The 288358-nt window shown below is 40.7% G+C and overlaps 3 protein-coding genes across 7 annotated transcripts; 1 reads left to right on the top strand and 2 right to left on the bottom strand.

Annotated features, from left to right (window-relative positions):
* Positions 1-3720: 3720 nt before the first annotated feature.
* Positions 3721-69028, top strand: tex9 (testis expressed 9). 2 transcript variants are annotated; one of them, XM_080214300.1, is made up of 12 exons: positions 3721-3824; positions 6512-6612; positions 7511-7574; positions 14183-14259; positions 20377-20425; positions 28774-28850; positions 32515-32690; positions 45194-45276; positions 56945-57118; positions 65293-65427; positions 68476-68610; positions 68798-69028. In XM_080214300.1, the coding sequence occupies exons 1-12, from the start codon at positions 3801-3803 to the stop codon at positions 68870-68872; spliced, it is 1170 nt and encodes a 389-aa protein (XP_080070426.1). In that variant the 5' UTR covers positions 3721-3800; the 3' UTR covers positions 68873-69028. The 2 variants fall into 2 exon arrangements, with proteins under 2 accessions (XP_080070426.1, XP_080070427.1); XM_080214301.1 differs by lacking the exons at positions 3721-3824; positions 6512-6612; positions 7511-7574; ... (1 more) ...; positions 20377-20425; positions 28774-28850 and adding an exon at positions 29096-31433.
* A 2677-nt stretch (positions 69029-71705) lies between these two features.
* Positions 71706-100626, bottom strand: mns1 (meiosis-specific nuclear structural 1). Its single transcript, XM_080214187.1, has 10 exons — positions 100523-100626; positions 97376-97597; positions 86792-86919; positions 84914-85016; positions 82327-82556; positions 81048-81264; positions 80842-80949; positions 78357-78614; positions 76864-76989; positions 71706-71873 (listed from the first exon to the last, which is right to left on the bottom strand). The coding sequence occupies exons 1-10, from the start codon at positions 100523-100525 to the stop codon at positions 71766-71768; spliced, it is 1503 nt and encodes a 500-aa protein (XP_080070313.1). The 5' UTR covers positions 100526-100626; the 3' UTR covers positions 71706-71765.
* A 69073-nt stretch (positions 100627-169699) lies between these two features.
* Positions 169700-285955, bottom strand: znf280d (zinc finger protein 280D). 4 transcript variants are annotated; one of them, XM_080214377.1, is made up of 21 exons: positions 285804-285955; positions 255592-255742; positions 243231-243323; positions 242873-243000; positions 241820-241949; positions 230591-230800; positions 226997-227176; positions 221092-221192; positions 220605-220825; positions 214863-215020; positions 205319-205419; positions 205066-205212; positions 201300-201434; positions 199129-199376; positions 197646-197786; positions 196592-196654; positions 190562-190683; positions 188637-188664; positions 174633-174681; positions 173584-173645; positions 169700-173414 (listed from the first exon to the last, which is right to left on the bottom strand). In XM_080214377.1, exons 2-21 carry the CDS (start codon positions 255725-255727, stop codon positions 172676-172678), a joined length of 3192 nt encoding a protein of 1063 aa, XP_080070503.1. In that variant the 5' UTR covers positions 255728-255742; positions 285804-285955; the 3' UTR covers positions 169700-172675. The 4 variants fall into 4 exon arrangements, with proteins under 4 accessions (XP_080070503.1, XP_080070504.1, XP_080070507.1 ...); XM_080214378.1 differs by having other exon boundaries at positions 174633-174678; positions 285804-285954; XM_080214381.1 differs by lacking the exon at positions 230591-230800.
* Between the last annotated feature and the right edge of the window lie 2403 nt (positions 285956-288358).

Genomic DNA, 288358 nt, shown 5'->3' with positions numbered 1-288358 from the left:
CGAAGGTTTCAGATCATGGGAGATTTTTCGCTGTAAGAAATGTCCTCTTGTTTTGAACAATATGACAAAATTGTTGGGAAAATCCTACGTCATACTGATGAAAATCCAATCAGGTCTGCTGAGGTAACTTATTTTAAGTCATACAGTGCTTATGACACACTGATTAGCCTCAAGATCCCAGAGAGGAAATAAATAATTTGAGTTCCTTTTCCATATTGTTGTTGCTGTTGTTCGTCCATCGTCATCAATGAAGACCTTGACACAATTGGTCATTTTGAGGCTGGATGCGGTGTGTCCGAATATTACTGATCAGGCCAATTCCGGCCCAAAATGTCTTGGCCCATATTGGACAGACTTGTGTAGGCACTGTAGTTGTTACACTGGTGGCTCTGGACTTGTGTAGCTCGTGCTTAAGTTGTGCTTCAGCAATGCACCTTGCTTCGTAAGCTTAACAACCCTTGTGGATGAGGCAGCACCAGGTAGGGTGGTTTTGTGCCAGCGTTTCCCATGTGATCGTGTCTATGTCAAGCAACTTCAGGGAGGCCTTGAGTGTGTCTTTGTAACATTTCTTCTGCCTTCCATGCGAGCATCTTCCAGCAGAGTTCCCCAAAAAAGGAGCCATATTACTGTCCAGTGGGAAACTATGCATATGTACGCAAAGTGAGAACACAATCAGGATCAACTGTGCTTTCTTTAGTAACAAAGGCTTATAGAGGAAGAAAGAAAGAAGTTGTATTTATATAAAACCTTTCACAACCTCATAGTGTCCCAAAATATTTCACAGCCAATTAATTACTTTTTAAAATGTAAGAATTGTTATGTTGACCAGAACATCAGCTAATTTATGCAGTGCAAGAAAGACCTAAGCCAAGGTTTTTGGGTTCGACCTAGAGTTGACCTTCAATCCTGCATTTTATCTGTCATTGAGACTGCATGTTTCTACTATCGTAACATTACCCTCTCTACCTTCCCCTATCCTAGCGCCACCACGGTAACATTTTGGTTATGTTACTGGACTAATGATCCTGGGATATGAGTTCAAATTGAAATTCTTATAAATTTGGGAGAAAAAGCTGATTTCAGTAATTGTTAATTTGAAGCTATTGTTATTGATATCCATCTGATTCACCTTCGGGAAGAAAATCTCTCATTCCAACCAAGTCTGTACTACATGTGGCTCCAGACCAATGTAAATATATTTAATTCTTAACTGACCACTGAATTAGCCTAACCTGCTACTCAGTTATTTCACAGGCAATAAATGATAGGTTTGCCAGGGAAGCACATATCCCAGGAATTAATTTTAAAAATAAATTTTAGTCTTGACTTCCCCACATCCACCTGGCTGCCTACAGCCTTCGTAAATAGTGGGCCATCCAAAATTCTACATCCGGCCCCTCATTAAGCCCAATTCACCATCACTCTGTCCTTTCTGATCTAGTGTGATTTGCAGAAAACTCAACATGTCTGATGGGTAAGTCCTGAAGAACAGACAATAATGGACATTAAGCCAGTAGCATTCAAATAGTCAACTCCATCAGTAAGTACACAGCCTGTGGGGTCACACATGAGGACCCTCATAACTGGTGGGCACCAGAGCATCTGGAATGGCTAATAGTAATACCATTATTATTTAGGTTTAAGGTGATTATATTCTTCATTACTTGTACCCATTAGAGAAGGTGAGGGGGGTAGGGGTGGGGTGCTGGTCACACTGTCATTCTATGCGATGCTGAAAGGAGGGAGGGACAAACTATGTCTACAGATTCTTAGTCTAGGGGTTGTTGGAGGTACTGACTATCTGTGGGCTCAAAGCCTATGGGCTGTTGGAAAGATGGAAAGTCTGGGTCTATGGGTTCAGTCTATGGGTTGTTGGAGGGAGGGACAGACTGTGAATCTATGGGTTCATAGAATCCCCACAGCGCAGAAGGAGGCCATTCGGCCAACTGAATTTGCACTGACAACAATCCTACCCTGGTCCTATTCGCGTAAACACACATATTTACCCTGCTAATCCCTGGATTAGGGTCAATTTAGCATGGCCAATCAACCTAACCTGCACATCTTTGGACTGTGGGAGGAAACCAGAGCACCCGGAAGAAACCCACACAGACACAGGGAGAATGTGCAAACTCCATACAAACAGTGACACAAAGCCGGAAATGAATCTGGATCCTTGGTGCTGTGAGGCAGCAGTGCTAACCACTGTTCCACCATGTCTTCCCGAGTTATTGGATATATTCTGAGTTTATGAGTTTATGGATAGATTGTCAGTCTATGGGCTGTTAGAGAGAGTGTCACATTGGTATCTCAGTCTATGCGTTATTGGATAGACACAGTAAGAAGTCTCACAACACCAGATTAAAGTCCAACAGGTTTATTTGGTAGCAAAAGCCACTAGCTTTCGGAGCGCTATCTGCCCCTTCATCAGGTGAGTAGCAGGCTTCTTACTGTGTTTACCCCAGTCCAAGGGCAGCATCTCCACATCATTACTGGATAGAGGTCGGGGCAGTGCTCCGAAAGCTTGTGCTGCCAAATAAACCTATTGGACTTTAACCTGGTGTTGTGAGACTTCTTACTGAATAGATGGTCACTTTGAGAGCTTGTGGACAGACTGTGACTTTATGGGCTGTTGGACATAGAGACATGATGAGTTTATCATCATGTGGATATGCCGGCGTTGGACTGGGGTAAACACAGTAAAAAGTCTGACAACACCAGGTTTAAGTCATAAGAACATAAGAACATAAGAACATAAGAAATAGGAGCAGGAGTAGGCCATCTGGCCCTTCGAGCCTGCCCCGCCATTCAATAAGATCATGGCTGATCTGTCGTGGCTCAGTTCCACTTTCCCGCCCTCTCCCCATAACCCTTAATCCCCTCTCTTATCAAAAACCCATCAACCCGCTTCTTAAAAATATTTAGCGAGGCAGCCTCCACCACTTCAACGGGCAGAGAATTCCAGAGATTCACCACCCTTTGAGTGAAGAAGTTCCTCCTCAACTCCGTTCTGAACCGCCCCCCCTTTATCTTGAGGCTGTGCCCCCTAGTCCTACTGTCTTTTTTGAGCGGGAAGAGTCTTTCCACCTCTATCCTATCCATCCCATTCATCATCCAACCGATTTATTTGATAGTAAACTCACTAGCTTTCGGGGTTAGTCCCTCCGTCAGGTGAATGGAGAGTTCTGGCCTCAGACAGAGCATATAAAGCGCAGACAGTTTACAGATTACTGATTAGAATGCGGATTCACAGAATTTGCAGAATTAGAATTCGCATTCTAATCAGTAATCTATAAACTGTCTGCGCTTTATATGCTCTGTCTGAGGCCAGAACTCTCCATTCACCTGACGGAGGGACTAACCCCGAAAGCTAGTGAGTGTACTATCAAATAAATCGGTTGGACTTAAACCTGGTGTTGTCAGACTTTTTACTGAGTTTATCATCATCATGGGCTCAGCCGAAAGCCTTCCCCCAGACTCAAAACTGGCCTTTTCCCCAGCTTCTAGCCCCGCCCCTTCTACTAACAAGCCTCGCCCTTCCCCCTCAAGTCCCACCCCTTCGCCGGCTCAAACCACGCCCCTTCCTTCAATCCCGCCCCTTCCCCTCAAGCCCCGTCCCTTAGCAGGCTCAAACCCCTCCCCTTCCCTCAAGCACCGCCCCTTCCCTACTCAATCCCCGCCCCTTCCTTTCCCAAGCCCCGCCCTTTCCGCCTCAAATCCGGCCCCTTCCTGTGCTCTCCATTCCTCGCGAGACTTCTCCCGATACCCGTCGTCCTGGAAACAGAGCGAAGGGGGACGCGATGGAGAAGCGGAGGCAGAGCTCGGTGAGAGGGGGTCTGGGGTTGGGGGAATGTGGGGTTGAGGGAGGCCGCAGACACTGGGCAGCCTCTTCAGCCCAGCCTGAGCTTTCAGCCCGGCGTGTCAGCCTGTTTTCCGGGGCCTGTAGAGAGCTGTGTGTGACCACGGGCCAGAGATGGGGGCATGTTGGCAGAAATCAGTAAAATCAAGCAGCGACATTCAATCCAGAAATATGGGGACTTGGGCCCAGGCTGTCAGTCACCAGGAAACACTCAGAACTATCTGACATTCTATGGATTTTCTTCTTGATAATAATGCAATAATTGTTGGATCACAATATAAATGCCTACATAAATATATCAAAAATATTTCAATTATTGAAGCTTAACTTAATAGAAGGACGAGAGAGGACTATTGGTATTTTTATATCGTGCCTTTCTCCTCAGGAAGTCTCCAAAAAGTCTCCATTAAAACCAATGCAGTATTGTTGAATTGCAGTTATTGTTGTGATGTTGGAAATGCAGCAGGTAATTTACACACACAGCAAGGTGATAATGATAATCTGTTTTTGTGAAGTTGGTTTTATAAGTATTGGCATCAGAGAGAACTTTCTTCTTTAAAATAGTACCATGAGGGTGGCACAGTGGTTAGCAGCGCTGCCTCATAGTGTTAGGGACCCGTGTTCAATTCCGACCTTGGATCACTATGCAGAATTTGCACCTTCTCCCCATGTCTACGTGGGTTTCCTTCGGGTGCTCCAGTTTCCTCTCACGCTCCAAAGATGTTCGATTTAGGTTAATTGGCCATGCTCAGTTGCCCCTTAGTGTCAGGGAGATTAGCAGGGTACATATATGGAGTTGAGGGGCAATCCTGGGTGGCATTGTTATGAGTGCAGGCTTGATGGGCTCTTTCTGTACTGTAGGAATTCTGTGATGATTTTTTGCTTGCACTTGAGAGGGGAACCTTTGTTTTTTATGTTTCAGGCGGAAGACAAAAGTGCAACATGTTCTCAAATCTCCACTGAAGTGTTGTGTGTTCAAGTATCAAAAGTACTCAAAATGTGCAGTGGCCTAAAAATATGAATGAATGTACGTCATAGAAACATGGAAAATGGGTGCAGGACTAGGCCAGTCAGTGCTTCAATTCTGCACCACCATTCAACATGATCATAACTAATTCTCTCCATACCCCTTGACCTTTTAGCCGCAAGGGCCACATCCAGCTTCCTCTAGAACATATCTAATGAACTTGCACCAACAGCTTTCTATGGCAGGGAATTCCACAGGTTCAGAGCTCTCTGAGTGAAGAAATTCTTCCTCATCTCAGTCCTGAATGGTTTACCCCTTATTCCTAGACTGTGACCTCTAGTTCTGGACTTCCCAACATCGCAAACATTCTTTCTGCATCTAGCACGTCCAGTTCCATCAGAATTTTATGTTTCTATGAGATCCCTTCTCAGTCTTTGAAATTCCAGTGAGTACAAGTCCAGTCAATCCATTCTCTCTTCATATGTCAGTCCTGCCATTCTGGGAATCAGTCTGGCGAACTTTTGCTGGGCTCCCTCAATAGCAAGAATGTTCTTCCTCAGACTAGGAGACCAAAACTGCATGCGAATACTCAAGTTTTACAGGGTCTCACCTTGGCCCTATATAACTGTGGCAAGATATTCTTACTTTTAAAGTCAAATCCTCTTGTTATGAAGGCCAGCATGCCATTAGCTTTCCTCACAGCCTGCTGTACCTGCATGGCAACTTTCAGCAACTGTTCCACCATGACACCTAGGTCAGGTTGCACTTCCCCTTTTTCTAAACTGTCACCATTTAGATAATAGTCTTCCTTCCTGTTTTTGCCACAAAAGTGGACACTCTCACATTTATCCATATTGTATTGCATTTGCCCACTCAGCCAGCCTGTCCAAGTCATCCTGCAGCCTCTTAGCATCCTCCTCGCAGCACACACTGCCACCCAACTTGGTGTCATCAGCAAATTTGGAGATATTGCATTCAGTTCCTTCGTCCAAACTATTAATGTAAAGTGTGAACAGCTGGAGACCCAGCATTGAACCCTGCCATACCCCACTAGTTACTGCCTGCCACTCTGAAAAGGACCCGTTTATTCCCACTCTCTGCTTCCTGTCTGCCAACCATTTCTCCATCCATATCAATACATTACCCCAATACCATGAGCTTTAATTTCACTAATCTCTTGTGTGGACCTTGGCAAAAGCCTTTTGGAAGTCCAGATACACAACACTCATTGGTTCACCCTTGTCCACTCTGCTAGTCACATCCTCAAAAAATTCCAGAGCATAATTTCCCTTCAGTGAATTCATGCTGACTTGGACAGATCCTGTCCCCATTTTCCAAATGCTCAGTAATTAGACCCTTAATAGTTAACTCCATGGATATGAATATAGAAAATAGAAGAAAAAGCATCTTTGACATAAAGACTACATGGGTGTAGGCAGGATGGATTTCATAAATCCTTACAATAATTTGTTATTTGTAGGCCATAAATTAAGTCTTGCTTTGTGCCATTTAATAATTTCTTTCCAAATAGAATTATATTTTAGCTCTAAAATTTCAAGTTAAGAAGAAATAACTAAATACATTTCTATACTTAATCAAAATACTCTTTTGCTGTTCATACAAATGAAAATTATATCATTAAAAATGATTCCCTTACAATAGTTTTGGATTCCTTTTAAATCTAGGCAAAGAAAGCCATGCCTGGTAGATCTGCCTCTCTTCCATCATCAGCTTTAACAAGAAAAGCTTCTGCAGGAGATTTATTGGCTAAAGAAGAAGAATACAAGTACGAAATGTTTCCACAATATATATATTGTATATATGAACTTAGTAATAGGAGCAAGAGCATGCCATGCAGCCCATCAATCTTGCTCCATCTTTCAGTATGATCATGGCTGATCTTCAACTTCAATCCATTTTCCAGCCACTCCCTAGAAATCTCCACTCCCTCGGACGCAAAAAACCTGTCTATCTCAGCCTTAAGCATATTCAGTCATGGAAAAGTGTTTATCCCTTCATAATATGCAGATAGACGGCATGGTGGCACTAATGTTAGCACTGCTGCCTCACAGCTCCAGGGACCCAGGTTCAATTCTGGCCTCGGGTGACTGTCTGTGTGGAGTTTGCACGTTCTCCCTGTGTCTACGTGGATTTCCCTCCCACAATCCGAAGATGTGCAGTTTAGGTGGATTGGCCATGCTAAACTGTCCTTTAGTATCAGGGGAACTAGCAGGATAAATACAGGGGTTACAGGGATAGGGCCTGGGTGGGATTGTTGTCAGCGTAGACTCGATGGGCTGAAAGGCCTCTGCCTGCACTGTGGGGATTCCATTCTAGTATGTTTCAATTTGATCGCCCCTCATTCTTCTAAACTCCAGAGAGTATCAATCCAATTTATTCACCCTCCTCTAAGGCACCACAACTTCGTGGACCTTCGCTATATTGCCCCCAACGCAAGTATATCCTTCCTTAAATATGGAGACCAAAATTGGCAGTGCTTCAGGTGTGGTCTCACCAAAGTCCTACTCAATTGTAGGAAGACTTCTTTATTCTTAAATTCCAATTCCCTTACAATAAAGGATTCATTTATAATCCGATATTTTGTCATTGTGGATGTGCGGCCAATATAGATGTTGTGTGAGAATTGAACACTATTTCTTTAAAAAAAATTCTTATTTAATTAGGAGATTAAATGCAGAACTGGAAGCAAAAACAGCTGAACTGGTCCGCCAAGCTGAAGAAGTTATGGTAAGTTTGGCTAATGAGCAGGAGACTATTTTGACTTGTAATGCAATCTTTATCAGAAATATTCCTTGCTTTTTATCTTCTTCCCTAAAAGTCATCTTTTCTGGAGTGTTGGGAGAGGAGGTTACATTCTGTAGATATTGCCATAATGCTACCTTCTCAATCAACTCAAAAGCAAGCATGATGTACCATATGCAAACATGACCAGCTTTGACTAACCCAATACATGATATGTTTGATGTGAAATTCTAACAGGAATCCAAGCAAAAGTTAAATTGAGCTTAAAACTCATATCTCCAATTTGCATTTATATAGCATTTTTATAACCTCTAAATTACTTTTGACATGTAGGAACTGTTAATATTGTTGGAAAAGTGGCAGTTAAAATGTGCATATCAAACTCCCTCAAACAGCAATGTGATAATGGACAGATAATTTGTCTTCTGTGATGTTAATTGAGAGATAAATTTTGGCCTGGATACTGGGATAACTCCTTAGCCTTAGGAATCTTTAGCATTGAATTCAAAAGAGAAAATGCTGGAAAATCTCAGCAGGTCTGGCAGCATCTGTAAGGAGAGAAAAGAACTGATGTTTCAGGTCCAGATGACCCTTTGTCAAAGGTAAACTATTAGCATTGAACTGTCCATTACAAAGGAATTGCTAAATAATTAATTAATATTTTCACGACTGCATTATGTTAAGTGATACAACCAGAATGGGAGGAGTGGGCAGTTGCTCTAACCCCACTACTCTACAGTTTAAAAGTTTAATTCACTCAACGAAATGGCCTTTGCTGCTATTAGACCTGGAATAAAGAGACTTTAATCAGGCTTCTTTTGATATGATCGATTTTATTATCAAACAAAATGTCTGCCCTTTAAGAGTGATGTACAAACACACCAGGAGCAGTGCAACACTCTAGCAGAGTTTTTTGCAAACTGAGGAGCACCTTGTGCACATCGCTCTTTATTAATTGGGTTTCAGACTGAGATAATTTCTCACAGGTGTGATGCAAAATTAGAAGGCCTGACAGGATGCTGGTTGGCAACTGTGTCAGTAAACATTCATAGATGCAAATAAACCTCATATCACCAGCCAATTGGAATACAGACCCGCCATTGGAAGAATTGCAATGTTATTTTACACCAGCAGATTTCTGACTTTTTGACTTTCGTTAGATTCTCCACCAGCGAATCTGGCACAAGCAGGATTGAAGAATTCTGCCCACCACAGACACACAGTTAAACAAAGGACAAACAGATAGGATCCCTGCAGAGATGGAGTGTAGGCTTTGTAACATAAAGGATAAAATTCACAGGGTTTCAACGATGTTGATCTGGAGCTTCCTCATGTGAAGATGGGCTGCTGAACCCAGTAGCTGTCAGGAGGTTCTCACCAATGGAGCTTCCATATAAAGGAGATTATAGAGCTGCATCAATTCTTCTTGTCTCAGCTTTCCAAGTTTCCAAATGCAGACAAGTCATATTCAGATGAGGATTCTCTGGCAGCAGGTTGACATTACACATGGAATTTCAGGTATGGTAAGGAAAGAGTGAGTTAGAGCAGCCTTTCTTCTCAGCGAATGCACCCAAACACGCTGATTTTAAAAAAACAGCCAAAGTCCATTTCTGGCACATGATTTTCAGTAAGTCTTTGCCAGATTTCTGCCCATCAGTAAAAGTGATTGCAGATCAAAACATACAAACAGTTCTTCCCTCTTGAGTACTATGCTTTTACAAATATTGGAAAAAGTTAAGAAAAAGATGAATTTGTGACACTTCCTTTAAAAAACTCCAGGTCAGCACCAAAGTGTCCAGATAATGCAATGTCATTTCATATTTTAAAATAAAAATATCGTTTTGAAAGATGAGAGGGATTCTCTCAAAAAAGCTATAAGTACTGAATTCACGGGAAAACTGGTGGAAATCACAATTGTTTTTCCAGTGGAAGTTCAGACTCAAATTTCCCACACTGCACTGTAGAGGTCACAATTGTGAATATTATTAAAAGCTAAGGGGGCAGGGCTTATTCAGGCTAGAGTCTGATGGTTGGCCCTGAGCTGTCAGCCTGCAGTTTGGTGGCCAGTCCGAGACCCTCGCAGAACTGCTTCACTAGCCCCTCCCCTCCCCCTTTGGCCTGATTGCGGCCACCCCAACCTCCTACCATCCTGGAGTGGCCTGATCTCCAGACCCCTCCTCCCCCACAGCCCATCCTGATAGGCTGGCCTCCTTCCAGCCACGAGTGACCTTGTCTGCAGAGTGGAAGTGGGGCCCTCCGCCCCTTGGCTCTGCCTCCTAGACCCTGGTAGGCAGTGCCAAGGGGCACAGGCTGGCACTGTTGAGGTACCCATGACCACCCTGTGCCACCTGCCCCCTTGGGGGCCCCCAGTTGCCCTGCTTCACTCCAGCAGGATCCCCCGCTAGTTCCCTGAAAGTGGGAAGCTACTGTAAACCTCATGGGAGTGAATTTGTACTGGCGGGATGGGAGATGCTATTGGACTCAGAGAATTCAGTCCCGTACCCGATAATGACATTATAAGATTTAAAGTACTTAACTGCTGCTCCTGCTGGTTTACTGTGTGGTCCCAACCGTGCATCAGGAACGCATGCACTACTCCCATGAATAGTGCACACGTGAATCTCCCAGCTGGACCCACCAAAAGTTAGCGGGTTGGAATGGGAGAATCGCCCCCGTGACTTTTCCCAACAGTAGTTTCCAAATATGTCCTATGTTACGACATGTTTGAAGTGACATATTACTCCAAAACATTGTTCCATAGAGTAACAAGAAATGAATTTCATCCATTTAGTCCCTATTGTTATAATCCAGGTCAGAAACTCCAAGGTTTTTTATGAAGTCAGCACGGGTAAGAACAAGATGTTTCACTTCAGGTATGAATCAAATGACCCACTGGGGAGCTTTTATCAAACAAAGCTTATTTAAGAATATAGTTAACACATAGAAAAAAAATTAGCAAGAACTTTCACCAATTACAAACAAAAAGAAAACAACAATGATGATATTGTATAAACCTTAAAAGCTCAATGTACTGCTCCAACCAGAGACACCTTCCTACAAACATACACCCATACCAGGTTTAGCATCAAAAACTTATCTATCCAATCAAATCGACAGAGTTCAGACTTGATCCTACTGTTTTCAATCTATATACATCACATCCAAAACTACACGTGATTTTTTTTATCTCTGCAACACCTGCTGTGAATTAGTCCTTTGGATGGATAATCATAAAATTCATTGAATCTCTGCAGTACAAAAGGAAGCCATTTGATCCATCGAGTCTGCTCCGACCACAATCCCACCCAAGCCCTATTCCGTAACCCCACACATTTGCCCTGCTAATCCTCCTGACACTAGGGTCAATTTAGCATGGCCAATCAACCTAACCTGCATATCTTTTGGACTGTGGGAGTAAATTGGAGCCCCTGGCAGAAACTCGCGCAGATACGGGAAGAAAGTGCTAACTCCACACAGACGATGACCCAGGCCGGAATTGAACCTGGGTCCCTGGCAGTGTGAGGCAACAGCGCTAACTACTGTGCCACCGTGCCACCAGAATTGAAACTCTAGCTTCTCCATCTGGAATTCCCAGCACCTCGAGGTAAACATAGTGCCACTGTTTGCCTCTAGTTGGCAAACCACCAATAGCAAAGTTTTCACTCCAGACAAGTAAGAAAGACTGCTTCCAACTAGCCAGCAGAATTTCTGATACGAGGGTGAGAGGCAAAACACTGCAGCCAGACTGGAGTCCAAACATCTTCTAACTAGCCAGCAACCAAAGCTGAAAGTAACAGAATTCTTGGGAGGAAAAAACTGTCCCTCCTGACTTGTCATTCTCTTCCCCCACCCCTCCAACAATTACATAAAGGTCATAAACTCCAAGAGAGTGCATTAGGCCCAGATTAAAAATAAATAAAAATCCCTTCGGTCTTTTTTTTTAAGCTGCAATAAAAGGACATCTACTCAGACAGGCCAGCCACAAGCACAGAAGGCCCTGTTTAAAAAAAACTGCTGAGAAACAGAATTAAAATATGTTTCTCAAAGGCACAGTATCGTAACACTATGCACTGAATTGCTGATTTTTCATTCTTTAGTTAGCTGAAGCCAAGGTAAGCAAAAGAGTCGAGCGGAGGTGGAATTTCGACCCTTGCATTTATGATTGGAGGAGAATAAAAGTGTAAAATTGCATGACACAATTCCAGCCTGCCACATTAGTGCGTTCCACCATTTTTAGAGCCAGGACTGCTCATTATACTTCAATTAGGTGCCACGTTGCTGATGGGATACTGATTTAAATTTAGAATCATAAAATCCCTACAGTGCAGAAGGAGGCCATCAATCCATTGAGCTTGCACCACATTTTTTGATTTGATTTATTATTGTCACATGTATTGGGGTACAATGAAAAGTATTGTTTCTTGCATGCTATACAGCCAATCATACCTTAAATAGAGAAGGAAAGGAGAGAGTGCAAAATATAGTTTTATTGTCATTATCTAGGGTGCAGAGAAAGATCAACTTAGTGAGAGGTAGATCCGTTCAAAAGTTTGATGGCAGCACAGAAGAAACTGTTCTCAAGTCGGTTGGTACATATTATCAGACTTTTGCTTCTTTTTCCTGATGGGAGTATGTCTGGGATGCGAGGCGCCTTTATTAATTAAGCTGGCTGCTTTTCCAAGGCAGCAGGAACTATAGAAAGAACAAAGAAAGAGTTGATGGATGGAAGGCTGGTTTGCATGATGGATTGGGCTACATTCGCGACCTTTTGTAGTTTCTTGTCTTGTACAGAGCAGGAACCATACCAAGCTGTGATGCGACCAGAGGGAATGCTTTCTATGGTGCATCTGTAAAAGTTGGTGAGAGTCATAGCTGACATACCAAATTTCCTCAGCCCATCCAGGCTCTATCCCCATTACTCCACATATTTATCTTGGCCATGCTAAATTGCAGCTTAGGGATTAGCAATCAGTCTAACCTGATGGGCAGCAAGATAGGACAGTGGTTAGCACTGCTGCTTCACAGTGCCAGGGACCTGGGTTCGATTCCCGGCCTGGGTGATTGTGTGTGTCGATGGAGTTTGTACGTTCTCCCTGTGTCTGCGTGGGTTTCCTCCTGGTGCTCTGGTTTTCTCCCACAGTGTGAAAGATGTGCTGGTTGGGTGTGTTGGCCATGCTAAATTTTCCCTTGGTGTATCCAAACAGGCACCAAATTTTCATATTCACTTCAATGCAGTGTTAATGTAAGAATACTTATGACAAATAAATAAACTTAAATAAATAACTTTATCTTTGGACTGTGGGAGGAAACCAGAGCATCAGGAGGAAATCCACACAGGCATGGAGAGAACGTGCAAACTCCACATGGTCACCCAAGTCTAGAATTGAACCTAGATCCCTCACATTGTCAGGCAGTAGTGCTAGCCACTGTGCCACCCCCAAATTTAGTTCTAGCTAATTGGATTTCCCACGGCTGTAGATACCTAGCAGTTAAATTCAGGTGCAACAATCAATACAAGCAGGTAAGTACTTAAGTACTTTCTACCGCATTCCTTGTGCGCCAGGAGCAATAAAGCTCCTTGGCTTCTTCAAGCACAACTTCTATTGTGATCAGCTGACTGTCTCCCCTCCTTTTTTGCCTGTCTAACCCCTTAAACTTTTCCCTGCTCAACTCCTTTAAATGTCAGGTCTTTGGTCTTCAGAAGTGAAAGCAAGTAATTACACATGCAGTTTTGAGCTGCCTACCAATTGGCTTTGCAAAAGGATTGATAAAATACTGGAAGTTTTTCGTGAAGAAACTATTCCAATTTTTACGGCAGTGTTATTTCAGCTGTGGTGTGTTTTATTTTTCATATTGCCGACCGCTGTCCTCCTCTGCTTCTGGCAATCAGAAAACCACAGCTGAAAATGGAAAACTAAAGTCTTAAATGACCCTGTTTCTGAAATTCATGTCAGTTACAAAAACCTGAATATCTGAATAACAGAGTTATAGCGGTTTACAGCATGGAAACAGGCCCTTTGGTCTCACTTGTCCATATCAAATAGTTTTTAACTGCTGAGCTGGTCCCAATTGCCCACATTTAGCCCATATCCCTCTATATCCATTTTACCCATGTAACTATCTAAATGCTTTTTAAAAGACAAAATCGTACCCGCCTCTATTATTGCCTCTGACAGCTTGTTCCAGACACGTTAAAATGACTGTCATCCTCAGGAGAAAATTCTGCAACCCTGTAACTTCATTGGAGCTTTTTTACTGTTTTGATTAGCAGCAGTTTAAAAGGGAAGTGAAGCTAGGGAGGAGTACACTATCTTAAAAACCTCTCTGTTCAATGACCCCTACGTTGGCAATATATGTATTTTCAAAACAAAAGATACTTTTTTTGCTATTAGTTTGTATTTTGAATAAATGTTTTCCTTCCACTTTATTTAAACATGTATTTATAATGTTTGAATTATTTTATCCCTGTTTTTTTTCTAGTTTCCTTTTATCATCCAAGTTTAAAATAAGCTTTTCATGGTTATCTATTTTAATATCTTCATGTTCTCTTGCATATTAAACTATTAAGAAGAGTTATTTGGTTATTTGTTTAGAAGGGGCAAGAGGAAATGCTGTCTCAGTCAATATCACATATTGGAACAATTGCCATAGTGAATGATGAGAAAATAAGGTAAGATAATTTCCCATTGAATAAAGTTCAAGGGTTTCCAATGCAGAAATAATGTACTTTAAATATTTTGTTATCTTTGTGTGAACAACTCTCATTCCAAATGATGGTATCAGACTCTTAACATCCAGATCAAGGGATAGCCCAGCAGGCTATCATGCAAAAGCCTATAAATATACATTAACCCTCAACACCCAAAGTATTATAACACACACACACACACACACACACACACAAGGACTTGCCTTACCACACATACTATCCACTTGCAACTTAACTTGGGTGTTCACATGTTCAGCATTGTCTTTTTGCTTTTGTTGCTCTAAATACAAATTCAAGGATTCAATTTACGATCTTCAATGATCTATGTATCTGCACCGCAAGATCCTTTGTTACTCAACTCCATTCAAAATCTTACCATTTAAACATATTGTTTTTTTGTGTAGCGCTTCACATTTTCTATATTGAATGGCATCTGCCACTTGATTGCCCATATGTCTTATCTGTTGATGTCGTTCTGTAATGTTTCACACCCCTAGTCACAGGGAGATGAGCTCCCCATTTGGTATCATCAGCAAACTCAATATTATGTCTTCAATTCCTAATTCCATATTATTTATAGTAAATAACAGCAACTCCAACATGAACCCCTGTGGCATTCCACACTATCTGGAGCTATGAAACTTTGTTTTCCTCATTTTCTTGGCTTTCTACCCTCCAGATATCTCCTCATGCATGTGGCTGCATTTCCTTTAATTTTACTGGTCGTTTATTATCTTTGGCATACTTCTCTTTTCTGGTACTTTATCAACTGATTTTTGAAAATTGATATGAACCATACTCAGTGCATTTATCCCAACAATCCTGTGAGTTATTTCAAGTAATTCTTGAACGCGTGGCCTGCCATTTAGAAATTTGTGTTGATTGCTCACGATTCTCCAAGTGTCTGGTATTAGCCAATATTTTCTTACAATTTCATAGATTATCCCTTTTTAGAACATAAGAACATAAGAAATAGGAGCAGGAGTAGGCCATCTAGCCCTTCGAGCCTGCCCTGCCATTCAATAAGACCCTGGCTGATCTGAAGTGGATCAGTTCCACTTTCCTGCTTTCTCCCCATAACCCTTAATTCCCCTGTCTATCAGAAACCTATCTACTCGTGACTTAAATATATTTAGCGAGGTAGCCTCCACCACTTCAAAGGGCAGAGATTCACCACCCTTTGAGTGAAGAAGTTCCTCCAGGGGTGGTGAATCTCTTTAAACAGGTGTTTGCTACCCAATCTTCTATGGCATAGTTTTCCTTCTGAAAATTAGGCTGGGATTTGGGCTGTGGTTCCAGCGGATTGGAAAACAGTAAATATGATGCCACTGTTTAAAAAAGAAGGTAGACAAAAGGCGGGTAGCTAAAGGCTGGTTAGCTCATCATCTGTAGTGGGGAAAATGCTTGAATCTAACATCAAAGAAGAAATAGTGAGACATCTTCATAGAAATTGTCCCATTGAGAAGACACAGCATGGTTCATGAAAGGCAGATCATGTTTAACTAATTTAGTGAATTCTTTGAGGACATTACAAGCACGGTGGATAACGGGGAACCGGTGAATGTGGTGTATCTGGATTTCCAGTAGGCATTCAATAGGATGCTGCACAAAAGGCTGCTGCATAAGATAAAGCTGCAAGGCATTATGGAAATGAATAGATGGTTGTTTAACAAACAGAAAGCAAAGAGTGGGGGTAAATGAGTGTTTTTATGGTTGGCCATCAGTGGTGTGCCTCAGGGATCAGTGTTGGGACTGCAATGATTTACAATCTACATGGATGATTTGGAATTGGGGACCAAGTGTAGTGTGTCAAAGTTCGCAGATGACACTAAGATGAGTGATAGTGCAAAGTGTGCAGAAGACACTGAACGTCTGCAAAGGGTTATAGATAGTTCAAGTAAATGAACAACGGTCTGGTAGATGGAGTACAATGTTGGTAAACAGGAGATCATCCATTTTGGTAGGAATAACAGCAAAATGGACGATTATTTAAATGGTAAAAAATTGCAGCATGCTGCTGTGCGGAGGGACCTAGGTGTCCTTGAGAATGGATCGCAAAAAGTTGGTTTGCAGGTCCAGCAGGTAATTAAAAAGGCAAATAGAATTTTGTTCTTCATTGCTAGAGGAATGGAGTTTAAAAACAAGGAGGTTATATTGCAGCTGTATAAGGTGTTGGTGAGGCCCCACCTGCAATACTGTGTACAGTTTTAGTCTCCTTACTTGAGCAAGGATATGCTGGCACGGGAGGGAGTGCCAAGGAAATTCATTTGGTTGATTCCAGAGTTGAGAGCGTTGACTTATGAGGAGAGACTAAGCAGACTGGGACTGTACTTATTGGAAATTAGAAGAATAAAGGGGGGATCTTAGAAACATTTAAAATTCCGAAGGAAATAGATAAGATAGAAGCAGGAGGTTATTTCCACTGACTGATGAAACCAGAAGTAAGGGGCATAGTCTAGTTTCCTCCCACACTCCAAAGATTTGCCAGTTGGGTTGATTGGCTTTAGTCCAGGGTGATTAGCAGAGCAAATACATGGGGTTATGGCCTAGGTGGGATTGTTGTTGGTGCAGGCTCGATGGGCCAAATGGCCTCCTTCTGCACTGTAGGGATTCTGTAATTCCAGGGCACCCGGTTTTACTTGGCATTTGTGGCAAGGGACCCTCCCACATTTCATGGCCTTGCCACGTTTGGTACAGCTTGTGCCAATCCTGAAAAATTGTGTGCAGGTCTAAAGATGTTTTGTGCCCAGCATCAAACACTTTGCAATCGTTGCGGTCCTTTTCTACGGGCGCAAACTGGATCGCGCCCAGAAAGGGTGCAAGATTGATTAGTGTATTTAAACTTGCATTTAAATGTGCTTACCTCATTGATGCCAGATTCTCCCAGCTCCTGGAATCTTCCTACCTACCTTCCTACCCACATGGTGAGAGCCTGGTGAGAATTGCCACTGGCCTCTGCTAGGCCACGCTGGGGGGCTCAGAGGTTATTGAAACATCTGGGTGTTTGTGGTCATGGCTGGGTTGTGCCTATCTGGCAGTACCAGGGGCTGTGCCAAGGGAATGGGGCCCGAGTGGTAATTATGTGGCGGGGGCGGGGGGGGGGGGGGGGGGGTGGCCAGGAAGTGGGTGCTATGAAAGAGACTTATGAAGTGGCATCATGAAGGGTGGGGCATGCAGTGGGGCATTTCTGGGGTCATGAAGGGGAACCCATTGGGAGTGCCCCAGTATTGGGGAGGGGGTGGGGAAATATGCAGGACCCCATCTCTGAGGGTCTTTCAGCATACTGAGAGAGCGGGGTGCCCTTTCAAAACAGTACCCAATTGCTTTGCTACCAGCATGTTTAGGCTCTGCCCCTCCCAGAACTGGTACTCAACTCAGCACACTCTCCCAAAAAATGACTAAGTGTAGCGATCACTCTTATAGAACACTACAGCACAAACAGGCCCTTCGGCCCATGAGTTGCGCCGATCACATCAACACCTACCAATCAATAGACCTATCTATAACCCCCAATCCCATTAAATTCCATATACTCATCCAGAAGTCTTTTAAAAGACCCCAGCGAGTTCGCCTCCACCACCACTGACGGCAGCCGATTCCATTCACTCACCACCCTCTGAGTGAAAAACTTACCCCTAACATCACTTCTATACTTGCCTCCCCACACCTTCAATCTGTGTCCTCTCGTAGCGACCATTTCAACCCGGGGAAGTAGCCTCCGAGAATCCACCCTATCCATTCCACTCAACATTTTATAAACTTCTATCAGGTCGCCTCTCAACCTTCGTCTTTCCAGGGAAAAGAGACCCAGCTCCCTCAACCTAACTTCATAAGGCATGCCTCCCAGTCCAGGCAACATCCTTGTAAATCTCCTCTGTACCCTTTCAATAGCTTCTACATCCTTCCTATAGTGAGGCGACCAGAACTGCGCACAGTACTCCAAATGAGGCCTGACAAGGGTCTTATGCCACTTATTTTTTGGGAAAATTCCACCCACTGTTTCAAATCAAGTATGACAGTTCTTAGGAACTGTTTATTCCCCAGTTTCTTTCACGATCCAGGTTGTACACATTTAAATGTTGGTGATTTGTCTACCTTAGATTTGAGTCATTTCTCACAAGCTATCTCTGAACAATAGTCTCCATTAACTGTTCTACACCCACCTCATGTATAGCAATAGTATTTCTGCCATTTCCTTACTCTCCTTCATCTCTGACTCACCAAGTGTTATAAAAACAATGGTCTCACTTGCGGTTTTGTACCATTGTCTGGGTTACACTTTCTTATCTTACATCAACATATATTTTTATATGCAAATTTCTTGCACCAAATTTTTCCATCTGCATATCACTAATTATATAGACACAAATCAGCTTTATTTTTAATTTGGAATAACAGGGATTTTGTCAGGTGTTGGCAGGTGATGAATTTGCATTTTTTCAGTTTATAAAATGTCTTGCATTTGTTTTTCCAACAGCAAATGGTTTCTGGCGAAAAAAAATCTGGTGAAAAGTTATTGACCTGAGCATTAACTCTGTTTCTCTCTCCATACATGTGTCAGGATTTTGTTGGGCTGCTGGGGGTCTCACCAACCATTCGGAGAACCAGCAGGGAACCTCCAGCAGTCATGTAGAGGAGGTCCCACGAATCAAGTGCCCTTCAAACACTGAAGTAGCCACCATTGGGCCTTCCTTGCGTCTCAGGTCCTTGGCGACGAATGTCCTGCCTGCAGACAGCTGCCAGCCAATCGGAGGTCCTGGTTGCTGTCATGCCACTGGCAGCCAGGAATCCCATGTCAGCCCGTTCTGCTCTCCAACTTAACTGGAAGGGGTTTTGCTACCTCAAAGATGAAATAGGACTTCTTTTGTGATTAAATGGGCTGTGCTACCATGTTTCCCCCATGATGGGCTGCATTAAATTCAACCATGTTGTCAGAACTGCTGAACATTTTCAATATTTTCACTTTTTATTGCCGATTTATGTTAGCCGCTTGAGTTTTAATATTGTCTAACAACAATGATATGTTACCTTTTTTAGTTACCTGCATAGGAGGAACTAATAAAACAACAATCAAAGTTTAGTCTAGCTTCCATGAATCTATGAGCAATTAACCATAGGAAGTCATAGTGCCGTCTTGTGCTCGGAAAAATCATCAGCTAATACATCAGTTGCCATAAGTTACGTAGTTTATGCTGTAAAGACTTGCATGTTTATAATTCTGCGCACATTGCATTACTGATTTCAGCAGTGCCCTTCAGTGTATCTCATCTGATAATGGCTCAGTGCTTATTCATATTGAGAGACTTCTCACATCTGCTGTTGCACACCTTATGGTGACTGATTTCAAAACAGTACTGTTGGAAACATTGGAGCATGCCATCACCCTCCTTCCATGGCACGGATGTGGATACCAATTTGATATGTAAGTGCACCTGGAAAAAGGAAGAAAACCGGAAAAAGTCAGCATCCTCGCCTGCTTATAAAGTTATGTTCTACTGCATTGCAATCAATTCCTCTTCTAATATGTGCTTTCTCCTGTCTTTTGTGTTTGGACACTGCTCATCACCATAGACCAGCCTTTAGATTAGATTGTGTGACTTGAGTTCACTGAAAGGTGCTGTTTTATGTTCAGCTAATAAGCGGTGACATCTGAATGCAGAAACCAGATGGTGGTATGTTTACTTTTCCATCTCCTGAGATATAGAGCTTAACTTTCACATGATGTGCAACCCATGAGTCCAATTCTGATCTAACTAAAGTTATCCAGCCGAAGGAAAACGAATTTGAGTGACACAGAAGTGTGAACTCAAAAGTAAACAGTGATTTTAAAGTTGAGAGTGAAGTGCTTGAGATATCAGATTGATGCGTAATTGAATACAGCAAGATTCATGACTACCACTAATATGCCGACTTGCATTTAGTATCATTCGTCCTGTGCAGGATGACATCTACAAGAATGAGTCACAACATATGGTTGCTTGGTATTTGAATCAGATTTTACTGATATATTTAACAATAATAGAGACCATTAACCTAGTTGAACAATATGTATTAATGCACAAATCTTTTACTTTCCAGAGAAGTTGTTTCTTCTGATGGGGTACCTTCTGAAAATAAAGTAACTAAGGTAATGACATAGTTGTTTGCTGTGCTTTTTCAGAGATTGTAAATCAAATGCATCAGGTCTGGAAATAAATGTAATTTAATCTGAGAGCTGGCATAGAATTTTAAAGTAAATATGATTCTTCTCAATAGTAAATGTGATGAGTTGTTAAAGATTTGGAGAAACTTAAAGTGTGTGTTGAAATGAGACACAAACTTTTTTATAGATTTTCTTTCACTTCTGCCTTTCTTTTACATACTGATATAAGAAAAGGAAAGGAAACACCATCCAAGTCCAATAAACCCAGCCCATTCAGGTGTGGTATAACCATATACACCAGTTAGCCATTCTTTAACCCCTCTTTAACCTTCTGAAAGAGTCTTAAATAAACTCCAAAATGCTTCTAACCTCCCAAGACAATTAAGCAAGGCTTAAGGAGACCTTAGTAGCTCATTGCTAATCACCATCCCAGCTAAATAACAACTTAACCTTCCACAGCTGGAGATGTCCTGTTCACTCATATCAAGTTCCCTTTTCAAAGGGCTACAACAGATCCATACCCACAGTGTGGTTTGGTAGTCTGCCCACTAAACTGCTCACCAACGTACTAGACTCTGGGAACATAAAGCAACTGTTCAGAACTGGAATCTTCGACGGCTCAATTAATCATCAATTTGAGTGAAAGAATTTGGTTCCCCAAAAATGTCTTTCCAAAGGATTCTGGTTGGGTAACATAATATGGTGTGGAAATCATTGGTACTGCATGTTTGAAGTCATAAACTGATAGCAATATCTCAAGTTTTAAATTTTTGTATTTTACATTCCTTCATGGCCTTACCTCTCTGTACCACCGTAACTCTTCCTGTTCTACAACCTCTATTCCTCCTACCCTGACTCCTTTTGTTCCATTGCTGGCTTTCAGTTATCTTGACCGTGCTCTTTCAGATTGCTTCCCTAAACTTTTTCCACCTGTGCATTTCCATTACTTTCTTTAAGACTTTCCTCAACATATATCACCTTAATTAAGTTTTTGGTCACCTTTCCTATCTCTTCTCCTTTGGGTTGGCATGCGTTTTCTCCCTACCTAGGCAAAGGGCTTTGACCTTTAGGGTATGATATAAATTCAAGTTTCCTAAATGGATAGTTTTTAATTTGAACCAGGTTGTCCAGGGGGACAACTAATAAGGGGGAAAAAAAGTTGACTGACCAAAGCAGGAGAAAAATAATTTACAAAAATAGGAAGTAAAAAATGCTATAATAGCATGCTACTGAGTGCCTATTTCTGTTGCTGTATTTATAGCAGAAATGTGAATACATTTAGAGCACAGTATGCAAACTGCTCCACTCATTTGATTATCCCATTTTTCATTTTGAAACACCAGTGCAAATATACAGAAAATTCAAATCTGAGTTTTAAGTATTTTGCTTGACTTGAATTGCCCCAAATTTTAGAAATATCAGAATCCCAATGTTGAAATTCATATTTATGTTTATGCTGTCTTGTGAATAAAGTTGATTGCATACATCAATCATTGAGCTTACTGAAAAAAGCCTAAAATGGTAATGTCATTAAATTGAATACATTTGCAATATTGTGACTTTACCGATTTAAGTTTTTCTTTAACTTTGCTCACCTTTTCTCCCAATTCAAAATAGGTTCATTGTATGCAAATCACCTTGCCAAGTCCTGAGTGATGTGATGAAGTCTTAAATAAATACAAATGCATTTATTCATTGCTTTCCTGAAGATGTGACTTAAGATGCACACATGTCCACAGAGGAGATAGCCTTCTGGTACTTAATATATTCCTCTGAATCCAGTCTTGATTTTAACCTAATGTAGCACTATACCTCCCAGCAGGATTTATTAGCCAGCAAAAAACTTAAGTTCCTTTCTTAGCCTTTTCTAATCCAAATATATGAACAAAGAAAGATTTGTGTTTATATAACACCTTTCATGACCTTGGGACATTTTTACAGCCAATGTAGTACTTTTGAAGTGAAATCATTGTTGTAATGTTGGAATCATGCAAAGTCCCACAAACACCGACACAATAATAATCAGGTAACTAATTTTAATTGATGTTGGTTAATGGATAAATACTGACAAGGAGTCACCTGCTATTCTTCAAAATAGCACCAAGCAATCTTCCTGATCCACCTGGGAGGGCAGACAGGTTTAGCATCTCATTTGAAAGACAGCACCTACGTCAATGTTAGCCTAGATTTTGTGCTTGAGTTTCTGGAGTGGGATTTCAACCTGCAACCTTCTGACTCAGAGTGCTACTAATTGCGCTGTTACCCTTCCTGAGCGTGACTCATTCAATACAGACTGAGGTTATAACCTGGTGCCTTCCTCATTTGTGTGGTCCAGTACTGAGTTACTGGGGAAAATCATGGTAGTTGATATCTTATCATTAATCATTTCTTAATGCAAATCAGTATTTTGAGCTCTTAAAACATTGAAGGCAAAGGTAAGGTATGTGGACTGCTGTGAATGTAATAGTAAAATTCCTACAGTGAGATAGGTTGTGTACTAGTGGTTAACATTCACCTTATCTTCTGACACAATGGGTGGAATTCTCCATGTTTTTTTCTAAGTTCAATGGCAGGTAGTTTGGGTGGCACTGTTCCTACTGGCTGGAATGGTGTGAACTCACGCCAGATTCCATAGAATCATAGAACACTACAGCACAGAAACAGGCCTTTTGGCCCTTCTTGGCTGCGCCGAACCATTTTTCTGCCTAATCCCATTGACCTGCACCTGGATCATATCCCTCCACGCCCCTCTCATCCATGTACCTGTCCAAGTTTTTCTTGAATGTTAAATGTGAGCCCGCTTTCACCACTTCATCTGGCAGCTCATTCCACACTCCCACCATTCTCTGTGTGAAGAAGCGCCCCATAATATTCCCTTTAAACTTTTTCCCCCTTCACCTCCATGTGACTCCATACCAACAGCAATGTATTTCACTCTTAACTGCTGTCTGAAATGGCCTTATGCATCAAACCGCTGCAGAAAGCGTTGTGGATGTATCAACGCTACATGGACCATAGTGCTTCAAAAAGGCAGCTCACAACAACTTCTGAAGGGCACTTATGGGCAATAAACATGCACATCACAAGAACAAATAAAACAAATTCCGTGTAAAAGTACTATTAACAATGCTAGAGAATCAGTAATGTTTCGTACTCACTCTGCTATAATTTAAACATTTCAGTATCTTCTTGTAACTGTGTAAGAAAACAACTCCATAATTTATTCAATGATTGAAAGATGGTCATGAATACCTGAGAATAATATTTGTAGTGATAATAGGCAATCATGCTTGAGGCTCCAAAATTAGCAGGCAATTCTGTCTCAATGCCGATGATGCTCAAGTTTCTTCGTGAATAGACTACACAGACACGCATTTAAAACTCCTACTCCAACCTGCTGTCAATGGCTGTTCAAATACTAATCCTGTGATGAAATAAAGATTTGGTATCTGTGCATTGCTGTTACATAAATAAAGGTAGCTTCTCTCTGGTATGGCATTCTGCAAGAGGAGTACAGTAGGTGATGTAAAGAAATACATAAAAGTTACACTAAATATGTGTTATAGAAAAATCTGGGCCAGGATTTTATGTCCCCTCCCGCCTGGCAAGATATTACAATCCTCCAAAGTTAGTGGCAATTTAAATGGCCTGCCATGTCCAGTGGAGTGGAAGACACACACTGTGGCAGGCTGCAAAATCCTGGCAATGCAGCTATGTATAAGATCTAAGTATTTCATATTACATAAAATATAGTTTGGGTATAAATATATCTAATACCTTAAAATATATATGTTGTAAATATATATCTAATTTAAATTTATTCAATTGCAATTATATATCACCAACTACAATGCAATTAAATGTGGAATTGTAAGGATTTAATTAACGTTTTTGTACCTGGCTTTCAACCATAGAATGAGTTTTTAAATTAAATTTCTCCAGTAGCAAGGCAGACAGATTGTTTTAACTCTGAAATAAAAATAGAAAATACAGGAAATATTCAGTTGGTCAATCAGCATCTGAGGTGAGAGAAACCGAGCTAACCTTTTAGGTCAATGAATTTTGTTCAGAGCTGGGAAAAGTTAGAGATATAAAAGATTTTGAGCAAAGAGTGTGTGGGACAAAGACAACAGGAAGGTCTGTAATGGGTTGGAAGGCAGTTGAAATTTAATGACAGAAGTGTTAGTCTGACAGAACCAAAGAGAATGGTGTTGGGGCAGGAAAAGACATGAAGAAACAAAAATGTGTCTAAAGCAGGTGTGCCCCTGTATGAAAACAATGTTAACAGAATACCGAAACATGCAAAGAAAGGAAATAAATGGTGGTGCAGAATTTGCAGTCTGTAATTATTGAACTCAGATAGTTGAGTCCAGAAGGCTGTAAAAGTGCCTAATCAAAAAGTGAGGTGCTGATCCTCAGCTTTACTTTGAGCGTCACTGCAGCAGGCCAAGGGTAGAGATGTCAGCTTGAGAGCAAGGTGGAGGATTAAGATGACAGGCCCCCAGAAGCTCAGTGTCATGCTTGCAGATTGAATGAAGTGTTCTGCAAAGCAATCTGCATTCAGTTCTCCCCATGTAGAGGAGACCGTATAGTGAGCATCAAGTTGAGGAGACTAAATTGAAAGAAGCACAAGTAAATCATCGCTTCATCTGGAAGGAGTGTTCGGGGCCTTGGATGGTGAGATGGTGAGCAGAGAAGGTATTATGCCTCTTGTATTTACATGGAAAGGTGCTGTGAGAAGGGGGACATGTTTCGGGTGATTGATGTTCAAGTTTTTGTCTTCTCACTGCCTCTTTTTTACATTCACTAAAGCATAATACATAAGTAAAGCTAACCACCTGAAGAAAAATCAAATCAAGTCTTTTTTTCCAGTCTTTTAAAAGGCCACACTGGTTCTGATCTAACCAGTACAAACTGTTAAAATTTCAGCAAATATGAGCACAGAGTACCTGATTACAAAGGAGACCTCCTACTCCTGCTGGTAAACCCAGGTTTTCCATTTAATCCCTGCCCCACCATTAAATTGTGGTGGGATCAGGGATTACGAGTGTCAATTGGCGCTTTTAATTGACATCCTAACACCAAAGGCTAGGAATCCCATGTCAGCCCCTTATGCCCTCTGACTTAATTGAACAATGTTTTGCCACCAGTGGGAAACTCTCCTGCGATTAAGTGGGTCCAGCCATTATGCTTCCCACTGCGTAGGACTGCATTTAATTCAGTTTACGATTTCCCTGCACAGACTTGCACCTTTCTCAAAATTGCCACCTACTTTGTTTCCAAATTTGGGAAAGTTAAGACTGAGTTAAATTCCTGATATTTTTTGGATTTCCACACCGATGTGACAGTGTTATCCTGGCCTTTTCTCAAGGATTTCTTGATTTGTTTTTTAAATATCAAGTTGATTTCCAAGTCGAATGAACAGACATACTTTCTAATCTTGCTGTGTGTGCATAGCCTGCTTTCAAGGTAACAAGAACATTTTTGCATCTTTTTGCCAAGAATTACTGTCATTTTATAAGCTAACATGGCATTTTATTTTTTACTGAAAAACATGTTTTTGTGCTTTGCCCAATTTGATTGAAACCTTTAAGATCCTGAGGGGTCTTGACAGCGTAGATGTGGAAACGATATTTCCTTTTGTGGGAGAATCGAGAATGAGGGAGTCACTTCTTAAAAATAAAGCATAGCATTTAAGAGTGATTTGGAGAAACTTTTTCTCAGAGGATTGTGAGTCTTTGGAATTCTTTTCCTCAAAAGTTGGTGGAAGCAGAGTCCTTGAAAGGCAGGGTCAGATGGATCCTTGATCAGGAAGGGGTGAAAGGTTGTTGGGATGGGCTGGAATGTGGGACTAAGGTTACGATCAAATCAGCCACAATCTCATTGAATGGCAGAGCAGACTTGAGTGGCGACGTGCTTGACTTCTCCAAATTTGTATGTTGTAAGTTAAAATAAGTTATCCTTCAGTCTTGCATGTAATCAGACCACTGGGGAAATAACAGAAGCATGAGTTACATAATTCCCCCCAAGTTACGAGTTGATAGCTGCAGCAACCCTTCCAGATGGTCAGAATAGGACTCGCCCCTTTTCATAGAATCATAGAATCTATAATGCAGAAGGAAACTGTTTGCTCATCGAGCCTGCACCAACAGCAACTCCACCCGGGTCCCAACCCTGTAACCCAACATATTTACCCTCCTAATCCTCCTGACATTAAGGGGCAATTTATCATGGCCAATCAACCTAATCCACACATTTTTGGACTGAGGGAGGAAACCAGAGCACCTGGAGGAAACCCACACAGACACGGGGAGTATATGCAAACTCCACACACAGTCGCCCGAGGCCAGAATTGAGCCCAGGTCCTTGGTGCTGTGAGGCAGCAGCGCTAACCACTGTGCTGCCACTTTATAGGGTTATGGATTTTTTTTCAAAAATGCAGTTTGTTCAGAAGTCCTCTCCATGCTGAATTTTCAATTTGAGCCATCAAGGCAAATATTTAACACAACATGGGATTGTTGGGAAATACTGATTCTAACTACTTCTGCGCACTGCCTATCAGCCAGTTTCAGAGTTTTTTGCCACGGGGAAGACCGTGTAGCATGCATGTTTTTGCTAAGATCAAGGTTGCGTTTTGGAGGGAGAGAGGGGAGAATGATTTAAAATTTTTTTTTATACAAAATCAGTAAAATCTTGTCTTGCCATGTTTGTAACTCTATCAAAATACCTTTGCTTTTTGAAACATTTATTCTCACTGGATAAAATATACTTTGGAAAACATTTGCTTCTGACAGCTGAGTATGTGAGACTTATCAAAAGATGCCAGTGACACTCAACAGCCATCAAGAAGCTTGAACTCACCCACGGCAAAACAAAACCATTCACTTGATCAGTATCCCACAACCTTAAATGTTCATTCACTCGAGCATCAGTGCAGTGTGGCTGCAGTGTGTGCCACCTGCAGGATGCACTGCAGCACATTGCCAAAGCTTCTTCAACAGCATCTCCCAAACCCCCAGTCACATAGGAACATTGCCACTTCCAAGATTCCCTTCAAATTACACACCATCCTGTCTTGGAACTATATCACTGTTCCTTTACTGTTGCTGGGTGAAAACTCTTGAACTTTCTAACAACTGTGGGCGGACCTTCACCACCAGACTGCAGTGGTTCAAGCAGGCTGCTCACCATCCCTTTCTCAAGGACAGTTGAGGATAGGCAATAAATGCTGCTTTTCTAACGATGTCACGTTCCTTTATTTTAAATTGTCCATTTTAAATGGGTTCAATCTATTGCTGCAATCACTTTTTTGGCTACCTTTCAGTACTTTCATCCTAACCAAAAAACCCAATTCAAATTGAATCCAATTTATAATTCCCACATGAGGAACAAACAAGATTCTACCTGACAAGATGAGACATTACACCCCACCTTGGGCTTGATCAGACAAGATCCAAGCTGACAGCATGAGCCATTGCACCCAATCCTGGGCTTGATCTAATGCTTCATCTGAGCCAAAGTGCTGAGATGGCTATCTTGATCCTTTACTTTACCCTAGCGTGGGTAAACCATAATTACAGGCGTCAGCACACCCCAAGTGCAATGGGCTAGACTCATCATGGTTTCACCACACAGTCACTTTTATTGTGAATTGAAGCATGCACCTCACTGGGGAGTTTGTGTCCTCAGAAAAGGAAGGTCCTAATGATCAGTTTAAAAGTGTGGCTCCATTGCATTAAACAAATATATGATATGCTATATAATATCATGCAATGAATGTTTCTAGAATGCCTTGATTAAATTACATATTTGAATTTAAATGATTAAACAAAGTTATGGATAATCAAAACTCACCTGATGAAGGGGCAGCACTCCGTAAGCTCGTGCTACCAAATAAACCTGTTGGACTTTAATCTGGTGTTGAGACCTCTTACTATAGGTAATCAAAGAGAGTAATTGTCAATAAATAGTCAACTAAGTCTCGTGAGTGTTAAGTTCATACTTCCTATTTTGCGCTGTTTCTATCTAGTGAGACTTCCCTTTGAGACTTTTTGAATGTATTTTAATTTTCACTAACTGCCACCATACAGTCATGGAATTCCTTCCTTACACCAATGTGGTATATCTACAACACATGGACTGCAGTGGTTCAATAATTTGATTCACCATCAGTAAATAGAGATAGGCAACAAATGCTGAGAGACATTCGCATCCCATGTACAAACAACTTAATCAAAAAAATGAAAAAACTTAGCTTGTACAAGGTGAGATCTACGTTGAAGTAACAACCATTTGGTAAGGCTAATTGTAGTTTCTTTCTTTGTGTACTTCAGAACAAAGATAAGGTTGCATTGAAAAACACACAGCGAAGCAGGCCAAGTTCAGCAAATAAGGGAAAGAAATTGACAAGGTAAAAGTTTCACTATCTCTGTACCACAAATCTGATTTGTTATTGAGTAAAACCCTACAAACAAAATATAATTTGTGTATTGCTTATTAATGCTAATGTGTTGAGCACATTTTGTTATGCAATAATGCTTTAATTTTTTTAAAATTTCACCTATGGGTTGCTTTGTGGCACCTGCTTTGAACAGAAGTGCAAGATGGAAAGGGGAAAAAGTGGCTGAAAGTTGTGGCGGTTAAAGGTTATGACCCAAAGGCAATTTTTCATTTCTTCTAAAAAAAATGTTAATTAGAATTATATAACACATTATAGTAATGTAAGTTATATAACACATGTATAGTTTTTTTAATACAAGGATTGACATCATAGGAGCCATAAAATAAGTGGTAGTGATGTCTTGTCTTGGGATATTTTGTTGACCGTTTCTCATTTTTTTTGAATTATCTTGATACAATACTGCTTGTTATGTTGATATGGATCATCATGTCAATAACATTATCTCGCAATGGTTAACCTTGACCAGAATGCATGGATATGATTTCCTAATTGTGTTTTCCCCATGGCGACCCTTTGCTTTTGTGCTATTTATTGCTCAGCTTGTTATACTTCCCTTCTTTAGGCCCAACCGTGAACAGACTTGTGCCGAAACCGTTTTAATCAATTATACGGATAACCATTCACTAAGGAATATGCAAAAGCAGCATAGACTCGTTTTCTATCTGACTTTACTCTTTTTCCCTGCTGACTACCTGACTGAGACCAGGAACTCGCCAAGATTGAAATTGTTAGTATAAATCTGCATCCCGCCACTCTGTGGTAGAGTATGCTGGTAAATTAATGCACTGGGCTTCGGGCTTAATACTTTATATGAAATGTTTTGCTTTGAAGGAAATGCAATAGGTTAAGTTAGAAATATATTGTCAGGGTAAAGGCCAAAATAAGTGTGATGTTTATTCACTTATATGCCTCCTATGCATTCCAATTATACAGTAATTTTGGATTTGTTCTTAAATTATAACTGCTTTGAGTTAAAATTCAGCATTTTTTTAGATTAACGTTTCAGTGAATAAGGAGGCAGGCGATAAAATGTAAAACTTTTTTGTGAGGAATTTTGTGCCAATTCTAATCACGAGATAAAAGTTTAAAAATTTTTTGTATAACTATTTGGATACAAGTAGTACACTCATTTAAACACTTTAACTTAGGAAATAATTACACAATAGCTTTTTTTAAAAAAAGTTGCGTTAGGAGTACAGTGACATATTGGATCACTTAGCAAACTGCCACAGTACTGGGGCACGGGCTTGATCACCAATTCCTGTGAATTCCCGGTCTCATCTGGTTGCTGGGGGAGATGCTAAGCAATGTTCAATCAGGGAGGAATGAAATTATATATGTGACTTTCATCAAGACACTCTCTTATACAGCTCTGGTCAGGTGAGCACGGCTATGTGGTAAGTAAAATAATTTGGGGAAATGCTAAGAATCACGAGTCCAAGGCAAGATTTTGCCCAACGGTTAAAGATTAACTTAGCATCGCTTACTTTTTAGATGGCAACTGGAAAAGCCTTAGGGCATGCTGCCTATATGCAGTACGGTGTTTTAAATGTATGCCCCTGGCTTTCCTTGTTTCACTTTAATGCAACTGATAATTTGGAAAGGTTTGCTCACACTCCTATTCCTATATTGGTGGATAGACCTTAAATCCATCAGTGAGAAAACAGCAAAGACAGCCAGTTCAATCCTGCTAAATGCAAGCACATGATGCTTGTGGCATAAAAATAATTCAATGCATATGTAGACAGCAGAGCTTGCTTTAAATTTACTTAGTGGCATTGCAGACAACCTTTTTAGACTGCAAAGTATTTAATAGGAGGAAAAACTGGACTAAAACAGGGAAAGGCACGGACAAAGGGTTGCAAGAGATTGTAAAACTAGGAATACAACCATGACTTTGCAGGCTAATAGAAAAGATTTGTGAAATACTTGTGATCCGTGGGCTACAGGTTAAATACCACTGACCTATACAAAGGCAGGACTCACAATTTAATGTATACACTGTAACAACACAGTCATTATACTAAACTCTGGATTGCTGAATGCATTTTTCACTTGTAGCAATTTGTAGCTGGCCTCTATGTCAAATATTATTTGTTCCACTGCCCTTAACAGGCATCTTGTAAAGTCAGCCGTTCTTGCAAAAGGTTGTATCCAACTTGAGATGCCTGAATGGCACTTGGCATTTAGGTTAATCTGTCAAAACACATCCATATGTCTGTGAAGCCAGATGTTTTACTGAAATTATGAATTTTTGAAATGTGAAAATATTTCTGATTTTCATTTGTTTTTACTCCACAAATTGTAACTGGATATTACAATTTGCTGCTGAAACACCACTACGTACGATTATGGGTGAGTTCTTCTGGCCGGTCACGTCAGCAGGATCTTCCAGTCCCACTGCCAATGCACCCCCACCGTGGGTTTCTTAGCGACGGGGGGTGGATTCAGTGAGAAATCGCATTGACGGTGGGGGGACCAGAAGACCCTACCGACAGTGGGCCCCCTCTCACCATCGACAGAAATGCAGAGGTAGGGTGGGAGCAGCAGAACATCCTGCCCTATAGTCTTAGACTGAGAGGGTTTATATATGTTTTATACTTTTATTGTATATAATTATAATAGTTAAACCATTAAGACCTATGGTGCAATATCTGGTAAACATTTAACTTTATAGCTGAGTGAATATGAATTCATTGCTTTTGTCACTGATTTTTCCTTAACCGTTTACATTTTGTCCTAGTAGGAATTTTAATATGGGAGTGTGGGTTAGGATTAAGTAGAGAAAACTCCAGAGTACTTCAGGAAAATGGCTGAAACCCACTGACTTCTGGGTGTTAGTGATGTAGGAAAAAGGGTGGGGAGCTGAGCAGGCTTCCAGGATATGGTGTAGCATTTCAAATGCGCTAATAAGACTGAAAGCCTCAGATTTATCCTGCTTTGCAGTTTAACTTTAATTGGTTAGCTGGATTTTGTAGCTGCAACAAGGTGAGAACAGATCTGGGGAGAAAGCAAGTGCCTTCACAGCCTTCTCTTTGGGCCAGGAGAAGCAGGGTTGTTTCTTCCAGCCCCTACCATGAGGTGATCAACCCCCTCCCTCCCTTCCTCCCTCCCTCCCAAGATCGGGGATTGGACCTGAAAGGTTGGGGATTGGATTAACCTGGCACGGTCTTCTCTGTAGTGCTCCCGGCCAGACTGGAAGTGAAGTCTATCAAGCTGATTTTCAGCTGGGAGCTTGTTGAGGCCAGAAGTTGCAAGCTGTCAAGTTCCAGACTTCCTGGTTTCCTATGTGCTACCGGTCATTCCTCAAGGCTGAGTGAGACAGACTTTTGACAAACAAGGGAGACGAGGGTTAAGAGAGAAGCAGGAAAATGAGGTCAAGGCCACAGTCAGATTAGCTATGAACTTATTGAACAAAGGAGCAAGTTTGAGGGTCCAAAGAGTTTGTTGCTGTTATTTCTAGTGTTTTTATGTTCTCCACAGCCCACCATTCCCTGCATGCCGAGATGTAAAAGTTCTGTCCAGGTTTGAATGTGTTCGTTCCAGAAGAACAAAATTTGAACTGGAGGTAGAAAATTTGACACTAAAACATTTGATTTTGTTTAAATTTTAGTGTTAAGCATAGAAATATTGAAACACATGCAGCTGATGATGTTGCAGTTCCAGAGGACTTTTCCAATTTCTCCCTTGCAAAGACAGTTAGCAAAATTGAAGGTCAGTTGGAAGATGGCTGTCTCACTGATGTGGAAAACGAGGTCATGCCCAGCACTGGCAATGAAATGGGCACAGGTGGGTCTGAATTTCTCTGGATTAAATAATTTACTTGGTAAAAGCTGCATCATTCTATCAAGAAAAAACTTGCAGTAGAATAAACCTATCAAAAACATTCCAAGTAGTTACTGAAACTGAATGGAAGAAGTATGATAAATTCACCACGAGATTTGCATTCTAACTTTCGGGTTTCTCAGAATGTTGTAGAAATTGGGTCACATTTCAGGGATTTAAGAAACCACGGAAGCTTTTCTCCTGCATTCACTTGGGTTCAGTTAGATGATTGGGGATTTGGGCAAATTCATTTTATAATTGGACGTCACCAATGTTAATCTGAAGCGACAGATTTTGGATAGCGTTTGAAAACAAATATTGTCAATTAAATAGCTGAGGAATGTACAGCATGAATTAAGTTTCGTACAAGTTTAACAGCTGTTATGAGTCCATTTTGTTGTTCAATGTGGTAAGTTCTAAAACTTCATTTTATTCTGACCCTCATTTCCGTATCATTAGTATGAAAGCAGACAGTTTACCAAAATTGTCATTTTAAAAAAAAGGTTTGAGAACACCAGCCAGTGCCGAAGTCGCTTATGCAAGTGTGTCCAAACAAAACTCAATCCATTGTTATAATGTGCATTACTAGTGTGTTATTTCGGAAAGGTACTGTAGGGTCCAGCATCCTTGCAACTGTTTACGTATGTAACAACAAGAGGAACATGTGAAGCAATAGAAAGTCATTACAATGACCATTCTCTTACAAGCACTGGAGCAAATGCAGATAGTAGGAATTAGGCTGCTTATTCTCTGCAGGAAGTCACTGAAAATCAGTAAGAAAAGATTTTTTTCCCTAAAGCAAGCATGTTTTTATAATTGGAACATCTAAAGTGGAGAACCTTTTTGCCAAACTTCCTTTTTTTTGCCTCTTTTCCTCCTGTCACAATGGCATTGACTTATTTGCTGGAGTATGATTCCACAAGCAATGCCCACCCCTCTAATACTTTACCTGAGTATGACCACCAAAACGAAGCTTGATCCTGTCCATGCAATTTGTCCATTTTTTTTCTCAACTAAACTCAGAAATACTGAATTCTGTCGCCAGCTCCCCACTGTTGCCTTGCTGAGACCAGCCAACTCAACACGGACCAGGAATGTTTTGAGTGTCAATAGCTTAGACGCTCAGGCCTATAAATTCTGGTGCACCCAAATTTGACTGTGCCTTAACAGTGTGACCTACGGTGTGTGCATTATCGGTACTCAGGCTTCATTACCATTGAGCTTGTCGACTACAGAGTAATAGTCTGCTCTCTCTCTCTACAACAATCTGAGGTCCCTATCTGCTTCAAGAAGATGATCATCCTGGCCAATGAGAAGCAAGGCAATATGCATTAATGACTACTGTCCAGTGGCTCTGACATCCATCATTATGAAGTACTTTGGAAGGTTAGTCATGGCACAAATCAATTCCAGCCTCCCAAGTTGTCTGGATCCACTATGGTTTGCCTACTGTCACAACAGGTCCACAGCAGGTGCCATTTCCCTGGCCCTGCACTCAACCCTGGAACATCTAGCTAACAAAGACACCCATGTCAGACTCCTATTTATCGACTACAGTTCAATCTTCAACACCATTATTCCTACGAAACTTATCTCCAAACTCTGTGGCCTGGAGCTTGGCTTCTCCGTCTGTGACAGGATCCTAAACTTCCTAATCTACAGACCACAATCAAAAGGGTAGGCAACAACACCAGTGCCCCACAGGGCTGTGTTCTCAGCCCTTTAGTATACACCTTATAAACCTATGACTGTGTGGCCAAATTCCTCTCCAACCCGATTTTCAAGTTTGCTGATGACACCACCATAGTGGGTCGGATCTCAAACAATGACGAGATAGAATACAGGAAAGAGATAGAGAATCTGGTAAGCTGGTGCAACAACAATGATCTCCCTCAATGTCAACATAACAAAGGAGATAGCCATCAACTTCAGAAAGTGCAGTGGAGGATGTGCCCCTGTCTACATCAATGGGGATGAAGTAGAAATGGTCGAGAGCCTCAAGCTTTTAGGTGTTCAGATCACCAGCAGCCTGTTGTGGTCCCCCCATGTCGACACTATAGTTAGGAAAACCCACCAACACCTACACTTAGAAGACAAAGGAAATGTGGCATATCCACCACAACTCTCATCGACTTGTACAGATGCACCATAGAAAGCATTCTTTCTAGTTGTGTCACAACTTGATATGGCTCCTGCTCTGTCCAAAACTACAAAAGGTCATGAACAAAGCCCAGTCCGTCACACAAACCAGTCTCCCATTCATTGACATTGTGTACACTTCCTGCTACTTTGGAAAAGCAGCCAGCATAATCAAGGACCCCACTCACCCCAAACATACTCTCTTCCACCTTCTTCCAGTGGGAAAAAGATACAAAAGTCGGAGGACAAGTACCAACTGATTCAAGAACATCATCTTCCCTGCTGCCATCAGAATTTTAAATGGACCTACCATATATTAAGTTGATCTTTCGCTACACCCTAGCTATGACTGTAACTACATTCTGCACCATCTCCTCTGTAAATGGTATGCTTTGTCTGTATAGCACGCAAGAAACAATGAATAATAGAGCAAATCAAATCTAACAAAGTGCAAGTGATGAAGGGGACGATGGAGTTATGAAGCCCGATGTGACCAAATTGCTAGGCCTTCACCAGGTGAGATATCGGAAATAGCTGGTTCATAATTAAAATTGAAGCTACCATCCATTATCATTAAATTTCTTATTACTTCAGTTATCTAGTTAACAAAAGGTTGAACTCTCATGGTTAACATTATAAAGAAATGTAAACTCAAACCAATTTTTTTTTTCATTCATGGGACATGGGCATCACTGGCTGGCCAGCATTTATCACCCATACTTAGTTGCCTGAGGGCAGTTGAGAATCAACCACATTGCTCTGGATTCACATGTAGGCCAGACCAGGTAAGGTGGGCAGATTTCCTTCCCTGAAGGACATTAGTGAACCAGATGGGTTTTTCTAACAATGGACAATAGTGTTATGGTCATCAGTAGATTCTTAATTCCTGATTTTTTTTTTTATTGAATTCAGTTACCGCCATCTGACAGGGTGGGACCTGGGTTCGCGTCCCCAGAACATTAGCTTAATTTCTGGATTAATAATCTAGCGATAATACCGCTATGTCATTGCCTAAAACGGCACATTGGTAGTGATAGATGTACTCAGGCGGCTCAAATTATTTTAAACTATTCTTCAAAGTCACACAAAACTTGATTGTGAGAATATTATGAAAATTATTTCTTTATGTATCTCTTTTGATTGTGATAAAGGTTATAATAAATCTGTAAATGGTGGAAAAAGAGACTGGTACAAAGCAGGAATCTTTGTTCCAGATCAGTGTTGTGGAAAAATAACCTATAGCTGAAAGTGCAGAGGTAGAAAGGTTTTGCATTCCACCACATGCTCACTTGTTAATTTGCTTTCTGATTTATCTTAACAATTCGTGTGGGCGATGGCTAGTCCTGCAAGATTAGAAGGAGATCAAAACCTTGGCTGGCTTGCAGGAGGTGCAATGTGCGCAGTTATGGAACTAAATAGCTTTGGCTAAGGCTAGTGGATTATTAGTGTCATCTTCTATCTGTAACATCAGGTCCAGATTTACTGCTCTTTGTTTGATGTTTTTCCAGCTGGTATATCCTTGCAGGCTGCACACAATACTTGAACAAAAGCTGCAATCTGTGCATAATCTGGGGTTCATGTTACATCAAAACATTGGTTTGTATAGAAAGATCAATTCTGGTTCCAAACATATGCATGTGAAAACCAGACTTTTGCTACCATTCCAAATGTTAGTGAGGGGGCAGTTTGACCATTTGAGGGTAATGAAATTCAGATTCAAAATTGTGAGTACTCTGTTTGAATGGGGATGGATTCACATGTTGTCTCTGACAGTGATACAGAATTAACATATCTGAACAACCAACTTGCACTTGTGAATTAACTGAAATCTATCTGCTGACGGTTCTAAAATTAAAATGATGCATGACAAATTTCTACAGTGCAACTTTCAAATAAACAAAAGAGATAAGTACATTTTTTATTCATTCAATGAATGCAGGCTTCACTGGCTAGGCCAATGTTTATTGCCCACCCCAATTGCCATTGGGAAGAAGGTGGTGAGCTGTCGTCTGGAATTGCTGCAGTCCGCAGAGCTGTTAGGGAAAATTTTGACCTAGCAACAATGAAGGAATGTTGATTGAATTCCAGGTTGGGATGGTGAATGGTTTAGAGGAGAACTTCCAGGTAGTGGTGTTCCCATTTCCTGCTGCTCTTGTCCTTCTAAATGGTACTGGTAGTGGGTTTGGAAGGTGCTGTCTAAGGAGCCTTGGTGAGTTCCTGCAGTGCACCTTGTAGATGGTACACACCACTGCTACTGTGCGTCGATGGTGGAGGGAGTGAATATTTGTGAAAGAAGTGCCAATAAAGTGAGCTGCTTTGTATTGGATGGTGTCGAACTTCTTGAATACTGTTATTGCTGCACTCGCCAGGCAAGGAGAGAGTATTCCATCACACTCTTGACCTGTGCCTTGTAGATTGTAGACAGGCTTTGGGTACTCAGGATTCCAAGCTTCTGACCAAACTGAGCTTTAGAGAACAGATTATTGCTAAGCAAATCCTGCTTGATTGGACTGTTAATGACCTCTCCATAACTTTTACTGATGATCAAGAATAGACTGAAGGAGCAGTAGTTGGCCAGGTTGAATTCGTCCTGGTTCTTATCTACAGGACATTCCTGGGCAATTTTCCACATTGCTGAGTAGATGCCAGTGTTGTAGCTTTACTGGAACAGCTTGTCTAGAGGTGCGGCAAGTTCTGGAGCATGTCTTCAGTACTATTGCCAGTATATTCTTAGGATTCAAAGCTTTTGCAGTTTCCAGATATCACATGGAATGAATTGAATTGGCTGAAGATAGCATTTTTTTTCACTGGGGACCTCAGGAGGAGGCTGAGATGGATCATTCACTCAGCACTTCTGGTTAAGGACAATTGCAAATGTTTCAGCATTATCTTTTGCACTGATGTGCTGGGCATTTCCATTATTTGAGGATGGGATATTTGTGGACCCTCCTCCTCCAGTGAGTTGTTTAATTGTCCACCACCTTCACAGTTGGATGTGGCAGCACTGTTGAGCTGAGATCTGATCCATTGGTTATGAAAGCTGCGTCCCTTATTGCTTACGCTGTTTGGTACGCAGCCCTCACCAGGTTGACACTTCATTTTTAGGCCTGCTGTTGTTCCTGGCATGCCCTCCGCACTCTTCATTGAACCATGGTTGATCCCTTGGTTTGGTGGAATGGTGGAGATGCTATGCCATGAGGTTACATATGGTGGTTGAGAACAATTCTGTTGCTGCACTTGGCCCACAGCGCCTTTTGGGTGCCTAGTCCTGAGTTCAAGATCAATTTGAAATCAACCCCATTTTAGCATGTTGGTAGTGACACACAACAGGATCGAAGGTATCCTCAATATGAGGATAGGTCTTCATTTACATAAAGGCAAGGTAGTCATTCTTATTGACACTGACATGGAGAGATGCATCTGTAGCAGGCAGGTCGGTGAAGCTGGGGTCAAGTAAGTTTTTCCCCTCTTGTTGCTTTCTTCACCACCTGCCACAGACAAAGTCTAGCAGTATGTCTTTTAGGACTTGACCAGTTTGGTCAGTAGTGGTGCTATTGAGCCATTCTTGGTCATGAACGTTGAAGTCCCCTACCCACAGTACATTCTGCAGCCTTGCCACCCTCAGTCCAACTCCCTCCTGACTGCATCACCACTTCTGCTGGGTTTGCCCTGGGATATTGTCTGTAAGATATGATTTCATGAGTACGACTTCAGTGTCATTGCCAAGGGCTAGTAAGGATGTGGCAGAGGGTGAGGAGGTAGAGTGGTACTGGAGGAATGTTTAAGTGTGTGTGGAAGAGGAAGATCTTCAGGAAGGTGGGGGTAAAGCTGGGAGGATGGGGGGATGAAGGTATCTATTGGGGGTGAAGCTGGGTGGAGGAGGGAGCTTGGAAGGGGGAATGAGTAAAAGTGGAGAAAGAAGCAACAGAAAGAATGGTGCAAGTGGGGAGGTAGGTGTACTGGAGAGGAAGGAGTCAGGGAGAGATTTTGGGAGAGGAAGGAGTAGAAGGGGGAAAGTAGTAAAGTGGGAAACAAGTACTAAGTCAAGGGTGGAATATCCAGGTCAACGTGCATGGTGGCACAGTGGTTAGCACTGCTGTCTCAGTGCCAGGGACCCAGGTTCGATTCCTGACTTGCTTGACTGTGTGGACTCTGCATGTTCTTCCAATGTCTGCATAGTTTTTCTCCAGGTGCTCCTGTTTCCTCCCACAATCCAAAAGAAGTGCTGGTTAGGTGCATTAGCCACACTGAATTCTCCCTCAATGTACCCAGACAGGCGCTGGAGTGTGGCAACTAGGGGATTTTCACCACATTTTTCAGCGGTCCAAAAGCTTGTGATTCCAAATAAATCTGTTGGACTTGAACCTGGCGTTGTGAGAATTCTTGCCTCGTTCAATTAAGACTAGGTAACACCTATATCCCATGAATGAATTAAAAAATATATGTACGTTAATGCAGTTACCAAAGCTCTTTTGACAGCACCTTCCAAAACTGCGACCTAAAAGAAAGGAGCAGTAGATGCATGCATTGAGTATAAAAGTTTGCAAATGATGTTACAGTTATATAAAACGTTGGTTGGACCACATTTGGAATTCTGATCACCACACTACCAGAAGGATGTGGAGGTTTTGGAGGAAATACAGAAAAGGTTAACCAGGATGTTGACAGGTATGGAGAGTATTAGCTATAAGGAGAGATTGAATAAATTGGAATTGTTCTCCCTGGAAAGGAGGAGGCTGAGGGGTGACCTGATAGAAGTTTATAAAATTATGAGAGGCACAGATAAGGTGAATCACTGGAAGCTTTTTCCCAGGACAGAAATAACAATTACAAGAGGATACAAGTTCAGGGTAAGGGAGGAAAGGTTCAGTAAAAATGTGGGGGGGGGAGTTTTTTTATGTGGAGGGTAGTGGGGGCTGGAGTGCACTGCCAAGTGAGGTGGTTGAGGCAGACATGTTCATGACATTTAAGCCTGATCTGGATAGACAGGTGGGGAATAGAGGGATACAGGCAGTTGGTCTAGATAGGACAGCATGATCGACGCTGGGTTGATGGACTGAAGGACCTGTTCCTGTGCTCTACTGTTCTTTGTTCTTTGGCTGGGAGGAGCACTACTCACAAGTTCGCCTCCAAGTCACACACCATCCTGGAACAGCATCATCGTTCATTAAGTCACTGAGGTAAGATCCTGGAGCTCCCTTCCCAACAGAATTATGGGTGTACCTGTACCACATGGACTCAGTAGATTAAGAAGATGGATCACCAGTACTTTCTCAAATTGCAGTAGGCAGTAAGTGCTGGCATTGTCTGTGATGCTGACATCCCATAAACAAATAAAAGAAATCATGCAGGAGTGAAAGCTAGTGCCTTCAAGAGAAGAGGTAGAGTCTGGAGTTCCTGCTCTCTTGCACTAGTTTCTGTGGTATAATTTTGCTTTATTGGTGTAATCAATGCAAGTTTAAGTGTAAATTACACTTAGTACATCTTGGATTCTCCAATCTTTTGCACGGGTTTGAAAAAATAGACTAGAAGAATGGTAATCAACATTGAGAATTTCTGCCAATTGCTCTGGTTCCCAGACCTTCAACGAGACTGCAGCAATTAAGCTGGAATAAACTTGGGTGCAAGGACACCATGAGGCACATTTTGAAAGTTTTCTTTAAAAAAAACACTATTGTATCCCTACTTATCTGGAGTTGAGGAGAAAATCAGGACAGGGAATATTGCTTTTCAAAAGGGCCAAAATCAGCCTAAAGAAGAAACTCTGACCATACAATTTTTGTTGGTTCATTGATGCACCACAGGCTGCAGTTACCTAGCAAACTATGCTGGAAGACTCTTATCAGAGAAGAATACCCTTGAGTATGTCTCTTGTAGCCTTCCCTGTTTTCTTGAATATTTTAATTTGACTATGGAATTTTGAGTACTTCTTTGTTCAGAGGAACTCTGCTGATACCTGAGTTGAGTCCCTTTTTTTGATCAAATTGTGCTTATAGGCCTGCATTTGTTGCTGCAACATTTGTTACATCCTTTGCCGCATATAAAATCCCATCACCTCTGGAATGCCTTGGTTACTTTGAAATTTCAATGTTGGCAAGAGTTCTGAAGTATCCGCAGTCTTGTTCTGTAAATCGGGTGGTTCTGCTTGGGGGGAATTGAGATAGTCCTTTCTTTGATTTAAATAAGATGTAGATTTCAGGCAGTTTTCACATCCTGCTTCTGGGGCAGCTATTAGTAACGGCTTGTAGTTGCACCACCTGTTAGACTTTGGACCCCAAGCACTCACCCTTATCCCTCTTCTGTCAAGGCTGAAATGAAATACTTGCTATATGGCAAATCAGAGACTTCCAGCCCATTGAAGGCGAATGCTGGGGCAAACTAGCAAGGAAAATTGCGGAACAGGCTGCCAGGGTCCCTTTAAATAGACAGAGTTCCCTCATTACTTAGTTGGTGTATTATCCCACCCCAACCCCTCCCTTTTTGGCTGGGGAACTGGAGACAGCCCATTTGCTCTGAGAAAGCAAGCACAAACCGTCCCGACTCAGCAATAATCCCACTGTTGTGGCAGGGACTAAATTGATGTTCTTACTTAATGTGATCTTTCTGGGCTTTGTCCTGTTTGGTTTCCCTTCTTTCTGTGCATTTCTGATCATGTCCCAGTTGAACGTCCGGTAACATGATCTCTGGACATTATATTTTTAATAAATTATTTCTGAGGTAGTATGTAATAAAACCACATTTAATGTACATACCAGGGATCAGACACTCTTATTTATATTCCAGCATTTCGCTGTCAATGTAGGGATAGTCAATGTAAGTGTAATTGAATATAGGTCTCCCTGGTTGTTCTCGTAATGTATTACAAAGTATTTACAGCACAGAAAAAGGCCATCCAACCCAAAAGGTCCACTGTGGTGTTTGCTTCACATACCCCTCTTCATTTAATACCATCAACATATCCTTCTATTCCCTCCCCACCTTGTGCTGACCTAACTTCCATTGAATGCATCTACATATTTACCTCAACTACCTGTGGTAATGTTGAGGATTAACCAGACAAGGCACGGTGAGTATACAATCTCCTAAGCTTTATTACATGCGCGTAAGGAGAACAAACACAGTGAATCTCACTATGGTGTTCTAACAGAGTTCCACAGAACAGTGTCAGTTATAGCACGTTTTAGCTAATGAGAACATGCCAGTTAAAGCACCAATAGCCTTGCAGTTTGGTGTGTACTTTCAACCAATAGAATTCAGTGTCATTTCAATCCTTCATTTGCATTATTATCACCTATACATGCAGTTGTGCAGAATCCTTGACATTTTTAGCAATGTTCAATAAGCATGCTTATTTCCTTTAACCACAGTCAGCACTTACAACATTATGTTTTGTCAAGGATTCACTCATGCTGCAGAACAGACAGACTCTCTACCTGCTAACGGCAGGTTCCAACTCCCACAGTAACTAATTGCATGTTCTAACCACTTGCTGGATTACTGAATTTCCTTTTGGATTTTTGATTATTATATTTATGGCTTCCAGTCTCACCCAGAAGTGGAAAAGTCTTTTTTACATCTAGTCTGTCAAACCCTTTTGATCTTGAAATTCTTAATTGGTTGCTCCTCAGTCTTAGGTTTTCAAGAAAATAGAACGTCAGCTGTTCAATTGTTCATGACCTTTCAATTTGAACATCGTTTTCACCTCTAGTGTGAATGTGTTTGTTTCTCAAAGTAGTTTGAAATATTTTTGCGTGTACGATGGACGGCTGATGGTGAGAGAATGACACGATTGCTGTATTAAGGGTGTAAAAGGGGAAGTCTATATATGGTTATATTTTATTTTTCTAGTTGCAAAGCTCATATCCATTTGCTGTTCTAACATTGTGGACTTCATAGTTTTTAAAAATTAATTTATTGGATTTGGACATGCCTAGCCAGGCCAGCATTTTTTGCCCATCCCTAGTTGCCCTTGAGAAGGTGGTGATGAGCTGTCTTCTTGAACTGCTGCAGTCCCTGAGATATAGGTACACCCATAGTGTATTAGGGAGGGATTTTGAGGATTTTGACCCAGCAACAGTGAAGAAACGGCTTTATATTTCCAAGTCAGGATGGTGAGTGACTTAGAGGGGAACTTCCAGTGGTGGTATGAGCCTTTCTGAGTTCCGAAAGTGCATCTTGTGGATAGTACATACGGCTGCCACTTTTTTTTTATTAATTCGTGGAAAATGGGCATCACTAGCTGGCCAGAATTTATTGCTCATCCCTAGTTGCCCTTGGAGGGCAATTGAGAGTCAACCACATTGCTGTGGATCTGGAGTCAGATGTAGGCCATAGCAGGGAAAGACAATAGATTTCCTTCCATAAAGGCCATTAGTGAACCAGTTGGGTTTTTCTGACAATCGATAATGATTTCATAGTGATCAGTAGATTCTTAAATACAGATATTCTTTATTAAGCCTCACAAGAGGTTATTGCAGAAGGTAAGGGGGCATGGAGTTGGGGGTAGGGTGTTAGCGTGGATAGAGGATTGGTTGTCAAATAGGAGGCAGAGAGTGGAGGTTAATGGGTGCTATTTGGATTGGCAGTTGGTGACTAGTGGAGTGCCCCAGGGGTCGGTGCTGGGGCCTCAGCTATTTACCATTTATATAGATGATCTGGAGGAGGGAACCGAGTGTATGGTGTCGAAATTTGCTGATGACACCATGATTGGTGGAACGGCAAATTGCGCGGAGGGTGTGGAGAGTCTGCAGAAAGATCTAGATAGGCTGGGCGAATGGGCCAGGAAATGGCAAATGGAATTTAATGTTGGCAAATGCGAGGTGGTCCACTTTGGTAGGAATAATGGTAGGAAGGACTATTACTTATGTGGCGAAAAACTGCAGCAGGCGACGGTGCAGAGGGACCTCGGGGTCCTTATGCATGAGTCACAAAAACCCAGCCTGCAGGTGCAGCAGGTGGTCAGGAAGGCTAATGGGATGCTGGCCTTCATAGCGAGGGGGATTGAATATAAAAGTAGGGAGGTCTTGCTGCGGCTGTATAGGGCATTGGTGAGGCCGCAGCTGGAGTACTGTGCGCAGTTTTGGTCACCGTACTTACGCAAGGATATTTTGGCTTTGGAGTGAGTGCAGAGGAGGTTTACTAGGCTGATACCGGTGTTGAGGGGGTTGAGCTATGAGGAGAGGCTGAATAAACTAGGCTTGTACTCGTTAGAGTTTAGAAGAATGAGGGGAGATCTCATTGAGACGTATAAGATGATGAATGGGATGGATAGGATAGAGGTGGAGAGACTCTTCCCGCTCAGAAAGGATAGTAGGACTAGGGGGCACAGCCTCAAGATAAAGGGGGGACGGTTTAGAACGGAGTTGAGGAGGAACTTCTTCACTCAAAGGGTGGTGAATCTTTGGAATTCTCTGCCCGTTGAAGTGGTGGAGGCTACCTCGCTAAATATTTTTAAGAAGCGGGTTGATGGGTTTTTGGTAAGCGAGAGGATTAAGGGTTATGGGGAGAGGGCGGGAATGTGGAACTGAGCCACGACAGATCAGCCATGATCTTATTGAATGGCGGGGCAGGCTCGAGGGGCTGGATGGCCTACTCCTGCTCCTATTTCTTATGTTCTTATGTTATGTAAGTTCCATTTCCAACATTTACCATGGCGGGATTCGAACTCTGGTTCCCAAAACATTAGCTGGAGTTTCTGGATTAATAATCTAGCGATAATACCATTAGGCCATTGCCTCTCCAAGAGGCTACATTTAAAAACTACATTTAAAAAATTTAGGAGAACTATTGGCAATTTTGTGCAGTGTTTGTGGAAGATGTATGAATGAAGCAGGCTGCTTTGCCCTGGATGGGGTTGAGCTTCTTGTGTGCTTTTATGTTGCACTCATCCAGGTAGTTGGAGAGTATTCCATTACACTCCTGACTTGTATCTTGTAAGTGTTGGACAGGCTTTAGGGAGTCAGGAGATGAGTTACTCACCGCAGGATTCCTTGCCACTGACTTGGTCTTGTAGCTACAGTATTTATATAGCTAGTCCAGTCAGTTTCTGGTCAATGGTAACCCTTACTGGATGTTGATAGTGGGGGTTCACGAATGGTAATGCTATTGAATGTCAAGGTGCGATGGTTAGATTCTCTCTTGTTTGAGATGGTCATTGCCTGGTGCTTGTGTGAAGTGGTGATTATCTGATTTTTCTTTTGAAAGATAACCATTTCATGGTATATGTACCGTATAGGAAGCCCTTTTCTGAAAGTTCTTTTTAAAATTCTGTTGAATTTCATTAATTACAGGAAGAATTATGAAAATGTATTACTTATTTCAATTCACAGAGGCCCAGATACGATTTCTGAAAGCAAAACTACGAGTAATGCAGGAGGAACTGGATAGATTAGTTCATGAATACAACAAAAAGGTGAGGCTTTAAACATGTAATTACATGATATCAGAAGTAGTTACCAGCAGAGTTTTGGATGTTACGTAAATTTAAAATGTTTTCTAACCGTTGTGATCAAATACGAATACTGTCATTGTCGAGCATTAAGTACATGATGAATAGGTAATTATTAAGTCATTGTGAGCTGTTACTTAAGAATAAACAACTTAGGAGAAGGGACGAAATAGGAAATTTGCCCCACAATTCAGGAAATAGAGGGCAAAAGAGTCACAAGAACCACACAAAAAAATTTAGGAGAACTATTGGTAATTTTGTGTAGTGAAGCTCTGGCTTGAAGCCTTGCCAATGAGGTAAGCCGGTTGTAGAAATGACACCTTGATATCATAGCCTAGTCTGTAGCAATGCCTTTCAAAAATGATTCCTGTTATCAAAGCAAAAAGTTTTCAACTAAAAATCATTTTCAGTGAAACACTGAAAATATTCACGATAAACAGAATTTGGATTGTACATAAAATAAAAACGTTGAGTATCAGAGAATGGTCAGCATAAATTATGATGGACACAATAGACCTAATTTATTTTGTTTAAAAGGATCCATTACTGCTGTACCATCTGCTTCCAGACCTATGGACATGCTGCATTGATACAATGTCTATCATGACCTTGAGGTGCCCCAAAATGTTTCACATTCAATAAAGTACTTTTGAAGTCTAGACATTGGTGGCATGTGGGGAAATATTGCAGCAGCCAATTTGTACACAGATAAACTAAACAAACAGCAAGATTAATGACCAAGTCATTAGTTTTTTGATTATGGTGATTGAAGGATAAATATGGGCCAGTGTAGGAAGAAAAATCCCGAACTCTGCTTTGAATAATGCTATGGGATTTTGTTCTATCCACAAGATGGAAGAATACTGCTCCTTCGCCAAATGCTAGGACGCTTGCAACATCAGCCCAATAGCGCCACTCTGAGAAGGTGTTCAGCCTTTGAAAATTCTGAAGAGTAGATAGATTGAATACCAACTGATGGTTGTGACACTTTTGAGTTGAAGAGCTCAGGACCAGGAGCAGAAAAAATTCTGCTCCCCACTTACATAACTGGAAGGCAGCTGGTGATCTGTAATCTAAGTATGTTTTACCTCAGTGAGAAATCTAATGTAAAGAGTCTCTTGAGACTGATGTCAGAGACTTGCAGTACTTTTACGTAAGTTCTTAATAGTTTAAAATATGTTATGGTTTTCGTGTGGTGGTGTTCTTTTAAAACTGTAGTATGTATAACTTTCTATTTCATTTATAGATAGTAATTTAGGTTATTTTATCCAAGATATTAAAATATTTGAGTAGTTGGACTCAATCATGGCTAGAGGTTACTGATAACACCAGGTTAAAGTCCGTCAGGTTTATTTAGTAGCTGTTGGACTTTAACCTGATGTTGTGAACTTCTTACTGTGCTTACCCAAGTCCAATGCTGGCATCTCCACATCAGAGGTTACTGAGCCAGTGAAATGATTACCTATAAATAGTGGCACCCAGTTAACTAAAAAGAGCAGCATGGTGACTCAGTGGTTAGTACTGCTGTCTCACAGTTCCAGAGACCTGAGTTCGATTCCTGGCTTGAGTCACTGTCTGTATGGAGTTTGTACGTTCTTTCCATATCTGTGTGGGTTTCCCCAGGGTGCTCTGGTTTCCTCCCACAGTCCAAAGATGTGCGGGTTAGGTGCATTCACCCTGCTAAATTGCCCCTTAGTAGCCTGGGATGTGTACGTTAGAGGGCTTAGCAGGGTAAATAAGTGGGATTACGGGGATGCAGCCTGGGTGGGATTGTTGTTGGTGCAGACTCGATGGGCTGAATGGCCTCCTTCTGCAGTGTAGGGATTCTATGATTTTAAAAAAAAAACCTTTCTTGATTTATCCTCAGCCTTTTTACATTCTTTAGAAAATGAACATTTAATTATTAATAATATAAGATAAAATGATATTATTACCTTAATTTGTGATCAGCATTATTATTCCACAAATCATTCAATAGGTTTACAAATATGGACACAATCTCTCCTTGTAAAAATAAGCTTGGGAAGTTCCGGAATGGGTTAATAATAAAGCAAGAACATTTACGAATCACAAAAAGTTGGTTTGCAAGTACAGCGTATAATTTGGAAGACAAATGGAATTTTGTCTTTCGTTGGAGTTTAGAAACAGAGAGGTTATGTTGCACCCAAAAAAGAAAATGCTGGAAATTCTCAGCAGATCCGGCAGAATCTGTAAGGAGAGAAAAGAGCTGACATTTTGAGTCCAGATGACCCTTTGTCAAAGCTGAGGTTATGTTGCAGCTCTGTAAGGTGCTGATGAGGCCACACCTGGAGTACTGTCTACAGTTTTGGTCTCCTTACTTGAGAAAGGATATACTGGCACTGGAGGAGAATCACGAGGTTGATTCTGGAACCGAGAGAGTTGGCTTATGAAGAAAGACCAAGTAGATTGGGACGATACTGGGAATTTAGAATAATGAGAGGGGGATCTTATAGAAACGTATAAAATTATGAAGTGAATAGATAAGATAAAAGCAGGGAGGTTGTTACCACTGGCACATGAAACCAGAACTAGGAGGCATGGCCTCAAAATAAGGGGGAGCAGATTTAGGACTGGGTTGAGAAACTTCTTCACACAAAAGGGTTGTGAATCTGTGGAATTCCCTGCCCAGTGAAGCAGTTGAGGCTACCTTACTAATTTTTTTTTAATGCAAAGGGAAATAGAGTTTTGGACAATAAAAGAATTAAGGCTTGTGGTGAGTAGGTGGGTAAGTGGAGCTGAGTCCACAAAAAGATCAACCATGATCTTATTAAATTGCGGATCAGGCTTAAAGCGCCAAATGGCCTACTCCTGTTACTAGTTCTTATGTTCTTATTTCTTATCTTTGAATGTACAATACACACAAAATGGATTGCATTGGGTAAACACCAGAGCGAGACATATGCTGAAAATGGTTGTAAATAGAAACAGTTTTATATTGTTACTTCTAACTTTATTAATAGATTTCAAACAATCCCTTATAAAAATTATCTTTAAATGACAAAAATCTTATTTAAGAAATTGAATTCTTTCTGAGGGTGCCATTTTGATCTCAGCAACACAGGTCACTGTAAATACAGTGATATAAAACATCTGTGAAAATGGAAAATATTCCACATATGTTAGATATTATCTGGATCAGGGCTAATTCTTTACACATTTGCCCCAACTGACTTTTTTAATTTTAACAGTCAGTTTGTTTCCATGGACCAGTTTCTCTTGCCCAAGAATCCTTCCCCCACACAATGCTTGAAGTTCTTTCTTCAAACTGTCAGAAATGTTGCAAACTCTAGTTAAAAATATGAATAACTAAAGATTCTATCTCTCTCTCTCTCTCCTATATCAATATCATTGCTGTGCACCCCCCACAATATTTGATTATCATGCTATCGACATTCTCAAGTGGACCCAGTCATGTACCCATACTTTTGAAAAAACATTTTGAATGTAGGATGTGGCTTCTGACTTTTGCAGAATTAGGTACATTGAACGTATCAGACATATAGCAATATTTTTCCAGTCTTTTTTGTGTACACCAATTTTACTCGAGTTAAACCCAAACCTTAGCCTGGACATGAGCAAAACATAAGGATAATGCTGCATTGGATACTGTCCTTGGGTAAGGAACTCAACAAGCAACTTGGAGGTGTTGGTGTGGAAAGGAAGGAAGAAGATGCATAGTGGACTGGTGAGGGTCTGTGCCAGGTCGGGTAAGAGCAGTATATAACCTTTCAATCATTAGGAGATGGATAAATGTTAGACATGCAGAGGAAAATTCAACAGTCTGTGGTTGTAGGTGTTTCTTAAATGATACACGGCATTGGTAGCTGGATACTCACTGTAAATATTCCAAGTTCAATGTAACCCCGTAAGCAAGTGGAAGGCATAGTAAAGCAGTTAATGAGACTCTGGGTTCAGATAGCAACATGGATACAAAATTTGCTGAGTAGCAGGAAGCAGAGAGTAATGTTTAATGGAAGTTTCTTGGACTAGAAGGAGTTCCCCAGGGATTGGTATTGGGACCCTTGCTTTTCCTGACATATATATTGATCTAGACCTTGGTGTGCAGGGAACAATTTCAAAACTTGTGGCTGATATGAAACTTGGTAGCAACTGTGCAGAGGACATTGTAGAACTTCTAAAGAACGTAGGCAAATGGAATGGATGGATAGGTGGCAGATGAAGTTAAACGCAGATACATTATGGTAGGAAGAACATAGCGTGGCAGTATAAACTCTACTCTATAGAGAGTGCAGGAGCAGAGGGACCTGGGTGCATGTGTGCATAAGTCATTAAAGATAGCAGTTAGGTTGAGAAAGCTGTTAAAGCATACAGTATCCTAGGTTTTATTAATAGAGGCATGGAGTACAAGAGCATGGAGGTTATGTTAAACTTATGGACATTAGTTGACTCTCAATGGAGTGTTACGCAGAGTTCAAGGTGCTGCATTTCAGATTATGAAGGCATTGGAGAGAATACAGAAGAGGTTTGTGATAATAATTCCAGGGATAAAGAATTTCAGATATGAAGGTAGGTTGGTGAAGTTGGAACTTTTCTTCTTGGATGAGAAAGGGCTGAGAGGAGATTTGATCGAAGTATTCAAAATCATGAGCGGCTTGGAAAGAATGGACAAGGAGAAACTGTTCCCATTCAGGAAAGAATTGAGAACAAGAGGGCAAAGATTGAAAATAATATGCAAAAAGCAATATGAGAAAAAAAATTTTCACACAGCGAATAGTAGGAGTCTAGAATGCACTACCTGAGAATGTGGTAAAGGCAATTCAATTGAGGCGTTCAAGAGGAATTAATGATAATTTAAAAAGAAACAATCTTGCAGGATTACAGGGAGAAGACAGGAGAATGACACTAAGTGAAATGTTGGAGAGCTGGTGCTGATACAAGGGGCTGAATGGCCTCATTCTGCACTGTAACAGTTCTGTGATTCTGTGAGATAGCATTAATGTTTGAAAACAGAGGTATGGCATAGCTTTCCTACCACACAATGTTCTCAATATTGTGTAACTTTTTCCAACAATATTACTATCTCCGTATTAGCGTAACCTCACTTTCTGCAGAAATACATTGAGTTATCTTGCATCAACCTGACTTTAGTGATTTTCCATGTTCACTTATTTCACAGTCTTTGTGTGGAATAGTCATGCCTAAATTCTTATTTTTTTTCTGCTCATTTATCCCCTCTGGCTTTTGAAGCCCATTAAGTTCCTTCTGTTAACGTGGACAATTTGTCTTGCAGATGAACCTAACTACAAAGATTACAAACTTTAATTAGGCAACTTCAGCCAATGGTAAAAAGTGCAACTCTTTGAATCCTTCATCATAACAGATTCCTATATTTTGGTGTTAGAGCATGATACAAAGTGCACCGTAGAAGGGAACCTTTTGACTTAATACATTTGTGCCAGAGCTGGATCTTTAGCTGGAACTTGCTGTGACTGTACTATTATGTCTTTGTTCTTTTATATTTTTCTTTTTCAAATATGTATACAATTCTTTTCTAAATGACGATACAACGTTATATTCAATAGTTACTTATTGCACAGCGTTGAACATCACAGTGGCTGTGAGTATATTTTCTCATGCCTACTTTTGTTCTTCCAGTTTAAACACACTGTTCTCAAACATGGGATTTGTTTTACTTTACTGTGGCAGCACCATGGCACAGTGGTTAGCAGTGGAATGCTGCCGGGATAGTTTCCTGGAACAGTGTGTGTTGGAGCCGACGAGGGAGCGAGCTATCTTGGATCTGGTGCTATGTAATGAGGCGGGTAGAATTAGGGACCTTGAGGTGAAGGATCCTCTTGGAGAGAGTGATCATTGTATGGTGGAGTTTCTGTTGCAGATGGAGGAGGAGAAAGTGGGTTCCCGGACACGTGTCCTTTGTTTGAATAGAGGGGAGTATGGTAGGATGAGAGAAGAATTGGCGAATGTGGACTGGGGGAGCGCGTTGGAAGGTAGGTCTGCTGAGGAGCAGTGGAGGATCTTTAAGGAGATCTTTCTTGGTGCTCAGCAGAAATTTATTCCGATGGTTAAAAAGGACAGTAGGAAGAGAGGTAATAAGCCGTGGATAACGAAGGAGGTGAAGGAAAGTGTTAAATTAAAAGCGGAGGAATTTAGAGTAGCTAAGAGCAGTGGGCGAGAAGAGGATTGGAAAAGGTTTAAATGTCAACAAAGATTGACAAAAAAGTTGATAAAGGAGGGTAGAAGAAGCTATGAAGCTGGGCTAGCGCTTAATATAAAAAAGGATAGCAAGAGTTTTTATAAATATATAAAAAGGAAGAGGCTGGCTAGGGTGAACGTTGGTCCCTTAGCGGATGAGAAAGGGGACCTAGTGGTAGGGGGATGGGGATATGGCTAAGGTCTTGAATAACTTTTTTGTTTCTGTCTTCACGGAGGAGGACGTGAATAATTTGCCGGGTGTTAGCGATGGAAAGGTGGTAGGACTGGAGGGTCTTAATGACATTACTGTTACTAGAGAGGTGGTGCGCGACAGACTGGAGGGGCTGATTGTGGACAAGTCCCCAGGACCGGATGGAATGCATCCGAGGGTTCTGAAAGAAATGGCGGAGGTGATAGTGGATGCCTTGGTGGTTATTTTCCAGACGTCGCTGGATTCCGGGGAAGTGCCGGAGGATTGGAAAACGGCTAATGTTACGCCGTTGTTTAAGAAGGGTGCCAGGCAAAAGGCGGGGAATTACAGGCCGGTTAGTTTAACGTCTGTGGTAGGTAAAATGTTAGAATCCGTCATTAAGGAGGAAATTGCGAGGCATCTTGAAGGGAATTGCTTGATAGGGCAGACGCAACACGGTTTCATTAAAGGGAAGTCGTGTCTGACAAATTTACTGGAGTTCTATGAGGATGTGTCTAGGGCAGTGGATAGAGGAGAGCCGGTGGATGTGGTCTTTCTGGATTTTCAGAAGGCGTTTGATAAGGTACCTCACAAGAGGTTACTGCAGAAGGTCAGAGGACATGGAGTTGGGGGTAGGGTGTTAGCGTGGATAGAGGATTGGTTGTCAAATAGGAGGCAGAGAGTGGGGGTCAATGGGTGCTATTCGGATTGGCGGTTGGTGACTAGTGGGGTGCCCCAGGGGTCGGTGCTGGGGCCTCAGCTATTTACCATTTATATAGATGATCTGGAGGAGGGAACCGAGTGTAGGGTGTCGAAATTTGCTGATGACACCAAGATTGGGGGAAAGGCAAATTGTGCGGAGGGTGTGGAGAGTCTGCAGAAGGATCTAGATAGGCTGGGCGAATGGGCCAGGAAATGGCAAATGGAATTTAATGTTGGCAAGTGTGAGGTGGTCCACTTTGGTAGGAAGAATGGTAGGAAGGACTATTACTTACGTGGCGAAAAACTGCAGCAGGCGACGGTGCAGAGGGACCTCGGGGTCCTTGTGCATGAGTCGCAAAAACCCAGCCTGCAGGTGCAGCAGGTGGTCAGGAAGGCGAATGGGATGCTGGCCTTCATAGCGAGGGGGATTGAATATAAAAGTAGGGAGGTCTTGCTGCAGCTGTATAGGGCATTGGTGAGGCCGCAGCTGGAGTACTGTGTGCAGTTTTGGGCGCCGCACCTGCGCAAGGATATTTTGGCCTTGGAGGGAGTGCAGAGGAGGTTTACTAGGCTGATACCGGAGTTGAGGGGGTTGAGCTATGAGGAGAGGCTGAATAAACTAGGCTTGTACTCGTTAGAGTTTAGAAGAATGAGGGGAGATCTCATTGAGACGTATAAGATGATGAATGGGATGGATAGGATAGAGGTGGAAAGACTCTTCCCGCTCAAAAAAGACAGTAGGACTAGGGGGCACAGCCTCAAGATAAAGGGGGGGCGGTTCAGAACGGAGTTGAGGAGGAACTTCTTCACTCAAAGGGTGGTGAATCTCTGGAATTCTCTGCCCGTTGAAGTGGTGGAGGCTGCCTCGCTAAATATTTTTAAGAAGCGGGTTGATGGGTTTTTGATAAGAGAAGGGATTAAGGGTTATGGGGAGAGGGCGGGAAAGTGGAACTGAGCCACGACAGATCAGCCATGATCTTATTGAATGGCGGGGCAGGCTCGAGGGGCCGGATGGCCTGCTCCTGCTCCTATTTCTTATGTTCTTATTTCTTATGTTCTCACAGCACCAGGGATCTGGGTTCAATTCTGACCTTGGGTCACTGTCTGTGTGGAGTTTTCACATTCTCCCTGTGTCTGCATGGGTTTCCTCCGGGTGCTCTGGTTTCCTCCCACAGTCCAAAGATGTACGGGTTAGGTTGTTTGGCTATGCTAAATTGATTTTAGTGTCAGGGGGATTAGGAGGGTAAATATGTGAGGTTAGGGGAATAGGGAATGTGGTCGGTGCAGACTTGATGGGCCAAATGGCCTCCTTCTGCACTGTGGGGATTCTATGATTTTCCTTCTCAAAATCTTTCATTAGTTGAAACTTGTATGAAGCCTCCATCAATCTTCACTGTTTGAATGAAGAAAGTTCAAATTTTTCTAGCATTCCTTCATAAATATAACCTCTCTTTCTTTAAGTAATTTCAATGAATTTTCTCTATATGCTTTCCACTGCCATAATAGCCATCTTTAACAGGATTCTGAGAATTACATGTCCAACTGTGTGCTAATGTGTTGTATAAATTGAATATCAGTTTCTCGCCCTTTCTTTCAAATGGTCTATTCTACCTGCACTGCTTTTAATGATGTACCTGGACTTCAGATATGTTTCCCCATTTTAAGAATTTTAAATTTCTCAAATACTCTTCCTTTTTTTTTTGTCCCTCTGCATTAGATTGCACCTGACAACTTAGCTGTTCACTCTACAAACTGATCTAAGCCTTGCAGTGATCTCCCATGTTCAAAACAAACTTCCACAGTGCTCAGCAAAAGTATTTACCAGTGACAGGGAAGGACTGTAGAAAAAGAGATAATCAGCCATGGATATCTAAGGGAGTAAAAGAGGGTATCAAATTGAAAGAAAATGCATACAAAATAGCAAAGATTAGTGGGAACCTAGAGAATTGGGATATTTTTAAAGGTTAGCAGAAAGTCACGAGAAAAGCTATAAAGAAAAGTAAGATGGATTCTGGGAGTAAACTAGCTCAGAATATAAAAACAGTGGCTAAAGTAAATATTGGTCCTTTAGAGGATGAGAAGGGGGTTGTGATAACTGGAAATAAGAAAATGGCTGAGGCATTGAACAGGTATTTTGTGTCGGTCTTCACAGTGGGAGACATAAATAAGTTGCCAAAAATTGATGACAGGAAGGGTAGGGCAGGTGAGAACCTAGAAATTATCATTATCACAAAAGAGGTAGTGTTGGGCAATTTGAATGGGGGCTAAAAGTAGACAAGTCTTCTGGTCCTGATGGAATACTAAAAGAGACAGCAGGAGAAATAGCAAATGCACTAGTGGTAATTTACCAAAATTCACTGGACTCTGGGGTGGTTCCCGCAGATTGGAAAACAGCAAATGTGACGCCACTGTTTAAAAAAGGAGGTAGACAAAAGGCAGGTAACTATAGGCCGATTAGCTTAACTTCTGCTTGAATCTATCAAGAAGGAAGAATAGTGAGACATCTTATATAAATTGTCCCATTGCTAAGATGCAGCATGGATTCATGAAGGGAAGGTCATGTTTGACTAATTTGGAATTCTTTGAGAACATTACATGTGCAGTGGACAGTGGGGAACCTGTGGATGTGGTGTATCTGGATTTCCAGAAGGCATTTGACAAGGTACCACACCAAAGACTGCTACATAAGATAAAGATGCACGTTGTTACTGGTAATGTATTAGCATGGATAGAGGATTGGTTAACTAACAGAAAGCAAAGAGTAGGGGTAAATGGGTGTTTTTCTTGTCGGCGATCAGTGTTGGGACTGCAGTTGTGTATGTTTTACATACATGCTTTGGAGTTAGGGACTAAGTGTAGTGTGTCAAAATTCACAGGTGACACTAAGATAGGTGGCAGAGCAAAATATGCAGAGGACGCTGGAAGTCTGCAAAAGGATGTAGATAGTCTAAGTAAATGGCTGAGGGTCTGGCAGATGGAGTACAATGTTGGTAAATGTGAAGTCATCCATTTTGGCAGGAATAACAACAAAATGAACTATTACTTAAATGGTAAAAAATTGCAGCATGCTGCTGTGCAGAGGGACTGGGTGTCCTTGTGCAAGAATCTCACAGAGTTGGTTTGCAGGTGCAGCAGGTAATTAAGAAGGCAAATGGAATTTTGTCCTTTATTGCTAGAGGGATGGAGTTTAAAAACAGCAAGGTTATGTTGCAGCTGTATAAGGCGCTGGTGAGGTCACACCTGGAGTACTGTCTACAGTTTTGGTCTCCTTACTTGATAAGGAATATACTGGCACTGGAGGTGGTGCCGAGGAGATTCATTGGGTTGATTCTGGAGTTGAGAGGGTTGGCTTATGAGGAGAGACTGAGTAGACTGAGGCTATACTCATTGGAATTCAGAAGAATGAAGGGAGATCTTATAGAAACATAAGATTATGAAGGGAATAGATAAGATAGAAGCAGGGAAGTTGTTTCCGCTGTGGGTGAAACTGAAACAAGGGGGCATAGCCTCAAAATAAGGGGAAGGAGATTTAGGACTGAGTTGGGGAACTTCTTCACACAAAAAAGGTTGTGAATCTGTGGAATTTCATGCCCAATGAAGCAGTTGAAGCTACCTCATTGAATGTTTTTAAGGCAAGGATAGATAAACTTTTGAACAGTAAAGGAATGAAGGGTTATGATGAGTGGGTGGGTAAGTGGAGCTGAGTCCACAAAAAAATCAGTCATGATCTTATTGAATGGTGGAGCAGGATCGAGAGGCCAGATGGCCTAGTCCTGTTCCTAGTTCTTATGTTCTTATATTCTTTCTCACTTTGATATCACTAGCAAATTTCAACATCATTCCTCTTGTGCGTAGACCAAATCATTTGTATATTGGCAAATGAAAGAATTTGATCACTACCTAGGATGGCACAGTAGGTGATATAGTGGTTAGTGCTGCTGCCTCACAGTGCCACAGGCACGGGTTCAGTTCTGGCCTTGTGTGACAGTGTGGAGTTTGCAGATTCTCCCTGTGTCTGCATGGTTTTCCTGCAGGTACTTTGGTTTCCTCCCACAGTCCGAAGATGTGCAGGTTAGATTAATTGGCCATGATAAAATGCCCCTTATTGTCAGGGGGATTAGCACAGTAAATATGTGGGGTTATGAACATAGGGCTTGGGTGAGAATGTTGTTGGGGTAGGCTCGATGGGCTGTATGCCTCCTTCTGTACTATCTAGATATGATTAATTAATTTTCTCTACTCTGCTTCTTGTTCCTCAGCCATTTCTTTACTTATGGAACTGGATTCATTTTAACATTCTGTCTTAACTGCTGCCTCACATTTCTTATTTAAAATATGGCATGTATATGAGATGCCTTCTGAAAGTCCGCTGCATTATCTTTACCTTCTCCTAATTTGAAATTATTGAATTGGCAATAAATTTCAGTTCACTTTGCATTGTGAATCTTAACATTGAGGTGACCATTTCAATTGAAAGGATTTTAATTTTATCCAAAACCTATTTGTAAGGTTATTTTGCATAATCTCTGTTTGATTAAATAATAGGACGATGAAAATGATTCTTTGAGCAGGCGAGTAAAAGAGATAGAGGAAGATCGTAACAAGTTACAGAAAACAGCCAGCATCCAGCAGACACAAATTGAAAAGTATAAGAACCTAGCAGATGAGGCGCACAAGAGAAGTGATGGACTGCAACAACAAGTGACCTGTTTGCAAAAGGTATATATTATTTTATAATGATGTGAATAAATTCATACCTGATTCAGTTCAGTTGCAGCATTCCTACTTAAATATTTTTGTTAAATGGAGGATAATTTCAACGCTTTTGAATATCACTTGGTCAAAAGGACAAGCAGATGAAATGCTTTCAGATCTCCACATTGCTCATATCTGCTCGGAAGCAAGATTGTTTGTAAGCATCTGGTCACTTGTTTTCCATAACTGACGCATTAAGAACATATTTGATTTAATGGGTGGCACAGTGGTTAGCACTGCTGCCTCACGGCATCAGGGACCCGGCTTCAATTCTGGCCTCAGGTCATTGTCTCTGTGGAGTTTGCACGTTTTCCTCATGTCTGTGTGGGTTTCTTCTGAGTACTTAAGTTTCCACCGACAGCCCAAAGATGTGCGGGTTAGGTTGATGGGCCATGCTAAATTGACTCTTATGGCAGGAGATGAGCAGGGTAAAAATGCGGGGTTATGGAAATAGGGCCTGGGTGGGATTGTGATCGGTGCAGACTCAATAGGCCGAGTGGCCTCCTTCTGCACTGTAGTGATTCTGTGATTCTATGGGGAAATTCGAATCACATACTTTTATTGCGGTGTTTGTTCTGTCTTTCAAATTTTTTTTTTTTGCTCAGTTTCCTGGTAGTTTTTTTTGAGATTCTTTAGCCTGTTTCTTGTGACGTTTTCTAACTGCCCCTGAATTAATTACTTGAGAGGAATTACCCATTTTATATTGCAGAAAAATGTTAGCAGAATATTTTGGGTTACTGTAATGTTTGCTTCAGAATGGAGCTGTCGGTTAAATGCACACTGAACCAACCATGAAATCTCAAGTATTTGAAAATAATGTTATTAGGACACAGTGGCAAGAATTTTCCATTTCAGTGCTTCCCAGCTCATGATTTTCCATCATTAAAGTTAATGGGAAGAATTGGTCTATTGAGCGCAGAAGTGGAAAACTTATAATTATAAGCTCAACATTGTATAGGGAGAAAATTGGATACAAGATTCTGCCCTGGATGGCTGTTAAACTCACCAAGTATAAAATTTTCAAACAGTCACTCAACTTGAGACAAAGACAAATTTTCATTATAACGATATAAAACTGTTTGTTAAACACACAAGGTGTGTGCAGTGACATTTATATTGAATGCTCTGACGGTATTGATATTTTTGAGATGGTTCGGTATGTGCATATGTTTCAGGATGGGAAGATAAAATGAACGTGTAAAAGTGATAATTCACTTTTTGTGGAGTGTCTCTTCTGTGAACCAATGAGATGAACAAATATTTCGAAATTTTAGCCTCGAGACCCGTAGATGTTGCATTAAAGTAGAAAAATTGGGCTGAATTTTCCCCGCCCACCTGTGGCTGGTTTGATGGTGAGGGGGTGTGGCCAATTTGTCAAAAGGCAAGAAGTCAGAAACCCCACCAATGCAAAATCACATTGTGGTTCTCTCAGTGGTGGGTTAATTGGGGATTGCTCTTCAGACTGGCAGGTGCTGCAAACACCATTTAGATCGTACAAATGCCCATTAAAACAGCTGACTGTGGGCATCCTCTCAGGCTTTCCAGTCTTGCTTCAAGCCAGTGGAAAATTACATTGGTGTCAAACCCAATTGTTAATGAATAGTGTGCACAAAGCAGATCTGCAAGAGACAACTTCTTGGTCATCTCTCTCCCTCCCTCCCTACGTTACTAATTCAACAATTCAGCAGTCGTGTGTAAAAGTCAGCACATCAGGAATTACTTGTTGCTGCCATCTGATGGTTAGAAAGGTAAAGTTCACTATTTATGTTTTCCTCGCTTTTTACCAGATTTCAGAAAAAAGGTGACACTGCAGATACTACTCACACATAATCACTGGAAATACTTCATTTCTTTCCAAGTTGAAACAATGGTCACACAGTTCACCAGATCTTTAGAACGAAGCCATCCAACCCATCCCGTCCACATAACCCTATAATATTTACCCTAGCTAGTCCCCCTGAAACGAAGGCCATAAGACAGAGGAACAGAATTAGGCCATTTGTTCCATCAAGTTTGCTTCACCATTTAATCATGGCTGATATTTTTCTCATTCCCATTCTTGTGTCTTTTCCCCATAATCCCTGATCCCCGATCCCCTTATTAATCAAGAACTTATCCATCACTGTGTTGAAGACACTCGAGGACCTGGCCTCCACAGCCTTCTGCGGCAAAGAGTTCCACAGATTCACCACTCTCTGATTGAAGAAGTTCCTCCTCATCTCTCTTTTAAAGGATTGTCCCTTTAGCCTAAGATTGTCCCCTCTGGTTCTAATTTTTCCTACTAGTGAAAACATTGTCTCCATGTCCACTCCATCCATGCCTTGCAATATCCTGTAAGTTTCAATAAGATCCCCCCTCATCCTTCTAAAGTACAGACCCAGAGTCTTCAACTGTTCCTCATACGACAAGCTCTTCATTCCAGGGTCATTCTTGTGAACCTCCTTCGGACCTTTTCCGAGGCCAGCATATCCTTCCTTGGATATGGGGTCCAAAACTGCTCAGTGCTCCAAATGGGATCTGACCAGAGCCTAATACAGCCTCAGAAGTACATCCCTGCTTTTGTATTCTAGCCCTCTCAACCTTATTAGAACATAGAACATTACAGTGCAGAACAGGCCCTTCGGCCCACGATGTTGCGCCGACCAGTTAAAAAACAATGACCCTCTAACCTAAACCAATCCCTTTTCATCCATAAACCTATCCACGGATCTCTTAAACGCCCCCAAACTAGGCGCATTTACAACTGCAGCAGGCAGGGCATTCCAATCCCTCACCACCCTCTGGGTAAAGAACCTACCCCTGACATCCGTCCTATAACTACCCCCCCTTAATTTAAAGCCATGCCCCCTCGTGCTAGCTTTCTCCATCCGAGGAAAAAGGCTATCACGATCCACCCTATCTAAACCTCTAATCATCTTATATGTTTCAATAAGATCCCCTCTTAGCCGCCTTCTTTCTAGCAAAAACAACCCCAAATCCCTCAGTCTCTCCTCATAGGACCTCCACTCCATACCAGGCAACATCCTGGTAAACCTCCTCTGCACCCTCTCCAAAGCCTCCACATCCTTCCTATAATGTGGGGACCAGAACTGCACACAATACTCCAAGTGCGGCCGCACCAGAGTTGTGTACAGTTGCAACATGACGCTGCGACTCCTAAATTCAATCCCCCTACCAATAAACGCCAAGACACCGTATGCCTTCTTAACAACTTTATCTACTTGATTCCCAACTTTCAGGGATCTATGTACACATACGCCTAGATCCCTCTGTTCATCCACACTATTCAGAGTCCTCCCGTTAGCTCTATACTCGACACATCTGTTATTCCTACCAAAGTGAATTACCTCACACTTCTCCGCATTAAACTCCATCCGCCACCTCTCGGCCCAGCTCTGCAACCTGTCTAAGTCTCCCTGCAAGCTATGACACCCTTCCTCATAATCTACCACACCTCCGACTTTGGTGTCATCAGCAAATTTACTAATCCACCCAACTATACCCTCATCCAGATCATTAATAAAAATTACAAACAGCAAATATGATTAGAGGTTTAGATAGGGTGGACAGTGATAGCCTTTTTCCTCGGATGGAGAAAGCTAGCACGAGGGGGCATAGCTTTAAATTAAGGGGTGGTAGATATAGGACGGATGTCAGAGGTAGGTTCTTTACCCAGAGGGTGGTGAGGGATTTGAATGCCCTGCCTGCTGCAATTGTAGATGCGCCTAGTTTGGGGGCGTTTAAGAGATCCGTGGATAGGTTTATGGATGGAAAGGGATTGGTTTAGGTTAGAGGGTCATTGCTTTTTTAATTGGTCAGCGCAACATCGTGGGCCGAAGGGCCTGTTCTGCGCTGTAATGTTCTATGTTCTATGAATGCTAACATTGCATTTGCCTTCCTAACTGCCGACTGAACCTGCACGTTAACCATAAGAGGATCTTGATCAAGGACTCCCAAATCCCTTTGTGTTTCTGATTTCCTAAGCATTTCCCCATTTAGAAAAAAATCTTTGCTCACAAGAGGTTATTGCAGAAGGTAAGGGGGCATGGAGTTGGGGGTAGGGTGTTAGCGTGGATAGAGGATTGGTTGTCAAATAGGAGGCAGAGAGTGGGGTTAATGGGTGCTATTCGGATTGGCGGTTGGTGACTGGTGGAGTGCCCCAGCGGTCGGTGCTGGGGCCTCAGCTATTTACCATTTATATAGATGATCTGGAGGAGGGAACCGAGTGTATGGTGTCGAAATTTGCTGATGACACCAAGATTGGTGGAACAGCAAACTGCGCAGAGGGTGTGGAGAGTCTGCAGAAGGATCTAGATAGGCTGGGCGAATGGGCCAGGAACTGGCAAATGGAATTTAATGTTGGCAAGTGCGAGGTGGTCCACTTTGGTAGGAAGGACTATTACTTACGTGGCGAAAAACTGCAGCAGGCGACGGTGCAGAGGGACCTCGGGGTCCTTGTGCATGAGTCGCAAAAACTCAGCCTGCAGGTGCAGCAGGTGGTCAGGAAGGCTAATGGGATGCTGGCCTTCATAGCGAGGGGGATTGAATATAAAAGTAGGGAGGTCTTGCTGCAGCTGTATAGGGCATTGGTGAGGCCGCAGCTGGAGTACTGTGTGCAGTTTTGGTTACCGCACTTACGCAAGGATATTTTGGCCTTGGAGTGAGTGCAGAGGAGGTTTACTAGGCTGATACCGGAGTTGAGGGGGTTGAGCTATGAGGAGAGGCTGAATAAACTAGGCTTGTACTCGTTAGAGTTTAGAAGAATGAGGGGAGATCTCATTGAGACATATAAGATGATGAATGGGATGGATAGGATAGAGGTGGAGAGACTCTTCCCGCTCAGAAAGGACAGTAGGACTAGGGGGCACAGCCTCAAGATAAAGGGGGGGCGGTTTAGAACGGAGTTGAGGAGGAACTTCTTCACTCAAAGGGTGGTGAATCTCTGGAATTCTCTGCCCGTTGAAGTGGTGGAGGCTACCTCGCTAAATATTTTTAAGACGCGGGTTGATGGGTTTTTGATAAGTGAGGGGATTAAGGGTTATGGGGAGAGGGCGGGAATGTGGAACTGAGCCACGACAGATTAGCCATGATCTTATTGAATGGCGGGGCAGGCTCGAAGGGCTAGATGGCCTACTCCTGCTCCTATTTCTTATGTTCTTATGTTCCATTCCTCTTTCTAAAATGCATAAACCTCACACTTTTCCACATTGTATTTCATCTGCCACTTCTTTGCCCACTCTCCTAATCTGTCCAACCAAGAGGCAATTTCACATGGCCAATTCACCTAACCTGCACACTTTTGGACTTTAATTGATATCAGATTATTAAACTGGATTCAGATTCACGAAGTGTCCATCTTGGACATGAACTCACGTTTTCTGTATTAGTCTCAGGATTTTGGATAACTAATCTAGCAACATACCCACTATACCTGCACATTAGTTGATGCATATTTACAGTTGTACAAGTAAACCATCAAAATCTAGTCATTCCAAGTTCAATTATTTTAATCAATGTCCATTTAAATATAAGACATTAAACTGAATACTAATGATTAAAATGTAAGAATTCATCACATAAAACCCAATGCATTATTTTACTGAAACGATTGTGAGGTGAGCAGTGTACTTTTAAATAAAGGTGAATAGTTAACACTTGGGGAAAAGAGTTATATTAAATATGCAGTTATATTGCTTTTAGTAAAAAGGTCTGTATTAAACTGCTTGGTCACAAAATTACAAAAATTATTTAAGAAAATACATTTAGCGATTTCTAAATTAAGGTAAAAATAAAGTTTATTAGTGTCACAAGTAGGCTTACATCAACTTCACTGCAGTGAAGTTACTATGAAAATCCCCTAGTTGCCATACTCCAGCGCCTGTCCAGGTACACTGAGGGAGAATTTAGCATGGTCAATGCACCTAACCAGCACATTGCTATAAATTAATATGTAATTGTATCATTTGTGTGTATTAATCTTCATTTCATCTCTTCAGACTGTTAGATGTAAGGCACTTCTGCAGATAATTATCGATAACCTAAATTTCAGATTTGCTGTGTTAATACCAGTACTAAATTCAGCCAGCGATTCAGACACCCATTGAAATGATTCAACCTTTTTCAGAATACTGAAGGAAAGAGGCTATTGACTTGTGCAAATTTGCCAAGTTGTATTAGTGGCAGTAGAATGGAAAATTACAAATACAAATGACCACACATCAGTGAAAATAAGTTTTCAGAAATATACAGTGTTACCAATTGTAGCACTTTTGAAACGCATGAAACATTACCGGAAAAAGATAAACAAAGGTTTAAAGAGTAGACAGCTCATGTGATTGAATATTGTATTAAATAACCCATCTTCAAGCATACAGCACACCAGAACAGGAAAGCTAGCTGCTGCTAAAGAAATGTGGAGGAGAAAATGGGATGGGGATGTAATAGCAGTGGGATAGTGTGCAAGAAAAAAGAGTGACAAGAACAGGGGGTGAAAACCCGTAACTATTGGGTGTCACAAATAGGCCTACGTTAACACTGCAATGAAGTTACTGTAAAAACCCCTTAGTCACCGCCACACTTGTGCCTGTTCAGCTACATAGAGAGAATTTAACATGGCCATGCATCTAACCTGCCCATTGCACTTGTGGAAGGAAACCGGAGCACCCAGAGAAAACCCATGCAGACACAGAGAGAATGTGCAGATTCGGCACAAACAGTGACTCAAGTCAGGAATTGAACCCAGGTCCCTGACACTATGAAGGCTAACCACTGTGCCACCATGCCATCCTCATGGATGGATACAGCAGATATTTTCTCTACATATTTCATCACAGGACGCAATCACACCATACCCACCTAGGACAAAATAAAAAAGGCAGGAGAGAGTGATGGGGCAAAAGGGAGTAAAAGACAACCAGAAGGAAAGAAACAAAGACAAATATAGAGGATTGAGTAACATATTTCACAGCCAACATGGTATAATATATTCCTTCTAAAAAAACCATTTTAAAAAATGGACAGTAAGAATGTCAGTGGTAAGTAAAGCCTGGCTCTCATAGAATTGGGGTAACAGGTTTATAATGTTGACAATGCCTTATTGCATCATAGAATCCCTACATTGCAGGGACTAAGATAAACTAAGATGGTTGATACTATACATCATCCAGCATGGAGTAAAATACTGTAGCAGATTCATTATTAAATAAATGTGATTTATAAATAATAAGATATAATATTTGGGGTTGTTTGTGCATTTAATACTTACTAACTGATGACTACTGAAGACAAATGGAGATGGTATTCTCTTGTATGGAAAATTATTCGTCTTTTCCATGAGTTTATTAAGGAGCTGGTTTACATGCAGATCATATTTTCAAATAAAAACGTTGCATATGAATAAGTTATTTGGATTTAATTGAGAAGGCTTGAGAAATTTGATATTCAATTTGTTTTGGATACGCAGTAAGGAAAGAATGAAAGTACATTTTGTTAAACATATTTCACAGCCAACATGGTATAATATATTCCTTCTAAAAAAAAACCATTTTAAAAAATGGACAGTAAGAATGTCAGTAGTAAGTAAAGCCTGGCTCTCATAGAATTGGGGTAACAGGTTTATAATGTTGACAATGCCGTATTGTGTCATAGAATCCCTACATTGCAGGAGACCATTCGGCCCATGGAGTCTGTACCAACTATTTGACAGAGCATCTTTACCCATACCCCCATGCATTTATCCCACGAATCCCCCTAACCAGCACATCTTTGGACACTAAGGGGCAATTTAGTACAGTTAGTCCACCTAGCCTGCACGTCTTTGGACTTGGATCCACCCCTTAATAACTTTCTTAATTGATATTTTCAATCTTTTAATATGTGTACTGCACTGTTAAATCCATATCAAAAAGTGCAATTTGACAGTAAATTGCTAAAATTATTATTTCCACCATGTCCACTTTTCCACCTGCAATTATTTAACATAAAAGAAAGACAGCAAATAGGATCAGTGATATCGTTGGAGGAATGTTAATGTGCAGAATATGAGGCTTGTTTGTGTAATTGACTGTGTTTTCATACATTTTAACATCTTACAAGTGAATATTCAATGATCTTTCCTTGCCATATAACTGTTATTTCAGGAACTGGACAGCCAGAAAAGGGCCCAGAAACAAGCTGCTACAAACCACGGTGCCACAGAGGTTCGTCTGAACAGGGCATTAGAAGAGGTCGAAAAATACAAGACAGAGCTGAATAAAGTCAAGCAGAATAATAAGGTAAATTATAAACATAAGTAAGGTTAATGGACTAATAATCAAGAAGTCCAGATTAATGCTTTGGGGCATAGGTTCAAATCCCACCATGGCAATTTAAATTCAATTAACAAAGCTGCAATTAAAAATTGTTTAATGGTGACTACGAAACCATTGTTGATTGTCGCAAAAATCAACTTGGTTCACTAATATTGTTTAGGTAAAGAAGCCCGTACCTGGTCTTACTTACATGTGACTCCAGACAATGGACGAATCACGTTTTTCCCCATTTTTTTGTTCCCTCACTGCCTGCCAAAGATCCAGTCAAACAGCTAGAGTCCTTTAGGACTTGGTCAGTAATGATGCTGCCAATATCGAAGCCTCCAATTTGTAATTTCAAAGCCCGACAGCTCCCCAGTTCAACAATGGTCATCAAACCAGGGGATCAACCCAGGTCAACAAAGAGTGCATAGGAGAGCATGGTAGAAGTAGCACCATGCATACCTAACAATGAGGTGTCAACCTGGTGAAGCCACACCAGGATTACTTGCATGCCAAACAGCAGAAGCAGCATGGGATATGCAAAGCTAAGCAAGCCCACAAACAGTGGATCAGATCTAAGTTCTGCAGTCCTACCACATCCATTGTGAATTGTGGTGGTTGGTTAATCAACTAACAGAGAATCTAACCAACTCTTCCTGACATTCAAAGGCATTACATTACTGAACTCCCACTACCAATATCCTGTGGCTAACCATTGACCGGAAACTGAACTGGACTAGCCTTATAAATATTGTGGCAACAAGAGTAGGTCAGAGGCTGGGAATTTGGTGGAGAGTAACTCAGCATCTAATTGCCCAAAGCCTGTCCATCATCTACAAGTCACATGTCAGGAGTGTGCCTCTCCACTTGACTGGATGAGTGAAATCCAACAACATCCAATTCGCTCAAAACCATCTGGAATAAACCAGCCTGCGTGACTAGCACCCAATAAACATCCACTACAATAAACATTCACACCCTCCATCACCAACAGAGTGACAGCAGTATGAACATTTAGAAGATGCAGTGTAGCAACTCACCAAGGTTCCTTCAACAGCAACTTCCAAACCTGTGACCTCTACCATCGAGAAGGAGAAAAGCAGCAAATGCATTGAAACACCATCACCTACATTCCTCTCAAAGTCATATTAATGTTGCTTCACAGAACAGTACTATGGGTATTCCTACAATAAATGGACTGCAGTGGTTCAAGAAGCTCACCACTGCCTTCTCAAAGATAATTAGGGATGGGCAATAAAATCTGATCAAGTCAATGGACAATAACAAAATAGCAAGGCTAACAGGATAGCGAATATTAGTAAGAAAATTAGGTTATATTTGGTGCTCGTATAAACCAGGTTATTGGTATTTCATAACTCAGGGTCTGAGTTACACAATACTCTCCTCTACATACTTTTCTTAACTTCATACAGTGTTTATTCTGGACAAAAATATAAGAAAGACAGCACAATATCCTAAGAATGTTATTTGTTTTCATCAGCAGCCAGTTTCAGATTGCTACAGACAGGGTTAGCAACTGGTTAGCCATCTTTTTTTGGGGTTACTTTCCAAACCTGCCACTTCTTTTACTCTGCCCAAATAATTTCACTTTACCCATCTAAACAAGTGGTTCCCAAATCAAGGACATTCATAGTCGACAACGCAGGGCTGGCCGACTGATGAGCAACATTGTTAACTGGCCAGGGCAATGACTAAATGAGTATGTGGAAATTGGAGACATATTCTATTCTCCCCCTACTCCTGTAGTGCACTCTCCATGTTCCTAGTCCACAGGACTCCTCCTGTCTGCAAGTTCCTCCTCCTCCTTTCTCTGGGCTCCTGCTTTCTCGGCACACTTTCCCAGTACTCATACACTTCCCTGCCCTTCTAGTGTTTATCTGTGTCCTAGTCTCACTGGGCACTATCGCTTATCAAGCAGATGGTTGCTTCAGCAAAATGCAGGCACACCCATCTTACTGGTAGTAGTAAATGTCTGTTTCCTTAAAAACATAGAAATACATTTTACTTGCAGGACCTTCATGTTATTATATAGCATTGCAATTTAGAAGGAGACCTGTGATTACTAATCCAGTTAAAAGAAATTCTTTAATCAAAACAGTTTAAGAACCACTGTTCTGGACAGTCAGAAGCAATGATCCTGAAGCCTGATTATTGTTCCTTCTTAAATCTTTTGTCACCTAAGATGGACAGTCACCATTATCATTGTTATAGGATTGTTTATTTGAATTACAACAAGCTCTGACTTCCCTGTTCCAAAATCCTTTAACGTTTAGCACTGCTGAACATAAACCTCTTGTTAACAGTTAATTCCACAAAATAGTTTTCCTTTAAAAATTTGATCCCGATTAATAATCGGTATAAATTTTATACACCTAGCAACTTTTTTGTCAAGAGTTAGAATCTGTTTTTGAATTTGCGATGTGGGGTGACATCATCTATCCTGTGATCAGAACTTGATACAACACCATTTAAGTGTGCACTGTATTCATTCGAACATCAAAATTGATCAATATTGTGCATCAGCCCATGAGTGTTTTACTGATAATCTCAAATCAGGAATCTATGATTTCACTTGTGATTTGATATATGAGGAAAATCAGATCCAGTCAGTGAGGAACCCTCTCAAACTCCCATGCAGAAAGGAGTTAGTAAGTTAACCAGAAAAGAACACTTCAGCCAGTGCAGCTTATTATTTTTTCTATTTATTTGCTGTCCTTTTGGTTGTCTTCAGCCCATATTCTCATGTTTTATTAACTCATGTTCATTTTGCTCTTGTACATCTTGCTATTTCTACTTGTCAGCTTTGAGAGCTGCAATGTTTTGATATCTATCTTTCATTAAACTACTCTTTAGAACATCTGACATGGCATTGACTTGATTAGTCTTGCAGTCAGGTTTTATGGCACTCTGTGCCGGTCCATCAAAATGGTTGACAGAGGATGGTCAAAATCAAAATCTGGTGCAATACAAACAAATACTTTTGTAAATAAGCTAATTATTTATCATTAGGACTCAACTAATCAAGAGAAACTAACGATTGAACAGCTGAGGAGCGAAAACAAAAAGTTAGAAAAGCAGAAAATGGAGCTCATGGCTGGCTTTAAGAAGCAGATGAAGCTGATCGACATCCTTAAAAGGCAAAAGGTAAGATGGGACAAAAATGGGAATTTACTATCAGTAAAAGCATTTTTAAAATTATGATAGATATTACTAACACCAAGTTTAAAAACTAAGGAATAATGTTTTCTTTTTAAATGGCACCCACATAATCTAGGAATTGAAATAAGTATAATTGCAGAAGAAATTTACAAACATGTCCGTTTTTTTTCAGATGCACATGGAAGCTGCTAAAATGCTCTCTTTCACCGAAGAGGAATTTATTAAAGCATTGGAATGGGGAAACTGATCAGAATAGAAATTTGGAAGTTACACTCAACTCAACATTGTAAAACATAAGCTTTTGTTGCACTTGTGTATGAATGGAGTTCAGTATTTACATCCATCCTACTCTTGCCAATTTTACAAAAAGTATTTTAAAGGAATAAATATAAAATTATTTTCATCCTTTTTTGTTATTTAATTCATTCTACTGGTAGTCCATTAATTGAGGGGTATTTGTTTTTACCTAATGATTGTGTTTTCTCTTTCCCATTTAAGCTACAAACCCCAGCTGAAATGCTACATTTGTTTTCACTATCAGCTTCTTGTATGGCCCACATCTTAAGCTACTTAGCAGAAATTCTTTATGTAGCAGTATTTCTGCTATGTAAGGTTGCTTGTGTTTGATTAGTTTTAATTTTTATTCAATATATTTTCCTTTAGAACATAACAGTGTTGGTACTTATCCATGCTCAGTTCAATCTGGTTTCAAAGCAATGGTTTTAAAGCATGTGTAAGCAGCAAGCCCAAATAGGGTCAGCCACAAATTAATAATGAAATCTTGAGTATCCAGCAATAAGAAACATCAGCCTAGTCCCATTCAGCTTCACTTTACAAACAAGGACAATAAGCACTTAAAAATAGGTCTGTGAAACTTAGTGAGATTATCGCCATTCCATTTTTTTCCAGTTTATCTATTACATCCAGGACTTCATATGACTCGTACTTAATTGTTGTGTGCAACTCCCTCTCTCCTCTAAATAGTGTTGGTAGATATACCTACAATCTCATTCTTAAGAGGAAAGAACTTGGCATTAGCTAATTGAATTAACAAAAACTTTGTGGACTGACATGAAGTAATTGCCACTGCTGGAGGGGCTTATTTTCATAAATTTAACTATTTGAAGCTACTCTACGTTTATCATACCGCTATTAGCTATGTTGCCCTCAACCAATCTGAAATTAGAAGGGAATTGGACAATATTAGTTGATATGCTCTGAACCAATTATCTGGTTACTGCAAAACCTCAAGTTTAACTTTGCAATTTACTTGGGAAATTATACTTCTGAATGTTAATCTGTAAGAAAACCCTGATGGAAGGGTCAACTCAGTCAGCTGCCTTCTTTAGAAATCTGTCTGGATTTATTCCTACCACAACAGTGACTATCACAGCAAACTTGGAAAGGACTGGGTCTTTGCCCCTTAATAATTGTTGCCTCTCAAAACTAAGTGCCATTGTCCATGTTGAAGATGCTGGTTAGTAATTTTAAAGTACAAATAACATTTAGGAAGCCTGTTTCAAACTAACAATTCTAGTTTCTTACACTCCCATCCTGGAAAACCATTTGGAAACAAACATTTAAGTTGAGAGAAATACATATTCATACTAAAATTCATTTCACTTGCGTGTAATAGACCTAGTTTTACACCTGATATTGCAGAGCATATTGATGCTTCTGACATAGGAGCGGAATTGATTTACTAGAACAGCTAGTTCATAAACACATTGTGAATAATCTTCCCGTCAGATTTTCGGACACCTTTCTACAAAATGCTAATTGTAGACCTAAGAAAAAACATAAATACTTTAACTTGCATGAGAAAAATATAAAGTCTATTTCTGGCACAGCAATGCATGGAGAAGATTGCTCTGAGGTAAGTCAATCATGAGCATAGCACTCAAAGCAACAGGAACCTGAGTTATTGAGGCACATTCATGCACACTCAACACTAGCTGGACAACAGTTCCAAATCACACACTAAGTTTATATGATCAGACCCATCAGTAATTATAGAGTAATTTTTGGGAAGAACTATTCATGCAACTTGTAGAACTAACCCTGTTTCTATGTTGCACTGCTTTGTTAAAGTGGCTGGAGGATGTTTAATATAGATCAAGTGACTTATGCAGTTTCTGTTATTCCTTGAAATGAAGATATGGGTCTATCACATACCTCTCCATCAACAAGCCTTGAGGGTGGATAGGGTTTTGTGGGTTAAAAATTAGTTTGTTTCCTTCAGATCAAAATGAACTGTTATGATCAAATGGTGGCACAGTAGTTAGCATTGTTGTCTCACAGCGCCAGGTACGCTTGTTCAATTCCTAGTTTGGGTTTTTGTCTGTGTAGAGTTTGTACATTCTCCCCTTGTCTGCGTGGGTTTCCTCTGAGTGCTCCGGTTTGTTGCCACAGTCCAAAGACGAATGGGTTAGGTTGTTTGGCCATGGTAAATTGATCCTGGTTTCAGAGGGGGAGTAGCAGGGTAATCATGTGGGGCTACCAAGATAGGCTGGGCTTGTTGTTCGTGCAGGCTTGATGGGCTAAATTGCCTCCTCCTGTACTGGAGGAATTCTATGATTTCTTGGTCTTTGTGTGATATAAGACGAGGAGACTACAGAAGGCAGTGCTATTCTGTTACCTCAACATTTCTACGTGCAAAACCAATTATGCAAAGCTTTACTCCCAAAATATGCAAACATTGAAATAGGAGGGCCCACATAGTAGGAAACTCCATTTATTGACCCTCCATTTATTATTCCTTTGTTGAGCTACTCATTCATTTTTTTTTCCCCACATGTAATAGATGTAGTTTACACAGTAAACTACCAATTTTCCAGAGAAACAAAGGTAAGTATTAATGTAACGCTAAACAGATTGGCAGGAATTTGTTAAATGGAAAAACTTACCTGATCTGAGCAAAATTATATTCCACTGGTCTTTATAATGGATTTTCTCTATAGAGAAGAACAGTTTCATACTGATTTATATTATTTATTTATATAACATCATCAAAATTCACATCAGTTACATTTCCAATTCTATAATTGAAAATAGGAGACAATATAAACTTATGACTTGAAGTAACTGTGCTATCTGCTGGAGCCACGTTTTCAATGCCAAACATGGTGATGAGTACAGGGCTAACAATCCCAGCCTTCATCTGAAGACAGATTGGCGCTTCCTTTCTTGAAATTTTCTCTGAAGCTCTCATCAAACAGTTCAAGGTCTTGCTCATCTTTAAACACCCCCTTTCAAAGATATAGAGGAGAAAGTAATCAACTTAACCAGAGTTTATTGTACTTCCTACAATAAACTAATATTTAAATAAAAGTACAATCAGTTTCAATCATTCAACATCATTAGTTTTTGGACCTTTTGGTATTTTTTGTTGACTCCCTATCCCTGTAAAGTGAAGAAGCCCTTGTTGCTTTTATATGCAACACTCCCTAACTGATTCTCAAGTTGGGGAATCTTTAAGTTTGAGCACAGGCAGTCAGAGGCACTCCTCTCACGTGGACATGATGCATGCACAAAATATGCAGGACCACCCATATTATGAAGGAAAAAACATCATTGACTTAATTGTACCTCGATATTAAACAAGGCAACTTTGTCATATCTACAAAATGCTTACAATGAACTGAAACAATTATTATTTAAACTCGCAAATTTAATTAAGGGCCTACTGCACATCAAGACATAATTCTCACTGAGGCTTGTTTATGAGTCTGCTGCACTCCACAGATCTAAAAACTACACTCCCATCTTTCTCATTTCTCCTGTACAAAGCTGTCAAAATCGGGCGCGCTTCACAGCAGTGAAAGTCTCCATCAATGGGCCCGATTCTCCCCCAAAAGTTCTATGTGCTGAATTGGCAGGAAAACTGGTGGAAATCATGATTGCTTTTTCAGCAGGAGTTCAAACGCGAATCTCCCACATTCTATGCAATGCAGAGGTCACAATCGTGAATATCATTAAAAGCTCGGGAGTGGGCGGGGCCTATTCACACTGGAGTCTGGCAGTTCTGGAACTCCACACATGCGCAGTAGCCCCAAGCTGTCAGCCTATACTTCGCTGACCAGCTCGATCGCTGGCCAGCTTGGGACCCCTGCACTGCTGCTCCTCCCGACACCCCACGGCCTGAATGCAGCCCACACAAGCATTCCCTGACCAGCCCCGACATCCCTCATCCTAGTACACTGCAATCACTAGCACAGCCCGCTGACCTATTCCTGCCAGGGAGGCAGGTGTACCCCCTTCACCCCCCTCCCCCCCCAGCCTACCCCAATCGCTGGCCTTCCTCCTGATGGACAGTGCCAAGCTGCTCCCTGGTATGGACACTTTGTCCCTTGGGCAGTGTTGGGAGCGTAGGCTGGCACAGCCAGGGCACCCAAACCCAGGGGGCACCAACGCACCCCCCACCCCACTCACTGACTCCAGCGGGGTCTCCTGCTAGTTCCCTGAAAGTGGGGAGCTACTCAAAACCCCGGCGGAGTGAAGTATTCCTGGCGAGGCGGGAGGTGCTATCAGACCCGGATAATCCCATTTAAAATAGATTGAAAGTAGATTTAAATCACTTACTTCATCTTCCCACCAGTTTCCAGCATTGATGAATGCCACCTAATGGCTGACACACGCATCTCCCAACCTAACGTGCCAAAAAACGTGTGCGTCGGGTTGGGAGAATTGGGCCCAATATGTGACTGTTGCACATTTCCATACTCCTTCAACTCTCCACAGCTTTTAACAGTCAACTAACTATTCCAACATCTTCTGATATAATTCACAGAATCAAAGAACCCTACAGTGCAGAAAGAGGCCCTTTGGGCCATTGAGTCTGCACCGAACACAATCCCATCCAGGCCCTACCCCCATATCCCTACATATTTTACCCACTTATCCCTCTAACCTACCCATCTCAGGACACTAAGGGGCATTTTTTTAAGCATAGCCAATCAACCTAGCCTTCACATCTTCGGACTGTGGGAGGAAACCAGAGTACCTGGAGTAAACCCACGCAGACATGAGGAGAATGTGCATTCTTTCACTGCCCAGCTCCATGGCATGGTTGTCCTGCTTCTACTCCTATCTGTTGCATTTTCTCAAATAGTTTCTCTTTCTCTTCCGGAAATCAGCTCTGATGTACCCCATGGATCTTCTTCATTTAGCTCGGTAATATTATCTAGAAGTTTGGGATTGGCTGATGGCTCTTAGCTTTACCTCACTAACTCCTTTGATTACCTCAATTGTTGCTATGGTCTCTAACTGCTTTTCAAACATGGCAGCTTAGATGAGTCAAATTTTCTTCAGTTCGAAGTAGTTAAATCCAAAGTATTTAAATTCCTGTGATTGTTTTTATGACTCCAGATGATTTCCATGTTAACCACTATCACACACTCAGTGATGTTGTTCAACTGAGTTTAACTTTCTCATTTTTCTTTCTATTTTTCACATCTACAATACTTGCTGCATCCAGCCATTGTTCTGTTGCCAAAACCATAATCTACAATTTTAATCTCTTGTAACTGGATTTTGCCAACCCTTTTCTTTCTGGATGTCCACTTTTACCATAAAATAAATATTATCTAGTAGGTTACAACCCGACTAAGATTCTTGCCCTTCAAACTCCTTGACAGACGTGTCCTCCTCATACCACTGTGCACACACTCAAGTTCAACTAAAATACTTCTTCTTCCTTGCTTCTTCATTACAGAATCAGTGGTCCTGACCTTTGGAACTCCTGCACTCAGCAGCTACGTCTTTCCATCTCCCTCTCCAACTATCAACATCCTCTGACTAAAGGACCAGACCACTTGCTGGTAACCCTCACCTTCCATTTCTGTATAACATCTTCAGGGTATGTCAGGAGTGTGATGAAATACTCTACAATTGCCTGGATGAGTGCAGCTCCAACAACATTCAAGAAGCTTGACACAATCCAGGACAAATCAGCCAGCTTGATCGACAGACCATCCACTGCCTTAAAACATTCACTCTTTTCACCATTGGCATACCATAGCAACAATGTGTACCATCTGTAAGAAACACTACAGCAACTAGCCAAGGCTCCTTCAAAATAACTTCCAAACCCACAACACCTACTGCCTAGAATAAAAGGCGGCAGGCACACGGGAACATCATCGCCTGAGGATTCCCCAAGTCACTATCCAACCTGTCTTGCAAATATATCATCATCCCCTCACTGTCACAAAGTCAAAATCTGGGAACTCCCTCACAAATCACTGTGGTGTATCGACATCACATGCATGGGTTCGAGAAGGCAGTTCACCAGCACTATTGAGACCAATTAGGGATAGGCAATAGATGTTGACGTGGCCAGCAATGATCACATCTCATGAACAAATAAAAGAATTTTGGAGCCAATATTGATCTTGAGTTAATTGTGCACAAGAATCAATAAATATATTAATTTCCTTCAATTCTTTTGACTGAGTAGAGTTCTTCAAAAAAAGGGGAAATCTAAGAATTATTTAAAATCAATATGCAAAAAAGGGGCAAGAAATAATTCATTATTTTACAAACAGATCAATTTCAATAAAAAATAAATCTATTATTGACTTGATATTAATTGCCTGCCTAATGTTTCACATGATTTTGACACTATTGCCCATTTCATCTTTTTCTAATGCATCTCCACTGTCATCTAACTGGGTGGGACTGCATTCATCTGGTTCCATTCTCATCTATTGAAGCTATCCCACTTGCATATCACTACCACTAATACCTCCCAAGGATCAATTCTTGATGCCCTCATATTCTCATCGACATACTGCTTCATAAAAGATATCCAAAAACACATCAGTTTCCATATGTATGCTGACAACATCCAGCTCTATCTCACCACCACTCTTTCAACCCTCTACTATCTCTAAATGTCAGATTTTTTGACCAACTACTAGTATTGGATGAACAGAAATTATCTCCAAATACAGGAAAGACCAAAGTCATTGTCTTCAGTCTCTGCAGAAAACTCTTTAACTGCAAGCCTACTCTATCCTTTTCCCTGGAGGTTAAACCAGAATATTTAAGAACATAAGAACTAGGAGAATGAGTAGGCGTCAGGCCCCTGCTCTGCCATTCAATAAGATTATGGCTGATCTTTTCATGGACTCAGCTCCACTTACCCGCCGCTCACCATAATCCTTAATTCCTTTTCTGTTCAAAAATGTATCTACCCTTGCCTTAAAAATGTCCAATAAGATAGCCTCAATTGCTTCACTGGGCAGGGAATTCCACAAATATACAACCCTTTGTGTGAAGAAGTTCCTCCTCAACTCAGTCCTAAATCTGCTCCCCCTTATTTTGAGGCCATGCCCCCTAGTTCTAGTTCCAGTTCCACCCACCAGTGGAATTAACTTCCCTGTTTCTATCTTATCTATTCCCTTCATTATGTTATATGTTTCTATAAGATCTCCCCTCATTCTTCTGAATTTGCAGCATTGATGTTGTCACCTGTCTCTCTTGTTCTATCTCCCATAAACATAAGATTTTTATGACCAGATTTTTGAACATCAGCCCTAATATCTCCATACGTAGCTTAGCACCATGTGCTGTTTCATATGTTTTTATGGAGCATTTTGGAAGGTTCAATTATTTTAAAAGGCACCACACAAGTACGTTATTGTTATTGACTGCACAAGTAGTGCAATTAGTGGAAAAATGATAACAAGGCAATACAACACCAGGGTGTAGTTGGAATACCTGTAACAAAATTAACCCTGCTAGTTTGAGGATAGTACCACTCAGGCTTCCCAGAGCTTGCACATGTTCCAGCAATGCTAGTCTTGAGAGTTGTACTTCATCCCATTCACAGTGACTGGAGTTCCAAATGTCCAATGTCTGGGAGAGTGTTTCATAGTCAAGTGAAGTGATTTATGAAGCTTCAGAGCTGCTCTTCTGCTAATCCCTTCCAAGGAATATAATCTAAATACTAAAACTCTAAAATTCTATAGTAAGAAGTCTCACAACACCAGGTTAAAGCCCAATAGGTTTAGTTGGAATCACAAACTTTCAGAATGCTGCTCCTTCATCAGATGAGTTACCTGAGGAAGGAGCAGTGCTCCGAAAGCGCATGATTCCAAATAAACCTGCTGGACCTAACCTGGTATTGAGACACTTTTTGGTGTGCCCACTCCAGTCCAATGCTGGCATCTCCACATCATGGCTAAAATTCTATAATTCAGCTTATAAACTCATAAGATCCCTCACTATCCATACCTTTGGAAGGTAGCCTAGCAGTTTGCTGGCATGTTCTTTGAGAAGTTTCTTCCTTTCTTCTTCAATTATGTTTTGAAGAGCTACCTTCTTCCTCTCTTCTTCATATTGTCTTTCACGCTCCCGTTGCTATATAATATTAAACTTATTAATCAAAATGCATTGGCAGCGATATATGAAGAATATACAGATTCTTAGCCTCTGTGCATGAAGCATGATGCACTGGGGCCTTGACTGAACTTAAGTCACAAATTACATTTTTTTAAATGGAAAGAAGTACTGAGATGTTAGCTCAAGTATAAAGAAAGATACAAAAACCTGTACTTTTTGTACACGTCAATATGTTCATTTACATGCCAAAAATGCGTGGGCTACTGCTAAAAATGAAATAGTAACTTTGCTATAGGAAACAAAATAGAATGCCAAAACAAGGAGCTATTAAGTAACAAGTTGTTAAATAAAAAGTGATTCCTTTTGTTGAAAAGAATGAGGAGCGGCGATATGAAATAAAGGGGACGTGGCTGCAAAGAATGTATATGTGTGAAAATTGTCGATGGTGGAAAAGCAGATTGAAAAAGTCAATAACAAAGGCACTCAAAGCTTTATAATTAGAGGCATAGAATACAAAACCAAGGTATTTATGGTGAACCTGTATAAAATACTGGTTCAGCCTCACTGGATTGTGCCCAATTTGGTGCACCACACTTCAGAAAAGATTTAAAGGCATTGAAGAAGGTTCTGAGGATGAGAGACTTCAATTATGCAGATAGACTGGAAAAGTAGCGTGGTTCTCTTAAGAGAAGAGAAGGTTGAGAGGAGAATGAATGGTGGTGTTAAAATCATGATGGGTTTGGACAGAGTAGAAATGAAGGAACTGTTCCTTTGGTGGCAAAAGGCTCAAGAATCAAGAGACACCAAATTAAGGTTTTTTTTTTAAATGCAGTGCTTAGGATCAGCAACGCAGTTCCAGAGAGTGTGGTGCACGTAGATTCAAATTGAGCCTTCAAAAAGGAATTAGACAGTTAGGAGAAGAAATTGCAGACTGGTTGGGAAAGGAGTTAGACTAACCAAGTGGCTCTTACAGGGGAGCCAGGCTATATGGCTTCCTTCTGTGTTGTAGCCAATATATGATTCTATACCATATGAAGGACATTAAGAGGGTGGCACAGTGGTGAGCACTGGTACCTCACAGTGCCATGGACCTAGGTTTGATTCTTGGCTTGGGTCACTGTCTGCGCGGAGTTCGCATGTTCTCTCCATGTCCGTGTGAGTTTCCTCCGGGTGCTCCGGTTTCCTCCCACAGTCCGAAAGACATGCTGGTTAGGTGCATTGGCCATGCTAAGTTTTCCCTCAGTGTACCCGAACAGGCACCAGAGTGTGGCGACTAGGAGGTTTTCAAGTAACTTCATTGCAATGTTTATGTAAATGTACTTGTGACACTAATAAATAAACTTAAACATAGGCAAAAGATATTTTACATGATGCACACTACGTACCTGGTTTGCTTCAAATTGTTGCCGTCGATCTTCGATGATTTTCTCCACAGCCCTCTTATGCTCAAGCTGTTTCATGCGTCTTTTCTGTTCATTCATCTGTTCAATACGGTCATCCTCTGCAAGTTTAGCCATCATTTTCCTCCGTAACTCATCCTCCTCCTCCTTCTCCGCCTGCATTCGCTTCTGTTTGAAAGCCATTTGCTCTTGGTAGGTCTGTTGCAATTCGAGACGCTGATGCATTTGCTTTTCCATGTTTGCCTGTAAAAGACAAAGTTAAAATGCGACACTTCTTATCATTATCTTGGAATACAGTTTAACTATACAATACGGTGAAACAATAATAGTTGAACCAATATAGTTGGGAATATGGCTTCTAATCAGATGTCAACCTTTCCAGGGTGGAGAGAATTGCTTGTCATTTTGTCTGTTGTTTTCATAAACCTTTACTTCAGACGAAAAACCAGAATACAATCATGATACCTCCGACTGTGATACATTTAAGAAAAACATTATGCACACACTAATACTCAGCCTTTTAACTTCAGCAACAAACTTGCTGATGCCCATTCAAATTACTACATTATTGGTTGTTTTGCAGCCCTGCATATCTAAGAAGCAATATTTAGGTTTAATATATCTGCAAAATTTAGATTAGTTATTATAACAGAAGTGTAGTAACTGAAGGAAACATTGACCAAGATTTTGCAGGAATTAAAGCGGTAAAACCATTAACACTGAAATTAGCAATCCAGAAGTTATGGTCAGAGATACTCGACTCCACAAGATGTACTGTGCCCTCACAAATAGGCCCAGTATTAAAATGGCTCCAACAGCATGAATTTGCTGCTCCTGCTCACCATTTCCACACTAAAATGGCTTTAAAAACAGGGCTGACACATTGAGGAGTAACTTAAACAGTCATAAGTTTATATCTGCTTGATAACCTCTCTGCCTCTGAAAAATAATTTTTTACAATTGTTGAGACCATCCTCCCAACCGTTGACTCTGTCTACACTTCCCACTGCCTCAGCAAAGCAGCGAGCATAATTAAGGAACCACACACCCCGGACATTCTCTCCCCCACCTTCTTCCTTTGGGAAAAAGATACAAAAATCTGAGGTCACATACCAACCGACTCAAGAACAACTTCTTCCCTGCTGCTGTCAGACTTTTGAATGGACTTACCTTGCATTAAGTTGATCTTTCTCTATATCTTAGCTATGACTGTAACACTACATTCTGCACTCTCTTGTTCCCTTCTCTATGAACGGTATGCTTTGTCTGTATAGCACGTAGGAAACAATACTTTTCACTGTATGTTAACACATGCAACAATAATAAATCAAATCAAATCCTCATTCACTCGTGAGAAAATTTAATGCTGAGATTTTTTTTCTGATTATTATCTCTTTCTCTTAATCCTATCTGTATTTTATTTTGTGTACATCATTTAAATTAAAATTTTATTTTCTGTTTTAGATAGCGAGAGGATTATTCAATCCAACTGATTGAAGAATCAAATGATTCATCCCTTGATCATGGGCCACCACATATCCCCTACAAAGGACCCTGCATTTGAAGTGACACCAGATTTGAAGAATTCTATGCTAAGAAACCTGTGGAATCTATGGACAGCTGTCAGTGAGGTGAATGGTAAGTGCCATTTCTTCTGGCAGCAAAACCCAGGTTATTTGCATAGAACCCACTCAGCCCTCTCCCCATAAACCCATGCATTTACTCTAGCTAGTCCCCCTGACACTAAGGGGCAATTTAGCAAGAATTGTGGTCCATGCAGACTCAATAGGTTGAGTGACCTCTTTCTGCACTGTAGGGATTCTATTCTATTTTAAACATAGAAGATAGAAGCAGGAGGAGGCCATTCAGCTCTTTGGGCCTGATCCACCATTGATCATGACTGATCATCCAACTCAAAAATCTAATCCTGCTTTCTCCCCATGAATTTTGATCCCATTTGCCCCAAATGCTATATCTAGCTGCCTCTACAATCCTATCCTACAGTCTTCACACTACAATTAGTATTCTCATTTTGTTACAGAATGAAGATTTCTTAAAAAATGGGAAATCTCTTCACTCCATTTGTGACATTCACCAAAATCTTGCTAATGATGTTTATGACAATTATTTTCTGATTTGCAGTTTCCTAAATTACATATGGTATTTAGACCCACGTCCTGGCCATGCAAATAAAAAAAAAATCAATGAAGACACACGGATATATTTTCAAACTCTTTAGCTTGACGAAATTGAAATGAGTTCAACAAATCAATTGCTTGCCCAGAGATGACAATATCAAGGATAGACAAACTTAGCTACAAATATTTCAAGCTCAAATTAACATCTATATTTCAATTCAATATAACTATTGCATGTTTCAATGTACTGTGTCTCAATATATGTAGTGTAAGAAACAAATTAACTTTTAATTTAAAAACAAGTGGGGCTGAGAAGTCTTTTCGATACTAACCATTTCTTGCTGTCTGCGAGCCTCTTCTGCTTTTTCAAGGTACAGTTCTTGTCGGATATTCTCCAATTCTTCACGATCATGCCGTTCCTTTTCAATTTCTTCAGCAAGCTATAACAAAAAACAAGTCAGTTATTTGATAGAAATTGGATTTTAACAGTTAGAGTGACATAATGTCATGATAGATTAAGGAAATATATTTATGGTACCTTTTCGTACAACAAATTTTTCTGTGCATCTCGTTCTCGAACTTTGGCCATCCGGTCATCTTCTCTGGTTTGTTGCGCATTAGCAAATGCCATTAATTGTCTGTTCTCTGCTTCCATTCTTTCACGTTCCATTCTCTTCCATTCAGCCCGTTGCTTCTGGAACTCCTCAATGTACCTCTGAGCTTCCTTCCTCTTCGCCATCTTCAGTTCTCTGTCCCTACGCAGCAAAAATGAGTTAAAACACAGAGGTGACGGTGAATAGTCTTATCAGGAGGCATATTTCCAATATCCCAAGCAAGAATTAAGGAGCAGTGATGCTAATTTATTAAAAGTTTAGAGTACTGTCACTAATGTGGCACAAATTTGAGAAATGCGCAGCTTTGTTTGTAAAGAGATAACATGATCAGCTATCTTGCTAGATATCTTAATGTGGGGATTGTTTTGATCTTTTAATGTATTACTTTTAAGATAGTGCAGGATTGGGAGTGGGGCTGGGGCAGGGGGAAAACAACTGTAACTTTGCTTTCTATTGACTGACCACTATACCATGGCATTCCAAGTGACTGTTCACTTGCTGACAATGACAGTTTGGGAACCTTAATTAAAAATGCTTTTCCCAGAGTCTAAATCTAAGTTCAATATAGAGTGCAGGAGAGGTCATGCAATTCCCCCCTTTTTCATTACACATTATGAGAATGTAATTCACTTTTTTCACCAACTCATTCTTCTCCCACTTCCCTGAAGATACGAGCCAATCTGACCATTCAGCTATTCTTCATGTGCCAACCCTAAACTTGTTCTTACCCTATGACCACTCACACATTTCAAAATGTCATTGGCAATCAGGAGTAACAATTTTGGATCTTTTTCCCACCTTTTCAGCTAATAATTGCTGAGTTTATCCGGGGCACTTCAAATGCTGCCCAAACTGATATCAGTTACTTAGCAAGAATGATGCATTGGTCAATGAGAAGCTTACTATAAATACATTTGAGAGATGATATGGGAAAGAAACGTCTGAGTGTTGACCTGAATTCATGACCCTTTCCAAGGGTGATTATATCCAGTTGCTCCCACACAATGCACTGACTGTACTCTTTAAACATAAGGTGACATCCAAAGGCAATCTAACTGTGCCGCAGGCTTTACAAGGATAAAGGCTTCCGGACAATTACATTCAAATGGGAAAAAGATTAGTCCGACATAAAAATATACCCTAATTTTGGTAAAACATTTCTCTGGATAAAATTCAAGAAATACTGGTTTGAAGAAAGTTTACCTCTGATCTTCATCATAGATCTTTCTCACAATTTCATCAATCCTTAATTTATCTTTTAGGAATTCATCATATGCTTCTTGTCTTTTTTGTTCATTTTGATCAAGTTGCTGCTCCAACTGCCTCTGATATTTTATGGCTTGCTCGTGGCGTTTTTGTTCTTCCCTAATCTCCTCTGCTGTGGCTTTTTCATGTTCTTTCTTCATCAATCTAGCAACCTCAGCTTCTCGTTTCTAGTTTAAAAAGATAACCATGCCTATTACTCCAGAGGATCCAGTTATTCCTACCTCCTCATACAGAGCACACTTTAGTTCTTGAGAAACATTAAGGGCTGGATTTTACAATTTCTTTTCTAAGTGTTGTCTTGGGCAGAGGGCAGCCCCACCAACTATCTTGCTAGCTTTTGCCGCCATACTTTCAGACACTTTGGAAAGAAAAGTGGAAGGGGCACAACATCATGCTGGTGGGGTGGGCTCAATGCCAGCAGCCTCTGCCTCTGAAGGGCACCCCAATCTGAAAAGAAAAGTATAAAAGCAGAAATAAAAATAAAATAAAAGCAGAAACACTCCAGGGAAGACCCCAGTGGAGATGGGGCCCTCGCCCTCACAGGGATTGCCCCGGCAGTGTTCCCAGCAATGAGCCCAGTGGGTTCTGTTCGCCAGTTGGGAAGTAATTTTGTACTTAAAGAAGTTTAGAAGTGGAAACCTTTAGTTAGAAATAAATTCTAAGTAAGATTGGAGTTAAAAAAAAATTAAGATGGAAAAAAGAAGTGAAGGATGATTAGAATTATTTAAGAATTAGTATTTATTTTAGCAATGTATAAGATTAATATAAGAACATAAGAACATAAGAAATAGGAGCAGGAGTAGGCCATCTAGCCCTTCGAGCCTGCCCCGCCATTCAATAAGATCATGGCTGATCTGTCGTGGCTCAGTTCCACATTCCCGCCCTCTCCCCATAATCCTTAATCCCCTCTCTTATCAAAAACCCATCAACCCGCGTCTTAAAAATATTTAGCGAGGTAGCCTCCACCACTTCAACGGGCAGAGAATTCCAGAGATTCACCACCCTTTGAGTGAAGAAATTCTTCCTCAACTCCGTTCTAAACCGCCCCCCCTTTATCTTGAGGCTGTGCCCTCTAGTCCTACTGTCCTTTCTGAGCGGGAAGAGTCTCTCCACCTCTATCCTATCCATCCCATTCATCATCTTATACGTCTCAATGAGATCTCCCCTCATTCTTCTAAACTCTAACGAGTACAAGCCTAGTTTATTCAGCCTCTCCTCATAGCTCAACCCCCTCAATTCCGGCATCAGCCTAGTAAACGTCCTCTGCACTCCCTCCAAGGTCAAAATATCCTTGCGTAAGTACGGCGCCCAAAACTGCACACTGTACTCCAGCTGCGGCCTCACCAATGCCCTATATAGCTGCAGCAAGACCTCCCTACTTTTATATTCAATCCCCCTCGCTATGAAGGCCAGCATCCCATTCGCCTTCCTGACCACCTGCTGCACCTGCAAGCTGGGTTTTTGCGACTCATGCAGAAGGACCCTGAGGTCCCTGTGCACCGTCGCCTGCTGCAGTTTTTCGCCACGTAAGTAATAATCCTTCCTACCATTATTCCTACCAAAGTGTGTTTCACAATGATCCAAAACCTTTTAAAAGAATTCACTGGCTAATAATGAATAAATCCCTCGAGCTACCAGCAGCATGAAAGGTTAATTAAAACCAAGCAACATAATGGTAGGGTATTGGGGAGAGTTATAGAACAAAAGGATCTAGGGGTACAGATCCATAGAGCATTGAAAGTGGAGTCACAGGTGGACAGGGTGGTGAAGAAGGCATTCGGCATGCTTCGTTTCATTGGTCAGAACACTGAATACAGGAATTAGGAAGTCTTGTTGAAGTTGTACAAGACATTGGTACGGCCACACTTGGAGTACTGTGTACAGCTCTGGTCACCCTATAGAAAGGATATTATTAAACTAAAAAGAGTGCAGAAAGGATTTACTCAGATGCTACCAGGACTTGAATGTTTGAGTGATAAAGAGAGGCTGGATAGACTGGGACTTCTTTCCCTGGCGTAAGAGGCTTAGGGGTGATCTTACAAAGGTCCATAAAATAATGAGGGGCATCTTTTCCCAAAGATAGGGGATTCTAAAACTAGAAGGTATTGGTTTAAGGCAAGAGGGGAGAGATACGAAAGGGACAATTTTTTTCACACCGAAGGTGGTGAGTTTCCGGAATGAGCTGCCAGAGATAGCAATAGAGGCGGCTACAATTTTGTCTTTTAAAAAGCATTTAGACAATTACGTAGATAAGATAGTATAGAGGGATATGGGCCAAACTCGAGCAATTTGGACTAACTTAGTGGTTAAAAAAGGGCAACATGGAAGTTGGGCCGGAAGACCCGTCTCCATACTGTAAACCTCTATGATTCTATGTATGCATAAACTGCAATCAGTCAAGAAGGGAACTAATATGTGATTTCTGACCTTGTAACACAAAATCTTTTAGCATGCGGTACCTTCTTTCTGAACTATTTTTAGTACTCAACTTTTGAGTAACACATCATTTATACACAGTACTTACAATCTTCTCTAAACGATTTGCTTCTTTCTCAGCTATCTGGGCAGCTCTTTCTCGGTTCACATAAGCAGCCTTCAATTTGGCTTCCAACTCGCGAAGCTCAATACTAATTTACATATGCAGAAACACAGAAATAACAATATAATGAATAATCACATGAAAAGTAGACCAAGTAACATTATAACACTATCTGTATCAGATTGAAATGGTATACCAAACTGGTGCTGGAGTGTGGCGACTATGGGATTTTCACAGTAACTTCATTGCAGTGTCAATGTAAGCCAACTTGTGACACTAGTAAATAAACTTTGAACTGAATTTTGCTCATCTTTCACCAAAAATGCTTTGGTCCCAAACCACAACATAAACCAATATAGTCGTGGCCACCAAGTCTCCACAGTGAATGCTCTGGAAAAAGGAGGGAAGTTAAAGACTAGAATTTCAAAGAAGTGGACATAGCACAGCCACATGCGACACAAGAAAAACAAAATACCAGCAGCAAATATACCTTGAAATTGGGTGTAAATGTAGTTATTTAATTTAATAAGCTAAATGTTGTAAAATAACTTTGTTGCTTCTTTGAGGAGTGGGGTTGGGGTGGATAGAATACAGTAACATATGTATGCATGGAGAGGTGAAGCAACTTCACAGGATTTTGGTACAATAAAATTATACTGCCAAATGATTAAACTACACCTGTGCATTTCATGAAAAACAAAGTGCCGCAGATGTTAGAAATCTGAAATAAAAACAGAAAATGATGGAAATACTCAGGTCTAGCAACATCTATAGAGTCAATGGCCTTTCATGAGAACATCTGACAAAAGGAAATATAAAAACATCAAAAAGAAAATACAAACTAAATTACCCAGGGATATATATAAAAAATAAATATTCTACAAACACACATGATAAAAGAAAAAAATTCAGAATTGGGATGGGACTAATAAAGGGTACACATAACAACTCAATTAGAAAACTAACATGGTAAACACCAAAAAGATAGAAAGGGGATAGATAAACTAACCTTACTGTATATGTAATATATTTGTAAATACTACTGTAAATACGAGGCAACAGTTTTTAAATACAGACACAAGGAGAAGAGAGAAAGAAAGACATGGGGAGGAAAGATAAGGTCTTAACTAGATTGGACAATAGGAACATGGGTAATCATAGAATCATAGAATTCCTACAGTGCAGAAAGAGGCCATTTGGCCTATCGAATCTGCACCAACAACAATCTCACTCAGGCCTGATCCCGTTACTCCATTACCCATGTATTTACCCTGTTCATCTTCCTGACACTAAGGGGCAATTAAGCATGGCCAATCAACCTAACCCCCACGTTTGGAATGTGGGAGGAAACCAGAGCACCCGGAGGAAACTCACGTAGACATAATAGGATTGATTAAATGACAAAAGAGATGATAGTGCAACACAAAGCAGGCAATAATGGATATAAAACAGAGCTGTAAATGCCAACAGCTGTTCCATTACCAGCTTTACATTAGTTAACAGTAAAATACTGCAGGCGCTGGAAATCTGAAATGCAATCAGCCTCTGCAGGGAGAGAAACCACTGTTGTCTGAAAATTGACATTAAATATTTATTCATGAATCAATCTACAACCTAGTTTGCCCAATATGTGATCATGGCTCATCTGGCAAAGGAGAAAATCGAAGCTTCGATCTCTTTTCAATATCATTCATTGCAAAATGTTTCTGGTCTGTCATTTTCTAAAAAAAATCCATTCCCTCCTCCAGGATTACCTCAGTCTTTGTAGTGGTGAAGGACCCTTCAAAGATAATTAATTAGCTGTGAATTATTTCTAGAATTGGGTGAGACAATATATAAGTTTGACATGTTTATTAATTTTACCTGTTTTCTCTGACTTGCTGTCTCATTTTTTCATCTTTTAATTTTTCATACTTTATTCTTTCCAGTTCCTTGGCAATTCTCTCCTCTTGTTCCAGTTGTTTTGCCTTCAGTAATTTTCTTTTTTCTGCCTATTACAGAGAAACAATCAGGCATAATAAATTCTGGGAATCATGGATGTTAACCGATGTAAACAGGCTCTTCAGAAGTATGTTCACAATAACCTAAGCAACTTCATTTTATACATGTATGTACTTAAACTACATTTCTTTTTATTGAAGTTAAATTGAAACATGTTTTATGATGGAGCTTTATATCAGCATTCCCATTATTTATCTTCCTAATTATCAGCCAGAATTTTCCTTCAGTGAGGTAACATCATATTGCATAGCACCAATCTCCTCCTATCAGACCAAAGCAACTTCAAAACTGAATTTTAATTTTTATTATTTCTATTGTAATTATCTTCCTCCCCATGGCTAGGAATTGCTGTATCATACAGGCATGACCAACATTTGGGTGCTTTCAATTATCTGCCCATTTCTAAAGTCCACCATTGTGAGGATATTGAAGCATTTATGTTTTATTTTAAAAAAAAGTGGCTAAAAAAAGTCAAGTTTATGTAACCTTACCCTGAAACATTATAAAGTGTTTACAGCACAGAATCAGACTGTTCACCCAACAGATCCACATGAGCCTCGCTCATCTTATGCTAAACCAAAGGGTGGCTAGAATTTAGCAAATCGCTGTCAGAGTATGAGGAAGAAGTAGTATATTTGATGTACAATGAATACACAGTCAAAAAGGTTATTTCCTACCTCCTCACAAGATGCTAGAAAGTTTTCACTGAAGCCTTGCAAAAATTCAATACTTAACCAATAAATTAAAAAGTGGCAAATGAAACAAATCAGTTTTTCCCTTTTCGCAAAGGTAATTAATGCTGTAGCTACATCAGCTCCTCCATCTTAAGAACTCTTTCCAGCAACTATACTAAAAAGTTAATGACAGCCACTTGAGAGGCTATAGTCATTGGTTGGGGGAGGGGGGGATCTTACCAATAAAATTCTAAGTGCTGAAGAAGCATGAAAATGGGAGAGAATCATGCTCAATTTTTGCCTGAGCTCCCAGACACTGTCATATGGCATATAGAAAAAACATGATCTCAGATGCGATTCTTACCAATAGGTGGAATGGGTGGAGTCTATACTTGCCAAAAAGCCAGCTGCTGAGCTGCACAGGTGACCTGATCTCCCAGCGCACTCTGTACAAGTGTATCTGTCACTCTCAACCCCCGTCACCCCAATCACACCCCGTGGATATCACCCCCACTCCCTGATCACCCCCTAGGCTAATCACTACCCTAGACAACACGCATATCACCCTGCAGGCCCCACAGAATCAGGGAGTACCCGTTATTAATCACAAGGGGTTCCACTCCCTTAATGTCTCAGATTTGTGTGCAACCACTGGTTTAAGATCATGCAGGTGTATGCACGTCACCCAAGAAGCCTGCATGACAGCTACAACTTGCATAGCTTGGATATCTCCAGGGTGTTTGAGGACCACCCCAGGCTATCGGGCTGATTTATGGAGGGGCAAGGGCTACCCTCTGAGGTCATGACTGATGACACCTGTGTGTAGACCCGAGATCCAGGTGGGTCCACACTGCCACCTGACCCGTTGTCGAGCGGTGAATCGGCCTGCTGAAGATACAGTTTCACTGCTTGGACTGCTCTGGCCAATACAGCCCCCAAAGGATCTTTGCATCTTGGTGGTCTGCTGTGCACACCACAACAGCAGCAGTGGGATGACATCCTGGAGAAGGAGCAGAACCAGCAAGTGGATGGCCCTCAGGAGCTCAAGCCAGTGAGTCACACATCAGCGATTGAGCTGATGACCTCGCAACCCTAATGGCATTTTAGATGAGCGCATGGAATACCACAAGCAGTCAGGGATCTGACACAGGTGCTGGGAACTAGGGACCGCTTGACCTTGTTGGTAGGTATTGTTGATGCACACTTGGTGAGCCGAAGGACTTTTATTCGTGGAATGACACTCTGAGCCTCGACGGGTAGGGTCGGGGTGTGGAATTCCTTATGGGAGGCAGGTCACACACTCTCCGATGTCACAACTGTGCGATGTAAAAAACATTTAATAGTGATCATCTGCAGAGTCAATTGACCCCTCACTAACTATAGTATCTGCCTTCACCCTATAACCTTACATTGCCTACTGCTATGTCTAGGTGACCCTCCCAGAATGCACATCTGAGGTGGAAGTGGTCAGCTGAGTTCCATGCCCCGTAGCCTGAGATGCCCTGGCAGGAATCCTCTGGAGGGCCCTGGCCAACTTTAGAAGGTCACAGATGCAACCATGGCACCCTGTTCAGTTCGCTGCCTGCGAGATGTACCAGTGTCAAAAAGGGGAGAAATTGGAAAGGCTGGAGACTGGAGGGTGGAAGGCCCCAGGAAGTACTCCAGTATTTCCTCCTCCTTCAAGGGGCCTCTGGGCTCTCTGCCAGTCCTGGAGGCCCAACATTGTCAGCACGAGGGTGTGCAAGCTCTCAGTGATAACCTTCTGAGTCTGCACCAAACTCTGAAACCCCTCTGCACTGTCTGCTATGGCTGGGCTATGCTCTCAAAGACCTCAACCATGACCTGTGTATTTTCAGCATCCTCCTGGGGCTGTCAGCCATAGTCGTGTTGGCCAGGGTGCCACGCAATGCTGACACCAGTGTGACTGAAGACTGTGCAACTCCACCAAACAGCAGTAGCTGAAATGTTGCTGACACTTGTCCTTCAATGCCCGGTTCTGTTTCTACATCTCCAGGAGCTTCTGGAGAACCGTTCCTAGCTGCACGGAGGTCGGTCACCAGTGGAGTGCCCCAGGGATCTGCTCTGGGACCCTTACTGTTTGTAATTTTCACAAATGACCTGGATGAGGAAGAGGAGGGATGAGTTGGTAAGTTTGCCGATGACACTAAGGTTGGTGGTGTTGTGGATAGTCTGGAGGAATGTCAGAAGTAGCAGCGTGACTGGGCAGAGAAGCGGCAGATGGATTTCAACCTGGATAAATATGTAGTGGTCCATTTTGGCAGGTCCAATGGGATGAAGGAGTATAATATCAAGGGTAAACCTCTGAGCAATGTAGAGACTCAGAAGGACCTTGGGCTCCGGGTCCATAGGACTCTTAAATCGGCCTTGCAGATGGAGGACGTAGTCAAAAAGGCGTATCGTGTACTAGCTTTTATTAATCGAGGGATTGAGGTCAGGAGTCGGGAGATAATGCTGCAGCTTTATAAGACCCTAGTCAGACCCCACTTGGAATACTGTGCACAGTTCTGGTCGCCTCATTACAAGAAAGATGTGGAAGCTATTGAAAGGGTGCAGAGGAAATTTACAAGGATGTTGCCTGGATTGGGTGGCATGCCTTATCAGGATAGGTTGAGGGAGCTAGGTTTTTTCTCCCTGGAGAGACAAAGGATGAGAGGTGACCTGATAGAGGTTTATAAGATGTTGAGAAGTACAGATCGGGTGGATTCTCAGAGGCTATTTCCCAGGGCTGAAATCGTCGCTACGAGAGGACACAGGTTTAAGGTGCTGGGGAGTAGGTACAGAGGAGATGTCAGGGGTAAGTTTTTCACTCAGAGGGTGATGGGTGAGTGGAATCGGCTGCCGTCGGTGGTGGTGGAGGCAAACTCGTTGGGGTCTTTTAAGAGACTTCTGGATGAGTACATGGGATTTAATGGGATTGAGGGTTATGGGTAGGCCTAGTAGGTAGGGATGATCAGTGCAACTTGTGGGCCAAAGGGCCTGTTTGTGCTGTAGTTTTCTATGTTCCATCTGGTGTGCATCAACAACTGTGTGGTGCCCAACAGGAAGTCACCAGATGCCTGACCGCTAACATGTCCCACCAAGTGCTGGTGGATGATGCGGATGTTGACTGTGCCAAATGGTCAGTGCTTTCCTCAGAGTTTTCCTCCAAGGTGTCGAGGGTGATTCCAAAGGGGGCACTGACTTCTGAGGGCCCAGCCTCATCACATTCTGTTCCTGCAATGATTCATTGCAAGAGAGGGACAAGATTCTGGGCCATTTGCAACTTACTTGAGAAAAGTCATAGAGATGAAGCTTTTGTGGTCCCTTATTTCTGTGGCGCACCACAACCATGACTGTCAGTCACGTCTCTCTCAGCTGCCTCTGCTGTGAGCTGCACTGCTCGCTCTTTTAAGGGAGTCAGGAGATGCAGCTCGGGGACTCAATCGCTGATTTCCTACCTTTCCCTTTGATTATGTACCATCTTCTCCTGCAAAGACCGACTGGGGTGATGACTTCAAGAGGGAGGGTATGGGGGAATTGTGGTAGTGGGGTTTGAGGATGATGTTGTAGGTGGGGGAGGGGGTGTGGTGGTGGTCAGGAGCTAGGTGGTCACAGAGTTCAGGGGAGGAAAAAGGACAAGATGGACACTCACCCTTGCTGCTGATTGAGGTCATTCATTTTCTTGCAGCACTGGTCGCTAGTCCTCCATGTCAGGGCACAGACTTCTCCTGCCACTGCATCCCAGGCTGCATTGCTGTCCCAACTCCTGGGTCATTTCCTCTTGGAGGAACATGATGGCCACCTCTCCTTCACGGTATCCACTAGTCGTCCTAACTCACCCACCCTAAACCATGTAGCTGCTCTGCATGGTGCCATCTTTTGGCATAACTGGTTGAAACTGCATCGTTAAATGTTTAAATGCAGCTTACCCTACTTAACGGCACACAGCTGCGGCCACTTGAGGTGAGTCACATGTCTGGGACATGTTCCATGCAGAGGCTTTGTCGGTGCACTAAGTGTCAAAAAATTGCGATGCCGAGAGTGCCTGAGAGATTGGCATTTTGAGATTTAGAAATTTTTTGGGAAAATTCTACCCATAGTTTCAAGTCAGGATGGTGTATGGGGCTTGGAGGGGAATTTGAAGATGACGGTGTTCCCATGCATCTGCTGTCCTTGTTCTGCAGGTAATAGGGGAGGCAATGGCTTACTAGTATTGTCACTGATCTAATAATCCAGAGACCTAGGGTAGTGCTCTGGGGCCCTGGATTCAAATCCCACCATGGCAGATGGTGAAATGTGAATCCAATAAAAATCTGGAATTAAAAGTCAAATCATGACCATGAAACCATTGTTGATTGTCGGAAAAACCCATCTGGTTCAGTAATATCCTCTAGGGAAGGAAATCTACCATCCTAACCCCGTCTGGCCTATATGTGACTCCTGATCAACAAAAGTGTGGCTGACTCTCAAATGCCCTCAGAAATGGAGGGCAGTGAAGGATGGGCAATAAATGCTGGCCCAGCTAGCGATGCCCACATCCCGTGAAAGAATAAAAACAAGAAAGCAGTCATGGATTTATAAGGTGCTGTTGAAGGGACCTTGTGAGTTATAGAGTCAGAGAATCATAAAGATTTACAGCATGGAAATAGGCCCTGCAACCCAACTTGTCCATGTCACCTCTTTTTTTAAAACCCTAAGCTAATCCCATTTGCCTGCATTTGGCCCATCTCCCTCCAAATCCATTGTACCCATATAACTATCTAAATACTTGTTAAAAGATAAAATTGTACCCGCCTCTACTACTACCTCTGGTAGCTTGTTCCAGACACTCGCCATCTTGTGTGAAAAAATTGCCCCTCTGGACACTTTTGTATCTCTCCCCTCTCACGTTAAACCTATGCCCTCTAGTTTTAGATCCCCCTACCTTTGGGAAAAGATACTGACTATCTACCTTGTCTATGCCCCTCATTATTTTATAGACCTCTATAAGGTCACCCCTCAGCCTCCTACGCTCCAGAAAAAAGTCCCAGTCTTTTCAGCCTCTCTTTATAACTCAATCCATCAAGTCCCGGTGGCATCCTAGTAAATCTTTTCTGCACTGTTCCTAGTTTAATAAAATCCTTTCTATAATAGGGTGACCAGAATTGCACACAGTATTCCAAGTGTGGTCTTACCAATGTCTTGTACAACTTCAACAAGATATCCCAACTCTTGTATTCAATGTTCTGACCGATGAAACCAAGCATGCCAAATGTCTTCTTCACCACTCTGTCCACCTGTGACTCCACTTTCAAGGAGCTATGAACATGTAATCCTAGATCTCTTTGTTCTGTAACTCTCCCCAACGCCCTACCATTAACTGAGTAAGTCCTGCCCTGGTTCGATCTACCAAAATGCATCACCTCGCATTTGTCTAAATTAAACTCCGTTCATCAGCCCACTGGCCCAATTGATCATGATCCCATTGCAACTGGAGATAACTTACTTCACTGTCCACTATGTCACCAATCTTGGTGTCATCTGCAAACTTACTAACCATGCCTCCTATATTTTCATCCAAATCATTAATATAAGTGACAAATAACAGTGGGCCCAGCACTGATCCCTGAGACACGGTGCTGGTCACAGGCCTCCAGTTTGAAAAACAACTCTCTACAACCACTCTCTGGCTTCTGTCAAGAAGCCAATTTTGTATCCATTTAGATACCTCACCCTGGATCCTGGGAAATTTAACTTTTTGTAACAGCCTACCATACGGTACCTTTTCAAAGGCCTTCATGAAGTCCATGTAGACAACATCAACTGCACTGCCCTCATCTACCTTCTTGGTTATCCCTTCAAAAAACTCAATTAAATTTGACAAACATGATTTTCCACTGACAAAGCCTTGCTGACTGTCCCTAATCAGTCCTTGCATCACAAAACACCTGTAAATCCTGTCTCTCAAAATACTTTCCAACAATTTACCCACCACAGATGTGAGGCTCACTGGCCTGTAACCCAGGCTTTTTCCTGCAACCCTTTTTAAACAAAGGCACAACATTTGCCACTCTCCAATCTTCAGGTACCTTACCCGTGACTATCAATGATTGAAATATCTCGGCTGGGGGGCCTGCAATTTCCTCCCCAGCCCCTGGTCCCAAAGTGATCGCTCACTAACACTTCTGTCACCTGCCCTTCCTTACTTCCCAAGAGGAGGTCAAGTTTTGCCCCCTCTCTAGTCAGCCCACAGCGTCCTGGGATACACTTCATCAGCTCCTGGGGATTCATCTACCTTGATGCACTTTAAGACTTCCAGCACCTCCTTCTCTGTAATATGTACATTCTTCAAGACGTCACTATTTATTTTCCCAACTTCCCTAACATCCATGCTTTTTTCAACAGTAAATACTGATGAGAAATATTCATTTAGGATCTCACCCATCTCTTGTAGATCCCACACATAGATGACCTTAAGACGCCCTACTCTCTCTCTCGTTACTCTTTTGCCTTTTATGTATTTGTAGGAGCTGTTTGGATTCTCCTTTGCCTTATATGCCAAAACAATTTTGTGTCCATTTTTTGCCCTCCTAATTTTTCTCTTAATTCTACTCCTACACCCGCTTTACTCTTCAAGAGATTCATTTGATCCCAGCTGCCTATGCATGTCATGTGCCCCTTTCTTCTTCTTGACCAGGGCCTCAACATCCCGAGTCATCCAGGGTTCCCGACTTTTGCCAGCCTTGCCCTTCATTCTAAGAAAAATGCGTTTACCCTGAACCCTGGTTAACACACTTTTGAAAGCATGCCACTTACCAGATGTCCCTTTGTCTTCCCACAGATTCCCCCAATTAATTTTTGAAAATTCCTGCCTGATACCATCAAAATTGACCTTGTCCCAGTTTAGATTTTTAACTTTTGTGACAGATCTATCATTCTCCATAGCTATCTTAAAACTAATAGAATTATGGTCACTGGTCCCAAAGTGATCCCTCACTAACACTTCTGTCACCTGCCCTTCCTTACTTCCCAAGAGGAGGTCAAATTTTGCCCCCTCTCTAGTCAGGCCATCCATATACTGAATGAGAAATTCCTCCTGAATACACTCAACAAATTTCTCTCCATCCAACCCTCTAATACTATGGCTGTTGGGAAAATTAAGTTCTCCGACCATTACCACCCTATTTTTCTAGGAACTATCTGTAATCTCCCTAAATATTTGCTCCTCAATTTCCTACTGACTATTTGGGGGCCTACAGTACAACCTTATCAAAATAATTTCCCCCTTCTTATTTCTCAGTTCTACCTATATAGACTCAGTGGCCGAACCCTCAGATAAATCCCCTCTCAGTGTGGCTGTGATGCTTTCCCTAATCAAAAGTGCAACCTCCCCCCTCCTCTCTTACCTCCTGTCCTATCTTTCTTATAGCATCTGTACCCTGGAACATTAAGCTGCCAGTCCTGTCCCTCCCCTAACCATGTTTCAGTAATTGCTATAATATCCCAGTCCCACATACCCATCAATGCCCCGAGTAAACTGCCTTGCCCTTCAGGCCTCTTGCATTGAAATAAATGCAGTTTAATCTGGACTTCCCTTGCTCTTGCCTGATCTGTCTGGTACTAGGATTACTGACACTGCCTTTACTACTTTATGTGCTCTCTTTAACTTCTGTGCTATCTTCAAACTTCTCTTCTGTCTCCCTACTGCTTTGGATCTCACCACCCCCCCCCCGCCAAACTAGTTTAAACCTCCCGAGTGGCTCGAGTAAATCTGCCTCCCATGATGTTAGTTCCCTTCCAGTCCCTCCTCAAAAGTAACCCAACCTTCTTGAACAGATGAGCCCTTCCCCAGAAAAGGTCCCAATGATCCAAAAATCTAAATCCCTGCCCCCTGCACTAGCTTTCAAGACAGGCATTCATCTGCCTAATCCTCCTATTCCTACTCTCACTAGCATGGTGGCACCGTAGTCCTGAAATTACTATCTTCAAGGTCCTGCACATCAGCCTTCTGCCTAACTCTCAATATTCACATTTCAGGACCTCATCCCTTTTCCTACCTATGTCGTTGGTACCAATACATACAACGATCTCTGGTTGCTCATCCTCTCTCTTAAGAATGTCCTGCAATCGTTCAGAGATGTCCTTGACCCTGGCACCAGGGAGCCAACACACCATCCTGGAGTCTCGATTGCGGCCACAGAAACTGAGTTGCTATTACTGCCACTGTGCATCAGTGATGGATGGAGTGCCTATTAGGTAAATTGCTTTCTCCTAGATTGATGGTGTTGACCTTCTTGAGCCTTTTTTTCAGGAAAGTGGAGTGTACTCAATTACACACTCGACTTATAGATTGTGGACAGGCTTCAGAGAGTCAGGTGGTGAGTTACTTGCCTCAGAATTCCCAGTCTCTGATCTGCTCTTATAGCAAGAAGTCCCACAACACCAGGTTAAAGTCCAATGGGTTTATTTGGTAGCAACCTGTTAGAGTTTAACTTGGTGTTATGAGACTTCTTACTGTGTTTACCCCCATCCAATGCCTGCATCCCCACATCATGACTGCTTTTATAACCTTAGTATTTATATTACGAGTGTAGTTAAGTTTCTGGTTAATAGTAACCCCCCAGGAGAGTGGTGGAGGATTCAGTGATTGTAATACCATCAAATGTCATGGGGAGATGGTTAAATTCAGTATTGTTGGAGATGGTCATTTTCTGGCACTTGAATGGCACATATGTTACTTTATCACCTATCAGCCAGAGCCTGTCCAGATCTTGCTGCATAGACTGCTTCAATATCCATGGAGTCATGAATGATATGGAGCACTCTGCAATCATCAGTGAACATCCTTGCTTCTGATCTTATAATTGAAGAACGTCATTGATGAAGAGCTGAAAATAGGTAAGCTAAGGACAGCAGGATAGCTTTAAGACATGGAGACAAAAGTTTTTCAATTTCTTGCGAATAACAAGAAGCATTTACCTTAAGTCCTAGATTTTAATAGAACCATCAAGCTGCTCATTATTGGCAGGTGCAGAAGCTCCAGCACCAGACTGATTGACCTACAGTGAGCAAATATATGCAATATTTGTGCCATGCTTGACCACAAACTGGTCCATCACAAAGATCATTTATTTCTGCCATCCATCCACTACCATCTAAGATTGCACAAAAGATGGCTGCATGTATCGTGTCCTGCACCAAGTCTCACTTATCCATTAGCCCCATTTTTGCTGACCTAAAGGCTTCATCCCTGACACTTTACATTTAGAATCTGCGTCACCTTCATAAATCCCTTCGTAACATTGACCCATCTATTTTTGCAATTGTCTCCAAGACAATTTGCCCTCCAGAATATCCTGTTCCTTTCATTCTTATGCCTCTCCTTCCTTTTGCCATTTTGATAGCAAACATTAAATTATTTGGTCCCACTGTCTGAAATTCATTTCCAAAATCTTTTCGCTCAACCAACTCTCAAAACAGCAATCACTCTCCTAAAGTGGCCCTCCTCAGCCTCAATATTCCTTTTGCTTATGTGTATTTAGGAACTGCAAGTTATTCAAGAAGGTAAATGAGTTTAAATGTACCAATCCAATTTCTGCTAATGTTAAAGCCAAATAAACAATGGCAAGTATCCAAATACTTAAAAAGTGAAATAGCCCACATTTATAGAAATTAGAAAACGTGAGGAGATCCTACTTGAGATAATACATGTGATGCCTACAAATCTAAAGCAATTAAAGAATAACTAATATATTATGAAATACTTAAGTAAGAACTCTAGTAATTTATTTACCTTTATAATTGCTTCTTCCATCATTTTTTCATGTTCTATATCCCATAAAATCTTTTGAAAGCGTTTCCCTGCTGCCAATTCATCAGATCTTACTCTGGCAACTATAGACTTTTCTTTGTCCAATTTTTTAAGAAATTGTGCAAACACTGTTTCATCGTCCACATCATCGTCCTCCAGTGAACTCTCTTGTTTTTTCTCAAATGTAGTTGGGCAGTAAGTAGCCTGTTAATTATAAGGAAGAAAATGGGCATTTTAAAACATTGGCACATGTTTAACAAAAATAATTTCCTCTTCCAAAATTCATAATTTCCTCTTCCAAAATTCAGCCTGAACGACATATAAACTTCAGATTTTGAAATTAATTTAAATGGTATCTGCAATTGCAATAGTTCGTGAGGTGAATGAGAATTGAATTGTTTACAAGAGGGTATTTAAGTTCTTGACATAAAGATGATTTGTACGTACATCAACCTAGCTGCATACAGAAATAAAAAATAAATGATTCTGCATCCCCAAAGTAAACATTGCTCACAAGCTAAAATAGTCTACAAGCCATTTTGTTATTTTGTTTACAGGCTGATTCATAATAGCCAGGAACTGGTGCAATTCCCACTATAATGGGAAAGTGCTAAAAGCACATAATTTTCTGGCATTCGGCCATTTTCATAATCACAAGTCCACAAGAACTGACTTGCAGGAATTCACAAAGCACATCAGGGCTGGTAGTGGAAAATCACATGAAGTGAAATTTAAATGGACCAAATATGTATATTAGGGAAGTGTGAGTTACTCAATAATGTAAATTCTTGAAAGTTTCAAAAATCAATAAAGGAGAGTTTCAAAATTAGGGGACGAATACAAATAGTCCCAAAAACCATCTAGTCTATTTGCAGGTTTTTCCAAGGCTGAAGCAGATTAAAAAGCAATTATGTTCTATGTTCTAAGGTTAATCTACAGGCAAGTAGTTTGATAGCTGAAGTAAAGGACAGTGCTATACTAGGTGTTTGCAAGGAATACAGTTTCTGCTGATGCAGGTACAGTTGTGATGCCACTAGGAATAGGTTTCCCAAGACAGAAGTTCAATATATGGGCAATGGTCTGACAGGGATGGCCATTGTCACAATTTGAGCTGTTCCTCATGTTCCACTTGCGGCTGGACCTCAAGTGGTTGAGGGTTGTACAGATTTTCTGTGGAATGTCAAAATCGGGAGCATTGCCAATCAGGTCAGTTACTAGGTTGTGGTTGGTACTAGGTGTCTGCGGTTAACCAGGAGGTGCCCCAGTAAGAAGTGGTGCTGTTGTCAGTTTGTTGGGTGTGTAGTGAGTTCCACCAGGGACGATGGGATTTCCAACAAGTGCATGGGGTTCTTTTTGAGATTCTATGTCAACGGGAGTGCTTCCTTAGCTGTCAGCCAATGGTGTTCTTTGAGGAGGAAGGGAACTTCCCATCAGGGAACACGGAAAAATTTGATGCCCAGTTCTATGACCAACAATCCAATGCTAAAAAACCTTGGCATCACTCTGGATTGCTTAAAGGAGGATCTTTTGTGTAAATTGTGATTTGATGCATGTATCCCCTTTGCTGCTGAAATTTTCATCTGTGCCTTTATCAACTTCAGATCTATTCCAATACATTGTAAACTGGTCTCCCAAACTTAATTTCAAAATGGAATTGAACCACTACCTGAAAAGAAAGAATGCGCATGGTTACAGGGATAAGGCAGGGCAGTGGGATTGGGTAGAATGCTCTTTCAGAGTCATTGCAGACTCAATGGGCCTCCTTCTGCACTGTCAAGATTCTGTAACTCATCCACAATTCTGTTGCCTTTCTTCTATCATACATCAATTCTTACTTGCCCATCAAGTATATCGAGGGAGAATTTAGCATGGCCAATGCTTTCGGACTGCGGGAGGAAACTGGAGTTCTGGGATGAAACCCACACAGACACGGGGAGAACGTGCAGACACTTGTTTAAAGAAAATGTAATTACTTTAAAATTAGATTATGTTAATACATCAACAACAGTTGAATCTCTTGTTAGTTTAAACTGAAATTCAAAATTAATTATTGGTGCCTATGATAGGCTCCACACTGGAATCACTTGATAATGAAACATTGGGGTTGTGAAATGCTAAAGTATCCAAATTGAGGATATTATATTTGAACTGAAAAGGGTGGTACTGGACAGCACAGTGTCACCAAGACATCACTGATGGACACCGGCTTCCAGACCACAATATCTCAAATTTAATATTTCATCCTCAGGTTGAAATCCCTCCCACTCACACCTATCCCTTGCCTCCAAACTTTGTTCCTGACTTTGACCTTTCATACATCTTGAGGCTACATTCAGAAAGTTCCTAATGAAATCCTCACATCTCCTCCTCCTCCTGAAAATCCAGCTCTGTGACCGACCTGTTTGTCACTCCCTTCCTAAAATATCTCTTTCCTTTACAGCATCCCATTTTTAAAAATTAAATGCCACGGCAAACACAAAAATGACTTGAAGTGTAGGATTTAACTGCAATGCGGCGCAAGTTAAGTTTATTTGTTAGTGTCACATTGTAATGAAGTTGCTGTGAAAATGCCCTCATCGCCACATTCTGGCACCTGTTTGAGTACATCGAGGGAGAATTTAGCGTGGCCAATGCTTTTGGACTACGGGAGGAAACTGGAGTACTGGGAGGAAATCCACGCAGACACTGGGAGAACGTGCAGACTCTGATGTAAGCCGGGAATCGAACCCGGGTCCTCCGTGGAGGCAGCTGTTCTAATTGTGTACCTCCATGCTTTTCGTGCTCCTCAACACTAGCTCCTCAAGGAGAAGGCTTACCCAGTGAGTTTTACAGGACCCTGGTACAAGCCCTTGTTTGGCAAGGGCGGAGAGTTGGGACAAGTGCTTCAACCATAGATGTTGGGGCCAGGATGGTGGAAGAACAGCCCGAGTCTTCTCACTCTGCACTGGGTGCCGAGTGGGGCAGATATTTGAAGTAAATTCACCAAGGCTGAAGGCACTAACGTTAATAAAAGGCAGATTTGGATCTCTACTGAAAAAAGTGAAAGTCACCCCAGCCAACACTCAGCGAAGACGGATCAACGAACTGGGAAAGCACACGCACACTCGGGAAATACCCCGCCACACTCACCATCTTTTACAGCGATATTATGAACCGTGTGTTTCATAAACGACAATTTCCACGGCCCGCCCCAAGCAACGGTCGTTGCCCTGGAAACGCCGCCCGGCGCCTTGCCCCACACCTCAACAACAGCCGCTCTGATTGGCTGAGACCCACATTCTTGTCCTTAAGGCTCCTCTGCAGCGCCTCTGTGGGTAAGTCCCAATAAGCGGCTCACTGGCGGAAATTTAAACCATCTGAAGCCAAATCGCACCATCTAAATGTGTGCGTCTCAGTATTAAACACACTTTCCCGTTACTGATACAAACACACCACCTTTTTTTTAACCTGGGGTCTCGTCTTTAAACACAGGTTTATTTGAGTTGCCCTTCCTCATCAGGTCCCATCTTCAAATGTCAGGAAAAGGCATTGGAATTCAAAACTAATGTAAATCAGAAACAGTAATGATGCCAATATCATTCTCTGAAGCAGCACATAATAGCTTAAACAGACAAAATGTTCTTTTGTGAATTAAAATCTAATTGTGAATCAATGCATTTTTTTGCTCATTTTAATGTGGAAAAGCGCATTGTTTTGAATCTGTATTGTATAGTATTTGTATGGCTGAGAACTAAGGATAATATTTTAATTTGAAATGTGTCTGTTGCAGAAAATGAGTAAATATTCTAGATTTGTATTTTGTTTCATTTTTTAAAAAAAACTTAAATTATTTTTGATGCAGACAACACCAGGTTAAAGTCCAACACAGGCTTATTTGGTAGCAAAAGCCACACTAGCTTTTGGAGCACTTGCTGCTCCTTCGTCAGGTAAGTGGGAGTTCTGTTCACAAACAGGGCATAAAAAGACACAAACTCAATTTACAAAATAATAGTAGGAATGCAGTCTTTACAGGTAATCAAGTCTTAAATGTACAAATAAATGTCATTGGAGAGAGTGTTAAGCACAGGTTAAAGAGATGTGTATTGTCTCCAGACAGGACAGTTGGTGAGATTTTGCAAGCCCAGGCAAGTCGTGGGGCTTACAAATAGTGTGTCATGAACCATTCATCTTTAAAAACAGTCTTCAATGGGGGATTCTACATTAAGCAGAAAGCATCCAGACAGACTCCTGAAAGTTTGAAGTTTATTTACTAGTGTCACAAATAGGCTCACATGAAAATAGGGGAGGCTATAAGAGATATACTCACAAGGGTATTTTCCTGTGGTATGAGTCTTCCAGCATAGTTTAAGTTTATTTATTAGTGTTGCAGGCAGACTTACATTAACACTGCAATGAAGTAACTGTGAAAATCCCCTATTCACCACACTCCGGCGCCTATTTGGGTTCACTGAGGGAGAATTTTTAGCATAGCCAATGCATCTAACCAGCACGTCTTTCGGACCATGGGAGGAAATCCGACCACCTGAAGGAAATCCATGCAGAGACGGGTGGGGGGGGGGGGGCGGGGGGCGTGTGGAGACATGCAGACTCTGCACAGAGAGAGTGATCTGAGCAGTCAATCGAACACAGGTCCCTGGCACTGTGAGGCAGCAGTGCTAATCACTGTGCTGCCCATGTCTTTGGTATTGCAACAAAAATATCAGAGTTATGGGTCTCTAGTTTCACAAAAAGAGAAAGTTTTTTATATTTGTTCATAGGATGTGAATCTTAAATCACGTGTAGGTCACATAAGGTAACGACAGTAAATTTCCTTCCCTAAAGGGCATTAGTGAACCAGATGGGTTTTCAATGACAATCGACAATGGTTTCATAGGGGTCATCATTAGACTTTTATTTCCAGATTTTTATTGAATTCGAATTTCACCATCTGCTATGGTGGGATTTGAACCCAGGTCCTCAGAACATTACTATGGGTCTCTGCATTTCTAGAACAATGACAATACCACTGTGCCATTGCCTCCATTGATCACTTTTTATGATCACAGGAAATCTCAAAACATTTTATAGCTCATGAAGTATTTTTGTTTTTAGATGCATTTTTATTGAAGATTTTCCCATTTTTAGAAAATAACACAACAAATTTTCAAAAATTTGTACAGGACAGCACAAATCATTTTTACATATACACATGCAGAAAAAGACAGGAAAACACCAACATAATTAATTTGAATTATTTATTGTAGCCAGTGCTTCCCACCGTATAAACAATGAAAGGATATTTCAGAGAATGGAGGATAACAGGAAAAAGCCATGAGCATATGTCATTGCAATACATACCCTCGCTTACGGGATAACAGAGGCAGGGCTACACTTTTAAAGTAGATACTGGCATTGCTAATTCAGCCAAAAAGAATACAGGATATTGAGGCAGGTATAAGAAAGACTGATCAACCAGAGATTCTCGCACCACAATTCAGCCTGCACCAGAACATACTTTCCCCATCTCCAACAACACCAGAGGCTCCATTAATACAAAACAATGTTTTTTCCCAGGAGATGTGATATACCTATACCAAACAGAAATACAAAAAAATACAGCACATCGTTAGTTTTAAAGGGGTTTAGTGCACCAAATGTGAGAACTCGTAGGGCCATATCCACAATCTCTATACTAAGCCACTTGCCAATCTCCCTGCAGTGGCGCTACTCATATTAACCACAGTTAGAGTAAGAATACTGTATAATATATTCCACCATTATAAAGGCAAAGCTTATAAGATTGATAAGAATTGCACAGCCTTAGTGCCATACAACCTACAGAGCACACTCCTCAAACAAAAGGAGTACACTGAGGGATACATTCCATTAAAGATAAGTGGACATCCCCGGTTTCAAAAGGATAAAAGATGAAATTTGCCTCCATGGTCATTTATTAGATCACTGCTATCAATATGATAAGTAACAACACAGGATCAGTAATGAAATGTAATGACAAGGGGTACAGTCAAGGATTAATGATGAACTTCAGATTATGCTACCAAATCACTGCAGCGTTTAGAAAGGCCACAGTCTCAGTAGGATTGTCAAACATATTAAGTATTTTTGACATATCACTATTGTAGGAAACATAACAGCCAATACACAATAAACTGCTAGAAAAAAGCAGTGTGATAATGACCAGATCATCTATTTATGTGATGTTGACTGAGGGATAAATATTGGCCAGAACACCATGGATAACACTAGTGCCAGGGGATATTTTACATCCAACCCAGGAGGCAGATAGGGCCTCAACATCGCGTCTGAAAGACAGCACCTCTGACAGTGCAGAACTTCCTCAGTGCTGTTCTGGAGTGTCAACCTTTAATTTTGTGTTCAAGCTCTGGGCTCTACCAACTGAGCCACAGCTGGAGAAAACTACCACATCTGCAACAATGCAACATTAGTTTGTAATGACAAGTCAGCCCTACAATATGTGTTCAAGCCCAGGAATGCAGATTCAATCCATGACTTATTGACTTAGACGTCAAAACCTCGTCATTGAGATAAGGTCCATAGAATCTATAGAATCCTACAGTGCAGAAGGAGACCATTTGGCCCATAGAGTCTGCATCAATCACTGTCCCACCCAGGCCCTATCCCCATAACCCCATGCATTTACCCTAGCTAGTCTCCCTGACATTAAGGGGCATTTTAGCATGGCCAATCCACCTAACCTGCATATCTTTGGACTGTGACAGGAAACCAGAGCACCTGGAGAAAAATCACATAGACACAGGGAGAATGTGCGAACTCCACACAGACAGTTACCCAAGCTGGGAATCGAGCCTGGGTCCCTGGTGCTGTGAGACAGCAGTGCTAACCACTGTTCCAACATGCCAACAAACGTCCTGTAAAATTGAATGTTTGTGGGGTTTAATTTTTTTTGGATCTTTCCATGTTTTCTACTTGTCTCTTTTCTTTCCTCTTCAGAAGTTTATGGACTGCATTTTCTGGATCTCTTATAATATTAATTTGAAATTCTTTGTGTATAATCACATACTCCTTGCCCACTTCCATATTTCATCAGCCCTACAATTTTCTTATATAAAACCAGACATCTGCTGGAAAATATATGTAAAAATCTTGTGTTCAATATTCAGCCATCATACTCCAGGGTTGAAATTGCTTACTACCAATAGCACAAAGTGACAGGTAGAGAATTGGCAAGACATTTTACAATGTGCCTGGTTTTCTGTTTCAGTGAAGGATGTGAAATTTGGCATGGTATAAAACAGTTTGCCAATTTTCTACCAGTATGTTATCTGCTACTACTGGTGACGAATTACACTCCCAAGATCTTGGGCACCATTATCACATTTCTTTTTAAGTGTCACCCTAAAACTTTCACATTCCAACCTGTGTTTTTAAAGTTTACTTATTAGTCACAAGTAGGTTTACATTCACACTGCAATGAAGGAGCTGTGAAAATCCCCTTAAATGTTAATCTCATCCATATTCACTTGATAACAGTTGGACTTTGTGGCCTTAAAGGAATATAATTTCATCTTTAAACCTTTATGCATTATGCATTAATTTTGAGTTATTTTGTGGAAGTTGAAGACATTGGGATGATGGATTACAATCATTTTGAAAGTTTATTCTTTGGGGTGGCATGGTGGCATAGTGGTTAGCACTGCTGCCTCACAGTGCTAGGGACCTGGGTTTGATTCCTGGCCTCGGGTCACTGTGTAGAGTTTGCACATTCTCCTTGTGTCTATGGGTTTTCTCCAGGTGTCCGGTTTCCTCCCACAGTCCAAAGATAATGTGGATTGGTCATGCTAAACTGCTCTTTAGTGTCAGGGTAACTAGCTAGAGTAAATCCAATAGGACCTGGTTGGGATTGTGGTCGGTGCAGACCCGATGGGCTGAATGGTCTTCTTCTGCACTGTAGGATTCTATGATTACATGAAATAACCCTCCTGTTCACCCTGAGTGCAGACTGCAGATGTTTTTGGATGAAATGGAATACTCCGAATGAGGCTTCCTTTTTGGAAGCATAGAAGTATAAAATTAATTCTACCATATCATGCAATTCTCAGTAAAGTAACACCACAGAAGAATGCTAAATTAGTATTTAAATTTACTGACTCAGCAGTTGTTTTGCTCTGATCTTCATCATAATCTAGTAAAACTTCCTGGCATCAGTTGTTCACACTGTTTTCGAGCTGTAATATTTTCAACTCAATTTCAATATTAATTTCTACTAGTTCCTTCAGATTCCACACCCTCAGTGCTTACAACCACCAGACCTCTTTTATTTTTATCTTAGCTGACTTCATCTTTAGTCTTTCTTCATCTATCAATGTTTCTGCCAATACTGTGTCCTCTGGCCTCAGTGCAACTCTTCTGTTCTTAAAACTGGTTCCAATAATCTTGACGTTATCTTTTGTGTCAAAATTTTGTTTTGCTTTCAACAACCCTTAACTTTTTCTGTTTATTTTTCCAATCTATTGCCTGCAACCAGTACTTCTCGGCTCCACCCTGTCCAACACCATTCTCAAGTGAAGACACTGGGGAGAATTTTACTATCCCACCCACCACGGGAATCAGAGCAGGCGAGGGGCAGACCAAGGAAAGATCCATTGACTTCCAGTGAGATTTTCTGGTTTTGGAACGAGCGAGGCCAGAACTGACTTCCTGCTAGAAAATGATTCACTATGAAACCATGAACCTTCCGACCCCTCATCCGAGTGACCCAATATTTCATCCATGAGCCTTGATTGTGAGTGTTAGCTTAATTCCTTAAGAAGAGTAAGTCTACCTAAAACATTAAGAATGCTTCATATTTGGAGAAGGCACCTCCAGCACCTCACAATTCATTGGATAAGTAATCTCTGTCTGAATTTTAGGTTCTAACCTCTTTCTTTCCATCACTCTCTCCCTGGCCTTCCTTTATTTTACTAAAGCCTTTTAATGATTCCTTTCTTGTCTCTCTCCAAATACCTTATCCTACACATCTCTCTTTCTCCTTTGTGCTGAAATCAAAAGTACTGGTGTAGTCTGGACAGAGTAAGTAGGAAAAATATTCCCACTGTGGGAGAACAAGGGGGCACAGATTTAAGGTAATTGGTTAAAGAATCAGTGATATGAAGAAAAGCTTTTACATACATGAAGAGTTAGGCTCTGGAATGCCCTTAAGAGTATGGTGGAGGAAGGTTCAATCGAGGCATTCAAGAGGGCATTGGATTTTTATGTGGAAAGAAAGAATGTGCAGGCCTATGGGGAAAAGATGAAGGAGTGACGATTAAGCAAATTGTTCCCATGAACAGCTGTCACAGATACAAAAGGCCAAATGGCCTCCTTCTGCATTATGATTAGTCTGTGAATTCTTTGCTAGTCCACTATTCCAACTCATTACCAACAAAGTGAACTGTTGTACTTATTATTCCCTTCACTTTTCCTGCTGCCTATTGTTTCTAAAACCAAACTTGCTATCACCTCATTACCACTATACTTTTCTTTCAATCTTGGTGATACCCTGCACTATGGGCATTGATCTTCTCCTTTGTATCTCAATTTAAATAGAAGTGTAAAGCAGCATTTAGAATTTCTGTTTCCCAGCTGGACAAGTGTACAAACTTCAGGAGGCTGATCCTTGTCCACAATTCTCCCCATGCCAAGTTGCCTAAGTTGGTCCAAATGATCAGGACTAGTGGAAGAAATAAAATTGCAAGTAAGCCCTCTCCAATCAGTCTTAATCACTTTCTAAAAATAGTCAGGAGCTGGTTTAGTGGTTGTTGTCTCAGATGGAATACAATGAATAATACATGGAGAATAAAGGAGGAGAAATTCACTTAAAAGAGAGTTAAAAGTTATTTCTTTAAAAAGTCTATGTAAACTTCTGCTTTTTAAATTCAGTTGATGCTTTGAGGATTTGGGAAATTAATCACCATTAATGCAGTTAATAATTCATTAATTTTATTTACTTAATCTTTTATAATATTATGTCTTTTGGGAACTAAATATATATTCTACTGAAGTGATGAATTATCTCCATGTAATAATCTGAGAGCGATTTGCTTTTGAGTCTCCAAGAGACTTTTACTCAGTAGCATAATAATGGTTTAAGTATATACAAAGTGATAAGCACTGTGGGCAGAGCTCTCTTCTGTATTGTTTAAATAGCTGTGTACAATGTAGAGAACATGTACTGCTCACAAAGCAATTACAGTTAGTCACATTGTTTTCTAGATAGTAAAAGAGGCCAGTGTACAATGAAGCTTGCAGAATAAGTTGGGTTATTAGAATGAACTTCGCTTTTTTAAGATTAATAATGGCAATTTTTCACTTCTGTTACATTGAGTCCCAAGGGGCACAGTTATGCTAATATGTCTTAATGTTTCTCGCGAATGAATGATCACACTACATCATTCTTTTGATTTAAACTAATTGATGCTTAAAGGAGCATTATTATCACAAAACAACACTCAACAAATTAAAGTAAAGTCAATTAATCTTATTAGTTTATGCCCATAGTGCTGAATTGTAACTTGTGAAATGGACAGTAGTTTATATTAGAGTTTCATAAAACACTTTGTGCAATAAAATATTCCTAAGATTCATAATCTTCTACCATTTAAAAGTGACCTTTTGCTTACAGAAACAAGGCTGGATCATCAAATTATATATTTTAACCTAATAGTATCATACCATAGTTTTTATTTAATCTATTTTGCGGTATAAGATTAATTCTATGTAAACAAAAATGAAATGAATCTTGACAGTTTCAAGCTTCAAGCCATCATTATAATCCCTTGGAACTACACTACATGGGATCCCATAGTTGCATTGTCAGTATAAGAATGCACATTCTTCTTGCATAATTGCAAAGCATTTTAGAGTTCCAACGTACAGTATTATGACATGGTGTGATGCATTCTTGATCACTTCAGCCACTAACTTCCTAACCGTATCCATGTGGGGAGGTGCTAAGTACACCTTCTTGACCACTGAGTTGAATGGTCATTTAAACAAAAATTAGTCCATTCTTAAAGTTACAAAGCTAATGTGCAGAATGGATGGGGCAAACCCTTAATTCATCACCTTGCTTGCACTAAAACCCCATGGTCTCCACAAGAGAGATATACACAATCCAAATTGACAAGTAAAGGCATTGCAATGATCTTGGGCTTGATCTTCACCACAGAACTGACTCTCTACATCCCATCAGTGTTGGCTGGATGCCAATGATATAATGATAATTATATCATTTTGCCAGGAAGGAACCAAAGTCCCAATTTTCTGTTCAGCAGCAAATAAATGATGCTTAACATTAATTATGCTTACCGCTGCCAGCAAAATATCACAGGCTTTTGAGTGGCAACTTACAGTCATTGGGTTTCCATTACAGCATAGTGCCCTCTCCAGTGGATTTAGGACAAGTAACAGTGTGTCTCCTCAACTAATCGGATTGAATAACCCTTACAAAGTCAGATTCTGAATCAGGAAATATAAGTTTGAATATTTAGTTCAATATAAAATCATGTACAGAAAATGAAACAAAGAGAGGGGAATATGGATAGAAAGAGATTAGTTACTTTTAAAAATTAAATAGTTAAAACTTGAAGAACAATCGAATCTTTACAGTGCCATTTGGCCCATCAAGACTGTACTGGCTCTCTGAAAGAGCACTCTATCTCATCCCACTCTCCTGTAACTCTGCACATTGTTTCTTTTCAGGTAGCAATCCAATAGTCTTGAATACACTCCACTATCCTCTCAGGAAGTTTGTTCCAGATTGCAACGATCCTCTGGGTGAAAACATTTTTTCTCACATCAGTTTTTTAGCTTTAGCCAATTATTTTGAATCTGTGCTCTCTAGTTCTTAATATACTCTTGAAAGGGAACCGTTTCTCACTATTTACACTGTCCATACCCCTCAGGATCTTGAAAACCTCTATCAAGTCTCCTCTCCTTTCTCTCTAAAGAAAACAATCTGAACCTTCCCAATCTATCTGCAAAGTTACAGTTGTTTATCCCTGGAATCATTCTTTTGAATCTGCTCTGCACTCTCTCCAATGCCTGCATATCCTTCCTTGAGTATGACACCCAGAACTGGGCACAGTACTCCAGATGAGGTCTAACTTGGGTCTTATTGCAAGTTTAACATGATCTCCTTATTCTTGTACTCAATGCCCCTATTAATAAAACCTAAGATACTATATAATTTATTAACTGCTCGCAGCATGCCCTCCCATCTTCAATGACTTGTGTGCACATATTAAGGTTCCTCTATTCCAGCACCTTCTTAAGAATTTCTTTCTTTATTTTGTACTGTTTCTCCATATTCTTCCTGCCAAAATGTATCAACTCACATTTCTCTGCCCTGAACTTCATCTGCCACTTGTCTACTCAATCCATCAATATGCCTATGTCCTTTAGAATTTCAAGACTATCTTCATCACAATTGACACCGTTTGCAATCTTCATAACATCTACAATTTTTGAAATCATTCTCTGAACACCACAGTTTAAGCCACTGATATAAAATGAGACTCCACAGTGATAAATGTTAATTTTTAGTGCCAGTGAGGTTGTTTGGCAGTAATTAAGACTTCAGTGCCATTAAGTATTCACTTGAATCTACATGCCTTAAACCTTCCTAGCATGTTTAATAAGTAACTAGAGTGTAAATACAGCAACTCCATGCAATCCATGTATTTCAATGTCCACTATATCAGTGAGGTACCTGTGTCGCAAAGCTTGTAGAGGAGCAGGAAAAAATGGATAGTCGCTTCCAAATTTCTGCTTTTTGCTGCACATGTGCAGACATCAGAAGTTACTGGGTAAATCACTCCATAATATTCACACCAAGCCATTACTACAAAATCTAAGCCAGTATATTTTTCTAGGATAAAATCTTGGAGCAACAAAAAATCGTAAGACATAGAAGCAGAAGTAAGCTATTCAGCCCATCAAGTCTGCCATTCAATGAGATCATGACTGACCTGAAATGATAATCCTTAACTCCACTTTCCTGCCTTACCACCATAACCCACAATTCATTTACTGATTAAAAATCTATTTATCTCAGCCTTGAAAATACCTAATGATCCAGCCTCCACATCCATTGTGGTAAAGAATTTTACAGATTCACTACCCTCTGAGAGAAGAAATTCCTCCTCATCTCTGTCTTAAATGGACAACCCCTCACTCTGAAATTATGCCTTCTGGTCCTAGGCTGTCATAAGGGGAAACAATCTCTCAGCATACACCTTGTCAAGCCCTCTGAGAATCCTATATGTCACAATAAAGTTGCCTCTCATTCTTCTAAACTCCCAACCTATTCAGCCTCTCCTCATAAGAAAATTCTTCTATACCCGAGATCAACTGAGTGAAACGTCTTTGAACTGCCTCCGATGCCAGTGTATCTCTTCTTAGATAAGAAGACCAAAACTGTTTACATATAATGGAGTTTTGTGATTAGTGTAGTTACTTCATTTCTTAGAATCACAGAATGGTTACAGCACAGGAAATGGCCTTTCAGCTCATTGTGCCTGTGCCATTCATCTGGTCTTATTTGCTTTTATTCACAATATTTTATGTACTAAACTGGTGTTTTATACAAAAAAAAAGCTCATTCTTGAAATATGTTATCAAAGAAAGTGGGAACAACTGTAGAATCATTTGTCACATGACAATTTTGGGCAGAATTCTCCCAACCTGCCCATGGCAGGTTTGGTGGCAGGATGGGTGCAGTGAATCTGGCAGGAGCCACAAAGTCAGAAACGTACCTGGTATAAAATCCCATTGCAATTCTCCCAATGGCAGGTAAATGGCTGGTTGCTCTTTTCGCTGGCAGGTGATGCAAACATATTTGCATGTATTTGCATCTCATGAATGCTCATTAAAACAGCTGCCTGTGGCACCCCATCAAGACTTTCAATCTTGCATCATACCAGCGGGAAATCACATCAGCATGAAACCAGATTGATAAAGGCTGGTGTGCACAAGACAACCCTCAGTTCGCCAGAGACTTTGAGGTAAGTGCAGCATGCAAAGCCTACCTGCCATAGTGCTGCGCTGCTCCTAACTCATCCTTCATCACTGCTGGGCAGACTGGTTCCTGTCTCCATCTCCATGACAAGCTGGTCTTCATGGACAGCACCATGCTGCTGGAGCCATGGACCCACCTGTGTCACTGAGTCAGATTAGTACAATGCCTGGGTTTGGGGAGGATAGAGGTCTCTTTCTATCCCAATGCCATACACCAGTGTCTATCTGGGCAGGACTGTGCTGAGGGACTCATACAGCCACTGCAACAAAGATTTGAGGTTCAACCAGGGGAAGCTTGCAGGTGAATGTGGGGGTGGGCAGATGAAGACAAAAGGGGCAATGTGGAAGGAGGGCTGTGTAAGGAGTAGGGTGAGCAAAGTCATATACAGGAGCTATGTGGAAGGGGGGCTGTGCAAGAATTGGGGAGAGGAAGAGCAAACAGCAGGGGCTATGTGGAAAGTGAACTGTGCAAGGAATAGTATGGGGGAAGGCTAAGGGTTCACAATGGCAGACAGAGGGGCAAGGAGGTGGATGAAGAGGATGAATAATGGAAATGAGAGGGAAGAACAAGGGGACAAGGGGAGGGAATCTGGACCTGGACAAGGCTGCACGAGATGCAGACGAACAAGGGAATCTAAGGGCAAGCACATGTATTACTAGAAAGGATGTACCCAGACAGCAGATTATAGGGGAGTGTGCGCTAGTGTGACACATTAGGGATGGTTCGCATGAACACTCAACATGTCGGTGCTGCAGTGCTTTGTGAAGGTTACTGTTATCCCTCATCCTCTTTGAAAATGAAAACTCAGTCAAGGCTGCTGTTTAAGTTCAGGAACTGGCAGACTGGAGTCACAAAGTGCAGACTTCCCTGCGAGATGGAAAGGAGTTATAGATGATAGGCATTGCAGGGGCAATGTGGACCTCAGTCTGAAGTCAGAGAAAGGATAGTGCTGAAGAGCAGCAGCTATGCAAAAGGAGCACAGTGTACCCAGCTGCAGGAAGGGGCAAATGCTGTGTGCTTCAAAGGAGAAATGCACAGCTCGGTGCACAGGACCCCCCTACACTTGATATAAGGGCAGAAGGAATGAACTCCATTTTTTAACGAAGGTGCAGCACCATCATCTCGATGCTCATATAAAATGGAATCTTCCAAAATCAAAAGTAAGATCAGTTCTGGGAGGGGTATGATGAAGTATGGGAGGAACGCAAATCTGGCCTATGGGGCTCCTTCTTGCAATGCATACTCACTTGTTTGTGGTGCAGTAGCGGACAGGGTCCAGGTCAATTACACAGGACTCTGAGCCAGTTGCCCAGGAAGCAAGAGAAAGCAAGATATCTAATTTTGCACTTTGAAAGGCATTAACACAACTCAATGAATCCACATCAACTTTTGAAAAGCTACAGAGTGGAAGACATTAATTCAGCCCTGAAGGGGGCACATCTGCATCAATTCTGCCATGCCATCAGTGAAGGGGAGTCTCAGGTTGACAATTAATGCTATTCATCAGCAGACAAATAGATTCCATTCATACATCATGAGCAATCAAATGCTCATAGTTATGCCAAGTCAATGAGTGGATTTCAGAGGCACATTAGTTCAATGAGATAATTCCACCCCACCCTAACCCACTACAGGGCTTTCACTGTAACATCTATGGAATGGAATGCACTCCTATGTATGTGTACTGGAGTCCCAGAGACAAGGTTGCATGAAGAACAATGCGATCTAAAGTGCCAAAGCTTAGATGCCCAATTTCTCCCATAGCTCTATTGTTCATATCATTGTACTTAGCACCCTCGACCCATTCTGATCTTCAATATCTCTTCTCAGAGAGGAGGCAAAAGTGAGAATGGATTCAGTGATCCAGGGGAACTTTTCTGTGAATCCTCAGTCAAAGCAGTAGGTGATGAAGGGGAAGGGTCTCTGTGCACATTTCCAACAGCAGGCATTTCATGTGGGACAAGGCCAAGGAAGTGTGAGCATCAACAGAAGGCTGGGGATTAAAAATCCAGACTGTGGAGAAGACTATCCCACTTACCCATAGAAGAGTGCATTTTACTCACAGTGATTGAGCACCTGGGATCCTCATGTGACATCACAACTTTCCTAACTCTACCACTACGCCATTGTGCAACCCAGACAGCTGCAGTGGGGCACAGACTTCCTTCTGCTACGACCTGATGCCTGTGATGACTTTGGAGGATGTGCTCTGGTGGCCTGAGCCCTGAAGGACCTGGCCTCATAACAGTCTGCTGCTTAGGGGGCAGAAACAAACTTTACAGCATGCGCTGCTGAAGTGGGTGCGAGCACAAGCAGAGGGCTCTCTGACTGAAGCTCCCAGGGTGTTCAGCTGACATTCATCTTCCCTGTGGTGCCAGTGGACTCCAGCATGACTCCTGGAAGTGATGGGACACCTGAAGGGAGGTCAGAGTGTCTGATCCCCATGTGATCTACATCCTATGATGCTGCCTATCAGAGTGTGTGGCAATGGAGTGAATGACCAAGAAGGTCCTATCAGATCAGTGGTGGGTAACATGTGACCTGTGGGCCACTTGCGGCCTATCAGAGTACTGAGTGCAGCATTTTGTTGACCTTTGACCACACGTAGCATTGCCATATTCCGCTGGTTTTCACCCACAATTTTTTCCCTACCATCATGACCAAAGTGATATGCTGCAATACAAAGGCAAGTAAAGCTGATTGTATATATTAACTGCAAGACCCTTCTGCTCCCTCCTGTGTCCAATCAAAGCGTTAATCTTAATGTTTTCCCAATTGAAGTTGATCACAGTTCCATTAATATGTAAAGGATTAAGTATTTTCTAGAACACGTTATGATCTCATCTTCATGGGGCCATGGTTAGTGAACATGCCTGATTTCAATCTTGTGGCCCACTGAGATGAATGAAGGAGGGCTACTCATGCAGCGCACTCACTAGCCTAGGTTGCCCATCATTGCGCTTGACCAAAGTTTCCATAATAATTGCCAAATTTTCCATGGGGCCTCAAGCTGCTCCGATCCACAACACCAGACAGAATATGAAGGGACTCCCCCAGCATCACTCTACTCTGACGACTGACTGTCAAAGTTCTGTATGATGTTCTGTTGCCTCCTGTGGATAGAAGATTGGTTGTCTAATAGGAAGCAGAGAGTTGGAATCAATGGGTGCTAGTCTGGTTGGCAGTTGGTGACGACTGGAGTGCTGCAAGGATCGGTGCTGGGGCCTCAACTGTTTACCATTTACACAGATGATCTGGAGGAGGGAGCTGAGTGCAGGGTAACGAAATTTGCTGATGACACGAAGATGAGTGGAAAAGCAAATTGTGTGGAAGGCGCAGAAAGTCTGCAGAGAGATCTGGATAGGCTGACTGAGTGGGCGAGGACCTGGCAGATGGAGTATAATGTTAGCAAGTGTGAGGTTATCCACTTTGGTAGAAATAATAGTAGGAGGAATTATTATTTAAAGAGCGAAAAGCTGCAACATGCTAAGGTGCAGAGGGACCTGGGGGTCGTTGTGCATGAATTGCAAAAATCCCGTCTGCAAGTGCAGCAGGTGATCAAGAAGGCGAATGGAATGTTGGCTTTTATAGCGAGGGGGATAGAATATAATAGCAAGGAGGTTTTGCTGCAACTGTACAGGGCACTGGTGAGGCCACAACTGGAGTACTGTGTGCAGTTTTGGTCACCACATTTGCAAAAGGATATATTGGCCTTGGAGGGAGTGCAGAGAAGGTTCACTAGGCTGATACCGGAGATGAGAGGGTTAGCCTATGAGGAGAGATTGAATAGAATGGAATAGATTGAATAGAATAGAATAGATTGTCTGTACTCGGAGTTTAGAAGGCTGAGGGGGGACCTTATAGAGACGTATAAGATAATGAAGGGGATAGATAGAGTAGAGGGAGAGAGATTCTTCCCGCTTAGAAAGGATAGCAGAACTAGAGGGCACAGCCTCAAAATAAGGGAGGGGCAGTTTAGATCAGAGTTGAGGAGGAACTTCTTCACTCAAAGGGTGGTGAATCTCTGGAATTCTCTGCCCATTGAAGTGGTGGAAGCTACCTCACTGAATATATTTAAGTCATGGGTAGATAGGTATCTGATAGACAAGGGAATTAAGGGTTATGGGGAGAAAGTGGGAAAGTGGAACTGATCCTTGTTGAATGGCGGGGCAGGCTCGAAGGGCTAGATGGCCTACTCCTGCTCCTACTTCTTATGTTCTCCCTTTGCATCTCCTGCAGTGAGCTGGCAGCTGCTTCTGAGGCTCATCATTTGCCTGGGTCTGAGCAGGTGGCTAATGTCCAGCAGCCCTCTGAGTGCCAGAAACCTGGGCTGTTCCTGCCTCCAAAAGAGAAAATGCTGGAAAATCTCAGCAGGTCTGACAGCATCTGTAAGGAGAGAAAAGAGCTGATGGTTCGAGTCCAGATGATCCTTTGTCAAAGCCCCAGCTGATGAAGGATGTGGGTGAGCGCTCTGACAGTTTTTCCTGACCCTCATCCTCAGATTTTCTTCTAGTACTCAGAGGGCTGCTGACCTGGCTAGCTGGCTGGGGCCTGCTCATACCTGCAAAAGACAAAAGAACAGTTTTAGTGGATGAACTGAAGCTAATTCAGAGTATATTGCACTAACTTTGAATTGCAGGATTGGGTGAAATGATGGAGTTGAGATCCGTACTAGGTCATTGCGAGAGGCCAAGCTCTGCGTCACTACAGGAGCAATCCCAGCCATTCCCGGCAAGATCTTCAGTAATCTCTTCAAATTCCATGAGGCCAGTGATCTCTGCTGTTTCCACTTCCTCCCCATCTGGGCTTGTTCGCACTTGTGCACAGGTTTGGGCTGTAAGGGGACAAAAGAAAGAGATGTGATGAGAGGAGATAGAGCAGAGTTTGGGTGAAATGCATGTCCCCTATGTGTTGTGTGCCCTACCCAGAAGGGACAGAGATTGGAATTGGAACAAGACAGATGAGATGGTGGTGTTGTGAAACTCTAATCAAGAGATTGTGTGCTGATATGTGCAAATGGATATGTGAGATCTGTAAGAGTGTAGCCACTTGAATACATAATGCCATGCTGAGAGTTTGATAGTGTGGAGGGAACCGAGGTTGGACTTATCCTGGCAGAGTGGATGTGATCATTCATCCACTTCCTGCACTGGATAGTGCTTTGTGAGCAGATAACAGCCATACTGACCTCCTGGGCAGTGGCCTCCCAAGCAGAGTGGTGAGGTTGCTGTGCTTCTTTGTGCCCTTGAGTAGAGGACACACCCTAAATAAGGGCTCGAGGTCCCTGGCGTTGAAAGCCAGTGCTGCCTTCTTCCTGAGGGTGCTAATGTTTTGTCTCTGATTCACGGACATGTTGGATGGTCTGGTGAAGACAGGTGAGCTGGAGAGAATGATGTGAGTGTGCTGCACTGTTACTTGAATGTGGTGCTGGGATCTTCGAGCCCACCAGCTGAGGGTGGGCGAACGGATAAGTCAGCTGCTAGACTGCCAGGAGAATCGCAAGGGAACTCGCCTGTGCATAATGAAGGAGGTTCCAAGCACTGAGTCTGGTGTGGGATCCTGCTGTTTTGGTTGACAGCTCAGGTGCTGCTGGAGCCACTCACCACCACAAAGTCTCAACATGGGAGAATTCCACCCATTGTTTCTGTTTCACAAATTCTTGGCACAAATTATTTTCGGAAAATGCTTTGCCCTGTTTAGACTAGGTTCAACTATGCTGGAATTACTCAAAGCTCCAAATCTGTTGGAGGAAAATTTGAAAGAAGTTGGAAAATGTCCCATGTTTAAACTATGTAGCTTATAATAAGTTTTGCCAATTTGTTTATAGACATTTTGAAAAACTGTAATTTGTACTGAAAAAGTAAATGAATGCACCTTAATGCATTCCAATACAAACAATTTGTCTTTTGTTGCTGAAGATGGGTCTTCAGCCAATTATTACACAAGTGAAAACAAAAAAAAGTGTTTGTAGGATACTAAACAATTAAAGGAAACTATAGACTGTTGCATTGTCCTTCAAGTAGGGACAAAAATATGAAATGCACCAGGGTATTGTTCAATGTGCCAAAAGCAAACCATTAAATTGAGACTGATCCTCAAGTACTTATGTCCTTATGGAATGTCATACTGCTCTAACAATGAAACAACGATGCACAATATTCAGGAAGGAATTGCAATCACTAGAAGCAGCTAGGAAAAGAATACTGCATTCAGGATCTGCAGAATTTGGAGGTTCTTATTCTAACTTAATTAAAGCTGAAGTGTTCTCCATAAATTGTCCACAATGAAAACTGATGACATTTTACCAGCTCCCCTTTCTCTAATTCCTACTTCTGCTCCAGCAAGCAAACTCTGAGGTTTTAATGTGAATAGCACTCCATGTTCGCTCAAGGGAAGTTGTGCTCACAGCAGATAAAGAAGACCCATGTTTGAATTTTCCTCCTGAAGGGTAATGCATTATTGCTATGGCATGTACCATCAAGCAGCCTGACAAAAATCATCATAACTGTGGCTAATGGTTTGAAAGTCAGCCAGCACTGAAATTACAGATACATAGGAATACATATCTCAAGACACTCTGAGTATCTTCCCGAACATAAGAACTAATTCTACAAAGTACTGGCAGTCACCCTCTGGGATTCAATAAACACAGTGATCTGACTGCATTCAAACAAGTCCACCCTCTTTCAAGAAATTTGATAAAACAAGCCCAATTTTACAAAAGTGATAATTATGAAATTGACTAGGAACAAATTTAAGGGAGTACCTTTGTGAAAGTAATCTTGTAAGTGAGAGCCAACAAAATTTTATTCTGGCCAGACTTGAGAACAAAATAGTGGATGCTGGAAGTCAGAAATAAAAAAACAGAAAATGATGAAAATACTCAGCAAGTCTGGCAGCATCTGTGGAGAAAGAGCAGAGTTGATTTTTAGGTCAATGACGTTACTTCAAGTAACCAACTTCTCCCTAACATTTAACTTGAATCAGCATTTCGCTCGTTTCAGTCTGTGCTTTCTGATCCTACTATCTTTCCATTCTTTGAGATTCTAATCATCTTGGTACAGATACGGTAAATTGAGAAAATCCAGCAGTGCAGTCAAGGCTCGTACAATGCAGGAAAAGATCCATTTTTATTTGTGAATGAAAAGGACAATTCTTGAAATAGAATCTACTCTTTTTAAAGCGTTGTGTGCAACTCTGAGAAAGACAGCTTCCATTTTAGAGTTTCAGTTAATTTATTATTTAACTGTAAATCAGGCAAATCTGTTGGACTTTAGCTGTTGGTTGGCCTGTGCTAATGTGACCAAACTAGGCATCCTGTTTCTCATTCTGCTTCACTGTACTGTGGGTCCTGCGGTACAGCACTCAATTACTTCATTTTCCTGTTGCTACCAAACTTATTTTCTCCCTGACAGGTCTTTTTTACAAACTGTTATTGTATTCTACTCAGGGACTGTTGAGGAAAGCTGTCTCCTTCCATCTCCTTAGATGCAAGACCATTCTCCTCTCAGCCTCAGTGCAAGTAACAGACCATTTATCAGAATGAAGGATGTTCTCAGGGGAAAGTAGACAGCAGGACACTGAGCGCGGCCTGAGTGACAGCTCAACCAGTAGAGATTGATTTTAATGAAGCCTGGAATAAACAGTGAGATTAAGAGGTTGCATAGTGGGCTGACAAGTTTTTACTTCACCTTCCTCTAGAAAATTGGAGCCAGGCTGAGCAGCTGATGCCTGTCTCTGCTTTATGAATGCATTTAGCTATTGCTCTTCAGTGATTGGTTACATTTCTGCACAGTCCTTGGGGAAAATAAATAAACCTGCTGCTCCTTTGATTTATGAACTTCTTTATAACAAAATGGTATCCACAACCAGATTAATACCCACACAATTGCATAATTCATTTTTCAGCAAGTGCAAATTAACTGCTTTGGTTCATCTTTCCATTTTATTACCAAGCAAACCTCTTGCAGACTACAAACTCCTCCTGTTTGATTGCTATTAAACAAGGTGGCTCTGGGGCAGAGTCCCACTTCAGTGGGGAATTTTAACCACTGACAACAGCCAAAAAAGGACTGGTTTTACTCTTGCCTCCTTACACATTCTTTACATGTCATTTCCTTCTGTCCTGAACTGGAGGAGACAGATCACAGAATAATGTGTGTGTCTCAATTGCAGTTCCTTTGTATAATTTCCCACAAGGTAGTGCCATAGGATGGTTGACATGTCAGCTGCACAACCTCCAGATGTGACCCAGTGGCTAAACCAGATTTTGCAGACAGGACAGAGGGCAAATCTCAGTGCGACTGGTATTTAACATCATTTACTGTTAATACCGCATTTCATAAATGTAAACTAAGCTTTGGCATGGTCCATTAGGTTAAGAAAGATTCTAAAAGTATTCTGGGCTGGATTTCCATCTTTGAGGCAGGTAGCAGGAGGGGAGAAATTTCCCAGTACAGTGCGCCTCCCTCAGGAAAAGGTGCCAGCAGAGACAGGATTTTCATTCCAGGTCAAGATGATAACAGGCATCAGGCAGGCAACCCCAGAAAAAACTTTGGAGGCAGTCACAGGGACTATCAGGAGTCAAGGTGTGCTGTTTAAAACACCTACTTCATCCCACTAGAATAAAACCAGTTTGGCCCTCTCATATGCCTCCACATATGCTTCATACATGCTGCCTCATGCCTCCCCCTCCCCACCATGACCCCTCACATCCTCCATGTCAACCTATGCCCCTCCACCAAACCAACTCCTTGACCACTCACACTATGCCTAGCTATGGCACTTCCTTGGACATTCATCCACTAGACATTCTGTAGAGAATCAATGAACCATATAGTCTTATAGTATGTGTTTAAAATAAACCTGTAAATGAAATAGGCATTTATTCATAATTGTCCACTAACTTAAAAAGAACTCCTTTCACTACAGCACAATAAAAGTGTTAAATATCCAGACCTTTTTAAAGTCTCAATGGCAGTACCTGCAAACAATTGTGTAAATAAACATTGTGCAATTGACAGAATTTATCATAGAGTCAGAATTGTCTAAGCAATGTTTTCTCTGGGGCACATCTGTTTCAACAAAATAATGGATTTCCAAGCTCTCAGCCAAGCCTTATTATGCATTCCTGCACCTTTCACTACTGATATTTAACGGGTCTAGATAATGACACTTTTATTGGTTTGTAGTGAAAGGAGTTTTTTTGAAGAAACTGGAAACCTCTGAATGACTTTTTAATGCATCCCGCATCCTATTGTCACTTTAGGGTGCTTTGGATCTATGGAGGGTGAATGGTGGGTGAATGTGGATGAAAGTGGCATAGCATGACGTGAAGTATACGAGGGGCAATGGGGGGAGGGGTAGAAGAAAGTAGTTTGGCATGGAGGGTATGACAGGCCATGGGTAATGGGTGGATGGGTATAGGTGGCATATAGAGGATGAGGGGTCATCGTTTTTAAATATAATTAGAATTCCTGCTTTATACTTCCTGATTTGGATTCTACATGGCTCAGTGAGGATTCTTCAATATGATTGGTTGAAGAGCCTCACTGCTTAATACTTTGCTCATAGAAAACACCGATCCCGTGTAGAGAGTGTCTCACTGAAACAGACATTGACTAAGGGAAAGCTCCATCAACAAGCCCATGAACAGTCACTGAGCAGTTGTCAGTGAGATAGACAATGAGATGCTGTTGAGAGCAAAATCTGGACCTGTGTTCCTTGTCTCTGCTTTAACAACTTTGGAGATTTTGGGATCTGACTCCACTAGTAATGTAGCCAGGCAGTTCATGAATGGGAGCGGGCATTGGGGAAACCCCATTCTAATTTTCTAGATAACATTAATTTAGGGGAGGCTCCCATTTCTGCTCAAAATTTTGGATTCTAAAAACATTTAACTTAAACCAAGTTCTTCATTACAAGGCTTCAGTATCAAGACAAATATTAGAGCTTTTCTCTTTAGAGAGGAGGAGAATGAGAGGCGACTTAACAGAGGTTTATAAGATGATGAGGGGGTTAGATAGAGTAGACATGCAGAGACTATTTCCTCGGGTGGATGGAGCTGCTACTAGGGGGCATAACTATAAGGTTCATGGTGGGAAATATAGGAGGGATGTCTGAGGTAGATTCTTCACAGAGAGTGGTTGGGCCGTGGAATACACTGTCTGCTGTGATAGTGGAGTCGGACACTTGAGGAACCTTCAAGCGGTTATTGGATAGGCACATGGAGCACACCAGAATTATAGAGAGTGGGATAGCTTGATCTTGGGTTTGGACATAGCTCGGCACAACATTGAGGGCCGAAGGGCCAGTACTGTGCTGTACTGTTCTATGTTCTAAAAAAGAAAGAATTTCTTAACAACTTGTGTTATGCATTATATCTCGTACAAGCAGAAGAAACTGAAAATATTAAGGTCCTAGACATATAGCTTGTCTGATAGTCTTTGCAGGATTCATATGGAAAAGACAAGCATAGTTGGCCACGGCTAAAGACTTTGTTGATGCTTCTGTCCATTAGAGGATTCACATGATAACACTGTTGTACACAGTTTGAGTGCAGTTACTGGTCAGTTCCTTTTACAGACAGACATGCAAATCATTTTGAAACAAGCCCTGGGAACAGTAGGTAAATGAGGAGGAAATGCATCGCAGGTGTCTCAGAAATGAAGGCTGTTTAGATGTGAAGCTGCACCTTGAGAATTTCACTAGCTGTCAGCATTAAATATCCATCTGGGAAAGAGTGAAGGAAATATTTTGACAAATCTCCCAGGTTACTGCTACAAAGTGCAGCAAAGGCAAATGCTTCACAAAGCATTAAAATTAATGGAGTGAGATTTAAATTTCTCTAATATTGTTTTAGAGTTAATGGGTTTTTCTTCTGATGATTGCATGTCCAATTTGATTAGTTTCTGCTTCCTTTCAGTCTTAATAAAAGTAAAGGCAAATCTCTTCATAGAGAAGGACCAGAACCCATCAATTTATTTCTGCTTGCTACTGCATTAATGTTCAGATTAATTAAGATTAACTCCTCTGATATTTGTTGATATAAAGATTTAGAATCTTGCAGTATAATATCCTCCAGTCTATTCTCCAAAATATCTCTACGCAAGCCAGACATGCATTTATTTTATGCTTTTCTGAAAAAAAAGTTTCAGAGTTGAAAATTACATTCTATCTCAGTTGTCTCCACTTGAGATTGTAGTGTTATATCCCCATGACTAGTTACATTGAATTTGAACTGTGATTGTGTAATTTTCATTCTGCAATATGACTTCCCCATCCATCATATTGTTCCTATACTTAAAAAGTTTTTTGTCAGCACCATTAGAATTCAGGATGAGAAATGTTGTAAAAGTGAGTAATTATATAACTCGCATGTTTGGTTATTCTGGGAAAAGCTGAAATTGATTTACTTGGAACCTTGAAAACACGCTCCTCTGTGATTCTTGTTCTCAAATCTCTGCATATGTTGACTCCAAGTGAGATGCCACCACTGGCACTTGTCAAAAGAATTAAATCCCTTTAAAGCTTGTTTACAGCTAAGCACTTGTCATACTGTTCCCCTGTGGTTCACGGCTGGTTGGCTTTTCTACTGCTCTGCATAAGATTTAATTTCTTTCAGTTTATGTATGTACTTACACATGCAGGTGCAGAGCACCCAGCTGTTGGGAACCTGCAATGGCATATGTAGAACACGTAAAAAAGGAACTGTAGACAGTCTTGCATCAAATGAACAAATTATAAATAGTATAGATTGCTATTGTAAGGTAATTTATAGAGTGTGCAAACTTTAGAAACCTCCAAGGTCTCTTATGATGATAAAATGTTTGTGATTTATGCACTAAAAATACATAAACATATATAATGCATAAAATGTGTGAAGGATCAGATGTATCATGTTACACCACATTTATTTGATTTATGATTAACATAATGATCGTGGCCACTGTGCATAAATATTTTCTGATCTGCAGAATGGGAAGATATTTCAAATCTGCAAGTTTCTTGTAGTATCGAACAAAAAAAGGAAAGCTTGCTTTTATATTGAGCCTTTCTCAATCTCGGGACATTGACCAGGACATAGGCAGAATCAAGATAGCGCCATGAGATATTTTACATGTCTTAAGAAGTCAGGCTTAACAGAGTTTAATAGTTCACCCAAAAGGCAGCACCTCTGACAGCACAGCATTCCCTCAGTACAACACCATCAGCCAAGATTTTATGCAGAAGTAACTGTAATGAGACATGAGCCCACAACTTTCTGCTTCACAGACAAAACTGACGTAGAAGGTGAAGTTGAATGCTGACTAGTTTCCTGTCTGCAAAACAACTAAAGATCATAGAAGGACAGCCCAATAGGCAGAAATATGAATTAATACCACAGCAACTTGCATTTTTATAGCACTGTTAACATCGTAAAATGGCCCAAGATGCCCCACAAGAGTGTTATCAGACAAAATATAAGATTAAGCCCCAGAAGCAGCTAGGGGAGGTGCTCAGAAGCTTGGTCAAAAAGATAGGTTCTAAGGAGTATCTTAAATGGAGACAGTGGCAGAAGGGTTTAATAGGGAATACCAGATCTTAGGACATATGGAGCTGAAGGCGTAGCCACCAATGTTGGAGCGATCAAAATCTGAGAATCAAAAGTGACCAGAATTGGAGAAATACAGACTGAGGAAACCTAATTTGAATGTTGGCAATAATAAAAGCATTGTGGAGTAATTTTATTCCTGCTAAGTTATGTTGCATTTAAAAATAATGTACACTGAAGCTCTGTTCGCTGCTGGCAGGAATCCCGACATCCCACTGACAGAGGAAACAGTGTATGTTCAGGAATATAAACTTAATTCAGGCGAAGTTATTTCTTTGAATGCCCTGAGTGAGTAATTAAAGATACAATGATCAAACATAAAGTCCCTTCTCCTAGTCCTGCGGAGATTTCAGGTACAATGTAATGAATTCTTCTCATAATTTCAAATACACAGTTTCCTCCCTTTTCCCCTCTTGGAAGATGGTTTTATACTAGATGTTCAGCTCCACTGGCAGCAGTAGACCACCAGTATCGAATTCAAGGAGGCCACTTGCTCATCAGCGTTGATAGGAGAGAGTAATGCAGTCCAGTCCAATTCTTTCCCTATCCAATGTGCAATTATGCACTGGTCCTTAATGGTTACTGGGTACCAGGCAGGACCATCACACTTGGAAACTAAACTGTACAATGCAGACAAGTCTTCTGGGCAAATACCAGAATTGGCCGATTTTTCTCCTCGACCCTACTGCTTGAGACATTGAAATTAATTGTCTCCACCCTATCTTAGCTGAAAGTGGGTAATACAATATGAAAATTAATCAACCCAGGAATCCTTGACCTAAGCCCATCTACACCACTGCACACAGAGCATTTAAAAAAATAAAGAATTTGAATTAATATAGCGCCTTTCAAGTTCTCAGGTAGTCTGATTGTATTTCACTGTCAATTAGGGACTTTTTAAATGTATTTATTATTGTTTTGTTGGGAAACGTGGTAGCCAATTTGCCCAAGGTCCAACGAAAAGTAATCTGTCGAAGTGACCAAATAATCTGTCACTGGTTGAGGGATAAGTATTGTCCAAGACATAAAACTAAGGAAGATCTCAGTTTAATAATATAATCACTGGGAAATAGTGTTAGATAACACATCAGGTATAGCAAAGAAATGGTATATTTAAAGTAGTTTAATGTGAAATTGACATTTTTTAATGTAATAAAAGGTACTCCAGACACAAGACATCTGAGTAGTGGTCCTTCTACCAAGCTTCAACAAGCAGTGTATGTACTGATAGACATTATGTGGAGATGCCGGCGTTGGACTGGGGTAAACACAGTAAGAAGTCTGACAACACCAGGTTTAAGTCCAGCCAATTTATTTGATAGTAAACTCACAAGCTTTTGGGGTTTGCCCCTTCATCAGGCAAATGGAGAGTTCTAGCCTCAGACAGTGCATATAACAGGACAGTTTACAGATCACTGATTAGAATGTGAATCTTTACACCTAATCTGCTATTCAAGTCTTAAAGTGGCCAACAATGTGAGTGGAAGGAGCATTAAGCCCAGGTTAAAGCGATGTGTCTCATCTCCAGACAGAGGCCTGGGTTTGCTAAACCTCACTTACTGTACTGTCTGAACAGTACAGTAAACCTGGTGTTTAAACCTGGTGTTGTCAGACTTCTTACTGTGTACTGATAGATACAGATTCAGATCTCACTTGTGCCAACATCTGGCCCTGTTTCCCCTGCAGATTGAATTAGGATGTTAAATGGTGCTTGAAAGAAATTAAAGGAGAGATAAATTTTCAGAGGGCTTCAGAATTTCCAAACAGCCAAACCAGGGGCAGCATTAGCATTCCCATAGAGACAACATAAAACATTCAGTGTCTCTGGTTGGGAACTGTAGGTGGCACAGTTGCCAAAAGGGAGGCAACAAAATAATAAGAATTAAAATGTTATTAAGGTCTGTATAAGCTGATATTAAATCATGTTTCGTAACTACACACCACTCATTCAGCTAGTTAATAGAAAATGAATATTGTAGCTCCTCTACAGAGTCTCACACCGAGCTTTATGCTGTTTCAATGCTACATGGGGTTTGAAGCAGGATGGACTGGTCAGTGAAAATAGTGCAAAAAAAAATTGATTCACTAAACAAATTATCCACGCAGAAATATGATAATTAGAACCTCTAATAGGAAGGAAGTTTTTTTCCAATATGTAATTGTTTCTGTTTCTTTTTAACGAAGCATATTGGCCCTGTAATCACTAGTGTTTAAACATTAGTGAGTTTGTCTGAAATTTCACTCTCTGTTTTAGTGGCTGTGTTAACCTGTTTATCTTGTGATTCATTTTTGAATATTCTCAGTATATTAAATTGATCACATGTATGTGTATGTCTGCTTATGTAATCAATGCAATACACTGCAGAATATTCAAAAATGAATCAAATTCAGTCAAATAATTCAAACTGAAATCAAAGCTGTTCTGACCAGTTTCATTCAGCCTTGTAATCTATTGCTCAGGATTTCATGCGAGGTATTCCAGGACTTTCAAAGGGACAGCACAGTGGCACAGTGGTTAGCACTGCTGCCCCACAGCACCAGAGGCCCGGTTCGGGTCACTGTCTGTGTGGAGCTTGTATATTCTCCCTTTGTCTTCGTGGGCTCCCTCCAGGTGGTTTGGTTTCCTCCCACAGTCCAAAGATGTGAGAATAGGTGAATTGGCCATGCTAAATTCTCCCTCAGTGTACCTGAACAAGCACCAGTGTGTGGCGACTAGGGGATTTTCACAGTAACTTCATTGCAGTGTGAATGTAAACCTACTTGTGATTAATAAATAAACTTTAAGTGGAGGGAAAACTTGAGCTGCCTGAGTTAGGTATATAGTGGGGCAAGGAGCTAATTACTATTTAAATATTCCAAAGTACACCACACTAGTGAAGTAGATCAGGCCAACAGTTCAACTAAAAGCTGAAAGGGAGGTACCCACACTTAAATGGTAACTCCCCTTCCCAACTTTATTCACAGCTCTTGCTGATTATTTGAAGCTTTAAGAAGGAGTTGGAGCATTTCCCTACTGTCATGAGTGGTGGGATCAGTTACATCCCAAAATCTCTAATCCATAATTTGAGTGTTGCTGAAAAAAAGAGATATATCAAAGTTTTGTTTCTTGCACTTATCAGGACACTGCAAGAATACCAGTATAAGGGAAAAACAACAATTTATACTTCATGAGAAGCAGAAGCTGATTGGTTGGCATATGGACTCTGATTGGTAATGGTATTGCCATGGAGAATGAACCAATTGGTGGTGACTGATAGGTAACTGCCAAGTATTGTTTGAACTTTAAACCAGGCAGCTTGACCCTGAATTGCTTGAGGCATTTCCCTGTGATCTTTCTGTTTGCAAATAATAGGGCCTTGCGTATTAATAAATATAGATTCTAGTGAATGCAAGTGCTGTGAGTTCAGTTGAAAATCTTGAATTCGTTGTCGGTGTCATCATTAACACACTGAGGATTATTTTGCAAATGTTGTCCAATTGCTGAATCACATCTAGTGTTTGATGCATGTTTGGAGTTTTGCAACATGGGTTGGTTAGGTACGATCTGTATCTTGCCCATTGCGAACAGAAGCTGAGACATGCTGTTTGATATGTGCTGGTCTTTGGGATGTATGGCCTACTTAATTACACACCACATTACTCATTTCTGTGATAGACAAAACATCCTTTTGGTTTGATGGCAGCTTCCTGTTTGTGGCGAATACCACTCGGGATGCTACTGCATCGTAGTAGCATAAAACAGAAAGTGTCATCTGTTGCTCAATTTTCTGAGAGACAGAAAGAACCTCACCCACATTATGCCTGCTTCCATTAAACAAAATAAGTGACAGCTATTAGCAGATTCATTAATTTAATATTCAGTCTTGTCTGCGGACCAGTGCTAATTTCCAAGACCTAAAAAGATCTTAACATTTAAAAAAATCTCAAAGCTATTATATGTTTTATACAGTCATAAATTATTCAAGCTGATAAGAGGCTGCCTATTGCCTCTAGCCAATATGAAATGATCATTCTGCCGAAAGATTTTTCGAACTAGAACTCCTGATTGGATTAGTAATCAGTGTGGATTGGCAATGTTGAGATTAGTAATGTTCAACTATATTCTTATTAATTTTGTTACAACTTCTTCTTTTACTGAACCAGGGTTTGTTCACCAAAAAAGATAAAGTGAAAAGCAGCAGCCTTTTTGCCATCTGCTTCATGCTTTTTATTATACCAGCAGTCAAATAAAATATGACTGTTATAGACAATGAACACCAAAAATTAAGTGCAAGAGTACAAGGTGCTAATGAAATTCAACAGTGACATAGTTAATATTGTTGTCAACACCTCAGCGTAAGGAAGATTTACATGCCACACCAAGCACAGAGTGCTTGAATCCATGGACATGTATATAGATTTTAATTCCAAATTCACCCTAATTAGAGAGTAATAAAAATAACAAAAGAAATCCTAATAAGTAAAACATCTCTTCATCTTGTGGGAATATCCTCCTCTGTGAAACACCCACAGATTATAAAGAAATGTCTGTATGTGATTGCATAAGATTTTTTGTTCAAAAATCAGTACAATCCAAACAATATCAATAGTATTTTAGCGTCTGCATGATACACAAAGCACTGTGTGATGTTGGTAACCATTTTCGATACAGTCAATGAAAGTGAGGCAATTAAAATAGTAATGCACAGCAGGGCAGAAGTGGATGAGTGCAGAGATCTTGGAGGGTTGTAGGATTGGAGGAGGTTGTTAAAATAGAGATGGGCAAGACCATGGAGAGATTTGATATTAAGAATGAGAATTTTAAAATTGAGGTGTTGAACAAAGGGATAATGTTTAAACGGGTTTGAATTTTAGAGTGGAAGATGGGAGGCCATTAAAACGGTCAAATTTAGAAGCCTTGAATGGAGGTGACAGAATATCTGAGAGACATGTCAAACAACTTTATCCATTAATTCAAAGTACTACTTCAAGATGTTGCAAAAAAAAAGCAATCTTCCCAAAAAATTCTAAGTGTCACAAAAGTCTGAAAACCAGAGTGTTTCACTCCATTTTTTTCAGTGAGTTATCCCATGCAATTTTCTCACACTCCATCAAATTTTTTGGAAGTCGGGAATTTTGCCGGTTGGAAGTGGGGTGGTGGAGGGTGGGTGGGGTGAAGCCTTAGCTTGCCAGGAAGCTGGCTGCAGACTGCTAGGATTGTGCCCTGATTTCCTATATGTTGTACACAAAAAATGGGAAGTATGTCAACCCCCCCAAAACCTCTCTTGATCACCATGGACCCCCCCCAACTGCCAGACCCCACCACGGATCCCCCCACTGCCACTCCCCACCCCAGCCCCGAGCGCCGGCCTCAACCCCCGATTGCTGGCCCATTGATTAGCGGCCTCAACCCCCAGCTCCCTGTCAGTTTTTCCCCCTCAGACCCTGCCCCCATGAAGTCTCTCTCGCTCAGGCCCCATCCCCTTAGCATTGCCTGTGCCTAGTGGGCAGTGCCAGGGTGCCAGGCTGCCTAACAGTGCCAAATTGGCACTGCCCACCCCTTCCCCTGACCACCCTTTTGCCTGACCACCTGTGGGGCTTCAATGGCCTCCAGTCCCACCGGTGAGGCCATCACATCTGGTCCCCGTTGGTGGAGACCATGCGTGTTCCTCACTGGTGAGGACCTCCAGCGAGGTTGGAAAGCTAAATGAGCCTGGAATATTATGTTCCAGGCTCACAAATGATATAACAAAATAAGCTCATCAATATTGAAATCAGCCTCATGCCCTTCCTGGCAGCCGGGGTTGCAATATCACAAGAGATGAGAAATGAGGAGCAAACACAATTTTTGCACCCCTTGCTCATATGTCCCATCACACTACACTATTCAACCAGTGCAGTGGGCCAGAAAGCTCTCACCTAAGGTCTTTAGGTTTAAACTTTGTTCCAGGTTTATTTTGTTAACAATGTGCAGTGGGATTATTTATTACATGACACAAAGGACCATTAAAGGGAAGGTCTCATTTTTGCTTGCATCCAATTGAGCAAAGATACAGCATCTGAAATTACAAGCACAATTTTTGATCTTTTGACTGAGAGGAAGCCATTTTATTGTCGGCCTTCAGAGCTGTGCCACAAAATTAATTTTGAGCACTCCCTCCTGTAGCCAAAGTTTTTGTATTGCAAACATTTGGTCAGTCCACAATTACTCATAGCAAATTATATTTTAAGAATCACACAAATTAAACAAACCCATAATTCTAAATTAACACATGCTAATTAACAAACTATAGACTTCCCTTCCAAAAGAAAACTAGACGCTTCTATACCACGAAGAGGAAGGACAAAATTACATTTTTTTGTGTGCAGGGACCTGTGTGAGCTCTGACATGGCAGCTTTACTCAGCCACCAATAACAACTCTAAGATCACAATTGCAGACACTGAGTTGTGGGACATAGGAAATCAATCACTGTGCAATGTCAGGAAGATGCAATTAAGCACCCTGAAGGATGAATGGGTCACACACCCAGTGTCACAGGTTAAATTATTTTCCAGTATTGCACTGCTCACAAATTGGCAATTCTATTGACACCACATGTGTGCACAGTGTTGGAATAAAATAAATACATACATTTTTAGATGCCTTTCAAAACCCTATGTGACAATGAACAATCACAATAAGCTGAATGAATTTCCAACTCCATGTGAGGCTGGAATTATATTTTTAGCTTATAGAAATTATAATTATTGTAAGCAAAAACTGATAGGTTGCTAATTGGCCAGAATTAATTTGCCCTATTAGTGACAGGACTTACCTGGACAAATTTCCACATTGTTGGATAAATGCCAATGTTATAGTGAAACAGATTGGCCCATGGCATAGTTTGGAGCACAAGTCTTTAATACTACTGCTAGAATGTTGTAAGGGTCCTTATTTTAAATGAGTGTTTTCAGCTTATTCTTGATGACATGCACAGTGGGTCCAGTTGGCTGAAGACTGGCATCTATGATGCTGGATACCTCCAGGGTAGGCCAAGATGAATCATCCAGTCCACACTTCTGGATGAAGTTGATTACAAATGTTTCAGTCTTGTCTTTCACATTGGCATTCAGTCCTCCCCCATTATTGAGGATGGGGATGGTTGTAGAGCATCCTCCTAAAGGTAGTTGTTCGATTATCCAACATCATTCATGACTAGATGTGGCAGGACTGCGGAGCTTTGATCGGATCTATTGATTGCGAAACCTCTTCACTCAATGCACCTCCTGTTTGTGTGTTAACATTGTGAGCATCTACAACCAAGAAAAAACATTTACATTGTGGGCTTTTATTTTCATGTTTTCCATAAAGCTATTATAAAATATTCTAAATATTCAAGGAATCTTAAGCATTAATTATAGTGGTTTATTTTACTCTTGCTCTTAAAGTTTCCCATCAACCCCCGCGGCCCCCTTAGTGTAACTTTACCCTATTTAGACCACAGAGTAAATTTTCTGATTACCATCACTTGCAGCTATAAATTAATTTGACACTGAAAAGCAATGAAGCAGTCAGGAAAGTTGATCTTGTGGAACTCTGCACAACTTCAGGAGAAACTTCCACTTTAGTATTTACATTTGTTTCATTGGAGTGCAAATTCCAGTGTGTACAATTTCCCATGCTGTGAGAATGCGTTGTGTGCTATTAGCCATCTTCCCTCATTTTTACATTTGGAGCCTTATTTGGCTTGCACCTAAAGTGCAATATACTTGGCATTGATTCCAGCTCCTTTATTTGTTGTTCATTGGTGAACCTGGATGAATTTCAAATCATATTCCATCCATCATGAGATTGCTTACTTCCATCTTCATAATGTTACCCACTTGAGTTCCACTTCTCTCAAAACCCTCATTTACAGATGTTACCCACCTTTTTGACTTTCCAACCTGTAGAAACTAACATGTCCACAACTGTGCAGAACACACTCTGTCCCAGGTTCTGTGCACCCATCAGCATGATCCACCTAAATTCCATTGGATCTTGCCTCCCAACATATTGGGGGCGATTTCCCAAAATATTCTAAGTGTGGAATTCGTGTAAAAACTGGAGTAAATCATGCTTTTTTTTCAGTGGGAGTTTCAGAAAAAAATTCCCACATTCTGTGCACTGCAGAATGCACTGGCATGAATCCCATTAAAAATCAATGGGCAGGGCCTATTCCCGCTGGAGAGGCAAACAGCAAAGCACTGAGCAGGCCACTGAACGTGCGCTGATCTGTCAGCACCGAGTTCGGGGCATGGACAATAGCTCCGCACTGCTGGTTGCCTGATCACTGGCCAACTCCACAGCCTCTGCATCACCAGCTGTGTGACCCCACCCCACGGCCCAATGGCTGATCCACTGCATGTGTCCGGGCCAGCCTTGCACCCCCATTCCCGGCCCACCTCGATCTGCCCCTGCCTCCCCAATCTCCCCCACCAGCAGCACTAACCACCCCCACCCCAGCCCCGATTCCCTCCCAACAGGCCTCCACAACCCCCACCAACCCCATGCTCAGCCCCAATCATTAGCCTCGCTTTGTCACTCAGCCTGAATGTCGAGTGGCAGTGGCATTCCCCCCCCCCCCTTTAGGCATAATCCCCTTGGCACTGCCTGATGCCTAGTGGGTGGTACCAAGGAATCGCAGGCTGGCAATGCCCAGGGGACACAGCCATTCCCCCCATACCCGATCCTGTGAGAAGCCTTGATTGCACCCACCCACCCCAGCAGAGTCGGGCTGCCTTGTGGGGAGCTATCCCACTGGAGTGAACCATTCCTTTGGGGGGAGGTGGCGCAAGATGCTAACGCTCCTGTAGATTTCAATCCCGGGCCCATTGACGATATTTAAAATACGTGGTAACGAGAATTACCGTAATTTATTCAGCTCCACGCCAGCAATCAGCAGAGAGCTGACGACGCTGGAAATCCAGCCGCCAGCTCCCAGCGGGGAGCCTTCGAAATGTCCTCTGCTCGAGTCTCACACCCCACTGTGTGGGATGGGAAAATCGGCCCCACTGAGTTCAAAATTTTTGCCCTCATCTCCACAACCTTCCATGGTCCTACTCTACTGCTTCCTTGGCTTTTTAGTTCATCATTATGGCTTTGGTGACAGAGTCCTCAGCATTCTCATCCTTGCTGTCTGAAATTTCCTCCCTCAGCTAACTAACTTTCTTCATCACTTTTAAAAGCTTTTCAAAAAGCTAAGTCTTTGCCTTTGCTTTCAATCGCTTCTCCTAATTTTGACGCTATTGCTCAGCTTCCATCCGATGTGAACTGCCTGAAGCTATTTTTCAAGTTAAAACTATTATACCAGTGGAAGTTATTGTTGTTTTACCAAATGACAGATGGGGCAAACACATGCTGGGCGAACAGGAAGCCAGCATTCAAAGGGGACTCACACTGTGTTTTGAGAAGACTCTGAGAAATTACATTGTGCTTTTCTACTAAATGTTACTTTATCTTTTGTGATAATTTTCATCCCTTCTTTGCAAGTGTTGGCCATCAGGTTTTTAGTTATTGAATTTATAATTTTGAGACTTGGGTTGTACAGTGGGGATTTTTCACATTTTGTTCATTTGGAGGAGGGAGAAAGGATGAAAGACAGTCGGAGTGCATCAGAGAGACATTGTCCACACCCATTGTACATTAATATATATATTTATATACATACACATACATAAGGCACACCAACTTTGGAAAGTAAGAGAAAGGCTGCCTTTGTGGATTCTGCTTCACTAAGAAGCCAGTGACAAAGATACATTATTTCCGACACTCAGACCTTCAACCAATGCCCATTGCAAAAATAACATTACAAGGTCATTACAGCTCTGAACCTCTATGTATCTGGCTCAGTGAAAGCTGTCACAGCGAACACCAACAGTATCAGTCAATCTACACCTCATCGGTATATCATGCAGCTGACTGATGAATTGGTCACCAGGGCAAACAATTTCATTACTTCCTCTAGCCGAATGACAGAACCGTATCATTTGCTTTGTCTGACATGATTTTCCCCCAGTCCAAGGCACTATTGGTGACACCCAGAGGGCTCAATGGATCCCTGCACACAATTTCAAACCCTTTGTGGACACTAGGTTTCGACTTCATCCACTTTCAGATTATCTGTGCCAATTTATGCAATGCCATCCCTTCAATTTATTTTAAATGCAGGTCCAGCTCCAAAGGAGCTGTGAAAAAGTACATGAATTGGGTTTTTCACCAGAAGGTTAACTGTGTTTCCTATATCTTCACCTGTGCATCCTTATACATATGCTGTAATTCCCCCAGCTCATACTGATGGCCTGGATGTGTTAAAGATGTTGATGCTTCCAATGGATGGGCGATTGGCTTGTCGTTCAAATTACAATCTTGGTGGCAACCACTGGGTTCTGTACTTTCATTCTCAAGGGCACTGTTGGAAACAGAACAAGATATGACACAGCAGAAGCTGAAATATACTCTTCATGTAAAGCATACACATCAAAGTGTGTCTTGGTGTTTTGCTGCAATGTGTGTGTGTGTGAGTGAAAGGGTACAGAGGAGGAAAAATAAATATAGAATAATGCTATTAACCTTCAGAAATATCTCCAGCTAAATCATAATGTGGACTCTCTATGTTCCCAGTACCCACCATGACTAGTTTATATTCACTGATGAGTCTGAGAAGTAGAGATATCCATTTGTGCTCTTGTTCTGTGAACTTTGGGTGCGATTTTACCAGCCATTCATGCCATGCTCCCACTGCAGCGAAATCAGAGAATTTGGTAGGAAGCCAAATCTCTATTCACTGCAGTGGGATGGGAAAATCCTGCCAGCGTGAATGGTCGGATAATTGTCTTGCAAACAAAGAGATGGTGAGAGTTTTGAAAGCTTATAAATATGTGACAGTCAGTTGGCCACGTTGTACCGTGGGTTGTGAGTGTGCAAAAAAACATGATCTAGCAGCATAGTTGTATTGTAAATGTGCTTTATCAAAATGTCCTTCTGTAGTTTGCTCAGGCAATAACAGTACCAGTTTGAATAAAGTATTTCCAGCTGTGGTATGGATATGTAAATAAAGGTTGAAAAAAGTCTGTTTTATGAGGGATTAATTTACAGCCTTGGTTAAGTGTTACAAGCGATACAAAATCTCAGGGTCTGCATTCCTGACTCAGGACAATATTAGACAACCTTACCATCACAGACTCCTTGAGTTATTAAACTTTTTCTTATCTTCTGTGGCATCCTCTGCCTATTTGTGGCTGGGTTCACTCTAACATGATGTGGAGATGCCGGCGTTGGACTGGGGTAAAACAGTAAGAAATCCCACAACACCAGCTTAAAGTCCAACAAGTTTATTTGTAGCAAATGCCGCAAGCTTTCGGAACAGGCTGTCCCTTCGTCAGGACTCCTAAGCTGGTGTTGTGGGATTTCTTTCTGTTTCACTCTAACAGCCAAACAACTTCTTTGCAGTTGGGTTTTTCCTCCGAATTCCAAAACTCCTTCTGAAAGTCATGGTGCTCTGCCTTAATTGTTCAGTCACAATTCTTTCCTCTTTAAACAGTTCCTTTAAGAACCAACTGCACAAGATCTCTCATCTCCTGCTGCCTCCAGGTTCTTGCAAATAAGCCAAGGTGGACAGGGATTTTATGACGAATAGCTACCAACTCCTTGGAAAATGTTTGGTAGTCAGACCAGCAAGATAAAAATGAATATTAATCTTGTTGATCCATGGTCTTCTGAAAATTCATCCAGTGGCCAAATATTCCCAAGTATTAGCCAATGTCATTCTAGAGCTGGCCAATGTTGAGTGTGTAAGAGTGATAAGGTTCACATTTCCCTCTAGTTTTGCTTTATCCCCAGAGGATCTAATGGCCAAAAGCTGTTTTCCTGTCCACTTTGATCAAGTGGGCCAGGCTGAAGTTTCTTAAAGTCTTTTTTTGTTGTCTAAACAAAAAATGTACAATTTAAATAGAGGCCAAATACTCAGTGTAAAGCTGGAGCTCTAGTGACAGTGCACTTGATTCTGAACCAAAGGGCTATAAGTTCATATCCCTGTCCACTTAGTTGCCTATCAGTGATGGAGGAGTTCCACTTAGTTAGCTCCTCAAACAGTGCTGTACTGTTCTGCAGTCGATATTATGTAAAATAGCCATCCTTGTCAAGAGTGATTTATTACTGTGCTCTTCACTGCTGGATCTTCAGCTTGCATTCCCCCAGCTGTGAAAAATTTGACATATACATGTAAGCTTGTTTACCAAATGTAGACCAAAAAGATGTTGCTTTATGTTTGAACTGGAATTTATGATGTACAATTTGTGCTGGTTCCAAATCCAATGGACCTTTATAATTGCAAACTCTGTACTCCTGAAACTAAGTTTGTCTCGTTAAATGATTCACCATTTCAGTATTACTGCCTTTTGGTTATTTTATATTATGAAAAGACCATTGGTCTATACATAACATAATATGTTTATTTTTATATTGAAAGAATAGAATGATAGAATCCTACAGTGCAGAAGGGGGCCATTTGGCCCATCAAGCCTGTACTGACAACAATCCGACCCAGGCCCTATGTCTGTAAACCCACCAATTTACCCTGCCCCTGACACTAAGAAGAAATTTAGCACAGCCAGTCAACCTAACCCGCACACCTTTGGATGGTGGGAGGAAACCACAGCGCTGCAGCTGTATAGGGCATTGGTGAGGCCGCAGCTGGAGTACTGTCTGCAGTTTTGGTCACCGCACTTACGCAAGGATATTTTGGCCTTGGAGGGAGTGCAGAGGAGGTTTACTAGGCTGATACCGGAGTTAAGGGGGTTGAGCTATGAGGAGAGGCTGAATAAACTAGGCTTGTACTCGTTAGAGTTTAGAAGAATGAGGGGAGATCTCATTGAGACGTATAAGATGATGAATGGGATGGATAGGATAGAGGTGGAGAGACTCTTCCCGCTCAGAAAGGACAGTAGGACTAGGGGGCACAGCATCAAGATAAAGGGAGGGCGGTTTAGAATGGAGTTGAGGAGGAACTTCTTCACTCAAAGGGTGGTGAATCTCTGGAATTCTCTGCCCGTTGAAGTGGTGGAGGCTACCTCGCTAAATATTTTTAAGACGCGGGTTGATGGGTTTTTGATAAGCGAGGGGATTAAGGGTTATGGGGAGAGGGCGGGAATGTGGAACTGAGCCACGACAGATCAGCCATGATCTTATTGAATGGCGGGGCAGGCTCGAAGGGCTAGATGGCCTACTCCTGCTCCTATTTCTTATGTTCTTATGTTATGTTCACCCAGAGGAAACCCACACAGACATAGGGAGAATGTGCAAACTTCACACAGACAGTGACCCAGAAATGGAATTGAACCGGGGCTCCTGGCACTGTGAGGCACCATGCCACCCTTACTGATAATGTAAATGGACTTCCATTTGATTAGGTGGTATTTTGTCACAAAGCACTACTTATATTGAAGGATTTAGAAAACAACAACTTTAATTGCATTCATTTTAGTTTGTTAACTATGTTCACTGAAAATTTCACAGCTGAATAACTGTAAAACAGAGCTCAGACTCACAGAAAATATTGGATTGAATGCCTATGATTAATTCAAATAACTTTCTCAGGATTTCATACAATATTTTGACCACAAGATGGCAAAAGAACCTTCAACATTAAAAGCATGCAAAACAGGAGCGCATGATTTTTTCTTTTCAGGGCATCTGGATTCATTTAGACCACATTGGAGGCATTGCCTGCTGTTACATGCCTAGAATACAATTAAGAAAATGGTTACATCCTTTGACTATCATGCGTTGGGCCAGGGAGATTCACCCTGCTTTGTATCATTAAAAAACATCTTGGGAAGTCAGAGAGTTCCAGGAGACAGAAGGTTGTTTTGGGAAAGGCCATGAGTGGTAGACAGTTACAGTCTTACAAAGCTGTCATTCATGTCCTGATCATTATCCTATAATCCATGCTGTGGCATCATGTCTGAATGGCTCAATGTGCAGCATCTGTTCAATTCATCATGACCAAATACATCAGCTTTATTATTTCATATTTATTCTGATGGCTTATTTTCTCTCCTTCGTTTAGAAAACCTAGTTCACCTTTTTGACTGAACTGTCCAATCTTATCAGTACCTAACCATTTTACTAGTTTTGATCAGATACCCTGCAATAATTACACTGAATAACAATGTTGATAGATTGTACATTTGTGTGGCATTAAATGGTTATTAAGTTATTTTCACTTAGTTACTAAGAATTCATCTGTTCTTCTGTGGTTCTGCATGAGTTCAGCTTATCCTGAAGGGGATTCAATAGAGATTTAGTGGTAGGTGACACTCTTGGATGCAACACTGTCAATTTAAATGGGTTCCCTGTCAGAGAGGCTGAGCAATCATTGAGATTTCTTAAGACTGTAAAGGTAGTATAATGGAAATGTGAGATCAAATGGCATCAAATACCTTCTGCTGAGCCATTCTTCTGTCTGATTGCCTTCTCCGTGGGATTATCATCCAGACTCATGGACCAGTTCTCCCAGATAGTGTTTTGTTCCAGGAATCTGATTAGAAAGAAGGAGAGAACTTAACTGGAATGTTTATGAACAATCATTGCGGATGTGTAGTGTAACTTCACTCTTTTGTGGGAGTACAGCTAGCTGAATTACTGAAATAGTTTGTCATAATTAGTTCTGCATTTGTAATGCCGTCTAACTCCAGTATTCACAATAAATTATTAAGACCTGTTATGTATTATAGTTGTGTATGTTTATGTTAGGACAGTGTCTCTTTAAGAAGTGAGTCACGTGAGCACTGGTGACATTATCAGCCACGTTTGCATGCTTTAGGTTCAGTTTTGTATTAAGCTTTAGAGAGTGCATAGATATTGAATAAACCTCCCTGTTGCGTTATAGCAAACCAAGAGTTTGCATGTTCCTTGGTTCTAACTGTGGCCTAGTAAATTGCCCAGTACAAAATAAGACCTTCTTCACCTTGGGCAACAAATTGAACTTCTGCAGTGGGAATAAGTCTATTTCATTAGCTCTAGAGTTGGTCAAGCAATCGTAAGTAGGACCTCCTCATTTCCAGGTCAGATGCCAGGTGCTCATTACTGACTTTAGGATCTTGACCTCAATAATTACCAAGTTCCTCTAGTGATTTTTTTTGATGATACATGAACCCACATGTTCCTCATTTTGTCGTTGAGTCAGTAAATCATTCTAATTACAATGAGACCAATAATATGATTCTCCACTGCAAATAAAAAAACTCTTTCAAATCAAACCTTGCAAAACCAAATTTGTTTTAATTCACTCCCCAAAAAGGCTCTGCATATCCTTGCTCTCAGAACGTTACCCCCGGTTACTCATCAGGCTGAATCAAATAGCGCACAAACTTAATGGGCTCAATTTTCTGGAAAAAAACAAGTGCCCAACAGACGGGGAAATGGGAGGTTTCTGTCCCATTTATTGGTGAGCTGAGTGAAAATAATCTCTGGCACTCTGTGCAACACTGAGGCCATCAGGACATTTATGGGAAGGGAGGGACAAATGCCTCCCGAGAAGCCGACATTAGAGTGTTGAGGGGGCCAGTGCACATGCGCTGATTTCCCAGTATTTAACAAGTGACTCCCCCAATTGTCAGAGTCCTGATCGCCAGCCCCAACTTCCTGTTCCCCTCACCCCCCCACTTGCCGGCCCCACTAAAGCAGTGCAGTGGGTCAGGAAAATCCGATTGCCTTCTCCATACTAATCCAGACTAATGGATCAGTTCTCCCAAGTAGTGTTTTGATTCAGGAAGTTGATCAGAAAGAAGGGGAGAACTTAACTGGAACGTTTAAGAACAATCATTGTGGATATGCAGTGTATCTTCGCTTTTTAGTGGGAGTACAGATAGCTGAATTATCTTTCAGATTATTGAACTGGCTTGTCACAATTAGTTCTGCACCTGTAATGCCGCATAACTCCAATATTCCATTCACAATAAATAATTGATTGAGATCTGTTGTGTATCATGTAAACGGCAAATGTTTTCCTCATTTTGTACTAAATTTCAAAATCCTTATCCTGCCCATCACTAAATGAAAAAGCTACTGGAAAAAGAAAAGTTTGGAAGTACATTACCTTAGAGAAGCCTTTCTAAGAAGAGGTAGAGTGTAGGTCAACATCTACAACACCCCACATTGGTGAAAATGTGATCCTCCCTGTGCTTTTAGAGAAGGCAAGAGACCCGGCCAGCTACATTTCAATGAAAAGATAGAAAATTATGAGGATGACATATGCCCAAGATGCATCATATAGTTCAAAAGCAATACTAACAGATGTTACTTTCCATATACTGTGAACTGGGGCCCATATGTGATTGAAACTGGAGAGACAAGAAAATGTATTTTATAAATAGGAAGAAACAGAAACCTGAGAAATTGTGATTCCAAGTCCTTTCACATCACAGTGCAGACAATTAGAAGGCAATGTCATGAATTTGCCCAACACTGTACATGTCTTCATCATTCTAATGCAGTTTCAGAAAAGGATTTTGGAAAATGGGCCTCTTCACCTTGATGAGAAGCATCTCTGACATTTTGTTCTGAAAGAGAAAAGTGGCTGCACCTGATGCCAAATTTGGATTGTAGCCGTCAGATCAGCCATGATAGTGTTGAATGAAGGAACAGGCATGAGAGGTTTAATGATCCACTGCTGCTCTTATGTTCCTGCAAGCTGTAGTTTAACAGTGAGCAGTGCCTTCATCTACACCTGCATTTTGATTTTGACTGAAAAGTGTTTATCCACACAAGTTCCTGTAAATCCGTAAAAGAAAGACATTTTGAATAATTGGCCTTTGCAAACATGCCATTTTTTTAGAAAAAGCTTTGTGAACTCACGATATGTGTAACCCGCTTCATATCAAAGTAAATATTATCTCCTGAGTGATAACTTCTTTCTAAGTAACTTGAGACAAGACTAACCATGTAATCTTCTATCCAAGTTTCAATACCCTCAAAAATTATGACCTGACATGATCTCTTTCCACTTTGTTGTCTTAGCCTTATTGCATTGAACTTTAGATATTTGTTTCGGCTGCTTGTGATGGTGTGTAATTGGAAAGCAGGAGGAGCAGTGTCAAAGGGCAGGGCTGATTCTGTCAATTTTCTCCCAGCCTCTGAGCTGAAATGCCTCTGTCATTCCTCCAAGCAAACTGAGAACTGCAGAAACCATCTGGAGGCAAGTGATTCCAGGTGACAGGCAGCTCTGGGACACAAACCTATCACCATATGCCCAGGAGTGGTCTGAGCTCTCTGATATGTTTGGTGGCACAACAAATACAGCTGGAAGCAGCTGCAACACAGGCATCTGTCTTCTGAAGTTGACCCAGGCAGCTGCTTGGAGCACATGGAAATTTGGTGCAGTTGTAATGAGGTTCCAACAGGCAAATCATTGTCAAGCAAGAGTTTTTGAAGAAGTAATAACAATCCTATACCCAAAAGACCTTACGTGAAATGCTTGAGATACTAAGCCACCCAAAAGGAGCATTCTTTAAATTCTGCCTGATTAACAAGAAAAAGAAGTTTTAAATATGAAGCACATAATAATTTGGCAGGGTTTAGTCCACAGTAGGAAATAGTTGTTCATGTTGCTATGGGAGAGCAAGTTACAGCCTAAATGATTGTTTGGGATATTAAGGAAGTCCTGAGCTGACTAGACCACTTGCCCTAAGTTGTGATTTGCCAGCGAGGTTCCAAGGCACTGACAGTTAAAAGTTACAGGGATTATAACTCTGTGCCACATGACTGATACTACAGTTGCAACACCCGAGAGAAAGAGTAACGCTGCTCTTCTGCCCTGGAAATGAAATACAACATTAATCTGACAATGTGTCTTGAAGATATTGAAGATACAAATGACTGAGCCTTCACACTCCCTATGGATAACAACACTGGGTCTGACCAAGAAGGATGATGTGTCTCTAAGGCCTTACATATTCTGTCACTGCTTTAATAAGGTGATGAGAACAAATATTCACAAGCTTTCCACTGCTGGTTTCCAGCAGTCTTTGCAAGGGTTAATTACCAAGTACCTTGTGATTTGAAGATAAAATATTAAATAATAAAACTTTATGGTAAAAATAACAATAAAATCAAGAGAAATATATTTCTGAAGAATATGTCATGATACCCATTTAGAAATAAAAGACTAAAAAGTGGACTGATTTTACAGAAATGGCTGAGGATACCTCCACCACTTTGTCATTGAAATGGTTCCCATGAAATTTAAATACCAGGATCTACTATTGGGAAACAAGAAAATAGAATCATAGAATTCCTACAGAGCAGAAGGAGGCCATTCAGCCCATTGAGTTTGTACTGACCAGAATCCCACCCAGGCCCTATTCCCATCACCCCTCATATTTACCCTGCTAATCATCTGGTCAATCAACCTAATCCGCACATCTTTGGAATGTGGGAAGAAATTGGAGGAAACCCGCACAGACACAGGGAGAATGTACAAACCCCACACAGACAGTGACCCAAGGCTGGAATTGAACACAATTAACCACTGTGCCACCCCCATATTTCAAAAATATCGAAATGAGGAATCTATGTATTTATTATTGGTGTCAGCAGCCCTGAAAATGAAAGAGCAACAAGGTATTTAAATATACAAGAAGCATGAACAGTGCCAAGAAACCTCAGTAAAGAACTATGAGGTCAGAGGATGAAGAGTTTCTAATGGGGAGCAGCATTGAACAGAAATACTCCAGTGTGTAACACTACACTGCATAATTTACAAGCACACTATACATGACATCACCAATCACTGCGCTCTATTTATACTACACATGCTCAGCGTAGAATGCTGCTAGTGATTTGGAGAAATGCCAGGATTTCAGGTGCATCATCAGTTCTATGCAGAACTTTGTCAGTCATTTCAAAGGATCTAGAAACACTATGCCCCCTCAGAAAACCACACTGCAGCAAATTAAGAACTGCTTTTATTCATTCATTGACAGGATGTGGGTGTCACTGGTTGGATCAGCATTTATTGCCCATCCCTAACTGCCCTTCTTTTCAGAGGGCATTTGAGAGTCAACCACGTTGCTTATAATTTAACATTAGCTTCAGACAAGCTCTCTAGATGGCTTTTATGGAAAACACAGGAATTATTAGCAGGTTCTAAGAGGAGCTTTGCTCCACACCTCGCAAAACCAAGTTCTAGAATGTTTGGTGCACATATGTAGCACAGAATGTCGAAAGGTTTTCAGATAGCAAGGCCGATCCTGTTTGTTGAACAGACTAAAAGAAAAGCAGATTTCTTTAGAACAATGTATATTGTGCACCATTCACTTTCAACAGGCATTTAATAAAAGGCAACAAAATGCTAACATTATAGAATCCCTGCAATGCAGAAGGAGGCCATTTGGCCTATCGAGTCTGCACCGACCACAATCCCATCCAGGCCCTATCCCATAACCCCACATATTTACCATGCAAATCCCCCTTGCACTATGGTCAATTTAATACGGCCAATCAACCTAATCTGCACATTGTTTCAGTATAATTTCACAATTATGGTGATAAATCTCTCAATAATTTTAAAGCCATCATCACTGAATAATTTATTAAATTAAAAGTTTAAGTTTATTTATTATTGTCATAAATAGGTTTACATGAACACTGCAATGAAGTTACTGTAAAAATACAAATGCAATAATGCTTCTGCAATTATTCAAAATATTGATTAGAAAAGATTTCACAAAATCAGGAATAGCCCAGATCTTGTGAAAATGTTAGTGTTGATCATTATTACTTCACCAAAACTGATAGCAATTTCTGGAGCCCTCACTTACCCAAAAGAACAGAGTAATCCAGAAATTACTGCCTGTGGTTCCACACTCCCTGGAAGGTATGTTGTTGTGGACACCATACCCTCACCTGTCTCCGTGACTGCATCATGAAAATTAATTGACTTGACAAGAATGTACACTCAAACAGTGTTCGTCTCACTGTAAAAAAATCGTTGACAGCTTCACACCTTGTTACACCTTTATGTAGTGCCTGTGTCCTAAATACATTTTTATAAAGGCACAGCCAAAAAAGAGATATTACAGCAGATGCCAAATATGTTTAAAGGAGCACCATAAAGGAGGAAAAGCAGGTAAAGTGGGAGAAAGATTTAGGGAGAGAATTCTAGAATTCTCAATGGCGAAGTGATAAAAATCAGGAATGCTCAAGAGGCCAAAATTAGAGGAGTGCAGATATCTCAAGAGGCTTGTAGCGCTGGAGGAGATCACAGCAATGGGGAGGGGCTGAATCTGTTGGAGGGATATGAAAATAGCGCTGAGAATTTTAAGATTAAGCTGTTGTTTAAATGCTTACGAGGCATGACTGGGTTTTAAAGCAGCATATGAACTTCATGATTACTGTTAAACATATTCACTGGCCTTGAAAAGCTAATTCGATATTCCCAGAATGTAACATTTCTCCAAAATATTAGTAAATGTCCACATACTTGAACAAAAAGTATTTCTTTAAAAGTTTGTTTTTCTTTATTTTGGCTTCCACCTTAATGCAGTCATCATTTATTTTCTATCTGAAGTCGAAGGGTCTGAAGTGCTTTTAATTTCCTGGTTCGCTGTGTATGAATACTTCAATGTGATTGTTTGCCGAACTGCTTGCTGACATAATTGCGGCTGAATGCCAAGACATCCCCAACTTGGTGCCAGATTTAAACTTATTCATTGGGAAAGTGAAAAACCACACCAGAGATTGCTAGATTTTTTTTGGGCAGTTTTCTTTGAGGTAACCCTACCTCACCACTGACCGCAGAATCCAGGCCAATAGGTTCTGATCACGAAAGCACTCTATGTGCTGTGGACCACTTTATTTATATTATATATACTCAAAGTAAAGGATAAACCTTGTAATGTTACAATATTTCTGTGCAACTACACGTTCTGAAACCAGCACAAGCAAGGCTTGAGATCAGGGCCAAGTAAAATAGAGGGAGAGAGGAATGAATGGCAGGTGTATTTAATATGGACAAGTGCTTTGTTCGCCGAAACATGAGATAATTAGACAAGATGAAGGAATGTCCATTAGCATGAATGAAAGAAAAAAGATTTGGGTGTGATTATTGATCACTCACTTGAAACATCCAGTCAATATGTAGGTGTCATAAATGAAGCTAATTGTGTACTAGGTTACAGCTCAAGGGCATTTGATATTAAATCAATGCAATCCTGGTACAGGTCAATGGTTGGGGTTGATATGGAATATTACACACAGCTGAGAAAAATATAAACTATTAATGCAGCTGTGCTAACACAAAATTAGATTAATGGCCTTAAAAATACAATGCGGCATGCCCTGCACGGAGGTGTTTTTGCACAACTTCTTTTTTGGAGTTATGCCACTGAGTCAATTAGTCAAATTTGATTGTTTCTCAGAGGATTAAACAGGATTACAGAGGATATATGGCACAGAAACAGGCCATTTGGCCCAACCAGTCTATGCTGATGTTTATGCTCCACATGCACTAGCAAGAATCACCTGGGCTGGAGTGTTTCAGTTATGAAGAGAGGCTGGTTAGGCTGGGGTTGTTTCCTTTAGAGAAGGCTGAAGAGAAAATTATCAAAGTGTATTTATGAGGGACATAAATAGGGTAGATGGAAATGAACTTTTTCCTTTAGTAGCAAGGCCAATAATCAGGAAACACAGAGTTTATAAGGGGCAAGAGATTTAGAAGGAATTTAAGTAAAAGCTTTTTCACCCAGAATTTGGTGGGAATCTGGAACTCACTAGCTGAAAGGACAGTAGAAGCTGGAAGCCTGACAGCATTTAAGAAGCATTTAGGTGACACTTAAAAACACCATAGCGTACAAGATGATGGACCAAGTGCTGGAAAACGGGATTAGAATAGATTGGTGCTTGATGGCCAGCACAGACAAAATGGGCTGAAGGACTTCTCTCTGCACTGTAAAACTCTGTGACTTTATAATCCCCCTCCCATATTTTCTCCTCTAAATCTACCATTATAATGATTTAATCCTTTCTCTGTCAATAGCTTGTCCAGTTTCCCCTTAAATACATTGATACTATCTGGTTCAAACATTCCTTCCTTGTGGTAGCAAATTCCAAATTCTTACCATCTTTCAGGTAAAGAAGTTTTGCTTGAACTCCTGATTAGAATTCTTTGTGGCTATCTTGTTATGTTTGGCCTCTGGTTATGTCTCACCCAGCAAGAGGAAGCATTTTGGGTGCAATTTTCCCATGCTTTGTCAGAGTCTCAGGCTCTGACTGAAAACCACCATGCATCTCTCCAGATGCACTGCTGAGTTTTCAGACCAGATCTTGCGCCACACTGACAGAAAAAAAATGGAGGGCATGGTTTATGCCATCAACCTGACAGGAAGGAGCAATGCGGCTCCTTAGAGAAGTGGTGCCCCAATCAGAACCGAAACCCATCTCTCCCCAGCATAGGAATTGGGGGCTCACATTTCGTGGCCCTAAATTGGTGGCACAATCAGTGGGGGTTATCCCTGACCTTTAGCTAACAACCACCTTGGAATTTTCACCAGCATTGCCCTCACGTCCGTGAGTGTAAGCTCCCCCTCAGTGCCTGCCCCCCCCCCAACTCCCTTGTGACTGCAAGCTCTCCCCTCACTGTGGCAAGTACGCCCTTCCATCTTAATGGCCCGCATTTTCCCCACACAACCGCACACAACAGTAAACACCTTCCACCCAACGCAGGTGGGATTCCCCAAAAGACCCACCCTTGGCATATGTTGGCAGTGCTAGGTCAGCACTGCCTGGTTGGCACTTCCAATCTGTGCCAAGGGGCAATGCCTGGACACTGGCACATGCATGCTCCACAACACCCTCCCCACCAATACTTACCTTGTGCCCCCGGGGCACAACTGATTCACATCTTCAAATAGATGTTGAAACCTTGCAGACATGATGTCACGTTGGTGTTGTGATATGAATATTCAATAAAGGAGGAATCATATTGTTGGGGGGCTCAGTAATTATATTAAAATTTATTCACATCTATTTAAATGAGGTTCTCATTCTTTGAGCCGTGAATCTTGTTACATCATTGACGAAGGATGTGGAAAATCAAGAAATGAAATTGGGCCAGCAAGAATCATACCTGCCAATCCTCAATGTATTTTCCGCATTGCCGTTCTTTCTGTTGGCGAACGTGAGCTGGAAACTTGCCCCTCGTTGTATTCACTCTCAAAATATTTTATAATTTTAACATCTAAATGTATGAATTAGGAACAGGAATAGGCCATTAGCCCTTCATGCTTTCTCTGCCAGTCAATAAGACCATGGCTGATCTGTGGCATTAACTCTACATTCCATGCATCCCCCGATAACCTTTGACTCCTTTGTTGGTCAAGAATCTATTACCTCTGTCTTAAAAATGTTCATTAACTCTGACTCCCCTACTCCTTAGGGAAAAGAGTTCCAAAGATTCACGATCTTCTGAGACAAAAAAAATTCTTCTCATCTCCATTTTAATAGGAGAATCCTATTATTAAACTGTGTCCCCGGTTCTGGTCTCTTTCACGAGATGAAACTTGGCATCCACTCTGTCAATTCCTTTCACGATCTTGTACATTTCAGTAAGATCACCTCTCAATCTTCTAAATGCCAGTTGATGTGGGCCGAGTCTGTTCGATCTTTTTTCATAAAATCCCGCAGTACCCTACCTTGCCCATCCCAGCTATCAGTTGAGTGACCCTTCTAACTGCTATTAAGTCAGCTTTTTCAGGGAAAAAAAAAGGCTTCCAGCCTGTAAATCCATTCTTGATATATATAGCCATGTGTTTCCAGTATCTTCTATCTCTTCTTTGTAAATGCCTCAAGCTGCACCATTTTCACTAGATAGGATAGAATGAAATAAGTCATTGGATGAGAATTATGGTAGTATGGCCCCTGTAAGGAGCAATCCTTCATGAGCCTCATGACAGGGCTAGCACTAGTGGAGAAGGAGCATGCAAACCTGGGCCAATTGGGAGCAGTCCTGGGATAGAAGGTTTCAGTTGGAGTCAGGGTGTTGTTAAGAACAGACCCATATTAGTTGTGTTGTTAAACCTTTTGTATATAGTCCTACCCAACAATATCTACAAGATGCACTGCAACAATTCACCAAAGATCCTTAGATAGCACCTTCCAAACCCACAACCACTTCCATCTAGAATGATAAGGGCAACAGATACATGGGAACACCACCACCTGCAAGTTCACTCACCATCTTGACTTGGAAATGTATCGTTGTTCTTCCACAGTCGCTGGTCAAAATCCTGGAATTCCCTCCCTAACAGCATTATGGGTCAACCCACAGAACATGGACTGCAGTGATTCAAGAAGACAGCTGATCATCACCTTCTCAAGGGCAACTAGGGATGGGCAATAAATGTTGGCCAGTCAGTGATGCCCATATCCCATGAATGAATTCAAAACGTCCTTTAGTTACTTGCCAAAACGAGATGTCTTAAGTTATTACAAGAATTAATTCCAAAAAACCTGAACTTCTTTAGAAATAGTGAAGCTTGATAAGATAGAAGTGATGAAGCTGCAGTATTATGCTCAGTATATATCAATAATTTATACTTCAACAAATTAGAAAGTTGCGTAGCTACAGTGAAGCAGACACCTTACCAAAATAAGGTTGAGGTAACATTAGTTGAAGCTATGAAAGCCAGTATAAGCAGAGGTCTAGGTTAGGTACTGTCTATTCTCTCAGCCAGGGATGGTAAATTTTAATGGGGAAAGAAGCAAAACAACATATTAGTGAAAAGATTAAAATTATGCACACAACTAATAGCAAGTTTTCTTCTGGGACCAGCTGATTCTGGATAAACTCCCAGTTACCCTAGGACTGGTTATATTTGCTGACTATATTTTGCCCCCAGTAGATATTGGAGAGTACTTTGAACAGGAGGACTCGCCCCGAAAACCTTCTTTCTCCCCCAATTATCTTAAGATTAATGTGAGAAATACAGTTACAAGGTTCAAAGAAGCCAGAAGTGCTTTGATACTGAACTATCAATCAGTTTGCCTTGAAATCCCAAGACAGATCATGACTCTGACAATTGAATTGGAATCTTATGATAGTTTTCAGTGGAGTCCTGTTCATGGGTTTTCTTTTGATGGATCTGATCAGTGTCTATATTTATTTCAATAAAAAATGTTGAGGTTGGAACAAATAATATTTTTAAAAGTGGTGATACATTTATTTGGAACACCATAGTGAGAAACTAATAACGGGAGAAGTGTAATATGATATTTTCATACAAATGTGAATTCTTTCAGGTAGAAAACAATCCAATATCAATGATGCTTTGGAGTAACAAAACTTTAGTGTTGTTTTGAATTTGCTGTTGGCCTTCAACAGATGATTGCTTTTCAACTAAACTGGCAGCCGGAGATGGGGCTTGTTCTTTTTGATATTAAACAGGAAACCCCTTTGTGAAACAGCTCACGGTGCTAACATCAGTGGAAAAACATGTTCAGTGATGGTGCAGAAACGACAAAGCAGAGTGTCGCCAAAGATTAACCTCGAGAAATACTTATAGCACAGTTGGTACATGATAACATGGAACACTGTATCATTTACAGCTGGACCTGAAGTTGTTCCTATTTGGGGACAGCTGCAGTGTGTAGGAGTGCAGTTTATTCTATTATCTTATTCATTATGCAAAACAAAACAGATTCAGATTTGAATTCTAACTAACCCGGACATCTGTTCTATATAGCAAACTGGCACAATGCCAGTCTCTAAACTGGGCTGACCAAACCTCTGGAATGAATTGAAGACTCAAGGATAATATACATAATCAACTTCTGAATCCAGCGTGGCTGGAAAAAATGGCTGCTGCTCCATGTTTTCATCACTGTTGAAGCTTTCTGACAAGTGATGAATTTTGCTACCCAACTGCGTTTCCTCTTCCTGCCTCTTTCACTACAGGGTAAGTGGCCCAGTAAATAAAAGACAGAGAAGATTGGAACAGTGTTTACAGAATTGGGAATGAAAGACTGTCGCCATCGCTTGCTAGTTTGAATTTTTAGTTGGCCCATGAACTTGCAGATGGAATTGCAGATATGTCATGATGTGCTTCATTAAGTTGTGCAATATATTAGATTATCTGAATATCTGCAGTAAAAAAGGTCTTGTAATTGCAAACAGCAGATGTTCCAGGCAGATGTTTATGGCACCATAACCCAGTTCAATAAGAATAAAGAACTATTTTGGTCCAATCACTAATTTTACCAAAAGGCTGAGATGAGTAGAAGGGAGAGACATTTGTTTATTAAAATCATCAGAAGGCAGGATCCAAAGATTTCTCATTATCAACCATTGTAAAAGACGCCCTACTCTTTAATGGAACAGTTGCAAAATAAATCTCTTCTTACCATTCCTTCTCGGTACCAGCAGTTAGTGATAAAGCTTCTCAAAAGCAGCCAGATTTTAATAGTATAAATTATTGATTTTTGTCAAAGATGTCAGATTGCATTTGGATACAATTAATGTTTTCCCTTCTAATTAAGTGCATGTTTCTGAGATTGTTTCTGAACGTGAACTGTTAAGGTTATCGCATATCCACTAGTGTTGGCATTGATTGAGTTTTGCGTTGCTTGTCCATTCTCTACTTGAGGGGGGAAGAAAAATGAGGAACAAGTTACAATGACTAGAATGCAATTTATCAGCTTATCTTAACCAAAGGTGGCCCTCTCTGGATTGCAAATACATTGGTCTATTTGCCTGACATGTCTTTAACAGTAAATGCCCCAATAAGGCAAAGTATTATCCTTTGAGAACTAGTTTGAGGAAGATACTAAGCATTCAACAGGATCTGGACAAATTCCTGGCTGAGGAATCAAGGATTTTAATATGAAGAAGTGCAAGATAATGCACTTAAAGTAGGATAAGAAATAGAAAATGTGAGCATTTAGAACATAATTGGTTAATAATTACACCCATTTACTAAAAGAATTCAAACAATACAAAGTTATCAATAAAGCTAAATGAGTGGCAGTCAGCACTGAGGGCATGTGATAGCAAAGTAAAGTGTGTTGATTTTCAACATTTTTTTTATTAAGACTTGCGAGCAGGGCAAGATATGGAAGGATGACTGGTGCCTGTGAATGAAAAACCAGTGTGACTAGAAGGGGAAGGAGGAAGCAGAGGGGACAATGGGTCAGCTAGTAAAAGCAATAATCCCAAAAAAGTTCCTGGGATCATTCATTCCATCTCTACAGGTAGAAGATACAATTTTAGAAATCCAATCGGAGGGAACTAGGGAATCAGCAAACCTAAAACATCAAATATCTTGCATAGAATTACCCAGAATTATTGCAGCACAAAATTTAACCTGTCATGCCTGTGCTGGCTCACCAGAGGAGCAATTTAGCAAGTGTCACTCCCTGCCCTTTCCCCTTTTGCTCTGCACATTCTTTTCAGATCACAAGCCTTGACTGAATCTGCCTCCAGCACACACTCAGTGCATTCCATATCCTAACCACTCACTGCATGAAAAGTTTTTTCTCATGTTGCCATCACTTCTCTTGCCAATTATTTTAAATGTGTGTCTTCTGGTTCTAGATCCTTCCACCAGTGGGGATATTTTTCCCTGTCTACTCTATCAGGACCCTTCCTGATTTTGAATACCTTGATTAAACCTTCCCTTCTCCAAGGAACACAGCCCCAGTTTCTCCAATCTATCTGTATAACTGAAGTCCCTCGTACCTGGGATCATTCTCATGAATCTTTTCTGCACTCTAATGCCTTCCCATCTTTCTTAAAATAAGTCACACAGACTGGACACAATATCCAGTTGAAACAAAATCAATGATTGACACAAGCTGAATATAACTTTTTTGCATTTATACTCCATACCCATATTAATAACACCTGGGATGCTGTATACTTTATTAATTAATTTCTCAACCTGGCTTAATACTTTCAATGATTCATGTATATAAACCCCTGGATTCTGCTGCTCCTGCACCTCCTTTAGAATTGTATCTTTTATTTTGAATGGCCTCACCCCATTCTTCCCACCAAAATGAATCACTTCACACTTCTCTGCATTACATTTCTTCTGACACTTGTCTGCCCAATCCGCCAAACCAGCCTGCCAATATTCTTTTTCTACACTAGCTTCCTTATGGCTCAAGTTTCATATCATTGGCAGATTTTGAAATTGTGCCCTGAACACCAAGGTCTCGATCATTAATGTATATCGAAAGCAAGAGTCCCAAACCCTGGCCACTGGCAAACTCCACGACAATCCTTCCTCCAGTCCAAAAAAACATCGATTAATCACTGCATAGTTTTCTGTCACAACCAACTTTGTATCCGCATTGTTCCTGTTCCATTTATTCCATGAGCTTTAATTGACCCACAACATTATCAAATGCCTTCTAGAAGTCCATGTACACCACATCAACAGTGTTACCTTCATCAACCTTCTCTGTTACCTCATCAAAAATCTCCAGTAAATTAAACATGATTGGCCTTAAACAAATCCATACTAGCTTTCCTTAATTAATTACATTTGCCCAAGTGAGTATGAATTTTGTCCCAGATTATCAGTTCTAGAAACTTTCCCAACAGCACAGTTAAATCAACTGTTCTGTAGTTGCAGGCTTATCTTCACGTCCCTTTTTTTGAAGAAGGGTATAACATTTACAATTCTCCAGTGCCCTGGCATCACCAAGAATCTAAGGAAGACTGGAACATTATGGCCAATGCATCTGCGATTTCCACTCTTGCTTCCCTCAGTATCCTTGGATGCATCTCATCTAGCTTCATCAACATTCCATGTACAGGTAGCTGATCCACTACCACCTCCTTACCAATTTTAAACCCTTCAAGTGTCTGGATTCCTTCCTCTTTTAATTTCATACTCATGGCCCCTGCTTCCATGTCTTTTTGATCCCTAATGGTCCCACTCCTCTTCTTACCACTCTACTATTTACGTTCCTCTAGAAGACTTTGGATTCCCTTTTATATAAACTGCCTGTCGTTTTCACACCCTCTCTTTGTTGCTGTTAGAGGTTTTTTTCAGTTCCCCTCTGCAGCTTGTTTCTTGGTTGTATTACCTCCCCGACATCAGTCAGAAGCATACTTTTGCTGTTTCATCTTAAACTCTATCTCTTTTGTCATCCAGGGGCTTTGAATTTATTTGCTGCACCTTTCCCCTTCGTGGATATATACCTTGTCTGTGCCTAAATTATCAGCCATTGTTTTGCCAGCCAATTTTTCATAACTAGAATCCTTAGAGTGCAGAAGGAGGCCATTTGGCCCATCACGTCGCCACCTAATCTCCGAAAGACCATCTTACCCCTTCCCTCCCTTCCCCCTTTCCCCGTAGCCCTACACATTTGCCATGGCTAATCCACCTAACCTGCATACCTTTGAATTGTGGGAGGAAACCCAGAGAAAGCCCATGCAGATATGGGGAGAATGTGCAAATTCTACACAGACAGACAGTTACCAAAGCCAGAATTGAACCCGGGTCCCTGGTGCAGTGAGGCAGCAGTGTTAACCACTGTGCCATCAATTAATGTTGTCCAATTAATCCTATCCAGATCCATTCTCACCCCATGAAAGTTGACTTTCCCCCAGTTAATTCATCTTCTCTAGATTGTTCCTTATGCTTCTCCAGAGCCAATCCAAACCTTATGGTACAATGATCACTGTCCCCGAAACATCCTCCTGCTGTCACTTGATCCACTTGGCTGACCTCATTTCCAAGAATCAGGTCAAGCAGAACTTCCTTTATCGTTAGACTGGAAACACACTGCTATAGAACATTTTCACAAACCTACTTTAGGAAATCTTGCCCATCTCTGCTCTTTACGTAATGTTCCAGCCTATATTCAGATCATTCACATCTCCTGTTATAATACTCTATATTTTGTGCACAAGAAACCGAGTTTGAGCTCAAGCAGTTGGAGACACCTCCATCACATGTGATCACCCAGGACACATGAAGCGCCCAGAATTTCTCCTGTGGCACAAGGAATTACAAGCAACATGCCAGATGCCCATCCCTGATGGATAAAAGATCAAAAATTCCTCTTTTGCCTCTTTAATAATGTAGCTTCTCCCTGTTTGAACTATTAATTTTCCATTAATACCTCGACCTGCTTTCAGCTGTAAGCTCAGTTATTCATTTACTACCATAAAAATCAGATCGAAATTCTTAATTTTTCATCTGTACCCTGAAATGAAGATTCAAAAGAAAGAGAAGAATACAACCAACCAATCACTTAGCTGGTTTCCTGTGATGCCACACTTTGATTTTCTTTGGAAGTCTCGCAGTAACTTTCTCTCTCTGTCTCTCTTTATCCCCTTTCTGTCCCTCCCTTTACCTCCTCTGTACTCTCCCCTCTCCTGTTGACCTCACAGTGACTGTCTCCCTTTCCCTGCCCCTCATTTTATCCCACTGTGTTGTCTCCCATCCCTCTGGTCTCTCAGTGACTGTCTCCTTTCTCTCTCCGCCTTTATCCCCTCTGGGCTCTTCCCTCTCCCGCAGATCTCAGTAAATGTCTCCCTCACTCTGGCTCTCCCTTTATCCCCCCTGGGCTCTCTGCCTCTCCTGTTGATCTCAGTCATGACTTTTCAGGTTTTTTCACTGTATTAAAATACTGAAACACTGAAATATTTTATTTGTTCTTATTGGCCTTAACAAGACAGCACTGCAACTTGACTAGTATCTCTTTTATAAAGTATTATCCAAATAAAATTTGATTGCTATTAGCAAAAATTTATATAATAATATCGTGACTGATTAACCACCAAAACAAACAGGTAATCACTTATAGTAACCAGAACATTAACAAGCACAAATCTTGCTCCTTATACAATCAGAATTGGTGTAATTGCCCTGTTAAACCTTTACAGATTTTGTCTGACATCATGCTGCATAATGAAGCAGCCAAGGGGCTGAATAGCCTATTCCTGCTCCTAATTCTTATGTTCTTATAGGGTGTAAAACAGGTTACTCATTTTCTCCTATTTCAAAGGCAGTGACTAAATCAAGCTATGTTTCCCTGGAATTAGCAATCCTGTAAAGTGTAGCACCCAAACTGGCAGTGTGTGTTTCAATACTGGTGGGGTGGTCCAACTACAGAGCCTCTCAGCCAAAGCCACTCCTCTCCTCCACAGAGAGGCTGGTTAGCAAACCCAGGGCAGGAGCCAGCACTAATATTTCCCCTTCCTCACTCAATTGCTGAAATCAGAGCATGAATGCTGCTACCCTGCAGCCTTCACGACACACGACAGCGCAGAGTTGTTGAGCAGAGACTGATAGCCAAGTTTAGCCCACGTGAGGATGGTCTTAACCAGGATCTTGGGTTCATGTCACATTATCTGTAACCCCCATGACTTGCCTGAACTTGCAACATCTCGCTTACTGTCCTGTCTGGAAACAATACACATCTCTTTAACCTATGCTTAATGCTATCTCCACTCACATTGTTTGCACCTTTAAGACTTGATTAGCTGTAAAGACTCGCATTCTAATCTGTATTCTGTAAACTAAGTGTGTGCCTTTATATGCTCTGTTTGTGATCAGAATTCCCCACTCACCTGACGAAGGGGCAGAGCCCCGAAAGCTCATGGCATTTGCTACCAAATAAACCTGTTGGACTTTAACCTGGTGTTGTGAGACTTCTTACTGTGTTTACTCCAGTCCAATGCCGACATCTCCACATCAGGGCAATCAGCTAACTCAGCACAAACCAGCGATCAAAATGAGAAGCTGCTTTGTCTGTACAACTCAGCCACTCCCTGAGCTAATCCTGTCTGCCCAATCACTGGAATAGCCCAGCTGTCATTTTATGTAGCTATTTACATCTGTTTTTCAACCTATATAGAGTGTAAAGGAAGTGTTTTTTGAATTTGCTTCATACTTTATATATGCTGACTTCAGAGACATTTTTAATGCGAGCCCTTTAAATGATGATAGTGATTATGGTGAACATCCATCGTGGTATGGTTAACCAAACTATAAGTTTGTTCACCAAAACTAAATCCCAACCTCTGAAGGAATGAAGAAAACAAATATTTAGAAAAACTGCGCTGAAAAGTAGACGTATTGTCAACAATTAGCATTGTGATGTCTTCATTTTGTATCCTTGCCTTTAGTTCCCTGCAAAAGCCTAATTGTCTCTCTGAAGCACAATTATCAAGAGGTTTATTGTAATTATAAATCATATTTGCTGATTCTTAATACACCAAATACCTTGGCATCATTTCTGTAAACCCAGATCTCTGATTACAGAGCAGCAGAACGCATTACCCTTAAAAATGTGTTCAGTCCATCTTGTATCAGCTATTTTCTCAATTCCCTTTGTGATTTTGGTTGTTTTGAGCAACAGACTTTCAGCTTCAGTCACTTAATGAGGTTCCATAAGCTGCAGGTTACATGAATGCCTGTTACTGATAAATATGTCCCCAGATAGCATCCTCCTCATATAAATCTGCATCCATGTGTCAAATCACTGAACACAACAGGTAGCATTTGACTAAAAGCAATTATGTTTGAAAGGACAGCCACATTATCTAATATTACATGCTGACACACATGCTTTGCGCTTCCTTTGAGTAACAGAGGCAAATACTAGTCACTTACAGCAACCCTCCCTACCCTGTTGGTTAAAATATGATTGTATAATTCAGCTGTAGCAGTTTACTGCAAAATATTTCCCTTGAGGGTGCAGTTTAATTTGAAGCACTCTGCAATTTCGGGCTTCCCTCTACAGATGATGAAACTTTTTTGCCTTCATGCTTATAACCAGTAAAATCGTGATATTTTCATTACATGGTGACACTCCCATTTCAGACTGCCTTATTTCACAGTGTGTGAGCTTTGCATAAGACAATAGTTGACAAATTGTTGGTCTTAAAATAGTAAAGTTTGCAAAGGAATAATGGACGAAAGGGGAAAAAATGTTATTTTTTAAAAATCTCTGCTTCTTTCCTTATTTCTCCTGGGGATCTGCCTGGCTAAAATAAAAGCCAAAGTCATTATATCCTGATTTTGGTACTGGTCTAGCAACCCAGAGTATGTCACCTAAGCATTCAAGGCATCCTTTAACTTCTGGGTTAGCCTGAATATAAAACTTTCTTATACTAATGTGGTTTAATGAAGAGAACCTGCCAATCCCAGAATACGGGTCAATTTTAATCTTAATCACCAGAAATTGAGTGTGCAGGCGGCTAGATTAATCCACATGGGACCTGTTCAGTTGAGCAGCTGGTGGCAAGGTTCTTTTTCATTTGAGCGAGAAATTTCAAATATTAAGCGACTCACACATGTAAGGTTCTTGCACAAACAAGTCAGGCTTCACCGTCCTGGGCACACGTGATGCAGATGTGGGAGAGACTCCTCCATAAGGCAATATCCCTGTTGCCTAGGCCCAGCAAAACTGGCCCTGGTTGGGGAAGAGATTAACTACATGAACTAATACAGCCTCACAACATTAGCTGCAACTCACCAGTTATGGTCAAGGACATTGTGGGTAAACTTCCAGCTGCTTTTCCTTACAGCACACATGCACAAGTGCACACATGCGTGCACACACACACGCATGCACAAGAATGCACACAAACATGCATGCACAAGTGCACACATATGTACAAGAGAACATGCACACATATTGTGCATGTGTGCACGCATGCACACATGCACATGTGAAACACACACACACACACACACACACACACACACACACACACACAGAGGCAGGCAAGCCAACTCTGGCAGCTCTGACTGTTAGCTTTTAACCCCCTTCATCTCTAAATCCACGAGTTGGTCTCAGGAGGCAGTTAGATCCAGGATCAGTTCGGTGAGATTGCCATTATGTTTCTTTGTCTTCACTGGAGATGGTAATCAGTCTTTGGATGATTTTGGGGTTCTACATTGTCCCTGAGAGAAACAGCCTGCAGCCATTCCTGTCAGTGGGTAACTGTTCATTCTCAGATATTTTCAGGGCTTGTGTCCATTTTAAAATATAAAACTCAGGTCTTTTTAAAGGCCAGTGTCTCTGTATATAATTCCATAGATGTTTTCCCCCATCATCATAACATTGTCGAGAGCGAAAAATAGAGGTAACATTTCAGGTTAATAACATTGGACACAAGAGTGCACCTAGTACAGAGGAAGGGAAATGTGCATGTTGTTGGTGAAGTTTGGGGGGTGGGGTGGTGTTGCTCGAGCAACTTGAATGATTGGACACTTCACAGGCTTCCAGACTCAAGATAAAAACAAAATACTGTGGATGCTGGAATCTGAAACAAAAGCAGAAAATGCTGGAAAACCTCAGTAGGTCTGACAGCATCTGTGGGGAGAGAGTAGAGCCAACATTTCAAGTTTAAATGACCCTTCATCAGAGCTCTGATAGGAACATCCAGACTTGAAACATTTGCCCCATTCTCTCTCCACAAATTCTCTCACCCAATGAAGGAGCAACACTCTGAAAGCTCGTGATTCCAAATAAACCTGTTGGGTTTTAACTGAGTGTTGAGACTACTTCCTGTGCCCACCCCAGTCCAACACTGGCATCTCCACATCATGACTCTCCACAGATACTGTTAGAGCTGCTGAGATTTTCCAACATTTTGTTTGTGTGTGTACGTGATGTAAGGAAAAGCAGCTGGAAGTTTTCCCAGATTCAACTTGGGGTTCAACAATTCCAAAACAATCTTTGACCCATTTTTTTGGTCAGCAACTGTTGGCTATGATGCTGCTATTCCCATCTGCACCCATTTACCATTCTATTGGAATGCTGCCGGGATAGTTTCCTTGAACAGTGTGTGTTGGAGCCGACGAGGGAGCGAGCTATCTTAGATCTGGTGTTATGTAATGAGGCAGGTAGAATTAGGGACCTTGTTGTGAAGGATCCTCTTGGGAAGAGTAATCATTGTATGGTGGAGTTTCTGATGCAGATGGAGGAGGAGAAAGTAGGATCCCGGACCTGTGTCCTTTGTTTGAACAGAGGGGAGTACGATAGGATGAGAGAGGAATTGGCGAATGTAGATTGGGGGCGCAGAGTGGGAGGTAGGTCTACTGAGGAACAGTGGAGGATCTTTAAGGAGATCTTTCTTGGTGCTCAGCAGAAATTTATTCCGATGGTAAAGAAGGATCGTAGGAGAAGAGATAATCAGCCATGGATAACGAAGGAGATAATGGAAAGTATTAAACTAAAAGCTGATGCGTTTAGAGTGGCTAAGAGTAGTGGGCGAGATGAGGATTGGGAGAGGTTTAAATAACAACAAAGAATGACGAAGAAGTTGATAAAGAAAGGAAGGATAGACTATGAATCTAGGCTAGCACTAAATATAAAAAAGGATAGTAAGAGTTTTTATAAATATATAAAAAGAAGGCTGGCTAGGGTGAATGTTGGACCCCTAGAGGATGAGAGGGGGGATTTAGTGGTGGGGGATGAGGAAATGGCTGAGGCCTTGAATAACTTTTTTGCTTCGGTCTTCACGGAGGAGGACGCGAATAGTTTGCCGGGTGTTAACGATGGAAAGATGGTAGGAGTGGAGGGCCTGAATGAGATCATTGTTACTAGAGAGGCCGTGCTCGACAGACTAGAGAGACTGATGGTGGACAAGTCCCCAGGACCGGATGAAATGCATCCAAGGGTTCTGAAGGAAATGGCAGAGGTGATAGTGGACGCCTTGGTGATTATTTTCCAAACCTCGCTGGATTCCGGGGAAGTGCCGGAAGATTGGAAAACGGCTAATGTTACGCTGCGGTTTAAAAAGGGTAGCAGGCAAAAGGCAGGGAATTACAGGCCGGTTAGTTTAACGTCTGTTGTACAAAAAATGCTTGAATCCATAATCAAAGAGAAAATAGCGAGGCAGCTTGCGAAGAATTATTTGATAGAGCAGATGCAGCACGGTTTCGTTAAGGGGAAGTCGTGTCTGACGAATTTATTGGAATTCTATGAGGGTGTGTCTAGTGCGGTGGATAGAGGGGAACCGGTGGATGTGGTGTTTCTCGATTTTCAGAAGGTGTTTGATAAGGTGCCGCTCAAAAGGTTGTTACAGAAGGTTAGGGGGCATGGAGTTGGGGGGTAGGGTGTTAGCGTGGATAGGGGATTGGCTGTCAAATAGGAGGCAGAGAGTGGGTGTCAATGGGTGCTATTCAGATTGGCGGTTGGTGACTAGTGGAGTGCCCCAGGGATCGGTGCTGGGGCCTCAGCTATTTACCATTTATATAGATGATCTGGAGGAGGGAGCCGAGTGTAAGGTGTCGAAATTTGCTGATGACACAAAGATAAGTGGAACAGCAAATTGTGCGGAGGATGTGGAAAGTCTGCAGAGGGATCTAGATAGGCTGAGCGAGTGGGCAAGGACCTGGCAGATGGAATACAATGTTGGCAAGTGTGAGGTTATCCACTTTGGTAGGAATAATGGTAGGAACGACTACTACTTACAGGGCGAAAAGCTGCAGCATGCTACGGTGCAGAGGGACCTGGGGGTCCTTGTGCGTGAGTCGCAAAAATCCAGCCTGCAGGTGCAGCAGGTGGTCAGGAAGGCAAATGGGATGCTGGCCTTCATAACGAGGGGGATTGAATATAAAAGTAGGGAGGTCTTGCTGCGGCTGTACAGGGCACTGGTGAGGCCACAGCTGGAGCACTGTGTGCAGTTTTGGTCGCCGCACTTGTGCAAGGATATTTTGGCCTTGGAGGGAGTGTAGGGGAGGTTCACTAGGCTGATACCAGAGTTGAAGGGGTTGAGCTATGAGGAGAGGCTGAATAGACTGGGCTTGGCTTGTACGCGTTAGAGTTTAGAAGGATGAGGGGAGATCTCATTGAGACGTATAAGATGATGAAAGGGATGGATAGGGTAGAGGTGGAGAGGTTCTTCCCGCTCAGAAAGGACAGCAGGACTAGAGGGCACAGCCTCAAGATAAAGGGGGTGCAGTTTAGAACAGAGTTGAGGAGGAACTTCTTCACTCAAAGGGTGGTGATTCTCTGGAATTCTCTGCCCGTTGAAGTGGTTGAGGCTACCTCGCTAAATATATTTAAGAGGCAGGTAGATAGGTTTTTGGTAGGCAAGGGGATTAAGGGTTATGGGGAGAAAGCTGGAAAGTGGAACTGAGCCACTTCAGATCAGCCATGATCTGATTGAATGGCGGGGCAGGCTCGAAGGGCTGGATGGCTTACTCTTGCCCCTATTTCTTATGTTCTTATGTTCTTATTACCATCTCATTTCATCTTCCAAGACCATCACTGTTGTGTTTCTCCCCATCACAGAACTTCCCTTTAAAAAGTTTACCCTCCTCTTACTCCTGCACTTGTCTAAAATTTCTTCCATCTATCTTTTCCCAGTTTTGGAAAAAGATCATTGAACTGAAACATGAACTCAGTTTCTTTTGCCACAGTTGCTGCCAGACCTCAGTATTTCCAGTGTTTGTTTTTAATTCCATATTCAATCCCTGTAGCTCAGACAGAGGCAACATTCATACAACGTTAAAAAGGTAAATTAATTAATTCTATGCTTCTAGTAAGGAATTGTGTTCAAATTGTTCCTGATTTGTTGGGTAACCAAGCAGCAATATGATGCAAGTTTAAATATCCATTTTTTACTGCCAGTATAAAGGTTAGCATAATGTGGAAAGGAAATGTCATAGAAAATTATTACTGGAATATATTCTTGCAAAGGTGTAGTTAATGTGTAATTCTCTCAATTTGGTTTATCTGTTCAAGATCAAATTTACTTATTTAGAATCATAGAAACCCTATAGTGCAGACGCCATTTGGCACATCAAGTCTGTACTGACAACAATCCCACCCACTCCCTATCCCCATAACCCCACGTATTTGCCCTGCTAGTCCCTCTGACCCTAAGGGGCAATTTAGCATGGTGAATCAACCTAACCTGCACATCTTCGGACTGTGGGAGGAAACCCACGCAGACATGGGGAGATCATGCAAACTCCGCACATATAGTGATCCGAGGCTGGAATTAAACCCAAGTCCTTAGGACTGAGAGGCAGCAGTGCTAACCACTGTGCCACCTTGCTGCCACTAATATGAACAGGATGAAGTCAAACATTTATCAGCTTCAACTAAAGTTTGATAAATTATCAACTGGGGAGGGGGGAACGCAGATTTTGGAATTCCCTCTCTATTCAGAACGAGCAGTGATTGTGTTATTGGACCAGAAATCCAGATACCCATATCAACGGTCCTGAGACACGAGTTAGTTGAAATACTATGGCATCCAGGAAATTTTAATTCAATAAATCCAGAACAGAAAGCTGGCATCAGGAACAGTGATGTGGAGATGCCGGTGTTGAACTAGGCTAAACACAGTAAGAAGTCTCATAACACCAGATTAAAATCCAACAGATTTATTTGGTAGCAAAATCCATTACCTTTCGCAGTGCCGCTCCTTCGTTAGGTAAGGAACGGTGGCTATGCAACTATCAGATTGTCAAAAATCTGGTTAACTGTTGCCTAGCCTGACTTTTGATTCTTAAATGCCCTCTGAAACAGCCAAGCAAGCCACACAGTTTATTTAGGGCTATGGTTCATATCACCTTCGAGGAAAATTAAATGCAACAAATCTAGATCTAACATCAAATCGTTTTGGTCTGTATATTGTATTAAAGTCTGCAGTGATCTCACATCACAATAAACACAGGACAGTTATGTTTAAGAATTCCATAAGGAGGAGCTGTTCCTTTATCTCTCACACTTCAGATTTAAGCGTCAGTCTGCAATTCTTTGCACTTATCTTCAGTTTCTTTGTGTCAACCAGATATCTACAAAGAACAATAGCAAGTCCGTGCAGAAACATATCACAAAAGTTGTTGATCGTGTGTAAAAAAATACACGATCCATGCACATGGTGCCAAATAACTTAAAATGCTTCTTGTTTACTGGTATTATCGGGAATTCCTGATCCACACACCACAATTACACACAGACACACTCTCAATTCAATTATAGGGACACTGCAATTATTTACTTATTACTCAGACCCCTAAATTCAGTTGCTTCATCAGATCTGTCTTCTGTACACTTTACACTTTGAAAGATTACACTTTGAAAGATTACATTTTGAAGAGTAGTATTTATGACCAGATTCAGTCACAGCGTAACTAATCAGCTTGAACTGATGTATAAACAAAAGAAAATATTTATTTTCAATCCAAGCCTTTTGGTAACATAAATATAAAAGATGAATTAGATCAGGGATAAAAGCGGAAGTACTTAAAAACGAACTCATAGTTTTATGGGATCATAGCTGGTGAAAGGAATACAGCAACAAAACAAAACAGGAAACGGGACGTCAGAGAAGATGGCTCGAAGTAAAGCAATTGTTTGCCTGTTCTCTAGAGGAAGAGCACTTAGCCCCAAGACAGAGCACATCAGGAAGGGATGCTAAGAGAACAAACATATGACAATGATCAAAACAAGAGCCCAAATTAAAAAAGTTTTATTTTGTTCTATAAATAATCCAATCTTCATTATCTAATTCGTTGTTGCATTTATCAGGAATCTGTTATCCGACATGTTACTAAGATATTAAAGCATTGTCCACAAAGCAGGACAAATCCAAACTGGTTAATTACTGCCCCATCTGCCTATTCTCGATGCGCAGCAGCGATGGCAAAAGCCCAGCTTGGGTTACACGAGGGCCACAGAATTCCTGACCTTATTAAACCATTCTTTGAATATGGACAAAAGAGCTGGATTCCAGAGGCCAGATGAGAGTGAGGGCCTTTGACATGTGACCTGCTCTTAAAGCAACACAGTCAATTAACTATGCAACAGAATGAGAATCAGGTGAAAACTCTTTACTGGCTGGGGTCATAACCAACACAAAGGAAGATGGCTGTGGTTGTTGGAGGTCAATCATCTCAGTTCCAGGCCATCATTACGAGAGATCCTCAAGTTAGTCTCCTAGTCTCAACCATGCTCACCTGCTTCATTAAAGAAGTCTCACAACACCAGGTTAAGGTCCAACAGGTTTATTTGGAATCATGAGCTTTTGGAGCACCTGCTTCATTCATGACCTGACCTCTATCATAAGATCAGAAATGGGGATATTCATTGTGAAATCAATGTTCAACACTAATTGTGACATCTTCAATATTGAAGCAATTCAATATCCAAATGCAGAAAAACTTGGACAATATCCAGGCTTGGGCATATTTCATAGGTGCTGAACAATGGTTATTTCCAACATGATGTTCAGTGGCATTACCATCATTGAATTCCTCAGCATCAACATCCTGGGGATTACCATTGACCAGAAACAACTGGACAAGCTATATAAATAAAGGCAAAATACTGCCTGTGTTGGCATCTGAGATGAATCGAAAACAGAAAATCTCAGCAGGTCTGACAGCATCTGTGGAGACTAGAACCAATGTTTTGAGTCAGGATGACCTTTTGTCAGTGTTGAAGGGAAAGAGGACAAGATTTATATTGTTGGGGTGAGCTGTAATTGACAGCAATGGCATAGACAAAATGACAAAGGGGATGTAAATGGTGATAAAGGCTAGGAATGGTGCTAATGGCATCCATTAAGAGATTGGAATGTGTAAATGGCAGAACAAAGGTGCAGAGTGTGGGAATGTGGCAGATGTCTCTCGTGGGTGTCGACAGGGTTGGGGGGGGGGGGGAAATGCGTGGAATTGTTCAGGTCTCTGTTTGCAGAAGAAGCAAAAACCTCTCAGACCACCCTGGTGGGGAAATGGAAGCATAGAGGGATTTCCTGCTAAATACAGCACAAGACCATCACTCAACACATTTGCCCCTCACTCCCCATCCTGCAGGGACTGTTCCCTCTGGGACACCCCGCTGCTTCTTCCATCACACCCAACATCTCAGCCACTGCCAATGGCACCTTCCTTTGTAATCATAGAAATGGCAACCAATTAGTGACATTCTGGTAAAAGTTGTTATTTATTCAAGGGATAGACATTTTTTTGGCTTGGCCAGCATTCATTCCGTATCCCTAATCTCCCTGATAAAGTTGGTTGGGTTTCCACTCACAACCCAAAGATGTGAGGTTACCTCAATTGACCATGCTAAATTATCTCTTAATTTCCAAAGACATGTAGATTTGGTGGATTAGCCATGGTAAATCCTTTCTTTTCAGGGGGGGCTTGTGGTGTTGGCAAAATGGCCTCCTTCCACACTGCAGGTATTCTAGGGCTGTATTTCCATTATGCTTGCCTTGTCCTGCTAGGTGGTAGTGGGTGTGGTTTTAGAAGGTGTTGAAGAAGCCTTGGTGAATTCCTGCGGTGCATGTTTGTTAAGCTGGCTCTCCTTGAAACTGCAGTGGCTCCAAGATGAAACACTTGATATTGAACATCTGGTATACTGACATCTACATCATGCAGATCCAGAGTATCTAAGACAATTATCTACCATGTGGCACACCAGCATTGATTCCTAATACCACGAGGGACTCAGGTTCAATTCCTGCCTTGGGTGTGTGTGGAATTTGCATGCTCTCCCCTTGTTTCTTCTGGGTGCTCATTTCCTCCTACAGTCCAAAGGTGTGCAAGTTAGGTGGAATGGCTATGTTAAATTGCCCCTTCATATTGCAAGATGTGTAGGGGCATTAACAGGGTAAATGTATAGGGTCACGGGGATAGGGCCTGGGTAAGATGCTCTTTTGAAGAGTCAGGATGGGGAGATGCCGATGTTGGACTGGGATAAACACTGTAAGAAGTCTCAACACCAGGTTAAAGTCAACAGGTTTATTTGATAGTAAACACCACAAGCTTTTCGGAACGCTGTTCCTTCGTCAGGTGAGTGGAAAGTTCTGATCAGAAACAATCAGAGCAGACCTGATGGGGCAAATGGCTTCCTTGTGCATCGTAGGGATTCTATTACATGCCAATTAGCTCAATTTTGACCATGTTGTGAAAAGCTGCAAAAGTTGTAAGGATTAAAATATGGGTTATCATAAACTAAATAAAAAGATAGAGAACCTGATAGAGGTTTATAAAATGTTGAGAGGTATAGATGGGGTGGATTCTCGGAGGCTATTTCCCAGGGCTGAAACGGTCGCTATGAGAGGACACAGGTTTAAGGTGCTGGGGAGCAGATAGAGATGTCAGGGGTAAGTTTTTCACTGAGGGTGGTGTGAGTGGAATCAGCTGCCATCGGTGGTGGCAGAGGTGAACTCGCTGGAGTCTTTTGAGACTTCTGGATAAGTACATGGGATTTAATGGGATTGAGAGTCATAAATAGGCCTGGTAGGTATGGATATGATCGGCACAACTTGTGGGCCGAAGGGCCTGTTTGTGCTAAAAAGCACAAACTATGTTCTAAAAAGCTATGATAAACATAGTGAATGAGTATACTATAAATAATGATACTGATTCCTAGCCTTACGCAAGGATATTTTGGCCTTGGAGGGAGTGCAGAGGAGGTTTACTAGGCTGATGCCGGAGTTGAGGGGGTTGAGCTATGAGGAGAGGCTGAATAAACTAGGCTTGTACTCGTTAGAGTTTAGAAGAATGAGGGGAGATCTCATTGAGACGTATAAGATGATGAATGGGATGGATAGGATAGAGGTGGAGAGACTCTTCCCGCTCAGAAAGGATAGTAGGACTAGGGGGCACAGCCTCAAGATAAAGGGGGGGCAGTTTAGAACGGAGTTGAGGAGGAACTTCTTCACTCAAAGGGTGGTGAATCTCTGGAATTCTCTGCCCGTTGAAGTGGTGGACGCTGCCTCGCTAAATATTTTTAAGACGTGGGTTGATGGGTTTTTGATGAGAGGGGATTAAGGGTTTATGGGGAGAGGGCGGGAATGTGGAACTGAGCCACGACAGATCAGCCATGATCTTATTGAATGGCGGGGCAGGCTCGAAGGGCTAGATGGCCTACTCCTGCTCCTATTTCTTATGTTCATAGTGTACAATTTATAGACTGCAACTGGGCAGGTATGAATAGTATAAAAGTATAAGATCAAATTGACTTGAAGATTGTACAGGAATATCAGGGTGTTCGGGCAATACTGGGAACTCAAAGGAACTGGCCTGAAATGTCGTCAGCAGCAAAACAAGGGTGCTTGCCATTCAACTTGAAGAAAGCTGCACGAATTGACTGGAGCAGTATAATGGGGATTCCGAGCATGGAGCTGCACTGAGATCATGAGGTTGTCCAAGCAGCCAATCATTAAAGAACTCTGACAGCCAACCAACAGCCAACATTGAGAGCAAACTACTGGGACAAAATTAAAGGTAGCTAAAATATCATGAATTTTAATTTTAAAAATCTAGTTTGAAATCTCTGATAATTAATAATGGAGACATTTAACAGCATTCCACCGTTATTTAGCAGGCCAGATTTGTGATTCAGCTGTCGTTGCTATTTTGAATAGTTAAAAATCCAATTACAGCTCATTAAACATGGCTTAGCTTTATGTTGGATTCCTCACCCAATGATTGACTGTTGGCTCAGCTTGGGAAGGGTGCATGGAGGGATGGTGGAGTGGCAAATAACTACTCTCAACCCCTGGATATATGTCAATAAGGGCTAATTACAATCAGATTCAGAAGTGCAAAGACCAACATTTTGAAAAGTTAAGAAGTTTTATTTATTATTATTACTTGTATTTTATACAATTAAGGCTTACATTAACACTACAATAAAGTTAGTGAAATTCCCCTTTTCGGCACACTCCGGCACCTGTTCAGGTCAATGCACCCAACCAGCACATCTTTCAGAATGTGGGAGGAAACTGGAGCACCTGGAGGAAACCCACGCAGACACACACACACACACACACACACACACACACACAATGTGCAAACTCCACACAGACAGTGACCCAATCCAGGAATCGAATCCAGGTCCCTAGCGCATGTATACAACAGGACTTAAGGTTCTAGATAAACAAACAAGTGATTTATTTTTCAGTGTACAGCTAAATTCCATAAAACACCCTCCAAGGAATACTCAAGTACTGAGGGAAAATTATGGAATTAATTATATGGTTCTTAATCAATCTTCTCCCAATCCCTCACCCAAAGTATATAAATACACTTTAAAAAATGAAAATAAGCAACAGAAAGGTGCAAACAATGAAGTGTGGTCAGATCAGGAATATAAACATTTTAGTAGGTGCATTTCAGTACACATTTAAATGTACAGTCACATCTGGAAGAAAGCTCGAGTGCAAGCTCAAACCTTTACCATGGACATTTAGGAGATCAGACCCATTTTGACTTCTCTGCCATTTGTGCAAGACCTTCCCAGTGGAGGTGGAAGGCATATTTTGAAAGTGGTCCACTCTGTTCCACTTCGCAAATCTCAACTTGCCCCATCTCAGCTGGCCCTTTCACCCATATTCTGCTTATATTAACTCCCATGTGCCAATGGATCAAATGTAAAATTTGTTTAATCCCTCTGGTGCTTTGCCTTTTCCCATTTCTGTAAACTCCTCCAGACTTCTAACCCCACAAACAGGTCACTCCTATAAATTCTTTTTGCAGCCCCTTCTCCTTCCCATTTCTTTCTCTTAAATTGATTCAATAAGCCTCTTTGCTTCTTCTTATCCTCCTTCAGATCATTTTTCTTGAACATACCTACTGGTCTTATCCCCAGTCATTCCTTCTTTGGTTCAGTTTTTTAGTTTGCCTTACACCTGAAATGATACTCTTTGTTAAAGATGCTCCATAAATGCATGCTGTTTTCTTATTGTATTTCATTCATTACAAGATATTAACTCATCCAAGTTGAAGTCTATTCAACAGCAAAAATGAAAAAGTTCAAGTAAGTTTAAATTGGGCTTAGTCCATTGTCAGGGAAATGTCAATATTCAAGATTGTCAAGAGTAAAACAAAGTTCCCTTTGGCACAAGATAGAGGCAGTGTGATAGTTTTGTCCATTTTCTGTTCAGTGAAATTGGACAGCTTTGTACTGAAATGGAATCACAAATATTGAATATACTTGCCATCAGTACAGGTTTGCAAATACATTGAGTCACTCAATGGCATCAGACCAGCTTGAGGTAAAATGAGGTTTCTCTCCATGGAAAACAAATGATGGCAAGAGTCAAAATGAACTGTATTTGCAGTTACTTGGGACTAGAAGTTCCTCAGGGTAGTGTCCTAGGCCCAAACATCTTCAATGACCTTCCTTCCATCATGAGATCTGAAGTCAGGATGTTTGCACAACATTCGCTACGCCACAGACACTGAAGCAGTCCATGTCTAACATTAGGTGGTTAAATGACAATACATGTGCCAGTTAATTTCAATAACATTAGCTGAATGACAACAGTACAGAAATATTAATCTTCGGTACAAGCTTCCAATCTCTTGTATTTGGAGGAGTTGTTCCTTTGTGTTAAAGCACAGGTACTAAAATTTGTAGACAGATATTGCCAGTACTTGTAATGACTTGGGTCTGAAATGGGAATTTTTACCTGCCAACATGCTGAGAGAAGGGTGGGGGTGCACATCTCATATCCTCATTATTATCCAGTGATCACTGTTGGGAAGCGATTATATGCATGTGAAGGTTTAGGTTGAGATGAAATGTTTCCTCAATCAAGGAATTCACCAAAGTTCAAGTGCACACATGAAGGGGCTGTGGCTTCGGACGGCCTTCAGCACACACAATTCATTGATTTTAGAACAGTTGAGAAGATGAGGAGGCAAAAAAGGCAAAATAAGGTCCCAACATATACAAAGAAATTACACAATTACAAGCCTTTAGATGCAATTTATTTATTTGAGCTTGCAGGCACTGGCATTAAAAGTTACATTTAACTTCTACAAGAAGAAAAGTATACAAACCATTATTTCCACCCCTCCCAATGTCTATAACTTTACTCTGAATAGGAGTCAATTCAGTTCCAGCACTAAAAAGTGGCGCAATGGCAGCAAGAAAACGTATTTCCTCTTCCAAATCAGCTAGCATTAAAAAGTCACATTGGAAGTTCTAAGGAAAGTCTTTGCACCACCAACATTTTTAACTTTTATATAGTTCAGAGGTTCAAACTATTGTGTCAATTGTCGTTTAGTCCAATAATGCAAATTTGCCTAATCTGTCCATTTGCCAACATTTGCAAGCACAGCATCTATAACACTTATTCAGTTGCACATTGCTTTGTTTACAGTTGCTTTTTATACCCAATGTTCATGAATAGATCATGAACTCAAGTGCAAGTATCCTGGAGTGGAAGTAAATTCACACTTTGGAGGTATAACAGCATTAAAAGTCCAACTTAACTCCAACATACAAATATGGAGATTATTCTTAAAGTAAAGTACTAACCATTCCTAAATTAATAATTTTAAAACACATAACAAAAGTATTTACAACGCCACTATAAATTAATTGTGTAAGGGAAATTATATTAGATTAGGCTGTATTTCAACTCCCACTTTCCCCTAACAAGGCAGACTGCATTTGCTAAACCATAAGGACCTGGAGGGCAACTACAGTTAATCACATCTTAAATGGTGTCCACATGAAATAAAAACACAGCTGAGTACCTCTGATGCCACAGCCAATAAGGTGTACTTTCTTTTCATCAGATGAACTAGAACAGTTTGAAGTAGCCTAGTACAAATGGCACAGAAACTTTTATCACTTTGAAAAGCTAGTAGATAAGTCTGAATCATAAATATTGAGCATCAATGAGATCAGCTTTCACTATCAGTGAATGATCTCTAATTTTGAATTGAGATGATATTTGGAAGCATGGATTGCACAACCAAAAGCACATTAAAATAAATTAGAATTGGGCATTACAGTTTATCATATACTAGTAAACTAATGCCCAATATGTTGGTACCAAAACATATGCTTGCAAGAAATTTAATCTTGCAATGATATTAACCAATATTCAAAAGGAAAAACTATAAGAAGCTGTGTGACTCTGAAGCAATCTACCAATTATATACTCCAGCTGTTAGGGGATCAACTCCCAAAGCTGTTTTAACTTTAAACTATCCGGGGTAATACCAATAGCTGTTAAGGGGTTTTCTGTGAGAGGAAAGGGGAAAGCCACAAACAAACAAACAAACAAACCAACCATCAGTAAGGACATGTCCAGCTGCACAATTACAGAAAGGCATTGATGGCAGTTAGGGGGAAATCTTGTAATATAGAATTCTCCTCCTAATGGAAGGAGCATACAATAGGAGGCAAATGACATGGGAGATATTTTTAAAAAGTCTGCAGAAAATTTAAACAAAGTATATCACATTTGAGAATTATTATTTTAGATACAAAACCACTCATGTCATAAGGCAGCCAAAATATTATGGTAGCCACACAATAGTTATTTAAGGTGGGTTCTCAAATGCATATTGCTAGAAAATATGAAAAAGAGCCCATCTTAATCAAATAAGAAATGTCACATTTTAGTAATTATTTCTCAGAAGTGGAAAGTGCAACTGCTTTTTATTATGCAATTACAGTAAGCTTTTTATTAAATGATTCATATTGCTTTGTGGCTTAGAATATGCAAGTCTTTTTAAGAAATCAATTCTATATAATGAGATATTAAAAAATTGTGCATGCTAGCAGATGGACAAATAATATTTTCAGGTTTTCTTGAAAATTTAAAAGGGTAATTGAAAAAATAATCATCCCATTTGAATGAGACAACAAAAATCAGTAAATTATATATATATCAAATTTGTTACATGCTTTTTATATTCCTTAACTCAACTATTCCAGAAAAATGCACTCAGCCGAAATAAACAGCCATCAGCATCAGGGTGCTCTTACATCCACATCACTTCCAAATTCTGATAACTATGGTGCACCTCATAACTAAAGGTACACAACTAAAATAAAACAACCTTGAAACAAAGTAAAATTAGACACATCCAAAGACTCAAGTCTAAAGTTTTGATACCTAAATAGGGTTTTTGTTTTCTGCACAAACTGTTTGTACAACAAAGCAAGCCACTGTCAGTCACTAGCAAAGTACATGTCTGGAGCTATTTACCAAATATGTAGCAAAAAATATTCAGCATAACTGTAAGCAGCTTTACTCTTCCTGATACACAGAGTCAGCTTGGCACTAAAGTACTGCAGTTTGTTTTTTTTTAAACAATTCACTGTTACATATTCTGCAGTCCTCGCCTTTTATGTCTACCTCTGCAAGCAGAATTAACTGCTGAACAAAACATACATGCCAATACAAAGAAAGCATTACTTAACACAACATATTCTATTTTCTACAGTAAAAGGAAAAGATGAACTGCACTTTGGTTTACCATGTAACCCATCCTAAGTGATCTACCTCTACTGCAAAAGACTATTAAAATAATATGCACTGGGTTACACCGACAGGATTATGTCTTGCACATGACTGAAGTCAGATTTTTCTGCACAGCTGCACACCAACATAATCTCACATATTTTGTAATGATTCCACTTTCACTGAAAGTTTACTTAGGTAAGCTAAGAGCCTGGCAAGATTGCACCTATACAAAGGTGCTTAATTTTATACAGAATTCTACAGAATTGTAAGTCTTTTCTATTCACATGCTATTTTTATGACAAAGACAGGAATGTGAACTCTATCTGAACAGGATAAGAATATCAAAGCCTTTAACAGTACAAGTATTTGTGTGCTTGGTGTGTATCGGTCGCTCTGTATGAATAAAGTCCAGTAAGATAATCAAACGTCCCACCCAAGGCTTCAACTATTATTTTCTTCTAGATGCTCTGGGCTCATGAGTATTGAGCTTGGACTGGTCTCTTTTGGACTTTCCTCTACACACTCAGAAGCATTTGCTCCCTTTTTCTTAGCGGAGGTCACCACATTTCCTTTCTGTAGGATCTCAGTAGCTTCATGCTCTAAAACCTCAGACGGTGTGAGTGGCTCCAGCTGGATGCTGCCCTGCTCACTCGCGTCAGAACCAACAGCTTCTGGTTCATCTTTGCTCCTAAAAAACTTCTCAAAAGAAACATCTTCTTTGTGATCCTTATCCTGTTCTCTATTTGAGTATTCACCCTGGTCTTCAGCACAGCGTTTTCCATCCAACCCCTCGTCCCCCATCTTTTTACACTTCTGCACGCTATCCTCGAGAGGCCCGCAATCTTTTGTTTCATCACAAGGAGCATTGTCCTCAAATTCATCAGGTATTATTTCTACATCATTATCAACAGAATTAAAACTTTGAGCAGCATTAGGAGATGCCGGTTCCCGATGTGACGAATCGTCCTGTACCGTCTCTCCAGTGTTGCTTTGTTTCTCCATAGTCAATTCAGACAGTGGATCTGTTGTATTCTCAGTGCCTTCATTACTTTCTATATTTTCAATCAAGCTTATTTTGTCTCGATGACCACTTAAGTTGTCACAATGCGGTAAAGGCACAGCTTCCACAGATGGACACTCAACCTTAGCTTTTAAAGGCTGATCAGTCTTCTGCTGGCTTCTGTTAAAGACAGAAAATAAATCTGATGTTATTTTTAATCGTACAACCAAGAAGCTTATTTGAGTTTTATGTTTTCCTTCTCACTTCAAAATATTGTAAAATGATGGATTTTCAGATGCAATTATCCACATACAATCTGTTAATCTATTAAAAAGAAAATCTCAATTACCCATCAGAAGATAAATCAATTTCCAAACTTTCTGCTAAAGCTAAGGTGGAAGATGGTTTCTCCTTAAAGACAGAACAGAAAAGGAGACTTTTAAGAACTTAAGACTGTAATACCTTTCTTTTATCATTTTGATTTTGATAGAAAAAGTATCATAATTCAAAATCATTTGTCTGACAAAAACTGAATTATTCAATTGTTTAAATTAAATAAGAGTACAGCAAAAGAGAGCATGAATGTCCAAACTCTAAAATTAACTAACTTCAGAATGAGCAGTATAATCTCAACACAGAAGTCACAAGGATTGATTATTCAACATGGTTGATTAATAACTGACTCAAACAAGGGACAACATAACTCTTAATAGCACAGTAGCAAAGAAACTCCAATACCCTCTCTTGCAGTACTACTAACCCTTATCTACAAGGTATTTCAAAATCCGTCTGCTCACCTTACCATGCTCCTCCCCCACTTTTACAGGCAAGTTGAATTTCATTTTTCCCCAGGTCCCGCACAGCTGATTTCTTTTTCATTCTATTTTTTAAATTTATTTTGTAGTTTGGACAAATTCAAGAATTTGTATCTTGCTTTTAGATGGGTTATCCAGTCAGTCAATCAGAAGCATCATGTAATACAACTGACGCAGCTGAATTGCAAGCATAACAGCCAACTTCTGGTTTGTAAGTTCATGTCAGAACAGGAAGGAACTTAATGGAGAATTGGCACAGTGGGTTCACGGTCTGATAGCATCCCCACTGTCTGACAACTACCCAAATGTATTTTTATGGGTGAGTATTTGAAGATTAAAAGTCAATTATATATTTAAGGGACAGGCTAGTCACATTAAATCATTGCAATTTCCTGCAATTACCCAGTGATCTGCAAGTCAGTAATTGCATTTAAGACTTAATAGGAAAATGCAAAATAAGAGATCTATTAATAATCTGGCCATTATCTGTACTAGAGCTATTTACAATACATTTAATGTTCTACTCAGCAGCTTTTACACATCTGAAAAGTGTTGTAATGGCTAAAGAAACAATTGAACTTACCTCTGAATTCTTCACTGCTTCAGTGATTGAAATATCCTGGTTTCCTCTGCTGGGTGAACAAAACATCATTAGCTCAAATTCATTAAGGGTTATTGGCTGAAGAACTGTACACTAAACTGATGGTTTAAAGAACAGGGTCCATTTCCATGACAATTTACAGGATTGATGGTAGTTAATTCTACCAGCACACAGACGAGAAATCAGTGTGCCTTTGTGCTCCATACCCAAGCTCTTGACTTCTATTTCCCTTTTCACCCTCTCCCCACCCATCTCCAGTCCTCTTGTCAGCCATGTCAACTTTTAATTATTCTCTCTAGTTCAGGATTTAAAAGGGCCCAAGTTCAAGGGAGGCAGTGCACTGGCTTCTCAAGGGCAATTAGGGATGGGAAATAATTGCTCATCTTGTCAGCAATGGCCACATCCCATTAATAATCCTTGTCATTCCCTTCATTTACTCAAATCTAAGAAATTCAGATTCGAGCCAAGTCAGATATCAGCAGATACACCAGACATTCTTGTCAGGATAGCTGTATAAACCATCTCCCACCTCAATCCAGCCATAGGCTGCACTTTGCCACAAGTTGAAATCAGTGCTTCTGCCTTGGATTGAAATTTAACAGATCAGTGTTGATGCTTAGCCTCCTAACTGGCCACACTTGTATTATTTTCACGACTCACATTACTAGCTTGATTTCTCATCTGGCAGATTAAACTCTTTTGAGGACATTAATCCATTCCTCTTGCTGTTCCTTTACAATCACACTCCCCACCCAGGTTTCTCCTCAACTTAACATATGCACCAAGCAACTCCTCATACAGTGTGCAATCTCAATTGCACATCCCTTCCTCACCTCACCTCTGTATTCACTGATCCCTCAACCATGATGGCTCCCTTGGCTTTTCTAATCATATGCTTTCCAATCACTGAAAGAGCCATTATTTACCACATCCTTGCTTTCCAGATCTTACAACTGGAGACCTGCCAACTCTGGCAACCAACCTTTTCTTCATGTGCCCTTTGAAAAAGATCTCCTTCAAAAATAAGCAAACTTTGAGCTGCATAGCCTTTGGCTTTTGATTCACAATTCTACTCCAGCTGTTGATGTTGGCCTACACAACCAATACCTCATCTCCATCTAGAATACCTTTGTCAACAGCAAAACCAGTTGGTGCCATTGATGTCAAAGCAGCATTTTGACGGAGTAGTATCAAAGACCCAGAATAAAATTGATGCAAATGAGAATCGGGGGAGGGGGGGGGGGGGGGGATCATACTTAGACAACGCAGGATGGCTGCGGCTATTGAAGACCAATCTCAGCTCCAGAACACTGCTGCAGGAGTTCCTGAGGGCCGTATCACCAACTGGCTTCAACTGCTTCATTAATGGCCTATCCTCAAACATGAGGTCAGAAGTGAGGCCATTCACTGATAACTGCAGTGCTCAATTCATTATAGTTCAAGATAATGAAATCACCTGCGTCCACATTCACAAGACGTGGAAAACATTCAGCCTTGAGCAGATAATGAACATTTGCATCATACAAGATTCAGGTAGGGTCCATCTACAAATGAAAGAGTCTAACCAGCTCTTATCACCCAACAGCACCATCACTGAATCCCCCAACAATAACTTCTTGTATTACCAATGAGAAGAAACTGAACTGGACCCGCCACATAGTAGGTCACAGGTTCAGTATCCTGCAGTGACCAATTTATTTCCTGACTAGTGAAAAACTTTCCATCATTTACAAGCCAGGAGTGTTACGAAATACTCCCCACTTGCCTGGATGAGTGCAGCTCTAGCAATATTGAAGAAACTTGACACCATCCATAGTAAAACAGCTTAGTTGACTTAAAACATTCACCAATAGCACAACATGGTTGCAGTGTTTAGCACGTATAAGAAGCACTGCAGTAACTTACCAAGGCTTCCTTTGGGTCACGGGGAGGGGGAAGAGGCAATATGCTTTTGTCGCTGGGCTAGTAATCCAGACAGCTAGAGAAATGTACTGATGATCAGGGTTTGAATCCCACAACAGAATCTGAATTCACTGACTCACTGCTAAACAAAAAACCTTGTTCATTCACGTCCTGTAGTCTTTGCCTGGTCTGATGACTCCAAATATGACTTACAAGTAACTCCAGATCTACAGCAATGTGGCTGACATTTAAATGCCCTCTGAAGTGACCTAACAAGGCACTCAGTTGTATCAAAAACTTGGATAAGGAAAGAAACCGAATGGAGCATCTGGCATCGACCTACATACCAGGAAAAACAACAGGAAACTCAGCCCTATTGATCCAAGTCTACCTAACATCTCAGTGGGTTTGGCGGTGGCGGTGGCGGTGGCGGCGGCGGCGGGGGGGGGGGGGGGGGGGGAAAGAGAGAGAGAGAGAGAGAGAAGGGGTGGGAAGGGGGAAGAGGGTTGGAGGGACAATAACAATCATGCTCAGGGAATCATATCAGACACAATGTCCCAGACATACCATCCCTAACCAAGCAGAAGTGGCACCACAGTGATGTACACAGTCAGGAGGGGATTGTCCTGGGAATCCTCAATATTGACTCATGTCGTCTCACGGCATCAAGTTAAACATGGATGAGGAGACCTCCTGTTGATTTCTACCAACATCCTACCTGCTGATGAATCAGTATTCCAAGTTGAACAACACTTGGAGAATCATGGAGGGTGGCAAGTGGACATAATATATTCTAGCTAGGTTCAAGAGTGACTGAGTAGCATTGCGACAGCCCGAGCTGGCCAAGTCCTAAAAGGCATAGTTACTAGACTGGTCTGCGGCAGGTGGTGGGGAAACCACAGAGAGGAGAAAAAAAAACATACTTGAACTCATCCTCACCAACTTGCCTGCTGCAGACTGATTTGCCCATGACAGTTATCAGTAGAAATTACCACCACACAATCCTTGAGGAGATAAAATACCGTCAATCCTGTTGAGGCACAACCTACGTGTTAAAAATTGGAAAGATTTCAAACAGATCAAGCAACTCAAGACTGGGTAACCATGAGCCAGTATGGACCATCAGCAGCAGCAGAATTGAACTCAATCATGATTGGTAACCTCATGGCCCAGGCTATTGTACTTAAGACTTGTACTCTGGAACTTGCTATGCCCCTAGCCAAGCTGTTCCTGTAGTTACAACACTGACAACTAACCAGCAATGTGGAAAATTGTCAAAGTATGTCCTGTACACAAAAAAAAAAGCCAGACAAATCCAACCTGGCTAGTTACCACTCCATCAGTCGACTCTTGGATTAGTAGTAGGTGTCATCAATAGTGCTATCAAGTGACACATGCTCAGCAATAGCCTGCTATTGATGCTCAGTTTGAGTTCTGTTAGAGCCAGTCAACTCCTGACCTCATTACAATCTTGGTTCAAACAGTCAAAGAGCTGAACATCAGAGGTGAGGGGAGAGTAACTGCCCTTGAGGTTGCATTTCACTGCATTTGGCATCAAGAAGCCCAAGCAAAACTGGAGTGAACGAGAACCAGGGGAAAGATTCTTTGCTGGTGAAGTCATACCCAGCGCAAAAGATGATGGTTCTGACTGTGGGAAGTCAGTCATCTCAGGTCCAGTACATCACTGCAAGTAATTCTCAGGGTCATGTCCAAGGCTCAACCATCTCCAGCTGTTTCATCAATTATGCCCCTGCCATCATAAAGTATAGAAGTAGGGATATTCACTGATGATTACACAATGTTCAGCACCATTTGTGACTCCTCAGATATCCAGGCCTGGGCTGACAAATGGCAAGCAACATTCATGCCACACAAGTGCCAGGCAACTAAGATCTCCAACAAGAGATCCTAACCATCATTCAATGCCATTACCATTGCTGAATTCCTCTATCAATATCCTGCAGGTCACCACTGACCAGAAATGTATCAGGAGCAGCCATATAAATATGTCTACAAGAGCTAAGAGACTGGGAATCCTATGGTGAGTAACTCAACTGACTCCACAAAGGGTGCCTTCGACTTACAAGACACAAGTCAGGAGTGTGACTTGCCTGAGTGTAGCTCCAACAAAACTCAGGAAGCTTGACACCATCCAACACAAAAGCAGCCCGCTTGATTGGCCACCCCCTCCACAAATATTCATTCACTCCACCACTGATACACAGTGGCAACAGTGCGTACCATCTACAAAATGCACTGCAGGAGCTCATCAAGACTCAAACAGCATCTTCCAAACCAATGACCACCATCAAGCAGCAGACACAGACCACCTGAAAAATTCCCCTGTAAGACACAGACCATCCTGACTTGGAAATGCATTGCTGTTCCTTCACTGTTATTGGGTCAAAATCCCAGACCTGTCTCCCTAAAAGCACTATGTAAATAAGCAACATGGACTGCAGCCGTTCAGGAAGTCAGCTCGCTCACAACTACCTTGTAAAAGAGCAATTAGGGAAGGTTAATAAATGCCTAGCCATTGGCACCAAAATAAAATGGAAAAAATACCAGAACTTCTTATCTAACAGTACTGTGGATGTACCATAAAGATTGCTGCAGTTCATCATCACATCAAAAGCGATTAGGAATGGGGGTTAATTGTTTGCCCCAATAACACCCATATATCATGACCAAATAAAAGAAAACCTTAATTGACTCTCATTTGGTCTTGCCTTTTGCTCCCTCTAATCCGAGATTCAGACTTGAGTGCATCTGGCACACAAATGGTTTAGTTGTACACCAACAGATTCCGAGGATCCCATCTCTCTCTCTAGATTCATTCTCATGTTCTCAGAGCTCACCTCGTCCACAAGCCTAAATGTCCAGCACCCCAGACCTGATTGAAACTAAACTGCTGATAACCTACCCTTTCTTCCTGGTTCCCAAGCCAGCTGACAAGGTAAATAGTTCTCCTTTCCTCAAAAAGTACCAGTTTCAACCCCTCTGCTCTGAAAGAAAAATGCTTTAGACATCAGTTGTCTTTTCTTTTATTTTTAGAAATGTTCTCATCTCCCACATCAACACCCACCAATGCCACAGTTTCATTTCAACTTGTTTGATCAAGTTTCTGCTTCTACCATGGCAAAATAGAGCCAAAGCAAAGTCATCAATTACTATCATTGTGCATTATCCTCCCTGACCTCTCTGTAGTCTGACATGGTTGATACCTCTCACTATGTTTTCTCTGTTGGCCAGTTCAGTGGATCTAATCTCAATGAAGTCTACTTGATTGTCTTCAAAATTATTTCCACTTGAAATAATATTTCCAATCAAAATTAGTCTTTAGTCATATGAGGAAATAAAATGTATTTCTCCACAAGGTTCTTTTTCAGAAGGATAATATCTATAAAAGTCCAGATTGAAATTTTTTTGGACAAAAAAAAAGCGATACAAATTCCAAATAAAAAGCAAAAGGACAGCATATTTGACACTGAGTATGCCACTACAGCATGCTTCAAATATTAATCTTTCAGCTGAAAGCCATGGTTTCCTCGATCAGAATAAAAACAAATGGAGTTTCCTGGAGACTATTTTCAGGAGTTTAAGATATCGCATTTTTCCAGTGCATTGTGTGGATATATCTCAAATTCTAAAAGAACCATGAGCAGAGGTACTGAATTCTGTTGCGTATCACAGTCAAAACTTAGTCCTGCCTCATTAGAGGTCAAAAGCCATGCATTTTATATTAAGATTATGATCAGGCTTGTAAACCTAATTGTCTCCCTTTCCCAAGCTTCCCCAACTCCCATCCATCAATAGATGGATGGCACAATAGAGTCCCTGTTCCCCACCATAGCAACATTGGTAAAACCACAGAAACAAGGGCTCAAACTTGGGATTTTTTTTGGTTGATATCGTTCAATTCCAAACATTTAGTAACTGAGCCAACAGATGAACACCATAGCTTTTAGTATAACTGTGATAAGTACCCTCAGCCACCCATTCTGAAAAACTGATCATACCTCATCGTCAATCCAGTGCAAAAATAAACTAACTAGTACTTGTTTGCAGCAGCAACTGATACATACCTATATTCTAAACAAGTGTTATTTTAATACTAGATTGCACATTTTAAAATATGCACTCCATCATTAAACTAGATGGAACAAAGATTGTTTTTTGTACAATAGGAATTGGCTTAAATTTGGGTCTGTTGCACATTTACTAGGCTGGAAAAATAATAATTATCTTATACATAGTCTGAAAAAAGAACACAAGTTGTGGATATATAAAAAAAATCAGCAGGGATTTCCACTCCTGACTGGAATCCAAAGACTCCTGTTTGAAGAACACATGTACGTATATGCAGTAATACTTTCCCCCACATTTCACTTTACCTTACCTGCCTGGCACTGAATTGTAAACATCGATAAATGATGACCCAGGAAGAGGAATGAGTGTGCCTAATGCCTTGTAGTCAATTTAGCTCAGTTAGTTGGACAGCTGATTAGCGATGCAAAGTGACGCCAACACCATGGGTTCAATTCCCATACCAGCTAAGGTTATTTAGGAAGGCCAGCCTTCTTAACCTTGCCTCTTGCCTGAGGTGTTGTGATTTTCAGGTTAAATCACCACCAATCTGACTATCTGGGACTATGGCAACTTTACTTTAAAATCAATGGGTTCAGGAGAGACACTGATAGAAATGAGGAAACAAAACATGTTCATTTTGTAAGGGATAATAATCTTATCAAAATGCTAATGTTTTGACTTTGAGGCTGAAAATGGTGCGACTGTTTAGAAATGTGTAATGAGGAGTCTTTGATAATAAACCAGTTTATGACGTATGCAATTCCAGAATCAAATAATTAAGCTGTCTCAACATTGATGTTGTAAATACAGAATAAGAAAAAAGATAGCACCCAACAGAATGCAAAACTTGCAGTCCAAGACAACTTGTTTTCCTGGGTTTGCTGGTCCATTAAAGACAATTTTTCACAATGAAAGAATGATGATAGCCTTTTCACTAGTTTCTCGAAGGGAAAACGTGATGCCGGTTCTTGGATGACAAGTTCAACAAAACAAATTCCACTCACCTTGATGTACATTCAATGTTTCCCCAAAGCAATATTTCTTCCTAGAACAGTTCTCCATTTTGGATTTATAAAAAACTAATCTGACATGTACAAATGATCACTTAATCAAACCACAGGTGGCCCTTAAAAGTCCAATTCATTGTTGAATAAATATTCCATAGAATTGAAATATATGGTACTCTCCTTATCGACAGTATGACTTAGATGCAATCCGCGTTGCTAATCTTTATATCTACTGCATACAATTACACCCCTGAATCAGACTTTGAGCACAAGTGGCAGTCTTCCTTCTTGCAATACAGTATCTAGGGAAAAAAAAATTGCATTCTTTCTCAATATTCTGTAACAAGATTTTCTATTCTCCTCAAATTCAACATCTTTCTTCCTTTCAAAGTAGTCCCTAGAAATGAACCAGGACACTAAAAAGCATTCTTCATATTGGATCATTGTTACGTTTTGGGTAGTTAACCAAATCTTTCCACGTTTGAAGTTCCTGACATAGGCAGGTGTGCACAATATGTACCAACACATGTACTTTTATATCCTGGATTGGCAAATCAACTGAGAGACAAGAGCATAACGTCTTTTGAGACAGAGCATGGTCAGTGTGTTTAAACTCCGTTTCAATGCTTGCAATTAGGCAATTCAACTTTATGAAAGTATCATCTCCTCGCACTGTTCTCCTCTGGTCAGTGGTTGCATTGCTTTATTCCATTCCAAGTTCAAATGTTTTCAAAGTCCAATAGTTAGAAAATTAATGCTATGTTTGCTGGTATGAAGCTCACCAGCCATTTGTTTTATTTGTAACAAAAGGGAGACGAGGTAAGGTTCTTTCACTCGGAAATGCCCCTCGAGCTTTTGGCTTGCACTTAATTTTGCAAGCTTCATTCTGGAATTCAAGAGGCATGAAAACCACATTTTCCTGCATGTTGCTACTGCTTATTTCCTGGACCAGATTTGGAAGATCTGCAAGAAAGAATGCCTGCTCTTGCAACAGCTCAAGAATTTTAGCTCATCTGCAGAATTGGACAGCCAAACCGCACAGGAGCTGCAACCAAAACCAATGTTGAGAAATGCATCAAGCAGAGCAACTTTTATGATGTGGGTGAGGCAGCAGCAGAACAAGTGTCTTTTTGAATCCGAGACAGGGGCAGTTCAAAAGTACATCTATCGGAGAGCCAGAAATGGGTTGGGAAAAGCCTCTCTGATCCAACAGGAGAACTGGAAGGAAAGTGTAGCTCTGAATTACAATTGGAAGCTATTAAAGCTTGAGAATGCTTCTTTGACTGACAGGTTGACAGTTGGGTACAGGGAGACAATGTCATGGACTGGTAATGACAGTTTTCATGAAGTAAAGGAGAACTGTTTAGATTATATTTTTAGGAAGTAATGTTATGGTTACTCTATGCAGCAAAATGTCACAATTTTCCTGGATTTTATTAAATTAAAAATACACCAAATTGTTTAAAAATGAGCGACAGTAAATAATGAAGTTCAAACTTTTCCAGGTGAGTGCATCTCTACATACCTAGACATTGCATTTCTAGGGACCCACTGGGCAGCACTGAAAGAAGCGTGCAAAATTCTAAATTTGCTGCCTGTAGCCCTGGTTGGGGCAGATGATCTGGGAGTCTCAAGTGTGTCAAATTGAACACAAAAGTTGGAGGGGGAAAAAGTGGATGGATTAACGTGAAACCAACACCTAGGTCAGAGGTATCAGACCTAAATGGTTTAGCCCACCTCCATCTGTTGCCTGAAATAACCCCATGAAAATGCAGCAACTTGTTCCTTATAATTCTCAGGAAATGAAGCCAAATCATTTTCCCAGCTCCCACATTCCATAAGTTGCTTCTTCCTTGTCGTCAAGCAATGAATTTTACCAGATCAGAGGATTAGTAATTTATAATTCAAACGTTTTACGGCCTCATCTAACAGTACAATCCAACAAAGCTAGATACCATCATGAGTAAAGACAAAAGCAAATCAAACCAGTAATACACAATCTGTTCATGAGGCTCTGAATTTATTTTGCTCGATTTAAGAAATCATAAATTACTGAAATTTGCTTGGCAATATTACTAAATATTTTGCAATAGAGTGCAGTTTATGTGCAATATCTTTAATATTAATAGCTTAATGTACATACAACACAAAAAGATCAACTTGTATTTTAAGGTTTTGTTAACGCTTATTTGATTTACCCCGTTTTCGTGTTTGTAATATTAAGTCACCATTGTTTTTACCAACTTCTCAGGTGATCTGCAAAGCAAACTTACTTAAAGGCCGAGAGTGTTGAAAGCATTAAAAATGATATGTGACTTAAGTATGAATTGGTTTTTGATCTAACATTTTCACTGTTCCAAGCGGTTGATCACTTATGCTGCTGTTTATCAACAAATAATTCACTATAACTACACATCCGAGACACGAACAGTCAGATGATAGAGGAGCTAACAATGAAACCAACAGATTTCCTGTATATTGATTCAACAGGCGAGTATTGCACACTAATTTTCTACAGCAAAATGTTCAGCACTTACTTCAACAGGAATACATTCTATGAACAGCTACTCATATGTCAAAGAATGGCTGGTGATTGCTTTTACGTAGCATGGCTTCACTAGTGTCAATTTTTATCCATTGAAGAACAGCACTAATATAATATGAAAGCTAGTTAATCATTTATTACATGATTCATGACCCTGTGAGCTTAAACTCTGGTCCTTTTCTGTCACATGTTACATTAAGCAGAATAAATAGATACATTGATTTTATCTATGAGACAACTACTTAGGCAATGTCCATTCCAACATTATGCACGGATCACTAATTTAGTAACAAATTGGTTTTCTCGTTGGATGTCTGGTCTAAGAAATATAGTTCTAACCAACCCTAGCTCTAATTCATTTTGAGCCATCTGTATGGATAAATAAAGTTCACTTTCATTAATGATTTTGTTACATTTACAGTGAACAGGAGTCCTATTGATACTACTTCACAATCCATTCCCATTAACTACTTTAAATGGGCCTGATTAATGGCACAAAGCTGTACAATAAAATTTTAAAATTACGCAAACCACATCTGTTGTTATAAAACATTGTTTTATTACCAGGAAGATCATCATCATACTCCTAAAGGTAATTAGTCGTACAAATCATTAATATCAGCAAAATAATGAAGTAAAACAAAATCAAAACACAACAAATGATACTTTCAAACCACTTTCAGGTCAGGGAATTAGAATCCCCAAATGTATTTAATCATTAGCGCAGCGTTCCTAAACGTTAAATACCAAGAGAATGGAATACCCATGTATTACAGCTTGTCATTGCTTCAACATTATGCATTACTATGGCCTAAATGACAAATTTCTAACAATTTCAATAAAGATTTATCTTTGCCCCTTTAAAATCTAAAGCAATACGGCATTGTTCAGCTAAGCTTATCTAACATTGACAACTTGCTTTCTGCAACAAGTTGCATTTATATAGCACAATAAAATACGCTAAGGCACTTCACAGGAGTTCTATGAAGTAAAATTTGATGCCATGCCATATGAGATATGAGGACATGAGGTTTTAAGGCATGTCTTAAAAGAGACAGAATGTTTTGGGAGGGAATCACAGGACTTTGGCCTTGGCAGCTGAATGCTAACTATGAACAACAAAGTAAATTACAACACAGGAACAGGTTCTTCAGCCCTCCAAGCCTACACCAACCATGCTGCCTGACTGAACTAAAACCACCTACCCTTCCGGGATCCATATCCCTCTATTCCCATCCTATCCATGAATTTGTCCAGACGCCCCTTAAAAGTCACTATTGTATCTGCTTCCACTATCTCCCCTTTCAGCGAGTTCCAGGCACAGATACTGGCACCGTCAGCGTGAAGATCAAAATTGAGGATACCCAAAAGGCCAGAATTAGGGCATGCAGATCAAGGATCAATGTGCATTGCCAAGTATTACAGAAGACCAACCTAAACAAAATTGTTAAGCCAAAAGCGTGATTCTCTCAATTGAATTTGGCATTAGGTCACCTGCTTGCACAGATAAACCTTAAATAAAATAGTGTTACAATTCGATGACTTTAAGGTGGTTCAATGATATACTGAAAAAAGTGAGCAACTGGTCAGGCTATTGCTGCCCAAAAAAAATTAGCTTCAGTCTCTGAGTAAGGTGTCCATCCAGTGCAAGTACAAATCCTCCAGGAAATGGTGGCACAGTGGTTAGCGCTGCTTCCTCACAGCTCCACAAACCGAGGTTCAATTCCCAGCTTGGGTCACTGTCTGTGTACAGTCTGCACAATGGTTAGCACTGCTGCCTCACAGCACCAGGGACCCAAATTCAATTCCAGTTTTGGGTCACTGTATGGAGTGTGCCCGTTCTCCCTGTTTCTGTGTGGTTTCCTCCGGGTGCTATGGTTTCCTCCCGCACTCCAACGACGTGCAAGTTAGATTGATTGGCCATGCTAAATTGCTCCTTAGTGTCCCGGGGATGTGTAGATTAGAGGGATTAGCGGGATAAACATGTGGGGTGATGGGGATAGGGCCTGGGTGGGATTGTTATTGGTGCAGACTCGATGAGCTGAGTGGCTTGCTTTTGTACTGTACAGTTTCTATGATTTCTATGAAAAGGAAAAATATTCCATCGAAAGAGGGAAGGGGATATTAAAAGTGCCTTAAGCTCTCATATCACAACAGATGGATGATTAGTTGAAGTTTTAGTCCAAGAATGAAAGCCATGCTCCAGTACAACTTCTGGAACACTCATACATGCAAAAAAGGCCAACAATCTTAATCAAACTGCACAATGATCGCAGTCCTCCAATAAATTCTCCTTGCTTTCAGGCATTTTATTAAGTTAAAAGTGCTATACAAATATAAATCGTTGTTTAAATGCTTTATTTTAAAAATTCACATCAGGTAACATTGTAAAATAAACAACTGAAGTGCAGCAATAAAAATACTCCTTAACCACCTGGACAAAACATTCTTGATTTTGTTTTAAATGTTATCTGGTGGGTCCCCTCAAAGACTCACGTGATATTCAACATGTGGAATATGCTGTGGAAGAGTTATAACTTAAATCTTTACAAAGCGAATGTTTGTCTTTAATATGCTTAAAATTGCCGGTTAAGGTATACTGGAGCTGTCAACATCAGCCAATTTCTAAAGTTAAATTTTCAGTTGTGCATTGTATTATAGCAACACAATAACTTGAGTAAAAGATTCTACTGTGCCCACCATTAGGCTGAAAGGATCGACCAAATGGAATTAATGTATTCTTTTCTTGTCACTCATCTTTCTTTCCAGGTCATTTATCTTTCCCTTTTCACAGATTATCTGGTTGTAGATTGTTTACCCAGCAGTGAAGGAGTAGGGGCTTCCCAATGTCCACAACTGAAGTAAAAACCTCCATTAATACCAAGTGCCCTTCAAGTATAAATACAAGTATTTTCTCAATGATTATTGTTGCTCAACTATTCCTGCATTTATCAGTTCATCTCTACTCTGAGGAACCAGGAAAGGGCTGAGGAATTACTGGCACAATCCTTAGATGGGGAGATTGTGACTTTTAGAGGGTTGGTACATTTGCCCAACTGTGATAAACAGTGAAGGAATAGACCAAAATCTGCTTGAGCGTGGAGTTTATTCCAAATGAAAGATAGACACACTACGAAAGGATATTTTCTTTGCTTGTATTTTTATAACTTTTAGGGAAAAAACACCAACTCATCTGTATCAAATAATAAATTACAACTACAGCTTAGTAGCATGAAATTAAAGACAACCATTAAAATTAGTCAAGTACTTTGGAGCTACTTATACCAAGAAGAAAAATATTTTCGCACTTTTCACAGGAGTGCCCAATTGGGAAAATAATTTTGAGTAATGCTGATTCTCAGACAAATACGAGGCTCTGAACAGATGGTACAACTTTAATTTTTCTGCAAATGTCGCAACCCCCACCACTCTTGCCGATGATTCACTGCATAAATATAATTATTTCTACAGCTTCTTTTAATGTATCTGAAAAGAAATGAACTGTGCAGTCGGCTGATATTAACTCTTCATGCTCAGGTATGACTTGTTGGCCCATCACAATGGTCACTGGGGTTGTTCTGGGAACAAATGGATACCTGGAAGTGCAGACCTTCTGGCAGGGGAAATGCTTCACTCACTTAAAAGACAGTTGCTATAAGGTAGACATTGATGAACATTTATATCAAAATCACAGGACAGTAGTATATAAATAAAATGAACTGCGATGTTGAATAATTCCTGGAATTACTTAAAGCGAATATAAAATCAGTGTGATCAAATTAGATTACACCTTACAATGGTTATGTGGTTGATATAAATCATTGGCATACAATCCAGTGCATCAACTCTACAGAAAATTTCCATTTAGAAAAAGGAAGTCCCGTTCCTTCCAAGTAGAAACAAAATACCATTTTACATACTTATACATATTCCATGAGACAGCTTGTGAATGCTAGATATGCAACTGCGATGACACAAATATTCAAAGTGAACTGTGAAACAACACTGATCAAGGAAGCAAATGTTTGTTGTTTGCAAAATTACTGTATAATGAGTCATAGGTAGGAATCCACATCGCATTCATGCACTTCGAGCAGCCAGTTACAAAGTACTTGCAGACAGGTCTCCAGCTAGACTTTAAGTTGGATAACTTTGTTCAACATGGTGGAAAAGACAAAGTATTTAATTCTGATAACTAGTTCATTGTTACAAATCTACAGACTGCACTTACATTCAAATATTTGCAAATATACAAGAACAATAATAGTTCCAAATTGTTAAAAAGAATGGAGGAAAAATAATTTTACAGAAAAGATTTCAAGTGCTTATATATTCTTTGGAAGTTAGAGTAATAAACAGAGTTAAAGGAACATAACATCCCAACTCCTTAAAATGCAACTTCAATGAAGATATCAAAGAATGTTGACTAAATAGCATACTTACGTTAACACATTGTCAACAACAGTGGAAGCTGTAAGAAAAAAAATCAAAAGTATCAAAAACATATATCTTCATCCTGTTAAGAATTGATTTGCTATTGAATAAGGTTGGTCAAATTCAACAATTCATCAAAAGAACATAAGAACTAGGAACAGTAGACAACCATCTGGCCCCTTGAGCCTGCTCTGCCATTCAGTAAGATCATGGTTTCTCTTTTCGTGGACTCAGTTCCACTTAGCCGCACACTTACCAAAACCCTTAATTCCTTCATTGTTCAAAGATGTATCTATTCTTGCCTTAAAACCAATGAGGTAGCCTCATCTGCTTCAATGGGTACGGAATTCCACAGATTCACAACCCTTTGGGTGAAGAAGTTCCTCCTCAGCTCAGTCCTAAACCTGCTCCCTCTTATTTTGAGCCATGCCCCCTAGTTCTAGTTTCATCTGCTAATGGAAACAACCTCCCTGCTTCTATCTTATCTATTCCTTTATGTTTCTATAAGATCTCCCCCTCATTCTTCTGTCATCATAACTCAAAATTAACCAGTTTACTTAATTTTTGTTCCATTCATGATGAACTTTATTTTTAAGTATCTCCCATGTCTTTTTCCTTGTCTTAATTGTATTTTCAGTCTCTATTTCCACCCACTTTTGACTCCTCTCTTTATAGTTGAAATACTATTCACAATCAGCTTTTTATTCTAACTCTCCTGGAAGACTCTGAGGGAAAAAAAATGACAATTTTAAAATTAAGATAAAATTAAGTATATACTTTTTACTTGGAATTCTATGACAGGCTAACGAGAAAACACACAATATGCCATGATCTTGAACCATGCCAACATTACATTTTCCAGTCCTCGCAGAATGCTTGAGACAGACTTACTTACTGTCCCCAGCTTCGGCAAAAGGGGAAGACAGACAGACTTCTAGGTTGTTGATATCTAGTGACCCTTGTGGCAACTGTGCGAGTTGCTCAAGTGATTGAACTCAAATGCAATGTACCCCAAAAGGTAAAAATCTTGCGAACACCCATTGTTCAGTTTACATATCACTAGGCAATCGTTTAAATAGGGTATCCATGGACTACTGGAGACTTTCAGCAGACAGTTACATAAAATTAGAAAATGAAGTACCAGTAGGCAACTATTAGCTTGATCAGCACAGAAGTACTGCAAGTGGGCAATTCTAACACTAGATTTGTTTTTCAAAGTAAGTCAAAGGAAACACAAATCATATAGGCCTACTAGGGATTACGTAAATAATTATACGCATTTTATTCTAATAAAAGAATATTTGATGTTTCACTGAGGATGGGAGGGTGAGATTTTATTTCAACTGTGAAGTAGCAGAATCACAGCCTCCATTCAAAACTATGAAAGGAATCATCATAACAAAAGATAAACATGAACACGATGAAGACAGGTTCTCAGTGTCAGGGACAAAACTTTCAACAGGCTTAACTGTCAAAAAGGAATGCATATTTATTTACAGATTTACAGAGCTCCTGTCACCATTACTTAGTTACAAATGAACACCAGCGACACAAATTTGTCATTCCCTGTACAATTCTGTTGCATTTCTTGACCGTTGGTTTAAAAGCAAAAGGCCAAAGACGTAACATGGTCATTGGCTTATGAGAGTTAATGACCCTAATGTTGTCAAAGCACTAGACCAGCATACATGGTTAAAGCTGCAGTAACATTGAGGTTAAAGGGCTGCCATTATTGCACAATGGCAAAGTCTATCTCAACACATCCATGGCCATGAAAACACCTCACTACACCCTTCCCCCAAAGTAAACTGAACAGGAAAGTTAGCCCAAAAAGTACTGAAGTTAACTCTAAGCATTTGGTTTTTAGGAAACAGATACTGATGGTAAAAACAGCTCTTCACATTAAAAAGATAAGCAATTTTTTTTCCACTTACCACCAGACTTTGAAATAATAAGACATCCATGGTTTTGGTTTCGAACAAGATGTTTTGCCATGGCATCTGAACCAGTAACATCAGCTTCAAATGGACAATCAGCACACACCAGTTTGATATCTCTGCCGCAACATAAAGTACAATACTCAGTGAAAACAATAACCCTGACAGGTATTCCTCATTAGAATCATACAATCCCTACAGTGCAGGAGGAGACTACTTGGCCTATCAAATCTGTACTAACTCTTCCACGCCCACCCTATCCCTGTAACCCCGTGCATTTACCATGGCTATTCCATCTAACTCACACATCGTTCGACATCAAGGGGCAATTTAGCACGGCCAATCCACCTTCCCTGCATATCTTTGGACTGTGGGAGGAAACCCATGCAGACGTGGGGAGAGGCAATGTGCAAACTCCACAATGAGTAGTTCCAGCCTTCAATTATGAGAATAATTGGTGGTTATTTTCCAGACGTCGCTGGATTCCGGGGAAGTGCCGGAAGATTGGAAAGCGGCTAATGTTACGCCGTTGTTTAAGAAGGGTGCCAGGCAAAAGGCAGGGAATTATAGGCCGGTTAGTTTAACGTCTGTTGTAGGTAAAATGTTAGAATCCGTCATCAAGGAGGAAATAGCGAGGCATCTTGAGAGGAATTGCTTGATAGAGCAGACGCAGCACGGTTTCATTAAAGGGAAGTCGTGTCTGACAAATTTACTGGAGTTCTATGAGGATGTGTCTAGGGCGGTGGATAGAGGAGAGCCGGTGGATGTGGTCTTTCTGGATTTTCAGAAGGCGTTTGACAAGGTACCTCACAGGAGGTTATTGCAGAAGGTCAGGGGACAGGGAGTTGGGGGTAGAGTGTTAGCGTGGATAGAGGATTGGTTGTCAAATAGGAGGCAGAGAGTGGGGGTCAACGGGTGCTATTCGGATTGGCGGATGGTGACTAGTGGAGTGCCTCAGGGGTCAGTGCTGGGGCCTCAGCTATTTGCCATTTATATAGATGATCTGGAGGAGGGAACCGAGTGTAGGGTGTCGAAATTTGCTGATGACACCAAGATTGGAGGAAAGGCAAATTGTGCGGAGGGTGTGGAGAGTCTACAGAAGGATCTAGATAGGCTGGGCGAATGGGCCAGGAAATGGCAAATGGAATTTAATGTTGGCAAGTGCGAGGTGGTCCACTTTGGTAGGAATAATGGTAGGAAGGATTATTACTTACGTGGCGAAAAACTGCAGCAGGCGACGGTGCAGAGGGACCTCGGGGTCCTTGTGCATGAGTTGCAAAAACCCAGCTTGTAGGTGATCAGGAAGGCGAATGGGATGCTGGCCTTCATAGCGAGGGGGATTGAATAATAGGAGGTCTTGCTGCGGCTATATAGGGCATTGGTGAGGCCGCAGCTGGAGTACTGTGTGCAGTTTTGGGCGCCGTACTTACGCAAGGATGTTTTGGCCTTGGAGGGAGTGCAGAGGAGGTTTACTAGGCTGATGCCGGAGTTGAGGGGGTTGAGCTATGAGGAGAGGCTGAATAAACTAGGCTTGTACTCGTTAGAGTTTAGAAGAATGAGGGGAGATCTCATTGAGACATATAAGATGATGAATGGGATGGATAGGATAGAGGTGGAGAGACTCTTCCCGCTCAGAAAAGGATAATAGGACTAGGGGGCACAGCCTCAAGATAAAGGGGGGGGCGGTTTAGAATGGAGTTGAGGAGGAACTTCTTCACTCAAAGGGTGGTGAATCTCTGGAATTCTCTGCCCGTTGAAGTGGTAGAGGCTACCTCGCTAAATATTTTTAAGACGCGGGTTGATGGGTTTTTGGTAAGAGAGGGGATTAAGGGTTATGGGGAGAGGGCGGGAATGTGGAACTGAGCCACGACAGATCAGCCATGATCTTATTGAATGGCGGGGCAGGCTCGAAGGGCTAGATGGCCTACTCCTGCTCCTATTTCTTATGTTCTTATGTTAATAGATTGGAGACATTCCTTGAAGAGAAAAAGACTGAGAGGAGATATGATAGAGATGTTCAAGATCATGAGGGGGCTGGACAGAATAGATAGTACTAAATTGTTCCTGCTCATCAAAGAATAGAGAATGATAAGGCATAGATTTAAAGTCGTTTGCAAAATAAGCAAATGTGAAGTGGAAAAAAAACTCTGAAGTGAATGGCGTGGATCTGGTATGAATTGCCGCAAGTGTGGTGGAGGCAGGTTTAATCTAGGCATTCAAGAAAACATCAGATGAAAAAGACAGGGTAATGGCATTAGGTCATGATGTTCTACGCCAAGGCAGGACAGACAGAATGGGCTAAATAGCTACATTTTATACAGTAATAATTCTGAGTTCTTGAATGGCCTAGCAAACCTCTCAATTATATCAAACAATTAAAAAATATTCAATAAAACTGGACGGACCACCCAGCATTGACCAAGGCACCGGAAACGATAACTCAGTGCTGTCAACTCTGCAAAGTCCTTATGGACTGATGACTTGTGCCACAATTGGGAGAGCTATTTCACAGACTAACAGTCATATAGAACATAAGAACATAAGAAATAGGAGCAGGAGTAGGCCATCTAGCCCTTCGAGCCTGCCCCGCCATTCAATAAGATCATGGCTGATGTGTTGTGGCTCAGTTCCACTTTCCCGCCCTCTCCCCATAACCCTTAATCCCCTCTCTTATCAAAAACCCATCAACCCGCTTCTTAAAAATACTTAGCGAGGCAGCCTCCACCACTTCAACGGGCAGAGAATTCCAGAGATTCACCACCCTTTGAGTGAAGAAGTTCCTCCTCAACTCCGTTCTAAACCGCCTCCCCTTTATCTTGAGGCTGTGCCCCCTAGTCCTACTGTCTTTTTTGAGCGGGAAGAGTCTCTCCACCTCTATCCTATCCATCCCATTCATCATCTTATACGTCTCAATGAGATCTCCCCTCATTCTTCTAAACTCTAACGAGTACAAGCCTAGTTTATTCAGCCTCTCCTCATAGCTCAATCCCCTCAACTCCGGTATCAGCCTAGTAAACCTCCTCTGCACTCCCTCCAGGGCCAAAATATCCTTAATATACACAGAATCATATCTTTCAGACAATAGCCCAAGCAGTGCTATCGCCAACCCGGAATTTGTCCTGTCTCCATGGCAGAGGTGGCACCACAAGGAGGAGTCCTAAACAAACTATTACCAAACCCATGGTCTCATGGCTTCAGGTCAAACATGAGCAGGAAAACCTGATGATTACCATGTATTGACCTCCTGCCAACTGATGAACCAGTGTTGAACACCACTTGGAAGAAGCACCAAGGTTGGCAAGGGAGGGGACTTGAGTAGCTTAGTAGTTCTCCTACTGATCGAGCTGGTTGACTTCTAAAAGGATAAAGCTGCTAGACTGGGTCTGCAGCAGGTGGTGAGGGAACCAACAAGAGGGGAAAACCTAACTGACCTCATCCACATCAACACATTTGCCACAGATGCAACTATTCAAGACATTATCAGTGGAAATGACAACCGCATCGTCTCTGTGGTGACAAAGTCCTATCTTTGCATTGAGGAAACCCTCCATCATGTACTGTGGCACTATCTGATATATTTCAAACTTACCTAGCAACTCAAGACTGAGCAACAATCAGACGCAGTAACCTCATAGCCCAGCCCCTCTCCCACTCTATCACTGCCATCAAACCAGGGGATCAACCCTGGTTCAATGAAGAGTGCAGCAGAGCATGCAAACAGCAGCACCAGACATACTTAAATGAAGGGTCAATCTGGTGAAGCTACAATATAGAACTACTTGCAAGGCAAGCAGCACAAATAGCAAGTGATGGACAGCGCTAACCAATTCCACAAACAACGGATCAGACCCAAGTTCCGCAGTCCTGGCACATCTAGTCCTGAATTGTGCTGGACAACTGAAATAACTCACTGAAGGGTCCACAAATATCCCCATCCTCAAATGATTGGGAAGCTGAGCACATCAGTGCAAAAGGCTGAAGCATTTCCTACAATGCTCAGCCAAAAGTCCAAGTGGATAATCCATCTTTGCCTCTGAGAGATCCCCAACATCACAGATGCCAGTTTTCAGTAAATTTGATTCAATTCACGTGATGCAAGTGCTGATGGCACTGGAGACTGAAAAGGCTATGGGCCCTGACAATATTCTGGTAATAGTACTGAAGAATTTACCACACACTTGCCAAGATATTCCATTACACCTACAACACTGGCATCTACCCAGCAATGTTCGCCTCACTATAGGAAGGACATAGAAGCTATTGAAAGGGTACAGAGGAGATTTACAAGGATGTTGCCTGGACTGGGAGGTATGCCTTATGAAGTTAGGTTGAGGGAACTGGGACTCTTTTCCCTGGAGAGACGAAGGTTGAGAGGCGACCTACTAGAAGTTTATAAAATGTTGAGAGGAATAGATAGGGTGGATTCTCAGAGGCTATTTCCCCAGGTTGAAATGGTCGCTACGAGAGGACACAGATTTAAGCTGCGGGGAGGCAAGTACAGAAGTGATGTTAGGGGTAAGTTTTTCACTCAGAGGGTGGTGACTGAATGGAATCGGCTGCCATCAGTGGTGGTGGAGGCGAACTGGCTGGGGTCTTTTAAAAGACTTCTGGATGAGTATATGGGATTTAATGGGATTGGGGGTTATAGATAGGTCTATGGATTGGTAGGTGTTGATGTGATCGGCGCAACTCGTGGGCCGAAGGGCCTGTTTGTGCTGTAGTGTTCTATGTAATGTTGCCCATGTCGGTCCTGTATGAGCTCCTGACTTCATTACCCTTTGGTTCAACATGGACAAGAGTGGAACACCAGAGGGGAAGGGAAGTCACTGCCCTTGACATCAAGACCACATTTCATCTTGTGGCATCAAGAAGCCTATACCTAGAACAAAGGAAGGTGGCTGTGATTGTGGGAAGTCAGTCACCTCAGATCCATGGGATAGTCTCCAAGACTCAAACATCTCCAGCTGCTTCAACAGTGATCTTCCTTCCATAAGATCAGAAATGGGGATGTTCATTGATGATTTCACAATGTTTAGCACCATTTGTAACTGAGAATACAATCTTCACCCCAACAGCACTGTGGAGTCCCTACATTACATGGATTAGCAGTTCAAAAAGGTAATTCACCACCACATTCTCAGGGGCAATTAGGGATGGGTAATAAATTCTGGCCTAGCCAATGTTGCCCAAATTCCTTGAATGAATAAAAAAAAGGAATAAGTGCTCTTGAGTTTCAAGTAACAAAAAGGTTTAGCAAGGAAATTCCACAAACAGAAGTTAAATACAGAAATGCACTATTAATACACAAATATTTTGGACCGATTTTCAATGTTGCGACATTCTGCTTGGCTCAAAAAAGGGGGTCTGTTGTGTGCTAATAACTCTTCTGTTTTAGTCAAAATTCAAAACAAATCACCTTGCTGGGATGCTGTGGAGAGGGGGAAGGAGTGGGAAGTGACTATACTTCTGCCCTGCATGTAACAGTTTGGAAGCAAAAGGCATATTTTTGCAAAGAACATGTCAAAGAAGGCTGCAATATTTCATAACTAAAGTTAACTATGCTCAGCCATAGATGGAAGTGAAATCAATTGAACATTTCCCAACCTCTGCTAACAATTTTGCCACTGGCTTGCTTCTGCATAAAACAGAAGCAATAACTAAACCAATCAGCTGTGCTTTAATAGAAGAAATGCTGTGACCTTTACATAGCAGCAGTGGACAACATCAAATCCAATCTATTAAGATTTGCTATTCACTGCGACACTAATACAGAAGTCACCCACTTACGGCCCAATTTAACGTGAACTTGATTCATTTAATGTTTTTCTTTTAAATTGGGCGATAGCTAATTTTTATGCAGAGGTTTATCACTTTTGTCATTACCCATCAGCTCACTGAAACACCCTATGATGAGGCTTTACATATCAGAAATATACTGCCATTCTTTAAATGTGGCAGATTGATAGGTACCATTAGTATAATTTTCTTGGTGATACATTTATACTTAAATTATACTGAATTTCCTACCTCAATTTGTTTGAAAATTCTCGGAACATCAAAAAATGTTTTTTACTCGGAACAGTATGAAACCTGCAAAACAAAGTAGATAATAAAAGGCCACAATGAGATAGGTGATAGCCCACTTAGATTTTATCAGTTGTATATTAGTGAAAGTACTTTAAAAAAGTAATAAACTTCAATAAAATTGATCTCATATCAATATACTCGTTTTTCTTAAATCCTATGACCACAAATTAACATGATTTTTTGAAGACAGTTTGTCAACAACTGACTGCAAAGAGGTAAGAATCAAAGTGCTTTTAGGTAGTTTTTGATTTCACTTCAGTGTATAAAGTACAGTGAGCAGGAAAGATTGGGCCACCAAAATCTGTGCGAGTCAAGAAGGAAAATCTATCTATCTCAGACCTTGCAGGTTCTTGAAGTTAAGCAACAGAAATCTGATGTGGCTAGACTTGCACTTAACCACAAAATGATTTTAAAACTTCAGAGTAAAATCAAAGCACCCATATTTATTGTGATTTTGGATATTTACCTGCCACTATGATGAGAGAGTGAAAATTAGGCACTGGGACATGTTGCAATCTTGCAATCAGTAAAAAGCATTTTGGTGTATGACCTGACTGCTGATCTCTAATCATAGGAGAGACATGATAACTACGTCAGTGCACCATCCTTGTATGATAACTAACGAGTAGTGAAACGCTAACATTTGTTGTAATATCTGGTCCACCCATCTTAAAGAACTAGATGCACATAAAAATTCTAAATTGCAAAGCCTCATTCCTCTTTCACGTAAAATCTATCGATAAGTGTGCATCAAGCCAACAGGAACACAAAAGGTTGCTAACATTTATGCTCAAAAGCTGCTATGCACACTACCTTGGACTCAGTATCTTAGAAGAAAACAATGGGGGTGTGGGAAAAGGTATTCAGCAACTTGGACTTTTTTCACCGCATCATTTAACGTGGCAATAAAAATTTATTTTAATGATCTCCAAGACCCAAGAATAATTTGGAGTTTATTTAATTTGGGTGAAAGGTTGCCAAAAAGACATCCTACCTTTTCAAGTGAGCCACATAAGATCTATTGCAGCTACTTCTGAATCGGCAAAATGAGCAATGGGCATATGTGGAAAAGTGATTGGCAAATACTTTAATTTCCGAGTCACACTCGATACATTTATGAACACCAGGTGTGGCCCTGTAAGTAACCAAGAAACATCACAGTTAAGAGCTCATACAAAAACACAAGTTCAATCGTGAAAAAAATTAAATAGCTTCCCTTTTCTCTCATACTCAGATATACCAAATTTTTTTTCAACTCAGAACATGACATATTAAAACCGTCACAATGCCACTTTCTCAAACAAGAGAGAATCTAACCTTCGTCTCTTGACATTTCATAGCACTACCATTGCTCAAGTCCCCACAATCAACATTGGGAGAGGCTCAAACCATGGATTAGAAACTGGACCTTATATATAAATACTGTGGCTACGAGGTCAGAGGTAGGAATCCTGTGGTGAGTAACTCACCTCCCAATTCCCCAAAACCTATCCACCATTTACAAGGCACAAGTCAGGAATATGATGGAATACTCCCCACTTGCTTCAACATGAGAAGCTTGGCACCATTCACAACAAAACAGCCCACCTGATTGTTCAGGGATGGGGTGCCATTCACTTCTTCCACCACCGATGCACAGCGACAGCAGTGTGTATCTTTGACATGATGCATGCCAGGAACTCTGAGTCTCCTCAAAGCACCTTCCAAGCCACAACAACTACCAGCTAGAAGGACAAGGACAGCAAGCATATGGGAAGATCACCATCTGGCAGTTCTCCTCTAAGCCTCTCACCATCCTTACTTTTGAAATATATTGCCGTTCACTGTCTCTGGGTTGAAATTCTGGAACTCCCTCTCTCGCAACACTGTGGGTGCACCCGCACCACATGGACTGTGATTCAAGAAGGCAGCTCAGAACTACCTTCGCTAGGTCAATCAAGAATGGGCAATAAATGCAGACCTCATCAATGCTGCCCATATCTCACGTGGGAATTCAAAATTTTGGACGCCAACAATTGGTTAGTCAACACTTCACTTGCCTATTTAGGTGCTCTGGGTAGTTGTCAAATACCCTGTTATCCCATTTGATGAACAGAAAGACTGGCACACTGGTCAATAATTTGCACATAAACCAACACAATACAAAATTGACAGATTAGTCATTCCTCATTTTTTGTTTGCAGGATCTCAACTGTGCAAAATAACTACCACGTTTACCTACATCACTTGATTTCTATTTAAAGTGATTCACTATTTGGATTTGAGCCATGATATGAAAACATTGCATAAAAGTTCTGGTCTGTCCTACAAAACTTGACTAAAAACATTCAAACAGATTGAGGAAATGAACTCATTCAGAAGTTGTAGCTTTCGATGCAATTAACACAAATCCTGAAGCTGAAGCAGTTATTATTTTATCTTCACACATTGTTTGTTCATTTTTCTTTAGTTATGCATAATAACATGGCATAATTTACCTGAAAGATCGCAGCACCAAGTTAAAGGATTTGGTTATTTTTTTGGCTGGGATTTCTTTCTTTGCGCCTTGCTTAAAGTATGGTGTTGGCAATGAACTTCCTCCAGTATTAACTTTGCTTATAGTTGGTGATTGCAGTTTAGTGTTTACTGTGACTGATGAGGGGCACTGGAGTGCATTTGCAGTGTTAACTGAAGGTGTGGAAGATGATCCCACCTGATACGGTGTCATGGAAGCACGAATAGTAACCTGTTAAAGAGACATCAATTGTAAGACTGTAGGACTTCCACACGGAGCAGTGATACCATTGCTCAGATCATCAGGAAAACATTGAGCAATTTCTACTATCTATCTTCTCTTATGCAATGAATTCAACATATTGAAAACTATGATTGCTTGAACAGATGTCCTAGCTGTTGGCTTTTCAAAATGGTTTTCCTAAGGCAATCCAAAGGGTCATCAGATTTCTGACCACCTGTGGCCAGGCAAACTGTGATAACAATACTTTGAATATTCAGCAACTAATTTTTTGGGCCACAGTACACAAATAATGGAATGCAACACATACTTGGGAGGAATAAATGACTGAATCAGTGGGAGTTTTTCTTGCCTTTTGTCTGAGTCAATTCGATCCAAAATGATAGAGATGATGATGGGTATCTTCCTGGTAGGACCGAACGGCTTGATAGGCCATGTCAGGCGAGAGTACAGTGCAGGAGTAGTGTCACATACAGACAGGAGCGGGTAAGGAAAGCATGTCTGCTTCCAAAACGATATGAATGAGCAAGAATACAAATTACTCACAGGTAGTTTCACTTTCCCTGAAATGATTTCAAATTATTTGCAGCTGTTTAAAAATTAATTAAAATTCTCTAAGATTTAATTATTCTGCTGCTTGTGTGCAAGTTTCTGGAGCCAATATATCATAGAATCCCTACGGTGCAGAAGGCAGCCATTCGGTCCATTAAGTCTGCACCAACAACAATCCTACTCCAGGCCCTATTCCCACAACCCCACGAATCCCTCTAACCTGCACATCACAGGACACTATGGGCAATTTAGCATGGCCAATCCACTGAACCAGCATGTATCTGAACTGTGGGAGGAAACCAGAGCACTTGGAGAAAACCCACACAGATGCAGGGAGAACATGCAAACTCCACACAGACAGTGACCTAAGCTGGGAATTGAATCTGGGTCCCTGGCACTGTGAGGTAGCAGTGCTAGCCACTGTGCTGCCCACAAAAAAAATGATACCTTCCTATGCGATCATAAGACCAAACAGGTACATTTTCTGATCATAAAAGACTTGTGCTAAATGCTATTGGCATAATCTGAAATCAATTGAAGAGCAATGTTTCTCTGCTGATGGGTGGTGTTTGGTAATCTGAATCCACTACAAGAACACAGTTTACTTCTTGTGTGCATGCCTGTGTGTATGGGAGCAGGGAGAAATAAGTCACTGTCCAATTCAAACTTCTCCACATTTATATGGAGGGTGGCAAAGAAAGTAGTGGAATTGAGAGATGTAATCTGTATCCTATCACTATGGAATTCAATGCATGAGAGGCTGCATTACTAAAAATAAATAAGCAAAAACCATGACGAACCAAAACAACTCCATAGTTTCAGTTTCATCAAAATGAAAATATCTCAATCATAAAGTTAAGTATACTTGTGGCTTAAAAGTATGAAGGTAACCACAACATAAAAAAATTGAATACAAGCACCATCTTGAACTGAATGCAAGCACCGTACTGCAAGAATCATTCTCATCAGCACACCTCATAGCCCAATTACTGAAATGGACAACAGAATAAATTCAGAATTCCCAGATTTTGGCCACATTTGTGGGTACACGAATTAGAGAGTTAGAGCAACAGCACTGCAGTCCTTGCGTCAGCTCAATTCCCTTCCTGAAGGGATAAAAACAATTTGTTTTCTCACTTAAAATCAAGTATTAAATGCAAACAGGGAATATGGTACACATTAAAAGTGCGTGATGTACATGACAATAAGTGACTGTGCCAGCAAGCTATCTTTTATGTCTTCACAAATTACAAACAAACCATTTCTGATAAATTTAAAATCAAATGCTCCTGTGACCATATTATGAGGTGGTTATATTCTGCAACATCTCTCAGAAGCACCAAGGAAAGAGCAAAACTCTACCTTTGTTCCAGGAGGCAGGCCTTCTAACTGCATAGGTTTTCGAAATGTCCTATGGTGTTGTGTTTTGTGATCCATTTTCTCTTTACAAGTCAAGAACTGAAGTTTACACTTGCTGCAACGGTAAACTCCTTTTTTCTGAACAAGAAATAAAAATTAAGTAACTTTTCTGAAAGGAGAATCCTGGTTTCGTCTAATTTACACGGTCCAAATAGAGCTGGTTAGTGTGAAAATGTCTGAAGAAAGGAGGTAATTGGTTGTGGCTAGAGAAGCTGCGAATCCCAAATACTTACTTGTTTACATATTTCACCGCTCACTTTGACCAAAACATTATTCCATCTCCATGCCATTCTCTGCCGTTTGGCCATTCACATCCTTGATTCTCTCTATGGACTACCATTAGCAGCCTTTTCTACTGCTTTCTGTGGCTATGCCTCATCTTTCATTCCCTTATTCTGCACTATAAATATCTCCCACTTTCTATGCCTTTTAGCTTTTACAAAGGGTCATCTGGACTTGAAATGTCAGCTCTTTTCTCTCCTCGCAGATGTTGCCAGACATGCTGAGATAATCCAGCAAATTCTCTTTGGTATCATTCCATCTACGTCTTGAACAGGGAATGATAGTCCTTAAACCACTTGCTATCATAAGAAAACCACGAAAAGCACCAGACCCTTATTCAGTGGTTCACCGACAAATGGATTGCAATTCCACATCTGTTGAGCTCACAGCTGCTCAGTCAAATCCTATCATTTCATGATACAAAATAGCAGAAACGCTGTGAATACACGAGAGTTTACAGAGCTTCCTTTTTGAATTTAAGACTGTGGGACTCAGTAGTTCACTATGAATAATTCACCCCCTTTGGTAATGTACAAACAAAAGTAGACGTGCAATCCTACCACTGTGTACAAACCCATATTATATCATATTGTTGGCTGTCCCAACTTGCAAGCTTTTTACACTCCCTCCAAAACATAAAAGTCTGACTTCTTCCCTTTTGCAAACATCCACAATGTTCATGCCTACGAGAAATCTGTCTACAATCACGCTCCATATCTCTTCAAATGCCTAAATGGATCAGTTGTTTGCCACAAAATTTCTCTACTGTTCCATTCTCTAACATAACTTTCTTTTTTTGTTTTTTCAGGTTGTGGTCAATGATCCTATGGATTGGTTTTAACGTTTACATCACTGCAACCATCAAATATTCCACTTAGTTGGGTCTTATCACAGTTTTCCAGCATGGAGAGAATTCAAGTCTTTTATGATCAAATGGGTTTTGAATGCGAGATGTGTGCAAGTTGTTTTTGTTTAAATTTAAATAATCCCAGCAGCAAGCCTTTACCCAAACTTTAACAAAGGCTTATTTATTATCTCTCATTTTCCCCAGAAGTTTAAAAACTTGTCTCAGTCACCTTAACTACACACAATCATGCCCACAAAGTCTAAATCCAGATGAATGAAATTACAATCACAATGCATAATTCAGCCTCTCTTTCATAGCAGGCTTGCATTTTCTTTGATGAGTTAATGCTTTTTGTTCAACCATGCTGGATTTACCTGGGCTGTTCTGTAATTTGCCTATTAGCTCTGTGTCCCAGGTCAGGCATTCCTGGATTTCTTCCATCTCTCCAGGCTTTGTTTCCGCACTTGCATCAAACCCAGAAATACTGTGTTTTTTTGTTTTAGCTTTTTAGTACTATTTTTCCAAGTCAGCATTAAAACATTTGGGGCAAGTTGCATGATGGCCACAATTACCCCACTATCCTACCCCACTCTGAAGGTCTTGCCACCCCCAACCCTACTCCTAAGTATCCCTCAATTATTCCCCCCACCAACATTTGGTCACTCTGTACTCATCTGCAGCTTTAGTGAAAATGCTTAGTTTAACTATAGTTTCTCTGATATAGATATTTCAACTCAAAAAGATGATTAATCTATAAATGGTGTATATTACATAGAATTCTTACCCATTATTAAAAGGATTCTCAATGCATAACACATTAGTTATATTGCCCTATTTAGATACTGCATGATACCCATCTTTTCAGCACATACTTTGTTAATGATATGCTTGCAGTATCCTACCAAAGAAGCTATGATGTTTTACATTTAAGTTTTTGTCTAATTGGTGTGATGATATTGTGCCTTACATGTTTTTATGACATGTTTCTTGTAACGAGTTTAAAATTAAGTTGTGTTTTATATGCTGCTGATTTGTCTAGCTCACATGCTGAGAATGCAGGATAATGATTGATTCTAGCTAGGGAAATGTTTGTTTGAAGCTGAGTTAATGCATTTTTGTTTATTTGGTTTCAGACTAGGATTATGATTGATTAGGTAGATTGACATTGAGACATTAGGGGAAGAGCTAAACTTACAGGGAAAGTAAGTAAATTTCTGCTTGGCTCTGAAATAAGTAACAGTTGTCTTGCTCTCTCTGGAGGCTGCTCCGTTAACACTGTAATGAAGTTACTATGAAAATCCCCTAGGCGTCACACTCCAGCACCTATTCAGGTACACTGAAGGAGAATTTAGCACAGCCAGTACACCTAACCAGCATGTCTTTCGGACTATGGGAGGAAACCGGAACACCGGGAAGAAACCCAGGCAGACACGGGGGAGAACATGCTAACTGCGCACAGACCGTGACCCAAGCCGGGAATCAAACCCGAATCCCCGGTGCTGTGAGGCACAGTGCTAACCACTGTGCTGTGTTGTGCCAACCTGCTACGAGAAATAGGTCTCTACCGCTCTCTCCAGAGATGTTCTAAAGGCTCGAGGACTGGCAGCCTAAGTACAAGCATGTAAGCCTGTCTGTCGCTAACTAATTTTGGTGAAAACTTTAAGTCTACAAGAGGAATATTGCTCGAATTGGAACTAAGAGATAGATTAGCAGTTAAGAATTGTATCTTGTCATGTTTAAACATTTCAATTAATAAAAGTTAAACTAATTTATTTGTTATAATTTAATTGTGTTGTTAAATAAAGTTTTGCTAAAAACTTTCTGGTGCGTCAGAGTCTACTTGGAGTGAAACACTTCATCCTCACACTAATGTCAAAATAAAAAAAAAACTTGGTTTAGTTGGGCTTTACAAGATACTTTGGGGTTTCTGATCTGTACCTTAATATTGGCATGCAGGATCAAAACATATTATGCCAGTATAATTTACAAGTTTTTTTCTACAAATAGAATTTGCACTTTCATATTCAAGCAACAGAGCAAGCATAATTTATTGTAGCATTGTTTGTGGTCAAGTTACTGCTATCAACTTCTCAACAGCAAAGTCCAATCAATTCAAAAGAAAGTGAATAACTGAACATTGTATTCTAAAAGTAGATTTCTGATAATGCTGACTGCTCAAATTGCCCTGCTACGAGCCACAAATAGATTTCTCCACTGACAGTGACAAACTGAGATGTTCAATACACCTAACAGCAAGTGTCAAAAATAACAATAATGCTCTAACTGATTACTGACCTACTTTTTCCCTTACAGTAAATGCAATTCTTCCTCTCATTCACCAGTATTTCATGCACTTGAAAATCTAATGCAAAGAGAGCATTTTTTCTCCCTTGAGCTAATTCCCTCAACTGACTCAAATCACGTGAGTCATACTTTTCTAAGTAGTCAGCAAGCAGCAAATCTGCATGCAAAAATAACAGCAACTGTGTAATTAATTGTACATTTTCAAAAGAGAAACTGAAAATCACATCATTAAAGTCATTTATAAATTATGAATATACATCAATATTAATACCATACCTGATGTCTCATATAATGCTGAACATAAGCATTTCCACTTTTAATGACCTTAAGGCAAAAAGGGCAAAGCAACTGCTTGGTATTTTCATGAACAATGCGGAAATGGTTATCCACATCCGAATAAACTGATGACCGGTAGTTGCATACCTAAAAAAAGGTGGGGTCAGGGGAAGAATGACCAGAAGAATATTGTAAATTTTAACAAAAACTTGCCAAACAAATCTTTATTTACTAACAGCAACTGAAAAATTACCTGACAAACATATGGCATTTCCCCTGGTTTATGATTGTCTTTCATATGCTGCAGAAGTACTTGCTCAGATTCATAGGACAATTCACAAATTTTGCAAATTGCTGCAAAGCAACAGAAGAACAAAATTACAAATCAATTACACAAGATTCCCTTCTGCAGATACCTCCCAATTTATAAATTTAATTGAAAAAAGGCAAAACATAGGTTGCACCACCAAGCTTAATTGCACGTGTTGTTTAACAATGGGAAAAGAACAAGAGTCCTTATTTCCTTACATAATGATCTAAAAGTTATGCACATGTCTGGAAGTTGTGACAACATTTTGCAATTGCATTTTATGAATAAAGTTTAAACATCTGATCTCTTGGTGAGGGGAGTGAAGCGACCTGAAACAGCAGCATTGATAATCCAAATAAAGCACAAATTATTTGACTAAATGTTTTGTTTTATTTCCGCTCCAATTCTCCTTTCTATATTTGAAGAATATAAAATAGACTTGTACCCCCCACCCTCAAAAAAAATACTTTAATGCTAAGATTTTTCTTGCCAAAAAATTAGTCTGAAATAATTTTATGATTTCAACAGTCGAAGCTGTTCCATGCTGAGATTTGAATGCCTTTTCCTTTTCCCATGCTATTTTCTAATGCTTGTTTTTTGATTCACCCGTGAATCCCAACAATTTATTTCTTCAGTACATTTCTGAATGTTTCCAATATTACTTCACTTTGTAGTTTTTAGCTTATTTAGAGTGCCTAATAGTGTAGCCATACCAATTTTATTTAGACCTCCCCACTATGTCCCCCTCCACTTGATTTACAGCAAACTCAGTCATCTAAATTGAGACAAATTTACCAATATACGAGTTAGATTCAGCAGAAGTGTTTCTCGGCAATCAAATTTACATTTTGCAAAACAGCACTGTATAAATCCTAATGTACAAGAATAAATTGAGCAGTAAATCCAGTAAAAAAAACTTTACAGTCACTGCAAAAATATTGGGCAAAAACAAAAGAACAATTAAACTGAAACACGAAGAGAACAAAACATAGAAACATAAATAGTTGGCCACTTGACCGTCAAATCTACTCTCATTAAACTGAATCACATCTGAGATGGGTTTACTTTCAGATAATTAATTCAATTTATAGCCATCTATAAATATTGGTGGATTCTAATCTAATCATTGGCTCTGTGACTTTATTTATTGCAAGCCAAATATTACCCTTTCACTTCTGAAATCTAAACATTAAAATAAAAATCTACCTTCTCTGTTGGCTAACCGGACCCTGCATGGGGCTTCAGCCAAATTCTTGCTGTGGTGGTGCCCACCAGACAAAACACTGCCCATTAATTTAGCACAAAGCTCACTCTGCACGATACGGGAAATGAAAACACTCACCCGAGTGCACCAAGTTCAAAATAAGCAAACATTTCTGCAGTGCAGTGAAAAAAGGCCAATGCTAGCACCAGTTGCCCAAAAGATATATTATATATTTCTCACCTCGAGAAGCATGCAGCACTAATCACAGTGCTACTGAGCTTGATTTAAAAATGCTAAAAATATCTTTTGACAAATAACATAGCTGACATTTTTCACTGACCCCCACAATGAAAACTGTTCAATTGATTTCATGTTCCAAGTGACTCGAGTTAAGTGCACACTTATTTTAGCCAAATATCTTGGCATCATCTTATTTGTTCCTGCTCATTACAGTAATTAAGTCCAATTTATTGTTGAAATTGCTTTAAATAATAGTGGCAAAAGGGGTTTTGAAGACACACCCTTGAACAGTGCTGGAACAATACATCTTGTTTTCTCTTGCACATGTGGTTCCATGAAAAGGAAAAATTTAAAATTGTTTTTAATAACAATTGGAGTGAGTAAGTGGATGAAAATTTAAAGGACTCCAACATGCTTTGGAGTTTTGACAAGAGCAAATCATTTAAGAAAAAAAATTAACTTCAGATTTGTACATCTTTAGAAATGTGTGTATCAAGTATGACATTTGTGAACTGTGCAAGAATTATATGCAAAAATATTGGGCAGAAAACAAATGAATTATTAAACAAAAAGAGAAAAAATATAGAAACAAAACAGCAGGCCATTCAGTTCATTAAAATGACCTTTATCTGACACCGATTTATCAGCCTTTTTCTGTATCCCTTTGATATCCTTACCCAAGCAAAACTTTACCTTCAAAGGGATACAGTGCACTTAACTAATATTCTACTGAATAGTGTTTATAGTGCTTCTCACCAAAGTGCACAATCACATCACATTTAATGCAGTACAATGTTAAATGTCACTTCTGGAAAGAGTTTAAATTTCAGAATTCAACTGTACAGTAAAGGCTCTTTTATGGAAGCTACAAAAATAATTCTGTTTGGGAGAGTAAAAGAACAAAAAGATTCTGCAACTCATTGTGTATGCATTTTACTGATAATTTAAAAGTATACTGACAGGATAGATACTGAGAGGCTGTTTCCCCTTGCTGCAGAGTCTAGAACTAGGAGTCAAAATTTCAGGATTGGGGAAATTTTTAATTTCAGCCCAGAGAGCGGCAAATCTTTGGAATTCCCTCAGAGGGCTGAGTAAACTGGTACATTCAAAACTGAATTTTAAGCTTTAAAGAAAAAGTATATGTGAAGTGGATGGGAAAGTGGAGTTATTGCACATGTTCAGTCGTAATCTTGCTGAATGCGTCAGGACAGTGTTTCACTTCTTAAGATGAAAATACCATCCATCAATACTGGAAAAAAACATGTTCAACTCCTTAACCGCGAAACTTTCCAGACTCTCCTCCCTGAAGCCTGTGGTAGAATCCATGGGTGAGCCACCACTGACTGGAGTTGCAACAAGCAGTCAAATGAATGAAAAGCAGCAGAGTCTATGGCCCCACTGGTATTATAGCTAAGGTCTCGCAAGTTGGCAAATTTCTGCTCACATCAACAGTTTATTCACTTAGATAAATTGGGGAGGAAAAATTTGGATAAATCAAAAAATATTTTGACACAAAACTCTTCATTGTATTCAACTGCCAAGTATGTGATTCAGTAAATCAGGAGGTCCTGTGGATTGTGCTGCAAAGATTTAGATGTCCAAGAAACTGCATCACAATTCTGCAATTGCTTCACAATGATTTGACAGCAACTGTCATAAGTGGGAGATCTGAAATGGACATTCAAATCTAGACTGGCGTCAAGAAGGCTTTGTGATATTGCACATACTACTTAAAATCTCTGTGAAATCTACTCATCTCAAAGATCAAATCTCAAAGTATCAAATACTCCAAGATGGAAAATTCTTCACCTCAGCCGCATTTTTGCCAAAACTAAACTGAGCATCACAAACATACGTGATTTAGACTTTGTGGACAATTGTGGCATCATAGCCTACTCTGCACCAGATCTGCAAGCCACTCTTGGTCTCTTCAATTCTGCATTCAAGAAACTTAGCCTGTCCTTGACTGATGCCAAAACAAAATCAATATCAACACTTGTCAGCCAAATACTCTACCACCCTAATACGTTTAAGGAGACACTTGGGAATACGTTGACCATTTCCCATACCATGACAGCTACCTCGCGCAAAAGGTTGATGAGGTGATCCAACACACAATCAGGTGCAAAGCTCAGTCATCTTCAAACTTGGAGCTTGCTGCCAATCATTTAAAATGGCTACAATCTGTCCATCAAGCTGGATCACATTGAGAGTCTTAATGGTGAGGGAGGTAAGAACCTAAATCACTGGGGAAACTGTTACGCATAAAGGCCTGCATTCTAGGATAATATAAATGTATCAATTGGGAGCAGGAGTAGGCAGCCCTCGAGCTTGCTCTGCCATTCAATAAGAACATGGCAAATGTGACTGTGGCCTCAATGCCACACTCCTGCTTCCCCTGATAACCTTTCACCCTCTTCATTATTAAGAATCTATCTCTGCCTCAAGGATATTCAAGGAGATTCTGCCTCAACAAACTTTGAGGAAGAGAATTCCAAACTCTCAACCTGCTGAAAAAATGTTTTCACATTTCCAATGTAAAATGGGCGACCTCTTATTTTTGAAGGATGACTCCTATTTCTAGATTCTCCCACAAGAAAACCCTGTCTAGACCTCAGGATCTTCACACTGATCCCGTCCAGACCTTAGGATCTTATACTTCAATCATATTGCCTTTTAGTCTTCTAAATTCCAGTGCATACAAGCCTAGACTGTCTTAACATTTCCTCAAGAGAACTCACCCATTCCAGGTAATCATCTAGTAAACCTTATCTGAATAGGTTCTAACACATTTACATCTTTTCTTAAATGAGGAGGCCAATGCTGTATACAGTAATCAACATGTGGCCTCAATGCCCTGTACAACTAAAATGTAACCTCCCTACTCTTACATTCCCCTTGCAATAAACTAAAATATTCTATTAGCTTTCCTAATAACGTAAAGGGTTATGGGGATAAGACCATAAGATATAGGAGCAGAATTAGGCCATTCAGCCCATCAAGTCCACTCTGCCATTCATTGATGATGAGTCTCATCCCCATTCTCCTGCCTTCTCCCTGGAACCCGTGATCCCTTTGTTGATAAGGCTATAAGGTACAGTGTAAAAGGCACTGAAGTATCCAATCAGCCATGATCGTACTGAACAGCAGAGCTGGCTCATCAGGCTGAGTAGCTTACTCTTCCTATCTAGAAAGATCCTACTGTTTCTCAAAAATCAGCACCTTATGTACTAGTCACTTTTGTCAGACCTGTGATATTGCTGCAGTAAAGAGCAGCATGGTGGCACAGTGGTTCGCACTGCTGCCTCAGTGTCAGAGACCCGAGTTTGATTCCCAGCTTGGGTCACTGTCTGTGCAGAGTCTGCACATTCTCCCCCGTGTCTGTGTGGATTTCCTCCAGGAGCTCCTGTTTCCTCCCACAGTCCAAAAGACGTGCTGGTTAGGTGCACTGACCATGCCAAATTCTCCCTTAGTGTACCTGACAGGCACCGGAGTGTGGTGACTAGGGGATTTTCACAGTAAGTTCATAGCAATATTAATACAAGTCTACTTGTGACACTAATAATAATTCTTATTATTTGCTGTACCTGCCTTTTGCAATTCATGCATGAGGGCATCTGGATCCCTCTGCATCTCAAAAGCTCTGCAATCTATCACCATATAGATAATGTTCTTCTCTTTTATTTATTCTGCCAAAATGGACAATTTCACATTTTCCCATGTTGTGCTCCACTGGCCTGATTTTTACCCAATCACCTAATCGATCTAGACCTTTGTGTAGCCTCATGTCCTTAGCTCTCTTCACACCTGACATGGAGAAAAGCATCAGAAAACCATCTGTTCATCCAAATCATTTATTTAAATTGTAATGAGTTGAGGCCCAGCAGTGATTCTTGCTGCACACACTCACCACATACTGGCATCCAGAAAATTATCCATTTATGCCTGCTGCTTCCTGTTAGCTAGGCAATCTTCCATCCATACCAATATGTTATGCCCTACACCATGAGCTTTTATTTTCCACAATGACCTTTGATATGGCACCTTCTCAAAGGCCTTTTGGAAATCCAAGTATAGCGCATCCACTGGTTTCCCCTTCATCACAGCACGTTACTTCCTCAAAGAAATCCAATTAATTGGTTAAAAAAAATCATTTCCCTTTCACAAAAATATGTTGACCCTGTCTGATTACCTTGAATTTTTTGACATGCCCTCCTACAATGTCTTTAATAATTTTTAACATTTTCTCCAATGACAGATGTTAAGCTAACTGGCCCATGGTTCCCTGCTTTCCATCTCCCTCCCTTTTTGAATAAAGGAATTATATTTTCAATCTAATGCAACCTTCCCCAAATTGAGTGAGTTTTGGAAAATTAAAACTAACTACCTAGCTACTTGTTTTGAGACCCAAGGATGAAATCTCACGGCTCAGGGACTTGTCAACCCACAGTTCCAGCAATTTGCTTTGCATTCTTCCCTAGCGATTGCAAAGCAAGTCCCCCCCCCATCCAATTCCTGTTTTCCACTTACTTCCAGGATGTTACCTGTCCCCCCTGCAGCAAAGAACAATGGTAAAAAAACCAGTTCAATTCATCAGCCATCTCCTTATATTGCACTATTTCCCAGACTCATTTTCTATACAATCAACTCTCACTCAACCCTTTTTTTTTTAAAGAGCATCTATATAAATTCTTACCATCTGCCTCTATTTCTAAATAGCTCTCTTGCAGTCTAATTTTATCCTCCATATTAATATTTTAGTCTTCCTTTGCTGTTTTTTTGTCCTTTGTCCACTTTCTGACATGCCACCCAGTTTTGCATAGCCAAATGCATTTTAAGTTTGATACCATCAACTTTTTTTAGTTAACCACAGATGGGCCTCCTGTTGGAATTTTTTCTTTGTTAGAATGTACCGATAATGTGTATTCTGAAACAGCCCCTTAAATGTCTGCCTCGACATCTCGACTGACCTATCCCTTAACCTAAACTGCCAGTTCTCTTTTGCTGGCTCCACTTTCACTCCCTCACAATTGTCCTCCAATTTAAAGGATTGTTAATTCATCCTATCTTATTGCACAATACCAGGTAGCTTGCTCCCTGGTTGGCTCCAGAAAAAGCTGATCTCCAAAACAAGCCCAAAAAGTAAACATTTTACGAATCTGTCATCTACACTGCCTTTGCCCATCTAATTCTTCCAGTCTAGATATAGATTTAAATACCCCATGATAATCTCCATACCTTCTGACAAGTCTCCACTACTTGACTGATATCCCGTCCTATCCTGTGATTACTGTTTAGGGGCCTGTAGCCCATTCCCACAAATGACTTCTTGCCTTTGTAATTTCTCTTCTCCACCCAAACTGCTCCTATATCATGGTTTCCTGAAATGAGGTCATTCACTCTCTATTGTGCTGTCATCTTTAACAGAGCCTCTCCTTTACCTTTTCTGAACTTGCTATCCTTCCTAAATGTCTCATACCCTTCAAAAACTCAGGTCCTAATCTATGACATCCTGCAACCATGTGTTTGTAATGGTTATGAGAATGTACTTATTTAACTTTATTTAATTCTCAGTTCATCAGTTTTGTTATGAATGTTACATGCATTCAGATATAGAGCCTTAGGAATTATTCTTTTCTTATTTTGTAACCGCTAGCCTTATCTGATGATTTACTCTTCTGTACTTTGTTCCTTCCTGGCATGGTCTGTTTACCATTTCCCAAATTAATACTTTCCTCTCTTACCTTGTCTCTACTCTGATATATCAGATCTTCCCACATTTAATCTTTTGCCCCCCACTATCTAGTTTAAAACCCTCTTTACTTAAAGAAAGTGGCTGCAAGGATAGTCAATGCTTTGGTGTAAAGTTCTAAAATTCCAGCAGTGTCCCAGTGGATTGGAAAATTACTAACGTAACAGCTTCATTCAAAAAAGGAGCAAGACAGAAAGCAGGAAACTACAGGTAGCCTAACATCTGCCATTGGCAAATTGCTAGAATCCATAATGGAGTTTTTTGCAGGATATTTTGAAAATCTTAACGTTATCTGGTGCAGTCAATATGGCTTCATTACACAAAAAGCGTTTAATGAATTTGGGGATTTTTTGAGAAAACAGTAAACAAATTAGATAAAGGTGAGCAAGGGGATAAAGGTGATACTGTAAACATGGTGTATTAGGACTGCCAAAGGGCATTCGATAAGATGCCACATGAAAGATTACTACAGAAGAGCACATGGTGTAGGTAACATATTAGCATGGAATGGATTGGTTAGCTAGTAGGAAGCAGGAAGTAGGGACAAATTGGTCTTTGCTAAGTTATAATTAATGGAGCGCTATCTTTTGGATGAAGGGACTGAATATATCATTGATAAGTTTGCCTATGATACCAAAGTAAGTAGGAAAGCAAGTTGTAAAGAGGAGGTAGAAAGTCTGCAAAGAGATACAGACAAGTTGAGTGGGTAGAAATTTGGCCAATAGACTATATGTGAACTTGTCTACTTTGGCAGGAGGAATAGAAAAGTCATACACTATTTAAAAATGAAGCAAGATTACAGAACTCAGTGGTACAATAGGGATCTTGCTGACCTGGTACATGAGTCAACAAAAGTTAGTATCATGTACCCAAAGTGATCTGAAATGCTGCCATTTATTGCAAGAAATATACAAGTAGGGAAGTGTTACTGTAGTCGAAAAGGACATTGTTATATTTTTCCTCATTCAACCTTTCCAGTTACTCTCAGCCAATAAAACGAGGCAAAAATTTTATTTTTCTCATCTTTTCACAATGGTGAAACTAGCAAAATTTAAATTCTCCAAACCAAATCCAAGAGTAGACATTATTATTAAATCTCCACCTCAGTTCATGAATTTGTTATCATTGCTTTGGGAAAAATTCTCTGCAGCTATTTGGAAATGTTGCACACTGATCTCTTAAGAATTGGAGGAAGGCAATAGAAGGAAAGAAAGAGAGTGTGCTAGAAAGGGAGAACCTTATCCCACAAGAGTAACATTACAGAAATGTGCTATTTGGTTTTGAATTCAAAAGGAGATGGTAATTTATATCTCCCTTTCACCAGATAACTGTACTCAGCTAACCACACAGTGAATTTTATCAGGTAATAGCATAAATATGGGTCAAGAGCGAAATGCCTCAGATTAGGAACAGGAAAACTGCCACAGTCATCTCATTCTGCAGAACTGTGTCAACTAATCATGTCAAGTAGCTCAACCTGCTCAAGAAGGAAACATGCCAAAAATATACAGCCTTACAAGAAAATGGATTAAAAATCATTAAAACAATGCCTTGCAGTACCACAAAGTGGTAAAGTGAAAACCAAACTTTAACAAAAGAACACAATAAGACACCCACTATACACATGAATAATTTTACATGGGGGAAGTAAGATTCCACCAGATGGTGAAAACGTAATTATCACATATATCAGATGAGATAAAGAAGGATAATGAAAATGTTATGTTAACTGGATTGCAGCAGTCACGTTCTGATGATAAAACTGCTCTATTTAACTCAGAACTGAACAGAAATAAAATCTGTCAGGGAAAGGTAGGATGGGTTTATACTGCTTACCAAACAACATCAATATCCTGTGCGCAACTTCTCGAACAAACACTCTCAAATGTAGACAGAATGACAAACCCAAATCAAGAGTAAGTGAGTAATAAAGAATGACCACATTCAAGGAAGCACATGGCTTCTGCTTTTCAATTAATGGCATTTTCAGCTCTATTTGCTGTTGCAGGCGCAAATACCAATTCGTCCCTGTACATGATTACAATGCTTCTGGTGCACTGCTTTCTCCTGCTTTGGGTTGATATACAATTTCACAAATGGCAGCCACTTGAGTAAAAAAAAATTAAGTTTCATGTCAACATCACCTAAAATGCAGGTTACTCAATTGTTTTCAACAGAAAGCACCATAAAATCCAAAAACGAAATATCCACATATTTTACAATTAGAATGGAAGGTTGTCATCGAGCAACTTTGCCATCTAAAAGCGTACAAGAGTCATCTAAACACTTACTTGTTGACTCGTATGGGCTATGAGCAGTTTCAATGTGGCACTGTAGCTGGAAAGGTGTGGGGAACTGACGGTGACAGTGCTGACAGGTGGTGTGGTTTTCCCAGCTCTCACTGCTCTGCTTCTCTAATTCCATGTGATGCTTCATGTGGTTCATAAACCTAACAATGATGATGCAGCCAATAAAACACTTTTCTCCAAGATGCAGCTTTAAACATTATATTGCAAGGTGGAATAAACACCAAGTAGCTGAAGATGTTGCAAAATGTATAGCATACTTTTTAAATAGTTTGAAAGTACTCAATTTTAACCACAAAAATTATGAAAAATTAAGCATAAATCATCTCATGGTACAATTTAAAATCAATTAAATAGGAACATAGAAAAAGTTCAGAGATGCTCACCCTGAACAAAGTCTTCCTAGATAAAAGAAACAAGCGTCAAAAAAATAGAAGCTACAAATACTCAGGAGTCTGGCAGCATCTTTAGTGCAAGAAACACAACTACCATTTCACATCAATAATCTTTGCCCGGAACCAGTTTTGTTTATTCCTCCATAAGTGCTGCCAGATCAATTGAGTATTCCCAGCATTTTTGCTTTTTATTTCCAATTTCTAGCACCAACAGCATTTTGCTTTCATGACACAATAGAGAACCTACTCAGAGTTAAAACCTTACCGATGATTTTGTTAACATGCCAAGTTAATACTGCAATTTATAATTTTAAAGAGCCACATGGTCAGTGAAAGCAGAAAACCACACTAAACCTACTGTGAATAACTCAGTTCACTTTATGAAGGAAATAAAATTTAGAAGAGACATAAACTTTCCTGTGGCATGAATCCAGATCACCAGGGCCCCAACATTTACCAGAACTGGATTTACAGGAGCGGACAGGGTTGGGAAGAGTTTCAGTCAAAACTTGTCACTTACAACTTCAGGAAAAAAGGCTTCTTGCCCAAATGCCTGCCAAACAGACAGGATTGGCTTGCTGATATGCAGGGAAAGCTCCAGAAAGCACTGCAGCCCAGTAGTATACAAGTGCCCATTGTGTGCAGCGTGGTTTGGATGATCGTGGGGTGATCCTCTGTGGTTGAACAGACATCAGATGCAGAGGCTGGGATGGGTAGGGAGCTCCCGAGAGGCAAGTTTGCTCAGTGGGCCAGGAAACATTTCTGTTCCTCCCAGCACACAAGCAGAGTTGACAAAGCACATAACTCTTCGACACAACAGTCCTCACCTCCCTTAACCGGCTGTGAGTTTCCCCATACCTAATAAGTCCAGCCAGCGTTATAGTTGGAAGAGTGATTAAAGCTGAGACATGGATCCTCACTAAAATATTTAAATAAGCCAACCCACCTGGTGGGAGAAGGCTGGTTGCCCAATCCCTGTTCTGCCTTTGCAAAACTGGCAGTGGCTACGTTCCAGTCACAGCTTTTCTACAATTTAACATCACACCAGACTCCAATTCGCTCATCCTTGGCAAGGTTGAAATTACTTCCTCTAGAACTTTAAATGATATCTTAATAATTGTATAAAAAAGTTAAGTTGAATATTTATTGAATTTGTTTGTCACCCAGATATTTGATATATTATATATATATATTATATAGAATTACTCTATTGAGAAATCCAAAGACGTAAAGCTTTTCTCAGCCCAATAAGTGAACATTCGCCATCCATTAAGGGGAAAATGCATTTATCCACATCTAGTGAACTGAGGTTGGAAAGGTCAAAAGCTTAGTGAATCTCAAATGCTAAACAACTAAAACCAGTCTCTGAAGGATATTTCAACTTCTGCACATTTGTCTAAGTAGGACACCCTATCAATTAATGCCAATTGCTTTATAGGAGTTATCTTGAGCCACTGTGCAGTTTAAATATCTTAAGTACCTTCTCATTTAAGATCAATCTTGAAATAAACTGCAACACCAGAGAACAACAATGTTACAAATAAAGATACACTTGTTTCAATCACAAGCAAAAGGTATTTTATATTCTCTTGCAGGTTCAGTGTTTTATATTTTAATGCATGAACAAATTTATACAACAGAAGAAGTGATATTCAGTGAACAGAGAATCCGTACAGTGCAAAAAGAGGCCCTTCAGACCATCGAGTCTGCACCAACAGTATCTTACCTGGGCCCTATCCTTCTAACCCCATGTAATTACCCCACTAAACTACACATTTTTGGACACTATGTGGCAAATTAGCATGGCCAAATCACATGTGCTACATTTTTTGGACAGTGGGAGGAAACTGGACCACCTGGAGAAAATCCACACAAACACAGGAGAGAACATGCGAACTCCACAGTGTCACCCAAGGCTGGAATTGAACTTGGGTCACTGGCATTGTGGAGCAAAAGTGCTAAGCACTGTGCCACCCTACCAACCAATGAGTAATCCTAATCCTCACACACAGCGTACTCTGTGTCAGAGCAGAAAAAGAGATCCATGGTAATGTGCAAATGAGTTTATTTTATATTTGATGTTTTAGAGCTGCCTGTTTTGGATTGAAAAGGAGAAGCAAATAGATACAATGCTGGTAACTGAGAATTAATGTTATATCAGTGCTTTTCCAGAAGTGACAGTCAATAAAAAGCCATAAGCAAATATATTGAAAGGGAAAAGGAATAGTAATAATAGTGCTTAACTTCTCACATTAGAAATTGTCAAAAATACGCTTGCTCCAACAGAAAAATTTACTTTCAAATTTATTCCCCAGTCAGAAAACTCTTAAAAAGTATTCATTAAACTCCAGCAGCTTTCAAGACAAATCACTAGCACATCAACTTAGGTCTCTGCTTCTAAGTACATATAATAGCAATTAAAATACTCTCAATTATATGTAGCTTTTGCTTTATTTAACAAAGTTCACCTCACCTACTGGTACTGCGCAGCTCAGTTTATCATGCAGCCTGTGCTCTCAAAAGCCATACCCATATTTCAATTTTCACATTTTGCTATTTCAGCTTCCCTTAAAGGATTCTTATTCAGGGCAACTATGACCTTAACTGCCAGCAAGTGACTGTGAAACAAACGGGTATAGCTGTTAAAACAGCTTACAAAAGCCTTTTTTGCTGCATCTTAAAGTAAAGTTATTCAATCAAAAGAACAGTTCTTGCACTGTATAAACTACCAACTATTTTTCACCGTACATCCCTGAAGGGAATTCCACTGAAATCTGCTGATAATGCTATCAATCTGTACAGAAAATGGTAATGAAGGTTATGGAGTATTGCAACATACTCGTGGTGCAGCATAATCACCCTTGAGGGTTCTTCTAAGTAGGCTCACCAAATTTGGTTTTCCGATGGTGTTGAGTTGTAATTTCTTGCAACACAGAGGCCATTTTGTTTCTTAGCACTTAATAGCATATAATTACAGCCAGAGCATAAAGCATCGCTGAGTAATTGGAAGTACAGCTGAAACATAATTTGGATTCCTGAATTCACCCATGTTTACTGTGGAAAAAGGTACCTAATTGTCAAGTGAAAATTGATTTAGCAGTAACTTCCATGAATATGAAGAAATCACCAAGATATTTTTAGAACAGTACTTAAGTTTTTAAAAAATTGCTTCTGCTTTGTTCCCTCAATCTACAGGTCACAAAAGCTAAAGGTGGAACTGGACCAGTGGGCTCGCCAGTTAGCCATTCTGGAATTAGCTATTTGGAGATACTCAATAAGGACCCACGGTCATCCATTTACTGATTGTGCCATATTGTGGGGAAATGCTTAATTTTGAACGTTTTTGTTCAAAATGGGGAAGGCTCCACGTTAAAAATTGTGGGCACAAATCTTTACCCTGCAACCATTGGACCAATTTTAGCCATCTGTTACTTTTCCACCTAAAGCAGAAACTATCTTTTTACTATGGAAGTGTTTAAAGTTGCACTTTAAAAATCATTAAGACTCTCCCTCCCTCATTTACCCTATTTCAGAAATCCACTAAAGCTAATTCTATAAACATTTCATGTGTCTGAAAACAAAAATTGTGACATTTTCCAATGGTCCTCATGCAAACATGAATTGCCTTGTCCAGTTATTCTGAGGCCAGCTCAGGAAGAGCTAGGTGGCAAGGAGGAGAACAAAAACAGTACAAATGAAAAAAAGGAAATAGTTTAATGTTTAATTATTAGTGTCACAAGAAGGCTTACATTAACACTGCAATGAAGTTACTGTAAAAATCCCAAATCACCACACTCCGGCACCTATTCAAGTACACTGAGGGAGAATTTAGAATGGCCAATGAACTTAACCAGCATGTTTTTCAGACTGGGAGGAAACTGGAGCACCCAGAGGAAACTCACACAGACATGGGAAAAACGAGCAGACTCCACAGTGACCCAAGCTGGGAGTCGAACCCAGGTCTCTGAAGCTGTGAGGCAGCAGTGCTGATCACTGTGCCACCATGCCACCCCTAGGGACCAAGTCCCAATAATCCCTGTGGAGAGAGAAGCAGCATTTTGAGACTGGATGATCCTTTGTCAGAGCTGTTTTTTGTATTATAAAGACTACTTTAGCTATGTTAAAATGGATTTTGTAGCTTACATCACTATTTAGATCAATAAACATTCTTCAGCTTTTTAATGTTTTTTTAAAAAAATACAAATGAGCAATTGATTTTGGAAAGCTGAACTCAAAATTTTAGTTGAAATGAGGACATGGTCTATACACACAAAAAACTCCTTCCAATAATAAAGATCTTTGCATTAAAACTTTGTTACATCATGAAGTAACCATTTCACTGCTGACCACTGTACCAATTTCAATCCTTTGTTTCTTAATTTTATTATAGTATATACTTCAAAAAAAATCTATGCTGGGTCAGTATGTATTGCCTATTCCTCACTACCCTTGAACGGAGTGATTTCCAGCGCCATTTCAGGGAGATTTAACAGTCATTCGCATCGCTGAGAGTCTGGAGACATGTGGGCCAGATCAGGTAGGGATGGCAGATTTTTCTCCTAAAAGGATATCAGTGAACCTCATGAGTTTTTATGACAATCGACAATGGTTTTACAGTCATCATCACTTCTAATTGAATTCAAATTTGACCCGAGTCTATGGATTACAGTACATCATCACTGGCTCCCCTATTGCTCAGGCCTTCAGGTCTGACCTTTATTCTTTACTCTCTCCAAAGAACCAAATTATAAACGTGTTGCATCAGCCAATTTTCCTTGCACCAGTATTTTTATGGTTACTGTAGTTTGGATTGAAAAGTTTTCCTCAAAAATCTATATCTGCCTGAAGAATCTAGTCAACGATAATACAAACAGAGTAAGTTTACAACAAAACTACAGCCCTCCAGGTACTGGTTATGAGTAAATTCCATGATACAGCCATAGGAATAAAAACATACAAAAGCTTCAATAAACTGCAAAATGACAGCACAATATAAAGCAAAATCATGAGTGATAGCGTGAAATGGGACAGAACTTCCCATATCTCACAAACACCCAAGATTCCTAATGAAGAGTGCAATTACTATCATTGCACACCACTCTTATTCAGACTAGAGTTCAAACAGCAGTATTCTGCAGCTGGTGCAAAATCCAAAATAGAGGGTATCTTGGTTTTCAATTTGTTCCCTTGTTTTTCAATTTATGTTTATTTTGAACTAAAAGGTTTAACAGAATAAATGAACAAAACATTAATTCTCATTTGAATAACATTGTTATAGAAAGATGATAAAGGCCTTCGATTTTGGCAGGTAATTTATACAGCAGTATGGTACCTTATGTTATTCTTAAGGATCTTCAGACAGCTGTAACACTTGAAAGTTGTATTTGTCTTCTGATCTTGTTGATTTAGGTGGGCATCACCATCATCTTTTCCATAGTAAAAATCATTGACCAACATAATAAGTTTCCCCTTTTCGATCTCTAAAACTTTGTTCGATGATTGTTCGGATGATGGTACAGGACAGTAGCTGGACACCAGATCTGGACAACAGAACTCAACAGGAACAAACAAATTGTGTTATTATCTGAGTTCCTCAGGTGAATAATAATATGATCATGTTTTAGTGGTAGAGCATAAAGCAAGTTTAAACAAACAAAATGCCACTGGAGCAAAATGTTCAGGAATTAAAAAGGTCCATGATCATGGTTATTTCTTTTAAATATAGTTCATGTTCAATTATTTGAATGTACAGTCTCAAATTGCAACAGTAATGCTTCTTATTCCTTGTTGAATAAAATCATCATTATCAAAATACTTACAACCATATGCTGCCGTAAAGAGTCCAAGACATTAAAGTGAATATTGCACTTTGGACAAGCCCTTGGGAATGGAACTCCATTCTTAATATCACTTTGCGATCCTGTCAAAATAATTACATCGCTTAAATACCAACCCAAAATGAAATGCTCAGCTGACCTAGGTCCTCAACAGTTAAAAGGGGACGAGTGGAACTGACATAATCTACTCATCATATGGCTGCACAATTATCCACAAACATAGTTTCAGTGGAAAAAAAAATACACAAATCTCCTTTTCAGCACGCAGCCCATTAGCCCCTGATTCCTCTGAGGAAATTTAAACCAGTATTATAGCTCAAACGTCAACTTCACTTTATATTTGGCTTTTACTGTTGTTTCTGCCATGTCACTGCAGCACAATTGAGAACATGAAGAAATATGTTCTAACATAGCAAGCTTTGATAATCATTAACAAACAGCAAAACATGGGAAATCAAAATGAGAAAAAAGGTCTTGTCAGTGCCCTGATGAACACGTTACATTGACTTAATGTTCACTGCACAATTACTGAATGTTGCTGGTACAGAATGGTTGCCAAATTTTCATCCAACAAAATTCACTTTACGTCAACAATAATTCATTCATAGAATCACTACAGTGCAGAAAGAGGCCATTCAGCCAACTGAGCCAGCACTGACGATAACCCCGACCCCCCACAAGCCCTACCCCCTTTAACCCCATGTATTTACCCTACTAATCCCCCTGACACTAAGAGTCAATTTAGCATGGCCAATAAACCTAACCCACACATTTTTCTAGTGTTGGAGGAAACCCATGCAGACACGGGGAGAACACGCAAAATCCATACAGGTGCCTGAGGCTGGAATTGAACCCAGGTCTGTGGCGTCCTAAGGCAACAATGCTGGCCACACTGTGCCATCCATTTATGAAGTTCCTGAGAAATACTGTGAAACATGCTAATAAAAACATAATTATACCATAGCACTGGTAGAAACAAAATGACTGACATGTTTTTCAGATTTGAATTATTCCATCAATAATACTGTTTCTCTCAAAGTCTTACAAATATAATTTTCTACAGAATATAAGCAAAACTCACTTCCAACTTAGCTCAATTTTTAAGCACTTGAACATTCAGCATAAATGCAAAAACCTGCCGTATTAACATACAGAGCAATAGCAAAATTCTTTAAAGCAACATCCATGACAGAGCTGCTGGCTAAATTAAAACCAAATTCTAACACTACCTGTTTAACTATAAGCTAAGGACACAGGGTGCTGCAAGTGTCTTCAGGGGTGAAAAATACTGACAATCAAGACTCCACACCTATTTTCAAAGAATGTGTGGTAATCCATTTCGATTTCATTCTTGCTGTTGAAGATGGAAAAAGTCATCAATGGCAAATACAAAGCTACATTTGGTTCTGTACAAGAGCAGGTACCTTACAACGCATTAGTTTTTTGCGGATGAAGTGTCATACATCTCTAAAAAAGATTTGGGGCTAGCACTTGATCAAAAAGTAAACTAAAACCAAAAATTGAGTTATCACTGCAGCTTTTTTGCAGCAGGAAAATCCACTGCTGATATAACACATTTGAACCACATTTCAGAGATACAGGCACCTAAAATTTATAATTACCTACTTCTTGCAGGTCGTTGGACAGGATGACTGCTGACATCATCCAATCATTCTGCTAACTATAACTTAGGCAGATAATAATATATAAACAGTCTCACTTAAGTGATCACTGTTGATAAGCCCAAAATTCAACCTGGAATCTTCTATTTGCTTATGTGGTATCTCAGTTCATTTCAAAGTATGAAAGTGCACATGGCTGACAACAAATTATGCAAGCAATGAAAAATTTGAAATTAGAAAAAGGGCACAGAAACAAGCCATTCTTTTCATGCAGTACCTGCTAGTGTTCGTGCTCCACTTAAGCCATCTCACACCTTTACTCATCTAAATCTATCATTTTATAACCATTTATGCCCTTAAAAGTTTGTCTCGTTTTCCTTGAATGCATCTCTCCTTTTCCTGGTCAGAAATAATGTACAGATTGAAGCTGAATTTATATATTCGTGCACTAAAAAGGTTTTAAAGTAATTTCAGTTTTGTCTGGGTTTTGTTTGTGAGCCTTTTAACCTGCAACTAAAACGTTTCAGGTCTTTTGTTTGTATTTATACATTTTTTAAATGAGGTCTCGCAACCGCTGAAGTTAAAGAGATGGGTTAAAATAGATTGCAAGTTCAGGGAATGAAAAAGGGAGAAAATAAAAAAGTGTTATGGTTGCCTAGCAACATTGATCCAGTGACACAGACACAGAAAAGACAGAGGAGTTCAGTGTGCATGCATGCGTTGTGTTGGGGGTGGGGACTGAGCGAGAGAAGAGAGTGATCTGAAGCTTTAAGAAGAAAACCTGCAAGGCAAATGGGATAGTAATTAACTGAATAATCAAATCAGTCATGGGTTTTAGGAAAGTGATCATTTTAGCTCACTGTAAAACAGCTTAGAAAACTCATCTGTTTGCCCTCCAATTGAAGACAGTTTCGAGTGCAGTTCTTGGCTATCTCAGGGAGGCATATAACTTGGTTGAGAAGTGAACACTTAGGAATTCACTGGAAGAAAACCATTTGCAACTAGGACTGCCCCAAGCAAGAAGCCTATGCGTCAAGCAAGTGATTACTTTCCTGGTTTGTGTGCGTGTCCTGATATTGCTATGGTAAAGGATGAGTGAGAATCTGAATCATTGTCTTGTGCTTGTATTGAGATCTTTTCAACCTTGTTGTCTGGTGTAATACAGTTCACTTTGTTTTAATAACTATTTTATAATTTGTATTAAAAGTACATCAGCAGGTGCCTGTGAATTGCTGCAGTAACTTTCTTCCACGGTTTCTATAAAAAAAGTTAGGATCTAGCAAATCAGGTTTCAATTTGTGATCTGATTTGTCCGGTATTAACAGTAACTGGGATTATTAGGCAGTCTTTCGGGATCAAGGAAGATTCCTTCCTCTCTGGTTCAATGGTTGCTACATCCAATAATGTGGTCTATAGACTCTGAAACATGCGAGGCGAGTGATGTTTGAATGATGAGAGATACTCTCCCTGACCCCTTAACTTCACCTCAGCTTGCTTCCAATGAAGCATCTCGATGTGTTCTACGTCTTCCCGAATGCACGTTCCCCATTTTTGTTAGTCATGAGACAGGATCTCGCTGCAATTAATGGGAGAGGTTTGATCTCTTCAGGGATGCAATGAGCACAAAAGCCTTTCTAATAAAAGCAAAATACTGCAGTTGCTGTAAATCCAAAATAAAAACAGAAAATGCTGGATAAATTCAGCAGGTCTGGCAGCATCTGTGGAGGTATGTAGATGGGTCTTATAGATGCGAAATGCTTTATGACTCTTTATGCTCACTTTGTGGTGGGACAATGTCATAAAATCAGGCGTAAAGTGTCTAGCACGAACAGTGCCTGTTGTGATTTTACGACATTTGGATTTCCAGCGCAGTCAGATTCATTTATTTAAACCTTGGTTTCAATGAGCCTGGCAAGCCCAGCATTCAACTGTCCAGGCTTGCTCGCCTTTATAGCCTCATCAGGAGAGGTTTTCTCCGGCGAAGAAAGCACTTGCTCCCATGAATGGGCAACAGCTGTGTTAGCCTTGCCAATAGAACCAGGGGCCACTGAAGCCCGTGGGAGGGCTGAGGGCAAGGCGGGGGTGTCCCCTGGGTAGTGCTGGACTGGCAGTGCCACTTTGGCACCTGGGCAATCCTACCAGACAGTGCCCACTGCCAATCTGCACGCAAATCAGTGGAGAAGGGAACAGAAGGAGTTAGTTGAGGCTGCTTGCAGTAGCAGCGGCCTGACAACTAACTCTTTGTTTGTCGGACCCCTGCTGCTGTTAATGCTCATGTACAGCATCAGAAGTCTGCACACAGACAATACCCCTCCACAGGCTCACTGGTGAGTTAAGCTCCACCCATAGCCTCTCCAGCGAGAAACTAATTAAGTAAGAAATCTCAACACCAGGTTAAAGTCAAACAAGTTTATTTGATAGGAAACCCACAAGCTTTCCAGGTGTTCTAAGATTTCTTACTGTGTTTACCACATTCTAACACCAGCATCTCCATATCATACAAACTAATTAACCCATCTTTTTAGACAGAGTGCATAAGATTGGGTGTGAAAACTCACCCAAAAACAAATCTGAAACTTTCCCATTTTTAGGCTAGCTGTACACTTAGAAAAAAGAAGTGCCATCCGTTAACGCCATTTCTCGCTCCAGAATTTTCTGTTTTCATTCCTAAAGCCTCTCTTATCTATTTGTGTATATACACAAGTGAAAATAAATAATCTTCCACACAAAGCAGTCAAAGCTGGGTCACTGAATATACTCAAGTCTACATCTTGTTGTTCCTACTGTAATTGAGGCCAGTTTTTGATTAAGTGTTATGGGGCTCAGGCAGCAAAATGGAGCTCAGGTCACAAATCAGATCAGCTATTATCTTATCAAATAGTGGAGCAGGTTCAAGGGGTGAATAACTTACTCCTGCTCCTATTTCTTCGGATCTTTATAAAACTACTGCACACTGGGTTTTATGGATGTAGGATCTAACATTATTTTACCTATGGCTTGGCAAAACGTTTTAGAATATCCACTGAAACCTCAGTGGATATTTAATATTTACACAAAATTAAAGTTTGATCATTTATTCAACTTTTTCTGCTTTCCCCAAAATCTTCATTCTTTTGTATAATCATTTATGCAAATATAAAAGATACTTCTCTTCAGAAATTCCAGGGATTACATTTTGTTTTAGCTGAAATTGTCATTAGTGTAGTGCCAGGCCCAGGAAGTGGATCATTTATCATGCTGACAGTTTGACAGTCTGCTCCAACCACATATTTGAATTAGGCCTCAAACATCATTATCCAGCTCTTACACCATGATAAAATACTGTTGGTTTACAATCTACGAAAACACGAAGAAAATGTAATTCTTCTTAACATTGATAGCTCCATGATGCCACCTGTCTCAACCCATCCAATTGCTGTTAGCTGACATTTAATCCTGAATGAGGTGCAATTTCCTCCACTGGGAAGACCAAAGCTATTACACTTTCAGCCTCTGTCACAAACTTTGCACTTTTACTATAAATACCAACCCCTCTCCCTAGACACTATTCACAGTCTCTGTGCCCAATTTGATCCAGAGCTGAGCTTTGAACACACATCCTCTCCATTACGAAGATTACCTTCCTATTGACATCCTGTAACATCATCCAATTCCATCCTGCTTCATTTCATCTGATACTTAACTACAGACAAAATTATTTCAATATTCACCTGGCTAACCTTATACTCTTTACCCTCATCCAAAATTCCATTACTCATCATCCTTCTGCAAACTGACCAACCATGATCTGGATAACACCTCAAATTTAAAATTCAAATCCTGTCCTTGGCTACATGACCTTTTCCAGCCATACAACCCTTGCTGAAAATAAACCCTGCCAAATTGCAAGAGTGGCACCTTGGGTAAATACTGTCCACCAATATTCAACTACAGCTACTACGCAAGTGCTTGAAACTTTGACAATTCTGCAAAAATAAAACACACTTTGTAAAATAATAAGTTAATACTCAATACTGTACTTCAAGAAATAGCAGAAAGTGATTATTATAACCATAGGGAAAAGGAGGTGCTGGCTCTAAATAGTGGTGTGATAGAAATGGAAATATCTTGAGCTGAACCCTGCAAACTATGGAGGATGCAAGAGCGAAGGAACTAAGTGTATCAGAAGTCCAAAGATGAAATATCATTTGTATCCAATGAACCACTGATGGCTTTGTGCAATGTTTTCTTTGAATGTAAATAGCTGAGTTTGATTTTATAATTACCTTTTGATGCACTGTTATATGATGACACCACTGCAGGACAACTGGTTGAAGATGGTGATAAAATGGATGGACTGCTTCCTGATCCAACTTCAATGCTTTTTGATTTCTTTGAAGAAACATTATTCATCTCACAGATGGCTGGGCGCTTGTTGCTGACATTCGTGCTCTGGGCTGTATTTGCTAAGGAGAAGAAAATAAATGGTTCATTATAGCAGTTAAAGATACATTAAATTATCAAATTCATTGACTTTAATGAAAAACATGTTACCATTATATTTTTAGACCGTGAATTACATTAAATAACCCGATCATATAGTTCAGTAAATTCCAGTTCACATTAGGAAATTATAAATTTTCTACTTAAAGGAGGAATAGTTAGGGTTTGTGGGGAGAAAGAGGAAATATTGCACTTAGTATTCACTTAAGTTGTTAGAAAACAACCATTTCCATGAAATGAAACATTTATATTATTAGACATGGGAAAACAATTGATACTTAGTTCCCTGAATGGAGATGACCCACATGAAGAAATGCAGGTCCTGAGGGAGTACCAATTAGCAGGGTTAACATCTCTGCTGTTCCCAAGGCTGATTTGAAGTTTCCATGTGGGATAGCCTGCCAACCTGAATCAGGTCAAATTTCAGTAGCAGAGCACCAACACTGTCACCCTCCTATCTCCTCACCACCTGTTACCTACAGCAGCGGTCTACAAATAGTCAATTGCGACTGGCAGGTTGATCCTGGAGTTTCAAAGTCGATTGTCATTGGCTGCTGAGAATGTGCAAGACTCGGGCTTCTTGTGATAACGAGCAAACCAGCTCACTGACTGTAGGCACCAAAATGTGGACTCAGCTGGTTAAAGACAAAACAATGAGCAAGGAGCTAGGGTCCTCCAAGAGGGCAAAAACCTACCATTCCTACCAGAAAAGGGCAAACAAATTCATTTTTACAAATGTCTAAGGCAAGACCTTTTGTCTCATTTGTCAAAAGAAGATTGCCTTGAGTAAGGGGTAATTTGCAATAGCATCACAAGACAATGCATGCAAAATGTCAAGAAAATTTCTCTTTAAACAGCTCCATTCGGACAAAAGGTTGGAAGTTAAAAGGGAACGTTGCAAGCTCAGCTGCCACTCTTTTCAAACCCTGTGAAAAAAGGCTCAAGGAAAGGCTAGCAAAGAAGCATCTTTTTGCATTAAGCCATCTGCTGGCAAAAATGTAAGAAATCATTCACCAATGGCAAAGTTATCAAAGAGGCGATGATAGCTACTGCCAACATTTTCATGTTTTGTGAAATATGGCAGTCATCAAGAGCATACTGCTTGGTGCTTTAACAGTAGTTAGAAGGGTGGAATTGTTGACTGAGGATGTCTCTCAGCAAATACACCACGACTTGTGCTGTGAATGTTTCTCACTACAATTTGATCAGTCAACAGACATGATGGATATGACCCTGCTGATTCAATGTCATGTGAATGAAAACAAAAATGCAACAACACAGGAGGGCTTCCTCACTCTTGCCACTCAAGAGACAAGAGGTATCGATGTCTACAACAAGTTTACACAAGTTGGTGACTGAGAAAAATATTCCAAACAAAAAACTGGTTTCAATCACAATTGATGGTGAACCGTCAATACTGACAGTTAATGCAGGCTTCGTTGCACTTGGCAGAAATTATCCTGAATTCTCTTCCTTTGTCAATTACCACTGCATTATACACCAAGCACCAGCTAGCAAGATTTTCTCATGTGTGACAGTTGTGAAAATTGTCAAGTCAATTCATGTTGAATTCTGCAACATTACTTGTTCAAATGATGATTCAATGAGCTTCATGCCATGTACGGTGAACTAATTCTTGGTGCAGATATGAGGTGGTTAAGTTGAGGAAAAGTCCTCCAGAGATTTGAGATCTGCTCCCGGAAATTGTCACTTTTCTTAAGCGAAGAAATGAGGTGGGACAGCATGCTGTCAGATAATGAGTGGTTGCTAGACTCAGCGTTTCTTATGAACATGGGTGCCAAATTCACTGAACTGAACCCTGAACCGCAGAGAGGAAGACAACTGTGACACGTGGTCAGTGCAGTGAATGTGTTTAAACTCAAAAGGACAAAATTACTGAGCACTTTGCAAATCTGGAAAGACTTAAACAACAGATCAAACAAAAGGATTCTATTCAAACAAATTCTGTGACCACCTGAACAAATTGGAAAAGGAATTCAACAGAAGTTCAGGAGTTAGATCAGATGAAAAAAAATCATTGTTTGTCTCAAATACTTGGTTTCAAGTGGACATTGGAAAACAGACAAAATTTCAGCAGATGTCTGATCAAAGCAGTGAACTGGCCATTAAAATAGTCACCATGCAAACGGACAGAGCTAAAGCCAGGTCAAGGGATAAAAGAGTTTTGGGGACTTGTAATAGCAAATGCTTATAATCATAGGATCTCCACAATGCAGGAGGCCAATTTGCCCAAAGAGTGTGCACCGACAATAATCCCATCCAGGTCCTATTCCCCATACCCCATATATTTACCCTATTAATCCCCCAATTTAACATGGCCAATCCACCTAATGTGTACATCTTTGGATTGTGGGAGGAAACTGGAGCACCCCGAGGAACCCCACACAGACAAGGGGAGCATGTGCAAACTCCACATGGACAGTCACCCAAAGCCAAAATTGAACTCGGGTCCTGGCGCTGTAAGGCAGCAGAGCTAACATGTTAATATATACACTTGCAATATTAAAGGCCTCCAGAAAGTCAGCCATCAGCATTCTAAACAAGGGTTACAACATTTACCAACACTTCACCCAATAGTTCAAAACACCTCTGCAAAATTTCAAACAACCAAACACAAAAATTATACTTTGAGAATTTTATTGCTTTCAAGTGGTCATGGTAGGCAAATCTTATACTGTTCATCACTGGACTTCTTTGAAGTTCAACAATTTGCATTTATATAGCACTTTCAACAAAATAAAAATGTCGCAAACTGCTTCACAGGAGTGTAGTCAGATAAATGTGACACCACACCAACATATAATGACAGGCAGCTGAACACTGAACTTTATTTATTAGTGTCACAAGTGAGCTTACATTAGTACTGCAATGAAGTTACTGTGAAAATCCCCTAATCACCCACACTCTGGCACCTGTTTGGATACACTGAGGGAGAATTTAGCACGGCCAATGCAATGTCTTTCAGACGCTGGGAGGATGCTGGAGCACCTGGAGAAAACCCATGCAGTCATGGGGAGAACATGCAGACTCCACACAGACAGCAACTCAAACCGGGAATTGAATCTGGGTCCCTAGTGCTGTGAGGAAGCAGTGCTAACCACTGTTCCACTTGATTAAGAAGACGTTTTAATCAGCACCTTAAATTAGAATATTTACACAAAGCTCAAGTGGAATGAAACAGGGATGTTAACTGCATTTACTGATTTCAGAATGCAGGTCATGAACTTAAATCATATTCACAGCCTGTGAGAGGAGGAAAAAGCAGCAACGATGCACGAATACAAGTCATATGGTTCCATTTAGGAGCAGCACTCTGAAATAATGCAGAGGATATTTGAGATACATCTTATTTTTACCTATTCCACTGGCATGGTTAAGGATCGGAGTTGTTTGAAGAGGTTTTGGAGAATTTCTCTGCAACAACTTTTGCCCACTTGAACTTGTAGAAACATTCGCTACAGATGAATTCACTTGAGAGGGATTATAACTAATATTTGGAATTGCTCTACCAGTAGCAACTGGTCTTAATTGGGAAAGTCCTGTTCTTCCTGACGGTGGTGTAATTCCTGTGCACGAAAGAGAAAAATCTTGCATAAAATAACCACAACATACTGAACTGTACAACAGTAATTTTGTCCTTTTAAAACGAGGTGATCTATTTAAATGTTATAAATTCCATTTTCAAGCTAGTCACGAGCCCTTTCACAGGAGATGTATAGAAACACACTGCAAAGATAATTTTTCATCTGTACAATTTGCATTAAATGTTTAACATTTTAGTTTAACTTCTCCTAAACCTATTCTACAGTACCTTTGTGATTATTGGTTACATATGAGATAAACTATGAAACACGAATAAGTATACGCAATATCTCCTGAACTTTCCCCAGCCAGACAAAATTGACTGAGTGCTTTGCATAAAAATGTTGAAAAAAATGCTATTAACACACTGAGTGGAGAGAGTTTAAAAAAAGTACAAGGTGCATTGATGTAAGTTTAAGTGCAAACAAATTATTTGCATAACGTAGAAGCTTCAATTCAAACTGGAGACGAGCAAATAGCTAAGCTTCTATTGCGTACTAACTTACTTAGGTTATCTACTAAGTTTCTATATGTCTCAAAGATGTGCTGGTTAGGTGCATTGGCCATGTTAATTTCTCACTCAGTGTACCCAAACAGGCACAGGTGGCAACTGGGGGGTTTTCACAGTAACTTCATTGCAGAGTTAATATCAGCCTACTTGCAACACTAATAAACAAACATTTTTTAAAAACTTCACATGCATAGCAATTTGATTTGGAACAACAGTAAAACTAACAATTCTAATAGCTGTAAAGACTGTTGTTTAATATGTAGCCCAGTTTTGTAATGCTATGGAACTGTGTAAGTAATAAATTAGTCACAGAAGATTAATAAAGAACAATTTTCTTTGCCTGTACAGTTTATGTCAAATTGGAATCCAGCTGATCAATCAGCTTTTGAAGGCGACTCTCTCAAGATCATATTTTCTTTGTGCACTAGTCTACTCAGTCCTAGAATTTCATAGTGAAACTACTTCTTAATAACTGATCTTTCAGTGAACTTCCAGTAAACCGTAAACATCAGAACAGCATGTCAGCAGCAAATAAATAAGGTATGCAATTATTGTTTTTAAGCACCAATCCATTTCCTTTTTAAAAAAAAGCTTCTCAACTGCATTTGCTTTCAATTCACATAGCCTCACCATTCACATAAAACAAATGTTGTGGACAAACAAGAACGTGGCTTTGGAACAAAAGGGATGCACTTTCATGCTTATCAGTATCAACTGCATATTTTAGAGAATATTTGAGGGGTAACAAAACAAAAAAAAAAGGCTTCCTCGCCATACTTATTAGCAGGCAATAGAGAAAGTGCTAATTTCCAGTAAAGCAATCCCTTTGTTGCACATTGTAAGGCCTCTTTTTCAAATCAGTCAACAAACAAATGTTAGGAGCTATAATGTACAATAAATACTTTTAGGCCACAACTCAGTGTGATGACTTAGACTCAAGTAATATTGGAGATACCAATTAGTTTTTGAAAAGCTGTAAAATAAAAAGCTGTGTATTCATAAAATACACATTATAATTTGAAACAATGCTTTCTCTGACCCATAGATTTAAAAATAGAAGCCAATGTCAACTGTTGGGAGAAATTCCTAGGAGGTCAGAGAAATTTCAAATAATCAAGGATTTAAGTTATTAGTAAAATACTAACACCAAGTGAAATGGCTTCAGATCAGACTTACAGTTTAATAGGGGAACTGTCTACATGAAAACAGTATGAACACAGGAAGAGATTTAACTATGAGATTTGAACAAATATTTGATTTCAAAACATTTATATTGGGTTTTTAAAATGTATTTAGCTGTATGTTAAAGAAATCTGTACACTTTAGTCAAAAGCAGGTTACCACGAAGCCTAATGGGATAAGAGGCATATTGAGACTAATCACATTTTTTGATGAAACTACACAACGTGCAAGTTCTTATCAGCAAAAGTTACTAGCAGTCAGGTCCTCACAGCCTCTTTCTGAATAGGGTTGTTCACACTGTCCAGATAAGGCAGGTCTTCTCAGATGCAAGAATGTACATCTGTCTGCTTCAGCCAAATGCCAGATACCACAAGCCCACAGACAACATCACCATGCTCCACTTCTCCAGCTTCCATCCTAAACACGTTAAAGAAGCCATCCCCTATGGACAAGCCGTCCGTATACACAGGATCTGCTCAGATGAGGAGGATTGTGACAGACACCTCCAGATGCTGAAAGATGCCCTCAGAAGAGCAGGATATGGCGCTCAACTCATCGATCGACAGTTCCGATGCGCCACAGCAAAAAAAATGCACCTACCTCCTCAGAAGACAAACACAGGACACGGTTAGACAGAGTACGCTTTGTCATCGAGTACTTCCCCGGAGCAGAGAAGCTATGACATCTTCTCCGAAGTCTTCAACATATCATCGATGAAGACGAACATCTCACAGGGCCATCCCCACACCCCAACTTCTTGCTTTCAAACAACCGCACAACCTCAAACAGACCACTGCTCGCAGCAAACTACCCAGCCTTCAGGAGAACAGTGACCACAACACCACACAACCCTGCCACAGCAACCTCTGCAAGACATGCCGGATCATCGACGTGGAAGACATCACACGTGAGAACACCATCCACCAGGTACACGCTTCATAGCCTTGCAACTTAGCCAACGTTGTCTACCTAATACGCTGCAGGAAAGGATGTCCTGAAGCATGGTACGTTGGGGAGACCATGCAGATGCTACGACAACAGATGAACGAACATCGCTCGACAATCACCAGGCGAAACTCTTCTCTTCCTGTTGGCGAACACTTCAGCAGTCACGGGCATTCAGCCTCGGACCTTGGGTTAAGTGTTCTCCAAGGCGGCCTTCACAACACGCGACAGTGCAAAGTCGCTGAGCAGAGACTGATAGCCAAGTTCCGCACACATGAGGACGGTCTCAACCGGGATCTTGGGTTCACGTCACACTATGTGTAACCCCCATGACTTGCCTGGGTTTGCAAAACCTCACTTACTGTAATGTCTGGAGACAATACACATCTCTTTAACCTACACCTAATGCTCTTTCCACTTGCACTGTCGGCATCTTAAAGATTTGAAAAGCAGGTTAGTTGTAAAGACTCGCATTCTAAATCAGTAATCTGTAGTCTGTGTGTGCTGTTATATGCTCTGTCTGAGGCCAGAACTCTCCATTTACCTGACGAAGGGGCAAACCCTGAAAGCTTGTGAGTTTACTATCAAATAAATTGGTTGGACTTTAACCTGGTACAGTGAGACTTATTACTGTGTTTACCCTAGTCCAACACCAGCATTTCCACATCATGGTTCAGCCACTGACATAAAGCAAGAGTTGGGAACATCAACCGTTGTGAGGGATTGCTAAGCAATAGGAGGAGGAAGCACCCAGATTCTGTGGACCAATGAAATCCCATGATGTCAGAGGGTAAATGCAATTGGCTGAAGTATATGACAGCTATTAACAATGATTGATTTGTACTGAAAAATTACTTGTTCATAAGTAATGGAGGGGGGCAGAAAAAGTAATACTTGAGAAGTGTATAATTGATCTGTCCAATGCATTATAACCTCAGTAGTATTCAAACGCTCAAGGCCTTATATTGTAATAAGGCACTGGTCTACCCAATGCTCATTCTCCCATCGATCACTGGTTAATAAAGATACATCTTAAACTGGGACACCGGCTTTCCTGAGTCTTTGTATTGGCTGAACTCTTGGGTGATAGCTAGCCTTCACAGAACACCACAACATCAACTTAAAAACGTTCGATTAAATGATGGCGCACCACTTTTGCTTGATCATAATGACAATACTACTTACAGGCACCTCATTCACAGAACATAGAACAGCAGTGGAAATAGAATGTTTCACCAGTGAATTTGAACACAATACTGTTAATACAGTAACATTTGTTATCTGGCAAGCTATCAACAGAACTCCGAGTTGAAATTCTGAAGTCAGGTCATTTTTTGATTAGACATGTCAAACTCACAGGTTGATAGATATTTATAAGCAGCCTGTTCTTGCTCTGTTCTCGGTCTTGCACTGCTCTGCAGTTCCTTCTCCCCATGGCACCTCAAACTCAATTTGCATGCTCCCACACCTCTTGAGAACCTAACACCATATGATCATCCTGAAGCTCTCTTTGGATCAAAATGCATAATTCATCTTGTGCTCTGAGAAACTACCACCGGGGTATGACTGGAGGTTCAAAAGTACAGTTTTATTTTGGACATGAAGCTTCAGGGAGAGCACTGATACTCAGCAATACTTGGAAGCTACCTTCTCAATAATACAATAGGAGTGGTTCATTTTTATCCCTTTCAGACAATGGAGAGTCCAGACATAAACCATTTAACACCATTATAATTGAGTAGGATTGATAGTTTAACACATTGTTACAGCCAGACATATACAAACATTGACTTTTAACATTGCATTGTTTCACAGAAAGACTAAATTTCCTCCTTCAGTGACTATCAATGACTTAGTTTCGGTCTATACATGCAGTATTTCCTTCTCCTGCATTCATGTATTCCCGTTCCCATTTATAGCTAATCCCTTTGTCCGTCCTTATTGTCCTAAGTCAGTCCTTATCTTAAAAGTGTCTCAAGCTCCTTACTGGCTTCCTGCAGTATCTGATTCCTCCATGTTTAACTGTTCAAATGCCTGTCCTGCATGTTTTAATTTCAAGTAGCTGTCTGTGCTAAAAGTCAGTGCCTGCTTAATGTCTCTGATGTGGGTATGCCGGCGTTGGACTGGCGTAAACACAGTAAAAAGTCTGACAACACCAGGTTTTAGTCCAACCGATTTATTTGATAATAGACTCACAAGCTTTCGGGGTTAGCCCCTTCGTCAGGTGAATGGAGAGTTCTGGCCTCAGACCGAGCATATAAAGCGCAGACAGTTTAGAGATTACTGATTAGAATGTGAATCCTCACACCTAACCTGCTGTTTAAGACCTGAAGTGGCTGACAATGTGAGTGGAAGGAGCACTTCCACTCACATTGCTCCTTCCACTCACATTGTCAGCCACTTCAGGTCTTGAACAGCAGGTTAGGTGTAAGGATTCGCATTCTAATCAGTAATCTCTAAACTGTCTGTGCTTTATATGCTCGGTCTGAGGTCAGAACTCTCCATTCACCTGACGAAGGGGCTAGCCCCGAAAGCTTGTGAGTCTATTATCAAATAAATTGGTTGGACTAAAACCTAATGTCTCTCTCCCAGGCAACCTTTCTCTGTGCCAGGCAGCCATTGTGTGTGTGTCAGGTACTAATCTTTTATTATTTTCCCCACTTCATCTTGCATCTCAATTCACAAGCATTTTTGAATAACCAGGACTTCCCATTCACATAGCATGCTGGACAAGAGATTTTCCTATTTGGTCATTAAGTTACCAAAACAATAACTACAACTGCAATTTGGCAACAAATCAGTCATGAATACCTTGGTAAATCAGATAAGGCTGGGCTGCTGCTCCCAGCTGACAAGTACAAATTGAAATGGGAGAGTTCATCAAACAAAGTCATGCAACGTTGGTCTGAAGTATCGGATGATCTCCTATGGGACTGCTTAGAGTCAGTAGACTGGTCAGTATCTAAAAGCTCTGCGACCAGCCTGAACAAGGACACTACTACAGTAACTGACTTCATTAGTAAGCGTGTAGAAGACTGTGTACAGATCACTAGCAACTGCCCTGGTGTTCCATGCAGAAACTCTAGTTAAGAATACCCATCAACGCCTTTACTGTCTTAAGTGACGAAGAAAATTTGGCACGTCTGCCTTGACTCTCATCAACTTTTACAGATGCACCACAGAAAGCATTCTTTCTGATGGTATCACAGTTTGGTATGGATCATACTCTGTCCAAGACTGCAAAAAACTATAAAGGGTTGTCAATGAAGCCCAGTCCATCACTCAAAACCTCCCACCATCTCAGAAAAGCAGCCAGCATGATGACGGACTCCCCGTAATCTGGGCATACTCTCTTCCATCTTCTGTTGGGAAAAGGATGCAAAAGTCTAAGATCACGTACCAACCGACTCAAAATCAACTTCTTCCCAGCTGCCAGACTTTTGAATGGACCTACCTCGCACTCAATTGATCTCTCGCTACACTCCAGCTACGACTGTAACACTACATTTTGCAGGCTCTCCTTTTCTCCTCCATGAACTGCATGCTTTGTCTGTATTGCATGCAAAAAAACATTTTTCACTGTATACTAAAAAATACAATAATAAATCAAATCAAATATATTGCTGAAAGCCAGCTCAACGCTAGTAAGTTGGTAAGAGACCTGCTTTAAATCAAAAAGAAAGATGCTGCAATGTGTGTGTTAATCATGGGAGATTTCAATATCAGAGACTTAAATGGATAGATGGCCAAGAAAGCAAACAAAAGTACAAGTTCCAGACAGAAATTCAGCAAATCTGCTACACCGAAGAACAAAATGTACCAATTTCACATTCCACCAGAAAAATCCACATCCCATCTTCAAAGGTTAAGTACTTAGTGACCTCACAATAGTGTGCAAGTTGAGCTGTGAGTTCCATTTTAAAAGATGCTTCAAATTTCAAATTAAAGGAACTCCCAAAGGAATTAACAGAAGCTTATCAAACTGCACCAAATATTTTGGGACCAAGAAATAAAAATAGCATGGTGAAATAAAGAAGGGACAGTACTGAGTGAAATTCTGCAGTTATATTATTTGAGTTCCATGTAGCTCACATGATTCACAAACTCGAAGAGGATACTGCTAATATAATAACATGAAGTTGTTTGACCAGACGTTGAACATAAGCAAGAACAAAGTAGTCAAAAAATATTAAACCAGCTTTGCAGACGGGCTAAAGAATAAGAATAATCTTACATAAATAGAAATTCGAGCGCTTAGGGCTTTGGAACAGAAACAGATCATGAGCGCATAACTAAGCTGTCCACAAATAAAACCAGACAAGGATTCAACTAAAACCTTATCTGCTTTTCCTGGGTGCGAAACTGAATTTGCCTCAATTAAATGCATTTCATTACCAGCCCAAGTTACTTTACTATGTATAGTTAGTGATGAGGCAAGATTTGGAATAATGCAGGCAGCTTTGCACCATTCCAGGACTCAGTTGCGAGATAGGTGAGATGTCAAAAGCTTGGGGTCTGAAGTTATGAGGAGAAAGTCAGTGTCAAAGTCGATCACATTTTCCACAAGTGATTGTCAGGGACATGATCTGTATCTTTAAAATGCTGAAGGGCAATAGAAAATGTCAGTGCAAACAGATGGTTCATCCAAGACCACAAATACAAAACTAAAGGATGCGAGTACTACATTTTTTTATTTTCTCAGTGGCTGTCTCAAGAATAACTGAAGGAAACATCGGCTCATAGTTGATGTAATGTCATTGAGCAGAAAAGATGAAGAAGCAGAAGTGAAAGCTTTCAGTGGCAGTGAATTGGGGAAATTTAGAATATGTCAATTATTCAATGGAATGTTATTTCTCCTGAGCTACAGAATTATCCTGTAAATAAAAAAAAAATCCCACACTATTGTCAAGTATTTTTAGCTGGAGCAGGTCGAAGTAAACTAGCCAGGAATGATTGGGAAATGCAAGGAAAGTGTGGTGCTAACATGCTTTTATTGAAAAAGACAGAATATGCTCGCAACTACAGACCCACGAGTCCTCAATAAAAATAATGGAATCACTAACGAGAAGTAAATATGACTATTTGTACAAGAACTTAGTAAGAGCAAACAACAAGATTTGAGATGGGATAGATTCTAGATGACAAATCTCCTTAACTATTTTCAAATGGAAACAATACTCCAAGTCAACTTTTGACGACCATATAATATTTTGGTAACCTGTGTGCACCAAGTTATATGGTCTGACCCAAATCTTCCAGGTCGTCTGAGATCAGATAGGTGATGAATTTGCCCAGGAAATTAGCCATTCACGAATGCCCAAAATACTGGACCTTTAAACTAAAACTAAACACAGCAGCTCTAAAAAGGGTACTCGTCCTCTCCTCCCTCAGCTCCACTCCGCAGATCCCCAGGCAACACTGCAGTACGCATTTCCCTGATGGCCGGGATCATTAGATCCTGTAAAAAGGTAGAGTCAGGTCTGGAAAATCTTCTCATCTAAGTGCTCAACACTGAAGATTCAGGCCAATATCCCAGGGGAAAGATTACTATTTAAGATCAAAGTTCTAGGAGCTCAATGCAAATATTTACTTAAATATAGTCAGCATGATTATGTCAAGGGGAGATTATGTCTAAACATAAGAACATAAGAAATAGGAGGAGTAGGCCATCTAGCCCTTCGAGCCTGCCCCGCCATTCAATAAGATCATGGCTGATCTGTCGTGGCTCAGTTCCACATTCCCGCCCTCTCCCCATAACCCTTAATCCCCTCGCTTATCAAAAACCCATCAACCCGCGTCTTAAAAATATTTAGCGAGGCAGCCTCCACCACTTCAACGGGCAGAGAATTCCAGAGATTCACCACCCTTTGAGTGAAGAAGTTCCTCCTCAACTCCATTCTAAACCACCCCCCCTTTATCTTGAGGCTGTGCCCCCTAGTCCTACTGTCCTTTCTGAGCGGGAAGAGCCTCTCCACCTCTATCCTATTCCGCCCATTCATCATCTTACACGTCTCAATGAGATCTCCCCTCATTCTTCTAAACTCTAACGAGTACAAGCCTAGTTTATTCAGCCTCTCCTCATAGCTCAACCCCCTCAACTCCTGTATCAGCCTAGTAAACCTCCTCTGCACTCCCTCCAAGGCCAAAATATCCTTGCGCAAGTGCGGCGACCAAAACTGCACACAGTACTCCAGCTGCGGCCTCACCAATGCCCTATACAGCTGCAGCAAGACCTCCCTACTTTTATATTCAATCCCCCTCGCTATGAAGGCCAGTATCCCATTAGCCTTCCTGACCACCTGCTGCACCTGCAGGCTGGGTTTTTGTGACTCATGCACAAGGACCCCGAGGTCCCTCTGTACTGTCACCTGCTGCAGTTTTTCGCCACGTAAGTAATAGTCCTTCTTACCATTATTCCTACCAAAGTGGACCACCTCGCACTTGCCAACATTAAATTCCATTTGCCAGTTCCTGGCCCATTCGCCCAGCCTATCTAGATCCTTCTGCAGACTCTCCACACCCTCCGCGCAATTTGCCGTTCCACCAATCTTGGTATCATCAGCAAATTTCGACACCATACACTCGGTTCCCTCCTCCAGATCACCTATATAAATGGTAAGTAGCTGAGGCCCCAGCACCGACCCCTGGGGCACTCCACTAGTCACCAACCGCCAATCCAAATAGCACCCATTAACCCCCACTCTCTGCCTCCTATTTGACAACCAATCCTCCATCCACGCTAAGGTCATGACCCAGTGTGTCGATGAAGGCATTGTTGTTAATATAGTCTTGTTGGACTTCAGCAAGGCTTTTAACAAGATCCCATATGGTACTGATCAAGGTAAAAGCTCAAAAGGAGTCAGGGCAAGTGGGCGAGTTGGATTTGTGGCAGGATGCAAAGGGTGACGGTCACAAGTTTTTCTTACGACTGGAAGAGCTAAACCTCAGGAATCGGTGCTGTTTGTAGTGTTCATTAATGATCTGGACATGAGTGTGGGAGATACGATAAGTAATTTCGCTAGTGACATGAAAATTGGTGGTGTGGTAAATAGAGGAGGAGGAAAACAAAGATTATAGGACAACATACATGGGCTGTCAAATGAGCAGAACAGTGGCAAATTGAATTCAACCCTGGAAAGTGTGAGGTGTTGCATTTGGAAAGGAATGCACAATAAACAGTACAATGTTAAGGAATACAGAGGACCAGAGGGATTTTGAGGTGCATATCCAAAGATCCCTGAAGGCAGCAGGACAGGTAGTTAAACATTTAGATGAGCACTTGAAGTGCTGATGCATACAAAGCTAAGGACAAAGTGCTGGAAAAAGGAGTTAGATTTGATCAGTTCTTGATGGCTGATACACTCACGATAGGCCAAAGGTTTTTTTCAATGCGCTAAAACAACAACAGGTACCGATCAGAGTGGTAGTACCTATGTAGTAGCTCAGGAGGTTGGAGTGGCGTGGAGGAGGGTCCTTTGCACATAGGAAGATGAGAGAGAGAAAAACACACACTTGATTAATCATATTGAAACAGCTGAATATGAAGTTGAAAAGGCGAAGTGTTGTATTTCACTGAATACTCAACATGCCCAGCAAATGCAACAGCAGTTGGAAAAAGCCAACAGAATGTTTAACTATGGTCAAAACATGAGAATACAGGCCAGATGAATTAATGATCCAATTGCACAGAGCACGCCTTGAATACTGCATTCAATTCTGGTCATTGAGAAACAAGGAACACAGTCCAAGACTGAAGGCAGTGGAAAGAAAACCAAAAAGACTGATCCTAATAACAATTAAAAAGTTGAGAAATCTCAGATTTTCAGTCTGTGAAGGAGGCATCTGAGATGTGTAAAATGGAATGGGAAGAAATTAATCCAAACTACGACTTTAAGCAGTGGAGTGTACCAAGGGCACAATTAAACTTCTATTTGGTAATTTTAGGACTAGCAACATCTTTAGGACTTGTTTATACTGGAAGCAATCAATAGCTGAAATTGACTTTCAAACAGAGTGGTGCTAGCAAAACCCCTGAAATACATTAGAATAAAATGAGATGCAGGAAGGGAAGCAGTGAATTAGATTGCTCTGGTGAGCGGAATTTAAGGTGAACCAAATGGCTTCCCTCTTCCACAAGAAACCATTCCTCTAGGAATATTGTGATGGGTGGATTCACAATGGTTGGTGAAAAGAACTGACAAAAAAAGGTAGCAAATTAAATGTTCCTAATTCCATGCTCTCTCACGTTCTGATAGAGTACTGACTTCTATCCAAATCTTATCAACCATTACTTTTGTAGTCAAAATAAAAGGTTGTCAAATCAAATCAAGGATCAAGCAGCAATGGTCTCATTAAACATGCATACCAGAAATGACAGGAGCAGTTGGTCTGTTTTGAAAGCAAGTTAGACTTGGATTCTGTCTTGCATTGTACGTCATGCCACCTGAACTCTGAGATATAGTCGCCGGCGAACCCATATCTTGTATAGCAAAACCCTAGGCAAAGAGCAAAGGTCTTAATAAAATCAAATACTGTTCTTACAAATAAATTTAAAGAATAGTTCAGGTACATACCATCAAATAATAGCCAAACACAACACAAGACATCTGTCACATTTGACAACAGAACTAGCTTTATCCATCTAGAATTATTCAAAATAGTCACCATTTATCAGAACCGTTTAATATTATAAGTGACCAAACTGCTCTCCATTAGTAGTATCAATTCTCAGTTAATTATTGATAAATTAATCTTCAGATTAAACTAATGCACTTAATAAGTCCCCGCGTCATACCCCATTATGGGTCAACATAAGAAATAGGAGGCAGCCATTCAGCCCCCCTCAAACCTGCTCTGTCATTCGCTAAGATTGTGACTGTCGTAGCTTCAACTTCACTTTCCTATCTGCCCCCTTGACTTTCTCGTCAATCAATCTATCTAATACAGTCTTGAATCTATTTCAAGACCCAGCCTCCACTGCTCACTGGGGAAGGTAATTTCAGGCAACAGCAACTCAAAATCCAAACACTGATGATTCACAGAGAAGCAAGCATTTGCACTGAGCAACTATTTGATGTCTGGGGATAGGATGAGGTACTCCATTTTGCCAAGAGAGGAAAAAAAAAGCATGATTGTAAAACTGACATTTTCTTAAGTGAATGCAAAGCTATTTTGAAATTCTCTTTTGAAGCATTTGCTGCTAGAGGATAAACACCAAAACAGGCTGGTTGGGCCATTTAGCTTATTGTCATGTTAGAGCTTCCAACTTTATGCAAATTCTTGATCTTAATCTCACGGGATTAAACTAAGATTCAACAGAATCCTTCAAAACATTTAAAAAAACATATTGTTCCAACATTTAGACAGGGATCAGCCAAGTTCAACACCAGTAAACAAGATTACACCACTTTGTTATTACCTGTGTTAAGACCACTGGCTGTGTTAATGCAGCAGGCATAGCTTGCGGTCCTGGCTGATACACACCCATTGTACCAGTATTTGATGGAGCAGTCTGTTGGCTGACCGATTGAATTGTTGGAGATGCACCTATTACAGAAACAAAGTTTTTTTTAAACTTTGCACAGCATTGGATGGGCTTGGAAAAAAGATGACTTCCCAAAGGTTTTACAAATCATCACTTAGTTGAGGCATTCATTTTTCTTCTTGAACGCTACTGTTATTCTAAATTAAACAAATCTAATTCCAAATACTGTCACAGAACTAATCTGTAACAGTAACTAAAAGACACCAGAAGAAAAGTCACTGGTATTTCTTACCACTGCTAAAGGAGATCGTCGTGCCTCTGCCAAGTCCATTTTGCATTGCCCCTCTCGATGTCAAATTAAAATTTGTGTCTCCTGCTTTATTACCTTATCAGCAAATGAAGATAGAAATAAGATCAGCAATCTTTTAAGGAGAAAATTTGAAGGGTCTGCAAAATATCAAAATATGACAAACGATTATCCTTCAAACATTTGTTGCATCTTTACTGATTTTCTCATAGGATCTGAAAGTAAAGCAAGTTTCAACAAATTTTAAAAAGAGGGTGGTTTTGAATGGCTCAGTTACCCACATTCAAATATTTATCGTGAACTTCCAGAAACTAATTGCTCTCTGCAGAGTTGGCGATCATTTGAACAGGATGATTAGCTTTGATAAGGTTAAATTATTCATCTTCTTCATCACACATTGTCTATCCACTGGGGGACAAGTTTAGGAAGGGAAACACTCTACACAAAAGCTGTAACAGAAGTAGCATTTTTTTCAAAAATAATCTTGTGTGCTGCAGTTAAACCTACTTAAGTTTGACAAATTGTGTTCCTTCCAGTAGCTTCCCATACATTATCAATTGGGATCTTATTGGAAGTTGCTGCACAGCAAATGCAAAATCCTTTGTCCATACTTTCTTTGGCTTATTCATTACTGAAGAATGGTAACGATTTAAGATGCACTTAATCACCCTTTTGGTATGATATTTAGTGATTGATCTGCCTCTACTCCTAAGTTCAACCTTCATAAATTGCTGTTTGTGACGCACAGTGAAAATGGTGTTCCAATTCTGACTTGTATAGTAGACTTTCTAATCATATAACTTCACAATTCAAAGCTAAGCCAATAATGCAGTGACTAAAACAACTAACTTAAAATGCTCATCTTTGAATAGGTTTGCGATTAAGTTAGCTTGTGTTAAGTAAATTAAGTCCAATCAGGACAAAATTACAGAAATCTTCACGTCCAAGAAAAGACCAACTGTCTTCAGGGTAAGTTTTTCTTTTCTGTTTTGGAGTTAGGGCATTGAGGCATATGATTATCTAAAATGACACACAACTTCTCTGCACACACTACAATCCCTCAAAGCACCCTGAAGTACTTTTGGATGGATTTTTCAGTCATAGAGCACAACTTAGATGACAAGAAAACTGCTGCCATATTATCTGCAGCAGTTAAAAAGAGTCAAAATATGTGATGCCCCCAACATGACCATACAGATAAGTTTATATCCTGTTTAAAAAGAACAGGGGCATCTTTTCTCTCCACTCTGCTTATTAATTTTGCTATGGAGATGCTAGTGTTGAACTGGGGGTAAACACAGTAAGAAGCCTCACAACCAGGTTAAAGTCCAACAGGTTTATTTGGTAGCAAAAGCCACTGGTTTTCACAGCGCTTGCTACTCCTTCGTCAGACCACTTAACTGACAAAGGAGCAGCAAGCGCTCCAAAAGCTCATGGCTTTTGCTACCAAATAAACCTGTTGAACTTTAACCTGGTGTTGTGAGGCTTCTTACTGTGTTAATTTTGCCTTGACTATGATCTGTTAGTATTGCAGTTGTAGCTTCATTGCCCTCATTTCAAATCAACTGACATGGCAAATTGACTGCTCCATTTTCTACTTGTAGATCAGTGCTCGCTCCAGTTTATCAGCATGTCAACCATGAGGAATCTTGTAGCAAAGCATTTTCCTATAGTATAACGTCTTACTGAGATAATATGAAATCCAGGGCTGAGATACAGTTGATACATAAAAGTTTATAAGAATACGCTATGAAACCAGGAAACCATTAGGAGGTTCAGCAGGTTTAGGTGAAATGTTTTTCTTTTAACTAGAACATGGCTGTCAAACCTACGTTTTTTTTTAAAATCACCTTTCTCTCCGACTCTTAACCATTCCCATTAAGGAGCTACCACTTCAGAGTATATGTGTAAAAGCAGCCTCTACTGGGAACTCTAGAGACTACACCTTTAGAAAATTGACTCCTGTTTGGGTTGCAGCTAGAGCCTCTTGTACAATGAACTTTATCAAGTGCTCATATATAATGGTCCAAATTTTCATGTAAAAGCAGCTGCAAAATCTTTGAATCAAGGGACTCGAGAGATTCCTATTTCCAGTTTCAAATAAATTCCACATTCTGAAGTGGGCCTATATCTGTATCTTTTGGCTCATTGTGCTCAACTATCTTCTTCTGAACACTGCAACCATTCAGCACAGGTGTTTCGTCATGAGCTCAAGCAAAATTTAAGCATACCATGACCAAATTTAGAAGACAAGAGTTTTATGCAACAATGGTGACCATCATTCACTGAATTGATATCAGGTTTAGATATGCTGACTGTGTTTAATCTAACTTAATTTAAATAAGATAATGGATAGATCAGGGGAATATAACATTGCAACATTTTAAGTTGGTCCTTCTCCCCCACACCACCACTCAGCTAAACCATAATTGGTTATATGAAAACGCAGCTAAGTCTGGCACCATGAAGCTCAACATTTTGGAATGAGAGTGGCTTACATAGGCTATTCAGCTCTTAGAGCATGCTCCACTACTGATGGTGGTCATGATTGATCTTTTACCTCAAGTCCATCTTCCTACAGTATCAATAAGACCCTCAATTCCCTTCGCATCCAGAAATCTGTTGATCTGTCTTGAACACAACAACGAAACGTTCACAACCATTTGGGCTGACTGTGGCCTTAATACTACGAACTTATCGACCTCCTTGTTAGTCAAGAATGTATTTATCTCTGCTTTAAAAATATTCAACAACTCTGCTTCTGCTATTCTCTGGGGAAGAGTATTCCTCAAAAAAAATCTTCTCACCTCCATCTTAAATGGAAGAGGCTTTATTGTTAAACTGTGTGCCTTCGTTCTGGTCTCACCCACAAGGAAAAACATCCTTTCAGCATCCACTCTGTCAAATCTCCTCAGGATCATGTTTCAGTAAGGGCACCTTTCATTTCTGCAAACTCCAATGGACTTGGAGTTTCCTCAGAACATAACCCCCTCTTTCCAGTGATCATTTGAGTGAATCTTCTCTGAACTGCTTTTAATGCAGTTGTATTTTTTAAATGGTGAGTGATTAAAAAAACACTCATGTCTAAAGGCATCTGGATGCCTTTGTTCATGAATAATGAACAGTTTACATGCAGGTGCGGCAAGCAATTCGGAAGGCAAATGGCCTATTGCAAGAGGATTTGAGCACAAGAATAAAGATGATTTGTTGCAAGTGTAGAGAGTATTGGTGAGATCACACCTTTTGCATATATTTGCCAGAGGGAGTGCCAAGGTTCACCAGAATAATCCCTGAGATAGCGAGTTATTTTATGGAGGGATTGACTAAACTGGGCCTGTATTCTCTGGAGTTTTGAAGACGTGATCTCATTGAAACTTAAAATTCTAACAGGGTGTGACAAGGTAGACAATGGATAGGATGTTTGCCCCGGCTACTGAGTCTAGAACCCGGGGACACAGTCCCCAAATATGCAAGAGGCCACTTAAGACAGACAAGAAGGAATTTCTTCATGATGATGAATCTTGGAAATTCCCTACCCCAAAGGGCTGTGGAAACTCAGAGCATGTTCAAGACAGAAATTATTCGACCTCTGATTACGAATCGCATCAAGGGATATGGGAATAGCATGACAAAGTGCTGTTGAGATAGATGATCAGCAATTATCCAATTGAAAAATAGAGCAGTCTCAATAGGCCAAATGGGCTACTCCTTCTTGCTCCGAATTCCCTTTCAAGTTCCTCAAAAATTATTGTTTCAATGAAATCAGTTCGCAATCTTCTAAATTCTATGGAATATCAACCTAGCCTACTACCTCTTACAACAAATGCCTTAAGCTGGGAATCAATGCACTTAGTCATAGAGGTTTACAGCATGGAAATAGGCCCTTCAGCCCAACTTGTCCATGTTGCCCCTTCTTTTTAAAGCCATTAAGCTAATTCCAATTGCCCACATTTGGCCCACATCCCTCCAAATCCATTGTACCCATATAACAAAATTGTACCCACCTTTACTACTACCTCTGGCAGCTTGTTCTAGACACTCACCACCTTGTGGGTGAAAAAATTGCCCCTCTGGACACTTTTGTATCTCTCCCCTCTCACCTTAAACTTACGTCCTCTAGTTTTAGACTCCCCTACCTTTGGGAAAAGATACTGACTATCTAGCTATCTACGCCCCTCATTATTTTATAGACCTCTCTAAGGTCATCCCTCAGCCTCCTACACTCCAGAGAAACAAGTCCCAGTCTATTCAGCCTCTCCTTATAACTCAATCCATCAAGTCCCGGTAGCATCCTAGTAAATCTTTTCTGCGCTCTTTCTAGTTTAATAATATCTCTTCTATAATAGTATGACCAGAATTGCACACAGTATTCCAAGTATTGCCTTACCAATGTCTTGTACAAGTTCAACAAGATGTCCCAACTCCTGTACTCAATGTTCTGACTGATGAAACCAAGCATGCTGAATGCTTTCTTCACCACTCTGTCCACCTGTGACTCCACTTTCACGGAGCTATGAAATGTAACCCTAGATCTTTTTGTTCTGTAACTCTCCCCAGTGCCCTATAATCTGAGTAAATCCTGCCCTGGTTCAATCCACCAAAATGCATCACCTCGCATTTGTCCAAATTAAACTCCATCTGCCATTCGTCAGCCCACTGGCTCAATTGATCAAAGTCTCATTGCATTCGCTCCAAGACAAACAATCTGAACCTATTCTTTGGAAGAGACCAAAACTGCACACACTACTCCCGGTGTAGTCTCATTAAGGCCCAATACTGAACTCAGACCCCAATTACTCCAACCCCTTGGTCATAAAAGGCTCATAGAGAATATGCTTTCCAAATTACTTGACATCACAAAACATTTACATAAATCACAAAAGGTTATCAGCAAACTTAGAGGCTTTATGATCAGTCCCCTCATCGAAGTTGTTAATATAAATGCCAACTTGTTGTTCCTCAAAAGGTTAAGTTTGTCAAATGCAACTTCCCTCCCACTATTCTATTTACTCTCCCAAATCATATTACTATTAGCCAAATGCCCTCTTACCACATCCCTAATAAGAGATTCGACGGTTTTCCTACATAAGTTGGCAGACTAACTGGCTATAGTCCTGTTTTATCTCTCCATCCTTTCTTGATTAACAGTTATTTTGCTACCTTTCAACCATGGGAACTATGCTCAAATCTAGGGAATTCAAGTAAATCAAAACCAATCCTGCATCCCTATAGCCATTGCACATCAAGTCATAAGATGCAGGCATCAAACCCAAGAGATTTGTCAACTCAGTGTCATTAATATCTTGAGTACCATTGGTTTACTAATAATATCCTCAAATTCCTCATTTTTGCTGGAGCCTTGGTTCACCATTACTTCCAGAATTGTGTCATCTATTGTTAAGATAAATATTCAGTATTGATTTTATGGCTTTGCCATTTATTCATTCTCAGTTATAATCTGTGTCTTGGCTTCTGAAGGACCCATACTTTAGCAATCTCTTCCTACTTATAGGAAATTGTTTTTATGTCTCTTGCTAACTCAAACTCAGTCTTATTCTCTTCAAACTTGTGCTCATCTTTTGCTGTATTATAAAACAAACCAACCTTCAGGCATACAATTCTAGAGATCATTACAAGCCTCTTCTTTCAATCTAGTACTGTAAGGAATTTGGCTTTTAAATAGATAACGTATTGCCGAAATCTGCACTAAAGGGTGCATTGTCGAACCTTATTTTGGGATATATTCTGAGCCATGTAAAATTCCTTTTGTGTCTTTGGCATGCACACTCAAAGTTCTTCTCTGCTTTTTGCCTCATTTGTTCTATACTTTTGTTCCATTCTGACACTGATTATCACCTTCACAGTACAGTTTCTCTTTTGTTTACTGGTTTGCCTTTATAAAGTATGATATTTTCTACAGGTTCATCATCTACAACTGCATAACATGGAAAACAAACCATTAATCAGGCGGGTTCACAATAAAAAGAGTATAAAAATTTGGCATCAAGGAGTTTAAAGTGAAGAGCGTGGATTTCCTCCAGGTGCCCCAGTCCCCAGTTCAAAAGTGTGCAGGTTGGCCACAGCAAATTGTCCCTCAGGGTCCCAAGATGTATATGTTACTGGAATTAGAGGGTTAAATATGTGGGGTTACAGGGATAGAGCCTGGGTAGGAAAGCTTTGTTGCAGAGTTGGTGCAGACTCAATGGGCCAAATGGCCTCCTTCTGCAGTATAGGGATTCTACGATATTCATTACTTCAGTAATCCCACAGCTAATACCATTAATAGTTTTGCATCTGTAGCATCACTATAGTGCAGAATGAGGCCATTTGGCTGCGCCAACTCTCCACTCTAGCATCTTACCCAATCCCAGCTCTTGCCCAATCCCTGTAGCCCTACGTATTTATCCAATAATTTAAATACCTTGGGACACCAAATGGGCAATTTTAGCATGACCAAATCGCCTAACCTGCACATCTTTGGACTTTACCCTCATATCTTATAGTTCAAAATGTTTTCATTTCAAATAATCCACACTGGCAAAGACAAAATCCTTTGTAAATGATTATTTTACTATGTTTTACAAATTAAATGGACAATGAAAATCTCAAATGTCCACCATTACATAGCTTTGGCAACACAAGCAGCACAAAGGATATCAACAGCAATGAAGGTGAAGGACGAGTTGGGGAAAAAAAAAGCTACTTTTTTAAAATCCGTACTTCAGCTGAGTTTATATTGGACCACGGCTAACAGAAATTGGTCATTAAATATGTTACACATCAGCAAAGCCACCCAAGAGTTAATTTCATAAGCAGAAATGAAATGCCAGCATCAGCTCTTAACTAGCCTTGATCTTTTATGTGGCATAGCTGTTCAAACCCAGCAAGTCAACACTCGGGGGGGGGTTTCACTTACACTACTAGCAGTTTCCTCAGGGAAATTCTGTATTTTGTACCTGTGGAAGTAGTGAAGCTCTGTGCAGACTGATGTCAAATTTTGCCGATAACATGGAATTGTTATCATTTTGGCAATATATCAAACATTTTCTTTACAGTTCACTGACTATGAATTTGTCCCCATAGGAAATCTTACAGCAGAGTTTACTTTACAATAGGACCAACACAGCACAGAAAATCATTCAACTACAGAGTGAGCCGAAATCACGTTTTATCAAAACAGCTTCCACGTCAAGCTGCCAAAATAAAACCATGGATAGATGACTGTATGGGAAGAAAAAGTTCCCAGGCCTAATCAGCATTTTAGGTTGTAATAATTCTTTCTGCCTAATAAAATTAATGTTGATGGATTGGCTAAATAAGTAGTTCAGTCTCAATTTACTGTACTTAATATTACAATACTCAAATTTGTACATCCTATCACAAATAAAATGAGATTTTTTGAAAGCATTCAGCAAGTCAAGCACCACTGTGGAAGTAGAACATTAGAGTCAACGCTTCAGGTCAAGGACTTTTTGTCAGAATCATGAGAAGTTGCAGATGAACAGCTCAGAATGAGGAACAGTTAGAAACACCAGAGGTCCAAAAGTTTGTTGCAAGATAAAAACTGACACCACTGACTTTACAAAATGGTTTGACAGGTTTCATAGGGAAGCCATCTGGATGAGAAACTATGGCATTCTAGCAAATCTTGTTACTTTAATAAAAATTTTCAATGATGAATCTGCATGCTGCATCAGGACAGAGGAAAAGGAGACCATTGCTTAAAAATGCTCCTGATGAAGGCTAAGGGTGCATACAATCTTCACTCCATTTCTGTAACGTCATCAACATTGTGATGAAAACAGTAGTGGCTGTTGCTGAAAATACTGCATTGATTGAACAAGTAGTGAGCTGTCAGACTTAGACTTTGCAAGTGATTGAGCCATAGGAGGTACCAAATTGGATAGAATTAGATGATTCTTTGTGAGCAAGTGCAGCTTTGTCTAAATGTTTTAAGAAAGCATAGTATAACAACTTTGAAATCATAAGAAATTTACTGATTAGGGAATATCTCCCGCTAAGAAAGAAAAGTTCCCCAAGCAGCTTCCTAGACTGATCACAAGACAATGAAAACCATCATCTTTGCCAAGGATACGTCTCTAATACAGACACTGAAACAAGGCATTGCTCATCCAAAATAGAGTAAGGAGGGGAGAGAAAGGGACGCAAAATTTAAGATGCAGCCACATGAGATATTACCACTCCACCTCCATCACTCAAACTCAATTACCTAAAATGGTCCCCTGCATAGCAATGTCTCAAATTAGAAATTCTCATCCTTGTGCTCTAAATCCTTCCATGCATTCATCCCTTTCTATCTAATTTCCTACAATTCTCCCAAGAACTGTATTCCTGCAATTCAGAAATCTTGGGTATTCCCAATTTCTTTCAGCCCATAACTGCAGACCACATGCTAGTGTGTTACCAAACACATTAAGTCCTGCCTCTACTTCTCTCCGCTTAGTGAAATACTCCTGAAAACCCAACTCTGCGATTTCAATCATCTGTTCTAATCTCTCATGTGGCTGCATCTTAAATTTTGCATGGAACATGTGTCATCAAGTGCCTCAGGATTCTTTACTATGTAAAGTGGTTACCATTGCATTGCATTCCACAGATCAGCTAACAATGGGTATCATAGTGAAAGAGAAGATGGTTTTGGTGGTTGGCCACATACTCTGTGGCAGAAATAAGTCAGGTCTCAAATAGGGGAAACTGCACTGTAGTCACTGGACTGATAATCCAATTTCTACTTTCTACTCATGTTCAAAGGACAAAAGTTCAAATTGCAGCATGGCAGACTGTGAATTTTAACTTCAATCTATAAAATATGGAAGTGAAAGCTAATTTCAGGACCACAAAACCACTGATTGTCATGAAAACCCATCTATCTGACTAATGTTGTTTTGGGAAGGAATCTGCATCCTTATCTGGTGTGACTTACATCTAACTTCAGACCAGTAATGTGGTTGACTTAATTGCTCTCTGAGATAGCATAAGACGACACTCAGTTCAAGGTCAATTAGGAATGGGCAAGAAATTTTGGCTTGCCAGCAACACCCACATCCCAGGAAAGATGGATGGGAAAAAAACTAAATTCCATTTGGAGGACAAAGTCTAACATATCACAATATATTGAAAAGGATGCAGCCATCATGGACCCAAGTTGCAAAGAAGTGAAAGATCTTGTTAGGTATAGGAGACTGTAAACTAAACTTCCAGTCTCCCTGTCCAAACGATACTCTATTTTTCACTAAGCATGTAACATGTCATATTTGAGTATTAAATTCAATTTGTTATTTCTTTTGGATTCTCCACTGAGGTTAATAGAGAAGGCAAACTGACAATCAATTTCCCATTGAGCTAGTTCAGCTGTCTCCACTGCTACTACTTCAGTATTAACTGCAAATCTGATCAGTGTACTGTTAGTACAGACATCTAGGTCATTTAAGTAAACTGGAAACAATTTAAAAACTAGACTCAGCAACTCCTCCCTGTCTGATCTTTGTTATCTATTTCTATCAGCCTCACTGGATTTCTTTGGCTTTTAATTAGAAGTGTCACTACTTTAAAAGCTTTAACATTTTATAATTGTATGCTTGGGAGTTCCAGTTACCCATTGAAGGAGGCATACATGCTTGCTTCTCCTGACTAAGCTACTGTTATACAGGTACCAGGAAATTCATGAATGGACAGGTGCCGGATGTATATACAATACAGAAAATTAATTATGAAAAACAAATTGAAGGGTTTTATTCCAATCGCAACCTAGGGCACCAGCTTCAAATGTCACCTATTTTCAGATCCTTCCAGTTACTTGAGTCGACACCGAAGGCTGTATTTGTACACCGTACAAACACTTCTGCTACATTTGATAGTCAGGCTTAGTCAAAGATATTTTTTAAATAAGTTGTTCTCCAATGGTGTTCCCAACAAAACGAAATGATGTCTTATTTGTCTTCCGCTCTAACATTTTTCATGTACATTTACCTTTGTCCTCTGTCAAATTCCTTGTTTGGATATGTGCTCTCCAATCATGATGTTTCCCCAAATTCTCTTAAAAGAATTTACTGTTACCACTAACTCCCCTTTTCTCTGTTACTCAAAAACTTTGTTTTTAAATTGCTGACTTCCATCCATACCTGCAGTTCTCTCACTGTTTGTGAAGAAATTTCCTCTATCTTTCACATGTTCTCTTAGTATGCCTGCCTCTTGTTTCCTGCACATTTTACACTCACTCATTTTCCTTCAAATCAAACAAGCTTTAGGATGCCCAAACTACCCAACATTGCAGAAATTATCTTACCATCTTTTGGGATTCAGAAACTGCTATGTGTTGTCTTATCGCAGTTGTACAAGGCAAATAGGCATTTGGGCAAAGGGAAAGGAGGAAGTGGGAGAGCCAAAGACAAGAAGGGGTGCAACTACTTGGGATCTAGGAGCAGGAGCAGGCCATATGGGGAACAGAACATCAAATACAAATGGCCAAAGAAATTTTCTTTATCGCCAACAGGAGACCTCATTCTTAAATGGTGTCCCATGGATATTATCTCTGAGTGAAGCTTCTCTAAACTACTTCTAACAGAAATTATATCATTTTTATCAAATAGCGACCCGAATTTTACTCCAAAAGAGATCTGGTTGTATAAAAATATTGTTGCTGAATGCCTTCAGAAATAATATCATGGCTGGCACAAAGATCTGGTCTAGGGCCAAGAAATTGAAATGCAACAAGCTTATGATCGAGACCAAGAAAATGAAAAGATTGTGATTGAAATTAGGATTTAATCAGGAATTTAAATTTACAACAGTTCTCCTTCTGATGACAAATAAGATTAGACAGTGTGAAAGCAGTAGAAACACAGCAACTTACGCAGTATTGTTTAATACCCACTGCCAAGCAAATCAGAATTACTATTCCAAATATGTCAAATGACGACCTGAAACTAGCCCATTTAATAGATTTGGCATTTATTACAGGTAAACTAGACTATTTCTTTTGACAAGGGAGATTTCAGAACAACAACCAAACTGCATAAACTTCCAGTTTCATTTATGCAGCTGCAAATTTGGTCCCTTAAATGTGGTAGACTGAAAACAGAGGTAGGACAAGCTCAGATTAATAAGGCAGGGAAATCATGAAGAAAGCTCAAGGAACAGTAGAAGTTCACTCTTGTGTGCAGGAATGTTGTTACATGATTTCTAAAATAAAAAGCAGCAAGTTCCTCGGTGCAGTTTCTCCCAGAATTTTAATTTAAAAGGAAAATTGACTTTTTTTTTAAGAAGCAGTTGCTCACTATTGATTAGGTAATGTTTCCATCTTTTGACAACACCCGATTTTCACACTCTCTTTGGGGATCTCTGCAACTATGTATACATCCAGGGATCCCCAAATCCAACTGTGAAATGTCAATGCTATCAAAGAATAAAAGGACAACAGTGTTATCATTGTCAAAAGCATGATTTAATATTGCACGTTAAAAAACTATTAGTAAAAGAATTAATATAGCAATTTGACGACTTTACACTCCCTCAAGGCAAAAATAGCCAAGTTTTAAACTGGGTGATTTAATGATTAGACCATTTTTCCCCACTTTTTAGTGCAAGATAATCAGTTTAACAGAAAATATTTGATATCATTTTTTGTTCTATCACATAATGGATGCAAATCAACTTAGTTAATAAAACAGGTAAGGAGAGTTAGATGGGATGCTCAAGTTTGACAGAATAAGGCAGGAGTTGTGAAGTCTGATTACATGTAGTTTTCTCCACCTTGATAGAAATCATTCATACCAGGCGAGGAAAGAAAAATAAACTTTCATCTGAAGATGTCATGGGGTTCAAAAGTCAACTGGCAATTACAACAAATTTATCTTGACTGCAGAATTGAATTGTTACAATATTAGACTAAGTTTGAAATAACCAAGTTATACATTTAGAACAGAAAATAGCAACATCCATAAAGTTATTTAATCCTTCTACATAAACACGTCAATTGTAATTACTTTAATTGAACTGCAATTAAAACAATGTGACCCAGTGCCAATATTCTTGCCTTTAAAAAAAATTGCAAAGAATTTGTTCTGCAATTCCATCAAGTGGTTTGTCACACTGCTTACCATTCAAGTACAAAATGCTGAACAGGCAAGAATTCAATTTTGGAACTAATTGGATATCAACCTGTTTAAATGATCATTCACTTGACTGAACACTCACTCACCCAGGAACAGAAAGTTATGTTCAATTCCATGGAACACATTTATGGCAAATAACTTATATTTATTTAAAAGGACTGTACTGGCCTGGAATCTCAATTAATCCTAAAGAAACAAAATGTACGTCATACTTGAGTAACTGGAGGTTTTGGAGCTTGATATTTCTCCCACAAAAATGGGCTCATCATCATCATCTTCATCGTCTTTATTCCCTTTCTGCCAAGGCTCCAACTCCTCCTCTTCACATTCCATAAATAGTCCTGCCATTCTGGTGCTTCAGTCCTGATTTTAAGGCAGAAGGAAAAAGTTTGCTTCACTTAAAAAATTGTTCAAAAGTCATTACAATTATAAAGAGATACTTGAAAATTTTCACTTCCAAAAATTAATGATGCCAACTAATTTGAAAGAGAAACCAAAGCAATTTCTACAATGGCCTCCTTTAAATTGTGCTATGCTGTGCGTATCCGCAACAAATCAGATTAGCAGTCATAGTCTCAGTCCTTATGCAAAAGGAAAGAATTACTTGGATCCATTACTATCATCTCAACAAAAACAAAGTGCTGTCAGTTAATCCAACTGTCATAAAAAACCTACACAAATAAAATGATCAGGACAAGTTTTATCACCACCCCAGTTATCAGTTCACCATGTTCTGAAACCCTTCAGACGTTGGTGTGTCACAAATATTGAGCTTCTTCAATTGTTTAGTGAAGTAAAATTACACTTCAGCAAATCAAGTTCATTTTTCAAGTGTATTATTTATTCATCATAAGTCAGCTTACATTAACACTGCAATGAAATGACTGAAAATCCCCATGTCGCCACACTCCAGCGCTTGTTTGGGTACACCAAGGGAGAATTTATCATGGCCAATGCACCTAACCAGCACGTCTTTCAGACTGTTGGATGAAACCAAAGCACCTGGAGGAAACCAATGCAGGAGAACGTGAAGACTCCACACAGTGACCCAAGCCAAGAACAGAACCCCGGTTCCTGGTGGTCAGACAACAATGCTCACACTGCTGTGCCAGTGTGCTGCCCAAGCTGCAAATGGCAGTGAGAGCCATTTTAAAATGATGAATAGTTCCTGCAACACAATACATTGGTGTAGTATTAAGGCTGTACTGTCTTGTCAAAGATGCCTTGTTTTCCAAGTTCTTTACATCACATGAAGCTCCAGATACTACAGTAAAGAGCAGGCGAGTTCCTGAGGTGCCCTGGTCAAAAACGATCCCTCAACCACATCACCAAAACATTAGTCAATTTATACTACTGATGTTTGTTAGATCTCAATTCGGCAAAATTAGTTGCCCTTGATTTCAAAGCAAACTATTTAGGACACCCTGAAGATTGAAAAGATGCTACATGAAGTGCAAGTTCATTCATTCTTTGCACTGCACTGAGCAGTCAAGGAACTTTCATGCAAGTTGTGAAAGCACTAACAACTTCAGCTGCTTCCCTGCATGTTGAGATCACTGCATCCCAATATCAGCTGTGAGAAGCTAGAACTGTGACAGTTCAGGTAATATAGCATGGGGACAACCATATACATTTGTGGCTGTGGAGCTGAACAGCAAACAGTCTCATTTGTATCCTGCAAAGCCAAACAACATGATTAGGCTCAGGCTAATTGGAATAGGCTAACTTTCGTTGGAAGGCTATACGGCAGCCTCATGTCGACTCATCTGCATCTCATTGCTCTTATTCTAACAATCACCACAACAAAAGGTACATTTACATTAAATAAAAATATGATTGTTCTAAAGGCCACAGATGGATGGAGGAAATTTACTCAAACTTCTCAAGCTTTATCTTCACACATTAAGGTATCCAAGATAAGGCTCATCATATTGTGTGCAGATTACAAATAGAAATAAAGGTCAGAAATAAATACATCTGGAAAAGAGAAGAGTGAACCCCCAAATCTCCAACACACAATAAAACCATGAAAAGGGCAAAATCAAAACTGAGATACCACAATACATAACCATCTATTGGGGGATAACATATTCTGTTCTTTATACAACTGTAATATTCAGCTGGACAAAAATTAAAATGGCAGTTAGAACACATTTGAAATGCAACCTACCTTTCTTTTCTGTGGGACTTTTGCCAAACCACATTTCAACTGAGATAAATGTGACATTTGATCTTTAACATTATGTGTAGATTTAATGCAAACCAAAGATCTGAAGTGTGAAATGTGAAGTTACAGATATTTCATTACTATCAGAGCAATGCTCACAGGAACTCTGGTATGTGGGGCATAGCCCTGATGTTTAGCAGAAAAGGCAAAGCTGTATTCAAATCAACTAGTACCCAAAAGGCCAATACTGAATTACCTGTCCATGGAACAAGTTCTCACTTTAGACAACTGGAAAGAAATTCAAGAAACGTTCTGCAAATTTCTGCTATGACTCCCACCAACATTTACAGATGCATCATAGAAAGCATTCTTTCTGGTTGTATCACAGCTTGGTATGGCTCCTGCTCTGCCCAAGACTGCAAGAAACTACAAAAGGTCACGAATGTAGCCCAATCCATCACACAAACCAGCCTCCCAACCATTGACTCTATCTACACTTCCCACTGGCTCAGCAAAGCAGCCAGCATAATTAAGGACACCATGCACCCTGGACATTCGCTCTTCCACCTTCTTCCTTCGGGAAAAAGATACAAAAGTCTGAGGTCACATATCAACCAACTCAAGAACAAGTTCTTTTGTGTTGCTGTCAGACTTTTGAATGGATCTTCCTTGCATTAAGCTGATCTTTCTCTATACCCTAGCTATGACAGTATCACTACATTCTGCACTCTCTTGTTTCCTTCTCTATGAATGGTATACTTTGTCTGTACAGCATAGAAGAAACAATACTTCTCACTGTATACTAATACATGCGAGAATAATAAATCAAATCAAAAAGCTGCTATAAAATTGCATCCTTGTTAAGAGGCCAAATTACAAAAAGGTACAAAAAAGACGAAATCATTTATGCTTTCTCAAACTTTGAAGTTTAAGTAAAATAGAATGCGCACAAGACAGGAGATGTGCAAACACCTCAGCAAAGCAGCCAGCATAATTAAGGGCCCCATGCACCCCAGACATTCTCTTTTCCACCCCCCAACCAAAGCATGAAACAAATTAACTGCACCAGGACAGCAGGGGAATTTCACAGTAACTTCAGTACAGTGTTCATGTAAGCCTAGTGACTAAAAAATGAACTTTACTTTTTGCTTTACACTCTATTTCACCATTGCATATTATTACAGCAGGAACCAATCCCATTTCTTGATATCTGTGCTTATCCAAAATTACATGTAACCAAAGGCTAAAGGCTAAGCCAGTGAAATAGAAGTCAATCACTTATTTAAATTTGTGCTAAAACATACTTGGGTTAATTTTCATTGTGGCTATTTCAGTGCAACGAGAGCAAAATGCCATGTAATCAACTTGTCTGTATAGCACTCAAGAAACAATTCTTTTCACTCTATACTCATCGATTTGATAATTAAAAACAAAAACCAAATCTGAAGGACACCATTTTTGATAAGATACTTTGTCATGGTTACATGCACCTATTTCAGTGGTTCAGAAGATGTTTAAGGATTCCAAGGCATCATACCAAGAACAGCAGAGCTCGCTACACACTGCAAAACATTTATTTGACCAAAACCAAAAACCAGAATGATGAATCATTCATATCATGCTTCTTGCCCTGCTATGATGCATGGAAAATGGCCGCACATTTTGCCACACAACAGCAATTGCGCTTTATTGCATGTGATGTGCTTTAGCACATTTTGGATCAATGTGATGTATATATGCGAAACCTTTGCGACTGAAGACAGTCTTCCCATTTTGATGCCTTTATGTGAAGGCAACTTGCACATTGAAGATTTTTAATTTAGTCAATATTCCTAAGGCTGCTGATAGTGAACTCGTGCTCATGCTTACCCTCAGCCTGCACAGCAAATATTTCACAAAATCTTATGAGAATTTCCCCATGATTGTCAAACTATGGCTCTATATTGCTTAATCCCTGGGTCACTCGAATGCAACTGTAGCAACTAGGTTGGTCCACGCACCCTCCGCTGAGGATTCTAGTACTGCCATTTACATCTAGCATATTCTGTCAGAAATTCATCTCTGGAATGGATCTGTTAATTCTTTCTGGATTCTTTTTCATTGTTGTGAGGATGGCAAAAGCATGAATACAAGTCTTACAATTTCTATTAATTTTACACTGAAGCTGCTCAAAGATCTTCATAGGCAAAAGGGGAAGAAGTGGAATGAAGAAGCTAAAAAACAATTGTGCTGGAAATAAAAACAGAAATTTGAGCAAAACACATAACAGTTCAGTGTTTGGGTTATTCCCCATTGGCGAGGTAGAGGGCCTGATCCCCAAGAATCACTTCTTGTATCCCAATTCCAACACTGAAACACTAAAAAGTTGTGGCGATGTTGCCACACTTAGCTGATACCAATATACAATTCTATAAATTGTACCCGACTTTAATCCTGTGTTATTTGCCTTGTGTATGTATCTTAATATTTAAGTAGCAATTGCCTCCAAAAAAGCACGTCCGTAACATGCAGTGTGTTATGAAATGATACACAGAGGAAGTAATCTGGTTCTAAAGATATCACATCGGAGGTATGCTCCGACAGCTGTATGCTCTGCTGTTCTTCATTTGGGTCTCATGGTGTGATCAACTGTAATTCTCTCATGCAGCATCAACCATTCCAAAAGTTGACATACTCTCCACTGACATACTGCAGGGGGTGATTCACTGTCTGGTCATGTAACAGAGTTGGTGTACATGGACCTTGTTACACATTTCATCTGCAGCTTAGATGTGTCTGTGAACAAGCCTAATTGGATTAAAGCACTCAATTGGTGTAACACAGAACGGGTGTGAACGAGAGGTCCTATGTCATGACTGAAAAAAATTAGATCAGCTCTCAACTGATTCAAAGCTTTGCCAGAACTGAGTATTTGTCTAAGAGAAGATGGACGTAGCTCCAATTCTGTGCACCAAGTTTGCACCAATGTCCTGGCAGCAAAACCTCATCAATTGTGTCTTGTTGTGTGCACTTAAGCATGTATTTATGGCTGCAAGAGAGTTATCCGAACGCTTTATTTTCTGAGGCTGTCACACCCCTTAAGATAGAGTCTTCTGGTCTTGAATGTGCTGTGCCAGGAGATTGTGACTGACCATAGCACTGTGGTACAGGAAGCCATTTAAGGGGAAGCAGGCAAAAAAATGTACTGGAAGGAGCTAGAGCCCAGAAGGCCCTGTCTGCTCAGTGCCAGGATTCAAGACCTGTTGAGGGTCGAAAAGGAATTTGCTGGGGGCGGGGAGGGGGAAGCATCCAGTGGTCAGTCCATGTAGGTACCAATGTAAGATAGGACAAGGATGGAGATTCAGTTTAGTCAGTCTGAAGAGCCAGACACCAAATTAAAAAGCAGAACCTCAGTTAATAATTCCTGGACCCAAATGAAAATTGGCATTGCGCAAAGAGGATTAAATAAATGAATGCCTGGCAACAACTGGTGTGGGAGAAGTAGGTTCCAGTTTGTGGGGCACTGGCATAAGTATTGGGGAAAGTGAGATCATCTGTATCTGAACTGCACTGGGGCTGATCTTCTAGTGAGTGGCGTAACTGGGGATGAACTGAGTTTTAAATTGAATAGTGGGGGCAAGGGGTCAAATGTGGTATACCAAAACAGAGAGACAAGGCAAGAGACAAAGATAAGAATATGGAAAATAATAAACAGACCATTATAGGAAGAGTATAAATCTATGAGTAAATCAGCAGATAAAAGTAGATGCTGCAAAAATAAATACAAAAAAGCTCCGTATCTGAATGTACAAGGCATACAGAAACAAAACAGATAAGTTAATAGCACAAACAGAAATATGCAGGATCCAATTGCCATGACAGACACATGGCGACAGGAAACAGACTAGGATCTGAATACTGATAGGTATGTGACATTTCAGAAGGACAGAAAGTTAAGAAACTGTGGAGGGGTGACTCTTAATTAATTATGGCAGTAGCACATTAGACGGATCACTTAAGTTATGGAAACCAGGATGTAGAAGCAGTTTCAGTTGGAAAAAGAAATTCTGAAGAGAAGAGTCACTTGTGGGAATGATGCCTAGACTCCGTAATTGTAGGGCAGAGCACAAGAGAAGAGATAGAGAACTTGTCAGAAAGGTACCACAGTAATCATGAAGAGCTTTAATCTACACAAATTGGAAAAAAATCACATGGGCAAAGGTACCAGAGATGGAGTTCATCGAATGCTTTCAGGACAATTTGTGAGAAAAACACATTCTGAAGTCTACCAGAAGGCAAGCTATACTAGACCTGGTATTGTGCAATGGAATACGATTAATTGATAACCTCATGGTTATGCACCCTTAGGTAGTAGCGATCATAATGTGTTTGAATTTTACACTGTTGGAGGAAGAGTGTGTCAAACATCAAATATTTTAACTTAAATAACAGCAATTACAAGGTCATAAAAGCAAAGTTGGCTAAAGTGAACATTCAAATATGCTTAAGGGATGGATTGAGAGATTCAGTGGCTGACGTAAGGGCTATTTCAGAATACACAAAAGAGACACATTCCAATGAGAAAGAAAAATTCCCAAGAGAGGGCCCATCATCCATGGTTAACTCAAATAGTTAGACAGTATTAAAATTGAGGTACATATTTGTGCAAAGACAAGTGGCAGGTCAGAAGATTAGAAAGATTAAAGGGAACAATGATCAAAAGATTAATAAGGAGGGAAATACTAGATTATGAGAGAAAGCTAGCCAGTAACAAAGATAGATTTTATTATCTAAAGACACTTAAAAATTAACAAAATGAGAGTTCAGTCTATAGAAAGTACATCAAAGGAACTGATAATGGAGAGTAAGGCTATGGTGGATGAATTAAACAGGCATTTTGCATCAGTCTTCATGAGAAGATAGGGCACAAGTAACACATCAGAAATAACCGTAAATCAGGAAATGGAAGGCAAGGGGAAACTCAGGAAAAGTACAATCACCAGAGAAGTGGTACTGAGCAAATTGCTGGCTCTACAGTCTGACAGATCCCGGATGGGCTATCGCCCAAGGTCTTGAAAGAAGTGGCTGATGAGCTAACTGATGTATTGGCTTAAATTTCCAAAATTTTGTACACAGGGGGAAGGTGCCATTATAAAAAAAGTTACCCCTTTATTCAAAAAGGGAGGGAAACAGAAAGCAGGAAATTACGGGCCAGTTACCTAACATCCATCACTGGGAAAATGTTAGAAGCAAAAGATATCGTAATAGGGCACTTGTAAACATTCAAGGTAATCAGGCAGAGTTAGTGCTTCTGCGCAGGGGAAATCATGTTTGACGAATTTATTGGAGTGCTTTGAAGAAGTCATGTGCTGTGGAAAAAGTGGAATCAGTGGGTGGACTCTACTTCGATTTTCAGAAGACATTTGCGTGGAGGGTGTGGAGAGTCTGCAGAAGGATCTAGATAGGCTGGGCGAATGGGCCAGGAACTGGCAAATGGAATTTAATGTTGGCAAGTGCAAGGTGGTCCACTTTGGTAGGAAGGACTATTACTTACGTGGCGAAAAACTGCAGCAGGCGACGGTGCAGAAGGACCTCGGGGTCCTTATGCTTGAGTCACAAAAACCCAGCCTGCAGGTGCAGCAGGTGGTCAGGAAGGCTAATGGGATGCTGGCCTTCATAGCGAGGGGGGATTGAATATAAAAGTAGGGAGGTCTTGCTGCAGCTGTATAGGGCACTGGTGAGACCGCAGCTGGAGTACTGTGTGCAGTTTTGGTCGCCGCACTTACGCAAGGATATTTTGGTCTTGGAGGGAGTGCAGAGGAGGTTTACTAGGCTGATACAGGAGTTGAGGGGGTTGAGCTATGAGGAGAGGCTGAATAAACTAGGCTTGTACTCGTTAGAGTTTAGAAGAATGAGGGGAGATCTCATTGAGACGTATAAGATGATGAATGGGATGGATAGGATAGAAGTGGAGAGACTCTTCTTGCTCAGAAAGGACAGTAGGACTAGGGGGCACAGCCTCAAGATAAAGGGAGGGCAGTTTAGCACAGAGTTGAGGAGGAACTTCTTCACTCAAAGGGTGGTGAATCTCTGGAATTCTCTGCCTGTTGAAGTGGTGGAGGCTGCCTCGCTAAATATTTTTAAGATGCGGGTTGATGGGTTTTTGATAAGCGAGGGGATTAAGGGTTATGGGGAGAGGGCGGGAATGTGGAACTGAGCCACGACAGATCAGCCATGATCTTATTGAATGGCGGGGCAGGCTCGAAGGGCTAGATGGCCTACTCCTGCTCCTATTTCTTATGTTCTTATGTTCCTAATGTGCCACATCAAAATCTTTTGCAGAAAATAAAAAGCTCAAGGTGTCAGGGGCATCAGGGGTAACAGTGGTACAGAGAGAAGATTGGCTGGCTAACAAGAAACAAAGGGTAGGCATAGATGGGTAATTTTCTGGTTGCCAGGACGTGCCAAGTGCTGTCTCACAGGGAAGTGCTGGGCATCAACTTCTTACCATTTATATAAATGACATGCATGAAGAAACTGACAATATAGCTGCAAAATTTGCAGACAATGTAAACATCAGTAGGAAAGTAAATTGACTTAAGGAGGCAACAAGATAGCTTAAACGGCTGGTCAAACACAAAACGGTACATGCAGGAAGAATAAAAAGGTTATTATCAATATGGTGACAGATTGCAGATCTTAGAGGTGCAGGGAAGCTGAGTGCATGAAGCACAAAAGATGAATAAAAACTAGTACAAAGAGAGAGAGCTTGGAGGGCTCAGTCCTTTAAAAACCACTTACTCCTTTTATCCCAATTCCAACATTGGAACATCATTTTCATGTCATAATAATGATGCCACTACACTTACCTATCCGATACCAATACACAATTATATAAATTGGGCTCGACTTGAATCCTGTCTTGTCTGCATTATCAATTCAATATTTAAATAGCAACTACTGCCAACAGTATGGGCAACAGGGTGGCACAGTGGTTAGCACAGCTGCTTCACAACTCCAGGGACCTGGTTTCGATTCCCAACTTGGGTCACTGTGTGGAGTTTGCACATTCTCCTCATGTCTGCATGACTTTGCTCTGGTTTCCTCCCACAGTCCAAAGATGTGCGAGTTATGTTGACTGGCTGTGCTAAAATTGCCTCTTAGTGTCCTGAGATGTGTACGTTAGAGGGATTAGTGGGTAGGGCATAGGTGAGATTGTGGTTGGTGTAGACTCAATGGGCCAAATAGCCTCTTTCTCCACTGCAGGGTTTCTATGTTCTTTGTATGTTAAATAGTAACATACAGGGCAGCTTGGTGACACAGTGGCACTGCTGCTTCACGTGGCCAGAGACCCAGGCTCAATTGGGTCATTGTCTGTGCAGACTCTGCACATTTTCTCTGTGTCGGCATGGGTTTTCTCCCGCAGTCCAAAAGACATTCTGCTTAGGTACATTAGTCATGCTAAAGTTGCTCTCAGTATATCTGAGCAGGTGTTAGTGTGGCAAAAAGAGGGATTTTTCAAAGGAACTCGTAGTAATATAAGCTGACTTATGACACTGATAAATAAACTTTAAAATATCTGTAATTGCCAGTATATAATTGAAGTGATAGAAAAAAATCTGGTTCAGCAGATGTCACAAACTTGAGATTACTTTTTTTAAAAAATTACTCAATAATAGAGTAAATGGCAGGACTCTGAAGAGTGCAAATGAAGAGAGGGATCTGGGAATATAGGTACAGAGTTCCCTAAAAGTGATGTCACAGGTGGATAGGGTCGTAAAGACCGCTTTTGGTACACTGGTCTTTATGAATCGGCGTATCGAGTATAGAAGTTTAAGTGTTATAGTAAGGTTATATAAAGCATTGGTGAGGCCGAATATGGAGTATTGTGGATAGTTTTGGTCACCTCGTTACAGGAAGGATGTAAATATGATTCAAAAAGAGTGCAGAGAAGGTTCACAAGGATGTTGCCGGGACTTGAGAAGCTGAGTTACAGAGAGAGATTGAATAAGTTAGGACTTTATTCCCTGGAGCATACAAGAATGAGGGAAGATTTGATAGAGGTGTATAAGATTTTGATGGGTATGGAGTGAGTGAATGCAAGCAGGCTTTTTCCACTGAGGCTAGGAGAGAAAAAAACCAGAGGGCATGGCTTAAGGGTAAAAGGAGAAAAGTTTAAAGGGAATATTAGGGAGGGGCTTCTTCACGCAGGGAGTGGTGGGAGTGTGGAATGAGCTGCTGGATAAAGCGGTAAATGCGGGCTCACTTTTAACATTTAAGAAAAACTTGGACAGGTACATGGACAAGAGGGGTATGGAGGGATACGGTCCAAGTGCAGGTCAGTGGGACTAGGCAAAAAGATGGTTCAGTACAGACAAGAAGGGCCAAAAGGCCTGTTTCTGAGCCGTAAATTTTCTACGGTTTCTAACCGACTTCATCTACATGGTGGCAAGGAACAAATTCCTCAGGAATTCAAAGGTGCTTCAATTCTCCATCATAACAAGGGAAATGGAAATCATTTTGTTTGTGAAAATCATTGGATAATCTCAAAACTTTGCAATGTTAAAAATCCTTGCACACAGCAATGCTTAATCATTTTATTGAAAACGTTACTTAAAAAAAAGTCTTGACAGTTAGCGTATATTCAGAAACTAAAGAAGCATGACTGATAGGATCTTTGCAACCAGACAGCTGTGTGTGTGTGCGCGAGAGAGAGAGAGAGAGAGAGAGAAGTCAAAGACAAATCCAAATAAGTCATCCAAATGATTAATCAGTTGAGATCAAAGATGGGGAAAATGTCATCCCTTTCTCCACTACAAATGCATTCCCAAATCATTTGTATTTCACATGTTTCCAAAAATCAGTGTGGAATGCTTAACTTCCAACATACATGGCTGTTCTAATGATCATATACAACAAAACAGCAAATGAGAATGTCAATAATTTGGAATTGAGACTGATCCTTTCCACATCAGTGATTGCATTCTGGTTTTTAAAATATTGTATTCTATGTCAGGCTTCATTATTTATACAGTTCTGATAAACACTTTCATTGGTTAGTTGTTTTACAGATGGACAGAGTATATATGGGATTAGATAATACCACAAACAGCAAATATACAGCAGCCACCATTCATTCAATTTGCAGTTGCCCAGAGACTTCCCATAGGATTTTCCAGAGCAAGTGGCTGCCTGCAGGACACCCAAAGGAGGAGGCGCCCTCTGCAGGGCATCTGGGACCTGTACATACAGGGAAAACAACTATATTTATTGAACCAAGTTAGGGAATTGTGAAGAAACAGCACAAAGTCTGAACCAAGAAATGCAAGTAGAAAAATTAAATTGATATTACATGAGATACACAAAGGAGTGAGAGAGAGAGAGAGAGAGAGAGAGAGAGATAAGAGGCAGAAAGAAAATGTTAAAAATCTTCATTGAAGATGTAATTTCTCTAACTAGAATTTAAAGCCAAAAAAACCCCTAGTTTTCAATGGAAGTAATGATCAGCAGTAAGAAAGACATACCACGTCGTTAAAAGGACAGAGATTGGAATGGACATCCTTGATGTCTTTCTGGTGAATTTAGTCCACATCAATAAAATTGTGGAGGGACTTCATCTCATCCAAATTTATTAAACGCCAGTCAGCAAGATGCTTCTTTTATGCAGATCTCATGGCACATCTTAGCTTCCTCACTCATATGCATTCACTGATGCTGTTGTCTAATTTGACTGCAAAGGCTACAAATTGGGACGAAGCACTCAAGAGTCAGGAACTGCATAAACAACAACTGTTTGAAGTGAAAAATAAAAGCAAATTAGTGCAGATGCAGGAATCTAAAGACGAAAATCCTGCAAAGTCTCAGCAGGTGCAACTGCACTTGTGGAGAGAGAATAGAGCTCCAGTTTCAAGTCTGATGACTTTGTCAGAGCAGACACAGTCGGGGGGAGGGTGGTATTTTTAAGAAATAGAAAAATGAAACGAGAAAAATGAAAATTAAAAATACAAAATTAAATCAAATAAATGGAAATGGAGTGGAGGTTGAGGAGAGAGTTCATGCTCTGAAGTTGTTGAACTCGATGTTAATTGCAGAAGGGTGTAAAGGGCCTTATTAGTGCTGTTCCTCCAGTTTGCATTGGGCTTCACAGGAATGGTGCAACAGGCCAAGTACAAACATGTGGACATCAAAGCAGAATGGTGTGTTAAAATGTCAAGTGACAGCAAGGTCTGGGTCCTGCTTGCAAATGAACTGAAGGTGTTCTACAAAGCAGTCACCCCGTTTGCGTTTGGTCTCTCCGATGTAGAGTAGACTGCACTGGGAACAGCAAATGCAATAGACTAGATCAAAGGTGGTGCATGTGAAACACTGCTTCACCTGAAAATGTTTGAAGTGCTTGAGTGATGTGTGGCAAATTGGAATCCACAATCATCAGGATAAACCTTTTTTTTCCCCACATATAATGTTAAGACATTTCAATGACAATGACAAGCACATTTCTTAAAGAAAAATGTCTGTCAATGAACAATAGTGTCAATGTTAGAGTGGTTTTACTGAACTTCTGGCACAGATTGTGCTGTGATGGTTTTGGTTAAAGATGTCCTGGGAATAGAATTTCCCTGGAGAAGTTACCCTTAGAATCATAGAAACCCTCCAGTGCAGAAGGCGGCCATTCTGCCCATCAAGCCTGCTCCAACAATCCTAAATGTGGGTATGCCGGCGTTGGACTGGCGTAAACACAGTAAAAAGTCTGACAACACCAGGTTTTAGTCCAACCGATTTATTTGATAATATACTCACAAGCTTTCGAGGGACACCCTCTTCGTCAGGTGAATGGAGAGTTCTGGCCTCAGACAGAGCATATAAAGCACAGACAGTTTAGAGATTACTGATTAGAATGCGAATCTTTACACCTAACCTGCTGTTCAAGACCTGAAGTGGCTGATAATGTGAATGGAAGGAGCACTGATCACAGTTTAAAGAGATGTGTATTGTCTCCAGACAGTACAGTAAGTGAGGTTTTGCAAACCCAGGCAAGTCACGGGGGTTACAGATAGTGCGACATGAACCCAAGATCCCTGTTGAGACCGTCCTCATGTGTGCGGAACTTGGCTATCAGTCTCTGCTCAGCGACTCTGCGCTGTCGTGTGTCGTGAAGGCCGCCTTGGAGAATGCTTACCCGAAGGTCAGAGGCTGAATGCCCGTGACCACTGAAGTGTTCGCCAACAGGAAGGGAACAGTCTTGCCTGGTGACTGTCGAGCGATGTTCATTCATCCGTTGTCGTAGCGTCTGCATGGTCTCCCCAATGTACCATGCTTCGGGACATCCTTTCTTGCAACGTATCAGGTAGACAATGTTGGCCGAGTTGCAAGAGTATTTACCATGTACCTGGTGGACGGTATTCTCACGTGTGATGATGGTATCCATGTCGATGATCCGGCATGTCTTGCAGAGGTTGCTGTGGCAGGGTTGTGTGGTATTGTGGTTACTGTTCTCCTGAAGGCTGGGTAGTTTGCTGCGAACAATGGTCTGTCTGAGGTTGTGTGGTTGTCTGAAAGCAAGAAGTGGGGGTGTGGGGATAGCCCTGGCGAGATGTTCGTCTTCATCAATGATATGTTGAAGACTCCAGAGAAGATGTCGTAGCTTCTCCGCTCCGGGGAAGTACTGGACGACGAAGGGTACTCTGTCCACTATGTCCTGTGTTTGCCTTCTGAGGAGATCGGTGCGGTTTTTCGCTGTGGCGCATTGGAACTGCCGATCTATGAGTCGAGCACCAGATCCTGTTCTTATGAGGGCATCTTTCAGGGTCTGGAGGTGTCTGTCACGATCCTCCTCATCTGAGCAAATCCTGTGTATACGGAGGGCTTGTCCATAGGGAATAGCTTCTTTAACATGTTTAGGGTGGAAACTGGAGAAGTGGAGCATTGTGAGATTGTCTGTGGGCTTGCGGTACAGTGAGGTGCTGAGGTGACCGTCCTTAATGGAGATGCGTGTGTCCAAGAATGCAGCTGATTCTGGGGAATAGTCCATGGTGAGTCTGATGGTGGGGTGGAATTTGTTGATATCATCATATAGTTGTTTCAGTGATTGTTCACCATGAGGCCAAAGGAAGAAAATGTCATCGTTGCAAGAAAGGATGTCCCGAAGCATGGTACATTGGGGAGACCATGCAGACGCTACGACAACGGATGAATGAACATCGCTCGACAGTCACCAGGCAAGACTGTTCCCTTCCTGTTGGCGAACACTTCAGTGGTCACGGGCATTCAGCCTCTGACCTTTGGGTAAGCATTCTCCAAGGCGGCCTTCATGACACACGACAGCGCAGAGTCGCTGAACAGAGACTGATAGCCAAGTTCCGCACACATGAGGACGGTCTCAACAGGGATCTTGGGTTCATGTCGCACTATCGGTAACCCCCATGACTTGCCTGGGTTTGCAAAACCTCACTTACTGTACTGTCTGGAGACAATACACATCTCTTTAAACTGTGATCAGTGCTCCTTCCACTCACATTATCAGCCACTTCAGGTCTTGAACAGCAGGTTAGGTGTAAAGATTCGCATTCTAATCAGTAATCTCTAAACTGTCTGTGCTTTATATGCTCTGTCTGAGGCCAGAACTCTCCATTCACCTGACGAAGAGGGTGTCCCTCGAAAGCTTGTGAGTATATTATCAAATAAATCGGTTGGACTAAAACCTGGTGTTGTCAGACTTCCAACAATCCTACACAGGCCTTATCCCCATGATCCCATTTGTTTACCCTGCTAATTCCACTGAAGTTATGGGACAATTGTGCATAGCCAATCAACCTAAACTGCACATTGTTGGACTGTGGGAAGAAACCCATGCAGATACAGGGAGAACGTACAAACTCCACATGGACAGTGATCCAAGCTTCAAAATGTTCCATTCACTAACATTACAAGTGGAGAATATTCCTTGAAAACTATCATCCTGCTATTCACGTAACTGACTAATTTCTGAATGTCATGCTACAATTAGGTCGACAGAAAACAGAAGTCGACAGGTGCCTTTAGCTTGTAGCTTTGCATTAAGCTAGAGATCACTGTAACAAGAACAGCACACAAGCAACACCGGAACAGCACTGAAAGCCCAAGAACAAATTATGTTTAGTAGGTTTGCCTCAGCCTTTGAAAATGCCTCTCAGGCAGTTCAACACCTGCCACTTAGAACGCAGCCACTTCAGGGTTCAGTTGGTATACCTTCACAATGTCATCAAGATAGGAGCTAAGAACTGAAGAATGCACAATTCCATGGTTTCTACACCAGCTGTAAAATTGATGTTTTGAAGAAACAAACACAATCATGCTGAATCTATTATTTTTCTAAAAATATTCCATTTTCTACAAAAATCCATTCAGAACAAAAAAAGGTACTCAGGCTCAGTCAAAATTTTCCTTCCACTTCAAAATCTTTCAAACGTAAATAATCTAACTCAGTATTTTATACTGGCACAGGTGAAGCATTGGAAAGAGAATGGTGTTGATTTCCAATTCAGCTGGAGGTCCAGAGTTAACAGTTTGTAATCAGGAAGGCAACATGGTCAAGTTCTGAAATGAACCACAACATCTTGTTCTCAATCAGGTACCTGTACTACTTAGATTACGATTTCACTAAACCAACCCTAATTATGGAGAAGATCGAGACTCAGCAAATTCCAGAATAAGCATTGTTCATGTCACAGCATGGCAGATGTCTGATTGTCAAATTAATCATGAAACGATTGTGCAAGTAGTTAAAACTTGCAAAAATATTGTTGGAAAGCATGAAATTGATCAGGATTTGTGTGTTGTTGATGTTTTCGCTACACTGCAGAAGGAGGCCATTTGGACCATCAAGTCTGCATCAGTTCTGCAAAAGAGCAAGTTACCCAGTCCCACCCCCTGCCCTATCCCAATAGCCCCACATATTTAACCATTAACCTTCCTAAACCTCTGCATCTTGATACACTAAATGGCAATTTAGCATGGCCAATACACCTAACTTTGAACTGAGAGGGGAAACATACACAGACACAGGGAGAATGTGTTGAGTTTGTACAATCACCCAAGACTGGAAGCAAACGAGAATCCCTGGCGCTGTGTTAAGTTTAATTCAGTTTCCCTCCCTAAATCTTATCCTGTGCATTTGTCCTCAAAGACAAAACCTTCACCGTCCCATTCTGCAAATTCTCATCTGCCTTCTAATAAAGGAATGTTTGTGACTTTAGTGACAACTTCCATCACAAAAGTTCCTAGCATCCTCGCAAAACAAAAATAAAATTGTCGTGTGCTGGTAAATGGTTTGAAATATTCCAGCCAAGTTTCAATCATTATGGTTTTGCAACTTAAACAGCACGTTGATAGGCCTTTCATAAATAAAGATACAAAAATTGAATTAAATTACATAGTCACCTGGCTTCCAGGGTTGTGGCAGGTTGCAGTGGGCCAGAAGGTGAGTGGCCTGATGATACCCACTATGTTCATCCACATTAGAACATTAATCTTAACAGTTCTTTAACGATACAAAGTCTTCAACCTTAAAGCTTTTATCAACTATCTTTTGAACAACCGGATTTAATTTTCTCCAGCTTGAACGGAAGCAAAATCATATGCACCATAGTAGGCACAGCAATACAGTAACTGAAGCACTTGACAGAATCCCTACAGCGCAAACAGGAGGCTATTCAGCCCACTGAGCCTGCACCCATACCCGATCTGCATAACCCCGTGCACTTACCCTAATCCCCGAGGAGCAATTTTGCATCGTCAACCAACCTAATCCACACATCTTTAGATGTGGGAGGAAACCCACGCTGCCATGGATTTATGTGCAAACATAAGAAATAGGAGCAGGAGTAGGCCATCTAGCCCTTCGAGCCTGCCCCGCCATTCAATAAGATCATGGCAGATCTGAAGTGGCTCAGTTCCACTTTCCCGCCTTCTCCCCATAACCCTTAATCCCCTTGCCTACCAAAAACCTATCTACCCGCGTCTTAAATATATTTACCGAGGCAGCCTCCACCACTTCAACAGTCAGAGAATTCCAGAGATTCACCATCATCCAAGTTTTGACAAACCCCACCATCATCCAAGTTTGGAACTGAGCCCCGGTCTTTGAGAGGCAGCACTGCTAACTATTGCAGCACTGTGCTACTTACAAGTTAATTAGAACATAAGAAATAGGAGGAGTAGGCCATCTAGCCCTTCGAGCCTGCCCCACCATTCAATAAGATCATGGCTGATCTGAAGTAGATCAGTTCCACTTTCCTGCTTTCTCCCCATAACCCTTAATTCCCCTATCTACCCGTGACTTAAATATATTCAGCGAGGTAGCCTCCACCACTTCAACAGGCAGAGAATTCCAGAGATTCACCACCCTTTGAATGAAGAAGTTCCTCCTCAACTCCGATCTAAACTGTCCCCCCTTATCTTGAGGTTGTGCCCTCTAGTACTGCTATCCTTTCTAAGCAGAAAGGGTAGAGGTAGAGAGATTCTATCTATCCCCTTCATTATCTTATATGTCTCTAAGATCCCCCCTCAGCCTTCTAAACTCTAACGAGTACAGACCCAGTCCATTCATTCTCTCTTCATACGCTAGCCCCCTCATCTCCGGTATCAGCCTAAAAGACATAATCAGCCTAATTAGACATAGTGTAAGAACAAAATGAGAAATTTAGGATATGATGGTGCATAACCACAGAAATAATTAAACGTGTCCAAATGCCAGTTGGATATCTAGAAATAACCCTTCCTTGAAATGTTTATAAACATACTAAGGCACAGACCTCATGAGGTTCACATGCACAAAAATCTGAACACCACATCCAAAATGACCGAGAGGTATTACATCTGACACATGCACCCATTGGTCCTTACAAGACCAAGTTAAGCTGATATCTATTTGGCGAAGGTGGAAATTTTAGCTTCAGTAAATTAATGTAACATTTCCAGATATACTGTTACAATTTGTTTTGCAATGTACACACATTTCAGATTGCACATCTACACCATCTGCTTTTAGTGCCCTGCCATTTTTTTAAAAAAAATCAGTTTGGTGAGGGGCAAGCAAAGAAGTAGATAAGAGGGACCAAAAGGCAAAAAGATAAAGAAAGCAAAGACTCAAATTGTAAGCTGACCAAAACTATAGCTATTTATACTCCATCCTTGAAACCATCACACCTGCATTGCTTCAAAAGGGTCGCAGAAACTTGATTACATGTTTAAACAGATATCACACAAGATTTGAGAGAAGCTTGCTAATTTGACTTATACTCACTACAAATACTAACTGTTGGGCAATCAAAAACAATTGCTAATAAACTAAGTTTCCATCCATTGTGTACCATGAAAAAAAATACAATTACAAAGACTAAATTATGAGTTTTAGGCTGAATATTTAAGAATAGTAACCAGAGTTTACAATATCCTAATGGGAAATTATGCTTTCCCCCCTCTATTAATATTAGAATTTTCTAAATTAAGAAACTAATCCGACACTTTACAATTACAGTAAGAATGACAATTTCTGGCAATTTGTAAAAAATCTTTTTAATCAAAGTTTGTTGGACATAGCAAAGATCCATCTAATCAGTTTTGAAACACACAATATGGATGTGCAAAGTTTAGCTTTACAAAATAGTCAGTTACTTACACAGCATATTCCCTGCATAAAACGTCTCCAAACTCTTTTGAAGATTCTAAGAAAAGAATTTCCTATTGGGACAACAGTTTAGACAGTGATTGAAGGTTGTAGCAAAATTTTGGGTTTTGAGAAAGCTTTTTTAAAAAAGATGGGTTTTGGACAGGTGCTCCAAGTAACCCCGCTTAGGCAATTCAAAACTTCAAAACTTGCCTCACACACTGGTGTCCCATTTAGTCGAGTCACCCTCAGAATCATGAAACAGTCAACATTTGGATGACTGCTATAATTGCTGTCCACAAGAACAATCAAGCTCAATGCGTGAAAGAACAGCAATGGAGTAAAATACAGTCAAGATCAAACCACTATCTGCTGCGCAAATTCACCCAGACTGAGGTTATGCGAACATGAAATGGCACTCCAGAGTGCAGAAACTGGAAGGATCACCAGCACATTATATATAAATATGCATCAGTCCACTGTATGGACTAAAAAAGTGCCACCCAACAAACAGAAATAAGGTAAGCCACTGAACCCATTCCAACTCATCTATTCAGAAAAAAAATTACTCCCCCACAATAAAATCCAGCATTTATCATTGCAAGATTCCATTCCAAAAGACAAATCCAATTTAAGCATTAATCACTGTACAAAGAACTTCATGATACCAGTCCTATATTTATCTTTTGCAAGTTTTAACTTATAACCACCTTTTTACACTATTTAATTTGAAACAGTGATTCAAATTTGGCTTTTTTATATCATTTTTCACGCATGCACTTTCAAGACGTCTTCTCCCAGCTTTTCCAGGGTGAAATAGCCCACATTTCTTCAGAATTTCCTGATGATTCTTATTTATATTAGAGGACAGTATACTTGGATCACCTCTGTACTGCCTTCAGGCTTAATTGTCTCCCCAACATCATGCTAAGTAACCAAGCTATGATCTGCCCAAAACAGTTCACACTCTAAACCTAATATTCTACATTTTAGCTATATAATTCTGCATTCGACTTATTGTTATCAATGTATAGTAACAGTTAACTAATTTACTGTAATTACTATCAGGGATAAGATGTGAAGTTGCCAGCATTGGACTGGGGCAGGCAGTCAGTAGTCTCATAACACCAGGTTTATTTGGCAGCACGAGCTTTTGGAGCATTGCCCCTTCATCAGGGGCGTGCAGGATTTGTTTCACCAACAGGGCACATATCGACAAACTCAGTTACAAGATAATTGTTGGAATGCGAGTCTTAACAGGTAATCAAGTCTTCACAGGTGCAAACGTGAGTGGAGAGAGGGTGAAGCAAGGTTAGAGGTCATTGTCTCCAGCCAGGATAGTTAGTGAGATTTTGCAAGCCCAGGCAAGTCGTGGGGGTTACAGATAGTGTGACATGAACCCCAAAATCCTCGTTGAGGCTGTCTTCACATGTGCGGAACTTGGCTATCAGTTTCTTCTCAATGATTCTGTGTTGTCCTGTGTCATGAAGGCTGCCTTGGGGAATGCTTAGCCAAAGATCTCTTCAACCTGTGCTTAACTATCTCTCCGTTCACTTTGTCTGCACCTGTAAAGACTTGATAATGGTTGGAATGCAAGCCAGGTTATCTTGCAATTGATTTTGTGTCTATGCATGCCTTGCTTGTGAAACAAATCCTGCACTCACCTAATGAAGGGGCAGCACTCTGAAAGCTTGTGCTACCAACTAAACTGTTGGACTTTAACGTGGTGTTGAGAGACTACTTAATACATGGGACAAGAGCACATGGAGTTGGGTCACAGATCCGCCATGATCTCGCTGAATAGTGGAAGAGGCCCAAGGGGCTAAATTACCTCTTCCTTTTTCTATAATTCTGGAGACCTTCCCCCCCCCAAATAATATTTTATATTTATCCATATTTATTTCACCTGTTGCTGTGTTTCGCCAACTTTATTCTGAATGACCCTGGTAACTTCTTCAAATTTAACTTTTGCCACATCTATAGCTGCCTGCCTATCGGCCAGTTTGGTGTTAAATATGAATGACCAGTTTTACCTTCAGTTTTTAAAACCAAATCAAAGTTGTTACATTAAATTATAAATACAAGAACATCAATCCTTGAAGCGTTCCACTTCGAATTTCCCTCACCCTGACATCAAACCATGGGCAACAAACATGGCTTTCTATCGCTCAGGAAATCCTTTACCCATTTGAGGATTTACCGTGAAACCTCACTATTTTAACCTGTCAGCTTTTTGTGCAAAGATTTTCAGAAGTGTCGCCCCACTTGGGAAATTCCTTTTCAAAACAAATTTATCCTTAAAAAGGATCTTCCCCTTCTTACGGTATGCAGGCCACTACTTGCCAGGTTCGTGTCTGCCCATTGCTCCTCAACTTGAATCCTGATAAATAAATTCATTATTTCATTGAGTATTGATGCAATTTGGCTCTATTAGGAAAGATGGAGTGGAAGATGGCGAAGCCTCTTCCACTTCAATTGGCTCCAGTTTCTACTTTCCATCTCACCCGAAACAGTCTAAACAGTGAACACTACCTAATTAATGTTCAAAATGTGGTTTCTTCTAGTCCTGTTTCTAAAGGTGGTGGTTCAAAGTAAACATTTCCCTAAAATAACAAATGGCCAGCCAATAAATTACCTGCATTAAGTTGTTTAGATACATGAAATTGCAGATGCAATTTATTACATCTTAATATTCCATTTTAATATGGTCATATTTCTGAGATCACTATTATCCTATTTGTTTTTGCAGATTACAAAAGAGTTTTAGAAATACATGTCATTCAATGCGAAATTATGAGCTTCAACCCCAACTGTCCTTTAACCTATGTCAGGTGAAACTAATGGCAGGCTTAAATTAAAGGCACATCAACTATTGTAGCAAACCTCATTCTTCTGCAATACCAGAATGCAAGGGTGAGGTTGACACTGGAAAATTAAGCAAAAGTGACCTTTCCTAAAAAGATTAAGCTAAGCCTACCCATCCAGTGATTGATGCTACTTGCTATGTAAATCACACAAATACAAGTGGCACAAGAGATTGCATCCAATTTCAGCCCAAGTGCTTCCAAGTTTGTAATTTTGACCTACGAATATTAAATTTACAGTTTAAAAAACATCTTAAGATAATACTTCAATGCATTTTCCTTTGGTAAAGAAAACATCCACATTGTTCATACACTCATCTGGTGTTAATTAAGGAAAATAAAGCCATTAGCTGTTGGAAAGTGAAGTTCTTCTTCCAAAAATTAATTCTAAATATTAGAAAATAACTTTTTTAATGTATTATAGAAAAGCTACTAATCTCTGTTCAAAATACACAAGCAGCAGCTACATATCTAAAGCTGAAGTGAATAATGTTAGTTACTAACTGGATACTAATTTTGTAATGAAGTATGACTTATTCAAAGAGATTTTAATTCAGAGCAAGCTTCAGAGTTTTGAATCATAGAACTCACTGCTTAAAATTGTGTTTGTTCAAATAAAAAGACACTGACAGACATAAGATAGCAAATATCAACAAAATGCAATTTTGAATAAACATGTTTAGCGTATGTCAGGTTGTCAGTTTATTGAACCCTGGTCACTTTCAAGATTTCAAGCTTGTCAGTACTGAAGACCCAAATATCTTAAATATTAAATACTGAGTATTTCAAACTCAGATTTAGCAGTTGAAAATATTTTTTGCCTACGAGTCTGGGAGCAACATGCAATCATGCCCAGAAACCATGACCTCAAACATACCAGTTTTATCATAGCCATATAAATTGCTACTTTGAGCATGTGCTTTGCTTACAAGAGCTTAGATTCAGAGCGATGCATTTTGAGGCAGGTTATGGGGGCTGCAGAAGGTTACAGGGACAAGGAAAGGGGAGGAGGCCACGAAGGATTGAAACACAACAATTAAAAATTTAAATCTGAAGCACTGGGGTCAATTGAGTGTTGGAATGGGAATTGCCAGCATACGGGCAACAGAATTTTGATTCGTTGAATTTTATGCAGGATGGAGCAGAAGTAGACAATGCTATGAAGGAAAAAGAAACAAGTCATCCTTATGACTGAAAGGATCTCAGGTTGCAAACTCAATTCAGAGTCAGACAGGACACCAGTAGTGAACATCCATATTCAACTTGAGACAGGTCAGGGGAATTAGCAGGGTTACGAAGAAAGGGTGCTTGTTGTTAGTGCACGCTCAATAGGCTGAATGGCCTCCTCCTGCACTGTCAGATCTCTATGATTCTACAGTGCTTTTTAGCTAAAGAGAATTAGAGTCCAGCCAAGGCTGATCACCGAATGACATTTGTGGGTCCACACACTCCAATAATTTCTACATTAGAGCAAAATAACAGTATAGCACAGGACCAGGCCCTTCAGCCCAAGCCTGTGCCAATCATGTTGCCCTATCAAGACCAACTACCTGTATCCTTCTATTCTGTGCCTAACCATGTGTTTATCCAGCTAAGTCTTAAATGTCATGAACATGTCAGCCTCAACCACCTCACTTGGCAGGGCATTCCAGGCCCCCACCACCTTCTGTGTAAAACTTTTTACATCGCCACTGAACCGTTTCCCCCCTGCCTTTAACTCGAACCTGTGCTCCCGTGTAATTGTCATTTCTGCCCTAAGAAAAAGCTTCCAACTGTTCACCTTATCTTTGCTCTTCAGAATTTTATAAATTTCTAGCGGGTCACCCCTCAGCCTCCTCCTTTCCAGGGAGAACAATCCCAGTTTATCCAATCTCTCCTCACAGCCAATACCAGGCAACATCTTAGTTAAATCCTTTCCGTATTCCTCCAAAACATCCACGTCTTTCTCTCATGTGGCAACCAGAATTAGACACAGTATTCTAAATGTTGCCTAACCAACATTTTATATAACTGTAACACAATTTGCCTACTTTTATACTTAACGCCCCAACCCATGAAGGCATACTATATGCTTTCTTCATCACCTTTTCCACCGTGCTGCTGCTTTTCTGTGGGCTTGTACTCCCAGATCTCTGTGTCTACGCTCCTGATGGTTCTACCATTTACTTTATAGCTCCCACCTGAATTGGATCTACCAAACGCATCACCTCGCATTTGTCCAGATTAAATTCCATCTGCCATTTCTCCACCCTATCTTCCAGTCCATCTTTATCCTGCTGTATTCTCTGACAATCTTCATCACTATCCGCAAGTCCTGCAATCTTACTATCATCTGCAAACTTGCTAATCAACTACATTTTCTTCCAAGTTATTTATATACATTACAAACAACAGAGGTCCTAGTACTGATCCCTGTGGAACACTACTAATTACAGACTTCCATTCAGGAAAACACCCTTCCACCTTCTATGGCCAAGCTAGTTCACCATTGATCCCGTGTGATTTGACTTATTGCACAGACTGCCACGAGGGGCCACGTCAAATACTTTATCAAAGTCCATGTAGACAACATCCAAGGCCCTTCCCTCACCAAAAACTCAATCAAGTTAGCGAGACATGACCTCCCTCATATAAAACGACATATTTTGCATCGTAAAATAAAACCCTGAAGGCTGCCCTCTTCATTGCCCAGTGAATCAGAAGACCAAAGAGGTCCCAAGTGCTATTTATTATTCATTATATGATATATTAATATCAGCACAAAGCAAACTGCTGCACTACAATTATGTTGGATGCTCTCTATTTCATATTCTTCAGTGAAAAATACAACCACACAAACTGTCCCTTGATTGCCCAGCATTAAGTTCATATCAAGTGATTCGCAGTTCTTAGTATTAACTTTCTAGGTTACATTTGCCTGGATGCTTGGGTTATCAGCTCCAAGCACTAGTTGAGGGGGTTGAGCTACGAGGAGAGGCTGAATAAACTAGGCTTGTACTCGTTAGAGTTTAGAAGAATGAGGGGAGATCTCATTGAGACGTGTAAGATGATGAATGGGATGGATAGGATAGAGGTGGAGAGACTCTTCCCGCTCAGAAAGGACAGTAGGACTAGGGGGCACAGCCTCAAGATAAAGTGGGGCAGTTTAGAATGGAGTTGAGGAGGAACTTCTTCACTCAAAGGGTGGTGAATCTCTGGAATTCTCTGCCCGTTGAAGTGGTGGAGGCTGCCTCGCTAAATATTTTTAAGACGCGGGTTGATGGGTTTTTGATAAGCGAGGGGATTAAGGGTTATGGGGGAGGGAGAGGGCGGGAATGTGGAACTGAGCCACGACAGATCAGCCATGATCTTATTGAATGGCGGGGCAGGCTCGAAGGGCTAGATGGCCTACTCCTGCTCCTATTTCTTATGTTCTTATCATCTTTGTCTAGCCCTGAAAACAAACATCCAACTTGAAGAACAGGAAATAGAGGCATAAGAGTTGGAAAAGCAACACACCTTATTGACGTGCCTTTTCCTTGGTGCTATCATTGCCTGCTCTGCCCTCCTGTCACTGGTGGCTCCAAACATTTCAGGACAACTTAACACAGACAGAGATTTGAAAGCACAAATCTTCATCCTTTCTCTTTACCTTTGAGCCTAGGAACTATGTGTCTTATTTTCGGGGGCAAACGGCAGGTGGATGAGCACCCTTTGCACTTTTCTTTACAGGTAGACATTTCACACTCCTGTTGCAAAAACCTTGCGAATATCTCAAAGCTCTACTGAACAGCAAATTCCACTGCAAATGGTACCTGATCCAAGTTAAAATAATTGCATTGCTAAAAACAGTTGGATTATTTTTTAAAATTGGTGCAAAATTGTCAACAGGACTGAACGAAAACTGAGCAGCAATAAGAAATGACAGAAGGAATGTGAGGAGAATTACATTTAAAAGCCAAACAATGGTATAACATGTTTTCTTAAATCAATGTTCAACTCTGGATCATAATTAACATTCAAACAATCCACAAAAGCTAATTTTTGTTCAACTGCCATTTGTTTCTTTTGCACAACCTTTCTTCTTTATAGTCTTTTTTTGGAAGTTTTGGACATACATTAGTACAAAGTGTATTCCAGGACAGAAAAATACAACTGAAAATGGACACAAAGTTAACCTTAAAACTTAGTTTAAAAAAAATCAAATCTGAAGCTCGTCTCATCATTTTGGAATAGATGATCTATTTCTACATCAACTTTATATTAGAAACATCCAAAATCAATCTTAGCCAAATTTAACTCAATAAGCAGTCTCATTTCAACCTATGAGTTCAATATTAATTAAAAATGCAACTCAACAGAATGACATTTGAAAAAATTATAACCTCAGATTCGCAACCAAAGCCGACAGTCCCAAAAGTATTTTTTTGATTTGTCACAACTATTAGTATACAGTGAAAAGTACTGTTTCTTTGTGTGCTATACAGCAAAGCATACCGTTCATAGAGAAAGAAACAAGGGAGTGCAGAAAGTAGTATTACAGTCATGGCTGGGGAATAGAAAAAGATCAAATTAATGCGAGTAAGTCCATTCAAAAGGTTGGTGGCAGCAGGGAAGAAGCTGTTCTTGAGTCAGCTGGTATGTGTCCTTAGACTTTAACTTTTTCCCAATGGAAGAAGATGGGACACAATACGTCCGGGGTGCATGGGTCCTTAATTACGCTGGCTGCTTTTCCCATTATAAACAGAGTCAATGGATGGGAGGCAGGTTGGAGTGATAGACTGGACTTCTACACTTTGCTACATTTTCAGCACTTGCTACTTTGAAATAAAGACCGAACCAATTCTGAATTTCAATTGTCGACTTAAAGAACATAAGTAGTAGGAGCAGGAGTAGGCCATCTAGCCCTTTGAGCCTGCCCCGCCATTCAATAAGATCATGGCTGATCTGTCATGGCTCAGTTCCACATTCCCGCCCTCTCTCCCCCCCATAACCCTTAATCCCCTCTCTTATCAAAAACCCATCAACCCGCGTCTTAAAAATATTTAGCGAGGCAGCCTCCACCACTTCAACGGGCAGAGAATTCCAGAGATTAACCACCCTTTGAGTGAAGAAATTCTTCCTCAACTCTGTTCTAAACCGCCCCCCCTTTATCTTGAGGCTGTGCCCCCTAGTCCTACTGTCCTTTCTGAGCGGGAAGAGTCTCTCCACCTCTATCCTATCCATCCCATTCATCATCTTATACGTCTCAATGAGATCTCCCCTCATTCTTCTAAACTCTAACGAGTACAAGCCTAGTTTATCCAGCCTCTCCTCATAGCTCAACCCCTTCAACTCCGGCATCAGCCTAGTAAACCTCCTCTGCACTCCCTCCAAGGCCAAAATATCATTGTGTGAGTACGGCGCCCAAAACTGCACACAGTACTCCAGCTGCAGCCTCACCAATGCCCTATACAGCCGCAGCAAGACCTCCCTACTTTTATATTCAATCCCCCTCGCTATGAAGGCCAGCATCCCATTCGCCTTCCTGACCACCTGCTGCACCTGCAGGCTGGGTTTTTGCGACTCATGCACAAGGACCCCGAGGTCCCTCTGCACCGTCGCCTGCTGCAGTTTTTCGCCACGTAAGTAATAGTCCTTCTTACCATTATTCCTACCAAAGTGGACCACCTCGCACTTGCCAACATTAAATTCCATTTGCCAGTTCCTGGCCCATTTGCCCAGCCTATCTAGATCCTTCTGCAGACTCTCCACACCCTCCGCGCAATTTGCCGTTCCACCAATCTTGGTGTCATCAGCAAAGTTAAGATTAATTATTATTTTGCTTCCCCAGAATTAGTGTATTTTTCCTACATGAGGATTGTGATCCTACTCTCCTCATTGGTATTTGTAACAGCAAATTCAAAAATAATATTAGCAATTCATCTCCATAAACTACAGCTGAATTAGTTGGCATAACACAAGCATGGCAATGTAACCTCAGCCTGGTTTGTATTTTGTTTTAAGAAATTTTATTTATTTTCTAAATTATTTGTAGAATTGTCACCTAATCTTACTTAAAATTTAGTTCCTTCATAACAAAGAAAATAAGAGCCTGAGGAGGCCATTCAGCCCTTCAAGCAATCTCCACCATTCATCAAGATCATCCAACTGAAGAGCCTGATCCTGCATTCTCTCTCCCCCACCCTCATTTATTTCCCAAAAAACATTAAACTAATCTTATTTCTTTCCTCTTTTCTCAACTTGTCTTCAAAATGTTAACACTTTTCTAGCGTATGATTCTGTTGCAATACAAATCAGAGGCTGGAAATTCTGCAGCAACTTACTTTGACTCTGCAAGGCCTGAACACCCATAAGACAGGATTGTGATGAAATACTCTCCACTGCCGAGTGCAGTTTCAACAACATTTGAATCTCAACATCATCACTGACGAGCATGACCTTAAACATTCAATTACTCAACCATCAACACACTTTATGGCTGCAGTCTGTACCATATACAAAATGGCGTGTCAGTTAAGTGGATTAGCCATGGTAAATGCGCAGGATTAGCCTGGGTAAGATGCTCTTTTGGACAGTTGGTGCAATTTTGATGGACTGAATGGCCTCTTTCAACACTAGGTATTCTCTTCTAACTTACCAAGGCTCCTCTGACAGTACAACTTCCACAAACACAACCTCCACCCTCTAAGATGATGCAAGAGAACAGATCTACCTGCAAGTTACCCAAGTAACTTGATTTGGAACTAAACTGCCATTCATTCACTGTCCTAGAGTCATAATCCTAGAATACACTCCCGGACACACTGTGCATGCACCCACACCACATGGACTGCAAAAGCTCAAGGAAGCTCACAACCACATTCTCAAAGGCAATTAGGGATATGCGATAAACAAATACTAGACTTGCCAGCAACACACACATATCCCTTATGCAATCTTTTAAAAGAGGTTAACAGTGTCACATTTAATTATTCAGCCTGCAACCATACTCTCCAAGAAATCAAAGCAGGAATATTGTCCAATTTTCAACCAAGTTACCCAAAATACGAACACTTGTACTGGCCCCCACCTGTCTCCGGCAAAGAATAAGAACTTGCATTACGTTCTGCAACATGATAAGGTACTTCGTGGGACAGTGAACAAAATTTTACAACTGGTCATGAGGTCAGTCACAGCACAAACCAAGGATTTTCTGAATCTGTGCCTCAACAATTTGTAAGCCAAAATATCACAATCTGTAACTTCTCTTATCTCTCAGGATTCTTATGGCACAGGACGCCATTTGGACCCTTGTGCCTGCATTGGCTCTTCAAATGAAGATGATTTAGTGTCATTCTCCTGGATATTGTTCCTATTCAAATAATCATCCAATGCCCTCTTGAATGACTCGAATGAAGCTGGCCCCCACCACATTTCCAAGTAGTGCATTCTTGAACCAAACCACTTTGTGAAAAAGTTCTCACGTCACATTTGCTTCTTCTGACAAATCACTTTAAATCTGTGCTCTTTTATTCTTGATCCTCTTACAAGCACAAACAATTTCTCCTTATTTTTCCAGTCCCCAACAAGTTATTAAATTGAATTTTTTTTAATTTGTAATGTTTGAAGCAAATTCTATTTATCCATGTGTCCCAGCCCCAAAATTACAATATCTTGAATAAGTAACCCAAATTCCTAGCCCATACTGACTATACATCTTCAGATATATGTGCATATCCACCTTCCCCCTCAAAAAAAAGCTATTTTATTTTTAGACAACTGTCGCCTTTCAAGGGAGGAAAAAAAATCATTTCTGGATTAATCCAACAATACATCCGGCGTTACTGAAATTATTTTGATGTGTATTAGACAACTCAAATGAGGAACATTAAGTGTTGATGTTAATCTTTTAAAACACAATCTACAAAAAAAGACAAGACGACTTGTAATTGAGGTGCTCCAGATTCCTAAGTTCACTGGCAACGCGTATGAACTCAGCAGAGTACGAAGCGTAGATCACCAAAATAAACAAACAATAAAGAAAGTAATACAAAAATACGTAACGGTACTCAAATAAGTCATCAAAAATAGTTACGGCAATTTGCAATACTTTACAATTTATTCTGGAGAAATCGTGCGTCAAAATGACTAATCCCTTTTTTCTTGCAAATCTTAACTTCATACTTTAGATATAAATGGTTCTAAAAAGCGCAACTATCATAAAAAGAATAAACGCACGCATGGTTTCTGCTTTCATACTATACAAGTTGTATGAGGATGTAAGAAACAGGTCAGTAAAGTGTGTGAGAGATTTTAAGCGCCCACAATGCAAGGAAAGAGCTATTTCCCCACGGGTGGGCGGGCGAAACACCAGAGGCGACATGAAGAGCAGCATTGAGCTCAGCTCGCCCCGACCCCCGGGCTCACTCTTCGCCTTTCCATTTCCTGCTGGCGGCGGCTTTCGAGAAATAACCTTCGCCACCGCGACGGGAAAAAAAAAATCAAACCCGCACAGTGCGATGCGATCCGGAGAGGAGAGCGTCGATGTGACAGATGGCAAATAAGGCGGGTGAAGGAAGGGCTGGTGAGCAGGGCCAGCCGGCTGGCCCGCCCCGGAGGCCTCGCCTTCAATCCCGCCGCCCCGCTCTCGGTGAAGCCACAAGCAGCAAACATGGCGCCGGCGCTCAAGCCGCCCACCCTGCAGGCCACAGCCTCCTCGAGCCGCCGCCGCAGGCCGCAACCTCCCCGAGCCGCGGCTCCCGCGCCGCCCCACATTCCACTCATCAGTACTCGTCAGATAGAGTGACTCACCAGTCGGTGCTCCGCGGCCTGAAAGCAGCAAACTCTCAGCAACCATCCGCCGCCATTATTATGATTTTTTTTGCCGCTGCAGCAGCTGCGCACTGGGGACCTCCCGGAGCATCATGGGTAACAGGCAGCCCCCAGCGCGCGCGCCAAGGTTCTCCCCCAACTGGGGTGCAGCTGGTACTGGGACCTGGAGCTGCACTGGAACCTGGGGCTTCACTGGGACCTGGAGTTTCACTGGGTACTGAGGCTTCACTGGGCACTGGAGTTGCACTGGGCACAGGGGCTGCACTGGAACCTGGGACTCTACTGGGCACTGGGACTGCATGGAACCTGGAGCTGCACTGTGCACCAGAACTGCACTGGGACCTAGGGCTGCACTAGGACCTGGAGCTGCACAGGGGCCTGGGGAAGCACTGGGATTGCATTGGGACCGGGAGCTGCATTGGGTATGTATTGGGACATGGGGCTGCACTGAGACCTGAGACTGCATTGGGTCCTGGATATGCACTGGGACTGCACTGAGACCTGGATATGCACTGGGGCTGCACAGGTATTCACTGGGATCTGGAGCTGCACTCGGTATGCGCTGGGACTGCACTTGGTATGCACTGGGTATTGGGACTGCACTAGTATCTGGGTACTGGAACTGTACTGGGTATGGGGATGCACTGGGACCTGGAGCTACACTGGGATTGGTGAGGCACTGGGATTGTACTGGAACTGCACTGGGCACGGGACTGTATTGAGCATGGGGATGCACTGAGATACACTGGGCAATGGGGCTGCACGAGGTACACTGGGCAGTGCAAGGGATTTATTTGATTAGACATGGAAAACTGTAACAGTAAATTAGTGTCATCAAGATTTTGCATTAAAATAGATGATTGCCAGTAATTTTTATGACTTAATTACAATTACTGTGATGATTTTAAGTTATGATTATCACTTAAATTTATCGACCTTCTTCACAAAGGACTGTACATTAAATGTATTTAAGTCATAAAAGCAGTGCCAGGGACCAGGGTTCAATTCTGGCCTTGGAAGACTGTCAGTGTGGGATTTACATGTTCTCCCCACACCTGCGTGGGTTTCCTCTGGATGCTCCGGTTTTCTCCCACACATGTGCAGGTCAGGTGGATTGTCCATGCTAAATTTCCCCTTAGTCTCCCAAGATGTGTAGGTTAGGGGGATTAGCGGGATAAATACATTATAGAGATAAGGCCTGGGTGGGATGCTCTCGGAGAGTTGGTGCAGTCTCAATGGACTGAGTGGCTTCATTTTCCACTGCAGTGATTCCATGGTACATCAATGGTGAATGTTCATGACTGTGGACACACATACAAAGTAGATAATCATTGTCCACAGCCATGATGTCATTCTGTATTGAGATCAGCAAATGCACGTGGGAGAGGTTTACTGGAAAGAGATGCACAAAAAAAGGTGCACAATTATGTAAGTGATTCACAACCAGAACAATCTGATCCATGATGTCTGGTTGACAGTAAAGTTCCCTGGGAGAGGTTTCTGTCTGTGTAGATTGCATGTTTGCACAAAGCTCTGCTCCTTATTCTGCTTGATCATTATTCTGCTTGACAGTCATCTATTGTATGCCCTTGTGATCCTTTGCGGGAATAATTGTTGTATAGCAGGGGAATTTAACCTTCTATGCACCACTTTCTCAAAAATTGCCTTCCTCAGCAATAAGGTCGAACCGCCCCCCGAATGTATTCAAGAGGCAGCTAGATATAGCACTAACAGCAAATGGGATCAAAGGTTATGGGGAGAAAGCAGGATTGGGCTATTAGATTGGGCGATCAGCCATGATTGTGATGAATGGTGTAGCAGGCTCGAAGGGCCAAATGACCTCCTCCTGCTCCTATCTTCTATGTCTCTGGAAAATTCAAGAGAATTCTGGGAAGCCAGTTCCGAGAAAATGACATTTTCGACTCGAAACGTTAAGTCTATTTCTCTCTCCACAGTTATTCCCAGACTTGCTGAGTATTTTTCCAGCACCTTCTGTTTTTATTTCAGACTTGCTGCACCTGCAGGATTTGCTTTTATTCCCATGAATGAGACCGGCTGAGTCCTGTACTGCACAAGAACTGCAGATCCACAAAGGAGGAAAACACACTCTAAGATCTGCGAAACTTTACAGGAAAAGAAAATGAAGAATAAAATATTTTAATGTTTGTTTTCCTTCTACCTCAGGATTGATAGTATGGCAGCGTGTTTCAACATTGCTGCCTCCGCCATATCATAGAATCCCTACAGTACAGAATGAGACCATTTGGCCCATCAAGTCTGCAACGACAAGAATCCACCCATGCTCTATCCCTGTCACCCCACGTTTACCCTGTTAATCCCCCAACACCAAGGGGCAATTTAGCATTGCCAATCAACCTAACCAGCGTTCGGGAGATGGCGAAAAAATTGGAAGGGGTGGGTCCCATGATGTCATGCTGGCATCTTTGCCCCATCAGCAACTTAGTTATTTAAAGTTGTCCCAGCGCACAAAAATTAAAATTCAACACTCCCTCCCCACCTCCATTCCTGGGCAC

The sequence above is a fragment of the Carcharhinus amblyrhynchos genome, chromosome 28 (assembly GCF_965287045.1).
Source record: "Carcharhinus amblyrhynchos chromosome 28, sCarAmb.v2.hapA, whole genome shotgun sequence".
Taxonomy (NCBI): Eukaryota; Metazoa; Chordata; class Chondrichthyes; order Carcharhiniformes; family Carcharhinidae; genus Carcharhinus; species Carcharhinus amblyrhynchos.
The sequence above is the reverse complement of the archived record's forward strand: the minus strand, read 5'-3'. Positions and strand labels throughout refer to the sequence as shown.

What these genes read in the sequence shown, in the direction of transcription:
- tex9 (XM_080214300.1), top strand. Translation starts at nt 3,801, where the DNA reads ATGGAGAAGCGGAGGCAGAGCTCG. An exon ending in GCCAAGCTGAAGAAGTTATG is followed by an intron (nt 7,575 to 14,182) that starts GTAAGTTTGGCT and finishes TTATTTGTTTAG; the next exon opens with AAGGGGCAAGAGGAAATGCT. An exon ending in TGGCAATGAAATGGGCACAG is followed by an intron (nt 32,691 to 45,193) that starts GTGGGTCTGAAT and finishes TTCAATTCACAG; the next exon opens with AGGCCCAGATACGATTTCTG.
- znf280d (XM_080214377.1), bottom strand. Translation starts at nt 255,727, where the DNA reads ATGGCAGGACTATTTATGGAATGTGAAGAGGAGGAGTTGGAGCCTTGG. An exon ending in GACGATCTCCTTTAGCAGTG is followed by an intron (nt 243,001 to 243,230) that starts GTAAGAAATACC and finishes TTTCTGTAATAG; the next exon opens with GTGCATCTCCAACAATTCAA. An exon ending in TAACCATGCCAGTGGAATAG is followed by an intron (nt 227,177 to 230,590) that starts GTAAAAATAAGA and finishes TCTTCTCCTTAG; the next exon opens with CAAATACAGCCCAGAGCACG.
- mns1 (XM_080214187.1), bottom strand. An exon ending in AAAATTTGTTGTACGAAAAG is followed by an intron (nt 80,950 to 81,047) that starts GTACCATAAATA and finishes TTTTTGTTATAG; the next exon opens with CTTGCTGAAGAAATTGAAAA. An exon ending in CTCGCAGACAGCAAGAAATG is followed by an intron (nt 78,615 to 80,841) that starts GTTAGTATCGAA and finishes TGTCTTTTACAG; the next exon opens with GCAAACATGGAAAAGCAAAT.